The 275,589-nt window shown below is 53.2% G+C and overlaps 12 protein-coding genes, 2 long non-coding RNA genes, 1 other non-coding gene and 2 pseudogenes across 21 annotated transcripts in view; 10 read left to right on the top strand and 7 right to left on the bottom strand.

Annotated features, from left to right (window-relative positions):
- The window catches only part of MECP2 (methyl-CpG binding protein 2), a 66,791-nt gene extending 8,031 nt beyond the window's left edge, over positions 1 to 58,760 (bottom strand). Inside the window, exons 1-3 of one of the 2 annotated variants that reach the window (XM_081794044.1) lie at positions 58,610 to 58,760; positions 1,721 to 2,071; positions 1 to 546 (exon numbers count right to left, since the gene is read on the bottom strand). The exon at positions 1 to 546 is cut by the window's left edge and continues 8,031 nt beyond it. In XM_081794044.1, coding sequence (XP_081650170.1) covers positions 1 to 546; positions 1,721 to 2,071; positions 58,610 to 58,671 — 959 coding nt within the window. In that variant the 5' untranslated portion in view covers positions 58,672 to 58,760. Of the gene's footprint in view, positions 547 to 1,720; positions 2,072 to 58,609 lie in introns of those variants that run through there. The other variant, XM_081794045.1, reaches the window with a different exon arrangement.
- A 4,356-nt stretch (positions 58,761 to 63,116) lies between these two features.
- LOC145714437 (10 kDa heat shock protein, mitochondrial pseudogene) lies at positions 63,117 to 72,664 on the bottom strand (annotated as a pseudogene).
- A 3,378-nt stretch (positions 72,665 to 76,042) lies between these two features.
- Positions 76,043 to 77,292, bottom strand: LOC145713844 (protein SET-like; annotated as a pseudogene).
- A 19,657-nt stretch (positions 77,293 to 96,949) lies between these two features.
- Positions 96,950 to 109,373, top strand: LOC145714319 (long-wave-sensitive opsin 1). 2 transcript variants are annotated; one of them, XM_081793738.1, is made up of 6 exons: positions 96,950 to 97,085; positions 101,443 to 101,739; positions 103,977 to 104,145; positions 105,142 to 105,307; positions 106,458 to 106,697; positions 109,150 to 109,373. In XM_081793738.1, exons 1-6 carry the CDS (start codon positions 96,974 to 96,976, stop codon positions 109,258 to 109,260), a joined length of 1,095 nt encoding a protein of 364 aa, XP_081649864.1. In that variant the 5' UTR covers positions 96,950 to 96,973; the 3' UTR covers positions 109,261 to 109,373. The 2 variants fall into 2 exon arrangements, with proteins under 2 accessions (XP_081649864.1, XP_081649865.1); XM_081793739.1 differs by lacking the exon at positions 96,950 to 97,085 and adding an exon at positions 97,948 to 98,247.
- A 333-nt stretch (positions 109,374 to 109,706) lies between these two features.
- TEX28 (testis expressed 28) lies at positions 109,707 to 125,028 on the bottom strand. Its single transcript, XM_081793935.1, is given in 5 exon segments — positions 109,707 to 109,979; positions 110,482 to 110,617; positions 121,080 to 121,361; positions 121,363 to 121,811; positions 125,017 to 125,028. Coding segments are annotated over 5 exon segments (1,152 nt in total).
- A 5,298-nt stretch (positions 125,029 to 130,326) lies between these two features.
- TKTL1 (transketolase like 1) lies at positions 130,327 to 155,513 on the top strand. The gene is made up of 13 exons (XM_081794017.1): positions 130,327 to 130,563; positions 134,387 to 134,504; positions 138,635 to 138,732; positions 140,121 to 140,312; positions 140,393 to 140,520; positions 141,739 to 141,932; positions 146,111 to 146,275; positions 148,688 to 148,844; positions 149,221 to 149,351; positions 150,741 to 150,824; positions 153,038 to 153,134; positions 153,267 to 153,386; positions 154,654 to 155,513. The coding sequence occupies exons 1-13, from the start codon at positions 130,430 to 130,432 to the stop codon at positions 154,824 to 154,826; spliced, it is 1,791 nt and encodes a 596-aa protein (XP_081650143.1). The 5' UTR covers positions 130,327 to 130,429; the 3' UTR covers positions 154,827 to 155,513.
- Positions 155,514 to 157,793: 2,280 nt separating this feature from the next.
- LOC145713488 (uncharacterized) lies at positions 157,794 to 161,709 on the top strand. Of its 2 annotated transcripts, none has more exons than XR_014136621.1 (3): positions 157,794 to 158,449; positions 158,588 to 159,581; positions 159,680 to 161,709. It is a non-coding gene; the product is annotated as an uncharacterized LOC145713488 (long non-coding RNA). The 2 variants fall into 2 exon arrangements; XR_014136620.1 differs by having other exon boundaries at positions 157,804 to 158,449; positions 158,588 to 159,173.
- A 10,971-nt stretch (positions 161,710 to 172,680) lies between these two features.
- EMD (emerin) lies at positions 172,681 to 175,626 on the bottom strand. The gene is made up of 6 exons (XM_081794358.1): positions 175,308 to 175,626; positions 175,111 to 175,218; positions 174,861 to 174,938; positions 174,507 to 174,640; positions 173,512 to 173,558; positions 172,681 to 173,417 (listed from the first exon to the last, which is right to left on the bottom strand). The coding sequence occupies exons 1-6, from the start codon at positions 175,387 to 175,389 to the stop codon at positions 173,084 to 173,086; spliced, it is 783 nt and encodes a 260-aa protein (XP_081650484.1). The 5' UTR covers positions 175,390 to 175,626; the 3' UTR covers positions 172,681 to 173,083.
- Positions 175,627 to 179,898: 4,272 nt separating this feature from the next.
- Positions 179,899 to 205,691, top strand: FLNA (filamin A). Of its 3 annotated transcripts, none has more exons than XM_081792926.1 (48): positions 179,899 to 180,028; positions 183,089 to 183,576; positions 186,570 to 186,818; positions 186,926 to 187,023; positions 187,151 to 187,298; positions 187,796 to 187,914; positions 187,994 to 188,071; positions 188,165 to 188,327; positions 188,418 to 188,618; positions 189,126 to 189,263; positions 189,350 to 189,473; positions 189,567 to 189,703; positions 189,802 to 189,995; positions 190,145 to 190,258; positions 190,347 to 190,490; positions 191,202 to 191,325; positions 191,408 to 191,568; positions 191,659 to 191,749; positions 191,840 to 192,009; positions 192,278 to 192,395; positions 192,491 to 192,753; positions 192,982 to 193,579; positions 193,673 to 193,846; positions 193,929 to 194,091; positions 194,171 to 194,331; positions 194,421 to 194,591; positions 194,982 to 195,105; positions 195,194 to 195,350; positions 196,034 to 196,223; positions 196,379 to 196,402; positions 198,813 to 199,060; positions 199,172 to 199,267; positions 199,456 to 199,558; positions 199,645 to 199,785; positions 199,878 to 200,006; positions 200,180 to 200,353; positions 200,456 to 200,617; positions 200,711 to 200,914; positions 200,989 to 201,141; positions 201,259 to 201,381; positions 201,503 to 201,769; positions 201,918 to 202,055; positions 202,234 to 202,349; positions 202,881 to 203,013; positions 203,705 to 203,881; positions 204,065 to 204,283; positions 204,373 to 204,576; positions 205,184 to 205,691. In XM_081792926.1, exons 2-48 carry the CDS (start codon positions 183,204 to 183,206, stop codon positions 205,369 to 205,371), a joined length of 7,944 nt encoding a protein of 2,647 aa, XP_081649052.1. In that variant the 5' UTR covers positions 179,899 to 180,028; positions 183,089 to 183,203; the 3' UTR covers positions 205,372 to 205,691. The 3 variants fall into 3 exon arrangements, with proteins under 3 accessions (XP_081649052.1, XP_081649054.1, XP_081649053.1); XM_081792927.1 differs by having other exon boundaries at positions 179,915 to 180,028; positions 183,168 to 183,576; XM_081792928.1 differs by lacking the exon at positions 196,379 to 196,402 and having other exon boundaries at positions 179,900 to 180,028.
- Positions 205,692 to 214,636: 8,945 nt separating this feature from the next.
- LOC145714186 (uncharacterized) lies at positions 214,637 to 218,851 on the bottom strand. Its single transcript, XR_014136802.1, has 3 exons — positions 217,896 to 218,851; positions 217,172 to 217,757; positions 214,637 to 216,665 (listed from the first exon to the last, which is right to left on the bottom strand). It is a non-coding gene; the product is annotated as an uncharacterized LOC145714186 (long non-coding RNA).
- A 1,723-nt stretch (positions 218,852 to 220,574) lies between these two features.
- On the top strand, positions 220,575 to 223,235 carry RPL10 (ribosomal protein L10). The gene is made up of 6 exons (XM_081793383.1): positions 220,575 to 220,742; positions 221,627 to 221,685; positions 221,780 to 221,887; positions 222,117 to 222,255; positions 222,775 to 222,937; positions 223,025 to 223,235. The coding sequence occupies exons 1-6, from the start codon at positions 220,720 to 220,722 to the stop codon at positions 223,175 to 223,177; spliced, it is 645 nt and encodes a 214-aa protein (XP_081649509.1). The 5' UTR covers positions 220,575 to 220,719; the 3' UTR covers positions 223,178 to 223,235.
- Positions 222,593 to 222,725, top strand: LOC145714768 (small nucleolar RNA SNORA70). Its single transcript, XR_014136975.1, has one exon. It is a non-coding gene; the product is annotated as a small nucleolar RNA SNORA70 (small nucleolar RNA).
- Positions 223,236 to 224,851: 1,616 nt separating the features above from the next.
- Positions 224,852 to 230,288, bottom strand: DNASE1L1 (deoxyribonuclease 1 like 1). The gene is made up of 8 exons (XM_081793382.1): positions 230,107 to 230,288; positions 227,585 to 227,796; positions 227,147 to 227,235; positions 226,981 to 227,067; positions 225,932 to 226,032; positions 225,674 to 225,786; positions 225,345 to 225,593; positions 224,852 to 225,262 (listed from the first exon to the last, which is right to left on the bottom strand). The coding sequence occupies exons 2-8, from the start codon at positions 227,714 to 227,716 to the stop codon at positions 225,146 to 225,148; spliced, it is 888 nt and encodes a 295-aa protein (XP_081649508.1). The 5' UTR covers positions 227,717 to 227,796; positions 230,107 to 230,288; the 3' UTR covers positions 224,852 to 225,145.
- A 2,062-nt stretch (positions 230,289 to 232,350) lies between these two features.
- TAFAZZIN (tafazzin, phospholipid-lysophospholipid transacylase) lies at positions 232,351 to 244,100 on the top strand. Of its 2 annotated transcripts, XM_081793413.1 has the most exons (10): positions 232,353 to 232,833; positions 233,002 to 233,130; positions 234,133 to 234,178; positions 234,423 to 234,508; positions 241,865 to 241,945; positions 242,016 to 242,057; positions 242,282 to 242,344; positions 242,539 to 242,591; positions 243,013 to 243,090; positions 243,248 to 243,455. In XM_081793413.1, exons 1-10 carry the CDS (start codon positions 232,725 to 232,727, stop codon positions 243,347 to 243,349), a joined length of 789 nt encoding a protein of 262 aa, XP_081649539.1. In that variant the 5' UTR covers positions 232,353 to 232,724; the 3' UTR covers positions 243,350 to 243,455. The 2 variants fall into 2 exon arrangements, with proteins under 2 accessions (XP_081649538.1, XP_081649539.1); XM_081793412.1 differs by having other exon boundaries at positions 232,351 to 232,833; positions 243,013 to 244,100.
- An 8,719-nt stretch (positions 244,101 to 252,819) lies between these two features.
- On the top strand, positions 252,820 to 260,810 carry ATP6AP1 (ATPase H+ transporting accessory protein 1). The gene is made up of 10 exons (XM_081792493.1): positions 252,820 to 253,024; positions 253,263 to 253,389; positions 255,781 to 255,855; positions 256,134 to 256,327; positions 256,852 to 256,892; positions 257,968 to 258,053; positions 258,492 to 258,730; positions 259,360 to 259,407; positions 259,500 to 259,731; positions 259,954 to 260,810. The coding sequence occupies exons 1-10, from the start codon at positions 252,876 to 252,878 to the stop codon at positions 260,161 to 260,163; spliced, it is 1,401 nt and encodes a 466-aa protein (XP_081648619.1). The 5' UTR covers positions 252,820 to 252,875; the 3' UTR covers positions 260,164 to 260,810.
- A 581-nt stretch (positions 260,811 to 261,391) lies between these two features.
- On the top strand, positions 261,392 to 267,449 carry GDI1 (GDP dissociation inhibitor 1). The gene is made up of 11 exons (XM_081793891.1): positions 261,392 to 261,562; positions 262,791 to 262,898; positions 263,038 to 263,137; positions 263,284 to 263,418; positions 263,881 to 264,079; positions 264,347 to 264,478; positions 265,066 to 265,165; positions 265,556 to 265,727; positions 266,026 to 266,170; positions 266,307 to 266,361; positions 266,444 to 267,449. The coding sequence occupies exons 1-11, from the start codon at positions 261,518 to 261,520 to the stop codon at positions 266,594 to 266,596; spliced, it is 1,344 nt and encodes a 447-aa protein (XP_081650017.1). The 5' UTR covers positions 261,392 to 261,517; the 3' UTR covers positions 266,597 to 267,449.
- Positions 267,450 to 268,195: 746 nt separating this feature from the next.
- Positions 268,196 to 274,888, top strand: FAM50A (family with sequence similarity 50 member A). Its single transcript, XM_081794195.1, has 13 exons — positions 268,196 to 268,393; positions 269,628 to 269,712; positions 269,815 to 269,914; positions 270,102 to 270,247; positions 272,685 to 272,761; positions 272,874 to 272,940; positions 273,082 to 273,143; positions 273,455 to 273,531; positions 273,914 to 273,968; positions 274,168 to 274,216; positions 274,316 to 274,386; positions 274,469 to 274,579; positions 274,710 to 274,888. Exons 1-13 carry the CDS (start codon positions 268,283 to 268,285, stop codon positions 274,716 to 274,718), a joined length of 1,020 nt encoding a protein of 339 aa, XP_081650321.1. The 5' UTR covers positions 268,196 to 268,282; the 3' UTR covers positions 274,719 to 274,888.
- The last annotated feature ends 701 nt before the right edge of the window (positions 274,889 to 275,589 follow it).

Raw genomic sequence — 275,589 nt, 5'->3', positions numbered from 1 at the left:
GTCTTGCGCTTCTTGATGGGGAGCACGGTCTCCTGCACGGACCGGATAGAAGACTCCTTCACTGCTTTCTTTTTGGCCTCCGCGGCGGCGGCCGCCACCACACTACCTGGCTTTCGGCCCCGCTTCTTGGGGATGGCCTGGGGGTCGGCCTCGGCTTTTCGCTTCCTGCCGGGGCGTTTGATAACCATGACCTGGGCTGACGTGGTGGCCCCACCCCCTTCGGCCTTGCTCCCCGGCGAAGCTTGAAAAGGCATCTTGACCAGAAGCTTCCCGGGACTTTTCTCCAGGACCCTTTTCACCTGCACACCCTCTGATGCTGCTGCCTTGGGTCTCGCAGTGCCGCTCCCTTTGGGGCGTCCCCGACCTCTGCCAGTTCCTGGAGCTTTGGGAGATTTGGGCTTCTTAGGTGGTTTCTGCTCTCGCCGGGAGGGGCTCCCTCTCCCAGTTACCGTGAAGTCAAAATCATTAGGGTCCAGGGAGGTGTCGCCTACCTTTTCGAAGTACGCAATCAACTCCACTTTAGAGCGAAAGGCTTTTCCCTGGGGACTGTGGGAACAAATGGAGAGACACAAAGAACGATTAGAAGCTTCCACAGGAATGTCAGATATGGGGCAGAGCAGAATGTGGTGAACTCTCCGACAGGATGCTCTGCAGCTACGACCTGCCTGATGGTGCTATTGAGCGAGAGGCCAGTCACATTAGAGAAGAGCCAAACGGGCTAAAACAGAGGGGCGCGGCCACAGTCAGGTCGCGCTGGGTGGTGGTGGGCCCCTTTAGGGCGTGCTCCAATGACGGAACAGCTCGGTGCTGGCTGCTCTCTGGCTCTTGCCTGGATGCCCCTGAGGATCCGTCTGCCACCAAGGCCCCTCCTCTGGCCGCCCCCCAAAGGGGCCAGGCCTAGGGACCCTCTTGAGCCACCAGGCTGGGGCCTACCCTGCTGGCTGGTGCCTGGGTCCAGGCAGTAAGTAGAGCACTCCTCTGTCTGAACCTGGACATGCCGCTTAGCCTCTCTGGGATCAGTTTCCTCATCTGTCAATAGGATAATGCTTTGCTCACCCTTCTCAGAGTTGTTGGAATCAAACGAGGTTGTCTGCAAATGTCCTTCAAAGTCTGTTAACCTTTTCTGGATCGTCTAAGGGCCAGAACTGAAATGCACTACTCATTCAGTCTTCCTCTGAAGCTCTGGCTTGGAAGTTACTCTGTTTCAATAGAAAATGCCCAACGACCAGCCCGAAGCTGGACAAATGCACAAAGGACAGCTGGAAAGGCACATGGTGCTCACTTGTGTCTCTCCCCGGAGGCCCTGTCAGAGAGCTCACCTTTCCCAACGTGATCCACAGAGTGGACCGAGCCCCGTCAACTCCAACCCTCGCTGTGGCCCTGGGCAGGCCCTACTGCTATGCCATCTTCAGACAAGACCCAAGGGCTGGTGGTTAGGTAAAGCCCTGCTACCCTGTGCATGCCTCACTCAGGGCAGTGATCTCTGCACACGGTCATTCCAAACCTACCTGGTTGGGCCCGCAAGTGGTGTTCATTAGGGAAGTCCCCCCCCCCCACCCCGGACCCAAGATAGGTTGATGCACACACATTTTCCTGATCGACAAGCAACGAAGAGCTGCCGTTCTTAAGGGATCCCCATTAGTTTCTTAGCACTTGCCCCCCGCCTCCTGCCTACCCAGCCTTCCCTGCTCTGCAGACGACACGAGTTGCCCTTACTTACTTGATCAAATACACATCATACTTCCCAGCGGAGCGGCCAGATTTCCTTTGCTTCAGCTTTCGGGTCCAGCCTTCAGGCAGAGTGGGATCGTCATACATGGGTCCCCGGTCACGAATGATGGAGCGCCGCTGTTTAGGGGAGGCAGAAGCTTCCGGGACGGCTGGGGCTGTGCCTGACCCTTCTGAGGTCTCCGCTTTGCCTGCCTCTGCTGGTTCAGCAGAGTGGTGGGCGGGTGGCTGCAGGGGCTCATGCTTGCCCTCTTTGTCTTCTTTCTTATCCTTCTTCACCTTTTTGAACTTCAGAGGTTTGTCCTTGAGGCCCTGGAGATCCTGGTCTTCTGACTTTTCTTCCCTGAAGTGTTAAATAAGTATGTAAGCATCACAGGGAACACAACAGCAGTCTGTAGAAAACGTCAGCATCGGCAGGCCTGGAGCACGCCGGCGCGGGCGGGGCTCTGAGAGACAGGGCCGCCACCCCCCGCCAGCCGAAGCTCATCGGATCTTGACGCCTTTTCCCTTCAGGAGGTCTTTGGGGGCTTTGGGCTTTGCCCCCCTGCTGTGACCACTGTGAGGCCTTCTGCCCCACGCCCACCCCTAGCATGCAGGACAGTAAACAGCTTGTACAGGTGGCATTCTTCCGGATAGAAACACCATGTGGCTTCTTAGTACACTGCCTTGGAAGAGGCCAATTTACAAGCCGTGCCCAGGGGCCTCTGGGCTTGCTGGCTAACAAGAGGCCCTTGGCTGCCGGAGAGGGAGCTGCCCACCCAAAACGTGGGCAGGGCTACTCTTCATGAAGGCCTGGCTTGGGTGTTACTATGGCCTCTGTATTTTAGATTTTCTCCCATGCGTGCTTGACCAAAAGCAGTTGTGGGGCACAGGACGACTCGCTGATGGTGACACAGCCTAGCGCTACCCCCCGGGGAGGTGGCACACAGCACAGTGCTGTGGTAAGAACACGCAGGTTTGGAGCCAGCCAAGCTGAGCTCAAATCCTGACTTGGCAATTTCTAAACATGGACCTGAGCAAGTGACCCCAACATCCCATACCTCAGTTTCCTCATCTCGACAATAGGTACCAACATCCCAGAGGCACTATCTAAAGACTGGCCAACTCGGGCAATCGGAAACGGTTGACATTCCCTTCTAACACAGGACCGCCTCGGCCTCGACCAATGACCACCCGACGACCACCGGAACGGAGAGGCAAAGACCAAGGCACAGAGGAGCACCCTCCCCGCTCCTCCTCAACTGGCAGAGCTCCTTCCCCATACTTCGGATCCACCTGGCAGGGTCCCTTCCTTGGGTATGTCAGAAATGATCACCACGAGGCCCTGGGCCCTGGAATCAGAGCCTGGCCACGATGTTCTCAGGCAGGGCTTAGAGGGCTGGAACATGACCCGGGGCCGGGGAGGCTTGGGAGGAATTGTGGGCTCGGGATCGGCTGTCTGCTGGTCTCTCAGCAATTCATTCTAGAAAAGAATCAGTCTATTCCTGTCCTCAGTATCTTAGCCCTAGAGCTGTCCAGTCCCATTTGGCTTGTGTCAGCATTGGTCACTGCCTCATGGCCGGTCTGCCCCAAGCAACTTCCCCCTTGTTCACACTGGGGAGACTCCAATGAAGGCACTGTGGTGTGCAATGCAAACCCGATTCAAATGATGTGGGTAAGTTGCCACAGGCACGTTAGTATCAGGACTTGGCACCGTTAGGACATGCCTTTTTTGAACAGCTCAAGTCAGGGGTAGGGAGACAGGCTCACCCCTGAGATTCTCCGCATCCTGGGTCCTCCTCTAGCAGTTCAGGGCTCTGAGCCTGGCTCTCACGGTCACCCTGATTCAGTCCAAGGCCCGTAGGAGACTTTTTCTTACTGAAAAGTGAGGGTCCCTAGCCTGTTACAGCACAGAGCTTAGTTTTCCCAGAGCTTAGTTTTCCATTTTCACAGTCTTAGCTTCCCAGTAGGAAATGAAGAAGGATCCTGGGAAGCTGGGCGTGGCCTGCAACCCACCATCACAGAGGGGAGAAAGGGAGCTTGTCAGCATCAGAGTGGTGGATGGACTGGAACAGTCACTTTCACACAGTCTACAGGGGCGCTGCTTGCTGAAGGCCAGGGCTGCTCCCTGGAAACTGGACAGTCCTGGAGTCAGAGAACAACACTGCACCCGTGGGAAAGGTCTGGCTTCTTCAGAATGCTCACTTATATTCCCCAAATAGTTTAACCACTGTAAGGTCAAGTACAAACCACACGTCCCAGGAACTCCTCTTAGATACAATCAAGGGTGCCGATGCCATCAATGGCAATCCCTTCTAGAACTCTATCCTCAAGAGACACTCCCAGAAATGCAAAACACAATAGGTGTAGGAGGTTATTTGTAACGGCATTATTTTTCGTGGCCCGATACTGCAGACAACTCAAGACAGCTGCCAGCAAGGATGTGAGGAATGGGCAACACCGTGGCCACAGCGTGGAGAGCCATGCAGCTGGAGAGGGTGGAGCCCCTGCAGATCGCCTACAGATCGATGGATCATAGGCCGCCTTTCGCCTTTCGCGTGATCAACGAGGTAAGAAGCGCTTCCTAGTCCCGGGTGGGTGCGAATGAGGGAAGGTACAGGCACAAGGTGTCTTGGAATCACATACGAGCTTACATCATAACCAAAATGAAAATGAAGATAAGAGGTGACAAAACCATACTATATTGAATACAAACACAAACAAATGAATTGAACTGTGTATCAAACTGACAACATACCGCAGAGAAAAGATTTATTTCAAGTATCTCTGACCACAGTGCTCTGCACATCCTTGGTGGGATATATCTAAGACCCAGTATGACACGTCAGGGGCAGGGAATGCACCCCGTGTCCATGGAGGGAACCAGGCCAGCCCCTGGGAGAAGAGGGTGGTTGTGGTTCTGAGGTGGCCTGTGGGGATGGAAAGGCAGGGGAGTGCTTAGAAGGAGAAAGGGAAAGTCAAAGGACACAGGGGCTGGCTGGAAGGGCTCCTTGCACTAGATGACACTGTGGCAAGGGGAGTATCCAAAAGGACACACTGACTGGAACACAATGAGGGACAAAAGAGAGAAAAGCCTACAGGAGGCAAGGGGGCAAGCCATATGGCTATGTGCCAGAAGGTTCTGGGCAGCAGAGAGGCCTCAAGAGAGATGTGGAGGGCTTTGTCAGGTTGCTACTGGGGCGCCTTGGGTGGGGGGTGGGACGAGGGCTCTTATCTTCAAAGGATCACTCTACTTTTGGATCAGAGCAGACTGTGGGGAGGCCAGAGAGGAAAGCAGGGAGGACCCGTGAGAAGCCTGTCTTTTTAAATGTTTATATATTTTTGAGAGACAGAGCGCGAGCAGGGGAGGGGCAGAGAGAGGGAGATGCAGGATCCGAAGCACATTCTAGGCTCTGAGCTGTCAGCAGAGCCCGACATGAACTACGTGATCATGACCTGAGCCGAAGTTGGCCGCTCAACCAACTGAGCCCCCCAGGCGCCCTGAGAAGCCTGCTCTTGCAGTGGTCTCCTTGTGGCCCAGGGTGCGGACAGCGGACAGTCTGGGATGTGATGAGGGGTGGAGTGACAGAGCTGATAGGCAGGCTGGTGTGGGTGAGGGGAGGGGATGAACTGAGGACCATGGCCAATGCCTAGGAGGATGGTGGTGCCACTGACTGAGGACAGGGAATCCTGGGCCAGGAACAGGGGCTGGTTATAGCCACCTTGACAGAGGTTCAAGGAGAGGAGAACGTAGCTCTTTGATACTAGTCACAGAGGGGAGACCCAGCTGTGCCCAGACTCTGACTTGGGCCCAAGTTAACTGTTCGGGTTTTTTAAAAAAGCTTTTTATTGTGATAAAACAGTTATAACATAAAATTTACCTTTAAACCCTATCTAAGTGCATAATAAACAAACTTTTTTTTAAAAGTAGGTTTCACGCCCAGCGTGGACACCAATGCAGGGCTTGAACTCATGACCCTGAGATCAAGACCTGAGTTGAGATCAAGAGTTGGACGCTTAACTGACTGAGCCACCGAGGTGCCCCATAAACGAACTTTTAATAGCACCAAAGATGAGGAATAAAAGGGCCTTTAACTCTGTGATATTTTGGTTCTTTTATTTTTAAAAAATGTTTATTTTTGAGAGAGTGAGTGAGAGAGCGAGTGCGTGTGTGCCTGCAAGCAGGGGAGGGGCAGAGAGTGAGGGAGACACAGGATCTGAAGCAGGATCTGTGCTGGCAGCAGAGAACCCGAAGCAGGGCTCGAACTCACAAACCGTGAGATCATGACCTGAGCCGAACTCGGACACTTAATCGAATGAGCCACCCAGGTGCCCATATTTTAGTCCTTTTAAGTTAAAATTCTGTGAGGCAGCTATGACAATATGGTGATTTTCAATTCTGTGCACTGAGGTGCACACAGGTGTTGGCTACTTTATTTTGACTGCTACTTCTCTACAAAAACAAATGACAAAAGCCCACAAAGAAGCCTGGAGGCCATTCCACTGGGCGTGGACTGGAGGTAAAAATGCAAAACAGGTAATCCACCTGCTCAATCCTAGGGTGCCCCAACTCCCTAAGGCCTCCCCACCAGGGGTTTATGGAGTTTGCTGAAACACATACTTTTTCAGACACCAAACAGCCCTCTTTATCATCCCTTGAATCAGACCACTTATATATGCATGCACACACACAATCTTGAGATGAGAACGGAGTGAGCACCTAGTTCCCAAGTTCATATATTCTGGAGTTGAGAGTACCCTCAGAAAAGCCACCCACCCAACTCTTCAGTGTTACAGATGCAAAGGAAGTCCAACCACACAAGACAACTCATCTGAGGTCACAGTTGAGTCGATGTGTTCATCAACCACCCTTGCCTTGAGCCCGACTCTGCCAGGGGCTGGGACGTCAGAGCAGAATTAACATCATTCTTTGGTCTTCAAGAGCCCTCAGTTTAGTCAGGGGGACAACGAAGTAACAAAAAAACAGTGGCAGCCTTCCCTGCTCCAGGCACAGGGGAAGCCCAGAGATGGGGATTCCCCGGAGGAGGAAGGCCTGAGCTGGGTTTCGGGGCTGATGGAGCTCCACCGGCTGGCAAGAAGGGCTCAGGACAGGCCAGCGATATCAACAGCCCCATCCCTAGGAGGAGGAGCGACTAACGACGCCTATCCTGTGTAAGCAATGTCTCTGGACTGGCCCCTCTCTCTTCTTCTGGGTTAAGATGGCACTTCTGAGAAGCCTTCCCTGCTCCTGCCCCACCCCCCAATCCCATGAGCAAGAACGCCCTACGCACCCCAGTGTACTTGGAATACACCACTATGTGGGTCAATGCCCCCTAGACGGCATGTGCCTTCTTAACCGTCATCTCTCCACTTGATGCACAGGGCCAGGCACAGGAGTGCCAAGTGGCCATCACAACCCAGACGCTGTACTACCTATGCTTCTTTTGATGGCCGTATCCCTTTGACTAACAGCTTTGACGAGCACGGGCTAGCTTAACACCCAAGCAGGCACGCTCTGAGTAAGCGAATAAATGATGAGTTTGGGTGCTACTGTGGCCTGCTGAGCGCTGGCGGGTTAGGGCTGGCAGGGGATGAGGCTGGGGCGGTCACAGTGAGGGCCTGGGAGCACAGGCAGTGACAGTCTATGGTGACAGGGAGGGTGGGGTCACGGGGGCAGCAGTATGGAGGATGGCTACACTGGGAGGATGGGCTCTATCTAGGCTTCCAAGGATCAGCATCAGGTCTGTAGACGCTCCTCCTGTGCAAACTACATAAAATGCTAGACCGAACGTCTTCCAGAAGACACTGGAGAAGACACTTTAAAAAGTTTTACCTGCACTTGCAAGCTGGTGAAAAAGCAAGGAATACACGGTTTAAAGAGTAAGGGAAGGAAGGTAGGGGATCCTGTTGTACGGCGAAATCTGGCAGGCGCCCCCCTTAACAGGTGATCAAACTGAGCACCACTGACCATGGCAGAAGTGCCATGCAGGAGGACCATCAACACTGTCCCATCCTGCAAGAAGAGGTAACTAAGGTCATAAGGAAACAACTGGAAGAGTCCAAAGAGAGGGGGGGCATTCCACCCAACTGTGGAACTGGACCCTTCAAAACCGTCTGCGGCCTGGAAGAAAAAGTTCGGGAGCTACTCCCAATTAAAGAGGACAGCACGAGGCAACAAGCGATCCGGTACCGGCCCCTGGTTCGAAGGCACTAAATGGGTAGTAATGGGGCATGCGGGGAACATGAAGGTGGTCCCACGTTAGCACGGCGCCAAACTCCTGAGGGTCAAAATGCACCGGATGCTCTTAGGAGTGTGACGCAGTGGCCGTGACTCAGGGAAACGCGTGGTACTGACATGGCGGCACGGTTGAAAAGGGGTGTGTGGAAGACATCCGTGTCACTGAAGCTGTGCCGGTTGACAGCAATATTCTGAAGCAGTTTCGGGCAAGCTTTCTAACAATTAAAGGGAACACCTTCACATTACACGAATACATTAAGAGGGACAGCTGGAATCCCTGTGGAAGTGCCTTTGTTTAGTGGCTCAAAGGCCCACGATGTTTTCCACAGTGTTATGCTCTATATGGTGAAGCTGTGAGCGTGAATGAAGGGAAGGTGTCAAGATATTTTCCGGTGTTTTAAAAAAAAAAAATCCTCGCTGAAGGCAGCCCCGCCTAGGACCCTACTTTAAATGTCAAAAGAACTGTGCGGTAGAATCTGTGTCTCATGTGCAAAGAAGCACAAATCTGGGGGTCACGGTGAAAAGGGTCGGCTGACAGCAATGCTGGGCGCAAATGCCAGCGGGGACCTCAGTGTGCCCTGGTGTTCTGTGTTTCAATGAAAATTTTAGCCAGAATCATCTCTGGTGTCGTTAGCAAGCCCTGGTTACCAAATCACATAGGTTTGGCGTGGTGTACCCCACCCATTTTTCCCCATAACAACTCTTTTTATTGTGTCATTTGTAGAACACGGGATTTTTTTTCCAGAAATGCACATATCACATTGGAACAGAAAGGCCTTCACTAACCTTAAGTATCTACGAAGCATGAAAAGCTCTTGAGTAATAAAACATCATCTAGTAATTGTGCTGCTAGAACGCAAACATTAGATCCAATCTTTTCTTTGATCTGGTGAAGGAAAATCAGAGTTGCAGGAATCTTGTTTTCGAGCCAAATCACTGTATCCCAAGGGGTTTGATGGAGAGCACTGCCTGTACTTTGATAACGGAAGGAACCTACAGTAACCCTGCAGAAGACCGCTCTGGGAAGCTGCACCCGGCACTAGTTTGGCCCCAGGCTCCTGTACATTACAGGGGTGCAGGCAACCAACGGTTGGCAGGTGCGGCTGGCCCAACAACTGAGACTGAGGAGGGACTATTCAGTCCCCAAGGCTTTCGGATTACAAAAGAAAAAGGCTACAAAGCCAGGTGAAAGCAGCGGCTGAAAGGTGTTTTTCACCTGAATTGGCATCCAGCTCCCTCCAAAGTGAGCTCCAGGGAACCTTCCAGAGGCACAGCAATATCCCGGTCCAATCTCAGTCATGTTCGCATGGGGCCAATGTCAGGATATAGCATTTCTCAGCACCTTTCATTTCTAGTCACCCATTCCCCTGAGTTGCAGAAGGAGCCCAAGTATCACAGTGGGGCCGCGACCCATGAGGGCAAGGTGGTGGCTACTTCCTCAGGCGAAAGGCCAGGGAGCAGAGGAGACAGAAACGGCCTTCTGGCAGGGGCTGCTTCCACCCTGCAGCGTCATTCACTCGGTGCTTCCAATCCTTCCTACCCTCGGTCTGAGCCGCAGAATCTCAGAATCGAGGCGGCTTCTCTGCATGAATCAATAAAGGCAGCAGCACTCTGAGATGCCAGCTTCAGCCCCTTTAGAGATCTGAGAGAAATCAAACTGGCACTGGAAGAGAGTCTCAGTGGTGTCTGGGGAGCAAAAGAGCAAATGGGGTTCCACTCAAAGGCTATAGCCGTAGCACCTGAAGTTCAGTGGCTCTGAATTCAGTGTATTTTTTTAATACCCCAGTTTTCAGAAGATGCAAGAGAAACCGCCTATGTTTTCAAAAACTAAATAAAATACAGCTCTTGACAGTCAAAGGGAGAATCTTCCCCACGTGATGGCCCCTGGTGCCACACACTAGCTCTCCTCTTCACAGCACGAGGCCGTCACACGTGGGCAAAGACAAGCAGGGCCCCACCAACACTGCTGCTGTGGAGAACAGGCAGGCGGCAGCTCCCGAAAAGGTCCAACATGGAGTTCCCACATGACCCAGCAAGTCCGCTCTAGGTGTAGACCCAAGAGAACTGAAAACAGAGACCCGAAGAGATATTTATACACCTGTATTCACAGCAGCACGATTCACAGCAGCCAAAAGGTAGAAGCAACACCTGTGTCTGCTGACGGACGAGTGGACCAGCAAAATGTGGTCTATCCATACACTGGAATGTTGTTTGGCCTTAAAAAAGAAGGACATTCTGACCCAGGCTACAACATGGATGAACCTTGGGGACCCTGTGCTGAGTGAAATAAGCCAGCCACGAAAAGACAAATACTATACGATTCCATGCATAGGAAATGTTTAGAACAGGCAAATCCACAGAGACAGAAAGTAGATCAGTCATTACCAGGGGCTGGGAATAGTGGGAAACAGGGAGGGACTTCTCGAGTACAGAGTTCTTTAGGGGTGATAAAAATGTTCTGGGACCAGGCAGAGGTGATGGTCGCACAACACCGTGAACGTACTAAATGCCACTGAACTGTACACGTTAAAGGGTAAATTTCACGGTATGTGAATTAGATCCCGATTTTTGTAACATCCCGCTAAAATGACACCTGACTTTGTCTATTGCCCTAAATCATAAAGGTAGGTTTTATGATGCCCCAGCGGACTCAGAGCCCGCAGCTGTCTCCAAGCAACCCTGGCTGGCTGGCCGCAGGAGGAGCCCAGGCAAGTGGCCGTGCCGTCTGTCTGAGGAAAAGAGGCCAGCGTGGAACCAAGGGTGATACGTGCCAGTAGACTGGACCAAGCTGACCTGAATGCCATCTCTGAAGCCCAGAACATGGTAACCATGACAGCTGGAAAGAATTTAGTTCAAGAAGCTTAATGACAAAAAAAGAAAAAAAAGTTTAATGACTAGGCATTTAGCCGAGTTGAAGGTTGTTGGCTAAATATTGAGAGTGTTTGATCCATCTTTTTTTTTTTTTTTTTTTTACTGTGGTAAAACACACATAAAATTTACCATTAGCGGCACTTAGTACATTCACAGCGTTGTGCAACCATCACCACTATCTAGTCCGGAACATCTCATCACCCCTCGGGGAAACCCCACACCCATTAAGCAGTCATTCCCCCAGGCCCCCCTACTTCCGGCACTCGGCAACTACTAATCTTTCTGTCTCTACGGATTTTACCTGTTCTGGACATTTCATATACATGGAATCATACGATATGTGGCCTTTTGTGACTGCCTCCTTCCACTCAGCATGTTTTCTAGGTTCATTCATGCTGTAGTGTGTATCAGAACTTAATCCCCTTTTACGGCCAACGTTCCATTGTATGAGAACACCACACTTTTTTATCCCGTACGTCTGCTGAACACCCGGGTTGTTTCCCCCTTTTAGATGCTATCACATCTGGGTACGAGTTTCTGCATGGGTGTGTGTTTTCAATTCTCTCGGGCCTGTACCTAGAGTGGAAATACTGGGTCCTATGCGAATTCTATGTTTAACCTTCTGAGGAACTGCCGGGCTGCTGTCCACAGGGTTTCCTTTGGAGTTGATGAAAATGGTCTGGAACTAGACAGGAGTAACAGAGGGCAGCAGAAACCGCTTCCACTCTGGAAGGCTTAGCGGGTAGGGGCAAGCTTTAAACGGAAGTGATCACAGCGAGGCCGCTGGGAGTGGCGCGAAGGAACGTTTCATCTCACCGACTCACTCGTTCAGTAGCTGACATCCTTCAAGCACCTTCGAGGTACGGCAGATGAGCTGTGCCAGGGCCGGGGGCGCTACAGCAAAGAGACAAGCTTTCTACCGGCACCCGCTTCTCCTTCTGCTGGTGCTGACCATCTTCTAAAGCAGACAGTACTGAAATCGGCAGTTGTGAGGAGTGTTGTGAAAGGGGAGACCCCGGAAGGGAGGGGAAGAACTCCAGAATATGGATGAAATGGCAACACTGTGACCCGAGGATGTGGGGCTGCTGGCGGCGGGAGGAGGGGAGGGTCCAAGATGGTAGAGCTGGTGAGGTTGTGGATCATGACGGCAACCCAAGCAGGGTGGCTTCACCCGCGGCTGTCTCCATGAAGGCAACTGTGCGGGGAGCTGGCCAGAGGAGAGGAGAACGGGAGGAAATCAAGAACCCAATTCTCATTCCTGATGTTTCTGCTATTTCGTCTCTTTCCCTGGAAAGCCCATGTTGTTTGACCTTGCTCTCCATTCTCTACCTTCCGCAGCCAGCAACTTCTCTTCCATCACGTTCCCCGGTGCCTTTGCTCCTACATGCCGCAGGGTGCTCGTGGTGATCCTCTGCGTGAGTGCCCGGACCCTGGGCCTCCAGTGTCCTCATGACAAATATCCAATCTTTTAAAAAACATTTTTTTTTACCACTTATTTATTTTTGAGAGAGAGATTGACAGAGCGGGAGCAGGGGAGGGGCAGAGAGAGAGAGGGAGACACAGAATCCCAAGCGGGCTCCAGGCTCCGAGCCGTCAGCACAGAGACCGACGCGGGGCTTGGACCCACGAACCGCGAGATCAGGACCTGAGCCGAAGTCCGATGCTCAACCGCCTGAGCCACGCAGGTGCCCCGACAAATATCCAGTCTTCAACATCCCAGCAGCCAGTTTCCACGTGCACTCACATATTTGCCTTTTTGGTCCCCGGCAGTACATTCCCACAGCTACCTCTTCCCCCACTTTTCTGTTGGTGCGGTTTTCTTCTTACCTTGGTATACTTTAAGTTTTACAGACTTTTATCAGAACGTTGGCTGCTTTTGTTGAAGAACAGAATATCTGCCAAAATAAATTTTCAACGGAAACAATATGTGTTTGGGGGAAAAAAGGGGCAGAAAGGAGATCTCCAGGAACGGATGAGAGAACTCTGCAGAAGAGCCAGCTCACTTTGTTTTCCTTACTGTGTCTCCCCCTATAGTGTAGGTCACCTCCTATCTGCACGCCCGACAAGCTTCTTTTTCCCAGTGATGACGTCTGAGCCCACTGAAACGGCCAACAAAATAGAAAAAAGAAGGGAAATCTCTATCGGTGCTGGCAAATAAGGGTGCCAGCGACGGCTGAGGTACTCCGAGAGACTGCTGTAGATACGGCGCCATCGGGCTCCGTGTGAGTCCCGTACTGGTCGCACCGCTCTACCCTGCTCAGATACGGGAGTGCAGGAGGGACCCGTCAGCGAGGTCTGCACACAGGACTCCCCAACAGCCCTAGGAAATCTTCAAGGGCACAGCGACAGGACCTCGGAGCCAGGCTGGCCCGAGGGCAGTTTGCTGGTGGCTAATGGAAGGGCCTGGAATACCACTAGTGCCCTCCACGGAAAGGCCAGTTAATAGGCTGGGGGGTTTCCCTGGGGAACTGCTGAGAAGGGGGAGAGCAGAGAAGGGCCGCAGTGCCCCAGGGAGCCCGCACTGCTGGGACGCCCAGAAAGAGACACACAGGTACGGATGGAGGTTCCACCTGTCCCAGCAACCTCCCCAGCAGCAGCCTGCACCCCCGCCCTACACTGACCCTGGCTTTGGATGACAGGGGTTCAAAGTCATGGGGAAGCAGTGGGCAAGCAGCAGGGACTAAAACCTCCACCCCATAGATAACTCTGGGGACTGGCTAAAAAAGTAACACACCTGGTGACAAGAAAAAAATCAGCACCTTCAGTCACTTCCCTGTGTCAAAACACTAACCAGGGAGAAAATACAACGGGAAGATTGAATACTGTTCCTGCAGCCCAGAGCCCACTGGAACTCCCTTCTCGGAGCCTGGCATTTACCTGGAATGAGCACGTGTGAACTGCCAGAGCAAGTATGGGGGACAGGGCTGTGACTTGCTTCCTATGACCACTTCCACTTCCACTGCATCACATACCACACAACAGGATCAATTCCACATGGGTTAGAGAATTAGCTTCAAATGGCTGGTTACAACCTCCCACGGACTTGCTCCCTCCCAATCTCTAATAAAACCTAAAAACAAACAAAGGTGGGAAGACGTGTGAGGGGAAGGCTCTGTCAAACAAAGGAAAGGGACATAAAACCTGCTCAGCAGCCTACTGGAGTTCCTGCCCCGCCCCCAGAAGCCATGCTGGGGAGTCAAAAATACCCAGAGACCTCAGCCAATAAGCTGGAGAGAAGCAACTGGGTGGAAGTCTGTCATTTTTTCCTTTTAGACCCAGGGACTACAGAACCTCCTGCTGGGAGGTACCCAGCAAAGTGGGTCGGTGGGGGCTCGACTGCTCTGGAGTAGAACACAGACCCAGGGAACTGCCCAGAGCCTGGGGTGCACCCTTCGTGCATCCCTACAGGAACGGTATAGATGTCCCTCAGCAGTTGGAATGAACCTTGGTATAAGACATTTTTAAAAAATTTACCCATTTTGAGAAACAGAGACAGAGAGTGTACCTGCACGGGCGAGGTGGGGGAAGGGGGCAGAGAGAGGCAGACAGAAAATCCCAAGCGGGCTCCACACTGTCAGCACAGAGCCCAACACAGGGCTCAATCTCACAACTGTGAGATCATGACCTGAGCTGAAACTAAGAGTTGTACGCTTAATCGACTGAGCCACCCAGGTGCCCTGCTATAAGACATTTAACACAATTCTTGGGAAAGAGAGAAGAATCCAGAATACTGCTAACGACTACCCCAGGGCGCGGCTCTCCCAGTGTGCAACTTCTTGCTGACCACACAATATTGGGCCCATGAGAGCCCAGAAGAGAAAGCGGTGAGAAAGGATGCCAAGAGACAAGGAAGAAAAAGCCAGGAACTCCCCCACTGTACCAAAGCAAACAGAATATCTGGAAATCGCATGGTAACTCTGCAAACATATTATGGCCAAAAGAGGGGGGGAAAAAGGAATAGGGAGGGAGATGGCTCAGGAAAGGCCAAGTCTCCCACCAAGAAGAGAACACACTGCAAGTAAGAGAAGGAAATTCCTCACAACTTTGTAAGAACATGTTCTCAATAAGAAGGCAAAGATGAGATGATAAAACACAGTAAGATGAAAGGGACAAATTCGCAACCTAGACAAACTTCAGACTAAAACACACCATTTCAGAGCTAATAAATACATTCACAAACAGCCAGAAACAGAACATATATAGCTGAAAATCAAATCAGCCAAACAGTGAATGCAGATGGAAAAAACAAGAGCTAAAGCAATTAGAGCAAAGCTAACAGCATTGGAAGAGAGACAAAGACAATCCAACATAAGGATAATTTGTGTCCCTATAGTAGGGAACCCAAAAAATGGAACAGAAGAAGCTACCAAAAATGTAAGAGAACAGACCTGAAACAAAGATGAGCTACATTTGCATCGTGAAAGAACACAATGTGTTCCCAGGAAAACGTGATAAGGAACACTTCAGTGAGACACACTCTGCTCGACCTCCTCCACTTCAAGGATAAAAGAAAGAATGCTTAGCCCAAATGTCCATCTATGGGTGAATGGATAAAGAAGATGTGGTATATATGTATACAATGGAGTATTACTTGGCCATCAAAAAAGAATGAAATCTTGCTTTGCCATTCGCAACTACATGGGTGGAACTGGAGGGTATTACGCTAAGTGAAATGAGTCAGTTGGAGAAAGACAAGTACCATATGACTTCACTCATAGGAGGACTTTAAGGCACAAAACAGATGAACATAAGGGAAGGGAAGCAAAAATAATATAAAAGCAGGGAGGGGGACAAAACATAAGAGACTCTTAAATATGGAGAATAAACAGAGGGTTGCCTGAGAGGCTGTGGGGGGGGTGGGCTAAATGGGTAAGGGGCATTAAGGAATCTACTCCTGAAATCATTGTTGCACTCTATGCTAACTAACTTACATGTAAATTTAAAAAACAAATTAAATAAACATTAAAAAAGAAACAAAGAAAGAAAGAATGCTTCTGGTATCCTGAGGGAAAAAGAAAAAGCAAGCTACTTCCAAGGACTTCCAAGGGGCAGACATCAGCAGACCAGGAGCTCTAACCATCTGTATGGTCCCAAGGCAGCTCAGTGCAGTGGTGGGAGCACAGGCTCGGGGGCCAGCCTGCAATGAGCTCAAATCCTAGCACGGTCATCTGTGCTGTGTCCATGCGTGTGCAACACACACCGAGCAGAGGTCAGAGGTGAGGTCAGGGAGATGGGCAGGGGCCTGATCCCTGGGGGAGACCTCTCTGAGAGGAGTCTGAACCCAGACCTGAAGGAAGTGAGGGATGAGGGAGTGGGTCATGTAAAGTGGGGCCCAGATATAAGGAGCAGAAAGAGCCAAGGCCCCGACCTAGGAACAATGTGGCATGTTCTAGGAAAAGCAAGAGCAGTGGGCTGGAGCCAAGTGAACAAGGAGGAGAAAATGAACTAAAAATGAGGCAGGCTGGCCCATGTAATTTGTAGGGCCTAGTGCAAAATGAAAACTCAGGACCTCTTGTTCAAAAATGGACAGGGGGGCGCCTGGGTGGCTCACTCAGTTGAGCGTCCGACTTTGGCTCAGCTCATGATCTCGCTGTCCGTGAGTTCGAGACCAGTGTTGGGCCCTGCACTGACAGCTCGGAGCCTGGAGCCTGGAGCCTGCTTTGGATTCTGGGTCTCCCTCTCCCTCAATCCCTCCCCTGTTCAAACTTTCTCTCTCTTAAAAATAAACAAACGTTAAAAAAAATCAAAAAATGGAGAATTTTCAGATGGCTACAGTAAGACATTAAACCAAGCCTGGTTAGGGGCACCCGGGTGGCTCAGTCGGCTGAACGTCTGAGTTCGGCTCAGGTCACGATCTCACAGTTTGTGGGTTTGAGCTCCACGTCGGGCTCTGTGCTGACAGCTCGGGGCCTGGAGCCTGCTTCGGATTCTGTGTCTCCCTGTCCTGCTCGTGCTCCGTCTCTCAAAAATAAATAAACGTTAAATTTTTTTTTAATGAATAAAACATATAAACAAACCAAGCCTGGTTCTTCTAGGCCCCAGACATTGTACAGGCTACATGCCCAGGAAGCCGGCTTTGCTTCCAGGCAATGGATCCTGGATTTCATCCTGAGAGATAAGAGGCCCCCAGAGGAGTGACATGACCAAATCAAGTTTTAAGAAATCATTCTAACGATGTGGAAGATAGAGAGTGTTAAGAGGGGTGAAGGGACAGTGAGACACAAGATGTTGCACGGTGAGCTCACAGTTGGGGTAGTAAATGTTTACTAGGGATGGACATCTGTGAAAAAAGGGGGCAGGAAGTGGACCCGGGAAGAGGAAGGAGCTGAAGCGTACCACAGGCCCAACAAAGTGCCTGAGCACCTTGGATAGAGATGGCGGGGTGGGACATCGTAACCCCACCTCAGTCACCTCAGTGCTGCCCTGGAAGCGGCGACATGACCTCGGCAAGGAGGATTCTGCAGCTGGAGCCCAGCAGAGCCCAAAGGAGTCGGAGGCCGCCTGCGGACCGCACTCCCTGCAGTGACCTCTGCGCTGCAAAGGGGCCAATGCAGCGTGTAGGCACTGGCAGTAGAGGGCGTGTGTGCGCCGGGGGCAGGGGGAGCACAGATCAAGGGTTCTGACCTCCAAATTTGATGTTTTCAACACCGAGGCATTTCACCTTCTGAAGATCTAAAGGGCAGCTGGACACGTGAGTCCGCAGTTTGCGGGAGAGGTCTGGGCTAGAGACAAACATCTGGGGGTGCTCAGCACAGAGGTCTGAAGAGGCAGGTTGGGGCACCTTGGACGCCAAATGTGGACAACCCTCTCCCCACTATCTGTAGTTGTGATGAGAAGGAGTCAGCAAAGGAAGTAGAGGAAGAGAACCAAGGCAGAGGAAGCACGGTTAGGTGTATCTGCCCAGATTATTGGTGGCAAGAGACAGAGACCAACTCTGGCTGACTCGTGCAGACAAGGACTTGATCAATAGGCTACTGGAAGATAGAAGGTGGTGACGTTTCCATGACAAGAATGTACTTAATACCACACAACTGTACGCTTAAAGATGATTCAAACGGTAAGTTTTGTTATGTGTATTTTACCACAATAACAAAAATTAAAGAGAAAAGGCTCCTTGGTGGCCAGACTATCCTTAGAAGGCTGGAGGCAGAGGTTTGAGTCTAGCTGGCCAGGAACAACATTCCAAATCTCACTGCTGTCAGGCAGGTGCAGGGCAGCTAGCGCTGCCTCTGCCACCCTGCAGGGGGCAGCGCTGACCACTGGCACCACGGCCAACGCGTGGCCCAGGAACTTGTCCTTTCTGCAGCCCAGACGCTGAGCAAAGGCTCCTCTCCTGGCCCTGATCCCCGCTGAGGACGGGTCTGACCAGCATAGGGGCACACACCCATACGCTTGTGCATAGCTCAGGCCATTCTCTCTGTAAAGAACCAGACAGTAAATACTTTCTGTTTCGTAGACCACATGATCTCTGTCACAAACACTCAACTTGCCTGGTATACTGGGAGAGCAGCTACAGACAATGCATTAAGGAAGGGTGGGGCTGGGATGCAATAAAACTTTATTTATAAAACCAGACAGTGGGCCAGATTTGACCGTGGGATATAGTCTGCCGACTGCTGCCCTGGCTGAAAGGGAAACTAAAAAGGAAAGCATCTGGCATTTTAGTGACTACAGTCAGGTCACCTGGCCTCCCATCAAATTCATAAGGTGGAGGGAGAGTTCCCCCAAACAAAGAAGGGGGCTCAGATGTGAAATGAGGTGTCTAAAAAATAAAACTAAGCCAGTGATGCTGCACCAGAAAGGGTGGGGTCTCCAAAGAGACACACAAGGAAGGAAGGGTTTCCAAGAGGGGACAACCACGTCAAGAGGAAGACTCGCCACTGGCCGTGGCAACATGGACTCCCACGGGGGGACATCCACGGGGGGCTAACAAGACTGCTCCGTGGACCGTGAGGGAAGGAAAACTTCCACAGACTGGGCTGAGCAGAGTGGCAAGTGAGGAGGGGGAAGGCGAGGAGTCAAGTCTTGAAGAGCTTGGCCAAAGGGCTAACAGAAAACTGCATGGGAGCTGAGGAGGGGAGTGCACAGTGAAGACGGGAGATTCTACAACATGTTTGTATGGCGATGGGCATGAGTCACGAGAGAGAAAACTGACAGGGTCCCGGGGAGAGTGGAATCAGTGAGCTAGGAGCACAGGAAGTCTGTGTCACCAGTGGAGCTATTAGAGCTCTGTGGGTAGAGCAGTTTCCAGTGATGACAAAGTCCAGGCTGTGATGATGGCAGTGGGTGGCAGAAGTCACTGCAACAGAGGAGGTTAAGGGCCATCTTATATGCACACTTAAGTCACCTCTGGAATGGAAAGGATTGGGACACAGGAACAAAGACTGTGGGCCTGGCACCAAATCCTTGGCAGAGGGGGACCGTCTGGGGCAGTGAACAAGCCTCCGACAGGGAGTGTGTGAGCTTGCAAAGCAGAGTGGCATGAGTGTCACAGCGTGCTTTTTATGAGCATGGATCCTGAATACAGAGGACACAGCTTCTCCTTCTCCCTGGGGTCTATGGGCTGTGTGACCCATGTGACCCCAACGTGCAGTCAACAGTCTGTTCTCTCGGCATGAGGTACTGGCAGGGAGCCAGGACTGCAAGAGAAGGCTGTAACCCAAATAAGGCCCGGGGGCTTAGTAAGGGCTCTCTTCAGGAAGAGATACCTGAACTGAGTCTTCAAGAGTAAGTGGGCGGGGCGCCTGGGTGGCTCAGTGGGTCGAGCGTCAGACTCTTGATTTTGGCTCAGGTCATGATCTCACAGTCCGTGAGATCGAGCCCGCGTCGGGCTCTGTGCTGACAGTGTGGTGCCTGCTTGGGATTCTCCCTCTGCCCCTCCCCTGCTCTCTCTGTCTCAAAATAAATAAATAAGCTTAAAAAAATAAGCAAGAGGGGTAAATGTGGCAAGGGAACCATGGACATAGCCAGGAGTATGAGGGCAGGCAGCTGAGGGGTACACGTATGAGAAAAAGAACAGCAACAGAAGAGGACAGAAAGAGGCAGGGGTCGTGTCAGGGGCCCCAATGCCATTTGAAGACAGTGGTGCTGTTCTTGGGTTTAAAGCAGGGGAGTGAGAGCTGACTCTGGGGACGTCGTGGAGGAGAGTTGGCAAGTTACTGCAGGAGTCCTGGGAGACGAGGGCTTGCACCAGGTTGGTGGAGGACGGGATGTAGAAGACAGAGGTGGCAGAAATAAAGGAACAGGCAAGGGTGGGCTGGCTCCCCGGATGTGGACAGCGAAGGGTGGAGCTGGGTCCCAGTTTGCATGCCTGCTGCTGCTATCAACTGTGACAGAGACCAGAGGATATGGGGTTTGGCTGTCTGGTCTTCAGATCTATCCACTTTACTTTGGGGGAGGTGGTAGGGCAGGCAGTGGGTTGAGGAGAAAAGGAGGGAGAAAAAAGGGCGAAAAAACTTCAAATGCCTTGGGTGGTAAAATCTGACTAATGTGCACATAACCCCACGTGCCTTTTCTCACATGAAGCAAAACAAGTTTTATTTCCTTCCAACTTCTTTTTAAGTGCCCTCTGTCGCCACCTAATGGGATGTCAGCTGAAACCCAGAGACTTACCTGTGGACTGCCCAGTGGGCAGTGGGAGGCTCCTGAAGTGGGGCCAGGGAAGGGGCAGCATTTGGGTGGAAAAGGGCCTGCCCAGCTAACTTGACATGTGTGACACCATCTCTAGGGGCCATGGGACCCCCGACTGGAAGATCAGAGCTTCCTGGAGCTCACAGAGCTACTCACTCATTAGAAGTACCTTGTTCAGCCTATGATCGTTTTCCAGACATGCTCTGACCTTGATTTCTCTGCGCTCCCAGGACCAACTATCAAATTGAAGTGTACTGAGGAAACCACTGTGTGGTCATCCATGAAACTCTTACTTGGTGGACAAAAATTCTGGGGCACTTGAGTTTAGCTGAGCTCAGTTTCGGGTTCTAGTGTTTCATGTGCCACCTTTAGGTTTAGGTTTATAAATCTGGGAATGCAAAAACCAAACTCCCAGTGAAAAGTCTTAGCTCTGGGGACAAAATAAGGAGCTACAGCCCTTGCTGCATATTCATATGGTAGAAGGGCAGGAGTGAGCTATTAATTCCATCATGGGGCCCAGCCCTCACGTCCTCTTCTAACCCTAATTACCCCCGTAAGGCCGCCCCGTCTTCAAATACTATCACATTAGGAGTTAGGGAGGGAACATATGAATCCTAGGGGGAGGGGACAAACACTTTAGTCCATAACAATGGAGATATTTTCTACTGTTAAATGGAAAATGAAAAGACAGTGTATGGCACTATGTACACTGTGTGACACCAATTAAAACTCAATCTGAGAGATGGTAGTACAACAATGCGAATGTATTTAATGCCACTGAATTGTACGCTTAAAAATGATTAAGACAGGGGGAGCCTGGGTGGCTCAGTCGGTTGAGCTGACTTCGGCTCAGGTCATGATCTCGCGGTTTGTGAGTTCGAGCCTCGCATTGGGTTTACTGCTGTCAGCCTGTCAGTGCAGAGCCCGCTTCGGGTCCTCTCTCCCCCTCTCTCTGCCCCCCACCCCCACTTGCGCTCTCCTCCAAATAAATTAATATTTTTAAAAAATGGTTAAGATGGTAAAGATTATAAGTATCTTACCACAATAAAAAAAAAAAAGCCTCAGTCCAAGAGAAGGCAAGAAAGAAAAAAATAAAGAACAGAAAATGTGGAAAAATCGGAATGTACAAAATGACATAAACAAAACTACGTTACTAATTAAATAGATGTTAACTAATGAAACAGATTTTATAAAAATCCAGCCATCTGCCATCTTTCAAGAGCTACATCTGGGGCACCTGGGTGGCTCAGTCGGTTGGGCGTCCGACTTCGGCTCAGGTCATGATCTCACGGCTCGGGAGTTCGAGCCCCACGTCGGGCTCTGCACTGACAGCTCAGGGCCTGGAGCCTGCTTTGGATTCTGTGTCTCCCTCTCTCCCTGCTCCTCCCCTGCTCACACTCTCTCTCTCAAAAGTAAATAAAGATTAAAAAAAAATTTTTTTTAAGTGCTACATCTAACCCACAAAGACACAGAAGTGAAGAAAATGAAAAGTGGTAGTGCTGACGGAAAACACAGGTGATGAGGTGCTACTACCACCAGATGAAGTCACATTCAAGCCAGAAGCACGCTTAATTATAAAGACAGTCACTTGATAATGTCAAAGGGTTCAATTCACCCAGAAGACAGAACCATTTCCCTCAAAATAAGTAACAGAGCCCAAATCAACAAAGCCTATGAAAACACTGATGTGTCGGGGCGCCTGGGTGGCGCAGTCGGTTAAGCGTCCGACTTCAGCCAGGTCACGATCTCGCGGTCCGTGAGTTCGAGCCCCGCGTCGGGCTCTGGGCTGATGGCTCGGAGCCTGGAGCCTGTTTCCGATTCTGTGTCTCCCTCTCTCTCTGCCCCTCCCCCGTTCATGCTCTGTCTCTCTCTGTCCCAAAAATTAAAAAAAAAAAAAAAAAAAAAAAAAAAAGTTGAAAAAAAAAAAAACACTGATGTGTCTGCTAGCACAGAAGACTGAGACACGTCCCCCAGCGGTGGGTAAATCAAGCAGACAAAATGACAGTAAGAAGAGAGGATACTTTCATAACCCAGTGAATGAGACTGGGGAGGTGAGCTCACAGGGGCCCCCGCAATCCCACCTGAGAGCCTGACATTCCGCTCAGGCAGCCACGTACTTGTCAGCAAGGGCAGATACCACAGACAACGTTCTCAGACCACGGTGCAGTTTAGCTAGAAACTTGTTTTTTTACAATGGCAACTAGAAAACAATCCATAAAACCACATGCTTGGAAATGAAAAAAAGAAAAAAACCCCACATTTCTAAATAGTTTTTCCGGGGGCACCTGGGTGGCTCAGTTACTTAGGCGTCCAACTCTTGATTTCAGCTCAGGTCATGATCTCACAGGTTCACGAGACCGAGCTGCTGCATCTGGCTCTGCGCTGACAGTATGGAAACTGCTTGGGATTCTCTGTCCCTTCCTCTCTCTGCCCCTCCCCTGCTTGTGTGTGCTCGCTCGCTCTCTCAAATAAATGCACGTTAAACATTTTTTTTATTTACAAATTTTAATGTCTGTTTATTTTTGAGAGAGGCAGGGAGAGTGCGTGCGCACACGTGCACACGAGCAGGGGACGGACAGAGAGGGAGACACAGAATCCGAAGCGGGCTCCAGGCTCCGAGGTGTCAGCACAGAGCCCGATGTGGGGCTTGAACTCACTGACTGCAAGATCATGACCAGAGCCGAAGCGACTGAGCCACCCAGGCACCCCTAAAAGTTTTTAAAAATAATTTGGGGGAGTCAAATAAAGGATCATAAAGGGAATTACAAAACCCTTTCAGCTGACTTTAAGTGATGATAGTACACATCAAAACTTGATGCATACATGTGAAATAGTTTGCAGGTCAGCTTTATGTGTTTATATTTGGAAAGAAGGAAATCAATGGGTTAAGTCTATAATTTGAGAAGAAAAAGAAAACCAGAGAATGTACTCCAAGAAGGTAGAAGATATACAGAGATAAAAGCAGAATGTAATGAACTGTAGACACACACAGCAATACAGGACAAAAATGCCCCAAGTTTTCTCTTTGAAAAAGTAATAAAACCAACAAAATTCCACAAGACAAGGAAAACAGAGGAGGAACAAGTAAACAATACTAGAACAAAAGGGACATAAATACAGATGCTACAGAAGTTTATAAAAGTTAGGCACAACTTCATGCTAGTAAACTTAGCAACAGAAAAAATGGACAAAAATATACCTTAGCCACACTGACCCAAGCAGGTGCAGGGAAAATAAAATTAGGTTTCAAATTGTGTGTACGTGCACAGAACACCTCACAGGAACTCCATCAGATCCTGGAAGCGGCTGTTCCCTGCAGAGGGGCCAGGGTGGCAGCAGGAACACTCACAGACCAAGGGTCACCCTAGAGTGTGCACTTCGTGAGTTATGAACAATGTGAATAGGTCACCCACTCAACAGTGGATCCAAACACGCCTGTAGACAAGGAAAGGCCTTGTCTGGCTGGGTGTGCAGGCTGATGGGGAGTGAGCTGTGTGGCAGGAGCAAACCCCCAGTATTAGCTGGCCCTAGGTGTTCTCACTCCTTCTCACCTTTACAAATTTGGCAGGTAAAAATGGCATCTTTGTTTTCACTTGTGTCTCTGATTATCATTGAGGTAGAATTCTTTTGCTATCTTCACTGGAAAGCTGTACTTCTTTTTTTAAGTTTATTTATTTTGAGAGAGACAGAGAGCATGAGAGAGAGGGAGAGAGAGAGAGTCCCAAGCAGGCTCCGCACCGTCAGTGCAAAGCCCGACGCGTGGCTCGAACCCACGACCTGTGAGATCACGACCTGAGCTGAAATCAGGACTCAAGACGCTTAGTCCGCTGAGCCACCCAGAAGCCCCCTGTGCCTCTTCTTTTATAAATTTCCTGTTCACGCTCTTTGTTTGTTAGCGGCTGACTAGTTGTAAGTTTACAGTAAGAGCTGCTGCATTCAAGTCTAGACTGGAAAGGAAATTTAAAATTCTCCCCAAGTGCACTCACAACAGGCAACTGTGGAATAGCCTAAGATCATTGTTCCCAGTGTCCAGCTGGAAGCGTTAAGCCTAGAATGATTCACTGGATGGTGGTGATCTGCAACTGAACCATTCCGACACTTCAGACTCACCCAAATCCCATAAAATTGCACCCAAACATACAGGCATGCGTGCATTCATTCACCAAATAGCCTCTGTTTGTCAAGCACTGTGCTCTGAAGGAGGCCAGGGTCATTCAAAGCGGGCACCAGTGGTGCTTCCTATCCTTCCTCACCTGCTTTCCAGAAGGGCCCTCTGACCTGCTGTCAGTACTCTTAAGTTACCAGGCCATTACCCAGACAATATATAGTCAACCAAACAGCTCAGACCAGGACGGTTTCCCCAATACTCTCACAATCATCACTTGACCATCTCACTGAATGCTCGGCAACACAGCAAAGCAATGTTGTCAAGGGCAACACAGGCTCAAGGAGGGAGAAGTGACCTGACAGGTAGTAGGCGAGAACTGGGATTTAATCCTAAGGTGACATGGCTCAAGAACCTATGCTTGTCTACTATACTTAAGATAAAATTGTGAAAGTAGCATGTTTTTACCTTCCCTAGACCCCATGTATTACATCAAGGTCCTGTGCTGCGAGCAACAGAAACTGACGCTAGTTAACTTCAATCACAAAGGAATTCTTCGGCAGATCTGGAAATGGAGAAAAGACTAGAGAACCAAGCCCAGAAAAGCAACTGCTCAACTGAAAACACAGCCACAGTTATACCACTGGGGTCGTCCAGGTGGACACCCAACCCTGGGCACCACCACCATCATCACCTCGTCACTGGATCAGCCCCTACTGCTGGCTTCCTGATGCATGTGCCACCACCATGACTTCTCTCTCACTGTCCCTCGAGAGTCGAGGTGCCTGAGGACAGTATGGGTTTGGCCAAGCCTATGTCTCACGACCATCCCCTAGCTTCCAGGGAGCAAGGAGAGGGAACATCCGTCCCCTGTAGCAGGCGCTGCCAGCCACCCGTCCACACCCAGGTTCGCCGTCAGCCATCCTCACAGGACCCTGTGCTCGGAAAAGACATTTTCCAGCTTCCCAGCAGAGCTGGGATGACACACTGGCCCACGAGACAGTGGCAGAGTGCACTGCCCGTCCTATTCTTCATGCCTGCTCTTGCCCCGTGAACTGCGGGCGGAGCATACCTCCCTGCACTGGCCCTGCACTTGCTCACAGGTCTGGCTTCCACTGCTGAGCCTGAGGAGGAAGAGACTTTAAATGGCTTCTGTGTCCCTCCTCGTTCCTTTTGGGGATGACATCTGCTTAAGAAGAGACTGTCCCCGGCAGTTGTTTCTCCCTCCCGGGTCCTGGAACGACAGGCCCGGGAACGGATCTGAACCCTAGCTGGCAGCTGACCTGGGCCTGTGAGTGAGAAAGAAACGACTGCTGTTCTAGGCACCGCCTGTCCCTCAGTGCAAAATGAGAGATGTGGAGCTAGAGACGGAAGTTACTGAGCGGGCCCGGAGGGTGAGAGCCAGCAGCCGCTCTTCCGCCCTTCCTCTATGCCTCTTCCTTCCCGCTCGGAGAGGGGGGCGGCGCAACGGCTAGAACCGCAGCTGCCCCGCTGTGAGCACGGGCAGCCCTGAGGACAGAAGTCACTTGGTTAGGGCGATGGAGGAAAGAGACTGAGGGATCCCAGATACTTATGGAGCCACTGCAGGGGCCCTGGGCAACCTGCCTCCAGACTGCAGGGCATAGGACGGAAGACAATCCCTTTCTTGAGTAGAAGCTAAGGTCTACTTCTACCCAAGATCCACAAAATGGGGAATTTAACACCAAAAAAGGTATCAAGGTGCTTACAAAACCCACGACAACATGTTCAAAATAAGCTATATGTGAGGTTTACTCATTACACGGCTTTTTCACTGAAGTTAACACAATCACTATTAATTCAAGCTACTGAAAACTGACAAATTCTGAGATTCTTCCTATTTCTGTTGGCTAAAAATGCAGCCTTTGATTCGTTTATAAGTGAATTCGAGGGACAAAAACAAACCCAGATAATTCAGAATGTACCGAGGACCACACATATGTCTTCTGTGCGATAAGCTCTCAGTATTATTTATTCAAAAAAACCTGTTTCGTTGCAAAAAATGTAAAAAACCTAAAAGTAAAACAGTTAATGACAAAACACACTACCACCTACAACACCAGATTCCTTTCCTTGCCTTCACGGTAATGGGTGTCAGAACCTGTCCAGAAGGGAAAGAAAAACATTGTTCAAATTGCCGAGACTCCGAAAGTTCAATTAGCCAGATCATTCTGCTCTCCCAAACTGTGGCCACTGAGCAGGAAAAGGAGCCAAGCCTGCTGAGGGAGCCTGGTAGCAGATCCAGGCTACATCAGATCCAGGTAGCAGGCGCACACACACACACACACACATGTGCCTGGAGGCCGCGTGGTGAGCCGGAAACTCTGCCCCTTACCGCTCCCGGGAGACTCCAAGTGACTCCGCCAGCTACTCATGCCAGGCACTGTACCACACAGGGGAGGGTCCCGAGGGGTCCCATGGGGGTCTCTGCTCCGGAAGCTCATAAGGGAAAGGCCACTAGGGAAAGAGCAACGTGCCAGAAAACCACTGTCCCTTTTAGCTATGTGGGCTGCACCGGATGTCTGTAGGGGTCACTAAGGGCCCAAGGAGGGGAGCGGTCAGGCTCCTGAGGCCTGGGAGCTGGGGTGGGGGGTGTCAGCCTCTTCTCAGGAATCAGTTCCTGAGTTCCGTCTGGTCAGGCAGAAAACCATAAAGGCCATTCTCATGGGTACTTTAAGCAGCACATCTGTTGGGAAAACACAAATGTTGTTACACAAATACGAAGCCACGGGTTGCAAAGATACCTGACAGCCTTTAAACTTCATTTCTCCTCTTTTGCCAAGCTGCACTGGAAAACCATGCTATTAAATTATACACTCCTCGAAGATGTATGTTTAAAAAGTGGGGGAACTGTGTGGGTGTTTTGTAGACTTTTCATCAATTTGTTCCATGTTTTCAGATAACTGCAAACCCCCCAAAAGTAACTCAAACTAATCACTCCACATATCTGCCCTTTATGTGTACCTTCTGACTCGACTGCAGGTTTGATTAACCCATAAACAAAATCGTTCCTCTTGGCCACAGAGAAGCTAATGAGTCAACAGTAGAGCAGTCTGCATTCTATTCTGTCCCTCTCAGCAGAAGACAAAATCTTAGGGCAAGGTCCCACTACAGAATTCATCTATTCATCCACCCATGCAAGAAGTATGCACCATTCTAGGCACTGGAGATACAGCAAGGAAAGAGGTAAAAAAAAAAAAAAAATTCCTGCCCTCCCGGGGCTTAGACGCTAGTGGGAGAGACAGACAGAGACCGAACACAAATAAAACCAATGGGTAAAAGAGCATACAGAAGATGGTGACAAGCGCTAGGCTAGGCAGGGAAAACTGGTGGGGTAGAGGCAGGCTTCAACTTTCAGGGAGGGCCACGCTGGGAAGGCGACACTTGAGCAGACTTGAAGGAGACCAAAAAGGGACCCATGTGATACCTGGGGGAAGAATGTCCCCAAGACAGGGAAGGGCAGAGGCATAACCCGAGGGTCCAGGCAGGGAGGTTAGGGAGGCCGCAGTGGATGACTGACAGGAGAGGTGATCACACTGTAAGAACTTTGGCTCTAATTCTGAGTGAGAGGGGAGCCCAGGGCAGGGTACTGAACAGGAGAGGGCCACACTCTGGCCTGCACGTTGCGGGACTGAACAGAGATGCAGGTGGCAAGCAGGAAGGCTGGGAGCCTGAACCAGGATGGGACCGGCAAAGATGGGGAGAACTCGTCAGGGAGAACGAACAGGGCCTGTGAACGAAGGGGACCTGATGTGAAAGCACCGTGGGTAACTAGCACCAGGTTTCTGGCCTAAGGAACAAGAAGATGGGAGTTGCTGTATATTGGGAAGGGAAAGAACAGGGAAAGAGAACGCATCCGGGGGGGGGGGGGTGTCGAAGCCCAGGCTTGAACAGGGACAGACAGAGAAACCTGTTAGAAGACGAACAGATATTAAGGTGGCACTGGGAGCATGGGTTTGGAGCTCAGGGGATCTGGTCAGCCCGGAGATATAGATTTGGTAGCCAGAAGTTTGCAAATGGATAGAGAACCCCAAGGGTGGACAGGATCAGCTCGGGAATGAAGGTGGAGAAGCAGGAGCCTGAGGCCCTCCGGTATCACGTGGGGTGCAGGGAGGAGCCAGCACTCACTCGCCAAGGACCTCTTGAGGACCACTAGTGAACACAGTGGACAAGCTTGCCCTGCAGAGTTCTGCCCCAGCGGGGATGACAGACAAGTACGGTCGGTCACCTATTCTGTTAGAAAGGGACCAAAGCTGTGGTTTGAGAAAAAACCAGGGTGGTCAGAGTAGGCCCCACTGGGAAGACACACGTTGGTGCAAAGCGTCAAGGGAGGGAAGGGACCGAGTCACGTGGATAACTGGGCATCAGGAAAGAGAAATAATAACTGGCTCCTGGATTTAACAACACAAAGGCCATCATTCGTGTCAGGAAAGGGCCGACTAGAGAGAGCTCAAGAGAGTATGTAGAGAGAAAAAGTGGAGTCCCGCTGGTAAAAAGGAAGCAAACCCGGAAGGATGGTGGGGTCAAGGGCCACTTTGGTCCAAGTTAGAGAGGTAGCAGTAAGCTTCAAGGGGGCTGGGAAGGATGCGGCATCGGGGAAAGAATCTCTGGCACAGGAGGGGGCGGCAGAGATGGCCCGGAGCAGGAGCAAGGGCCCAGGAGAGGAGGGCATGGGGTGGGGGTAGGCGCTGGTGAGGAGCCTCAGGGCCTGCTGATGTTCTCTCTGGATCACTTCCCTGCTCTCCAGGAACTAGGAAATGAGGTATCAGCTTCGAGATGGTGAGACAGCTGATGAGGGTGGGTGGGAGAGGCAGGGAGAGAGACTGGGGATCTGCGGTATGCTGGCCGGAGAAGGCAGGGGGTTCTATTCAGCTGCGTGGCAGAACAGGTGTGGGGCAAGCGATGACTACCTTTCACCAGGGTTCAGGCTTCGACGACAGACTACGACAAAGCGTGAAAGTGGTGAGCCTGTGGAGGTGGTATGCCAGAGAATTAAGACAACTGCCCATGCCGTTCACACTGGGAAGGAAAGGAGTGAGGATTCGAGGGAAGCCTGGGCCAGAGAGCAGATGGAGCCTTCACTGGTGTCTGAGTGCCTGCAAAGACAAAGGCTTATGGGAGCTGGGTACAGAGGCAGTCGGCTGGACACATAGAAGGATCTCTGTTTTTGCAGATGATGGAAATGATTAGGGCTACATTTTTTGGCACCAGTGGCTACTGGAAAAGCTGTGTGACTTTGAGAAAGAAGAAAAAGGTGTGGCTATCCTTCAGAGCACGTGCATCTTTAAAAGGTCATATAGGGGTGCCTAGGTTAAGCGTCAGACTCCTGATTTCAGCTCAGCTCATGATCTCACGGTTTGAGATTGAGCCCCATGTCACCACGGAGCCCGCTTGGGATTCTCTCTTTCCCTCTCTCTCTACCCCTTCTCCGTGCACACACACAGTCTTTCTCTCTTCCTCTCTCTCAAAAGAAACTTTAAAAAAAAAAAAGTCATTTTGAAGAGCACAATTGTAAGCACTTCCACTTTTTTTTTTTAAAAAAAGGAGGCGTTACACCCACCGTGGGGCTTAAACTCATGACCCTGAGATCAAGAGTCACATGCTCTACCAACTGAGCCAGCCAGGCGTCCCAGCACTTTCATTTTTCTTTAATTTTTTAATGTTTATTTATTTTTGAGAGAGAGAGAGAGAGAGAGGGAGGGAGGGGGGGAGGATGAGCACGGGAGGGGCAGAAAGAGAGAGGGAGACACAGAATCCAAAGCAGGCTCCAGGCTCTGAGCTGTCAGCACAGAGCCCGACGTGGGGCTCGAACTCACAAACTGTGAGATCATGACCTGAGCCGAAACGGGATACTCAACCGACTGAGCCACCCAGGTGCTCCAGCACTTTCATTTTTTAATATTCCATCTCCATGTCTGGTCATAGCACAGGGTACAGGAGTATGAGAACAGACTTAAAGAGACCCTTGATTTTAACTACACAAACTTTGCAGTGAACAACGAGGTTGTCCTGTTATAGCTCCCCAAAACTGTGGCAGCCAGTCAGTCAGGAGTTACATGGGTGCTGTGTGAAGACTACTCAGGACGAGATAAACATCTCATTAAGTCTACCACGAACTCTGTTAGCCAAAATACTGTGGGTCATGCTACACAAAATAGAACTGAATGGCCACTGTCCTTCTGCTTAGGGCCTGGATTCCACTGGAAAACAACTGTTCTGTGGGAACTCCTGGCCTTCCCTGGGCCCTTCTGCCCTTGTGATGGACAGGCCTCTATAGTGGGTTCAATGGTGGCCACAAAAAGGTACGTACACATCTTAACCCCTAGGCCTTGTGAACGTGACCTTATCTGGGAAAAGAGTCTTTGCAGACATGGTTAAGTGAAAGGTCTTCAGATGAGTTCCTCCCAGATTACGGTGAGAAGCCAAGTGCAGACAGAAGCACCACTGCAATAACGTGACCATAAGCCAAGGAAAGTCTAGGACTGCCAGGCAGTTGCCAGCCACTGGAAGAGGCAGGAAGGATTCTTCACTAGAGCCTCGGGAAGGAGTGGGGCCTTGCAACACCTGGATTTTGGACCTCTGGCCTCCAGCACTGTGTGAGCTCTAGTCTAGTGAGTCTCACTGGACTCCTGAGACTTAACCAAGGATCCACGTTCTACTCTCCCCACTCTTCGTTTTTTTTTAATTTTTTTTTAACATTTATTTATTTTTGAGACAGAGAGAGACAGAGCATGAACGGGGGAGGGGCAGAGAGAGAGGGAGACACAGAATCGGAAGCAGGCTCCAGGCTCCGAGCCATCAGCCCAGAGCCCGACGCGGGGCTCGAACTCACGGACCGCGAGATCGTGACCTGAGCCGAAGTCGGACGCTCAACCGACTGAGCCACCCAGGCGCCCCATACTCTCCCCACTCTTACCAAAGAGTAAGTTCCCACCCAAAGCCCACCCTCCAATGGCCGCTCTCCGTGCAAGGACTCTGCTCTTCCAGGGCTCTGTCTCCTCCTCTTCATGCAAACAAGCTCTCATAGCCATCCACCTGAAAAAGACCCTCTGCAACCCCATCACCCTCAACCCCACTCCCATTTCTATGGTCCTCATCATAGCCCAACTTCTCAAGAAGAGTTGTCTATATTGGGGCGCCTGGGTGGCTCAGTCGGTTGAGCGTCCGACTTCAGCTCAGGTCACGATCTCACGGTCTGTGAGTTCGAGCCCCGCATCAGGCTCTGTGCTGACAGCTCAGAGCCTGGAGCCTGCTTCGGATTCTGTGTCTCCCTCTCTCTCTCTGCCCCTCCCCTGCTCGTGCTCTGTCTCAAAAATAAATAAAAATATTAAAAAAAAAAAAAAAAAGAAGAAGAGTTGTCTATACCTGCTCTCTACTGCCTCACCTCCCACTCACTCCAACCTGGCTTCTGTCTCCATCGCCTCTGATGAAGTCCACCATATTACAGCTAGGTCCCTGCTTAAAAATCCTTCGCTCCTAGAGGATAAGCAACTATATACATGCACTTGTTACCTAGCCCTTCAAACCTTGAATAAACAAAGTATAGATGTATGAAGAGAAAGAAACCTCCAACAGAGATGATAGCAGGAGGGGACTTCTGAACAGATATGGTTCACAAATTTCTCAATGCTGGAAGTAGGAGGAATGTATTGACTAATGGAACAGAACAGAATGTACTACAAAGAAGATGGGAGCCCAGGTGCCAGTCAGAAGCCCAAAGAGGCTCTCAGAGCAGAGGAGACCAGGGACAAGCAGCCCCTCAAACTCTCATACACATGAACCACTTAGGGGGCTTGTTGAGCATCAGACTGTGATCCAGAAGGTTAGGGCAGGGCACTTCCAGAAAGCTCCCAGTGAGGCTAATGATACTGGGGCCGGTCAGTGGAGCACACTTTGAGTAGCAAGGTGTCCCTTTCTCCCGTGGGCAAGAAACCAAGGGTCTTTTCTAAATCTGTGGCTTGAACCTTCCCTTCCTCCCGGCAAGGCTCCTGGTATGGCAGGCAGCAGCCCAGGTGAAGCCCGCCTCTACCTGGCCTCTGAGAGTCCATGGCATGAGGGTGACTCCTATCTGCTTACCCTGCAAAGCCAACTGCTGGTTAACCTGCCCTACCTGCCCTCCATAGAACTCCTACTCCAAATCCTCTTTGGGGGAGAGACCCCACAGGAAGTGGGGGACTCCACCAGAGCAGAGGCAGCGTGCCAGCTACCCAGGCCTCTTGTCCCCAACCTGAATGGCTTTCCAGGGCCAGGGGAAGAGATCCAGCGACATGGAAGAGAGACCAATTCTGTCCCTAGAGGAAATATAATATTCTGGGAGAAATTCTAGAAGACAACATAGCCCTAAAACCAGAGCAGAAGTGTCCACAAACAACAAAGAAACAGACGATAAAAGAGTTCAGAGATTAAAAACGGATTAGCTACAAATACAAAACAACAGTGTGGCATTGTTTGCAATAGGAAAAGGCTCAAAAGGCTCCAAATGTCCATCCACAGGGAGCTGCTCGACTAAAGCATAGTTCATCTATACAACGGAGTCCATGCAGCAGGGACATAAGAATGAGGAAGGGAAAACACCACACTGCCATAAAAAAGGAGGGAATTTACACTGATACGGATTGATCTCCAGGACAGATCAAATGAAAACAAACTGAAAACAAAATGTGAAACAGTATATCCATCGTGCTAACTTTCTGTGTAAGAAAGAAGAAGAAATAAGAATACGTGTCTATAGCTTATCTTCGTAAAAGGAAACATTAGTAGGATGAGCAAAGAACTAATAAAATGATCACCTAGGGGCTCCTGGGTGGATCAGTTGGTTAAGCGTCCTGACTTTGGCTCAGGTCATGATCTCATGGTTCTCGGGTTTGAGCCCTGCGTCGGGCTCTGTGCTGACAGCTCAGAGCCTGAAGCTGGCTTTAGATTTTGTGTGTGTGTGTGTGTGTGTGTGTGTGTGTGTGTGTGTCTCAAAAATAAATAAACATTAAAAAAAATTTTAATTAAAAGGGGATCAAGGGAATAAAATGGAAATATGACTTACGAGTGTATATTTCTTACATAGGCGGGGCTTTAAAAAAATTAAAGTCTATTATACTAGATTCAACAGACATCAACTTGCATTTTAATGTTGCTTACATGTATATAAAATGTGTGCATATAAACCCTTAACGTAAAGAATCACTATTACAATCGTTAACTTTTTGTTATTCTACAATCATAACTAAACAAGGTTCATTCAGTAAAGTAGCAATCCCCATAATAAATTAGACTTGACTTCTGAACCATTAAATACTTGACATATTCCAAAAACAGAGAAAAGCGCAACCAACACTGAAAACAAATAAACCTAGCTGTATATCAAATAACATAACCACACAGAAAAGAACTATTCCAAGTGACTTTTCCCCAACATATTATAAAGAAAATATTCAAACATACAGAAAAATTGAACAAACTGCACAAAGAATACCCACATACTCATCACCTCGATTCTGCTGCTGTTGACATCAGCCATTTATCCATCAATCCATCTTATTTTTGATGCATTTCAAAGTTCTCACACCAGTACACCCAAACACTTTAGCATGTGTATCATTAACTAGAGTTGAAAACTCATTTTCATTTTTTTAGTAAAACTTACATCCAGTAAAGTGACAAAATCATTTAATGAGTTCTGCCAAGTACATCCATCTGTAGAAGCCAAATCTCCATTAAGATAGAAAACATCACTATGGCCACAGAAAGTTCCCTGGCCCCACTTCTCATTCAGTCATACTCAATATCCCCTTCAACATTTGGTATTGTCAATTTTCAATTTTGGCTATTCTGGGGGTGTGTAGGGGTGTTTCATTGTGGTTTTAATTTGCATTTCTCCGATGGGTACTGTTAAGCACTTTCTCATGGTCATCATTCAGATGCCTTCCTTTGCGAGGTATCTATTAAAATCTTGCCCCTTTTTATTATTTAACTGTAGTTTACATATTCTAGATAGAAGTCCTTTGTCAAATATATGACTTTCTATTTTCTCTATGACTTGTCTCAACTATTTTCTCAGTGATCTGTCTTTTCATTTTCTTAATGGTATCCTCTGAAGAACAAAAGTTTTAAATTTTAATGTTAAAGTTTCCTAGTACCTAAGAATGTGACCTTATTTGGAAATAGGGTCCTTGCAGATGCAATCACTTAAGACGAGGTCATCCTGGAATAGGGTGGACCCCTAATCCACTATAACTGGTGTCCTTATTAGAAGACAGCTATGCAAAGACACATATTATGAGGAAAACACCATGTGATGAGAAAGACAGACACTGCAGTTATCCAGCTGCAAGTCAAGGAACATCCAAGATTGCCAGCAAACCACCAGAAGCTAGGAAGAGGCAAGGAAAGATTTCTCTACAGGTTTCAGAGGGAGCATGGCTCTGCTGACACCTTGGGTTGTAAGCCACCCAGTTTGTAGTATTTTGTTACAGCAGTTCCGGGAAACTAATATGGATAGGGTCAAGGTTCATTTTTGTCTGGCATAAATGTCATTTGCTATCATTCAGAACCATCTGGTGAAAAGGCTTTCCTTTCTCCCATCGAACTGCTCTGGTGCCTCTGTTAAAATGAAATAATCATAGAACTTTGGTCAATTCTGGGCTTTCTATTCTATTCCACTGAACTCCGTGTTTATCCTATGCAAGTACCAAGCAGTCTTGATTACTGTAGGTTTATAGTAAGTCAAAATCAGGTACTGTAAATGTTCCAATTTTGTTCTCTTTCAAGATTGCTCTGAAAATTCTAGGTACTTTGCATTTCCATATACATTTTAGAATTGACTTGTCAATTTCTACAAAAAAAAGCCTTGGGGCGCCTGGGTGGCGCAGTCGGTTAAGCGTCCGACTTCAGCCAGGTCACGATCTCGCGGTCCGTGAGTTCGAGCCCCGCGTCAGGCTCTGGGCTGATGGCTCGGAGCCTGGAGCCTGTTTCCGATTCTGTGTCTCCCTCTCTCTCTGCCCCTCCCCCATTCATGCTCTGTCTCTCTCTGTCCCAAAAATAAATAAAAAACATTGAAAAAAAAAAATTAAAAAAAAAAAAGCCTTTAGTTATGATCAGAATTATATTTTTTAAACCTTTAATGTTTTTATTTATTTTTGAGAAACAGAAAGAGACCAAGCACGAGTGGGGGAGGGGCAGAGAGAGGGGGACACGGAATCTGAAGCAGGCTCCAGGCTCTGAGCTGTCAGCACAGAGCCTGACGCAGGGCTCGATACCATGAACCGTGTGATCATGATCTGAGCCAAAGTCGGACGCTTAACTGACTACGCTACCCAGGCGCCCCGACTGGAATTACGTTTAATCTACAGATCAATATGGGGGAACTAACACTGCAAAGATCGATCAGTCTTTCAATCTGTGAACACAGTATATCTTTCTATTTATTTAGGCCATTAATTTCTTTCAGCAAGTTTTTCAGTTTCAATGTATAGACCATGTACATTTTTCATTAAATTATTCTTAGAGGTACTGCATTATAAATTTCACTTTCCAATTAATTTTTGTATAATTGACCTTGTGTCCTGAGACCTTGTTGAATTCACTTTTTAATTTTAGTAAAGGTTTTTCTTTCTTTCTTTTATAGACTCAAATTTTCTCCATTACCTCCAAAAAAGAAACAGTTTTATTTCCTGTTAACATTCATGCTTTTTATCTTTTTCTTGCCTTATTATACTGGCCTAAACCTCTAGTACAATATTGAACATAAGTATTAAGGATGGAGATCTTTGCCTTTTTCCTGATTTTAGGGGTAACATGTTCAATATTTTACCATTAAATAGTTTATCTGTAGCTTTCATAAATGCATTGTATCAAATGAGGAAGTTCCCTTCTAATCTGCTGAGTTTCTATTATGAATGGGCACTGAATTTTGTCAATGCTTTTTCTATGTTTACTGAGATAACCATATTTTTCTCCTTTATTCTCTTTTTCAAAAAGTTTTTATTTATTTAAGTAATCTCTATACCCAACACTGGGCTTGAACTCACAATCCTAAGATCAAGGGTCATATGCTTTTCAGACTGAGTCAGCCAGGCATCCCTCTCCTTTTTTCTCTTAATATGGTGAATTATAGACTGGTTTTGAATGTTAAATCATATTTGTGTTCCTGGGATAAACCTCACCTGGTTGTGACACATTATCTTTTTATATACTGATGGATTTGACTTGCTAATATTTTATTAAGATTTTTACATTATGTTCATGACGGATATTGGTCTGAATTTTCTTGTCATGTAATGTCTTCATAAGATTTGGTATCAGGGTTATGCTGGAGTGTTTCTTCTTCCTCCTCTCTCTCCTAAAAGCTAATGTTTATGTTAAGATTGGTGCTATTTCTTAAATGTTTGATAAAATTGGCCAGTGAAACCAAACCATCTAGGCCTAGAATATTCTTTTTGGGAAAGTTTTAATAATGAATTAAATTTTTTTTGTTGTTTTTTTAAGTAGGCTCCATGCCCAATGTAGGGCTTGAACTCACGACCCCAAGATCAAGAGTCACATGCTCTACTGACTGAGCCAGCCAGGTGCCCTGATAATGAATTAAATATTTTCACTAGATGAAGGACTACTAAATACTTTCTATTTCATATTATGTCAGTTTTGATATGTCCTGTTTTTCAAGGAATTTATCCATTTCATCCAATTTGCCAACTTTAGTTGTTTATAACATTCCCTTATAATCCTTTTAATGTCTGAAGAGGCTTCAGTAATATCCCTTTTCTATCTGATGTAGGTAACTTACATACTTCTCTTTTTTTCTTGATTAGTCTGGCCAGCAGATTATCTGTTGATATATTCAAAGAACCAACTTTTGGCTTTGTTAATTACCTCTAATTTGGCTGTTCATACCTCATATAAATTTCCCTCTAAGTACTCCTTTAGCTGAATCCTATAAATCTTAACATGTTTTATTTTCATTATAATTTGTTACTGCTTGAAATTTTTCCTAATTTTTCTTTTGACTTTGTTCAGATCTGTATCCTAATTCTTTTGTCTAGTTCTAACAATTATTGAGAGAAGAGTATTAAAATTGCCAAGTATGATTATGAAATTTGTCTTTTTCTCTTTAATTTTGCCAATTTTTCTTCATGTATTTTGCAGCTTTATAATTAGGCACATACACATTCATGACTGGTAATGTATTCCTGATGAGCCGACCCTTTGCTCATTATGAAGTGTGTGTCTCTTTATCTCCGGTAATATCCTTTGTTTTAAAGTCTCTTTTTTTGATATTAGTATTGCTACTCCAGTTTTCCTACGCTTACTGTTTGTTTGCACGGTATACCTTTTTCCATCCTTTCATTTTAATCTAGTTGTGTCTAGCATTAAAACTGCTTCTCTTACAGGGATGCCTGGGTGACTCGGTCAGTTAAGTGTTCAACTCTTGATTTTGGCTCAGGGCATGATCTCATGGTTCATGGGATCAAGCCCCTCATTGGGCTCTGTGCTGACAGCTCAGAGCCTGCTTAGAATATTCATTCTCTTTCTCTCTCCCCCCCCCCATGTGCACGTGCACGTGCACACACGCTCTCTCTCAAAATAAATAAACTTTAAAAAACTGCTTCTCTTATAGACAACAAAAGTTGGGCCTTGCTTTTTAATCCAGCCTACAGTTTCTGCCATTTAACTAAAATGTCTAATCCACTTTTCATTTACTGTAATTATTGATATGAGTGGATTTAAGATTACTGATTTGTCCTTTCATTACAAGTGTATTTTCTTTTACATTCTTGAGCACAGTTTACAACAGTTGCTTTAAGATCCTTCTCTGCTAGGGGTACCTGGGGGGGGGGGTGCTCAGTTGGTTAAGCATCCAATTCTTGGTTTTGGCTCAGATCTTGATCTCAAGGGTCGTTGAGATAGAGCCTTGCATCAGGCTCTGCACTGACAGTGAGGAGCCTGCTTGGGATTCTCTCTCTCCCTCTCTCTCTGTCCTTCCCCACATCGCATGCACTCACTCTCTCTCTCAAAAATAAATAAATAAAATAAAATCCTGTTAATTCCAACATTTGGGTCGTCTTGGGGTAGGTTGCCATTGATTGCCTTTCTTTTTTTTTTTTTTTAACTTTTTTAACGTTTATTTATTATTGAGAGACAGAGCATGAGCATGGGATGGGCAGAGACAGGGGAGACACAGAATCTGGAGCAGACTCCAGGCTCTGAGCTGTCAGCACAGAGCCAGACGCAGGGCTCGAACTCGCAAACCACGAGATCATGACCTCAACCGAAGTCAACGTTTAACCGACTGAGCCACCCAGGTGCCCCTGATTGCCTCTCTCTTGAACAGGGGTGGGCAAACTATGACCTGCAGGCCCAATATGACTCGCTGACTATCTTTGGAAACACAATTTTATTGGAATGTAGTCAGGCCTATTCATTTACATACTGTCTATGGCTGCTTTCACACTACAACAGCAGAGTTGTGTAGCTGTAACAGAGACTATATGGCTGGCAAAGACTAAAATAGTTACTATGTACAGAAAATAATTTGCTTACCCCTGCTCCTGAGTAAGGGTCACATTTTCCTATTTTTTCAAACGTCTAGACATTGTGAATGATACACTGTCAGACTTTGGATTCGGCTATATTGCAATAAAGAGTACGGATTTAACAGGAAGTCAACTCAGTAGAATTCAAACTCCAAACTGTGTTCCCTATGGTGGGCAGCATCTGAAATCTCTGTTCATTTCTTTTGCCTTCGCTGGAGTTTAGCAGAGTTATATGAAGAATTTGGGCCCCCTGCCTGTGGCTATCTACTTTCCGGGATTTCTGCTCTCGGTTTTCAGCTGCTGTGGTTGCTGTGAACTCTGTCCTGTGATTCTTCAGCCCTTGAGACTGCAGGTTAGTAGTAATATTGGTATTGTAATTTTGTAACTACTTTATATATTACTAGATAAAGCAAATAAGTAGGTTAATTAGGAATCAACATTTTCAGTTGATATATAAGGATAAAATAAAAGTTAAAGACAAACCCTCAAATGTTAAATTTCCACCAAAGACATCATTATGTATTCATGAGTCTAAAAATTATCTTTTCAGCGTTTTTAGCTTTGTCCATTGAGAGAACCTAGACAGAATGTCACCCCAGTAAGAATGAGCACATCTAGCACCCAAAGCTTGGCTCCTAAATACCATTTTCCACTAAAAGGAATCAGAGCTCTTGGAACCAGTTCTGGGTCAGGAAAAGCACACATGGAATGTCTTGTGCCAGAAAGCAAAGAATCACTCAAAGACTAATTAACGAGAGTATGCCAAGAGGACACAGGTGCCAGTATGAAGGGACTCCCACTGATCAAATTTGGAATAATTTTATTAAAAAGATAGTGACTGTAGCTGAATTGCAAAACATTCAATAAATAAAAATCCATGAGTCCATATTGATATAAAAGAGAAGAGAAAACACAACAGCAAAGGGTTTGCCACCACCTGGAGGTGACTATTACACCAACTCCTTGCTCTGGAATTTAGTAATTAATTTAGTAATTAAAGGCAAAGATTTAGCGCTTATGCTATCTTTTTAGGAGGAAATATAGTTCCTCCTTACTTGATAAGGGAAAGTTCTTTACAGAAGAATGCCAATACTACATATAGAAGAGAGGACAGAACTAGAAAATCCATCATTTTGTAACTGCCAATGAAGTAATCGATTGAGGCAAGGATCATCGATGAATGCTAAATCATTAGGTGAACTGCTGGGCAACAGGATCTTTGTATGGTGCCAAAGCATACCACATATTACTTATCAATTACAGCGAAAACTGTACATCTGCAATGGAGAGATCTGGTAGTCACCTGCTTCTTCAACCAAGTGGTAAAACACAGCATCGGGAGCCACAAGAGAACTAACCAGAACGTGCCTCCTGATTTGATACTAATACAAAATACTCTTGCCCAAAATGTTTGCCTAAGTAAGCCCTAAAATCTAACCTCTCATTTACAATTAATATAAAAGATAAACAGGAAAAGAGACACATCTAGAATGTGGGTCTTCTGTAAAGCAAGTGGGCTAGTTGCTTCATAAAGCTAATGTCACAGGTGGACTGGAGGTGGGGAGGCTGTTCTTGTCAAAAGAGAAAAAGGAAACATACTCAAATATAACGAATAAATCTTAATTGCTCTCTAGCTCCCCTCTTCCCAAACAGCTGTAAGAGACATTTGGGAGAAATCAGAATTTAGAATGGCTGTCTGATGATAACATTAGAGAACTGTTTATGTTTTTAGGTATGCTCAGGGCATTGTGTTGTATTGGAAAATGTCCTTAATTTTAGGAGATGTATGCTGAAGTACTTAGGGAGGAAATGCCATGATGTCTGCGAATTCCTTTCATATGGTCAGCATAAAGATATAACAATGCACATTTTTTTTTTAAGTTTATTTATTATGAGAGCACACCTACACACGAGCAGGCGAGGGGCAGAGAGAGGGGGAGAGAATCCCAAGCAGGCTCCGCACTGCCAGCGCAGAGCCCAACACAGGGCTCGATCCCACGAACCGTGAGATCATGACCTGAGCTGAAATCAAGAGTCAGACACTTACCCGACTGAGCCACCCAGGTGCCCCTAAAAATGCACACATCTAAACAGACCAAGCAAATATGTCAAAATGTTAACAATTGTTGAATCTAGGCAGTAGGCACACAGGCTTCACAGTAAGTAGAAAAAAAGATTTGGCTGAAATAAAGAATTTAACAGAAGGGATGGAAATAGAGTCTAGGAGACATTCCAAAATTCAGAGTGAAAGAAAACAAAAGGAAAATATGAGAGAAGATTGAGACAGAGGACCAATATAAGAAGTCCAAAATTAAGCTAAGAGGAATCTCCATAAAAAAGAGAAAATGGAAAAATGAAACATTTTTTAGAAAAGAGTTGACAATAGACAAAAGTATTCTGACTGAATGACCCCAGCACAATGAATGAAAAAGACACAACTCCAGACACATTCTCATGAAATTCCAAGACACTAAAGAAAAAGAAAAAAAATGCTAAAAATTTTCCAGGGAAGAAAAGAAAAGAAAGACACCTACAAAAGAACCCCAATCAGACTGACATCAGATGTTTCTTCCATTGGTGACTTTGAACGCTAGAAGACAATGGAAGCAATGCCTTCAAAATTAGGAGGGAAAATGATTTTCAACTTGGAATTCTATGCTCAGTCAATTGAGTAGAAGAGCAGAAGAAGGGCATTTCAGACATGCAGTGACTCGGAAGACTTGTCTGTTACAATGCTTTTGGCTGCAAGTAACAGAAAAGCCAACTCAAACTGGCTTACACAGTAAGAAAATGTATTCTCTCCTACAACTGGAAGCCCAGAGCGGGGGCAGGCCCCAGGCTCCTCCTGTCCATCTGCCCCCCGAACCTTGGTGAGGAAGTGCTGTCCTCAGGCTTGATACCTCAGTCTGAGGTTACACCAAAGCCGCCAACAGCATCTTCCTTATTTATACCCAGTGAGGGTCGGTTTACCCTGAACATGCCATCAAAGCCCTTCCCTTCATTCTGAGTGGACTGAGAACATAGGTCTAACCTGGATCAGTAACAGTTGCCAGGGGCACGCAGGTGGCCCACTTGGTTGAGTGTCCGATTCTTGGTTTTGGCTTGAGTCATGATTCTAGGGATCGTGGGATCGAGCCCTGCATTGGGCCCCGTGCTGGGCTCCGCACTGAGCACGGGGCCTGCTTGATTCTCTCTCTCTCCCTCCCTCCTTCCGCCCCTCTCCCCCGCTCACACTCACTCTCTCTCTAAAAAAATTAAAACACAGTATCAGTTGCCAAGGGAATGCAATGTGTGGAATGTCTTAAGGATCCCTGCTGGTGGCGGCCGCAAGGTAAAAAGGTAGATAACACCAGGGCCCTGTTAGGAACGGGAAAAGAGGGAATGGATGTGGTGAGGAACAACCGTGTCCATTACAGTTTACTACCCACACACCCTATCCCAGTATCCAGGAAATGAGGAATAAACCATGTAAAAGACACGGCTTCTGAGAAACAGTGGGTCCAACCCAAGAGCTCAGCGAAGGGAAGACCCGGGTGGCAGCTGTGTACCACCTCAGAGAGCAAGTACTCATCCAGATTGCAGGAGGGGGACAGAGAGCTCTGTCCCCCTCTGGGAGGGGGGCAGGAGAGAGGACGATGCAGAACTACAGGAAAGAAACAGCACGGCTGGAAAGATTTTACAAAACCAGGAAATACTATTAAGGAAGAGAAAATGGCCATCAGAAACGGTGGGAAAAACAAAGATCTGTACAAGAAAGCCAAGGTCCAAACATGAAGCACGTTAAATTCTGGCAAAGATTGTAAGCAGGTGATGGGAGTGTAAGAAAGGAGAATCCATTTTACCCTGCTTGGTCATTCTCCTTTGAGTGGTCTAGCGACTGTGACTCCAGACCTATAAAGAAGGGAATGTAATCCTAGCACTTGTGACTTGGCCTCAGGGTAACAATATTTACGTACGTGTAACGGTGTCAAGGATGTTGACAGGCGTTCGTTCAACTTTAGAATTAACCTACGACCATGTGGATGTAGTTGGAGGGCAGAGCACAAATGTTAGTAATTGTAAGAATGAATATGATCAAGTGTAGCTTTTATTTTTTATTTTATTTTTTTTAATATTTTATTTTTACATAATCTCTACGCCAATATGGGGCTCAAACTCACAACCCCGAGATTGAGAGTTGCACGCTCCACCGACTGAGCCAGCCAGGTGCCCAGGTCAAGTATAGCTTTTAGGTCAAGGTGGGAGGAAGAGCAGGGTCACTAGTATCCTCATCTTAACAGAGGGGAAGTGCCACACGGCCGCAAGCTGACAGAAGAGGAAGCACCGTCCGGAGTCAGAGAGAAAACGTGAGTGTGAGTCTCAACGTGGGAGGTGATGGAAGCTAAGCCATCCTCTTCCATTTCAGGGAGTTAATTCTGCAAAGTTGGTAAACCAAGAGAGAGGGATAAGCAGATGATTTAATTTTGAAGGTAACCATCAAAGAAACTGAAAGTAGAAACAGTTAAAAGCTGTCCTATCTGGGTTGTGGAACAGGAAGGGGAAGGGGTAGGCTGTTGTTTTCACCATAACCTCTTTTGAGGAGTTATATTGTTATTGAGTGGCCGTAATATTTTGATAAAAACTCAAACGCCAAACAACCTAACTCTTCAGTAGTTTTCTGTTGCTCTGAGATTAACATAAAAAATCCTGCGCCTCGCCTGTCAACCTCTCTCCGCCTGCATCACCGCCACCTGCCCCGCCCCAACTCTGCTCCAGCCACACGGGGCTTTGTAAGTGCCTTAGAGGGCTAAGCTCCTGCCAGGCCCGCGGCCTTCACACATGCCCTTTCCAGTTGGGAAAGCCCTCCTCCACTCTGTGTCCTGCCCACTTCTATTCACCCCTCAAGTCTTGGCTTCGGCACTGCCTGCCGAGCACAGGTTTCCTTATCCCTCCCAAGGCTTCACTGTTCCCCCATTACTCATGAGCATGGTGAGTAACCACCCCTCCCCCCACCACCGCCACTTGGCCTTCAGAGCACTTAACCTGCTGTAATTACATAATTACTTGTGAATTATTTAAGTCTGTTTCTCTCGCCAAACTTAAGTTCCACGAGGAAAGGTACCAAGCTGTCTCCACCTGCCTACTACAGTGCCTGAGGTACTGGAGACACCTAACTCCGTCGTGGGATGAATGGCTGGGGGACAGCCTGATGAACTGCAGATCCTTCGGCATGGAGCAGCAAGGAATTCAGTATTTAAACTGAACTGTATCAGCCAGATGAAAAAGTTACTAAATATGGAACAGTCCTGTCACTCAGAATTGAGTGTCAGTATAACAAATAGTCCTATGAAATGTGTGGTGTTTCAGGAGTGTCAGCGAGGAAGCTGTTCAATGTCACCCAAAGTCCCGCTGCATCCATTCAGAGGTGACTTGGGGCTTGGACTGAGGCCTTAGCATTAGAGGTGGTGAGACGCGGCTGGCTGTGAGGTCCATTTTGAACACGGATCCCCACATGAGTCGCTGGTAAGGGAAAGAACAGAAGGCAAAGGACAACTCCTGGAATTCTGCATTGGTAACTGGATGGATACTGATGCTATTTACTGGGATAGAAAAGACAGGAGGAGGGGCGCCTGAGTGGCTCCGTGGGTTAAGTGTCCGACTTCGGGTCAGGTCATGATCTCATGGTCCATGGGTTTGAGCCCCAAGTCGGGCTCCGTGCTGACAGCTCAGAGCCTGGAGCCTGCTCCAGATTCTGGGTCTCCTTCTCTCTCTCTGCCCCTCCCCTGCTCATGCTCTGTCTCTCTCTCTCAAAAATAAACATCAAAAAAAATTAGAAAAGACAGGAGAAAAAGCAGATTTGAGGGGAGAAAAAAAAGCAAGGGAACTGTTTGGGACTTGTTAAGTTTGAAATGTCTGAGGAACTCAAGTGGAAATACTGAAGAGGCCATCCAATGTGGGGTTCAAGAGGGAGGCTAGATATGCAGGCACAGAGTGGAATCGTCAGCACACAGCTGAACCCAGCAAAGCAATGGAAACACATAAACAATGGATATGCCCCAAATTAAATCGAGGCATAGTCATCAATGAAATGTCATGTGATCATCAAAAATGACGGTGTCAAGACATTACCGAGATGTTATCTGTAGATGCCAGATTTATGGGCAATTCTTACTTTTCCTCTTTATTTTCTAAAAAAAATTTCCATTGAACAGATATTATTTTTATAATTAGTAAATACAAGTTATTTTCATCTTAGAGAAAGGTGGTGTTATCAATCTACTTTTACTGACACAGATATCTACAACCCATCACTGAGGAAAAAAGGCAAGTTACAACAGTACATTTATAATATCATCCCATTTATTTAAAACAGTATGTACGTATGCACAGGGTGCATAAGGAAGACTCTAGAAGAATTTTAATTTTTAATGGTTATTTTTGAGGGAGAGACAGTGCAAGTGGGGGAGGGGCAGAGAGAGAGGGAGACACAGAATCCGAAGCAGGCCCCAGGCTCTGAGCTATCAGCACAGAGCCTGATGTGGGGCTTGAACTCACAAACCGTGAGATCGTGACCTGAGTGCCGAAGTCGGACGCTTAACCGACTGAGCCACGCAGGGGCCCCAAGAAGAATGTTTAAAATGCCAACAGCAAAGGTAACTTTAAGACTATCATTTATCAAGAAATTTATGTGGTATTAAGCATTCTTAAACAGTTTTAGTTGCATTACACTTTGCATGGATTTTGCAAAAACACTAAATGGGTTCATAAAAATATTTGACAGAACAGTTTGAAGTAAGCTTTAAATGCCATTTTGTCTCCCTTCCTGGCACTTGTGCTCCAGGGCTTTCTTTACTCTTTTCCCCACATACTGACTACTCAAGGGCTGGCAGTTCCGATGTCCGCAGTCACACGGCGTAACATACACACTGGGTGTTCTTAACCTTCTTCTGCCGCGGGCCCTTCTGGCTCTCCGCAACCCTTCTCAGAAGAATGTTTTGAAATGCATAAAATTAAATGCATAGAAACTGATGAATTATCACATCGAGATGGTGCTGGAGTATTACGTGCTTCTTTGGGAAGCCATTAAACACCTAGGTCTAATAACTACCCTAAGTTTGAAGTATGATAAGGACAAATGATGTTTCCAAAATATCTGTAACTGTAATGTGGTACGAAAGCATCTTTCACCTCTACTGGTGACAAAGTCACAGGTACTCCTAACACTACCATGGTCTGTGGCCTACATTTGTCATTGAAGGAAAACTGAATTTTCAGTGAGAGGTTAGTGAAAATCAAGATGAAGTATTTTTCCCATCCAAGGTTACGGAACCCGTGCATTTTCAACCATGAGTCAGAACTGTTGGTCTAAGAACATACAGACCAAACAGTAACGGCAGTTTTCTCCGCGTGGTGGAATTTCCACAGTCATTTCCGTATGCGTTTTCCACAATGATAAAATTACTTGTGGAATTAAAAAATAAAGAGCTTAATAAATACTACATTTTTGTCTTAAACAACTTAGAAGAATGGCTAAGCAATTTTAGACAGCTGCGTACAAGCTACATTAACATTTTTTATAGGGTGACCACTTAAAGACTTTTCAACTTTCCCTAACTCCTTAAGTATTATGACGACTTTAATCATTCCTATGTTCTTACCAGCCTAGAAAAAAAATCACTAGAATTATTTATTCTGGAGTTAAGTGGAACAAAAAGACAAACTGTCACAACTGCAGACGTTTGTGTTTTTTTGCCAAGTGCAATTCCAAAAACAGCTGAAAATATTAGAGCAAATTAGCACTAATATGGACCGATACCTTCTGCTGTTTACAAAAACACAAAAACCAGAAACACACAAATTTATACTTTAAAACTGTATTATTGAATATGTATAGACAAAATTAAAATATAACTTATCAAAGTACTATCAAAACTTGAGTACCACTAGAGGCCCCAAAGAAATCAAAATACTTTAATATTTAAGAAGAATCCATATGTAGAGGTCAGCTCATGCTTTAAAGTGCTCACGTCTGTGTTTTAGCAGCAGTGTGGAATGCTGCAAAGATGGGAACAAAGGGAAACGTGCGTATCTGAGAAGCCTGCTTTGCTTTCTTTCAAATCTAAAAATAAAACCTTCGGACTGCCCTATTAATAAATCTAGAAAATGGATGCCTTTTTTTGTGTGGAAAGCTTTCACAAACAAAGAAATAAAAATATCTTCTTGGTTAATAGGACCAAAGGATGTAAACATAAACCAGATGTCAATCCCCGTTTCTCTAAATTCCATTCTCCCTCTGGGCTCTGGTGGGGCTTCTGTTGTAAAGATGTTTCTACAGCACAAGGAGACATGTTGAATGAAGGTCTGTACAGAGCAACACGGACCAAACTCAAAAGCCAAGTACCGAGTGAAAAGAGCGAGTTGCAGAATGTCACATCCAGTAGGACACCCTCCCGCAAGCCTGTAAAAACAGTTTTGAACGTTATACATTCTCACGTGTAACGCAGCATAAAGCCTGCATGGAGAGCATCCCCATCACCTGCGGAGGACAGGCCACCTCAGGGAGGCAGGGCAAGCAAGTGTAACCGTGCCCGGGACTTCACGGGAGCCGTCACATGGAGCTCCATAAAGGAGGCTGATGTGAACAGGGCAAACTGCTAACGTTTCTGAGGTCCAAGTGGAAAGCACTGGAGTAGCTAACGCTTGAGCAGAGTGCAGAGGCTGGGGAGGAAGAGGGCCAGGAGGACTGCAGGAAGGCAAGACCTCAAAGACGGGAGGGTCAGGATGGCCTAAGGGAGGGCCAAGGAGTAGCCACACAGAGAAGAGGTAAAGAGGGCTCTGATCCAACCTCCTGAGCCCAGGCTTGTGGGAATCGCAGCAGTGCCATCCGTGGTGGCTCATCAGGGTGGACCTGGCCCTTGACAAGACAGAGTGAGCTTGATTATGCACTGCTTTCTTCACCATGAAAGTCTTGGTAAAAAATAATAATAAATAAAAATCAGAAGAACTAAGCAGTGAGTTTGGCACCAGAGTGGACGGTCACGCCACACAAGCTCCCGCCCTCCTCTCGGCATGGAGTATCACAGAAGGAAGTGTGCTGGAGAATGGGAAGCCCTCTCCTCATGGGTCTCCTGGGGCAGAAGTGGAGGGAGGGAAGGAAGGTTCCATAAAGAGACCTGGAGGGAGAGCCCCGGGGCCCTGATGGGTGGGTGGGAAGCCAGCTCAGGGCAGATGGCCTCCAGAGCCATGGGGATGGCAAGGGGACAGGATGGATGGCCAGAGCTCCTTACACTGCCTTCTGGGGCGTGGGAACATCTCAGAATGGGGTGTGACCTAGAAGGAAAGCAGAGCCTGCTTAGCACAGCTGGTGTGGTGTGTCTGATTTCCTACCAGCACACTCTGCAAACTGCTCCCAGCCCTTAGGCCTGGCTTGCCGCACCTGTCTCCTCTCCATTCTCCAAACTCCTCAGGCCCAGCCCAACAGTTCTCTCTTGTCTGAGCCTCTGTGCATGCTGGTCTCTCCCCCACTCCTATGTTCCACCTTCTCCTGGACTAGCTAATATTGCTTTATGGTTCAGGTCGTGGAGGTCACTTTTCAAAGAAGTCTCCTCCCCAATCTCACTTTCAAGTCTAGGTGGGACCTCTCTAACGTTGATGTGTTCCCTCAGTGGTCAGTACTCCTCCAACGTAGCATTTGGCCCCTTGTAAATAACGTCTGTTTGCCAATCCGTACCTTCCTTTAGATCAGAGGATCACTGAGGATAGTGGAAGTCTGTACCGTCTAGTACAGTAAATGACAGAATAGACACTCAATTGGTATAGGGTAAATTAATGAAGTATTGCTCTATAAAGTATCAAAGAGAATGACGCAACAGCACTCTGGTCCTGAATACTTCCAGTATATTCCTTATGCATATTACAATACAAATGAGAAAGAAGGTCCAGCAGCTTCAGGAGACCCTGTAACTCTAAGTCCCAAGGAGCCACTGCAACTTAGTAGCAAAATAAAAATGCTCCATTTTCTTCAATATTCACAAACGAGAACTGGCTGAGGTTCCCCTTGTCAAGTAAAGGGTCTTGCCTCACAGGCTCTGCTCACATGAGGTCACATCTGATGAAATGGAAGCTTCCGAAGTTTTGCTTTCTAGTGCTAACTGCTAAAAATTATTTCTTCCTAGCCTAATTAACAGCTCTCTAGTCTCTACAAATAGCACTGCAGACATAAATTCGTGTGCTCATCTCCTCATATGTAGTCTTTTCTTTAAAACTATGCAATTAAAAGGTCACCCTTGACTTGGCAATATCTCTCCAAGTTTAAAATGCACATACCCCTTGACCCAGCAAGCCCCATCTCTAGGAATTTCTTCTATACTAGTAAAGCAACCCTTAAAAAGAATGATACAGCTCTATAGAAACTGATAGCGAACAATCTCCAAGATACATTCACTATAAAGAGCAAATTTTGGAAATGTGCATGGCATTTCACTGTTTGTGTAAACACACACACACACACCCTTGTTTGTGTGCATATGCCCACAAAATATATAAACACGATTATAAAATATAATATGAGGTACCTAGAATAATCAATCTCATAGAAACAAAAAGGAGAAGGGTAGCTGCCAGGGGCTGGGGAAGGGGGAATAGGGAGTTACAGTTTAATGGAGATGGTTTTGGTTTTGCAAGATGAAAAGGGTCCTGGAGATGCATAATGGGGATGGCTGCACAAGAACGTACTCCGTGTCACAGAAGTGTCCACTTAAAAATGGCTAAAATGGTAAATCTTCTGTTACGTATATTTTACCACAATTTAAAAACTGCACACACACATACATACATGCATACACACAGAGATTAACAAAAAAACAACTGGTAACGATGGCTGCCTCCAGGGAGAGAAATGGATATCTGGGGACAGGGTGGCAAGGCGCTCTTTAACCACATAACCTTTTATACAACCTTTCTCATTCTGTATCATATACTTATTTTTAAAATTCATGAAAAAAGCAGCCTCATACAAGAAGCTTTTTCCTTAATCATAAGTTGTTCATATCCCTTCTCTAAGTAAAAAAATACTTCTCATTCCAAACCAGGATTCCACTTCAGTTTTAAGGTTATTTATTAGATTTAAATGATGCAAGCTGCAAAAAATTACACTTTTCCCCCTAAGAATATATTCACCAAAAGCCTGACTTTATTTTTATCAGCTATTACAGAAATGCTCCAAAATCATAGAAGAAAATTACCATTTTTATCAGTACACAACTTTTATTCCATCACAACCGAGATAGCCGAATATAGAACTGTTTCAACAGCAAAAAGCCCTCATCATAATTCAAGACGAAAATCAGCCCGCAATTACATGAGACAGAAAACAAACTATGCTTATGTTTCAGTCTACCCTAAGCTCTAACTTCTGTGTCAGAATTTTAAACACACACACATGCACACACCCTTTGGATTCCTCCTCGTTGATCCAAAACCTACTTTGTGAAGATCCACTATTTTCTTGAGTCTTCTGGAATGAGCGCTGCGGCCGCGGCCACTGGCACTGCAGCCCCTAGAGCCCTGCCCCAAGTCAAGGAGAAGGCAGCACTTGCAGGGCCCAACACTGCCCCTGCCTGGAATATTTGTTGGGTGAATGAATAAATGATTATCTGCTGACAGGCTTGCCATCAAGTCTCACAAAGAAAAACTTCGGAAAGAGAAAAGTAAGAGATGTTTGTTTACTTGAAGTCGACATATGATAAAGGTGAAGACCAGATGACTGACCGAATCCCCACGCGGCTATGACACGACTGGCTAAGTGGGCTCTCGATCCCATCCTTACCCGATGTTCAATACAAAACCAGGCATTTTTATAACCATACGAAAAACAAAGGACAACTTACCTAGAAGATTCTTTTGTATATATCAATACAGTACATCACGTTTTTTTAGGAAGAAAAAATATATAGACGAATATTCACACGTTCTTTAAGTGGGAAAAGGACGTTCTAAGTACAAAATCAAAAGAAGAAAACATAACAGAAATTGGATACGGCAACATGACAAGCAGAGAATCAAAAGATATATGACAAAGTAGGAAAACATCTGCACGACGACAAAGACTATCCTTAATACAAGTTCTTACAAATCACCGTAAAAAGAAACATCCTGATGGAAAAATAAATGCAGAACATGAATAGGCAATTCACAAAGACCAAATACAAATGGCTGATGATTACTGAGGTTCAGCCTCAGTAATAACCCAAGAAGCACAAATTTAAAAGATGGGCATCCAATTCAGGGAGGGTATAGGAAGCGGTACTTTCTCAGACTGTCAGGAGAACTGAGACAGCCATTTTGGAAGGCAATGTGGTGGCACTCATCAGCAATTCCAAGCCTAGGTAGCCGTTCTTCAAAGAGTGGCACACAAGGAAGTTCAATCCAGTAGTATGTTTAATAGCCAACCAGTGGGAAAACCAACAGGAGGACAATGCAGGACAGTAAGTCAGCACCAGATCACACTGCTACTTAACAGAAGTGAGGCAGAAAGAAACGTTATCACGTGGATTTGGATAGATGCGGAATATGTATGATATTATCCTCATTTTGTTAAAAACACAAAGAGTGCATATTTGTAGAGCCTGAGAAGACTCAGAAGGATCTACATTCATAGTGGTTACTCTGGGTAATGAGCACGGAGACTAACAGGGAGCTTTCATCTTTTTACACGGTAGGCTTTAAAATGGTTTGTTTTCCATAAAAGCATGCATTATTTTTATAATTTCTAAAAGAAGGAAAATAACAAGATATCAAACACTTATCTACTAAACATAGGTTCTATCCTTGGAGAATTCCTTTCAAAGTTTCTTGCAGCTTAAGTGGCTGTGTCTTTCCCACTCATAAGTACTAAGAGATATTTTTTACATTTCTTAGAAGGAACTAGATAGAGTGACCACTGCCTGTTTTATAAAATCCATTCATAATCTGAGAAAAAGACTATTAAAAACATAAACCATCCCCCGGGCCTAACAGCTACCAGAAGAAACCCATTCACTGCCCATATGACATTTAGTCCACGCAATTTCTGAGACAATGCACAAAGCGCCAGCCACACAACTCCCACCAGCATAAATACGTGGTGCACAAAGAACGTCCTGTCAGCAGGGCCCAGAGTACACCCCGCAGCAATCAAGGAGAAATGACAATCTGAGTCACAGGATCAGAAGTGGAACCAAATTTGGGACTTGCAGGCAGTGCCAGGCTCTTCACTCCTTCACACCTTCTATTCTCCTCCACCCAAATCCCAGCCCTTTACATAGTCCCCAAACAGGCTGTGTCACGGATGTCCATAAAGCTTTAGACTGAGGCGTCCGAAACTACCAGAGAGACACAACAAAGTGCTACTGGGGGGGGGTCTCAGCTGGAATCATAATGGCAGCATATGTGTAAACTCACATTTTTTCTTAAGGAAAAGAACGGAAAAATTCAATTAGTATGTTCTGCCTTACCACATGGAATGTTTGAAATCCAGGTGTCAAAACATCAAACGGGGAGTGACCACTGATTTTAAAAAAGCTGGAGATAATGAGCCTGACAGTTGAGAAATTAAGGAACCACTAATTTTTACGAAATTAAAGTCCACACGATGGTACCAACGTGGCCCAAAGTGTGGCTGAGAGAGCACCTGAGTGTCAGACCTTGTCTGGCTTAGATCCTCAGCTTTTCAAAAGACATTCATTCTGCTCTAGAGTCTCAAGAGCCAGACCCGTGTCTGGGTGCTCTCTTCAGTTCCCGTGCACACCTTATTAGCCATGGGCTCTGCTGCTCTGGGACAGCTTTCAGGAGGCCGTCCTTCTAGGGGACCACTCACCAGTCCCCATAACTGAACATGTTTTCCCACTGAGCACTAACACTGACCAGGAAGTCATTTACCCAAGACCAAAGCACACAAAGCACCATGCTGAAGACCGCTAGGCGACAGCAGCAGTGGCAGGTGAAGAGCTCAGTCAAAGGGCTCTCAGCTCAGCTGACCTGCTTCAAGGTGAACTGAAGTTGCAGATCACCAGTTCCGGCTCTAATCTGACGCCCGCCCCCAGATCACACTGTGGCTACCAAGTAACCCTACCCAAACTGACCTTTCAGGGCTCAGGGAAGTGACTTTTTTTTATTATATGGCACAGTTTGGCACAGTTATATCTTTAGTCTTTGGGGTACTTTTATACTGTCCAAGAGTAGTACATCTTGTTTTCTTTTTTTCCTTTTTTTTTTTTTTAAAAACAGATGGCCAAACCAGGACATATACTAAAAAAAAAAAAAGGAAGGTTACTTACCTGAGCCCTAACATTCCAGCTACCATGGAATCCTGTTGGAGCTGGTCTACAGAAGCAAGATGTATTCTGGGGAGTCACATGTCACATCAAAGCAGGAACTGGTGAGTCTGTATTTTTATGGAGCCTAAAACAAAGAAAATCGTAAGTTGAAAGCCCCCATTGTGCTGCACGACCTTTTTCCCAGGGCTATTTGGGACATTCTGAAGATAAACATATAGACAAAGTACTATACTATTTCCCAGCTTACCTACTAGAAACAAAGGATAAACCGATTACTAGAACATAACACACATTACTAAAATAAAGATTCGTGTGTGTTAAAATCAACACTATCACAAGCCTTGTCACCTCTGAGGGACATTTCGACACTTTTATACAGCAGACCGTTAGTGGTGATCCCTGGTAAGTATTTCTTGCGCTATGTCATGCAGAAATACTCAGGGAGAGAACACATGTTCAACAGAACATGCAACATCAAAATGTCATCCCAAAAAGAACATGCAAAATCCAGAGGCAATGTGTCCCTTTTTTTTTCTTCAAGCAGCTGAATTTGAAATGAGCTGCTGTAACATCGCTTAAAGGAGCTTTAACCCCGAGAGAGAGAGAGAGAGAGAGAGAGAGAGAGAGAAAGCAGCACCAACAGAAACCAAGCGCCCTGGGAGATCCAAAGCCCTCCTCCAAAATACGCACGTGTGCTTCAGAGCGATCACTGTTAAGCCTCTCAGATCAGTAAATCGTGATGTTCAACAAACTAAGTTATTAATTCGATAGTTTCTGTTTTGCTTTTGAACATGTTCAAAAGACTTTTGTCATCACATTTTTTTCATCAATATAACCATCATTTCCTTGTTAAAACCTAAACCGCCCCACATTAGCTAATCTCTGGTACCCTTACTGGCCCAAGAGCAGCACTTTTATCTTTAGACTAAAAAAGCCTAGAGCACACAACTTCGAGACTATTCACACAAGCAATTACTCATGTAATTAAACCCAGAGGAAGGGCAACACCAACTAAGTCTTTACCACTGGTCTATAACTACCAGGATACCACCTAGAATTATCTGTTGAGATGCAGTGAGGCCTTACAATTCCCTTAGATAGTCAAGTCATAGAATGCTTTGAAATCCAGAAGTCAAGGTAACAGTACTACTCAGCTATATCATAAAAATCAAACTGGTACCCTGGCTGGGAGGCCCTGGCAAAGCCGCAACTTCTCACAGCCACAATCTGTTTTTTACTTGTAAACTGAGGGAGCTGGACTAAGGTGCCTTCCAGCTGTGAAATTTTTAAGATCTTTGATTAACTCACGGTTTCATGGAAAAAAAGAGCCAGCAAATGAAAGCAGGTAGACAGACACCCAATAAAGCAGTAATTTGTAGGTCTCTATATATGATGCTCCCAGCTCCTAGGCAAGGAAGACAAGTGAACCCTTCCTAAGGCTTGCTCCTGAGAGTTCAGACATCTGGAGTAACTGCAAAACAGCCACGGTGAGGACACCTTCCTATGCCAGCAGACCCAACATAAGTGTGCCTTGAAGAAATTATAAAGGCCAAGGCTTTGTTCATGAGAATGACCACCCCTCTTTTGCTATGGGAGTGGGGATACCCTGCCTGCTGCCAAATTCCCATTCAGTTCCCCCGAACACCATTACCTACCATCAAAAATGGTAGAGCCAAGTACTTAGTAATGGCATGCGAATCAAGATTTCAAAAGGAAAAAGGTCCTTGCAAGAGAAAGGCAGAAGAGAACAGATAAAGGCATAAGAGCGTAACTTTTGTGTAAGTGAGCCCAAGGAAGAAGAAACCATTTACATCTGTCCTGCTGGAAACAAGGTAAGGCACAGTGGTGACAATGGCAATTTGACTGGAGAAGGCTGGTATAGAAAAATCGAGGACAAGGTCCTTCTGTTGGAACAGCAATAATGCTCTACGGAAGAAAACAGGTTGTGTCTGCACGCACGTCACCAAAGCAGAGGGTGGTGAAAACAAGCAGGTGTCCTGCCGTGCTCCCTGGAACTCACCACCAGTCTAGGACTGTGTTTCCCCCACCCATCCAATCCTGTGCACTTAAAGCACTACAGACACTACAGTTGATCCCTGAATAACACAGGTTTGAACTATGCGGGTCCACTTATATGCAGATTTTTTTTCAGTACAGTCCTGTAAATGTATTCTCTCCTCCCCATGATTCTCTTAATAACGTCTTCTTTACTATCTATATCGTAAGAATACAGCATATAACACACATAACATACAAAATACATTAATCAACTGTTTATGTTAATGGTGAGACTTCCGGTCAACAGTAGGCTATTAGTAGTTAAATTTGGGGGGAGTCAAAAGTTATATGTGGATTGTCACCTGCATTGGGGGTGCGGGTCAGGGCCCCTAATCCCTGCATCATTCAAAAGTCAACTGTAGTTACTACAAACGTGAAACATTTTCTGTGATTCTCTCCTGGTGACCACCACAGAGGTAGGTATCCTCATAGATAACTCAAGTGGCCTAGGACACACTGCTCCTAACCAATTAAAAGATGTCCACTGATATTTGCCTTTTGAAAAGATTACAGGTTCCAGGACACACATTTATCATGCAAATAGTCCCAGGCAGATACATCAGCGGTGGAAACGGGACTGGAGTAAGGAACTAACAATTTTACCTCTGCTCTTCTCATTCTATGTCCACATGGGAGAAGCAGTATTCGGGTGGGGGTGACATCATATTGGACTTATCTAGCCAAACTCCACAGGGTGCCTCCCCACCATCTAGATTTGGCTACATAGAAACAGAGCAAAGAAGAAACAATGACTCTAACTGGAGATTGCATATAGAATGCAAAATTGTATTCTAACCCTCCCAATAGGGAAACAGCACAAAAGGGGGAGTAGGGTTTGAGCACATCATGCTCTATCAGGTGAAATAAAGACTTGCTACTCTAGGTTTCAAGCATCCCAGGCACATTTGTAACAAGAAATAGGACGGTGTGATAGGCCCCTAATAGCAAAAAAGCCATAGAGTCAAGCTGTCGGAATACAGAGTTCAGATGCCGCCAGGCACTTTTCGAAGAAACTATACTCTGGAAGCAGCCTGTGCTGTTTAGAAGGCTGGGGGTATGACAGACAGCTAACTGGAGGGGCACCCGAGGAGGCAAGCGCATTGCCAATGATGCAAAACAAAGCAGAGTCCTCATCCTGTCACATCAGAGGCTCAGATGCACAAACCTTGGAATCTTTGTGTGTCTGTGGATAGGAATGTCCCTCAGTGTTCAGCCATGAAGCTGACATGCCACAAATCGGTGTCTGTGGCAACTTATTTAACCGACTGTACTCTACTAGATTGGCTGTGCCCCTTACGGTTCTTCTGTGTCCGGGTAAGAAAATAAAAGTAAGTGTTTCCTAGGCTTCTCGACTGGAGTTTGAAATAGAAGTTCTAAAAAAACCCATAAATAAGCCTATTCCCTAAATCCTTGGTGGAAATTCCTAAAAGACCTAAAAAAAAACCCAGACACCGTTTTTGTTTTCATAAGGATCTAGCATATTTCAAAATACCCAAGAGGTCAGCTTAATCTTGTTAACTGAAATCGCTGAGATCCAAATGAAAATTCTGGCCACGAACCCCAAATTTCTCCGCAATAACTGCCTGTTAACAACAGTGAATTTTACTACCATGGCACCAATAAGCTTCATTTTTCTAGTATAACAAAACACCTGAAACTTGTGAGAGTCTTCCAAAGTCTAAGCCACTCGGCATCACGCGCTGCTAGATTTGCTTCCACCATCACCAACCACCCCCCTGAATTCGAGCCTACCATCTCACAATTTGGGGTACTGATCCCACACAACAGAGAGACAACGTGTGAATGGCTCTGCAGAGTCCATTCCTGTTCCTGGAAAAAGAACCAAAAGCACACATCTGCCTGACCATGAGTCAGGAATATCACTTTTGTGGTGGAGCCCATTTCTGCTGTGACCAATCCACAACGAACACACTCACGACACAGGCGACCACCACAGAGGTAGGTATTCCAGAGCAAGCTTTCCCAGGCTCGGGTCCACTTAGCAAGGTCATCAACGGTCTTCTCGGTGAAAGCAATTTTTTTTTAGACTCTTTACGATGACATTAAGTCTTAAGGGCAAAACCCACAGAAACAATGCCACACCACGTAAAAGTCACCTGAGTTTCAGTCTGGGTGATTCAGTTATAACCAAACTAAAAAGGAAATAAACTTTCAGGGGCAATTGACAGGAACCACAGCGATGCGATGAACTTGCCCCCATCGTAATGATGATCTTGAGCAGGGCGCGCTCCAGGACCATAGGAGCCGGTTACATACTATGTCCCACTCCACTTATGTAACTGGAAGATCTCCGGCGAAGGGGGGCGGGGAGGATGGGAGGGCGCTCATATTCTGAGGCCACGGAACCCCCCAAAGACCCTGGGGGCGCACTCCCACCGAAGAGCCTCTGGTGCTCCCTGACACGCAGTCCCCTACCTACGGCTCCTGATGGGAACTATAACCGCCTCTTTATGATGAGTTGTGGGACCAGGAACACAATGTCTAGTCCCTTTGGTGGGTGGGCAATAATTCCCACCTACTTGCTCCTGCTAGAAAGAAAAGGAGATGGTGGACCGACTCGCTCGCAGTGGGGGCAGAAAGTCATGGAATGGGCGAGAAGGAGGGGGAGGCAAAGCCTGGAGATGGGGGTGAGAGCGCAGGAGCCCTTGTGGCGCACTCTCCCGACGGGAGGCGGACTGCGCACGCGCGCCGGTGGGGGGGCCGAGTAACGGCAGAGGGGGCGCGCGAGGGAGGGAGAGGGGAGAGCGCGATCCAGGGAGAGGCCGGGGCGGCGGGCGCGCGACGACGCCGCGGTCCCGAAGCCCCGAGAAGGGCACGACGCGCGCGCAGCCCCGACAGGCAAAACCCCGGCGACAGGGGCGCCCGCGGGCCCGGGGGCCGGGATGCGCGCCGGAGGCGGGAGGGAGGGGGGCGCCAAGCGAAGGCTGCCCTGGGAGACCGCGCCGAGGACGGTCACCGCGAGTGCGGGTGACGGGCCGAGGGGGGAGCCGTCACCGGTGGCGGCGGGAGGGGGAGGGTAGAGAGGAGGGACGCCATCCGCCAGCCGTGTCGCCCGACCCCGCGGGCCCCTCCCGCGCCACGTCCCGCCCCTACCCTCCGCCCCCCGGCAAGGGTCCCCGCCCGCGGCCACGGCGGTCCCACTCACAGTCTCTCCTCCTCGCCTCCTCCTCCTCCTCCGCTCGGCGCGGCAGCGGCGGCGGCGGCCATTTTCCGGACGGCTTTTACCACAGCCCTCTCTCTGAGAGGAGGGAGCGCGCGCGCCGCCGACGCCGGGACCCCGCACGGCCGACGTCGCGCCCCGCCCTCCCGGCCGGCCTGCGCGCTGCTGCACCTGCGCGCCCGCGCCCCGCCCCCGGCGCCGCCGCGAGCCCGCCCGCCATTGGGTGCGGCGGCCAGGGTGGGGCGGGGCCTCGGCGACGACGCTACCAATTGGTTGGGGTTTGTGTCCGTTCCGGCCAGGGAAAAGGGGGTGGAAACCGTGTCAAGCTCCCGATTGGTTGCCGTCGACCGTCATTTGGGGAAAAGAGGCGGCTTGGGCGCGGAGGGGCAGGTTTAGTGGGAGGAATTTGAATATTAAGGATTAATAGGCCCTTGCGGATGCTGGGGCAAGTAAAGGCCTAGGCTTCGCACGTCTTTTTGCGTGGCCCTTCCGGGCCGTTGACCCTCTGTACACAAACGCGCAAACTGCGCTGCCATAAGAGTTTCACCGCACCCGCATTTTCTCAATATCGTCACCTTCAGTAGAAGCAGCAAAGTTGCCTGCCCTGGAGCCTGACGTTGTTCCAGACGAGGGACCTTCGAGGGACCTTCGTTTCAGGGGCCTACCTATTGCATTCTTTCATCTGAGCCCGCCTCTCGTAGGATCAAGGAATAAATAACAAATCACAGCCCTGGCCTTCCTGAAACTCTGGTCGGAGGAGACGGTGCATGCCAGGACTGCACCGAGACCTGTCATTTTATCAGATGGTTTGCTGGAGGTGTGGCGAAGGGGCATTGGGAGCACAAAGGAAGCAGCACTTAGCTCTGCCAGGAGGGGAGAGGGAAGACTTCCTAGAGGAGCTGATTTGGGAGCTAAGATCCAGCAATTCTGTGTCAGAAAAAAATATTTAAGACTATGAGAAAAGTTTTATCTAATGGGGTGTTCAGGACAGGACTATTTCTCAAGGCAACCTTACTCGGATTCCAGCCATCATCCAATCAATCCAATGCTCCTTGTACTAGTTCTGTGCTTAACAAGGAATCTTCTAGTTCTGCTTCTTCCCCCCGCCCCCACTTCATTTATTAAATACCTGCTATATGCCAGGTTCTGGACTCACGGTACTGAACAAGACTGTAAACTAACATTCTTGTGGCAAAGATTTATACTAAACATATAATACAATAAATAAGTATATATAATATAATGTTACATAATGATAAGGGCTTTGAGACAGATAAAACAAGGGTGAAGGAGGAGCTATCTAGATATCTGTAGGCTTTTGCCCTCATTTTATTCCCCCATATGGATATCTGAGGAGAGATATCTATTTGGCAAGTTGAAAGGCCCTGCGGAGATACTATGCCTGGAATATTGGGGAGAAACCTTATGTGGCTAGAGAATGGTAGGGTGCACAGTTGAAGAGGCAGCTAGAGCCACCATGGGAACTGGGATCTTCTGAGATGAGAAGCCTTGGGAGGATTTTGAAGTGAGTGTTAACATCATCAGATCTATGTTGTACGTGCCGTGTGGAGAACTTCCATGGAGGGACAAAACTAGGAGGAAAAGCCCAGTCAGGATGCCCTGACAACAGTCTAGGACAGGTGATCGTGGCAGTAACTAGGGTGGTGGCAGGGGAGGTTCTGCAAAGTTGTGAGAGTCAAGCTATATTTTTAAAATTGGGCAGAAAAGATTGGATGTGGAGTATAGAGAAAGAGAGGAAACAGGGATGATTCCTGAATTTTTCACTGAGCAACTGAATGAACCGGTGCCTTTCACTATGATGGGAAAAACTGTAGGAAAAACACATTTTTGGAGGTATAGACCAAGAGTCCTGTTTTGGCCGTGTTAAGCTTGGAGCGCCCATTAGATGTGCAAGGGGAGATGTTGAGTAGGCGTTTGGGTTATTAACAAGTTCAGCATCCAACTCAAGAAGCTATCAAAGAAACAGCAGAGTAAACCTGGAGAAAATAGAAGGAAGAAAAATAAGGATGAGTAGAAATCCATGAAACAGAAAGAAATGATAGGATTGAGAACACCAGAAGCTGATTCTTTGAAAAGCTGGGGGAAAGAGCCAACCCTTTAACAGTCTAGGTATAAAGAGAGAAAAGTCAAATTATATTAGAAATGAAAAAGAGACGTAACCACAAATACAACAGCTTATACAACAGATAATAGATAAAACATACATTTTTAAAAGGATATTATGAACAACTGTATGTCGGAAAATTGGAAAGCATAAACAAAATGAATAAATTCCTGGAAAAGCACAGATTACCAAAACTGACTCTAGAAACATAACACCTGGATAGACCCTCTATAACCACAAAGAAATTGACTATATACCATATTGTAAAAATCTACCCCCTGCCAAAAAAAAAGAAAAAGAAAAACAATGAGCTCAGAGAGCTTTACAGATGAATTCTACCAAATTGTTAATGAATGGGTAATTCCAACCATACACTGAGGAAAAAACCTCGAAACTTATTTTATGAGACTAATGTAACTACTATAATGAGCCAATGAAAGTGTGCCACAGGATGTGTAAGTACATGTAAAAATTCTAGCCAAATAAACAGAATCCAGTGGAATATAATGATATAACCAAGTTGAGATTTATCCTAAGAATGCAAGGATGGTTTAAAATTAGAAAATCAACCTTAAGAGATTTAAGGGGAACAAATTATATGATTATTTCAATAGATACAGGAAAAGTGTTCAGTACAAGTGTAAAATATGACTACTTACGAGAAAAACAACAACCTAGACAGCTCTGAATAGAAGGCAGCTTCCTCAATCTGATCAAAGGTATCTATTAAAAAACTTAGCGTAAACATCATATTTAATGGTGTTAAGTGGGAAAAAAGCAAGAAACAGAACAGGAGCTATGGTGCAACATCATTCATGTAAAATAAAACACATGTATCCTCCTCTGATTCTCTTTTAAACCCCATCCTTTGTGTTTCACTGTGAGGAGAAAGAGCCATTAGACCTCGTAGAGAAAGACCTCAGCAAGTAATAAAAATCTGGAAAATGTGGGGTGCCCAGGGGGCTCAGTTGGTTAAGTATCCGACTCTTGATTTTGGCTCATGTCATGATCTCAAGGTTCGTGAGGTCGAGCTCCACATCAGGCTCTGCTCTGACAGTGCGGAGCCTGCTTGGAATTCTCTCTCTCTCCCTCTCTCTCTCCTCCCCCCCAACTCATGCCCTCTCTCTCTCTCACTCACTCAAAACAAATATTTTGGAAAAGCTGGAAAATGTAATTAAAGATTCAACTCACTCTGGCTACAAAAATTATAAAACAGCTGGGAATGAACTTAAGAAATGCCAAAAACCTATATTTATTTATTTTTTTTTCAGTATATGAAATTTATTGTCAAATTGGTTTCCATACAACACCCAGTGCTCATCCCAAAAGGTGCCCTCCTCAATACCCATCACCCACCCTCCCCTCCCTCCCACCCCCCATCAACCCCCAGTTTGTTCTCAGTTTTTAACAGTCTCTTATGCTTTGGCTCTCTCCCCCTCTAACCTCTTTTTTTTTTCCTTCCCCTCCCCCATGGGTTTCTGTTAAGTTTCTCAGGATCCACATAAGAGTGACACCATATGGTATCTGTCTTTCTCTGTATGGCTTATTTCACTTAGCATCACACTCTCCAGTTTCATCCACGTTGCTACAAAAGGCCATATTTCGTTCTTTCTCATTGCCACGTAGTATTCCATTGTGTATATAAACCACAATTTCTTTATCCATTCATCAGTTGATGGACATTTAGGCTCTTTCCATAATTTTGCTATTGTTGAGAGTGCTGCTATAAACATTGGGGTCCAAGTGCCCCTATGCATCAGTACTCCTGTATCCCTTGGATAAATTCCTAGCAGTGCTATTGCTGGGTCATAGGGTAGGTCTATTTTTAATTTTCTGAGGAACCTCCACACTGCTTTCCAGAGCGGCTGCACCAATTTGCATTCCCACCAACAGTGCAAGAGGGTTCCTGTTTCTCCACATCCTCTCCAGCATCTATAGTCTCCTGATTTCTTCATTTTGGCCACTCTGACTGGCGTGAGGTGGTATCTGAGTGTGGTTTTGATTTGTATTTCCCTGATAAGGAGCAACGTTGAACATCTTTTCATGTGCCTGTTGGTCATCCGGATGTCTTCTTTAGAGAAGTGTCTATTCATGTTTTCTCAAAAACCTATATTTAAAAGCTATAACACTTTACCGAAAAACATAAAAGAAGACCTGAAAAAAAAAAAAAAAAGAAAGAAACTATCATACTCCTAGAAGGAGGTTGACATAATAAAGATGTCAATTTTGTTGAACCATTCATTTATGCATTTTTATTTGGTGATGTTTATAACAGTACCCTAAACCTAATTTGAGAGACACTGGATGTCATTAGTTTATTATAAAAGAGAGCCATGAAAATTATCTACCTGATGAAAGATTTCACAAATTCACTGGAATGGGCAGCTTCACTTGATGCCATTTCGATAATTACGTATTTCAGTCTCCATTCTTGCCAAGACTGTCTCCATCTCTAAATAAGAACCACTTGGGTGCCTTCACATTCTGGGAGAACTTGATCTCCAACTTTCATACCAACTGCTTGAATCTCTCCACCCTTTCCTTCAGGGCACTCCTTCAGAGCCCTAGCCAACGACCGTTGCTTGCAAGACTTTTCCTTGAGATTTTTCTGGAAGCACAATGCCTCCTTTAGTTACAGTTTTGGCTGCACTCCTTTCAACCAAAAGCCGGTCAAAGAGGGGAAGAAACTCTCTAAATGCCTGTCCTGCTTTGACTCCAGCCGCCACAGCGCGAACTCTGCTTTGGAGCTGCCGCCGCAAGAAGGTGTCAATTCTTCAGGAATTAATCTGGAAATTTTTTTCCCAAGTCAAAATCAAGGAGTTTTTGTGGACTGGAGCAAGTTCACTCAAGATTGGGAAGAGTAAGTGTACAAGACTAGAAGTCAAGACATTTTTTAAAGAGAAAACCAATGAAGAGGGTCTTGCTAAATACCTTAGTTTCAATAAATGAGGCTTAAATAATCCAAATGCACTTTTACCATTGAAAAGTAGAAAAATATACTAGAGTTTTCAGTATACACTTGTGGGGGGGGGGGCGCCTGGGTGGCTCAGTTGGCTACACGCCCGACTCCTGATTCCGGCTCAGGTCGTGATCTCACAGTTTGTGGGTTCCAGCCCTGCATCGGGCTCTGCGCTGGCAATGCGGAGCCTGCTTGGGATTCTCTCCCCCTCTCTCTCTGCCCCTTCCCATCTCTCACGTGTGTGTGTGTGCTTGCGTGCTCTCTCTCTCTCTCTCTCTCTCTCAAAATAAATAAACAAACTTAAAAAAAAATATTCACTGGAAGAACTAAAAATGTGTCATTTAAAACATTGGGTTAGACTATTTTTTAAATGGGTGCCCTCAAAATTCAGACTGTACAAGATAAAAACCAGGAAAACACAGTATGAATAGCAGTTGACAGAAAAACAACAACCAGAAGGATTTTATCGATAAAACAGACAGAGCACCAACTTCTACTCAACCTGTCTAAAAATCCCTTGAACTGATAAGATTGTATATATTTTTTAAAAAGGAAATGCAAAATGACACTGGAAAATAAGAAGGGTAAAAACAGACAGTCCAGAGGTTTAGAGCTAGCATCTCAGATGATACCACAAAAAAAATTGAAAACATAAATTTGTTTCAAGTACTATGGGACATTTCCCAAAGTTACTTATGAATTAGACTCCTCAAACCAAAAGTCTCAGTCAATTTCAAACTATAGAAAGCGTGCAGTCCAGTCTCTGGCAACAATAGAATAAAATGAAAACTCAGAAACAAAAGAATGGGCAAAAGTAAAACAAAACAAAACGAAACGAAAAACCACTCTCTGCTTGGAAGTGTTAAGACAGACTTCAAAATAGCTCTCTGGTTAAAGGGGAAACAGAAACCAAAATGATAAGCTCTTCAGAAACGACCAACTGTGACAGTTCCACGTATTAAAACCTAAGCCGTGTGGCCAAAATGGTCATCTAGAAGAAGTTAATAACCTTAACTACCTGTACTAGAAAATAGGAAAAAAGGCCAGGAATGAATAGACTTCGATACATCATGGTCACTCTCGTGCGTGCCCACACGCAGAGTTTTTCCTTCTTGACCCAAAGAAACTCGCTATAAGAACAGTATTGAGGTACAGAAAGAAATAAACCCATCAAAGTGAAGAGAGTGTGGCGAAGACAGGAGGTTCTCCACAATGGGCAGATTTCAAGTTTTTTGGAAAGCAGGTAGGCATTAGTTGAAAGAAATAGGCGGAAAAAATCGAGCCTAGCATATGTGATAAGGGAGCTACAGAAGACGTGGGAGCGAGTTCGCCGGATGTAAGACCAGAGAGTAGGCTCTGAATCGGCGGGCCTGTGGTACAAGGGCAAAATCAAAATCAATGGGACCAGAGAGTGGGAACGTCCCCTCCTCCTCTCTACCGGATAGCCGGGCTGACAGCTGGCGGAGGCCCGCAGGAAAAATACCCGACAGTTCTCTAAAGAGTTTGAATGAAATGTCTGTAGAGAGCCAGGGCTGCCAGCATGGATGTTGGCAACTCCTGGGCAATTTTCTCCTCATTCTAGCATTTGCAGAATGCGAACACGCTTCTTTGGCTCCCCGTCCTACACAGAAGAGTCGTAGCAGGAAAAACACACCTATTTGCCCTAAAGCAGATTAAATCCAAAATAGCTACCCAGCCCTTCTTTATTAAATTTAAATCAGCCATGAAGGAGCATCAGAAATTTTAAGGTCTTCAACATTAAAAATAACCAAGTATAAGGGCACCTGGGTGGCCCAGTCGGCTGAGCATCCAACTTCAGCTCAGGTCGTGATCTCGCAGTTTGTGAGTTCGAGGCCCACGTCGGGGACTGTCAGTGTGGAGCCCACTTCGGAATCTCTGCTCCTCCCCTGTGCTCTCTCTCTCTCTCTTTTCAAAAATAAATAAAATTATTATTTTTTTAAATCAAGTATAATCTGTAGGGGAAAATGAGCTCAGAGGAACCCCAGAAAATGCAGGGAACATATGGAAAAATTTAAATTTAATTAGCATATTCAGAGAACTGAAAGAAACTATCGTATCCACAAAACAAGAATAGAATAGTATGTGAAAGGAGCAGAAAACAAAGGGTGCCTGGATAGCTCAGTCGGTTAAGCGCCCGACTTTGGCTCAGGTCATGATCTCACAGTTCATGGGTTTGAGCCCCACACCGGGCTCTGTGTTGACAGCTCAGAGTCTGGAGCCTGCTTCGGGTTCTATGTCTCCCTTTCTCTCTGCCCCACCCCCGCTTGCACTCTGCCTCTCTTTGTCTCTCAAAAATGAATAAACGTTAAAAAAAAAGTTTTTTTAAAGGAGTGGAGAACAAGAAAGAATTATTGGAAATTAAATGTGATTATTGGAGTTCAAGTTCCAGTAGAAATATCAAAAGGCAAAACTGAAGAAATCTCCCAGGAAATAGAACAAAACAACACAGATGAAAAAAATATGAGAGGAAACATAAGGACTTCAAAGAATGATCTAGGAAGTCCAGCAGACAACTAACAAGAGTTCTTGTAAGATAAAACTGAGAAAAAAAGAACAGGAATCAGAATAAGTCACCTCAGACTTCATTACAACACTGGATGATAAAAGACAATAGGGCAACACGTTTTAAAAAGATAATAGGTAATAGGGTGATGCTTTCAAAATTCCAAGAGAAAATGATTTTCAATTTAGAATTCCAGCCAAAATATCCATCAAGTGTGACAATGGAATTAAAATATTTTTAGATACGGAAGGGCTAAGAAAACTCACCTCCCAAATACACTTTCTTAGGAATCTACTTGAGGATGTTCTCCAGCAACACAAGGGTGGAAGCCAAGAAAAAGGAAAATGTGGGATCCACAAAACAGTGGATCTAATCCAGGACCACAGTGATAGGAAATACTGGAGATGCCAACTGGGCAGAAGGCCTGATTGGCAATCAGCATGGATTGGACTAGGAGAATGGCAGGCCCTGGGAGAGAGGACTCCAAGAATTGAAAAAAGAGCGTGTGTATGTGAACTCAACGTATTAGCTGTTGCGATTGGGAGTTGGAAGAAAATTGAATGCGACGATGGTAATTAGTACAAGAAAATAAGGAAAAACAACTAGAAACAGCCCTAGAAACAGGATAAAAAAGAACTTACGAGGAATTTACAATCAAAATAGGAAAGAAAGCAAAACATATTATAAGTTTACCGACCGATGGTGCGTAAGAAGAGACAAATAACTCGATGCTGAAACAAGTCTTTCCTGATGGCCCAGGGCTCACCAAATTTGACTTATACAAGGGAAATGGAATCCTAGCATGTCTCTTCTTCAGCTGGCATCAAAATATATTTCTGGGAATGCCAGCTGGTGCAGCCACTCTGGAAAACAGTATGCAGGTTCCTCAAAAAATTAAAAATAGAACTACCCTATGACCCAGCAATGGCACTAGGCATTTATCCACGGGATATGGGTGTGCTGTTTCGAAGGGATACAGGCACCCCCGTGTTTATGCAGCACTATCAGCAATAGCCAAAGTATGGAAAGAGCCCAAATGTCCCTCGATGGATGGGTGGAGAAAGAAGATGTGGTCTATATAGACAATGGAGTACGACTCGGCCATCAAAAAGAATGAAATCTTGCCATTTGCAACTACGTGGATGGAACTGGAGGCTATTATGCTAAGTGAAATTAGTCAGTCAGAGAAAGACAAGTGTCATATGACTTCACTCATAGGAGGACTTTAAGAGACAAAACAGATGAACACGAGGGAAGGGAAACAAAAATCACATAAAAACAGGGAGGGGGACAACACAGAAGAGACTCACAAATATGGAGAACAAACTGAGGGTTACTGGAGGGGGTGTGGGAGGGGGGATGGGCTAAATGGGGAAGGGGCACTAAGGAACCTACTCCTGAAATCATTGTTGCACTAGATGCTAACTAATTGGGATGTACCTTTTAAAAAATAAAAAATTACATTAAAATATATATATTTACATAAACATCATAACGTGCATTTGTGTCTTTGGTTTTCACCTGGTAGAGTCAGCCTATGCACGAAACGCAGAACGACAGGCTTGTGTGGCAGGATGGGACACGGCCCCCTTCTCCTTATGTGTAGCGTGAAGGGTTGACTCAGCAGGCCCGTGTGCTCCTGAGAGAGGCCTTGGGGAACCCCTGCCGCATCAGATTCGACAGTCATACTGCTCTCTTTAGTTGTTTGTAAGTATAAATAATACACTCGAACCTCCCGTGCTGTTAACTTTCAATAGAAATGTATCTTTGACCACTCGTCAGCAGCCTCGCTTTACCTTTGCGCTGTCGGAGCTAACATTTACGTGTCATCCCCGATACAGGTGAAAAGATAATCTCCGAGAAGTAAGAGAGTGGAGGGAAGGGGAACAGAAACATTGGGCTCTGAAGGGGTCCGAGAAGTGATGCCCATTGTTTCCCCGAGTGTCATGGAACGTGACAATACGATTCTAGGGCTCATTGGAGTAACTCTGCAAGATGGGCCACAGAAACAGTGACTCGACGTGTTGATGAGACAGCACAGCTCTGCTACTGAAAGAGGCAAGTGATCAGTGGGACTGAGAGCTGCCCCGAAGAGACCCAGACACCCTCGGGACAGGTGCCCCTTTCCCCCTGTTTGTAGAGCCCTGCTTAGATTCTGGCTTCCGCTCTTGTGTGCCTCAGGAAGAAACCCTGCTGTGGGAAACTGTGGTGGCCACTAAGCTGGCTCCGGCCCGTGGTAAGTTCCGGGAAGTCCTCCGGGGCCTTCTGGGAAGCCACAGCCCCTCTGCTCCTCCTGGGCTGGGTTGGGTCCGGAGGTGACTTCTGAAGCAGTGGTGATAGCTCACTGAGGCATCAAGGATGTCTTTAGGAGAACTTTCTCTGTGGTTAAGGGTTCCCCTGTGGTTAAGTGTTCTGTTGCCTACATCACAAGTTGTTTGTGACCCTGGGGGGCTTATGGCCCTTCTGTGAGGTCTTGGAGGGATTAGAGACTTCCTCGGTATCTGTTATTTCCCAGTTTGGGCTTTTAATTTCGTTTTCTTTTTTTTTTAATTAAAAAAATGTTAATATTTATTCATTTTTGAGAGAGAGAGAGACAGACAGACAGACAGACAGCACGAGCTGGGGAGGGCAGAGAGAGAGGGAGACACAGAATCCGAAGCAGGCTCCGGGCTCCAGGCTCAGAGCTATCAGCACAGAGCCCGACGTGGGGCCCAAACTCTCGAACCCTTGAGATCATGACCTGAGCCGAAATCCAGAGGTGGAGGCTTAACCGACTGAGCCACCCAGGCTCCCCTAATTTTGTTTTCTTTTGTATTTTTTTTTTTTACCCCTTATGTAGGTTGGCTACTGTTTTATCTTTTTGTCTTGTTTTTGGGTTCTCAAAGAACCAGTTTTGAGATTATCAGTTCTCTGGTTTCTCTGTGTACCAGCTCAGTACTTTCTGTTCTCATCATTCCTGTTTTCTAGGCATTTGGCAAGTTTTCTTTGACTTTTTTTAACGAAAGATTTTTTTTTAAGGGAGTTAAAAAAATTTTTTTTAATGTTTATTCATTCTTTGAGAGACATAGAGAAAGCCTGGGTGGGGGAGGGGCACAGAATCGGAAGCAGGTTCCAGGCTCTGAGCTGTCAGCACAGAGCCCAACGCGGGGCTCAAACCCATGAACCGTGAGATCATGACCTGAGCCGAAGTCAGACGCTCAACTGAGCCACTCAGGCGCCCCTTAAAGGGAGCTTTAAATTCTAAAGGTAGGCTTCTGTTATGTTTTCCATTTTAGTTGCTAACATTCTATTCCAACAATGTGTTCATATTCTTTTCTGTTTTTTGAAATGTCTTCAGGACCCTTTCTGGCTTAGTATGCGGTCAGTGGTTCGTCTCTCCCTTCCCTCTGCCAAGATGCCCAGCATGGGCTTTTCCTTATTGTGGTCTCAAACTGGCTATTTTAGGCATTAAGGTCCTCCCAGGAAAACAGAAACCACTTCAAGTGAGGGCATTGAATGCCAGGAAAGGGTCACCTAGGACTACTGGGAGGTTAATGTGCAGGCAGCTTAGAGATCCACCTGGGTAGGAGGTCACTGCCATTCCTAGGGTGGAATCAAGGAGGGCTCCTGGTGAGAGCTGCAGCTGCCGCCCCTGAGACAAAGAGGAAGACCGTCCCCTTCCTCCTCCTCTCTCGTCTTGCTCATGCCTTCCATGATCAATCCCTGCCGGAAACCGGCTAAGCCCCAAGCCTGGGAAGGGCCGGCAGCAAGGCCTCTCCCCACAGGGTGAGGGAGAGGTGAGCAGCGGATCTCAGGACAAGCAGGCCCATGGGTGAACTTTAAAAGCCTAGGAAGTGGGGGCGCCTGGGTGGCTCAGCCGGTTAGGCATCCAACTCTTGGTTTCAGCTCAGGTCACGATCTCATGGCTCATGGGTTCGAGCCCCGCATCGGACTTACACTGACAGCATGGAGCCTGCTTGGGATTCTGTCTCCCTCTCTCTCCACACCCACCCCCGCACACACACGCTTTCTCTCTCTCTCTCTCTCTCTCTCTCTCTCAATAAATAAATAAATGAAAGTCTAGGAAGTAAGTACACTCTTCCCTCCTCCTTCTCTGCCTGCTTCTCTGGCGAACTTTGTGTTTACGGTATTGCTTTCAGATCTTCTAGTGCTTTTATTTATGCCTTTAAATAATCCAGTCAAACCTTTACTATGCGACTGATCAACATTGAACGATATCTACTGACAAGGGCAACTTTTGTCGAGAGCTCAGGGCATCGGGGAATCTTTCTCCCACCTCTCCTCCCTCCATGCTTGCTTCCGTTCTCTGACTTCTCATTTCTGTACCCTCGCGGCTCTGTGTCTCGCGGTTCTCGGTCTTCACGGACAAATGTCCTGGCTCATTTGAACAGCCCGTGCACCGGCTGAACTCCTCAGAGACCGGTCTGCTCTCAGCTGCCTCTTTTTGAATCAATGGAAACAGCAACATTAGCTTCTGACAGAGGGGAATGCAGAGAATATTCAGTGGCACCCACACAGTCTCCGTGTATGTCAATAAAGGGAGCACGTTGCCATCAAGAAGCCACTGTAATGAATGCTTACGGACAGAGCAGGATTTCACTGAAGCAGAGCTTGCACAATTTGCTGGAAGTCCCTAAAGAAATGGGCGGAAGTAGGACAGTCCTATTCTTGGGGCAAAACAAAGAGAAGGACATAAGTTAGCATTTTGTATTCTTTTACGGGATGACGAGTCAGGTGGTCAGGAGGCAGACGACAGGAGTGAGGGGACGGTTTAGGCCAGAGACTTTACCGGGGCTTCCGCGAGGACGGCAAGGCGGGACAGGCCTAAGAGTCTAGAATTGACTGATTTGAATAGTCTCAGTAGGCCCTGGGCTATGGGGGGTGTCTCTAGTTGCCCGACACCCGACCCTGGGATGATTAAGGCAGAGGAACAGAGCCTGCTGTGCTGTAGGGGCCAGCTAGAGGCTGACCTGACCCGGATCAGCTAGTTTGCATACCACAGACACGCTCCTGGCTCGAGCTGAAGAATTGGCCGGCCATGGGAAGGGCAGTCTCTCCCCGGCCAGAAAGGGGTTTTTTTGTCTGTCCGTTTTCGGATGTCAAAACATCATAATACGCAGAAAATTTAAAAATCTTTCCAATATAGCTGGCTAACACTATAAATTTTTTTTAACGTTTATTTACTACTGAGAGACACAGACTGTGGGCAGCGGAGGGGGCGGAGAGAGGGGGAGACACAGAATCCGAAGCAGGCTCCAGGCCCTGAGCTTTCAGCACAGAGCCCAACGCGGGCTCGGACTCACAAACTGCAAGATCATGACCTGAGCCGAAGTCGGTCGCCTAACCAACGGGACCACCCAGGCGCCCCTACTGGCTAACACTATAATCTGTGACACTAGTTGTCTATGTAGCAAACTACGCGTCCCGAGTAAAATAGCGGCAGTGCTGGCCCGCGCTATGCCTTGGCTCTCCTTCCCTTCCGGGAACCTATTTCCCCCCAGTGTTATAGAGTCTGGACGCGTGTTAGCTTTCGTCCCCTGCACCGAAAAGTGAACGCCATGAGGACAGGGCTGCGCCTTGTCCTCTGCTCTCTCCGGGACCAGAGAAGTGCCTGGCCCACAGTCAGCGCTCAAATGTCAGGTGCCCTAGCAGATACATTCCCCAAACACACTTGCGTCCCTAATGCCTTTGTTGTCAGTGTCAAGAAGGAACTAGTAGCTTCATCAGACTTCTTCACTCTGCTGGCTCGGGTCTAGAAGGATGCACGGAGGGAGGGTTGCAAGTCTGGACAGGGTGACAGGGAAGGCTCACTTGGTAGAAAGGCACGAGAAGGTTGATGAATATAAAAGCTGAGTGATAAATAAGGAGAGGGCAACCACATCATTGGAGAGAAGCCGGACAGAGTTTCTGGGCCGGGGTCTGGCCTCACCTTCCCTGGGAGTTCTTTTCTGGGGAAGCCAGTGGGCAAGGTCATGAGTGACCACTGGGAAACAGGGCTCCCCGGATGGGCATCCGGCAGGGCTGGGATGGGGATCAAGGACCGCATATGTCTGTCTTTTTTGTGACACTTTTCCGATCTAGACTGGCCGCCCCAGACCTGGAACCTGTCTTCTGCCTTTAGATATCAGTGATAATTTGACTACTTTATAGAAGTCCCGGTTGGTAGTGATTTTCCTCCAGCATCTAGAAGGATGCACCTGTTTTCACCCACGTGCTGGGCATTCTGTGGGCCTTCAGTTCTGACAGAGTGGCTACAAGCTCAGTCCCACCCCAGTTCCCCGGAGAAGACATGGCTAACGCCGCACCTGGAGGCCCGGATCTGGGTGCGGAGGAGGGGTCTCCACTCTGAGCACCCAGGCTGGAGACATTCACAGGGTCTCCCTGTTCCAGGTAGAATTTCAGCACCCTCAGCAGGTGCAACAGGGCGGACATCCTTCAGAGGGATGAACGAGAAGGAAATCGCGATACACCCATGCAGGGGAATGCTACTCAACGACAACGTCAAAGTAATCATGCTAGCGAAAAGAAGCCAGACACAACAAGGGTCACACTGCACGATTCCATTTATTATAAAACCCTAGAAAAGACAAAGGAACACGTAGTGACAGAAAGCAGATCGGTGTTGCACGGGGATTGGGCTAAAGGGAGTGGTGAGAGGGGGGATTCACAGACCAGACGGGCACGAAGAAGCTTTCGGGGGGTTCTGGCTATGCTCATCATCCCGATTGTGGTGGTTTTACACGAGTAAACAAGTGTCAAAATGTGCCAAATTGTATACTTTAGACAACACACTTTGATGTATGTAAGTTCCATCCGAATAAAGCTGTTTGAAATACAGTGCATCAAATATACTGCACGGTTGAAAGGACAATCCTGAGGTACACAGCCGTGTCGCCACCTCGCAGCTGAATAAATCAACACCGCCAGGTGCCCGTCCACAGCTACCGGCTGTCACTCCGGCCTGTGCTGTTGTGATAGTCACTGCCTCGTATACATTAGTTCGTGTCTCTCTCCTTTCACTAACCTTTATGTTTATGTTATTAAATATAGCCACAGTTAATGGATTTTCATTCTTGTATGATATCCCTAACTTTTTTACGTTTATTTATTTTCAACAGACAGAGCGGGAGTGGGGCAGGGGCAGGGGGCGGGACACAGAATCCGAAGCAGGCTTCAGGCTCCGAGCTGTCAGCACAGAGCCCGACGCAGGGCTTGAACCCACAGACCGCGAGACCATGACCTGAGCCAAGTCGGACACTTAACCGACTAAGCCACCCGGGCGCCCCCTTTTAAAAATTTTTTTTAATGTTTGTTTATTTTCGAAAGGGAGAGAGAGACAGAGTGCAAGCAGGGGAGTAAACTTTAGAATCAGCTTGTTGTATTATGATTTTGATAGATACCGCATCGAATGTGTAATAAATCCACTTGGAGAAAATTGACACCTTTAAAGTATTGACGCTTCCAGTCCGGCCATGTATGTGTCTCATTTACTTAGGTCTTCTTCCTTAACGTCCCTCATTAAAGTTTTATAACTTCTCCCACAAAGGGCTTGCAAATCTTTTATAAATGTATTCCTAAGTATTTTTTTTTTTTAAAGTAGCCTTCATGCCTAGCGCAGAGTCCCAATGCAGGGCTTGAACTCACAACCCCGGGATTGGGACCTGAGCTGACATCAAGAGTCAGATGCTCAACCGACTGAGCCACCCGGGCGCCCCTATCTTGTGTGTTTTTTTTTAATGCTATTGCAGGGGCGCCTGGGAGGCTCAGTCGGTTGAGCACCCGACTTCAGCTCAGGTCACGATCTCGTGGTTCGTGAGTTGGAACCCCACATCAGGCCGTCTGCCGTCAGCACGGAGCCCGCTTCGGATCCTCTGTCTCCCTCTCTTTCTGCCCTTCCCCCGTTCATTCTCTCTCTCCACATTGAAAAAATATATAATGCTATTGCAAATGGTGTATTATTTTTTAAAATTTCATTTTTGAACTCTTTGCTCCCCATAGAAATATAAATAATTTTTATATATGGATTTTACATCCAGCGACCTTGTTACACTCTCCTCGTAAGTATAATAATTTATCTCTAGATTCTTTGGTGTATCGTAATACACATCAAATCACCGGTGAATAATGACAGCCTTCCCCCGCCTTTAGCTTTTACTTATTTTTCTTGCCCTGACTGGAACGGACATTACAATGTCAACAAACGTGGCGATTGTAACGAGCAGCCTTTTCTTACTTCTGATCTCCAGGCAAAGCTTTCATTTTCTACCACTATTTTTATAGGGCTTTTGCGAAGGAAGCTCATTTTAATTCCCAGTTTCCTGAGTTTTCTTTTTAATGAATAGTAGACATGTTATCAAATGCTTTTTTTTTTTTTTGCACCTAATGTGATGACCATGTAATTTTTCTGCCTTAACCTATTAATGTGGTTGATTACAATAAATTATTCTCTTTTTAAGAGGGATTCTTTTTTAATTTTTTTTTTATTTTATTTTTTTACTTTTGAGAGAGAGAGAGAGAGAGAGGTGGGGAGGAGCAGAGGGAGAGAGAGACTCTAAAGCAGGTTCTATGTTCAATGAGGAGCCCGGCTCAGGGCTTGATCCCATGAGCCCAGTATTATGACCCGAACTGAAATCAAGAGTCAGATACTCAACTGCCTGAGCCACCCAGGTGCCCCAATAAATTATATTCTCTTGTTAAACCAACTTCACACTCCACAGATAAATGCAACCTGGTCACAACGTGTTATCATCTTTAGATGTTGCTAATATTTTGCTTGGATTTTTTGCATCTATGCTCACGAGTGAGCTCGGCCAATAATTTTCTTTCTTGTAATGTCTTTGACACATTTTGGAGTCAGAGTTATGTTTGCCTTCTAACAAAATTGTATCCTTTTTTGTTATTTTCTGAGAGAATGTGTATAAAACTAGAACCGTTTGTTCTTCAATATTTGACAGATCTTGCTGACAAGGTCATCTGGGCCTGGAGTTTGCTATAGGGGGGATATTTACTGGTAAAAATAATTTTATGATTATATGACTACGTAGGGTTTCTGCCTTTTCTTTGTGTGTGCCCACAGTAAGTTTTATTTTAAAAAAGCAACTGTACATTTTAACATTTAAAACTGAGCATTATCTTTCCTTTTCAGTGAAACAAAAAAATTTTTTTTAAATAAACAGGAACAGGGGCGCCTAGGTGGCTCAGTCAGTTAAGCATCCGACTCCTGATTTCCGATCAGGTCATGATCTCACGGTTTCTGAGTTCGAACCCCGAGTCGGGCTCTGTTCTGACAGTGCAGAGCGTGCTTGGGATTCTCTGTCCCCCCCCCCCCGCCTCTCCCCGTGTGCTCCCTCTGTCTCCTCCAAAATAAATAAATAGATAGATAGATAAATAAATAAATAAATAAATAGATAAATAAATAAATAAAAGTGTCATCTTCAACTGCAAGGATATCTGTTAAACATCACAATTAAACATGCCAGAGGAGAAGCCATGTTGTCAAAGTGCCCACTTAACCCACCCAAATATCTCAAACCCACCCTTTGTGGACCTTCTAAAACCCTATTCTCTAAGGGTTTTCTTCTTCTTTTTTTTTTTTAAACAAGAGACAACAGACAGATACACGTTGGTAAATGCTAACTGTCCATATTCTCCCAGAGACACAATGTCATCTCTGAGCACAATATACAGAGAAAGGAGGGGACAGCTAGGATTATACATACTACTGCGCAGGGGCCTCGCAGCCTCCCGTTTCCGGCAGAGCTAGGGGACCAGAAGGGTTTTCTTTTCACCCACAGAGCAAGCACAGTGTGTTGATTCCATACACTTTGCGTTGAGACAGGGAGGGGTTAAAAATAAATTTGGAACAGAAAAGCAGGGAGATTCTTTTCCCACGCTGTTCTGCTCCGGGTATTTCCCCCCCAAATAATTTGAGAACCATGGTATAAAGGGAGAGAAAAGAGACTTCAAAAATCAGCATAAGAGGAGGGAAAAAGTAAAGACAGCAACTTGCCCCCTGGGACTGGAGAACAGTACAAAAGGTCCTTTCTCCCTGTCATGGTCATCTTGCACTCCTTTCCCTCCTTCATCATCCGTATCGGGAACCACGTAGCGCTGTCAACGCATTTGGCCAAATAGCATCTTTGATGGCCTCTCGTAACTCATCTGCCCTCTGGTCCCTCACGCGGTCTCTCCCCGCTGGCTCTACTCTGCGTTTGACTCGAACGTTTCATCAGATTTCCACTTGATTTTCGTGGACTTGGAAGATGGGTCACCAGTCTCCTTCAGATGGAATTCTTTGGCGAGAACTTTATTTTTGAAATAAGGGTTTTCAGCAAAATAGAAATCTGTTCTGTCGCCTGACTTAACATCTTCAAATTCTGTCCCCTCAACTCTTGTCAAATAACGCAGCGCCCTTCATCCTCCTCCCCAAGCAGCACACACTTGTGGATGGCTGATGAACGTCGTCACCCCCAAACTTGGGATCCGGGCGATCAACTCTGACCGCTTCTGAAAACGTGGTTGGCAGCGTTTGTTACATTTCGATTCTACTTCCAAAACGGGCTCCCTGGCTTCTTCATTAAGTCTGTCTCTTTCATTTTGTACCTCATCAATATGTTCAACTGCTTCTTGTTGTTCCCTTTCTCCCTTCGGCACGTGCTGACAGGTGGACGTCTCCTCCAGCTTGGGGGCGGGAGGTAGTCTTTATTTCTTTCTTCCAGGCGGCGGGAGCGACGACTGGCATTTGGGGGCCGTGCTGCGAGGACAGTCCATGAAACAGGCGCAGACGCACGTGTGGAAGGAGCTCTGATTACTCTCTGTCTTTTCTTGAGTCAATACTGGTCATTGTTTTTTTCTTGGAATTTTTTCATTTCAACAGCGTTTTCAAATGCTATTATGATCCCGAAGCTTCCACCTCCGCCAGGCAGATCTGCTTTGCCCCCTGCTCTACCGATCATGTCACCATTCTGGTGAAAACAGTCTAGATTGGTGTCTGAAGTGGGAATGACACGAAGACCCCAAGTACAGTGGGTAAATTTTATTTAAACTTAAGAAAAAAATGGAATGTCTCCCAACCTAAGCAGGACTTTTTCATGAGAAATAAACTGGACTTTCTTCCACTGTATTTCTTTCTGTCTTTTTTTTTGGGGGGGGGGGTGCTTTCCTTTCCTTTTTTTTCTTTTTCTTTTTTTTTTTTTTTTTTTGTTTCAGAGAGAAAGAGAGCAGGAGGGGGCAGAGAGAGAGAGAGAGAGAGAGAGAGACAATCCCACTGAGCGTGGAGCCTATCTTTGGGGCCTGTTTTTGGACTCAATCCCACAACCCTGAGATCATGCCCTTGGGAAAGTAACATGCTTTACACCTATGTAAGAAGTTTGTTGACATGTGCCTCTTCCGCTGCAGCCTGTCCCTGAGAGCTGCACCTTAAGGCAGCCTTCTCTAGCCGGCTGCCTCACTGCCCTTTGCTTATCGTCTTTTGTTATTGATGGAATTTGAGGTGGGGTTCACGAGAAAATGGCTAAGAGAGAATTCTTGAAGACACTTTTGTTGCAAAAAAAAAAAAAAAAAGGTGATTTTATTAAAGCACCAGGGACAGGACCCGTGGGCAGAAAGAGCTGCATTGGGCTTGTAAGGAGTGACCGATGATATACTTTTAGGTTGGGGGGGGGGGGGAGGGTAGAGATAAAGTTAGTTTCCATGGAATTTCCGGATGCTGTAGGCAGGGTCTCACAGGACCCTGAAGATCTAGCTATTGTCAGGATAAGGTTGCTTTTAGTTTTTGAGGAAGTGTAACCATTAAGGCAGCTATAAACGTCTAGTGGAGTGTTACACACCGCAGGTGTCTGACGTCTATCAACGGGCTGCGGGCTGTAAGGGAATTTGATTTAAACTACATCTTTCTTGCCTTGGTTTCCCTCATCACATATCATATCTCTGGCGGAGACTGTCACTTTCACAGTTTAGAGGTTTCCCCCACTGTCACTCACCTCACGATAGCTGCCATCGAAGGGGAGCCCTGGCCCTTGCGAAGTCCTGGGGGTGAGGGTCCTCGAGTCTCCAGCCCTCCCTCCGGGAGGGTGGCTACTGACTGGGGAGTTGGGTGTTGCTCGCAGTGACTGAGCAGGCTTTTGGGTTCTTGTCCGTTAAAGTCTGGTGGCTACCTGACGTTTCCGGTCTCCTGGTCCGTCCTTGTTAGTTTCTCTGGTGTTTCATGCAGAGACAGTGAGAATGCTGTTTCTGTGAATTGTGACTGTGTCCCAGGATGCAAAACTGACCGGACCCCTTTAGCGGGTCCGTCCCCCAGTTTAGAAATCACAAGCCCGGGTGAGGTGTCCTTCTCCCAGATTGAAGTGACACGCCAGAGTCTTTGTGCCCCTGCGCTGATGCTTTGTGCCCAGGGCCAGCCTCAGCCCGGTGGCCCTCCCTGTGGCCTCGTGGGGGGGGGGGGGTCATTTTACACTTAACCTCCAGCTCTAGCTGCAGAACTGGTTCTGCCTGTTTCCTGTGGTCTCTGCCTGCCTGGAGCTCTGCTCCCTGGCGTCCAGGGGACCGGGGCGCGCTGTGCTGTGCGTCTGTGTCTTTTAAGGAAAGGTACATGCAAGTAGCTGTAGAAATGGGACGGGTTCGCAGGAGAGGTGCCCGCATGCGAATGGGCTCCTGGAGGAGTGTGCTTCCTGGCAGAGTCCAGGGCACCTGTGACATCTGGAGCGTGGCTGTTGCGGCTCTGAGTCTTATACTGGGAGGGAAGCAGTGAGCTCCAGCCAGCTCATGAGCCCACTCTCTACCCAAGCTCCCCAAGGCTGGTTCTGTTTTTCTTTATTTCTCCCCCTCAGAAGAACCGGAGGAATTTCAGGAAAATACACATGTAGGCTAAGGCGGGATGGCAGGGGAAGCTGTGGATGCCAGTCTGATGTGGAACCTTCGCACCGATTCCTAGCCTGCCCGCAGTGCGCTCCGACCAAGTACCAACTTCCCGTGGGGCCCCACGAAGCGTCAGTCTGCACCCAGGAGTTAGCGAGCTTATCACGGAGATGCTGAAACTTGGTACCCAACGAAGATCCCCGATTCAGGCACGGTCGCCATGGTGGGGGCGGGGTGGGGGGGGACCTCTATCCTCCGCAGGAGGCCGCCTGGACAGTCTCCAGATTCTTCAGCTGGGTGAAGGCGGGGCATTTTGTCCGTATGCGTATCGGTGGGAGGAGTTTCCTTAAAAGGTACGTTTGCCCACATCCGGAGGAAACGAACAAATGTAAGCCCACACCTCTGACGCTGTGAAAGTGCTGGCTCCTTAAGGTTAGGAAACAAGAAACCACAGGCTGGGTTTGAGCCCAGGCAGGTTTCCTGAGCAAAACTCTCACTGCCAGTCCCCTGACAGCTCAGAGGGCTGTCCCCGGGATCAGGGAGCAGGCACTAGAGGCCCAGGCTACCATCACACCCTGGTCAGGGCTCGAAGGCCTCCTCAAGGAGCCTGACTTCTCTTTGACCTCGAGGGGACGGGGCCACAGGTTGAGGGTGAGTTGTTAGGGTGGTCACGTGAGGCTGCAACGGTCACGGTCACGGTCACGAGGATGGTCCTGCAGTGGAAGCAGCAGGGATGGCGCTCCCCTGACAGCGACCCAGCAGCCACGAGGAGGGAGATGGGCCATTTCAGCCCACACCCCAGGCCACAGCCCAAGGGCTGGTGCCAGAGCAGGGAGCGATTTGTTGTGATTTCTTTTCTCTTGCCAAATAAACAGACGTTTCTGAAACTAACTTTGTATTCTTTTTCTTTTGTTTTAAGTTTGTTTACTTATTTTGAGAGAGAGAGAGAGAGGCAGAGAGAGAGGGGGAGGGAGAGAATCCCAAGCAGGCTCCACACTGTCAGCACCGACCCCAACATGGGGCTTGATCTCGAGAACCGTGAGATGGTGACCTGAGCCGAAATCAAGAGTTGGACGCTTAACCCACTGAGGCACGCAGGTGCCCCCTGTGTTGTTTTTCTTAAAGAAGGACCCCAGGGGCGCCTGGGTGGCGCAGTCGGTTAAGCGTCCGACTTCAGCCAGGTCACGATCTCGCGGTCCGTGAGTTCGAGCCCCGCGTCAGGCTCTGGGCTGATGGCTCAGAGCCTGGAGCCTGTTTCCGATTCTGTGTCTCCCTCTCTCTGCCCCTCCCCCGTTCATGCTCTGTCTGTCTCTCTCTGTCCCCAAAAAAATAAATAAAAAACGTTGAAAAAAAAAAATTTTTAAAAAAAAAAGAAGGACCCCGATTGTGTGAACTTCAGTCCCCGTGCAATGCGGATCTATCCTCCGGTATGCCTGTTCAGATATTTAAATAAATGAAAGATATTGATCTTGCAGGGGGGAAAAATCACGTTGATGAAATTTGAAGTGGGGTTCGTGAGCAAACGGCTAAGAAAGGATTCTTGAGACGTCTGTGGTACACGAGGTGGTTTTATTACAGCACGGGGACAGGACCCATGGGCAGAAAGCTGCGCTGGGAGTGTGAGGAGAGACTGATGATATACTCTTAAGTTTGTGGAGGGAGGGGAGGGATAGATAACGTGAGTCTCCAAGGAATTTCTGGATGCTGAAAGCAGGGTCTCACAGGACCCTGAAGATTGAGCTAGTGTCAAGATAAGGTTGCTTTTAGTTTTTAAGGGAGTGTAAACGTTAGGGCATTAAGGCAGCCATAAATGTCTAGGGGAGTGTTACTCACTGCAGATGTCTGACATCTACCGACGGGCTGCACGCTGCAGGGGAATTTAATTTAAACTACATCTTTCTTACCTTTGTTTCCCTCGTTCATATCATGGTTTTTTCTATGCACAAAGGCAATCTCCAAGTGCTCAAAAGGGTAAAGAGAAAAATTGATCGATAAAATCATTGAATTTTTGGTTACCGTACTCTAATAAGTGAGGATAAAATATGTATGTTATAACCATATAAACCAACCAAGCTATCAGTAAAAGTCCGAAACAGTAGTCTTGTTTCCACAATACACTGTTTTTCTCTCTCTCAAAAAGGTTTCGAGTAAGAGAAAATGAGAAGTGGGTTTGTTGTGTGTGTGTCTTAATTGCCATGATATCCTGGTTGCTAAGTTAGAGGATAAGGGCCGAGGAAACACACACCGCTATCAGGCCAAACATCAACAGTTGCGAAGAAGCTTCGGGAACCTCTCCCGTATTAAACACTCTTACTGATATTTCAGGGGCTTTAACAACATAAGAGACAAATGGGGAAGTGGCCTCCAGCCTGACAGGAAAGGGAGGGCAGAGAGGTTCACCCCGCCCCACGTGCCTCCATGGGGCCAATGGAGGGGGGCCGCAGGCCCCACCGGTCATGGGATTCTCTGGCCATTCGAGCTGGGGACTGGGTGGCCTTGGGGGGCACGGGCCCTGGTCATTGCATCCATCTCCACATGACGCAACCCCTCATTACTTGTGATTCAAAGTTTCGGACCCTACTTCTGAAGCTGTGGCTTTTGTCCTACTCCACTTGGTAAAATAAAGCCAAGAAAACAATCCAAGCTTCCCGAGTTCCTTCAATATTTCTTTGCAAGGTAAACCCTTGAATAAATTGTTTTATTAATGTTCATTTGAAAGATACTTATGTCTCCTCCCAAATTTTATTACAGTATAAAATATCATGCAGGGGTGCCTGGGTGGCTCCGTCGGTTAAGCATCCAAATTCAGCTCAGGTCATGATCTCACAGCGGTCCGTGAGTTTGAGCCCCGCATCGGGCTCTGTGCAGACAGCGCAGAGACAGCCTCGGATCCTCTGTCTCTCTGTCTCTCTGTCTGTCTCTCTCTCTCTCTGTCCTCCCCTGCTCACTCTATCTCAAAAATAAGTAAACATTAAAAACCGTATGCAAATGCTACATTTGGGGTTTTGCCAGATTTGAGATGCATTTACTATTAATTTCTTACAAGAAGCTTTATTAAATGGAACTTCCTAAACTTGTCGTACTTATCCTATAGATCAGATATGTTATCATTTCTTACACTGAATATCTATGGTTATGTAAATGTGTACACATGGGTTGAGTGAAATTGAGTTAAAATAATTAATGTCTTTATTTGAAAAATTGATCCTTTTAAATGTCCAACAATACCAGTAATTATTTAGTTGTCCAAAGTTACTCCACTTTGTAAACTGGGTTATTTTTTATTCATCAAGCGTGATTATATTGTTCTTCAATGTTAATCTACTAATCTACTATAATTTCTTAATCCATTGACTTTGTGACCTTGGGTGAATAATAAATTGAGGTGGTTAGTACATAATCTCTACCTGGGCAATTTCCAAAGGAATTAAAATTCATACAGACAGAAAATGGAGAACTGCTCACTTTTTACTTACATATTGTTGTCTGCGTATAAACTCATTTGCCCCACATACGGCTCAAACTCAGAAAATCACCATAGTATAAACATTGTTTTGTGCTACACCCAGTTGTTTCAATTATATTTTAAAAACCTAAAGACTTAGGGGCGCCTGGGTGGCTCAGTCGGCTCAGGTCATGATCCCATGGTTTGTGATTTCAGGCCCCGCATCGGGCTCCGTGCGGACAGCTCGGAGCCGGGAGCCTGCTTCGGATTCCGTGTCTCCCTCTCTCTCTGCCCCTCCCCTGCTCGTGCTCTGTCTCTCTCTGTCTCTCTCAAAAATAAACAAACATTAAAAATTAAACAAAAAAAAACCCTAAAGACTTAAAGTTTTAGATAATATCGCCATCTGAACATCTTTACCGTGACTGGACGTGAGTGTTCATTTGCATAATACGTATAAAGGTGTATGAAGTCAATAAATGTGTTTTTCTTTTATTTTTTTATTTTGAGAAAGAGAGAGAGAGAGAGAGAGAGAGAAGGGGACGGGCAGCGAGGGGGAGAGAGAGAATCCCTAGCAGACTCTGCACGGTCAGCAGGAGCCCGACACAGGACTCGATCTCGAGAACCGTGAGATCGTGACCCGAGCCGAAACCCAGAGTCGGATGCTTCACCGACTGAGGCCCCCAGGCGCCCCAAGTCAATAGATGTTTTACAAGCTTACGTACAGTAGAGAGGCCTGAGTCCTGAAGTAATCGCTAGCCTAGTAGGAACTCACAGCCCAAAACTCTGTCAACGGAGGTGTGTGTCCTTCACAACGGAGGCCAGTTATAAGAAACAAGCAAACCAAGCGGCCAAGACTCTTTCTTAGAGGAGGAGCTAAAATTCCAACTGGTTGTCACGTTTCTTCCTCCTGTGGGTTGTTATCAAATGTTGTGACTCTGGTTACACTGGCAAGGCCGCGGGCGTTTCTGGTTCTAGGGCACCTGTGCTCTCACCAAGCAACTGCCCAGACTCCTCTGACAACTCTCTTCGATGCTGCCTTTCTCCGAGATGAGTCCTCACATTAGTAACGTCCACGACGGTGTTCTCCACGCCGCTGCCCTCGCTAGAAGGCTGCTCCGTGGCGCCAAGGCCGCGTGCGGATGAAGGGGGGGCCGTTGGGAATAATGAGGCAGGATCACGATGTGCCACGGCTATTGAAAGCAGCGGGATGGGGGCGCCTGGGTGGCGCAGTCGGTTGAGCGTCCGACTTCAGCCAGGTCACGATCTCGCGGTCCGTGAGTTCGAGCCCCGCGTCGGGCTCTGGGCTGATGGCTCGGAGCCTGGAGCCTGTTTCGGATTCTGTGTCTCCCTCTCTCTCTGCCCCTCCCCCGTTCATGCTCTGTCTCTCTCTGTCCCAAAAATAAATAAAAAAAAAAAAAAAAAAAAAAAAGCAGCGGGATGATCAAAGCTCCCCTGTGCATTCATTAAGACGTCATTCATTTAAATATGTTTTGGCCAAGAGGAATAAAGTGCTGACACACTGTAGGCGAATCTCAAAAATAGTATGCACCTCACAAGAGGTCAAAAGGCAGAAACAGTGGAAAAGCGAGTCAACAGGTGAACGGACACACAGAATGCGGTCCGTCCGGGCGACGGCGGCGACTCGGCCGGAACGAGGAATGCGGTTCTGACCCCTGCCACGACAGGACCTGCCACAACAGGACCTGGAGGGCGGGGTGGAGTGAGAGCAGCCGGACGCAGAAGCCCGCATGGTGCGTGATTTCACGGACGGGAAATGTCCACGACGGGCAAACCCGCGGAGGCCGAACGCCGACGGGTGGGTGCCAGCGGCCGGGGGCAATGGGGAGTGACTGCTCGTGGGTCCAGGGTTTCTGTTTGGGATGATGAAAAGGTTCTGGAATTAGTGGTGATAGTTGTACCACACTGTGAATGTGCTGAATGCCACTGAACTGTACATCTTAAGATGGTGAATTTCATGTCATATGAATTTCTCTTCAAGGAGAAGACACTCAAACTGTGTCTCGGCAATTGCAAAAGTTCTCAGGGTGAATGTTCAAATGCTCGTGTTTTTATGCAAGAGCAAATACAAGTTCTCTTGGCACGATGGCTTTTATACCTTCTGAGAGATCATATTCCAACGTTTAAAATCCCCTTGTTTATTAATAGCTTCAGTGACACACAGAATGGACAGACTGTCGGGCTCGAGGTGGTTGCAAACAAGCGGCCAGCCGGACGGGGTCGTGGCGCGCAGCCTGGCTTGTCCAGTGGTGACGACGCGGTCGCCAACACTCGGGAAGGGCGGTGCCGCTGTCACAGACCCACAGGCGCCCATACCAGAGACCTCAGTGCCAACTGTTCAACAGCTTCTTCTGGTCCCTTGGCTTTCCTCTCGGGTGTGGGGATGCCAGCGCACTTCTCGCAGGACAGGTGGACGCTTTCCAAAGATGGCTGCCTCGGTCGCTCCCGTTCTGCACGTTGTACTTGACCCCTCCCCCTCCCGACTAGAGGTGGGGTCTATTTCCACTTCTCTTGGCCAGGGCCGGCCGGTGACTTGGGTTGACTACAGCGGAATGTGGCAGAAGATGGCACTGGGCGACTTCCGGGCCTAAGCCAGAAGAGGCTTCGCAGTCTATTTGCCCTCTCGGAACCCAGCACTACTGTGGCAGGAAGTTGGGGCCGTCGTGCTCGAGAGGCCGCGAGGACAGAGGCCCTGGAGGACGAGCCGCCTCGCAAAGGAGGATAATACAGCCCAGCTAACAGCCAGCACCGACGGCCAGACGTGAGACGGAGCCTCCTCGGCGGTGCTCCCGGCTGGACGAAGTCACACGAGGGACCCCAACCGACACCATGTGGCGCGAAGGACCACCCCCCAGAGCCCAGTCAACACACAAACTCACGACACATGACAAATCATTGCTGTTTTAGGCCACTAAGTATTGGCGTGGCTTGTCAGCAGAGACACTTGAGATCCAGACCGAATCGCAGAATATACGTGGAGTCCTGACAACAGCCCCAGAGTTCTCGAACAACACGCCTGAAAAGCTTGTAAAGCACTGAAGCCCAGGACGCCTAGGACCAAGTCCACACCGAAGACTCCTGGCCCACGGCCGGGGGAGTCGGGCAGAATTACAGAGGCCTTTCGGGGATCAAGTGAAACTGTTCCTACGATATTTTTGGCATCATCCTCGGTGCCTAGTTTACCTCTAGTTTACCAGGTGACGCCGGTGCAGACTGGTCCGGGCGGCCCACGGATAGCGGGATCACAGCACGTTCCCTGGCTGCCACCACGGGAAGGAGACAAACTACAATGCAGAAAACGGATACGAAAACCTGAAGACAATGAGAATGGATGGAGGTTCAGACACTTGTGTCTTCGGGTTTTCTTATCCGTTTTCTGCATTGTAGTACTTCTCAAGACAACAAGTACGCCCATGTTTTGAGAGAGAAATTTGTGCTGAGAGCAGTCACCTTGACTTCTAGTCATTCAAATATGTCTTAGCATTCTGACCCTGCACCGCCAAAATTCATGTCCTTCTCACATGCAAAATATATTCATTCCGTCCCAACAGCCCCAAAGGTCTTCCAGCTCTGACCCAAAGTCCAAGTGCAAAGTCTCATCTATATATTCTAAAAATCAGAAATGAGTAAGACTCAAGGTCTGATTCATGCTGAGGCAGATTCCTCTCCAGCTGTGAATGTTTTTCAATGTTTTATTTACATATTTCGAGAGACAGACGGAGGAGAGGGAGAAAGAGAACCCCGAGCAGTCTCCGCGCCGTCAGCACAGAGCCCGACGTGGGGCTTGATCCCATGAACCCTGAGATCACGACCTGAACTGAAATCAAGAGTCAGATGCTCAATCGGCTGAGCCACCCAGGCGCCCCCAGCTGTGAGCCTTTAAAGCGAACAAGTTCAGGGCTTCCAAATTGTGCTGGGAGGATGGGCAGAGGGTAATCACCCCCATTCTAAAGAGGTGCAATTGGAAAGAAAGGGCTGAAAGGTCCCGGGCAAGTACAAAGCCCACCAGGCCCACTGGGGTGGGGGTCCTGCTGGGTCCCCACAGCTCTGCTGGGCACAGCCCCCATGGCAGCTCTCACACACCGGAGTCGCGTGCCTGGAGCCTCTCTATCAGTGCGGGTCCCTGAGCTACAGGTGGCCCCAACCCCACGGTTCTTGCTGGCCCTCACCCTGGCCACAGCCCTCTGCCGGGGTCGCGTGCCCGCATCTCCAGGGGGCTCCGTCCTTGGAAATCCAGGTGGAGGGAGCCCTGCCCCGCCACAGCTCTGCCGGGCAGTAGTCGGTCCTCGTGCTTTGGGCAGCCCCGTCTCTGGGGCTTCGGGAGGCCCCGTCCCCACAGCTCTGGGTGGGCGCATCGGCCTGATGAAACCCAGGCAATGGCCCCCCTTTGACGCCGAGGCAGCAGCACTGACAATCTCTGAAGAGATTTTGGGGTCCTTCCTTTGCCTCGAAGAAGAGCTCTCTGGCCCTGTCCCCGGCCTTCCTGCCTGCCTGCCTGGCTCCTTCCCCTTCGGTGCAAAGTGGCAGCGTGCCCGCTGGGGTGGCCGATGAGGTCCAGGGTTTCACACCCACGCTAGACGCCTTCCCAAAGGCTCGCCCGGCCACGCCGTAGCATTCTCTTCCAAATGTGCTCTCTCATATTTCGCGACGCGGCTAGGTTGAGGATTTTCCAAATGTTTAAGTTCTGCTTCCCTTTGGACTGACCGTTTCATCTTGAAGTCATTCCTTCTCGAAGTTTACCACAAGCATTCAAGAGAAGGCAAGCTGCATCCCTTTGCTGAGAGATTTCCTCAGCCGAGTACCCAATCCTGTCACTCGCCAACTCCGCCTTCCACACGACGCTACGATGCGAGCGCGGCTCCGCCACGCTCTTGGCCGTTCTGCAAGGGTGGCCTTTCCTGCCATCTCCAAAGACATGTCCTCTTGTCCCTCATTTCTACCAACATTCTTCTCATGACCCTTAGGTAGCATCTGAGAAGACGAGGACTTTTTCCCAGCTCTCCTCTTTAATGTCTGGGACCTCATCAGAATCGCCTTCGAAGGTCCCTTCATGGCAACACAGGCTTTCTCCAGCATATGCCTCCGAGCTCCAGCTTCTCCCCATGACCCGGTTCCAAAGCTGCTTCCACACATTTAGGGGTCCGTTACAGCAGCGCCAGCGCCCCGATATTTGGTACCAACTTACCGTCTTAGCCTATTTGGGCTGCTATAACAAATACCACCTATTGGTTTGGCTTATAAACAACAGAAAGTAGTTTCTCCCGGTGCTAGAAGCTGGAAGGCAGAGACGGGAGGGCCAGCACCGTTGCGTGACAGCTCTCTTCCGGGTGGCACACTTCTCACTGTGTCCTGCCGTGGGAGAAGGGGAAGGGGTCTTTCTCGGGGCTCTTCGATAAGGGCGTAATCTCACTCAGCCGGGCTCCCCTCTCATGACGCAATCACTTCCCAAAGGCCTCACGTCCTGAGACCAGCACACAGAGCATTATGATTTCGACATAAGAGTTGCAGGGCGGTGGGGGGCGAACACAAACATTCAGGTCATCGCAAATTGTGAGACATTTGTAACAAACCTCAGGTGTGGGGGGGGGGGGCGGTGGTTGTAGCAAGTCAGAGGAGAACTTGACCCTAAGCACTGTAGCCCGGGCAGCATGCTGGGCCTTTCCCCACGGGCTGCTGGGCTTATGAGCAAAGTGGTTATTTGCATCAGCCAATCGGTCACCCCTCTTGCCTTGTAGACTATAAGCGATCACCACCTTACCAGAAATGTCACTTGTAAAGGTAAAGCTTAAGTAATCAGATCGAGACCCTAGGCCTTACAGAACAAGGTGCGGAGGGCCCGCCCGGAAAATGGCCTGCGGCCTCCCCTAAGGACATAGAGGGTCACAGCACAAGAGGGCATATGTCACACCAGCAGAGAAGGAGGGGGCCCTGCAGTGAGACTCAATGGGGTCAAGCTTTCTGTCCTTGGCTCCCTGACTCAAAGCCAGTAAGAACATTTCTAGAACAATGGAAACAAAGCGTATCTCTTGTTGCACTGTGTAAAAAAGGGAGGACAGATAAAGAACACAGGCAGTAAGAGATAAAGGGAATATACACAATAAAAACAAAAGACCCTGAGCTACAGGAAATAATACTGTTAAAATGGGTTCACCCTGGGCTTTTGTTTGCGATATCTTCCCCAACGGTGGCGGACAGTTAAAGGGAACCATGTCGGACGGGCACATCTTGTTGATAATTTTAATTGCAAGTATATTGTGTAAGCTTTTGTCCGATTCCCACTGTCGGTGGAAACGAAAATAAAAAACCAATTAACCGGACCACAACTTGAATGAACGATCTTAATGCAAAAGAAGACAATAAAGACAACGGGAACGTACCAACGCCACTGAATTGCACACCTAGAAATGGTTACGGCGGTAAATGTTCTGCGTACTTTACCGCAATGTAAAAGTCGATTGAAAAAAAAGATCAGAGATTTCTGGGTTCAGGCAGGACTCCGAAGGCAGCAGAAAACCCGGACCCCCTGCCCCCCCCCCCCGCCTCTAAAAGCACAAAAACACAAGGGGCTCGAGTGACACTGCCCCCGAGCCCCCCCCCCCCCCCGGCAATGCCCGTGTTTCTTGAGACCAGGAAGCAAGCAGAGGGAGCCGCAGCACCAGAAGCCGCTACGGCGGGCGAGGCCGGGCAGCGGGGCGGCACGAAGGGCCCCGGCGGTCCCCAGGGCGCAGCGAGCAGGACGCGCCCCGCGGCCGGGCCCGAGCCCGCAGGCGGACGGCGGCGGACGGACGCCGGGGAGCGGCGAGGCGGGCGGCGCGGGCGGGAGGGAAGACGGCGGAGGCGGCCCCGGGCGGGCGGCTCGGCGACGCCGGGAGAGGGCGCGCGAGAGCCGTAGCGCGGCCCCGCGGCGAGCCCTCCCCGTCCGCCAGGCCCCCGCCGGGGAGCCCGCAGGGAAACCCGAGCCTTTCCGACGCGGACAGCGAAACGCCTTGCGCGCGGGTACGGAGTCGGGGCCTCGCACGGAAATTCCCGTCGCAGATTCCTTCTGACGCTCGACCTGTCGCCAGGCTGGCCGGGGGGACCGTCCTCCAGCCGGCCCCCGTGTGCTTTTGCCGGTCCCCGCAGTTTCCGGCGCAGAGGACATGCTGCAGGCTCACCTTGTCCTTTGGACAGCGGTACAGGGAAAGACGGATGCGGTGCGTGGTCTACACTCGCGTATTTAAAACCACAAGCTCAGGGGGCGCCTTGGGGGGGCTCAGTCGGTTAACCCTCCGACTTCGGCTCAGGTCATGATCTCACGGGTTCGTGAGTTCGAGCCCCGCGTCGGGCACTGTCCCCCCTCTGTCTGCACCTCACCCGCTTGCACTCTCCCTGAAAAATAAAATAAGCATTAAAAATAAAAATAAAAAACGAGCTCGGATCGAATTTGCCACTTAACACGCACTAGCCTGTGGCTCTCCTTTCTCTTACCCTGAAGATCGGGATTTAGAAAGCGAACTTCTAATTTTCTGTGTCCTCGGATATAAAGAAGCCAGCTGGTGCGCGACGATACTGTTGGGGAAAGAGAAGCCTGCTGTGGGGACAGGGGTGCAGCCCCGGGAGCGGGGCCTTCCCCCTCGTGCGCACCATGTCACCCAGCGTGCGGGACACTACGGGCTGCATCGGCCAGGTGCAGCCAGAGGCTGGCTGGACAGACCCAGGTAGGGAAGAAGTGACAGGCCCTGGCCCAGCCCAGCTTCAAGCTCAAAGCCAAACGTGCGTGTGGTTGGCCTGTTTGGCCTGGTCACAAGAGGAACACCAATATTTGCAAAGTAGCAGTGCCACTCTTTTTTTTTTTTTTTTTTTATGTTTATTTATTTTTGAGAGCGGAGAGGAAAGGGGCAGAGAGAGAGAAGGAGACACAGAATCCGAAGCAGGCTCCAGGCTCTGAGCAGTCAGCACGCGGCCCTACGCAGGGCTCAAACTCGTGACCTGAGTCAAAGTCTGCACTCAACCGACCGAGCCCCCCAGGCGCCCCACGGTGCGGCTCTCATAGACCCTCACGCCTGTTAGAGCCCTCGGTGTCCACTGTGTAATGGCTTCTTGTGTTCCTCTGGATTGTTCTTACATGTGCAGGTGATGGAGCATTTCTCCCTTGATGTGACACACGGTTTCCAGAGATGACTTTCACCATTTTTCTTGTGCCACGCAGACACGTACAGTCACCATTGGCCGGGCCGTACTTAAAGGAATGGAGAATATATATTTTCTAATTTTAATTGTACTAAAATACGCATCACACAAACCTTACCATTTTAATCATTTCCGAGCGTCCGGGTCAGTAGTGTTGAATTTCGTGCAGCCAAGCTTGAGAACGTTTTCACTGTGCACAACTGAAACTCTGTACCCATTGAACACTAACTGCGCTCCCTTCTACTTTCGGTCTTGAGGACTTTGACTACTCTGAGGACCTCATATAAGTGGAATCGTATAGTATTTGTCCTGTCGTGATTGGCTTTGTAGACTATATCTTCGTGAAGGCCCTCTATACCCAAACAAGAAACAGTTTTAAACTGCAGCAGAAATTATGAAGTTTAAGGCGTGGCTCTGAACCAGCAGAAATTATGAAGTTTAAGGCGTGGCTCTGAACTAGATTGTAACTATGGACCAGATTAGAAATGAAACACTTTTGCTTCAAGTAAAAACAAGAACATCGATTGAAAAATACAAGGAAACAACGGAGCGTCTGGGTGGCTCCGTCAGTGAAGCATCCGACTCTTGACTGCGGCTCAGGTCATGATGTCACAGTCGTGGGATCAAGCCCTGCATCCGGCTCTGCACTGACAACCCAGACCCTGCTCCTTCTCTGTCTGCCCCTCCCCTTCTTTCTTGCACACGCTCTCTCTCTTACAATAAATACATAAACTTTAAAAATGCAAGTAAAAAGAAACGAAGAAGAAAAAAAAAGCAACAGAAACCCAATAGGTTTTTCTGGAGTAAAACTTCATATCATAAATGAACAAAACTCGTGTTTCTCCTCAGTGGTGATCATATGGCTACCACAGCAAGCAGAATTCGGGGGTGGGGGTATGTCGAATTTTAATCCATTCAAATTTCGGATATTCGCACCAAAACTGTCCAGCTCTGACTTATTGATTCTGCTTGTTTGTGTGGCTACAAAGACCTCTGGGGATGAGCGGCGAAGGTCTGAGGATTATTGGGGAAGACGGTGCAGATGAGCCTTGAAAATTGGCGAGGCTGTTTGCGTCTGCAACAGAAGAGACGTTCCTTGTGGGCAGGTTTGTGATTCGGGCTTCGATGTCTTAATAGATACAGAACCCTTCACATCTTCTACTTCTCGAGCCCGTTTTAAGCTGTGTTCTTCTAGAAGTTGGCCCTTTTTATCCAAAGTTTCACACTGATTGGGATAAGTTGTTCAGCATATTCTGTTTGAATAATGTCTGTGGGTCTAGGTGACGCCCCCCCCCCTTTTTTGAGAGAGAGAGAGAGAGAGAGCGCAATTGGGGGAGAAGCAGAGAGAGAAAGGAGAGAGAGAATCCCAAGCAGGCTCTGCACTGTCAGCACGGAGCCTGACGTGGGGCTCAAACTCATGAACCATGAGATGATGCCCCGAGCCAAAATCAAGAGACAGACGTTTGACTGCCTGAGCCCCCCAACCCCCCGGGCGACGGCCCCTTTTGTTCCTCATATTGGCCGTTCACGCCTGCAATCCTGATGCTCACGGCCTCCCTCCTCCAGGCAACCCCCCACCGCCAGTGGCACCGACTTCTCCGCCGAGGACGACTCTATCGTCTAGTTGCTCAGGCCCCAAACTTTGGACTTGGCCTTGACTCCTCCCTTTCTCCAACTGCGGCCACCTGCGCCACTAGGAGATTCTGTCGGCTCTGCCTGCAAACTCTATCCAGAGTCGGACATTCCTCACCACCCTGCTGGCCTGTCCCTGGTGAGCCATCACCAGCTCTCACCCGGACCACCAAAGCGCTTCTCACCCGATCTCCCTGCTTCGGCCTGGGCCCCACCCGTCTCAAAGCAGCAGCCAAGTCACGCCGTGTCACCTTTCCCTCAAAATCATGCAATGCTCCCCATTTCGTTCACAGTGAAAGCTAATACACGCCCTGGCCCCCATCCCCTCTCTGACGTTTCTTCTTCCTAGTCTGCACTCCCTCATGCTGCTCCTGCCACCCTGGTCTCCTTGGTGTTCCCCTGAGCATGCCAGGCATGCCCCCGCCCCCAGGGCCTTCGCACTTACTTCCTGGTTCTCTCCTGGGATGCCTTCCTCAGATCTCTGCACGGCTCCTTTCCTCCCTCCTTTGAGTCCTGGCTCACATAGGCCTTTCTCAGAGAGGCCCACCTGATGCCCTATTAAAATGGCCATCCGTTCCCTTCCGCTCTTGGCACGTCTGTATCCTGTTTTCCTTTCCCTGTTCTCCAACCTACTCATCACAGCTTACGCATGATGGCCGGCGTCCATGTTCCCCGCCCCCACTGGACAGGCAGCTGCAAAGGGCAGGGGTCTCCCGACTGGTCTGCACACTGTGGCGCCGAACAGCGCCGGCCTCAACAGGTGCTTGGCGAGTAGCTGTGGAATGAACCGTGGACTGAGTTTTCTGTACCACGTACTGTGCTAGAGCTTTTCAAAAGGATGATGTCCTTTAAGCCTCACAGCAAGTGAATGTCATCCCCATGGCCCTGATGAGGACACGTGCTCTGGAGACGCTGACTGACTTGCTCAAGGTCACAGGGGGCAGGCGTGGCAGCGCTCCAGGAGGCCCGCAGCAGATGGGGCGAGATTACGGGACTGAGCTGAGGAGCGTGAGGATCGGACCAAGAGGGGGACACGGGCGGTATGGGGACTCGGTCGGCTGGAGGGGGGAGAAAATCTGATCGCTGTCGGGTTCTGAGGCGAGCGGTTCAGGAAGTCACGCCACCGTCTCGGGAACGGGGCAACAGCCCAGCCCTTGCCTTTGGCCTTTATACACATGGTGCACGTTTAGGGGTCTCTGACGAAGCGTGTCACCGTCTTCAAAAGCCGAAGGCAGGGGATGCGCCTTGAAAACACCATGCCAAGTGAGATAAGCTAGACACAAAAGGGCAGGTACCGGACGATTCCACCCCTGCGAGGTGCGAGAACTAGGCAAACTGACAGATGCAGAACACAGGATGGCAGGTGCCGGGGGAGCGACGTCTGATGGGGACGGGGCTGCGTTTCCGGGGGTGGACAGTGGGGACGTGGGTGTGCCATACACTTAAAAACGGTTCGGATGGTGACTTGAATGTTCTATTTTATCGCACGTGCACACAGAAGCCCAAGACAACGGCCGAGCGGTTGCTCGCTCCGTCCCTTTGGCAGCCAGTGGCTGCTAATGACAAAGCCGCTGGCCCGCCGGCCAGAGCTGGGAGCTGCATCGAGGTGACGGTCGGCTCCCGGGGCTCCTAATCGGCACCCCCACGCCGCATCACTTCGGAGTAGTCGGATTAGCGACGGGGCCGACACCTCCTCCTCCGGCCTGGCCGGGCGGCCCCAGCTGGCAGCGAGGGCGCCGTAAGTGGGGCAGGGTGGAGGCTGCGGCGAGGCGGCGTGCCCGGCCTGGCCAAAGGGTCCCATTTTCCGGAAGCACATTAGTCCAGTGGGTGCTGGGGCGGGGGGCAATGAACCAAAAGCCCACGGCGGTCAAGGTCCCCACCCACCCACTTCTGCTGCTTTTCACACCCATTTTCGCCCAAGCCCTCCCTCTCCAGGGCCCCTCCCCTTTCATCCACCCTGTGCCAGAGCGTGGGACCCAGACTGGGCCTCGGGTGGCACACGTGGGCACCCAGGTGCCGGGTGACTTTCCAGGGCAGTAATCTGCTTTAGGCTAAAATGAGACTTGATCTTCTGTTAGCCCTAATCATCAATTAGCATCCCACTCTGCAGAGACCGCGACGGACTCACGGCCATCTCCCCCTTCTCTTCCCTCTGTCCCCTCCCCTCTCCTTCCCCGGCGTCTTGGGGCGGACCCAGGACTGAGCTCAGTCATGAGTGTGATGCTAGACAAGCGGGCTGAGCAAGCAGTGAGCTGGAGGTTCCCCCACATGACCTGCTCCGCCTCTGCCAGACCCCCACCGAGGTGGCACTTCGCCTCCCAAACAACGTGGTGGCCTCGGAGGTCCATGACGGCCCTTTAGAAAGAAGGTGTGCCTGGCCTGAGAGGGCAGGGCTGCCCCATCCGAGGCCACCCTGCCGGTCCCCGACGGTGCTGGGAAGAGGCGATCCTGTGTCCAGTGCTCCAAAGGGGCCAGGTCGGGCGGGTGACCTCACAGGAGGCCCGCTTTTAGTTCTGACAATCCCAGAGGCTCTGATTCTTTGACCCTTGTGGGGACAGACAGATAAAGCTCCCTGGGACCCAGGAGGAGGGAAAAGTATAAACTTGGAAGTCACAAAAACTTGGGGCTGAGTTCTAGGGATCCGACCTTGTGGCATCAAGCTACGTTTTGAGGTCCACGCGTCACGGGGCCACTTGAACATGCGACGTTCATGTTACGAGCCCCCGCTTTCCATTCTTTTGCGTGTGCGCCCAGCGACGGGACTGCTGGACCACGTGGCGATGCCTCGTTGCATTTTTTTGAGGGATTGCCAGACTGTTTTCCACAGCGGCTACACCATTACAGTCTACTTTTGGAATCTTTTCATCACCCCCAAAAGAACCCGTTCCCACGAGCAGTCACTCCCCATTGCCCCCGGCCGCTGGCACCCACCCGTCGGCGTTCGGCCTCTGCGGATTTGCCCGTCGTGGACATTTCCCGTCCGTGAAATCACGCACCATGCGGGCTTCTGCGTCCGGCTGCTCTCACTCCACCCCGCCCTCCAGGTCCTGTTGTGGCAGGTCCTGTCGTGGCAGGGGTCAGAACCGCATTCCTCGTTCCGGCCGAGTCGCCGCCGTCGCCCGGACGGACCGCATTCTGTGTGTCCGTTCACCTGTTGACTCCCCTTTCGACTGTTTCTACCTGTTCACCTGTTGGGATTAGTGTTGCTGTGAGTGGTCCTGGACAGGTTTTTGTGTGGGCATGTGGCTTCAATTCTCTTGAGTAGACACCTAGGGGTGTAAATACTGGGTGCGCTTTCTCCTGCCCTTGGACAACGAGCCCAGCTTTCCAGGCCACCAGGGGGCCCTGGCAAGACGGCGGTCAGGACCCGTTCCTTCGATTCCACACAGAGCCCCTGGCCTGGCACCAGGCGCGTGGCAGGCCCGGACCAGTGCCGGGAGCCATTCCCACTATGGGTGGCCGCAGGGGCGGCACAGACGTCCAGCCATGTTACCCGGAGCCTCCGCCTGGGGTGCTGACAAGTCATGGCCCCGAGAGCAGGGGAGTGAGGTCGCACGCCCGTGGCTTGGCTTTACTGAGCTTCAGGCCGGCCCCAAGGAGGTGATGAAGACAGCTGACCTTCGGGAGAGAGGAGCTGGCAGGACCCAGGAGAGAGGGTGCGCCCCCCTGCGGAGGGGGACGGGGGTGGGACTGCAGAATTAGGCGATCCGCCTGCAGTCGGAATGCTGCCAAGTCCGGGCCGCAGCCAGATTGTAGTGGGCCAAGAGGGACAGAGGAGGCAGCCCGTCTGGAACACTCGGTTGAGAGGCTTGCTTTTGAAGGCAAGCCTGCAGGGAGTTGTCGTCAGGAGCGGTCCAGGGAAGGGTTATGGACTCAGGCCAAGGAGACCCGAGCTGGTGGAACCTGAGTGCCCGTGGGCACCTTCAGTTGCTGCGGGAAGGCCACCGGGAGGGCCTGGACGAGCTCCCCGGTGACCGCAGGGGCCGTGGGCTCCTGGGAAGCAAAAGGGAGCAGGGGAGCCCCACCCCAGGCCTGTCTTTCCCTTCCTGGGTGAGGGGCCCCCGCCAGCACCACTCGCGACCATGCGGGCCCACCAAGATGGCCCGACCCGTGAGGAGGCTGCGTTTTGGGCCGCAGCAAAGTCTCCCGGCCCCCCGCCCGCCCCCCCCCCCCCCCCCCCGCGGCTCTGAGGAGAACCACGCAGCAACGGCGGGTCTGGGCCTCGGGCCGCTTCCCTAACCCACACGTCAATGTGGAAAGGCCGACACTAGGGCCCAGCTGGCCTAAGCGCGAGCACCGCACAGTAGGGAGGAAAGCGCACGTAAACACCAGCGAGGGCCCGCGGCAGCTCCTGCAGCGGCCTTAGCAGGCGGGGGACTCCGAGTGGGTTCCCAGAAAAGCCTCTGAGCCGCCCTCGCAGGCTCACCTTAGGAGCCAGGAGGCAGGGGGTGGGGGAGGGGGAGGTCTAAGTCCCGGGCCCAATTAAGAGATCAGGTGGGGAAGGGTTTGGGAGCTTCTAAGGTGAGGAAGCCCCGGCTGATCCCGCGGGCTGCTATAAAGCGCCGTGACCCCCCAAGCAGCGCCAGGGCTGGCAGGCACTGGGGACAGGGCTTTCCGGAGCCATGACCCAGCGGTGGGGCCCCCAGAGGCTTGCAGGCGGGCAGCCGCACGCCAGCTTGGAGGACAGCACCCGGGCGAGCATCTTCACCTACACCAACAGCAACGCCACCAGAGGTGAGCAAGCGGGCGCCGTGGAGGCTGGACAGCCCTCCAGGGACACCAGGCCCGAGTGGCCACGCGGAGGGCCGCTGGCCACCCACCCGCCAGGAAAGCTCTCTTCCACACACGTCAGCAGCGGCCGAGGTGGTCCTTCTCCCTTCACCTTCATGATGCCATGAAATTGGGGGGGGGGGGGGGCGGTCCTTTCTGAACACAAAAGGACACCGTAATATGCAACTTGCCTTTCCAAACCACACAGGCTTCCCAGACCTTTTGCGAACCGCTGTCCCGGGAATGCTCACTGACTCTTTCCTTGCGGTCCCGTGCCGCTAGTAAGCACCCGTTACGTTCAGTTCTGGCGTGTCTCTCTGGCCGCACCGCCCTGGCTTCCTGGGAAAGAATCCAGCTCGGACTCAGTTTTGCACCTCCCGAAGCCAAAAGGAGGCAAACAGCAGGTGGCCCGGAGGAGGGTAGGTGCCTTCTCCAACCTCAGGGTCGGAAGAGACGGGAGTGGCCGTCCTGTCCAACTCTGCCCCCGGGGCCTGCAGACTTCGGCTGCACGTTCTTGGGGAGGGGACTCGCTTGGCTCCCAGGGCAGCCTTTCCGCTGGGAGGTGTCCCAGGAGAAAGGGCTCGGGCCCAACAGACACCTGAAACGTCCGCGGAGGCGGCCCGAGTTATGCCCTGGAAGTGCACCAGTCCGAACGCTTTGCGTGCAAGCCTTGCAAAGAACTGAGGACGTTAGTGACCCCCTGCCCCTGGCCCCCCTTCCCCAGTCCCTCCTCCAAACCAAAGACCACCCCATCTGTTCCTTCAAGGACGTCTCAGGTGCCATGGCTTCCAGAAGCCACACCAGCTCCCTGACAGCCAGGGTTCCCAGGCCAAACTAATTGAGAACCCTCAAGTCTGCCCTGACCTGATCGTTCTGTCAAAATGTCCTTGATGGCGACACAACAGGGCCCTCCCTGGAGGCCCCTGGGCCTTCACTGATGCCTGAGATTCCTTTTTGTACATTTCCCCTGGCAAAATTCAAGTATCTAGCAAACTGGACCCACTCCTGCTGATTCCTGGAAGCAGATCTAAGACATGACACCATTCCGTCTGTAAATCTTCAGTATGCACCTGTAAGAGGAAAGGACTCTAAAACATAAACACAATGCCACTGTCACACCTATAAGGTAACATTGCCTTGATATCATTGAATCTCTTAACCAGTGTTGAACAAAAGGTCGTACATTTTTTTTTTACCTTGCTTGAATCAGGGCTCCGATAAGGTCCACACGTTCAGATCGATCATTATCTCTTTTTGTCCTCTTTGAAGTCAGGGGCTCCCTCTCTACCTCCTTGTAATTTATTTGTTCAAGGGAATGGGTCACCTGTCCCCGGACCCCTCCACTTTGGACTTGCTGATGGTTTCCCGTGTGTGGCTTCCCATGCCCCTTCCCATCTTGTTCATCATTATGTGTCTGTAAATCTGTAGTTGATCTGAAGATCTGCTTGGAGGCCAGTTGGATCGGTTTTGTGTTTGGTTGGATCTCCTCACCGTCAGGAGGGTGCCCCTTTTTCTGGGGTGTTGGCAGCTGCTGAACTCGATGCTTGGACCCACGAAACCACTGGGGGTTGCAAAATGGTGACATTCTGACTTCCTCACCCTGTCTTCATCTATTAGCTGGAGTCCTTGGATAGACTGAAACATTCCCTCATCTACTCTTGGCTTCCCCAGGGACACAGAGTGTATGGGAAAGGCAGGAGAAATGCTTCTTCTTTCCTTTTATTTCTCCCACTCCAAAGTAATGACTTGGTTTCCCAGTGGAGCCAGTTGGGTTTGACCTCTGGGTCTCCTTTCTCTCCCACTAAGAATCTTGTTCTCAAGGGCTTTGCATAGAAGAATAAGAATATGATTCAATTACTCATTTGCTTTTTATCACACACACTCACAACGGTCTCAGAGTAATGACACCGACACCGCCATCGACAACATGCATACCCAAAACTCAACATTTGGACAGGTCTTTTCGTCCTTAGGGTCTATGCCACCAGGTTCGAATAGTCAAACTAGTGCCCTTCCAAGTCGTTTAGAACAGTCCCTCTCTGTGTGATTATGCCTCTGAGTGGATATGCATTTAGGTTCATTTGTTTTATTTTTGATTTTCAGGGATTGCTTTTTAAATTTTAATGTTGTTTTAAAATCGTGTAATAAAATATTCACAAGGTTCCGAATTAAAATCTAGAGAAGAAGGTATATTCACAGAAATCTTGCTTCCTCGCCTGCCCCCACACCCAATTCACTCCCTCCCTGAATTTCTTCAGAACACCTTCCCCCCGGGAGTTGACCCTGATACCCTTGTGGTGCCCACTTCTTTATGAAGTTGGTCCTGGAGAGTTCAGAAGCGAGGGGCAGGCTGGGACACGGGCTCTGCTTGCGCCGCTAGAGGACCCTCCCCTGTGACCTCCCACATTCGGAGCAGTCCATCCCCTCCCCCACTGTGCACAGCCCCGTCCCTCTTGTCCCTGCCCTGTCCAATTTGGACTCGGCGGACTGTCCGGGAAGGATGCTCTGGCTGCTTCGTTTTGAAACTGTTTAAAAGCTGGAGCGTTCCGTACACCTCCCAGTCCCAGCTGCTGTTCTCGGACTAACCCGCTGTAGTTTCTGGGCAAGACCCGTTGGCAATTCGGGGTCCTCTGTTCTCCGGTCTATCAGCAGCCCCGTGGTTTCCCTCCACTTCCTTCTGTACGGAAACTGATAGCACGCGGGCCTTCGGTAGTCAGAGGTCTGTCCCCAGGGGGCCTGTGCCACCTAGCATGGCTGTGGGCATTGCTGATGGGTTTCCAGGAGCTTCCCGTGAAAGCAATGAACAAAGCTCACGCACAGGGTGCTGGAACATCACGGGTGCTGTGGGGTCTGGTTGTGCTGGGGGCGATTGGCATCTACCCCAGCCCTCCTAGCCAGGGGACCCAAGAAAGCCCTACTCTTCTAAAACTAGTTCGAGCTGGGCTTTTGTGGCACACAACTGAAGTGTCCTGGTAAATGTGGGGACTCTGCGTGGATGCTTTCCTGGGCGTCATAAGGCTTTGGTACACGGCGGCAGGCGCTGGCGTATCATCCCTTTAAGTATTTTGCCAAAAATGATGGTGGTAAAAAAGGTCCTTCAGCACGACAGGTGTAGAGCCGCTGCGTTGTAATAAAGGGGAGTTACCCTTCCTTTTCGTTGCGTGTGTTTCGTAGGGCGGCTGTAACAGCACCACACGCTGAGTGGCTCACGCAAGAGAAACTCCTTGGCTTACGAGGAGTCTGAGGTCCGGGCGTGGGCCGGGTTGGCTCCTTCCGGCGACTCCGAGAGAGAGTCCGCTCCGGGCCTCTCCTCCGGTTTCTGGCTCTTCCCGGCCATCTGCGGCGTCGCTCGGCCTGTGGAAGCATCGCCCGGATCTCGGCCTTGATCTTCACGTGACCTTCTCCCCGTGTGCGTGTCTCTGCGTCCAAACTACCCCTTTTCGTGAGGACCCAGTCCTACGGGATTGGGGCCCGTGCTAATGACCGCACGGTAACTTGATCATCTCTGTGCAGACCCCGTCTCCAAATAAGGTCCCCTCCACAGGTCCTGGGGGTTACGACCCCGACATGTCGTTCTCATGGGGGGACACAACTCAACCCAGAACTCATTCGTTCATCCATTCTCTGAGCACTGACTGTGCGTCAAACCTGCCACATGGGATACGACGAGACGTGCGCGTGGGTGGCTCCAGTACAGTGTAGGATGTCACGCAGGTACACTGAGGTGGCGGTCCCAAGGGGCTGAGTTGACACTCGGCTTAGGAATCCGGAAAGGCTTCCGGGAAGCAAGGCCATCCGAGCTGGGCTTCACGGTATGGGAGAGAAGAGGACCGCGGTGCAGGGGAGAATGTGAGCAAAGGTCCCATGACAGAGAGGCATGCAGCAGTCACGGGAAGCAGCGCGGCGGGTGCAGGGGTTTGAGGGAGCAGAGGCCTGCCCACGGCACCCCAGAGGGCCGGCCCGTGTACGGGGGTGGCAAATCGGATGGGGGGGTGATACCTGGCATAGCTGGTGAGGAGTTCGGCTTTGTTAAGTTCAAGGATGCCTGTCTGGTGGGCCACGGCCTCTGGCATGAGACACGGATGCCTCACAACATCCGTGAGGTTCCAGCACTCCATTCCATCACAACACGGAAGGTTGTTCGCAGGCAGGCCCAGCTAGAGGGAAAGAGCTGGTTGCAAAGGCAAGGGTAGCGGGCAGGAGGGCGGGAGGGCTAACGCGACGCTCTGACGAGGAAGGGAGGGCGGGGCGGGCACAGCTGTGCAGGCGGGTAACGCCGACGCCCAGCTCCTCTCCCCGCGCTGTACCTCCTGCCTTCTAGGCCCCTTTGAAGGTCCCAATTACCACATCGCGCCCCGATGGGTGTACCACGTCACCAGCGCCTGGATGATCTTCGTGGTCATTGCGTCCGTCTTCACTAATGGGCTTGTGCTGGCAGCCACCATGAAGTTCAAGAAGCTGCGCCACCCTCTGAACTGGATCCTGGTGAATTTGGCGGTGGCTGACCTGGCGGAGACCATCATCGCCAGCACCATCAGCGTCGTGAACCAGATCTACGGCTACTTTGTGCTGGGCCACCCCATGTGTATCCTGGAAGGCTACACTGTCTCCTTGTGTGGTAAGCTAGCCAGGGCCCCGGACTCCGGGAAGACCCAGCCTGCCGTGTGTAAAGGAAACATTCACGCGGCACCCCCCGGGTGTGCCCACGGTGCGCATTTGAAGGGAGACAGACCTGTAGGGGAACCTGGGCCGGGGTCATCGTGGGGGGGGGGGGGGGTTGCAGACCAACAAGTGGGCATCCAGAGTGCCTACCCTGAGACGGCCGGTCTAGGGCCACGCAGCTGGCATAGGAGGAGACGGACAATCCCAGAACAATATGGGAAGGAGGGCTCCGGTCACCCCAAACAGAAGTTCCACTCAAACTGGGCATGTGTGTTCTTTCAGCTCACCTGTGTCAGCTTTTCCCAGAGAAAGCAGCGCTTCCCGTTAGAGCTTTTGAGATCCTGAAACTGATCTCAGATCCTGGTCCCCATCACTCACATCTCTGTGGGCCGGGGCCCTGCTCAGGTCAACCTTGGCAGAGAAGAACCCATGTGGGGGGCACCAGGAGCATATGATCCCTTCCCCGAGGCACTCCCGAGTCCCGGAAAGAGGGGTCCCTATCCCAGATCGCGAGCACGGGGCGCCATCCGCCCCCTCAGAGGACCGTGTGCAGGAGGAGACGAGGGAGCACCCAGACGTTGAGTCAGCGAGATGAGAAGGGAGCTAGGCCGAGGTGGCCAAGGAGAGCAGGGTGCAGGCGGCAGCTGGGTGGGCAGAGGACAGGTGAGCATTGGCCGGTGGCCGAGCGGACTATGAGGCCGGGCACGCGCAGGGGCGCGGACTTGATTCCGGGAGGCGGAGGCTGGCGGGAGAGACCCGGGAAGAGGCCGAGTGAGAGAGCAAAGGCCGTGCCCGCAGCAGCACGAGGGAGCTACCCCTCCCACAGGGCCGAGGGCTCGAGGCTGGCCTGCCTCCGGGCCCCCAGCCATCACACCACTGCTCTTCCGTTTTAAGTTTCCCAGGACCACGGGGTCTCCAATCCTGGGTCCTGAGCACCCACATCTAACTCGGGTTCATCCAACTGCCACCTAAACTGGTCTCCAATTCAGATTCTGAGAGGTGGACATGAAGAGGAGGAAAAAAAAAAAAGACGCTAGGACAGCCAGGGCCTGGGGAAGGCAGGGGGACCCTGGCTGCAGGTTTGAATTGCTACTGCGCATCGGTGAAATGGGGGCAGGACACGGGGGCAAGATTGAAATGAGCGCATCGGCCCCTCATATCCCTGTGAGGTAGGTGCCAACACGAGGCCCACACACTGTACAGGGCAGGACGCCCCCCCCCCATATCTAACTGCCCCTCGTTTTACAGATGACGGCCCAGCGCTCTCCCAAAGGTATAGAACGGCAGTGACCAGGGAAAGCCTGCGGACCCCTCCTCAGAAGAATGTTTGCCAACGTGCACAATAAGATCCATAGAACTACAAAGGAGTCCCATGATACCGAAATATAGTGATCAAAGTATTAAATATCAATGAGTGACATAGTCCTTCACTAAAATTATGAGTAAATGCATTTTTTAGAAGTATTGATGACACCATTCTTTATTAAAGTATCAAATAACCGGATCTGGTCTGACAGCCACTGAAATTTCAAAGTGGTAATGAATATGGTGATATAGGGAAGTGTCTGCTGCCTCTGTAAAGTGACCAAGTCGCAGGCACTGCTAATGCTGCCATGCTCATAATGGAAGGCGATGCCAAGGGTCCATTAGAGTTTTTAGTGGAAAAAAGCTGTCCTTTTTCCCGCCCCAGTTAATGGAGCCCTAAACTCTGCCCACAGACCTCCAGTGTCTAAGCAGGGCATGGAGACATGATCTCCACCCGCCGGGGGGAGGGCAGCGGTGGGAAATCTGGAAGCCTAGGTGAACGTGCATATGGGCCGAAGGGCCACAGGTCACCGGACACGTCCCGTTTCCTTGCCCTTGGCTGGGACCACGGCACCTCAGTGTGGTCACGTGGGTGCACGCATGGCCATCGGGAGTTGCGTCTGCATCCGAAGAAAGGCTGGTGGCCAACTAGGAGGAAGATAGGAGTCGGGGTGCCAGAGGCCCAAGAGGAAAGAATGGGGAAAGAGGGTGTCAGACAAATTGACCAAGAGGTCCACTGCCCCCTGGAGCTGAACACACTTTTTGGAGAATTAGGTTTTTCACATGGGTGGGGAGGATGTCTCTTGATCCTAAAAGCTATCGGCTGGTCTGGGTGGAAGAAGTGATGTTGGAGGCTCAAAGCCCTCATCTGCCTGCTCTCCCCTGCAGGGATCACGGGTCTCTGGTCCCTGGCCATCATTTCCTGGGAGAGGTGGCTGGTAGTCTGCAAGCCCTTTGGCAATGTGAGATTTGATGCCAAGCTAGCCATCGCGGGCATTGCCTTCTCCTGGATCTGGGCCGCTGTGTGGACAGCCCCGCCCATCTTTGGCTGGAGCAGGTAAGGAGGCCAGTATGTCAGGCATGCAGCTCATTTAGGACAGACGGTGAAGGACAGCGGGGAGGGTCAGACACATGACTCCATTTGTAACCGTGGGGTCAGTCGCTTCCTGTTTCTGGGCCTCCGCGGCCCCATGACTAGAGTGAGGATGGACCCGATGTCCCTGTGACCCCCTTTGAGGGCGCGGTGCCTATGAACATATAAATCTGCCTGGCTGCGACATGGAAATAGGTCCTGTGATCTCTGAGCCTCTGGAAAGGTCTGTTTCTGCCAAACATGAACGGCTCATGGGTGCACACAGAGAAAGGCGACAAGCTCAAGCCACAGGAGCAGCTATAAGTGAAAGCAGGGCCATCTCACCCACTCTGCCCTAGGCCTACGTCTCGCACATTCTCGGGGGCCTCCCTTTCAGAGACTTCTTGGGTTGTAGGTACACCTGGGCCCATAGGTCATTTGTGTCTTGGCCAGGCTGCTTCTTTGCGGGCTCAGATGCTATGTGTATTTTACCACAATAAAAACACAAGGGGCTATAAGACCAGTGAAAACGTTCTGGAACTAGACAGAGGTGGTGGTTGCACAATACTGTGAAGGTGCTGTCAGACTGAATGGCTCGCTTCAAAAATGGTTGGTGAGGGGCACCTGGGTGGCTCTGTCAGTTAAGGAATCTCGGCTCAGGTCATGATCTCGCGGTTCATGAGATCGAGCCCCACGTCGGGCTCCATGCTGATAGTGCAGAGCCTACTTGGGATTCTCTCTCTCCCTCTCTCTCTGCCCCTGCCCTGCTCATGAACACACACACTCTCTCTCTCTCTCTGTCTCTCCAATAATAATTAAATAAACTTCAAAAAAAAAAAAAAGGTGAATACATGCAATGTAAATTTCACCTTAATTAAAACAAGCCACCAATCGTCCACCCCAAGTCAGTGGCATGCCTGGACTGGGGGGCCCCAGGGTGCCCTGCCTGCATCAGGACAGGCTGCCAGCCCTTCTCTCCAGGTACTGGCCCCATGGCCTGAAGACATCATGCGGGCCTGACGTGTTCAGTGGCAGCTCGTACCCCGGCGTGCAGTCCTACATGATCGTCCTCATGATCACGTGCTGCATCATCCCCCTCAGCGTCATCGTGCTCTGCTACCTCCAAGTGTGGCTGGCCATCCGAGCGGTGAGCCCCCGAACTCTCCTGGCTCTACCCCCTGCCGATAGGATCGTGGGAGCCAAGGACACTTAGGCTGGGACAGAGAATCTCTCTCCTGCCCTCAGAGCAGGCCTGAATCCTCCAATTCCTTTGGGGCTGCGCCTGCAGTCCTGGCTCCCTTGTCCTTGTCCCTACACGATGTGAAGGGACCGTCCCCAACTTCATGCTCCCAATAAGGGAGCAGAGCCGCATTTCTTCCGTGACCCGGGACGGTCCTCCCCTGGGTAGAAAGCCTGCCTTTCCCGGGGAGTGGAGAGCAGCCAGCCAGATCCGCGAGTGAACCCTGCAGATCAAAAGGTGCTTTTGAAAAGCTGCCACCAGAGTGACCTTGTCCCCTTCATGGGGCTGTGGGGCAGGCCAAGGAGTGGCTTCACGTGTGCCATGTGCCACCCAGACCCGCTCTCCACTGTCCTCACTGGGAAGTTGACCCCGTCCCGGCCACCCCTAGCCCCCTACGTAGGCAGCCCGAGTGAAGGCCACAGGCTCCCTGCCTTCAGCCTGCAGTGTGCCCCCACCCCGCTTCCTCCCCCAACCCCGCTGGTGGTCAGGGATCAGAAGCAACCTCACCAGCTCCCACAGGTATCCAACCATGGCTTGGGCCTTGTTAGCTCGGGGCTGTGTCCCTGCCCGCAGCAGACAGTGTCCAGCGTCTGTGTCTTCCCCCGATCGGCCCCTCAGAGTTAAGCATGGGGGGCGGGCAGGAAACACGCTGATAAGGGACCAGGCGAGGCTAAGATGGCCTCCTTAGCTCCTTCCCAAACTCCTAACGGGAGCCAGGCTAAGCCAAGAGCTTGGAAGGCCCTTCGAGGCCATCTTCGCCGGGGCAGGCTCTGTGCTACCTCAGAGCCTACACAAGCTCCATCAAGGCCGGCCCGGTCCAGCCTGAGCCAGGCCGCGGGCTCACTCAGGTGGGAGCTGGCCGCTGGCCGCCGGCCGCTGACCCGCCTGGGGTGGGCCCATCTCCTCGTCTTCGTGACTCCACGTCCCCCGGCCACCTGTCTCTCGCCGCCTCCCTGACTCACGGCCCAGGCAACGGCAACACGGAGCCCTCTGGATACAGAGCCCCGAAGGACTCTCCCACGCACCGTCCCCAGGCACGAATCTCTGTCTCCCCCAGGTGGCAAAGCAGCAAAAAGAATCCGAGTCCACCCAGAAGGCGGAGAAGGAGGTGACTCGCATGGTGATGGTCATGATCTTCGCCTACTGCGTCTGCTGGGGGCCCTACACTTTCTTTGCGTGCTTCGCCGCCGCCCACCCCGGCTACGCCTTCCACCCTCTGGTGGCCGCCCTGCCGGCCTACTTCGCCAAAAGTGCCACTATCTACAACCCCATCATCTACGTCTTTATGAACCGGCAGGTAAGTCACACCATTGGCAGAGCAAATAGGAATTTACCCCCGGAGAGCCCAGCGATGGCTCCCGCCTGGAATCATGTCGAGGGGGTGCCCGTTAATGACCTCCAGGACAAGGACCGGAGAAGGCTCAGCACGTGACCTAGCCCCAGCCAGCCCTCCCCGTGGATCGTGTCGGAGTCTCGGCCCGGCACAGCGCAGTCGCGCACGTTGCTGCTCTCCTGTTCCGTCGGCCTCAGGGTTGTCCTGCTGCTCATACCCGAAGGAGCGCCCGGACGTGTCTGCATTGACCCTGGCTGTGCCCTTCCCACTTTGATAGGCACAGCTGGCCTCTCAGTCTTCGCCTTTCCGTTTTTAAACCCTAACCCCAACAAGGACGCAGAGAGGCCCTTCTCGGCTGCACCCGCATGCGGCTTTTGCGACTTTGTGGGTTAGTTCGAGGGGGCCCGCCGTGGTCCCGCCCGAGGTCTCACCAGACGGTAGCCATCATGGGCCGGTATACTCAGCCTCAGCAGCAAATTGCCTGTGACTCCTAGATCCCCCGGGAGGTTACAGGTGAGCGCTGAGGCTTACCATCTTCCAAGCACAGTTTGGCTTCCTCTTCCTTGAATCCATCAAATCTACTTCACTGAGATGCGATGTGTGACTTGATGGTGACCAGAAAGGTCCAGGGGCCCTCGCAGGGGCCTGGCATCGTGCCAGACCCGGTCCCCATTCCTTCCAGCTAGCTCTTCTGTCCCTTCCCCCTCCCCCTCATGTCACAGTTGCTCCAAGGCCCCGCTCAGTCTGGCCTGGCCCTTGGCTCCCTGCAGAGTTCATTAAGCACGCACTCTCTCTGTAACGTTCAGGCATTAAGTAGGACACGGTTGATCCCCCGGGACTCCACTGTTGGCAACTCAATACCTAGAGTGTCTTTGTAGCCCTGACTCCTGTTTCCCGGTTCATGTGAGTCTCTTTTTAGGTCTGGCTTTTGCTTGTGGAACCCTAGGCTCTCTTGCCTTGTACTTGTACTTGTTTACTTGAGTCTCCATTCTCCCCTCCCCAAACTGGCCCTCCTAGACAAGATGTCTGCCCTTCTGGACCTCTCCAGGCTTTTGAAGTTTGCTTTCACCCTCTCCACATTGTTATCCCTTCCTGTTGCGTCCTGAGAGAATTATCTGTAATGGAGCTCACGAGGGCAGAGAACGTTGCTCTTTTTGTCCACTGCCGATCGCCCTGAGACAGTCTGGCATACGGTGGACACTCAGTAGGTAGATGTCAAATGAATTCCTCAGCTAAGTCAATTCTCCCATTCAGTTCACTTCTTGTGTTACTGACTTCCGTAATTATGTGTTTTATTTGCGAGGGTTTTGATGTTGGAGGGAGCTGGAGGTGGTCAAGAATAGGCCTAGAATATACAGGAGATGCCCCTCGTCTGCAGTCTCAAGACATTGGGGTTATCCCAGTGATGATATGAGGTATAACTTGAGAAATGAATACATTACAAATCTCTTTATAGGGGAAATGCACTGGGGCCCTCTTGGTGCCAGAAGATTCTCTTGGCTGTAGACATGAAGTAGTAGCTAGACCGTGGTCTAACTAGTGCCTGCGTGGCCTCAGAATCGACGGGATAGAAACAAGATGACAATCACATCCCTTTTCACTAAAATGCCTCTGAGTCTCTTCCCAGACATTCTGGAAATGGGTCGCCCTATGCATGGGCCCCTTAGCTGGCGTCCTCTTTGGTCACTGTATAAGTTTCCTGGGGCTGCCATAACAAAGTACCACTAACTGGGGCGGGGGGGCGGGGCTTAAAACAACAGAGATGTATTCTCTCCCGGTTCTGGAGGCCAGAAGTCCGGGGTCAAGGCGTGGGCAGGGCTGTATCCTTCTGAGGGCTCTGAGGGCGAATCCGTTCCCGCCCGTCTCCTAGCCTCCGGTGGTGGCCAGCGGTCCTTGGTGTCCCTTGGCTCCTAGACAAGTCACCCCGATCTCTGCCTTCACCTCCACGTGACCTTCTCTGAGTCTGTGTCCAAATTCCCTTCTCATAATGACACCAGTGGTTGGATTAGGGCCCACTCCACTCTAGCATGACCTCATGGCAATGTATATCTTCATCACATCTACAAGGACTCTATTTCCAAATAAGGTCACATTCACAGGCTCTAGGGGTTAGTCCTTGAACGTAGCTTTGGAGAGGGGGGCGTGGTGTTACAACTTGACGCACAATAGTCACCATCAGAGTCTAAATTCGATGGCTCAGATGAGCGAGCAGTCAGGAGCAGACCATCCCCATGTGCGAGTAACAACCTCAGGCCTGCTCCAGTCTCTGCACGGGACTCTGAATGGTAGCGGAGAAGGTGCTCAGTCATCAAGGTGCCCCCTAATGAATAGCCTCCTCAGAATTCCCCGAGAACGACCTTTAGCACGGTATGCGGGCCCTCTCCGCTCTGCTGAGTAGCGTTTTCTGCCCCGCCAGTTTCGAAACTGCATCATGCAGCTTTTCGGGAAGAAGGTTGACGACGGCTCTGAACTCTCCAGCGCCTCCAGAACGGAGGCCTCATCTGTGTCTTCGGTGTCACCTGCATGAGTCCCTCCCGGCCATGACAACAAAAAGGTCTGCTTCCTACCGGAAAACGTAAACCCTGTCCCACACACCGGCACTTCGGCCACACACCCCCCCTTTGCCCCTTCTCCTCCATCCCTGGGGAATAAAAGTAGTTTCTCTTTGCCAAAAACAACAAAGTTGCAGAGGCTCCCGCTGCAGTCTGGGGACACCCGAGCCTCCGAGGGTTCGGTCGCGGGGTCACGAGAGGGCATGAGGGGGATAGAGACGAGAGCAGCACCGCGCTTCAGGGGCTTTAATATTTCCCAAGCCTTGTGTCTGCAGACGGTACGGGAGGATCACGAAACGGAAACGTGAGGCGGGCTGGTGGCGATGGAGCCGGAAAGGGAGGTGAGGGTGGCTGTCTAGGGAGGGCTGGCTGGACGCCCTCAACACCCGGAGGGCGGCCTGAGGTAGGTAGCCCAGGCCCTCTAAGGCCCACCTGCTAGAGGCTCGGGCTCCTCGGAACGCCACCTCCATCTGGAGGGGACCCAGGCCTGCCGGTCTGTGGCGGACACGGCGCGCCGCTTCTGCCAGGCCGGGGACCCGAGCCCGATCAGCACGAGGGCGGCGCAGGTGTGCGGGCCGGAGCTCAGCGGCGGCGGGGGGCAGGCGCACACGGTGCAGATGAAGGCTGGGAGGACGGTGGCCAGTGCGAGCGCCGTCCCGGGAGGGTGTGTGCGTGCTCGGTGACAGCGAAGGGCCTAGCTGACTCGGCCACGCTCCGTCATCCAGTGTGGCCTGGGACCGAGAACCCGGCGGCACGAGAGCCGGCCAAGGACAGGAGTGGGGTCTGGGAGCGCGGAAGAGAGTGGGCCCGACCGTCACAGGTGAGGGAAAGCCCTCCCCCGTGCTTGCTAACCCAGGGTCAGAAGCAGGGGCGCCCAGAGAGAGCTCCCTGCGCCGGCAGAAGGCGCCCCCCTCCGCCGAGGCGCCCCCGCGGGCGAAAGCTGCGAGGCCCCGGTTCCCACATGAGCCGGCTCGGGGCAGGGGCGGGGGTGCGGCAGGGACACGGTCACTAGATGTTTCCAGCTCTGTGGCAGATGGGTGAATCGCAACTGAGCCGTCAGCGGGGGGGCTGCCTGAGGACCGGCCCCTTTGCCTCAGATCGCAGGCCATCCGGGTGGCTCTGCTCATCGTTTGCCTCTCTCATCCCTGTCCTTCTTACGGGCCCTTTCTTTAAAAGCTCCCCCGCGAGTTGCTCACCCATATTTCCTTGGCTCCCTCGTAGGACAGATAGGCCATTTTCTCTTCAGCGCGGGCCAGATTCTGTTCGAGGCGGCAAATGTCATCCGGGTACCCCTGGACGTGCTCATTCACCTGTTCTTCCACCGACGCTTGTCTTGGGAGCAAAAGACAAGGGGACTACTCCCTGAGCACTCTGCCCAGGGGTTGTGCTGGCAAGGAGCAGTCCCACGTCAAGACTAGACTTGGGTTCAGATCCCACCTTCCTCCTCTCTCCTCCCCCAGGTCTGCCTCAGAACACCAGAAACGTGCACCAGTCACACACATGCTGGTATTCATACACCTTTCATGTACAGATCCTGTTTCACAATGGCTTCACAAAACTAGCCACAGACTAGAAGTCGTAGAAAGGAAAATCTGAGTTATCCATGCCTGCTATTAAATCCCATATAAATTCCCAGCATCGGTGTTTGGCAAGCAGTAATCATTCCATAAAAGCCTGTAGAGACAGAAACAGATGAGTGGTTCCTGGCAGCTGAGGGTGGGGAGAGAATGGGGAGTGACTGCCAATGGGATGGGGTTTCTTTTTGGAGTGATGACAACGTTCCGGAATGAGACAGCGGTGACGGTTGCGCAAGTCTGTGAATACACTGAAAACCACTGATCGTAAATGGGTGAATTTTATGGGGATGTGAATTAGATCTCAATAAAGCTGTTATTAAAACAAAAACAAAAAATTGAATTGTGGCAGTGGTCGTACACCTTAGTAAATCTACGAACGGTCATTGAAACGTATAGTCACGATGGTGCATTTTATGGCACGCAACTTATATCTCAGTAGACCTCTTAAAAAACACAAACAAAATATCACTAACCAGTTGTTTATGGCTATGTGTGGAAGTTGTAAAAGTATAAAAATACGTATGAAAAAGATAAGGGCCCAATGAGGATAGCGAGACGGGTGGAAGGGGAGGGGTTGGGAAGGGATAAGGTGAGAGCTTCAAGTGAACCTTCTAAAGTTTTCTTTCTTGGGGTGCCTGGGTGGCTCAGTTGGTTAGGCATCCGACTTCGGCTCAGGTCATGATCTCGTGGTTTACGGGTTTGAGCCCCGTGTCGGGCTCTGCACTGACAGCTCAGAGCCTGGAGCCTGCTTCCGATTCTGGGTCTCCCTCTCTCTCTGCCCCTCCCCTGCTCGCACTCTGTCTCTCTATCTCTCTCTCAAAAATAAGCATTGAAGTTTTACTTCTTAACAAAATAACATTTGAGGCAAATTTGGTAAATGTTAATTAAGATTTGAGAAAGCTGAGGGTGGGTATACAGTGTTGACCGTGTTATCCTCTACATTTTCCCTGGGTTTGGAATATTCCATAATTTAAAGAAACTTTGAGGCTCTTCATTTGGGCACCAGGAAGGATGGCCCAGAGGACAGAGGCCATGTGGCTTTTAGCACCGTCACCTGGGGACGAGCCACGGAATGCTTGTCCCGTGAGTCGGGGATGGTGATGCTGGAGAAGCAGAAAGGCACTGGAGACACAGGATTGCTGGGGCCTGCTACCCTGTGGAAAACAGGGCAATGGAGGATGCGGCCGATCAGTTCACGTGGCTCTGGCATGCACAAGAGCCTAAGCAATGGTGCTGTCGCGCAGACAGGGAATATGAGGCAAGGGGGTCGGTTTGGTCTCGCTTCAAGGACTTGACTGACACCCCCATGGAGATGTCCCCCAGGCATTTGCTGAAAGCCAATTCATCAAGAGCTGGTCCATAACAGCATTTCAAGGAACATTCCCTTGATCTCTGCCCTGCTCCCTGTAGAGAAGAGAGCAGACTGACAATGCCCACAGAGAGGGGGAGGCAGTAGAGTGTCCACTTGAAAGGACATTTCCCATGACTGTCTTTCTATTTACATGAAGGATTCAGACACAAGAATGTTCAAGATATTAACTATGTTCAAGTATATATTAATGAATATATATATATACATATATATATATATATATATATATATTTGTTTATTTTTGAAGTAGAGAGAGACAGAGCATGAGCGGGGGGAGGAGCAGAGAGAGAGGGAGACACAGAATCCGAAGCAGGCTCCAGGCTCCGAGCGGTTAGCACAGAGCCCGATGTGGGGCTCGAACTCACAAACCTTGAGATCATGACCTGAGCCGAAGTCAGACGCTTAACTGAGCCACCCAGGCGCCCCTCATGAATATACTCTTCATAGATATGAAGTCAAGGAATAGATCTGCCATTAATATATTTATAAGAATTTACAAACATATTCTTAAATGAATTCTTGAATTGAGTATTCAAGAAGAAAATATTAATTCACAAGGATATTCTATTAGTCTCCCCTTGTCTCTGGCCCCCAGGCTCTTTGCCCTCTGGCAACAGCATCCTGGCTACGACAGAGCTGACTCCCTTCCCTGTTCCTCCCTTAGTCAAGGATCCTCTCCACCCCACTCCTACAGTTGCAGAGGCAAATGAACCACTCTATTTTTTTTTATCTCAACTTCTATTTAAATTCTAGTTAGTTGACATGTATGGTAAAATTAGTTTCGGGTGTAGAATTTAGTGATTCATCACTTACATATAACACCCAGTGCTCATCACAAGTGCCCTCCTTAATCTCCATCACTCATCTAGCCCACCCCCACCTCTCTCCATCAACCCTCAGTTTGTTCTCTGTATTTAAGGGTCTCCTATGGTTTGTTTCCTCTCTCTTCCCCCGCCCTTCCCTTATGTTCAACTGTTTTATTTCTTAAATTCCACATATGAATGAAATCATATGGTATTTGTTTTTCTCTGACTTATTTTGCTTAGCATAATACTCTATAGCTCCATCCACAGCACTGCAAATGACAAGACTTCATTCTTTTTTATGGCTGAGTAACATTCCATTACATATATATATATGTATATACATGTATGTGCATATAGACCACATCTTCTTTATCCATCCATCAGTTGATGGACATTTGGGCTCTTGCCATACTTTGGCTATTGTTGATAGCACTGCTACAAACATTGGGGTGCACATGCTCCTCTGAATCGGTATTTTCGTGTCCTTTGTGTAAATGCCTAATAGTGCATTTGCTGTGTCGTAGAGTAGTTCTATTTTTAACTTTCTGAGGAACCTCCATACTGTTTCCCAGAGTGACTGCACCAGTTTGCATTCCCACCAACAGTGCACGAGGGTTCCCTTTTCTCCACATCTTCACCAATGTCTGTTGCTTCCCGAGTTGTTAATTTTAGCCATCCTGACAGGTGTGAGGTGGTATCTCATCATGGTTTTTTTTTTTTAATTACTTTATTTATTTTGAAAGAGAGACAGAGACAGAGAATGAGAATGAGTGGGGACAGAGGATCCGAAGCAGGCTCCACACTGACAGCAGAGAGCCCAATGTGGGGCTCAAACTCACAAACAGGGAGATCGTGACTTGACCAAAGCCAGATGCTTAGCCGGCTGAGCCACCCAGGCACCCCTCATCATGGTTTTGATTTGTATTTCCCTGATGATGAGTGATGTTGAGCATCTCTTCATGCGTCTGTTAGCCATCCGGATGTCTTCTTCGCAAAAATGTCTGTTCATGTCTTCTGCCCATTTCTTAACTGGATTATTTATTTGGGGGATGTTGAGTTTTAGAAGTTCTTTACAGATTTTAGATAATAACCCTTTATCAGATATGTCATTTGCAAATATCTTCTCCCATTCTGTTGGTTGTCTTAGTTTTGTTGATCGTTTCCTTCATTGTGCAGAAGCTTTTTATCTTGATGAGGTCCCAATAGTTCATTTTTGCTTTTCTTTCTCTTGCCTCCAGAGATGTGTCTAGTAAGAAGTTGCTACAGCTGAGGCCAAAGAGGTTGCTGCCTGTGTTCTCCTGTAGGATTTTGATGGTTTCCCATCACACATTTAGGTCTTTCATCCATTTTGAATTTATTTTTGTGTGTGGTGTAAGAAAGTGGTCCAGTTTTTCTTCTGCATGTTGCTCTCCAGTTTTCCCAAGACTATTTGTTGAAGAGACTGTCCTTTTTCCATTGGATATTCTTTCCTGCTTTGTCAAAGATTAGTTGACCATATAGTTGTGGGTCCATTTCTGGGGTTTCTATTCTATTCCACTGATCTATGTGTCTGTTTCTGTGCCAATACCATACTGCCTTGGTGATTACAGCTTTGTAATACATCTTGAAGTCCAGGATTGTGATGCCTCCAGCTTTGGTTTTCTTTTTCAGGATTGCTTTGGCTATTCAGAGTCTTTTCTGGTTCCATACAAGTTTTAGGATTGTTTGTTCTAGCTCTGTGCAAAATGCTGGTGGTATTTTGATAGGGATTGCATCAAACGTGTACATTGCTTTGGGTAATATGGACATTTTAACAATATTTGTTCTTCTAATCCATGAGCCAGGACTGTTTGTCCATTTCATTATGTGCTCTGCACTTTGTTTCATAAGTGTTCTGTAGTTTTGGAGTACAGATCTTTCACCCCTTTGGGGAGGTTTATTCCCAGGATCCTATGGGATTTGGTGCAATTGTAAATGGGATCAGTTCCTGGATTTCCTTTTCTGCTGCTTCATTATTGGTGTATAAAAATGCATCTGGTTTCTGTACATTGACTTTTATGTTCTTGACTTGTGTATTAGTTCCAGTAATTTTTTGGTGGAGTCTTTCGGGTTTCCTACATAGAGTATCATGTCATCTTCAAATAGTGAAAGTTTGACTGCTCCTTTGCCAATCTGGATGACTTTGATTTCTTTTTGTTGTCTGAGTGCTGAGGCTAGGACTTCCAGTACTATGTTAAATATCAGGGGTGAGAGTGGATATCCCTGTCGTGTTCCTGAACGTAGAGGAAAAGCTCTCAGGTTTTCCTCATTGAGGTTGATATTAGCTGTGGGTCTTTCATATATAGTCTTTATGATGTTGAGGTGTGTTCCCTCTATCCTTCCTTTGTTGAGGGTTTTTATCAAGAATGAATGCTGTATTTTGTCAAATGCTTTCTCTGCATCTATAGAGAGGATCATAGGATTCTTATCCTTTATTAACATGGTGCATAACATTGATTGATTTGCAAATATTGAACACCCCTGCAGCCCAGGAATAAATCCCACTTGATCGCGGTGAATAATTATTTTAATGTACGGTTGGATTTGATTTGCTAGTATCTTGTTGAGAATTTTTTCATCTGTGTCCATGAGGGATATTGGCATGGATTTTGAATCAAGGTAATGCTGGCCTTATAGAAGAAGTTTGCAAGTTTTCCTTCCATTTCTGTTTTTTGGAACAGTTTGAGAAGAATAGGTATTAACTCTTCTTTAAATGCCTGGGGGGGGGGCACCTGGCTGACTCAGTTGGTTAAGCATCTGACTCCTGGTTTCGGCTCTTGGTTTCAGCTCAGGTCATGATCTCACAGTTCATTGAGTTCGAGCCCTGCATCAGGCTCTGTGCTGATGGCTCAGAGGCTGGAGCCTGCTTCAGATTCTGTGTCTCCCTCTCTCTCTGCCCCTCTCCTGCTCATGCTCTGTCTGTCTGTCTCTCTCAAAAATCAATAAACATTAAAAAAAATTTTTTTTAATAAAAAATAAATAAATGTCTGGTAGAATTCTCCCGAGAAGGCTTCTGGCCCTGGACTTTTGTTGGGAGATTTTTTTTTTAATGTTTATTTATTTTTGAGACAGAGAGAGACAGAGCATGAACAGGGGAGGGTCAGAGAGAGAGGGAGACACAGAATCGGAAGCAGGCTCCAGGCTCTGAGCTGTCAGCACAGAGCCCAACGTGGGGCTCGAACTCACGGACTGTGAGATCATGACCTGAGCCGTGTTGGGAGATTTTTTGATTACTGATTCAATTTCTTTGCTGGTTATGGGTCTGTTCAAATTTTCTATTTCTTCCTGTTTCAGTTTGGTAGTTTCTATATTTCTAGGAACTTATCCATTTCTTTCAGATTGTCCAGTTTGTTGACATATAATTTTTCATAATATTGTCTTATAATTGTCTGTATTTCTGTGGTGTTGGCTGTGATCTCTCCTCTTTCATTCATGATTTTATTTGGGTACTTTCTCTTTTCTCTTTGAAAAGTCTGGCTAGGTGTTTTTCAATTTTATTAATTCTTTCAAAGAACCAGCTCTTAGTTTCATTGATCTGATCTAATGTTGTTTGTTTGTATATTGCTTATCTCTCCTTTAATCTTTATCACGTCCCTTCTTCTGCTGGCTTGAAGCTTTATTTGCTATTCCTTTTCTAGCTCCTTTAAGTGTAAGGTTAGTTTGTGTATTTGAGACTTTTCTTGCTTCTTGAGATAGGCCGGTATTGCTATATACTTCTCTCTTATGACCACCTTTGCTGTATCCCAAAGGGTTTGGACTGTCGTGTTTTCATTTTCATTTGCTTACATGTATTTTTTTTTTACATCTTCTTGAATTTCCTGGTTAACCCACTCATTCTTTAGTATGTTCTTTAACCTCCATGTATTTGCGGTCTGTCCAAATTTTTTTCTTGTGGTTGACTTCAAGTTTCATAGCATGTGGTCTGCAAATATGCATGGTATCTTGATCTTTTTGTACTCTTGATCTTGATCTTTTTGTACTCATTGAGGGCTGATTTGTGCCCCAGTATGTGATCTATTCTGGAGAATGTTCCATGTACACTCAAGAAGAATGTATATTCTGCTGCTTTAGGATGAAATGTTCTGAATATATGTTAAGTCCATTGGGTCCAGTGTGTCTTTCAAAGCCATTGTTTCTTTGTTGATTTTCTGCTTAGGTGATCTGTCCATTGTTGTAAGTGGGGTGTTAAAGTCCCCTAGTATTCTTGTATTATTATCAATGAGTTTCTTTATGTTTGTTATTAATTGATTTATATATTTGGGTGTTTCAAGTTGGGGGCATAAATATTTACAGTTGTTAGATCTTCTTGGATAGCCCCCTTAATTATGATATAGTGCCCTTCTTCATCTCTTGTTACAGTCTTCAGTTTAAAAAATCTATTGTCTGGGGGCACCTGGGTGGCTCAGTTGGTTGAGTGACCGACTTTGGCTCAGGTCATGATCTCACAGCCCGTGAGCCCGAGCCCTGTGTCGGGCTCCGTGCTGACAGCTCAGAGCCTGGAGCCTGGTTTAGATTCTGTGTCTCCCTCTCTCTCTCTCTGCCCCTCCCCTGCTCATGCTCTGTCTCTCTCTCTCTCTCAAAGAATAAATAAACATTAAAAAATTAAAATCTATTTGTCTGATATAAGTATGGCTACCCTGGCTTTCTTTTGACGTCCATTAGCATGATAGATGGTTCTCAATCCCCTCACTTTAAATCTAGAGGTGTTTTTAGGTCTAAAATGAGTCTCTTGTAAGCAGCATACAGATGGGTCTTTTTTTTTTTTTTTTTTAAATCCATTCTAATACCCCATATCTTTTGACTGGAGCATTTAGTCCAGAAAATGGACCGCTCTAGAAAATGCTCTTACAAAGACAATGTGACGACCAGCCAACCAAAATGCCCCCCAAATCTTCCAGAGCTGTGAAGGCCACCCTTTGTAATACAAATTGTCCTAAACATCATTGTTGTTGAAGAAAAGTATATCCTTTTTTTAAGTTTATTTTATTTTGAGAGAGAGAGAGAAAGTGTGTGCAGGTGAGGGGCAGACAGAGAGGAAGAGAGAGAATCCCAAGCAGGCTCCACACCCAGTGCAGGGCCTGACAGGCGCTTGATCTCATGACCGTGAGATCATGACCTGAGCCGAAATCAAGAATCGGACACTTAAGCGACTGAGCCACCCAGGCGCCCTTAAGATGAGTTTATTCTTGATCATACCTGAGCACTGGCTTTTGGCAAACTGAGCTAGAAACTAGTGGCCTGCAACTTGAAGAAGTCTGAGATGAAGAAACAAATGTAGGAGGGATCAAGCCCTGCAGGTAGGGTGGGGTAATGCAGCAGGGACGAGTAGGTCCTCCTGAGCAAATGTGCAACCACATGCGTCCTTATAGGAGGGAAGCAGAGGGAGCTTTTACACACAGAGAAGAGGGCCATATGAAAACAGAGCAGAGAGAGATGTGAAGATACTGGCCTTGAAGGTTGGAGTGATGTGGCCACAAGCTAAGGTCCCGGCAGCCACCAGAAGCTGACGTACAAGAATGTCCATAGCAGCTTTATTCATAACAGCCCCAGCAGCAGGCGAACGGGTAAACTAACTGTGGTGCATCCATACAGTAGAATACTGCTGAGCAAGAAAGAGTGATCTATTCCTATGCACAGCTTGGATGAATCTCAGAATATTACACTGGGTGAAGGAAGACAGACATAAAGGACTATATACCGTATGATTCCATTTACATGAAGTATCCAGAAGAGACAAATGCAGAGAGACAGAAAGCACACTGGTGGTTACCAGGGGTTAGGGTTAGGGGAATGGGGAGTGGTGGGGTGTTCCTCTGGAGTGATGGAAATGTTCTGGAACCAAATATAGGTGGTGGTTGCACAACACTGCGAACGTACTAAATGCCACTGGATTGCACATTTTAAGATGGATAATTTTGTTTTGTGAATTTCATCTCAATTCAAAAATAGAAAAGGGGCACCTGGGTGACTCCGTCAATGAGCATCTGACTTCAGCTCAGGTGATGATCTTGCGGTTCGTGAGTTCAAGCCCTGCACCAGGCTCGCTGCTGTCAGCACAGAGCCCGCTTTGACTCTTCTGTACCCCCTGCTTCTGTGCCTCTCCTCCACTTGCACTCTCTCTCAAAAATAAATAAAACATTTTAAAAGTGGTTAAGGAAGGAAGGAAGGAAGGAAGAAAGACCTCTTGAAAGGAAACATTTACCTGTGAGAAGTGTCATAGGACTTTTCGGTTTGAAATCTCAGTTTGTGACACGCCAGAGGAGACGTGACAATCACAGGGGCTTGGGTGGTGACCGTACAGGTATGAACACCAGGTGACACTTTACTGACTTCAACACATAGGTCATGTCTACATCTAGCTCACATAAAGGTTTTTTAAAAGATTGGAAGGAGACATATGTTTTAAAAAATTCAATGAATTCCTGTGTCCCCTTCACCCTAGATTAGGAAGCTACGTGGCCAGGACATGTTGACATGCTCTCAGGCTTGTGCCTCTCTGAGACTCCATTTCCCCATCCGTAAAGTGGGTCGCTGAACACCACAGGTGACAATGCTATTTGCTCCCTGCTGTCACTGTTATTATATAGTCATCTCCCGCCCATTCTCCATGTCTCCTGGCAAATCGGAGTCCTACAGACCTGCTTTGTTGCTTCTAATGTATATTTATCAAGATATGCTAACTGCCGTGGGCAACAAGTGGAAAATCTCGGTGGCTGAACACAACAAAAGCTTACAGCACACTCCTATCACAGTCCAACGGTGGTGGGGGTGGCTGTTTCAGAAGTGCAAGCATGTAGAATTCACAGGGAACCCAAGGGAGGGAGGTCACCCTGCCCCACCGCGCTGCAGGCACATCCTGATTTGCTAAGGGGTTAAGAGCTTATGGGAGCACAACAGTCCTGTTGGCCTGGAGGTATGGAAACTTATGGGGATATGTGTCACTGCCACTGGGCTCTAGTCTCGCTGTATATAAATCCAATCTTGGAAATGGTATTTTGACAAAGGGGTTGCCATTAAGAGTCCCAAGAGTTAGGTTTGGTTGCCCTGTCCTCCAAACATCACACCCAAAAGAAACTCATAATTCTGATCGGCGCTCTTATTTGACACTTTGCTGCCCTGCAGTAGTTTTGAGGCGTCCCCCACAGACTTGTCAAGCAGTGTAAATGCAGGTAACGCTTCCCTGTGAAAGCAGAAGAGGACTGATCCCCAAGTGCCTCTTTCCCCACAGACACACAGGTGCTAAGAAGGGATGGCAGAGTTCTCACTTTGCTGGGAATCTTGGGTCATCCTTGTAATACCTCCCTCTCTGGCCAGGCTTTGGAAGAATTAGAGCTAATGCAAAAACCAGATGCAACAGACTGCGGGGACCAGGGGAGAGAATGTGGCACCCCTGAGGGCCGCTAGGACCCTAAGAAAGGTCCAAATAGGAATAGTGCGGGTCCTCGAGAGACTGTGTTTGCCTTTCCCCCCTTATTTGTGAGCCCTGGTCTCATCTTAGATGAAAATAAGTTCGACCCGCCACACAGCGGGGAGAAAGCATTCCCCAGAAGGCAATCATTTTCAGAAGAAATAGCCCCAGCTCAGCCATGAGCACAGGTGAAGGGATCGTGGCAGGTAGGGCATCCTGTTTCACACATTATGCTCACAGATGGGGATGTGCAGGACCCCTCCGTGACCCATGACGGGCGCCCGCTGGGCTCACCGCCACCACAAGTATCTCCCACCACCACAGGCAGAGCCTACAGCTTCTGGGATCAGCTGGCGAGACCCTGAGCTGGAGCCCCATTTTGCCAGGAGAGGGCCCGGGCGGGCGCACAACAGCAGGCAGGGGACGAGCCCTCTCCACCACGGGGCCCAGGGGCCCGAGAAACACTGACCAGCTCCTCTCCACCTCCCCCTCCCCGCAACCCTCCAAACCCATGTCCTTGCTTGCCTCCACTCTCCCAGCGATAGCCCCGGAGGCGGGGCGGGGGGGGCGGGGCGACCCCACAGCCCAGGCTGCAGCGGAGGGGCCACTTCACCTGCATTTCTGTTCCTGGAGGGACGCCAGCGACACCTGCAGGCCCATCAGACGGCTCTCGTTTAGGCTCGGATAGGACACCTGGAGGCTGAGGTGGAGCTCCCTAACTTCTCTTAGGTCCTCCTTCATCTGTCACAACGGCAGGTTTCGCTGCTGGGCCACACGCTTTGTCCCCCAGGACTTCCCCGGCCACGAAGCTGGGAAGTGGCTCGCCAGGGGCAAGTGTCTGACGATATCAGACAGGTCGGTGGACAGGCAGTCTTCCCCACCTGGCCTGGGAGACTGAAGACGGGGCCTTCTCGCTGGGCCGCCTGCAGTGGCGCAGGCTGCTTTCGGCCTTGGGCGCTAAGCCCTGGGGCCTCCAGCCCCCCTCCAGCCCCTGCAGCTGCCGGTGGCAACGGCAGAGCCTTCGCTCCATCTGGGCAATGGTGGCAGAGGCGCGCTGGTTCACCTTCTCGAAGGCCTGCCGGATGTGGGGGGCGTGGTGCCGGTTGGCTTTGGACACCAGCTTGAGGTAGCCCACGGTGTTCTCGTCCCGACTGGCCTTCTCCAGTCTCTGCTGCTCTGAGAGGTAAAGGACGCGGTGCTTGACACTATCCTGTAAGTTCCGGGCCAGCTCCCCATCTGACAGACAGGAATGGCCCCTGGGGGGGCCGTCCTCGCTGGATGAAAGGGACCCGCATGAGGAAACGTCGGAGAGAATGGCCGCACTTGGGCTCTTGGTATATTCTGCCTGCGTCGGAAACAAGGAATGGTTAACAGGTACTTCTGTGAGCTGCAAACGGTACAAGTGGACCTACTGTCGTCTCACTCTGTAATAATACTCAGCTGCAGGCACAGGTACTTACATATGCAACATTTGTGCACTCAAGACGGGCCCAACACAGACTGGAGATGTCAAGTTCAACTTCCGGGCCCCTCTCCCTTTCTTTTCAGCACCCAGTTGTTGTTTGTTTTTTTTTTTAAGTCCTCTCTACACCCAATATGGGGCTTAAACTCAACTCTGAGATCAAGAGTCGCACACTCCTCTGACTGAGCACCTGACTTTTTGCTGTATGAATGGACCTCGCTAGAACCCTCAGGTGGCTAGAATCCCCCCTCCACACCTGTCTTGTCTGTTCTTGGACTTCTTCTCTCCCCACAAATACCAACTGTATTGGTATAGATCTCATCTTATAAAGTACGTAATGAGCTCATTCCCATCAACCCATATGTTTTATTATATTGCTACCGCCAGCAGATCGAAGAGGGAGGCAAGGAGATCCGCATCCCGACGAGTTCATTCCTTCATTCGATCATTCATTCAACACACACTTCCTGAGCACCTACCATGTGGTACAGAAGCCAGACACATTCCTTGCTCATAGAGAGCGGACAGTCAGGGGTGAAAAAAACTACTGTAATGCAAATGAATGCACCTCTCATATGGGCAAGTTAATAAACCACTCAGAGAGTCAGTTTTCTCATCTTTCAAACAAAGATGGCCATAGCAGCATAGCTGGGAGACAGTGGACCAGGGCAGAGTGGATGGTGATGAGCTAGGAGAGGCAGGTGAGGTCACGACAGGTGGAGGGGTGCCTGGCTGGCTCAGTCAGCGGAGGGTGTGACTCTTGATCTCGGGGTTATGCCTTTGAGCCCCACGTTGGGCATAGAGATTACTTCAAAATCAAATCTTGGGGCGCCTGGGTGGCTCAGTTGGGTAAGCATCCAACTTTGGCTCAGGTCATGATCTCACTTGTGAGTTTGAACCCTGCATTGGGCTCTCTGCTGTCATCATGGAGCACATTTCAGATCCTCTGTCCCTGTGTCTCTCTGTCCCTCCCCCGCTCGTGCTCTTTCTCCCTTTCTCTGAAAAATAAATAAATATTTTTTTTAAATTTAGGGGCAGCTTGGTGGCTCAGTTGGTTGAGTATCTGACTCTGGCTCGGGTCATGATCTCGCAGTTCATGAGTTCAAGCCCCGCACTTGGCTCTGTCCTGCTATCTCAGAGCCCAGAGCCTGCTTCAGCTTCTGTGTCTTCTCTCTGTGCACCTTCCCCGCTTGCACTGTCTCTCTCTCTCTCTCTCTCTCTCTCTCTCTCAAAATTAAATAAACATTAAAAATTTTTTTGATTTAAAAAAACTATATAAAAAATACAAGTTAACTTTAAAAAAACTTTTAAAAAAGAACAGGTAAAGTCTCTGTTCTGTTTCTACTTTTTAAAAAGCTTTTTTAAATGTTTATTTATTTTTGAGAGAGAGAGCGAGTGGGAGAGGGAGCAGAGAGAGAGGGAGACAGAGGATCTGAGGTGGGCTCCTCGGTGAAAATGAAGCCGCAGGACAGAAACTGGTACGGGCGCTTTGGAAAAGCAGTGCTAAACTGTAAAGCTGAAGACATGTATACCAAATGGCCCAGCAATTGCATTCACTGGTATGGCCTTGGGAAACAGGTACACGAATGTTCCCAATAGCCAACTGCTAGAAATAACCCTCTGCCCATCGGCTGTAAAATGTGTAAGCGAACTGCAAAATATTCAACAACATACTACTATACAGCAATGAAAGTGAACTACAGCCTTGAAAATATGAATGAACGGGGGCACTGGGTAGCTCAGTCGGTTAAGCGGCCGACTTCAGCTCAGCTCGTGGTCTCGCAGTCTGTGAGTTCAAGCCCCGCCTCGGGCTCTGTGCTGGCAGCTCAGAGCCTGGAGCCTGCTTCCGATTCTGTGTCTCCCTCTCTCTCTGCCCCTCCCCTGCTTGCTCTCTGTCTGTCTGTCTCTCTCAAAAAATAATAAACATTAAAAAATTTAAAAAAAAAGAAAATATGAATGAACAAGCATAATGTTGAACAAAAGAAGCTAAACACAGAAAAATCCATACTATATATGGTTTCGGCATATAAAGTTGAAAAGCAAGCAAAACAAAATGATGTTGTTTAGGGACGACAGACAATAAAGCTATAAAGAAAAGCATGGGCATTGGTAGCCTAAGTGTCAGGATAGTGGCTCCCACTAAAGTGGGAGCAGGGGGTCGTGATTGGGAGAGACAGGTGGAGGCCAAGGTGCTTAACCTGAGTAGTAGTTACACGTCAGTTCACATCATCATTATTTCCCGAAATGTCTGTTGATGTTTCCTGTGCCTTTACATACATCTGCCAAATTTCACATTTGTAAAAGTTTTTAAATGTTCAAGAGATGGATATAATAGCAAGTTAGAAATAGCTAGAGGGAGAATTAGTAAAGAAAGCATCCAGAATGCAACACAGAGGCACAAAGAAACAGAAAATTAAAAAAAAAAAAAAACTAGTGAAAGACAGAAGACGTGGAAAATAGATGCAAAAGTCTAATAGAATGAGGGAATGGCGAGATTTTAAGAGAGAGTCACAAACAACTTTCCAGAACTGATAAAAGACAACACAAATTCAAGAAGCCCAATAAATCCCAAACAGGAAAAGAGAAATAGAACCACATCTAGACACAAGATTTTAAATTTTTTTTTTTCAACGTTTTTTATTTATTTTTGGGACAGAGAGAGACAGAGCATGAACGGGGGAGGGGCAGAGAAAGAGGGAGACACAGAATCCGAAACAGGCTCCAGGCTCCGAGCCATCAGCCCAGAGCCCGACGCGGGGCTCGAACTCACGGACCGCAAGATCGTGACCTGGCTGAAGTCGGACGCTTAACCGACTACGCCACCCAGGCGCCCCTAGACACAAGATTTTAAAAGCAGCCAGATTTATGGGGCACCTGGGTGGCTCGATCACTTTCTTGATTTCAGCTCAGGTCATGATCTCACAGTTTCGTGAGTCTGAGCCCTGAATTGAGCTCTGCACCCTGATAGTGCAGAGCCTGCTTGGAATTCTCTGTCTCCCTCTCTCTCTGCCCCTTCCCTGCTCATGCTTTGTCTCTCTCTCTCTCTCTCTCTCTCTCAAAAAAAGGCCAGATTTAAAAAGCTAATTACCTTTAAAACCATGACCTTTAGACTGAAAGCTGAGTTTTCAATGGCATTAATGAAATTCAGAAGAGTTGAGTGATATCTTCAATATGCTGAGAGAATAACTGTCAGAGAGAAAAAAAATAGGTCATGTTCAAACAATTGGAAGTCAGAACGTTTTCAGATTTTTCAGCAAAGCACTGGGAACAATGAAGTAATGCCTCCAAACTGGGGGGAGGGATGATTTTCCAACCTAGCATTCTGCACCCAAACTGTCTATTGTGAGATTAGACTAAAGGTATGAAAGAACCGAAATAGTTCACCCCGTCTGCATTCATTCTCTGGAAGCTACTAGAGAAGGAGTATCACCAAAACCAGAGGGGAACCTAAGAAAGAGGTTGAGATGGGATCGATAAGACCAGTCAAGAGGAAGCAGAGGATATCTCCAGCATGATGGAAGGGGAGCCCAGGCTAGTGGCTGGGGGGGGCAAGTCAAAAGGCTTCAGGAGAGAACACTGCAAGGGAGTGAAATGCACGTCCTGCTGGACATCTGTAACCAGCTGGAGAGGAGATGGAGACAGCTGGGGGGAGTGCGGGCCTATGAAAAGTAGTAGAGAACAAGAAACATGGGAGCAGGGCGGGGGGGTGGGAGACAAGGGTTAACTCTAAGGTCAACGAAACATTGGGAGACAAAAGTCATCAGAGTGATGACTCAGTTATAACTAGTGTTCCATGGACTTGATAATGCAAACACCAAGATATGACCTAACCCTAATCACTGTATACCGTACTGGAAGGATTTGGTGGGGGGGTGGGTATGACAAAGAGCTACGTTATCATCTTCTATAGTGAAAAAAAACAATCAATAATTGTTCAAATATAAAAATAAAAAATAGCACTATAAACAATTTATTTAGAGAACTGGAGCTAAATACCAAAAGAAACAGCTGAAAGAGTTGAAAGTGGTTGATTCCAGGAGGTGGACGATTACGTGGGTGGAAACGATTACAGCTTTTGCAATAAACCTTGTAGAACCGTTTAACTCTTTGAAGCAGGAGTTGGCCCAACAATGGCTTGGTTTTATACAGGTGTCAGCTAAGAATGGTTTATTAAATTTTGAAACAGATGAAAAAATCAGAAGAGTATTTTGTGACATGTGAAAAGTACGTAAGATTCAAATTTCAGTCCGTAAACACAGTGATTGGCACATGGCCACACTTGTTCATTTAGGTGTTGTCTATGGCTGTATGTGTGCCACAAAAATGGCCTAAATGGCTTCAACAGAGACCACGTGACCTCAAATATTTACTATCTGGCCCTTTATAGGAGAAGTTTGCCGACCCCTGCTTTCAACTATGTTCAGGTAAACCATTGAATGAATAAAAGAACAAAATAATTGTTTATTTAAAAACAAAGTGGGGGGTGCCCGGTTTGCTCAGTCAGTAGAGCATGCGACTCTTGATCTCTGGGTTATAAATAGGAGCTCCATATTGTGAGTAGAGATTGCTTAAAAATAAAAGCTTTAGGGATGGCTGAGGGGCTCAGTCAGTTAAGTGTCCCACTTCAGCTCAAGTCATGATTTCATGGTTTGTGAGTTCAGGCCCCACATCGGGCCCTCTGCTCTCAGCACAAAGCCTGCTTCGAATCCTGTCCCCCTTCTTCTCTGCCCCTCCCCCGCTCACACTCTCATGCTCTCTCTGTCTCAAAAATAAACATTTATAATAATAAAATCTTAAAAAAACATAAAATCTTTAAAAATTAAAAAGGAAGTAGGAAATAGGGAGAATGGACAGTTGTTAATGACTGGTTCTATTGTGGAATTTTATAGATAACATAAAAAACTCAAAATTGAAAAAAAAAAGTAAAGGTAACCATTAGAAAAAAAAAGTCACGTACATAAGATCCAAGTAACCAAGGGGAGAAAAACCATGGAACTCTATTAATCCAAAAAAAGGAAGGAGAGGAGGAACAAAGAGAAACGAGATATCAGGATACACAGAAGCTATAAAATAGGATGCCGATGCGACGTGATTATCAAAAAGCATACGGTATGTTCTTGAACAGAAGACTCAACGCTACAAATATGTCAGCCCTCTACACATCAACTTATCAATTCAATGAAATCCCAATTAAAAACCCAATGGAATTGTCTTAGGAATCTTACATTAGCTGCTTCTAAAACTTACTTGGAAGAGAAAATGCAAAAGAGCGGCAAAGAAAAAAGAATTTTTAGACAGAGAGAGAGACGGTACAAGCGCAAGTAGGGAAGAGGGGCAGAGGGAGAGGGAGAGAGAATCCCAAGCAGGGTCCACGAAGAGTGTGGAGCCTGACGAGGAACTCGATCCCACGAGTTCACAGCCCAAGCCAAAATCAAGAGTCAGATGTTCAACTGACCGAGCCACCCAGGTGACCCTAGCAGAGCAATTTTTTAAAAAGAATAATAAATATAGTCTTGGGACCATTGGCTATTTGAAAAAAATTAAATCACAGTGTCATCTTACATCATATACATCATAAAAAGTTGAGACAAGATACAGAATTGAACATAAAAATGAAATAATAGGGGACTCCTGGGTGCCTCAGTCGGGGGTAAGCGTCCGACTTCAGCTCAGGTCATGAGTTCATGGTTCTTGGGTTTGAGCCCCACTTCAGGCTCTGTGCTGACAGCTCGGAGCCTGGAGCCTGCTTGGGATTCTGCGTCTCCTTCTCTCGGCCCCTCTCCCCCTTTTGCGTGTGCACTCTCTCTCTCTCAAAAATAAATTAAACTTTAAAAGAAGGAAATAACAAAAGTGTTAGAAGGACATAATAGCAAGTGTTTTTACAATCTTTGTGTGAAGAGAACCTTTCTAAACAAGAGTCAACCCAAAATTCCACAAAGAAAAAGATTTATATATTTTACTACAGAAAAAAAATTCAAACCTTCTCATGGAAAAAAAAAAGCATGAAGTTAAAAAGAAGCAACATTCGGGGGGGTGGGCTAAATGGGTGATAGGCATGAAGGAGGGCACTTGGGTCGAGCACTGGGTGTTATATATAAGTGATGAATAAATAAATTAAAAATACAAAATAAAGAAGAGAAAAGCCAAAAAAAAAAAAAAAGCAACATTTAGGTTTGGGCTCAAACACTTAAAACCAAAGTATCTCTTAATATTTTCAAAAAGCAACAGGTTGAGAAAAAAATATTTACAGTCTCCCTGACAGAGAACAGTCTGTTCACCACAATATGCAGAGAATTCCTACAAATTAGGAAACTAAAACAAACAATCCACTATAAAAACAGTAAAGGATAGTAGGCAATTCAGAAAGGACAAACTACGAGTGGCAACAAACGTACAAAAAAATGTGCAACTACAAGGATATCAGGCAAATGTAAGTCAAAGCACTGACTGTTGAATACGATTTTCTCATCCATGAGAATGGCACACACTAAAAAGACTAAACATTCAGTGTCGATGAGGAGGTGGGAAAAAGAACACTCACATACTCTGCGGGTAGGAATACACGAAGGTTTTTCTTGAGCAAATAAAATTTTCAACGCAGATACCCTTCACCCAAGCAAGAACACGGCAGCGTAGCCGCCGCATTAACGGACACTCGGGGCCTCTCGGGAGCGGGGCCCTTTTGAACGAAGATGCTGCGCGTTGGTTGAACTTAGGGCATAGAGTTGTGGGGAAGCCACGCTGGGCCTTGGAAGATCATCGCAAAGTCAAAGCCAACAGCTCTCTGAGACTACGCTGCGACCTGGAGGAGGTGGGAAACTCCCAGAAGTCAAGCTCCCTGGGGAAAGCTGCACGCTAGCATTGGGCTAAGGCCACCCCAACCCTCAATAGTCACAAGGGGCTTGTGGCCTGCCGCCGTGCACAGGGTTCCAGAAAGAGAAAGAGGTCACCGCAAAGACAAGGCATGCTCATCTGCTAAGAAGCCCACCTGGGCTACCTTGGGGGTGGGGGGAAGGGACCAACAGAGGGTAAAATTCCAGCGTGGCTTTTTTAAATATCGTGATCAATTGCATGAAACATAAACTTCACCATCGTAACTGTTTAAAGTGTGTGAAGCAGTCCCGTTTACATACACCAGGTGGTGAAAAGACCACATCTAGTTCCAGAACCTTTTTATCACCCCCACAGCAGCCCCTGGACCCCGGCAGAGGCAGGCCTCTTTGAATTGATAGCACAAAGGGATATGTAAAGAAATTAAGTTATTTCGATTAATGTCCGCACACACGCAAAGAAGAGTTCAAAATCCATTGAGCTGAAGGAGCAGCGCGCGAGGGGGGCTGGCGCTCGGAAGGGCCGGAGCGCGGAGAGAGCGGCGCGCGGGACAAATTGGCGGGCGGAGGGGCCCGCGCTCGAGGGCAGTTGGCGCGCTCGGAGGCGACGCGCGGAGGGAGCAGTGCGCGAGGAGAATTGGCGCTCGGAGCGGGGCGGAGCTCGGAGGGAGGCGGAGCTCGGAGGGAGCGACGTGCGGGGGCAATCGGCACGAGGAGGGGCGGCGCGTGGGGGCAATCGGCACGAGGAGGGGCGGCGCGCGGAGGGAATCGGCACGAGGAGGGGCGGCGCGCGGAGGGAGCGGAGTGCGGAGAGAGCGGAGTGCGGGAAGTATCAGCACGAGGCGGGGGCGGAGCTCGGAGAGAGCGGCGCGCGGCGCAAATTGGCGGGCGGAAGGGCCCGCGCTCGAGGGCAGTTGGCGCGCTCGGAGGCGACGCGCGGAGGGAGCAGTGCGCGAGGCGAATTGGCGCTCGGAGGGGGGTGGAGCTCGGAGGGGGCGGGGCTCGGAGGGAGCGAAGTGCGGGGGCAATTGGCACGAGGAGGGGCGGCGCGCGGAAGGAATCTACACGAGGAGGGCGGTGCGCGGAGGGAGCGGAGTGCGGAGGGTATCAGCACGAGGCGGGGGCGGAGCTCGGAGAGAGCGGCGCGCGGGGCAAATTGGCGGGCGGAGGGACCCGCGCTCGAGGGCAGTTGGCGCGCTCGGAGGCGACGCGCGGAGGGAGCAGTGCGCGAGGCGAATTGGAGCTCGGAGGGGGGGCGGAGCTCGGAGGGAGCGACGTGCGGGGGCAATTGGCACGAGGAAGGGCGGTGCGCGGAGGGAGCAGAGTGCTGAGGCTATCAGCACGAGGCGGGGGCGGAGCTCGGAAAGAGCGGCGCGCGGCGCAAATTGGCGGGAGGAGGGACCCGCGCTCGAGGGCAGTTGGCGCGCGAGGGGGCGGTGCGCGGAGGGAGCAGTGCGCGAGGCGACTTGGCACGAGGAGGGGGCGGTGCTCGGAGGGGGCGGCACGCGAGGGCAATTGGCACGAGGAGGGGCGGTGCGCGGAGGGAGCGGAGTGCGCAAGGAATCAGCACGAGGAGGGGGCGGAGCTCAGAGAGTCGCACGGCGCCGACTTACACGCTCTGCGGACCCGCTTCGCGGCATTCGGTTCTCAGACGCCGAAGAGTTCGCAGCTATGGCAGACTCCGCGGTGAGCACTGCGACGGCCGAGGAGACCAAACCCGACTGGAAGACCCTGCAGATCTTGCGAGACATGGCTAATCGCCTGCGCATCCATTCTATCAGGGCTACCTGCGCTTCGAGCTCCGGGTAAGGTTCCCCCGTCAGAGGCATCGTGGTGGCCGGCGCCTGAGGTGTAAGGGAGTCGTTGGGAGGTGGGCGGGCAGGCGGGCTCAGTCGTAGAGGCCCCGTTTGGGGCCGCGGGGGGAAGCATGGACGGGCCCGCGTGGCCGGCGGGTCTGCGTTGGGGGGGGGGGGGGGGGAAGGGAGCGGCTCCCGTGGTCTCTCCCATTGAGTAGCAGGCAGCCCAGAATCTTCCGGGCCCGGCGGGGAGGCGTCCTGGGGACGGCCTCGGGCCAGAGTGGGAAGGGGGCGTGCGGCCGTGGCGTTGTGTGGGCAGCTGCCCTAGACGCTGGAGTCCCGGACTCGAAAGCGAGCCGCGGAGAAGGCGGCGGGTAAGTGGGAACGGCCGCCGAAGGCGGCTTTCCGGTCCCCTGGCGTGTGCCAGGACGGTCGGGTTCGTGCGGTCGCGGTGTGGTAGCTTTTTCGTGAGGCGCGCGGGCGGTGGGACGGTTCGCATTCCCTGGGGGGGCGTGCTCGTGCTTGAAATTCACCAGTGAGGCCCTCGGGGCCATGTTTTCCTGTGCAGAGAGGTTTTTGACTCCTGGGTCAGGCTTCTCCTTAGTCACGGGTGTATTTCAAATCTCTACTTGGTCCTTAGTGTTCTTGAATTTTCTGCTTCTAGAAGTTTCTCGGCTGTTAGCCGATGTGTACAGTTCTTCGTAGTACCGTGTGTTCCCTTTTACGTCTGTATGGTTGGTAGTACTGTTTTTGTCCTCATTTTAGAAATGAAACTGGTGTTTTCAAATCAGTAAAATTTAAAGTTAAAATGTCTTCGTTTTTGTTAATTTTGGTCACGTTATTAAACAACTAGCTTTTGTTTTCATTGATTTGTTTTACCGGTTTTCTTGGTCTCCATTTCTGTTCTAATTTATTTTTGCTCTAATCTTTATTACTCTTGTAGATTTAGGTTTAATTTTGCTAGTTCTTATGTTGTAAAGTAAGGGTTTTGATTTTTTGATCTTTAGTTCTTCACGAAAGCATTCGTAGTTGTAAATTTCTTAGTATGGCTTTTGTGTCCCGTAAAGTTTGGTGTGCTGTTTTCATATTCCAGGTATTTTTTTAAGTAAAAAAAATTGGGGAGAAAGCTCGCCGGCGGGCGGGACGCCCCGGGGGGGGGGGGGGGGGGAGGGGCGGGCGGGACGCACGCGGGCCCTCATAGGGGGAGGGGTGGGGAGAGAGGGAGAGCGTGCATCTTAAGCAGGCCCCATGCTTAGTGTAGAGCCAGGCTCAGCCAGACCTCAGGACTTCAAGATCCTGACCTGATCACGGAAATCAAGAGTTGGGCTCTTAACGCACTGCGCCACGCATGCGCCCCTCCGAGTATTTTCTAATTTCCCCTTTTTTGACATATTGGCTGGTTAAGAGTGTGGTATTTAATTTCCACAAATGTGTGGATTTTCCAGTTTTCCTTCTGTTAGTAATTTCTAACTTCAGTGGTGAAATAAAATACATTCCATGATCATCCCTTTTCTCAAATAAAATCTTTTCAATACTGAACTATGGTATTAAGGTTGCATAGATGAATTTAAGAACTAACTGCGTATTTTGGGTTTTTTTTTTTTAACTTTCATTTTGCTCCCTTAGCCTACAGAATTAATAATGGTTTGCATTTCTTCAAGGTATCTAGCAATTTTTGTTTTTTTAATTTTTTAATATGTAACAATTGTAAAATTCCTGTCCTCCACTTATGGAATACTTGCGAGGCAAGGGGTTAAGTCTCTGCTTTGTAATTGTGAAGTTTGAAAGAAGAGATGATTAATACATGTGAGTTGGGCCTAAAATCTTTTCTGCAAGTTGAGGCAGGGGTTCTAGAGAGTTGGTTTTGTTCCCCTGTCCTGTCTCCTCTTCCCTTCTGGATTAATGGACTGGCTGGACTCCCAGGCCAGCTGCTCTCTAAGAAGAGCAGTTACTTTGGATTTCAGTAAGGACCTCCAGTTATTCCACTGTGAGAAACTTGGGTCTCACCGTTCACTTCCTAAAAGAAAATCATTTTGGGTAGTATGTGATCTTTGCAGTGTTTCGTATTTTTTTTTTTTAATTTCCAGTTTTGAGATAATTGACAGCTAGTTTTCTGTAAGTGTAAGGTATACAGCATGGTGATTTATGTATATCATGAAAGGATTGCCATGATAAGTTAACGTCTGTGTTATATACGTAGAAATCTTTTTTCATTGTGATGACAACTGTTAGGGTATACTCTCTCAAATATACTATATAGCAGTGTTAGCTGTGGTCATTATGCTGTACCTTACATCTCTGGTAGTTACCTCGTGATTGGACACTTGTACCTTTTGACCACCTTCATCTAATTCCTCCCTCCCCCATCCCCTGCCTCTGGTAGCCATAAATCTGATTCTTTTCCTGGGACTTTGGAGGTGTTTTTGTTTTTAGATGACACATGTGAGTGAGGTCAGCCGGTATTTCTTTCTCTGTTGACTTATTTCATTTAGCATAATGCCCTCAAAGTCTGTCCATTTTGTCACAAATGGCAAATAGCCATTTGATCTACATATCCCATCTTTGTTAATGTACATTTGGGTTGTTCCTATGTCTTGGCTGTTGTGAATAATGCTATGGACAGATGGATGCAGATTTTCTTGACATAGTGTTTTCACTTCATTTAGATATATTCCCAGAAGTAGGATTGCTGGATCATATGGTAGTTTAATTTTTAATTTTTTGAGGATCCTCCATACTGTAAATTAGTTGCACTAACTTACAATCCCACCAACAGTGCACATGAGGATTCCCTTTTGCCCACACCTTGGCCAGCATTGGTTACCTCTTGGCTTTTTGGTAGCCATTCTAACAAGTGTGAGGTGATACCTCCTTGTCGTTTTAACTTGCTTTTCTCTGATTAGTGATTTTGGGCATCATTTCACATGCCTGTTGCTCATGCATATATTTGTGTGTGGGGGGGGGGTGTTCAGGTTCTTTGCCTATATTTTTACCTAAATTTTTTTAGGTTATTGGGTTGTATGAGTTTTTCTATGTTTTGGATATTAACCCCTCATCAGATAAAACGATTGGCAATATTTTTTCCTGTTCTGTAGGTTGTTTCACCTTGTTGATGGTTCCTTTGCTGTACAGAAGCTTTTTAGTTTGATGTAGTCCCCCTTGTTTATCTTTTATTGCTTTGGCTTTAGCTGTTGTATCTAAAAAACAAGGATACACGTCGAGGTTTCTTCCTAGGTTTTTTTCTAGGAGGCTTAATGGTTTCTGGTCTTACATTTAAGTCTTAATTTTATTTTAACTTAATTTCTGTGAGTGAACACTAGCATTATAGTTTCATTTTTTCACATGTGATACCCAATTCCCAGCGCCATTTATTGAAGAGACTGTTCTTTCTGCATTGAATATTCTTGGCTTTCTCGTCAAATTCTAGTTTCTCATACATGCATGGGTTAATTTGTGCTTCATGGTGTTTTTGATCAATGATCTCAAAGATAAATTCAGGTAAGTAAAAGACTACTCAGGTGCTGATAGTCACCAGATGAACTTGCCCCAAGTATACAGGTGCTCCATTGATAGAGGGGGAGCTGGTCTTGAAGATATTGCTCTCCACAGGGAGAGAGGTTATGAAGTTACTGGGCCTTATAGCATCCTTAAAAGCCATGAACTTGGGAGGCAGTGGCCCTGCATCCCTTTTCCTTGGCTGGATTCTTCCATGCCTGGGAGAAAGGACTGCTGCTTCTAGTCTGAGAAGCCTGTGTAATAAAAGGCCTCCTTGTGCACCGGGTCCCTGGTGAATCACCTGTGAGAAATGACCTGTACCATGTCTGTCTTTAAGCCATCCCACGTCCTCCAGTAGTGCTGCTGAGGTCATGGCCGTGCTGTTCTTTCACATCATGAGGTATAAACAGGAGGACCCGGAGAACCCAGATAATGACCGTTTCATCCTCTCAAAGGTAAGTCCCCACAGGAGCCCGGAGCCTGCCCAGTTGCTTCTTAAAAGTCATTTTCAAAGCCACCACGTGGCAACAAGACCGGAAATGGGCTGTTTATTTTTTTGGTTCTTCTTTGCCTAATGTCTTGAGTCTCTTCAGTCTGCTGTGACAAAATAACTACAGACTGGGTAGCTTATAAAGCATAAAAGCTTATTTCTAGTAGTTTTGGAAATGGAAGTCCAAGATCAAGGCACCAGCATGGTCACTGCTGGTGGGGGGTCCTCTTCCTGGTTGCAGATTTTTCATTGTACTCTCACATAGAAGGGGAAGTAGTCTCCTTAGGCCCTGTTTTATAAGGGCACTAATCCCATTTGTGAGGGTTCTGCCCTTGCAACCTAATCACCACCCAAAGACCCCCCCCCCCACCCTCCTGATACCACTTTCGGCCTTAGATTTTCAACATCAGCGTTTTGAGAGGCACAAATACTGAGACGATAGCACCTTGTAAAGGTTTAAGAGATGTTCTAGCAAGGATTGCAGTAGTGGAAAGGATGCTTGTGGCAACTGGCCACCCTTCCTTTCCTTTGTTGGTGCTCTGCCTTACGCCACCTAGCACTAAAGCCCCCCCCCCCCCCCAGGTCCCCAGCAGGGTCATGCTCCCATCTTCTGCCACCTGGGTAGAGGTGGGCAACATTAGTGGATCTATGTTGAGCTCAAGGAAAATTGAGTTGAATTTGGAGGGATATTCCACCCGACAGTTAGCTTTATTTTCTATTTCTCAGTAAATTTGACCTGACACAATGGGAGGATTTTCTCATTATACTAGGTGTAGCACCAGGTATCTCATGACATTGAGGGGCAGGAAAGGGGAGTAATATTAAAAGCAGGGTTGATCTAAAAGAACATTCAGTTCTTTTGATGTTGTCTGAAAGTTTGTGGTGTTCTGAGAGAAACATTTAAAACTCAGCCGGCGTGTACAAATAGAAACCTCAGATCTGGGTAGTGGGTGTTAGTTTAGAGAATAAAGTCAGAATATGGGCATGGCTGAAGTACCTGGGGTCATATTTCTGACCCATGTCTTGGTGTCTGAAATGTGATTTCAAATGAGGTTTGGCGAAAGATAAAATTTCTGAGCATGTAGTGTAGAAAAAGCAAGATGAAGCAAAAGTGGTCCCTTAGCAACAAACCTAGGTGAAGAGTATATGGGATTTCGTTGTACTATCTTTACAAGTTTTCTATAAGCTTGACTTTTGCAATAAAAAGTAAATGGGGGCGCCTGGGTGGCTCAGTGGGTTGAGCATCCGACTTTGGCTCAGGTCATGATCTCACGGTCTGTGGGCTCTGTGCTGGCAGCTCAGAGCCTGGAGCCTGCTTCAGATTCTGTGTCTCCCTCTCTCTCTGCCCCTCCCCTCTCATGCTCTGTCTCTGTCAAAAATATTTTTAAAAATTTTAAGTAATAAATGCAGATGTACAAACAGCATGCGCACACAGATCTCTGGTTTAAAACCTGTAAGATGGGATGCCTGGGTGGCTCAGTTCAGAATTCGACTCTTGATTTCGGCTCAGGTCATGATCTCAAGGTTAGCGAGTTCAAGTCCCACATCTGAACTCTCTGCCCCTCCCCTGTGTGTGTGCTTAGTCTTTCAAAACTTAAAAAAAAAAAATTAAACTGTAAGATGGCTGGATTGTCCTGTAACTGTTGCTGTCTTAGTGGGATAAAGAGGCTTTCTGGCATACGGTAGCAGGTTGGGCACTGTTCAGCTGCCAGAATTTATGGACTCATCAGATTTAAGAAGCAGGTGAGTTTGGAAGGAAAGAGAAAACACCTAGGAGTGTAGTTCATCTTGGCATTGGCTGAGAATGGAATAAATGGACTTGCTATGGCAGAAGAGCCACAGTCTTCACGATTGGTACTCCTGGGATGTGAATGTCCGGCACCAACAACTGCATCAGGAGGCTCACTGTTAAGGCCTGGCAGTATCGGTATTGCTGACTATGAGGTGCTGTGAAGGCTTTTGGGGAGGTTTTTGTGATCCCTGTATATCCACTTCTATCTCGCCGCAGGGCCTTGTTTTTTATCAGCTGTTTCTCCAACCAAGCAGGCCAGAGAAGTAACCAAAAGTTCTTTTTGTAAACTGGTTCCTCAAGCGTATTTTGGGCCAGAACAAAGGTAAGAAGTGCCACCTGAAAGAGCAGTCTTTTCCCAGTGTGCATAGATAGCACCTCGTATGCGTTCTATTGTAGCTCTTGCTCCTCCCCCCAGTCGTGAGTGTATCCCCCCTTGCCACAGCGTAAGGGTTCTTGGGGAGGGTAAGGGAACCCATGTGGGGTGCCTCCACCATGCTGAGTGTTGTGCTGGTGCTTGCCAATCTTCTCAATCCTACAGTCTCCTGATGCCTGAGGGGGACTCTTTAGCAGAACTAGAGACATCAGGAGAGACTTCAGCGGGATGGTTCTGCAGGGCTAGGAGTACAAAACAGAGGGAGTCTCTGGGGGCACAAAAGTGTGAAGAAAGCTAAGGACAGTTAAGAGCCCTGGGCGGAGCACGACGAGAGAAGGATCAGAGACTAACAAGTACCGTTGGCCCATCCTTGGTACAAAACACCTCATTATTTGCTTGAATGGAGGGGACATTTGAGTGGAGGACGAGTCAGACAGGAAACCTGGGTAACCAGCATGTTGGATGGGCTTGAGCATCCCGGATCCAAGGGAAGTGAGGGTGGGAGGGTTTACTAGTTGAAACAGTCCAGGAAAGCCTCGAAGCTGACATTTGAGCAGAGACTTGGGGTGGGGGGGTGCGTAGTGAGAGGGAACTGTGTGCCTGTTTAGACTCCTGCACTTGGGGGATAGGGAGCTGTGAGTGCTAAGGCCCTGAGGCAGGTGTATGCCCAGGGCATTCAAGGGATGCAAGAAAGCCAGGGCATCCAAAGCGATGGCAGGAGAGAGTAGGACATTATGGGGGCTGGAGAGTGGTGTAAGAACTTGGGCTCTACTTGGCACAAAATAGACCTTGGACAGCTCTCTGCAGGGTGAGGAGTGGACCTAGGTTTTGACAGCCTCCCCCTGGTGGCTCTGTTGAGAATAGGTATGGGGGGAAGTAAGGAGGTTAACTGCAGTGAGAATTGAGATGTCTGTGGTCAGTTTAAGATGGTGGCAGGGGAAGCAGTGAATAAGTTCAGTGTGTCTTCGGAAGCTTGGGACCTTTGACACCACCTTGTGGCACTCAGAGGCCATTATCTTTATGGATAGTAGTAACCTGTGCATAGACCCAGGAGGAGGGGAGAGGAAGCAGTGGTGTAAAGTGATTCATCTCTGGCATGAGCACTTACAGATGACTGCTTCTGAAATCTCATTTGACCTGAGTTTTACAAACCAGGGAAATTGTAATCTTCAATTGGGGGGTGGGGGGCGCAGGGCACAAGTGAACGAGGGGCAGAGAATCCCATGCAGGGTCCACACTGTCAGCACAGAGCCTGAAGTAGGGCTTGAGCTCACCTGATGCAGGACTTGAACTCCTGAACCATGAGATCATGACCTGAACCAAACTCGGATGCTTAACCAACTCAGCCACCCAGGAGCCTCCATTTTCTTAAAATGTTTATTTTTGAAGGGGAGAGAGTGCAAGTTGGGGGAGGGGCAGAGAAAGAATCCCAAGCAGACTCCACAAACTGTCAGCACAGAGCCCACCTCGGGGCTCAGTCTCACAAACCGTGAGATCGTGACCCAAGCGAAGATCGAGAGACGCTTAACCAACTGAGCCATCCAGGCACTCCGGTGTTTCAGAACCCGCATTCTCCAAAGAGATTGAACATCTGGTTTGTGCAGGACTACACGAAAGGCTTTGTGAAAATGGCAAGGCTCATGCTTACATTTTCTGCTTTGCTCTTAGGCTCTGTTTAGGCTGCTGTGTGAAGAAATTTCCTTTCTCTATAATTCCACAGGTCCAGCTGACCTTGGATTACCTATGGCTCCCCCTGTGTTTGATGTTGATCTGAGACTCGGGGTGCTATGTGGGTGTGGTAAAGAGAAATCCACCCCAAAGGGTGGGAGGGGCCGTGCCAGAGAGCAGCCTGTGCTCCATGCTGGAAGTTGGACTGATAACTTTGTGTCCTGTAGGTATGTCTAAGTTCATTTGGTCCCTTCTCTTACAGAGGCTGTCATTTGTTGATGTGGCAACTGGATGGCTTGGGCAAGGACTGGGGGCTGCTTGTGGGATGGCATATACTGGCAAGTACTTTGACAAAGCCAGGTAAGGCTCTTATCCACTGTTTACCTGTCCCCACCACACCCCTCAGGCACTTTGGCTTTACTTATGGTTTACTAGTTTCGGAAGACCGTGATTGTTTAGAAAGGTCAGGTTCCCAAGTGTTCTAGCAGTAGAGAAATTGTGTTTCTGTAAACTGTTCTGGCTTCTCTGGTTGGATTCTAAGTGCTGCCTGTAGTGTATAGACTGGTTTATTTCTGTTGCTCTCTAAGAGTGACATGTTTGTGTTTTCCATTTCTCCTGAGCCTCATTATAGAGCTAGTAGCTGGTACATTTGCGACTCGTTGGGCCCCGTTGTATGTTAATAATCAAAGAGTTCCTTTTTTAGAGTGGTTCCACCAGTGTCTTTCCTACAGGGGTGTATGCCCAATTGCCGCTGATGTGTGAGCAAGATGGGGTGGTGCTGGGGGTCCCCAGGGTTGGCCGTGTTGGTGTGCATGTTCTCCCGAGATGCACCGGACGTGCCTGAGTCCAGATCCAGTCACATCTTGGTTCCATCCCAGGTGGCCCCTTTGGAGACACTTGGTTGTGCTTCCTCCACTGCTCAGGCAGCTACCCTGTTCCATCTCCCAGGAGTCTGTTAACGTTTTCATCTCATTATTGCCTGTATTAGTTCCTGTCCTGTAATCAATTTTTAAACTTTTTTTTTTTTTTAATGTTTATTCAGAGACCAAGTGTGAGCAGGGGAGGGGCAGAAAGAGAAGGAGACACAGAATCTGAAACAGGTTCCAGACTCTGAGCTGCCAGCATTAGAGCCTAATGCAGGCTTGAACCCGTGAACCATGAGATCATGACCTTAGCTAAAGTCAGCCGCTTAACGACTGAGCCACCCAGGCACCCCATTAATCATTTTTTTAAAAACTTTGCAGCGTTTTGGTGGGGTCTAGGTTGTGTCTTATTGGTCTTAACGTTTTTGTGTTTTTGTTGTGGAGAAGTTCATGGTTTACAACAGAACGTATGCTCCTGAGGTACAGTGTTTTGTTGTGATTGTTGTAATAAATTTGTTAGATTAGAAATAGTGGTTGTGCTTAAAACGGAGCTTACCAAGAAACTGTATATATGAATGTTGTTTGGGTGTTTAAGGGGCTACTTTCTCCACATCCCCTGTTGTTTGTGGGTCCCAGAGACGTGGCAGAAGAATGCTAGAATAAGAAAACTAGCCCAAAAATCCATCTTGTGAGGCCCAAGTTTTTAAAGCTGTTTCCTTAGCTCGTAGAGTTTGGACAGAACTGAAAAGAAGAAGTTTTAGGAACGTAACGATGTGTGAAGCAACTATTTCATTCTATTCCTTTGTTTTTCTCCATGAAATACATTTGCTTGAGTGCTCCAGAAGATCCCTAAGCAGGGTCTTAACCTTTCTTGGCTTGCCCTAGCTACCGGGTGTTCTGCCTCTTGGGAGATGGTGAGTCCTCAGAAGGCTCCGTCTGGGAAGCATTGGCTTTTGCTTCCCACTACAATCTGGATAACCTTGTGGCCATCTTCGACGTGAACCGCCTGGGCCACAGTGGTGCCTTGCCCGTTGAGCACTGCGTGGATGTCTATCAGAAGCGCTGCGAAGCCTTTGGGTAACTGTGTCCTGTTTTATGTCACCCTTTTGCCCCATTCCCACTTCACCTTGTAACCTAGCCTCCTCCTGGGTTGACAGGTGGAATACTTACGTGGTGGACGGACGTGATGTGGAGGTACTGTGCCAGGTGTTCTTGCAGGCAAGTCAAGTAAAGAACAAGCCCACTGCTGTAGTTGCCAAAACCTTCAAGGGCCGGGGCACTCCAAGTAAGCAAATGTTTCTTTTCTGCTCGGGGTTATTGAAAACATCTGTCTGCACAGCAGTGTGGCAGGAGGAGACTCAGTCTGGCCAGGCAGACATCTGGCTTAATGCTCAGTGATCCCACCTGTAATGTGCTGGAGGCCCTTGCTCTCCTTGGTCCTTACACATAGTGGGTCTGGTTAGGGTTGGAGGGGAAGCCCAGACCCCCAGCAAGTGAGCAGTGATTTTTCCGTGTGCAGGAGGGAGTAGCTAGGAGGATAGTCCATCAGAGGACTGGCAGAGAGCAATTTGCATAGAAGTGCAGAGTGAGAGAGAATGCTATTATATGCGTGAACAGATAGGCAAATAAGGGCATGTACACTTGTCTGTGCCCACACTCTCTGGGAGGACACCTACAGACCTGGTGATAGTGGCACTCCTGGAAAAGGTACCTGTGGAACTGAGGGTCAGGGAAGGAAGACGGGGTTTTGAAAGTCTGGCAGATTTCAAAGCTGTACCTGAAGTCATTCAAGTATAAATAGTTGCAAAGGGTGTGATTCCTGCTTTAATATCTGTGCTTTAGAATAAAACTTTCATGACTCTTCCTTAAAATACAGTCTTACTGTGGTGTCCCCAGTTCAGTAAATGACCACTTGACCAGTTTGTTCCTGGGAGAATTCTGGGTATTATCCTTGCCTTCACCTCTCCCTTATGTGCCCCCTACATGCAAACACAGTCTGTCATCGATTTGGATTGATTCGGGTTGATCTCAGATCTGCTTCTTGCTCTCCGTTTCCCATGCTCAGACCCAAGTCCTCTCTCCCTAATTATAGTCTCCCCAAGCCAGTCTCCACACGGCTGCCATGGTGGTCTTTGTACATCTAAGAGCTCATCAGTCACCTCCCCACTCCAAATTCCTCTGTGGTTTCCTGTCTTGATTCTGACAAAACTCAAACTCTTTATACGCACAGGATCCTCCATGGTCCACCCTGCCTGTCTCTCCAGCTTCCTATCCCACACTCCCCCCTCCATTCACCAGCATATGGGCCAGTGCCTCCCCCCAAGAGCCTCTGGGCCTTTTCAGGCTGTCCTCTGGGGCTGCAGTACCAACTCGGGCTCCCTGTGCCAGGTTTTTATTCTTGTGAGTCCTCAGCTAATATCTTTTCCATAGGGATGTCTTTGAGATGATCTAACAGACGCTCCATTATGTACTTCTGGAACAAATGTCTTTTATTTGGTTGCAGGTATTGAAGATGCAGAAAATTGGCATGGAAAGCCAATGCCAAAAGAGCGAGCTGATGCAATTATCAAACTAATTGAGAGCCAGATACAGACCAACGAGAATCTTGACCCAAAACCCCCTATTGAAGACTCCCCTCAAATCAACATCCTAGATATAGAAATGATCTCTCTACCTGCTTACACAGTTGATGAGAAGGTAGGCAAACTGTTCTTTTTTTTTTTTTTTTTTTTAAATACCCAGGACTCTTCATTTACTCTGATCTCCATGGATGAACCAGTTATTAGATTGCATGACATTTAACTAAAGGTTATATGCAATAAAAATAGGTTTATTTTCTCTTTTATTATTTCTGATTTTTATTTCAAACTTCAGTCTGAATTTTCTTACTAGTCAATTGATACTTCTAAGCGTCTAGTGCTGTGTAGCTTTTGCTTGCAAAATTGTGGTGTGGCAGTCTACTCTGTGTGAAACTGCCACAATTCTGTGTCTACTTTAAGGGTTGGGGCCTGGCTGGCCAAGGTTTCGAACTTACCCCTGGATTACAGAAAGAAGTAGGTCAATTCATCAAAGACCAATTCTTCAAAAGAAACAAATTAGGTATGAAACCCTGCCATAATAGCAGACCCCAAATAGGCAGAGTCTTCAGGACCAAAGAAAAACAAGGTGATGAACCCAGAAGGAAAGAATTGTTTAGCCTTCATTTATTTATTTCGAGATCTTTAGAGTGTTGCTTATGTTTTCTTAGCCTGGTAATAGGGGTTAAAGTGAATTGATTACACCAGAAATTGGGGGGGGGGGAACAGAAGAAAGGTGTTAATCAGGAAAATGCACATATTAATGAAGGGCACCACTTTAACTGTTCATACTCTTAGAACTAATAATACAACTCCTAGGAATTTATCCGGCAGAACTATCTATGCAAGTGTGCAGTTATGTCTAGAAGAATGAGTGTTGGGGCACCTGGGTGGCTCAGTTGGTTGAACATCTGACTCTTGATTTCAACTCAGGTCATGATCCCAGGTCACGGGGTCAAGCCCCACATCAGGCTCAGTGCTGAAAATAGCCTGCTTGGAATTCTCTCTCCCTCTGCCTGTCTCCCCCCACCTTAAAATAGGTAGTAAACTGATTTCAGCATTGAATGCTTATGGAATTGGAAGAACCCAGCAAGAGGCTAAGAGTTCACCCCAATTACTAAATTTTTCAAGTTGTAAAGCAGCATAAAATTGTTTTTGTGTAGAAAACCGTAAAAGGTGTGGGGCATCATATATTATTAGAAACCATTGAAAAGTGCATTTGGAGAAATGACACCAAATTGAAGATGGAAGGTGGGATTTTGAGAACTTTTTTTTTCTTTATTTTTCGAGAGAGAGCAGAGGAGGGGCAGAGGGAGCAAGAATCCCAAGCAGGGCACGAAACAAATTATGACCTGAGCCAAAATCAAGAGTCCAACGCTTAACTAAGCCAGCCAGGTGCCCTTGAACTTCCATTTTTTTTAAAAGAGGTTATGTTTTTTATGAACAGGAAAAAATTAAGTCCGGTTCATAAAAAATGAATGAGTTTAAAAACCAAGTCAGGGGCACCTGGCTGGCTCAGTCAGAAGAGCATTAGCTCTTGATCCTCAGGGTCCTAATAAGTTCAAGCCCCACATTGGGTGTAGAGAGGACTTAAAAATAAATGGACTTTAAAAAATGGCGTGCCTGGGTGGCCCTGTCAGTTAAGCATCTGACTCTTGGTTTTGGCTCAGGTAATGATCTCCTAGGTTTGTGGGTTCAAGCCCCGTGTTCAGCTCCACACTGACCTTGCGGAGCCTGCTTGGGATTCTTTGTCTCCCTCTCTCTCTGTCCCTCTCCCGCTTGTGCTGTTTCTCTCAGAATAAATATCAAAGAAAACTTTAAACCAATAAACAGGACTGATAAGACACTTCTATTAGATTCTTGATCTAGAGGTCTTAAACCTAGAGCCCTCTTCATACTTCGCAGTGAAGTATCTCATTAATCTGCCAGAGTGTCAGCCCCACTCTGGAAGTGTTCGCCAATGAGGTTAAATAATAGTAAAAGATTCCCTCCTGACTAGGAGGAAGGCAAGCCTCTCCTCATTTGTAGGTGATAAAGTTGTATGTCTGGAAAACCCAAGAGAATCAGCTGGAAACAGTTATAAATAAGAGTCCAGTAAAAGAGCTTGTATCAAAACTAATATATGGGGGTGCCTGGGTGGCTTAGTTGGTGAAGTGTCCGACTTCAGCTCAGGTCATGATCTCGCGGTTCGTGAGTTTGAGCCCTGTGTCAGGCTGTCTGCTGTCACTGCACAGCCTGCTTCGGATCCTCTGTCCCCCCTCTCTCTGCCCCTCCTTGTGCACGCGCTCTCTCAAAAATACTCAAAAAAAAAAGATTCACTCCTTTTTTATATTAACAAAACAGATGACTTTTGTAATGGCAAGAAAAACTAAAAAACTTAAATATATAGGAGCTATATTAAGATACTTTTAGGGGCACCTGGGTGGCTCAGTTGGTTAAGTCTCTGACTTCATCTCAGGTCATGATCTCATTTACGGGTTTGAGCCCCATGTTGGGCTCTCTGCTGACAGCTCAGAGCCTGGAGCCCGCTTCAGATTCTGGGTCTCCCTCTCTCTCTGCCCCTCCCCCCTCACACACTGTCTCTCCCCTTCAAAAATAAACATCAAAATTTTTTTTAAAAAGGTACTTTTAAAACTGTAGCCCCAAAAAGAAACCCACATGCTTTGTATATATGAGATGCTCAACAAATATCTGTACATAGACCATTTCTGAAAAGATGCTACACAGACTCGTCCTTTCTGTCTGCCTCTGGGCAAGGGACTGGGTGGATGGCGGACAGGTGAGCAGGGAGAGGATGGCCTCTTCACCTGAGGCTTTCATAACTTGAATTTTGTACTATCTACATGAATTGTTTATTTTTAAAAATATGTGTTTAGAGAAATGAACACAGACTCATTGAAGAGACCAACCTTTTTCTTTAATGACTTTATTGAGATATGACTCTATATATAATCCATCCATTTGAAGTACAATTCAGTGGTTTAAAAGCATGTTAACAGAATCGTCCAGTTACCACCACACTCAGTCTTAAAGCATTTCCATCACCCTCAAAGGAAAAAAAAAAAAAAAAAAAACCCATGCCCATTAGCAGTCACCCTCTATTTCCCCCAGCCCCTAGTAACCACTCGTCTACTTTCTGTGAAATTGCCTATTCCGGACATTTCATATTAAATAGTTATGTGTGAACCTTTTGTCTGGCTTCTTAGCATGATGTTTTTGAGGTCCATCCCTGTTGTACAGTATTGCGTTTTATGAATATACTATACATTTTGTTTACGCATTCAATTCTTGATGGACATTTAGGTTTTTTCTACTTTTATGGCTGTTGTAACTGCTGCTTTGAACATTTGTGTGCAAGGTTTTGTTGAGATCTAGTTTCCTCTTGGGTATATACCTAGGAATAGAACTGCTGGGTCACGTGATAATTCTGTTTGACATTTTGAGAAAATGCCAAACCTTAATTTCTAGTAGAAAAACTCAATATTGTGAAAATGTCAACTATCCCCTGAATCCATAAACTCAGTTCAATCTCAATATCCTAATGGAATTTCTTGTTGGTATCATGATTCTAAAGTTCTATGTTTTAAGGGGTGCCTGGGTGGCTCAGTTGGTTTAAGCATCCAACTCTTGATTTTGGCTCGAGTCATGATCTCACAGTTTGTGGGTTCTGGCTCCACACTGACAGCAAGGAGCCTGCTCAATGGGATTCTCTTGCTCCCTCTCTCTGCCCCTCCCCCACTTGTGTTTTCTCCCCCCCCCCCCTGCAAAATAAACTTTTAAAAAATGTTCTCCATTTTAATTTTTGCACTGTGCATTATCAGTTTTATAGTTACAAAGTCACAGGCGTTTGCATTTTGGGAAATTTAAGTATTTTGATAAACTTCTGTGAGGGGTGCCTGGGTGGCTCAGGTAAGTATCCAGCTGTTTCAGCTCTGGTCATAATCTCACAGTTCATGAGTTCAAGTCCACAGCAGGGCCTGTGCTGACAGTGTGGAGCCTGCTTGGGATTCTCTTGTCTCCCTTTCTCTCTGCCTCTCTCTCAAAAATAAACATTTAAAAAATTTTGTTTTGGTGAACTATATGAATGGGGGCAGAAGAATAAGTTTTTTTGAGAATTGCTACCCAGTGAACCAAGGATGGGCTTAAGATTGGCTAGCCATCCATTTTTGTGACACAAAAGGAAATTCTTGATGAATTACAAATTTGCTTTCTTCGTTAAGACAAAAGACCATTTGTAATCCACAAAATTTCACCTTCTAAATCTGTTCTAGAAAACTCTACCGTTTGATTTTTTTCCAGGTAGCTACTCGGAAAGCATGTGGTTTGGCGCTGGCTAAACTGGGCCATGCAAATGATAGAGTCATTGTGCTGGATGGTGACACCAAGAGCTCCACCTTCGCAGACATATTCAAGAAGGAGCACCCTGAGCGCTTCATTGAATGTTTTATTGCTGAGCAAAACATGGTGCGTGTACTGTGGGTGTTCCTCCTGGGTCTTCTCATTGACAGTGGCCTGCTGGACACAGGAGGCCAGCCCCGAATTACAGTTTTTCTTTCCATTTATAAAAGCAAAGGTACTGGAGGAAAAAATGGCACTGAGGAAGCAAGTCGAGAGTAGCTAGGCAGTTTGTGGGGTAGCTTCCAGGACTGCTAGGATTCATTTGGAACAAGTAGTAGTTATCAATTTTTTTTGATTGCCAGGTTTTAAAAATAAGATTTTCTGTAGAATCCAAATTTCTGGATTCTCTTAAAGAATAGGAAGATCTGTCAGCACCGAGACAGCATTACCTCCTGCCACCAGTTGGCTGGAACTAAGCAGGGGCCCCCTTTAGATGGGTGTCCACAGCTGGCCATGTCCCTGCCTCTGGCCACCCTGCACTTTCATTTATGGTGCTTCTCTGGCCCTGTTAGTATTAGAATTTAAGCTACCCTGTTAGGTAAAGTAGATCGTTACATCTGTAAGCATAAATACGTTTTTCTCTAGGTCTCATTAAGTTATTTCCATTTTGAATGGAAAAAATACAATCCATCATTCTCCAAATTGAGTCTCTTATCAGAAAGCTTGCTCCCCATCTCATTGATTCCTTTAGTTAGCAGCCTTCAGCATATACTCTGTACTGATGGGTTCCCACAGTGGAAAGAAAATTAGTAAAACTGCAGCTAATAAGTAGTATCCAATGCCATGTCAAACCTGGTGGCTATGGTAGGAATGTAACCGGGGCCAATCAGGGATGGTCTCTCAGTTGACATGACATTTAAGCTGAGATTTAAGTGATGAGTCGTGCACAGATCTGGAAGACAGCATTAACAGCAGAGAGGGCACAGCTATCTCTGCAGCAGGCCAACATTTGAACCATCTAGGGAGAAAAAGTGGCAGCATGGTGAGTACAGGAGGAAATTGGCAAGGTCACCAGGGGCCAGATCATATGGTGCTTTTACTGGCCACTTTCAGTGTCTTGGGTTCTTTTGCAGTTTACTGGGAAACCACATGATATGTTTTACAAGGCCCTGCAACGTTAAGAATAGCTTGCTGGGGGGCGGGGTGACAGAAGATGGGGACTTGGGCCAGGTTGGAAGTAAGTGGACTCATCTGGAATCTCTTTGGGAAGGAGAGCCAACAGGATGCCATAAGGGTGGGTGTCAGGGCAAGAACCAAGGCTGGCACTCGGTAGAGAGTGGTGTCACTTCCCAAGATGGACACGACTGGGGGAGAAGTGGATTTGGGGGCATGGGAGCTCTGTTTGGGCCCTGGGGGGTCAGAGTACTGGTTGGTAAGGGGTCAGGTAGTTGGGAGGATAAATCAGTTGTCTTCAAGTGTATTCTATGAATGTGTTTTTCTAAACTATGTATTCTTCTGCCTAGTTTTAAGATAAAATTTAAATTCTTGTTACAAATTTAAGTAGTTAACAAAAGATAGTTTCCCATATATTGAATTTGAGGCACTTTAATACTCAAATTATCCAATTAAAGATCACACAAGGACTCCTTAGTTGTCAGAAGCATTTCTATCTCAATTCTTATTGCTGTTCTATTGCTGTAACTTTTTTTTATACATGAAAGCCTTTTATTGATAACCTGGAAGAGGCTGGGCAGAGAGTAGGAAGTGGGAAAGTGAGGATGGTATGAGAAGTTTTTTGTGAGGGAGAGCCCAGGTGAAGGGTGGTATCTGGAGGGGGAGGGGGAGGTGGAGAGGTAGAGATAGAAGATATGAGCATATATTCGAGTGGTGAGAGAGTAACACGAGAAAGGGGCTGGATCCATGAGGGGAGGGGATAACTGCACTGCTGGAGATGCCCTTGAGAACTCAGGAGAAGGGTGAGATTCAGCATGGCAGGTGGGCCAGTGGGCCGTAGGTAGGTGCAGGTACCCTGTCTCCTAGCCAGCAGGTGGGTGGTTGGGGGCCGATGGGAGAGCCTCTGTTGTTCTCTTCTCGTTTCCCAGGAGATGCAAAGTGAGGGCACCATGTGAGGGAATAAGGAGAAGGGTGCAGAAGGGGACCTGCCAGGACTGTGGGGAGGGAGGCTTTGAATGTCCCGAGCTTTTCTGTCTTCTCTTCCCTATCTTCCTGACTCGAAGGAGCCAAGTCAGTGCCCCAATTCCTGTTATTTCTGGAAGTTTGGGGGACATCAGGGGTTTGCCAGATTTCGGGTTTGCCCAGCTACGTGCCTGGGGAAGGATGAGAGGTGGTGGGGGGAATGTGGAGTAGAGATTATCCTGGGACACACTGTGTACAGGGGAAGGGAAAAGGAGGGGCAGGGTTCAAGCATTTGTTTTCCCTTTCACTATTGTGGTTTTGTTTTCCCAAGGCTTCCACATTTTAATATTTTTTAAATAGGCCAACTATTCTAAGGGTGTCTAATTCACATTTTTATTGCAGGTGAGCGTGGCACTGGGATGTGCCACCCGTGGTCGGACTGTTGCTTTTGTCAGCACCTTCGCTGCCTTTTTGACCCGAGCATTTGATCAAATCCGGATGGGAGCCATTTCTCAAACCAACATCAACCTTGTTGGGTCCCACTGTGGAATATCTGTTGGTATGAGTTCTCAGTATCGGCATGTTTTGTTTTGCTTTTAGAATTTAAGGGTTTTTTTAATGCTTATTTTTGGAGAGAGTGTGTGTGGGGTGGGGGGGGGGGGGGACAGCAGAGAGAGGGAGGCACAGAATCCAAAGCAGGCTCCAGGGATCTGGAAGGTCAGTTAGGATCCTAACCCACAGTGATGGCTCATGGGAGACATGTAGCAGTTAATTATGGCATTATATTGGCCCAAGAATTGGACAGTTTTGTAGGGCTCAGCTACAAGTGTGGGCCCTCCCCCCCCATGGAAATAAGCTTTTGTTTATCCAGCAGAGGGCAGGTTCCCAGTTGGCCCTTGATCATGCGTTTTTGGGCCATGGCTTTGCTTTCTCAGGTGAAGATGGTGCCTCCCAGATGGCCCTGGAGGATCTGGCCATGTTCCGAGCTGTTCCCAACTGCACTATTTTCTATCCAAGTGATGCCATCTCAACAGAACATGCTGTTTTCCTGGCAGCCAATAGCACGGTATTTTTTTTTTATTATTATTTTTGAGAGTGTGAATGGGGGAGGGGCGGGGAGGCACAGAATTTGAAGCAGGCTCCAGGCTGTCAGCAGAGAGCCCAACAAGGGGCTCAAACCCACGAACTGTGAGATCATGACCTGAGCCGAAGTCGGACATTTTGACTGAGCCACCCAGGTGCTGCACTAAGGTATTTTTTTTTTTTTTTTTAAGGGGACACTTTAAGACAAAATGCTTCTGGGCTCTGCTGCTAGTTTGATACTGATGATTGGGTTTTTCCCATTATTTTCTCAGTGTAAAGATCGTATTTGTTATAGAAAATTTGGCTGTACGATTCCTTTAAGAGACAGAACAATTACCCCAAAAAAGTGAGCATGTAGAACATAAACATCACATTGTAAAAGACAGTACAAAAGGACACGAAACAGCTGACGGCCCATATGGGGCAGGGCTCAACACGGCGAGGAGAGTGCTCTGGGTGCTCCAAGGAAAGGGGGGCTGTCAGCAATGTCCTGGGAATGGGCTCCAGGAGGGATCAGTGATGTTGGCCTTAGACACATCCCATGCTGTCACCACCTCATGATACCCAGGAAGCTGGAGAGTGACCAGTGGGTGGCCAGTGTCTCCACTGTAGACAGATCTCTGAGTCCCCAGCCCAGGTCCGCCCTCTGAAACCTCTTAGAAGGGCAGGAGTATGAATTGTGCCCCACTTGCCCTTTTGCAAGTCTCCCACAAGGGCTGTAGATGGACTCAACCTAATTCCTGTCTAGAACCCAGCTGCAGGGCAGGGTAGAGGACAGTCTGAACCTTTTCAGCTGCTCCACCTAATGGTCAACAGACTCCTCTCACCACCAGCGCTGTGCCCACCCATGGCCCTGCATAGGCAGCCCTGGGCATGGTTGGGATAGAACCAGTGTTCCTAAACTAATAGCTTATAATGTATAGTTTTTTAAAGAATGAAATATTACGAACTATTATGGCAAAAATTAGTTGTTTAACGTCGTGTTCTGGGATTTTTATTAAACATGAGTCCATTCTGTGGCCTGCATTTGTGTTCTGCAGAGAAAGAACAAGTCCGTGGGTATGTGAGAAAGCTTTCCTATGTCACTGAATGTGATAGCATAGAAGGCTTGTCACTGAGGGCATCTGCCAGGGTCCTACGTAGGTTTTTGCCTGGCTTGGTAGTGATCTGATCAGGTGCCACCTGACGTGTTTGCCAGTAGTTGTATAGATGTTTATCCTCTGCTCCAAAATGTGTGCTTTGTTCTTAGTGAAAAGAACTGTTTAGTCGTCTTTCCCCCCCCCCCCCCTTTTAAAACAAGTTTATTAGTTGGAAATTTAGTTTGATTTTTTTTTTTTTTTAACTGTAGTTCTGGTTTTAATTTACGCCCTAGGGGATATGCTATATTCGGACCAGCCGACCAGAAACTGCAGTTATTTACACCCAACAAGAAAGCTTTGAGATCGGACGGGCCAAGGTAAGATCTTAAGTCCTGTAGTGCCTTCTAGTATCATTTCATGTGGAGAGATCTGGTCTAAAGCTAGCACTAGGTATCCCTACAGTCAAGGCTTGATCCTTTCTTTGCTCTAGTTTAAAAAAAATTCCATTGTGACCTTTACCTGCTTTTCCTCAGGAAGGAGCATTCTATCAGTATCAGCCTAAGCAAACTTTTTCCCTTTCCAAACGGAGTCTCTTCTTTGTTGAACTCTTAAAGTGGTAACAACTTAAAGGTCCTTGAGTTGTTGGGGTGTAAATTACCACAGCCTGGAGCTAAACGAAATAGTACAACCGATTTCAAATGAATAATGAATCTGTTAGGTTTGGGTTTTGCAGATCCAAGCCAGGAATAAAAGGGAACATGAATGTCTTGCCACTGGCCATTGTGTGGCACTGAAGTTGGTGGGATGTGGCCTTGCCCATGGGCCTGATAAAGGCTAGCATCACTGGGCACTTGCTATCTTCTGTGTTCTCGCAAAAACCCTAGAAGCACAGATTGGTAGCAGCCCTGTGTTGTAGGTGAGGGGCTTACTACGGGTTCACAGCAGCAAGACCAGGATTCAGACCAAGACATTGACCTGGTCTCTGTTGGGGGCCGTGTATGTGCAAAGAACAGAACCAACAGCGTCTGGGGAGAAAATAAGTGACTCTGCTCCGCCACCTGGAGAGCAGAGCTCGCAGATGTTCTGACACATTTCCTTCCTGCCTTTCTTACGGCGTATATGTTTTATGTAGTTGAGATCATATTGCAGAAGAAAGTTTGTATGTTTTATCTTTTAAGCTTTTTTGGAATGTCATTCATACTTAAATGTGTGAAAGAGCACTAGCCAGTGTTGAAGGAACAACAGGTGACATCTGACTTGATTGCTAAGAACTAAGCTGCTGGAGAATTCATAGTTTGTAGTGCTCAGAAGGACTGTGTCTGAGTACTACTGAATGGCTTTAGTGCTGCAGAAAAAGCGGGCATAACCAGATGATTGTGACCTGCTGCTGGGTAGCTTGCCAGCACTGAATGAGAAAGCCGCAGTATTCATCTTCAGTGTTAACCACAGGTTCTGTTGTTCCCCTTACTCTCCCGTGGAAACTCAAGGCTTGAATGTCTCTGAGGGTGGAGGGTGGGGGTCTCGGTGAGTGACCTGTAATTTGGCAGAGCTTTCTCATAGCTTGTCGTCTTTTTCCCCTAATATTTGCCCTGTCCTGACACAATGAAGTACATTTCCTGATGGTAAAGGATGTGAGTTAAAATGTGTGTGATAATGTGCGTGGCATGGATAATTCAAGGGCTAGGTTTTGCAAAGGGGGTGTGCGTTATGTATTTATATGGATGTATATGAAAAAGTTAGGATATTCTCAAAGAATGGGGTGGTTTAGAAGCCCTGAATGTTTGTACTGTCAGCAGTGCTTAAGCTACAAGGAAACCTATACAAAAGGATGAAGTGCAGAATAGTTCCAGATGCCTTTGGTTGAGTGACTTTGGAGGAAATAGAAGTCTATGGAAAAAAAGGCCAGGCCCCTGTCCTTGCTTACAGAATAGCTAGTGGATGAGCATGTAGGCTTCGATGTCAGATGGGCTTGGCTGTTTGCCTCAGCCCTATCCTGAGCAAGTTCCTCTCCCATTCTGAGGTTTGCTTTTTCCAGCCACAGAATGAGCCCTCTAATGCATGGGCTTTATAGGGCATTTGGACATGCAAGGTGCTTTGCACAGTACATGTCGCAAATGCCCCCAAATTATCCCCATTGACGTGTTCATCGTCAGAGTCCAGTCTGTGCGCACGCCCCAACGAGATGTTGCGGGTGGTCCAGAAATAGTGCTGTTACAGACCCTCTGTGAGTGTGAGTCTGTGGTCTGCAACATGTGTCCCATACAACTTGTTTCTGGCCCTCTGCCTTTCAGATCCGATTTGAAGTCCACCTTCTTTGCTAGAGGGGCATTTTGTTATTCTGTAAGAACTTAGTGATTTGGCACCATGTATATCATGAAGCGTGATAGGTGAATTTGTAAAGTGAATATGAAGTAGGATTTATCAAAAAGAGTGTCATTTGTCAGTGTGTTGATGCAGCTTTTTTTTATAGTGAATTATTAAGCAGTAAAATTGGTAGGATCAGGGAAGAGCAATGTAGCAGAGTGTTATGTTTGAGATGTGCTCCGTGCATAGTAACCACGGCTTTTTTGTTCAATGGGCATAATACCAGGTTGTCCGCCACAGTGTCAATGACAAAGTCACGGTTATTGGAGCTGGAGTGACACTGCATGAAGCCTTAGCAGCTGCCGAAGATCTTTCCAAGCAAGGTCAGTTGGTGGTTGGTGAACATTGAAGTTTAAGCTGGGCAGAGGTAGGACTTGGGCTGCCTCATGTGCCCCAGTTGGTCTTTTTATTCTAAGTCCATTTCACACATAAACCTGGCTATTGCTGTTTTCCAGATATTTCCATCCGTGTCATTGACCTTTTTACCATTAAACCGCTGGATACTGTCACCATCATGTCCAGTGCAAAAGCCACAGGTGGCCGTATTATCACAGTGGAGGATCACTACCCAGAAGGTATGTGCAAGCCTTTGAGGGTCATGTTGAAAGTCTGCTTTGGTTAGAAGTGTTTTTGTTTACCATGATGGGAAGCGTGACCTGCTTCAGGGTGTCAGCCAGCCAGCCACTCATACAACAGTCTTTATTACTGCTCTTTGCAAGTATATCATCTTACGGGTCTCTTGCCCACCTACACCAGCTCCTCGCGGAGGGCGGGAAGGGCATGCCCATACTCATTTGTGTGACCCCGGCACAGTGCCTGGTCCCCGGGTGGCTTAGTGGCAGCACAAAGGAGTGTCTATAACTTTCTTGCGGGCAGGAAGGGATCATAATGAAAAGCTTCACAGTTGCTCTTGAGTTTTGAATGATTAATAAATTGTTCCCCTCTCAAAATGGGAAATAGTGCCTTGCAAGCAGAGAACGTGGCAACTGCAAAAAAAAAAAAAAAAAAAAGTGTGCATGGCAGGGAGAGGGAGGGAACTGGCAATGTCAGGTGGGGCACATGAGGGAGTGGAGAGTTGCATGTGTTCATGTATCAGGGGCCCCAAGAGCACCCCCCGCCCCCCGCATGATCACTGAGCACTTAATGGCTTTAGTGATCCTCTGGAAGCACTCTGCTCTCACAGCTGAGGTTATTACGAGGAGAGAACACACACCAGGACCCGCAAGGACAGAAGACACAGGTCAGGGTGAAGGACCCCACGTCTTGGGCTCCCTCCCTCCCTTCCGTGGGGGGACCACTGAGTGCTCTCCCTTCTCCAGCAGTGACAGATGCGTCCCTGGAGACCAGCGAACCCACTCAAGACTCCGCAGCATGGGTCTTACTGGGCACTGGCCACACGGGCCCCCTCTGCCGGGCACACAGCAAAGCAGTTGTTCCTGGGTACTCACACCAGCCCATTGCCCAGGTGTCACCTGAGGACTAGCCTTGCAAGCAGCCTTGCTGAAGCTGGTGGCCTGCTGGTCATTCTTTTCTGTATGGTTTATTGGTTGGCATAATCGTTTTGGGTTTCCTGACAGCCTTAAGTATCTCAGCTTGCAGACCCCCGCATCTACGGAGCCCCAATTGAGCTCCTGTTGTAGTGGGGCTGGGAGGAATTTGGAGACCCACAGTTTCGAATGAGACTTCTTTTGGCTAGCCAGAGGGTGGCTGTTGACGTGAATCAATGGCTGCTGAAGAATATTTTTCCCTAGGAGCCAGCAAATTCAAAGGCTTCTATACCTTGAGGCTTTAAGGCTGACCGGCTGCTTCCAGAACAGAGCCTCATGTCTCTTGTTTCCCCAGGTGGCATCGGGGAGGCCGTCGCTGCAGCTGTCTCTATGGAGCCTGACATCTTGGTCCATCAGCTGGCAGTGGCAGGAATCCCTCGGAGTGGGAAGCCCAGTGAGCTGCTAGATATGTTCGGAATCAGTGCAAAACACATCATAGTGGCTGTGAAATGTATGTTGATGAACTAAAATAGCTGTTAACTTCTGACATACTACCGTTTAAATCTATACTGTTGTGCTTTGTTTTTATAAGCAAAGCAAGTTAACTACCTTAGGCTATAACTACATATGCAAGTGTAACACTGATCTTTTAGTCATTATATAGTGTGTTATAAGGTTAAAAATAACAGAGGAGCTGACAAAACAACCACCTAATATGAAGTTTTCTGAGAGGACAACATGTAACTGAATTGGGCATCAGCTAGTGTAAATTTCCCAAATGTGTGTAGAAGTGAAGAAAGGCAAATTGAACCGTGCACTGCAGTCCCTCAGGCTTGGGACACTAGCACCCTGCCACACCCCGCTGTCCGAGTTCGAGAGTTTGTGCGCTGCCATCCTACCTGCAGCTTCCCGGGTCCAGTGTGACTGTAGTTGCCCTGCAGTGTCCTCCCGGTGCTTCATTTCATCTCCCCTCCACAGCCCGGCGCAGAGGCCGCAGAGCAGTGGCAAAAGCTCTTAGGATGTCCTGTGCTGCTTGCAGAGGGGACCCAACCAGTTCTAGTCCCCACACTGCACTCCCTTGCACTCCCTTGTGAGGTCTCAGAAATGTCTCGTTTGTCCAGTGCCCAGACCAAATCTGATAGCTCAATTGCATTCCTCTACTAATACTTGTTACTGTTAATACTAGTTACTGTTAATAAAGCATTTTAAAAAGCAGCTGCTTGATTCCATTTGTGCGATTCGGTTTCTGTTTGCTAGAAATTCCTTCCTTAATTAGAATTTTATCTCAACCAGGGGAGCGAGCCACGCTCTCCCACAACAGAAACCTCGGAAAGGTGGGTATGGAAAGGGTACTGGATGGGAGGTGTGCCGCTCGAGGATGGTGTAGGGCCGGGGTGGACTCGTTACTTCAGCTGTGAGCACAGGACTCATGTGGCTGGTACGCAGGAAGAAAACAGCCAGGGAACTTAGAGGTCAGTCCAAACTTGAAAACTAAAATTGACTGGAAGTGTCTGATACGGTTCTAATTTTCATTGTCCTCACGAAGTGCTCGTCAGGGGGTCTCTGTTCTAGAATGTATGGTAGAGAGCCCAAAGAACTGGTCTGGCACTTGGAGTCCTGCTTCTGCTCCTGCCCTTTTAAATCACTGTGAACTGGTTTCCTGGCCTGTACCATTCGCATGGCCGTTGCTGTACTTGTTTCCAAAGATTTCAAAAACCTGTATTTTTCTATAAAACAGTTGACAGTGGATACAAGATACAAAAATATATAAACACACAAATACTAAAAATGTCACTGGATCTTTGGTAAAACACAAGGATCACTGTAGAAAGTTCAGAAAAGCAGAGGAAATTCTGACCTCTCACGCTCCATACGATTCACCCTTTTAAACTGCACAATTTAGTGGGTTTTCGTATACTCACGGAGTTTTGCGACTGTCACCTTGGTCAGGTTTAGGATCTCTGCATCACTCCAAAGAGAATCCCTGAACCCCTTAGCAGTCATTCCATTCCCCTTCCAGTGCCTGGCGGTCACTCCTGTATTTCCGCTTTCTGCGCATTTGCCTCTTCTGGACACTTCCTAGGACTGCAGTCATACAGCATGCAGCCTTCTGAGGTCTGGCTTCTTTGTTTAGTGTAACGCATTTGGGGTTCGCCCACATCGTAGCGTGTGCTGAGACTCCATTCCTTTTTGTGACCACATCCGTCCCATGTGTAGACCACATTTTATCGGTCCATCAGTTGATGGACATGTGGGTTGCTTCTGCTGACATACATTTACAGACCTTCCCATTCAGGTTTGTGGATGTGTATTTTCACTTCTCTTGGGCGTATATAAATGGAGTGGAGTTGTAGGGCCCTGTGACGTCCGTTCACTCGTGCGTGTGTGTGAAAACGGTTTGTGTGGAGTGAAAGAGTCCGTGACCTCTGGAGTGACCTCTGGAGCCCCACATTCTTGAGGAAATCCGTCGTGAATACAGCCGGGATGTGTGGCCACACGGGGGCACCACACCTGCTTGCATCCATCAGATGAGATCCACATCAAAAGTAGAGTAACAAGGGTGATGCACGACTCAAGGACCATTCCAGAAGCCTGCAGGCCCCCACAGGTGCTAGGCCAACGCGGTAGGACTGATTTGGTAATGGGCCCAGAGGAGCCACGACCTCGAGGAGAAGGGGACGGCCTTGTGGCCAGCTGCGTGCAGCTAGGCCTCCTGACTACAAAGTATGGCCAAGGTTATGGGGGGAGCGGGGAGCACATTGTCAAATGGTGTAGTTGGTGAAAGACGGCTGGGTGTTGTGGGGCGAGGGGGGATGAACCTTTTTGTGTTGATGACGGTGATAGTATCTATGTCATAGGGCCGAGGCCAGGATTTTAGAGGTGCCATCGAGATGTCCCAATGGAGGGCCTCCCTTCCTTCCTGGCACGTTTCTACTCCTCAGTCCCTTCTGGGCCTCACTGGCGTGGTCCCGGGCTCCGCATCGAACAGGCCCCGCCTTTCCCCTCCCTGGCCAGCCCTCTCCTCCTCTGCTTTCCTGGCTGCTCGCACCCACCTCCAAACCGCCGGTGCCTTACAGGGACTCCCTCTACCCACCTTTGACACCGCCTCGCTCCTGCCACGCCCGCCCGGCAGGCCGGCCCTATGCCCCCGACCCGCTCAGGACACCGCCCACCCAATCCCTGGTGACAGCAGAGCCACGTTATTGGGTTTTGTCCCGTCGCTCCTTGGGCTCCAGCCAATCAGCGTCGTCTGCGCCAGGCCGGCAACGCCCCGAGCAGCGGGCGTCAGCGGGGGCCAGGCTGGAAACCGCACGCTGACAGGGGTGGGCAACTGCCCTGGTACCCTGGGCTCAGTCGGAAATGGAACGCTGCTCTTAAGTGCGGCCTGACCAGCAGGAGACAGGGGAATGCCTAGAGAGAAGGGGACACTGGGGGGCGGGGGGGGGCGGCCCCGCAGGAGCAGGGATGGGAAGGTTGAAGGTTGAGATGGCTGGAGGTGCAGGTAGAGTGGGGGCAGAGGTGTGCGGCACAGGCCCTCCTGTGCTACCAAAGCGGAAGGAAAATGATTGGAAACAGCGTGCCTCGTCACACTCACACCTCTGAAGCAAGCGGGTCTGGGAGAGGAGTTCTCTGCCCAGAGCAGCCCACCCACAGCCATGGCAGTCCAGCTGTGGCCTTGCTTGCCCCCGGAGCATAAGACAGGTTACTTCCATCTCCTTCCTGCGCTACCATGCCAGTCGTGATTGGGAGCAGAAAAGCAGTGGCCTGGAACTTTGGAATCCTAAAATGATGCCAAATCATTCCCTATTGGGGAGGGCGACAAACAGCAGAGTCACAGAACGATCAAAATAGGAAGCCCAGAGCCCACAGGGGGAACTGCTGGCGGACAGGAACTCTGCCCTCCCCCTCAGTGTATGCCTGTCCTCCCACAGCCTGCTGGGGCTCAGAGGGGCTGATGACATCCCGACTCTCAGCTTCGACTGAGGCCGAGCAGACGTCCCAGTTCCAGGTTTCCGGGCCACACTCCTCCAACCACGGCCATACCTTTCACACGAGGAACAGAGAGAGGCTGGGAATTCAGTGGACTTTGGGATTCTGTAACCCGCACCGATAAACTTGTGTTTAATTTTCACCACGAGGAACCCTTGCAGGTACGGAAGGAAGGGAATTTTTAGGGCTGTCGGGGGAGTTCTGTGCGTGTCGTGCTGTGACTGGAGCTGAGAGGTGAGGAACTAAAGTTGCCATTGTTTTCTCTGCACGCTCGGGGATCACCACACCACGGTCTTCAGAGCCGTCCTTACCGCCGCCCTGACAGTACAGCAGCCACGCCGGCTCCTCAGGGCTTCCCGCAGGTGGCCCTTCATCCCGGTTCACTGCAGGTGACAGCCTGATGAAGGAAGAGGTCCCCGCAGAGCACGGGTGCTACGTACGCGCCCAGTTCCCATTGGCAGGGAGCCCGAGCCCTGCCCTGGGGCCCAAGGGCGCGACCACACCCATCCCCACATCCCCACTTGGCGGGCCCCTCTTCTGAGAGCACTCCCAGGTCCGACTCTGTAGCAGTCGGGCAGGAGAAGGAGACGAGAAATAGACACGGTTTCTCAGCAGACGAAATCGAATACGAGCATTTGGTGGCTCAGGGCCCGGAGGGCCGAAGAAACAGATCGTATGGCAGAAAGCTGCCGTCCCTAAGGCGAGGGGAAGCGGGGAAGAGGTCGGGCTGAGCAGACACCTAGACGCCAGGATGAGGGGCCTGGAAGAGGCAGAGCCCGGATCTCTGAGGAGGGGCTGCCACAATTTCTCAGGGAAGGCGGAAGCAACCTTATCCACCACGAGGGGATATGGGGCAGGAGATGATTTCTGAGGACCATCTTCCAGGTCAGTAATTCTTTCTTCAGTGGCATCTGTTTGTGGTTTCATCCGTCTGTTGACGGATTTTATTCCAAAGGCTATGTTTTGTGACTCCTACGCTTTTTCATGTCTATTTTAGAGAGACCGAGAAAGAGCATGAGCAGGGGAGGGGCAGAGAGAGAGGGAGACACAGAATCTATGCTCCAGGCTCTGAGCCATCAGCACAAAGCCCGACGTGGGGCTCAAACTCACGAACCGAGAGATCGTGACCTGAGCCAAAGTCAGACACTTAACAGACTTAGCCACCCAGGCGCCCGACTTCGACAGTTCTTTTTCAAAATTGCCTGGGTGCTTTTTTTTTTCTTTTAAGGAACCTCTGTGTGCCCAACGCGGGGCTGGAACTCGCAACCCCGAGACACAGAGTTGCGTGCTCTAGTGATTGAGCCGCCCAGGTGCCCCGTGCCTGGGCTTTTAAAATTATTCTTATCTGTTCGATTCCCTCTTCTGTGTTTTTATTTTGTTGTGTCTCACAGGCCATTGAAGACTTGGGGAGGTGGAGTAGCTTTCTATCACAATAACGCAAACAACGCGTACATATCCACGAGCGCCACTCTCTGATCTCCTGAGAAATCAAAGGTAATGCCAGTCTGGGTTTTGAAGTCCCGTCCCCCCCCCCCCCCCGCCCTGCCCCGGTTAAGCACAAGAGGGGAAGGCGGCTCTCTTTCTCACCCTGCCCCCTTTGCTGTGTGCTGGCCCGAGGAGGCTTCCGTGGGGGATGGCCACCTGGGCTCACCTCTCAAGCCTCCAGGACATGCTGAGTGTGCCACACGTTCCCCGGGGACCTCCAAGTGAGGGAGCGAACCGCGCCGTAGAGCACGGCCCCACAGAAGGGGATCTGGCTTGAGCCCGACGTCCTTGATCCACACCCCGCCTGGGCCACTTGCCAGCTAGTGGTGCGGAAGAAGCCGTGAATGGGGATCACGCCGCGAACAGGCTGCTAGGGCTGCGGGATGGGAGGAGCCGAGGCACACCGCAAGCACGCAAGGCCATGACCGCAAATGATGTCCTCTGGCCTCTGAGAGTTGCACCCTGGGAAGGTCCACAGGGCCAGTCCTGTCTTCGACAGGCCTGCCGGTTCTCCACCAAGGTGGGCCGTGTCTTCAAGTTGAGGTTGCTGACACGTGTCCCGCTGGGCCTCTGGGGGTCCTGGGCCGGAAGCCTGGGGTGAGCTACCCTTCCAGGGAGGGTGGATGTGCTCGGCCGGCCCGGAGCGCAGCAGTACCACGACGATGCAGGGGGAGCGGTTCCTCTCTCAGCCTGCAGCTAGGGGTGGGGGGAAGGCAGCCCCTCCCTGTTCGCAGCTGCTAGGACTGGAGTCAGCGGGGCGTTCGTCCCCGCTCCCTCAGACCCACTTCTCCTGATAGCACCATCCTGCCTTTGTCCCGCGGGGGTCACCCTTCACCAACACGGGTTTTAGGTGGGGTCTCGGTTCTGCCCTCTGACCTTCTGAAAGCCATTTGCTCCTGGCACCTGGGAACCCCACCCCGGGAGCTCCTCCCCACCCCGGGAGCTCCTCCCCACCCCGGGAGCTCCTCCCCACGGCCCTAGCGCATCCCTGCTCACCCACCCCTGACTTTGCATTTGCTCTGCGTCCTCTTCCCCGGGATTTCTCTTGCTTACCCGCGCGCAACCTATGCGTGTTTCTCATTCCGTATTCGCTGGACTGGCATCCCTGGAGGGCAGAGGCTGGCTGTCAGAGTGGCACCGCCCCCAGCCCCCAGCCTAGGCAGCACTGCATCATGTGACCGGCGCCCAGGGCCACAGCCATTGGCCCAGCGGGTCAACCTACCAGCCCGGGTCACCGAGGACTTGGCAACAGGCTCACCAATGCCACCCCGAGTCTCCTTACTGTCATCACACGTGGGAGGAGGCCTTCGTGCCCACGATACGCAACCCAGAAATCGCCAATTGACAGTTTAATACCCTTGGTGGTATAAAAATGTGTAACTTTGGGGCGCCTGGCTGGCTCAGTCTGTAGAGCATGTGACTCCTGACCTCAGGGTGTGAAGTTGGAGCCCCGGGGGGGGGGTGTAGGGATGACTTAAAAACAAAAACTTTAGGGGCGCCTGGGTGGCTCATTCGGGTAAGCCTCCGACTTGGGTTCAGGTCATGATCTCACGGTTTGTGAGTTCTAGCCCCACATGGGGCTCTGTGCTGTCAGCATAGAGTCCGGTTTGGATCCTCTTGACTCCCTCTCTCTGCCCCTCCCCCACTCGCGTTCTCCCTCTCTCTCAAAAATAAACAAACATGGAAAATAATTAAAAATTGGGGTGCCTGGGTGGCTCAGTCGGTGGAGCGTCCGACTTCGGCTCAGGTCACCATCTCACTCACGATTCGTGGGTTCGACCCGTGTGGGGCTCCGGGCTGACAGCTCCGAGCCTGGAGCCTGCTTCAGATTGTGTGTCTCCCTCTCTCTCTCCGCCCCTCCCCTGCTTGTTCTCTGTCTCTGTCTCTCAGAAATAAATCGCGTTAAAATTTTTCAAAGAAAATAAGTAATTGAAAATAAAAGTAAAATAAAAACTTAAAAAAAAAAAAAATGTATACCTTCTTGACTGCCCAAACCGGCAAGCCTTGTCCTTGAAGACAAAAGACATACTGGGGGCAAAATATTTGCAACATAGGTAACAAAGAACTAACAGCCCTAGTGTACCACCAGTGGGGTCTTTCTGTCGGGAAGGCCATCTCTTAGTATCTATTGACATTTCAAACGCCCATAGGTTTTGACCTGTCAATTTCACTTAGAGGTAATTATCCTAGAGGGAGGCTGACACACGTTCACCGTTGGTACTTGCGGTGCTAATGCCAATGGCAGAGAGAAGAGGAAAGGTAAACGTACCATCCAGTTGGGGATTCATTATGTAAATTATAGTAGCTGCATATAGTACATACATACAGTACATGCATCAGATACCACGCAGCCAGAAGAGAGATGAGCTAGACATTTGTTTAGTGACATGGAAGGTTTTCAAAGACCTATTGCTAAGTAAGTAAGAGAAAATCACAATTAAATATATAGGATGTATGCTTTTTATTTTTATTCATTTTTGTTTTTCCCTGCCCGCCCCCCCCCCGCCCCCCCCCCGCCCCCGCCCCAGGGTATATGCTTTGTAAAACTCTGTAAATGACTATGTTGGTGATTGCATTAGAAGACTATATGTAGAAGACAGAGACAAAATTGTTAACAATCTTGCTTAATATAATGTTGCTTTGTAAAAATGTTCAATGATGCGCTCTAAAACTGTGCAGGGTGCTAATGGAAAATGGTAACAGCCAGGGTGGACCGCAAGTGGGCACTTTCTCCTAAAGCTAAACATCCAGGGGCGCCTGGCTGGCTCGGTGGGAAGAGCGTGCAACCCTTGATCTTGGGGTGGTGGGTTGGAGCCCCACGTTCGGTATAGAGATTACTTAAATAAATACCCTAAAATTAAATGAAATATTTAAAGCTAAACATCCATGTCCATAGGACCCAGCAATTGCACTCTTGGGCATTTAGGCCAAAGAAACAGAAGCTTAGGATCACGCGAAAACATGTACGTGAATGTCCATAGCGGGGGTATCTGCAGCAGCCTAGGACTGGGGACGAGCAGCGTGTCCTTCAGCGGGTGAATGTTTGAAGCAAGCGGTCGATCCACACCAAGGACCGTAGCTAGCAATACGAAGGAAGAACTGACTATGGATACACGCGACCATCTGGATGGATCTCAAGGGCATTATGAGAGTGAAGGGAAAAAAGCCCACCCCGCGTCACTGAGACCTACTGCATACCGCATGGTTCCATTTACCGAAGTGCTCAAATGACCAACTTGTACACGAGCGAGCACACAACACTGGTGGTCGCGGGGTGGGAGGGAGCAGAGGGGAGGAGGCTGTGGTTACGAAAGGTTAACAGGAGGGGTCCTTGGGAGGGAACCAACTGGACGCGGATGCCCGTGGGAGTCGCCCGAATCTACACGCGTGGCGAAAGTGCAGAGCTACGCGCGGCCGCACACGCGGGTGCGGCACACACGGAGCAGCTCTCGGACGGCAGCAGTGCCAAAGCCGGGTGTGCGATTGCACGAGATGTGCACCCTGCCGGTCCCAGGGAACTGCGGGAGGCGCCCTGGCGCTTCTCCGGAACTCCCCGTGAGGTCCGTTACTTCAAGATCCAAGTTCCAGCCGAAAGCACACAAGCAGGGCTTGGCGTGGACGGACACGACGACTTGCGCGACTCTGCACGCAGACGTCCCGCTCGTCCCGCCGGGACGTCTAGGCGTCGCGCGGCCCACCGGGCCCGACCGCTAGAAAGGAGCGCGCGGGAGCCGAGCCCAGAGGGGCGCGCAGGAGACCGGCTTGTTTTGATTGGGCAGGGGACACGTCCGTCAGGCCGCGGGGCCGGGGCTTCCGCGGGCGGCCTGGGAGCGGCCCCGTCCTGAGCCGAGCTGGGGCATTGGCGGAGCTAGCCGGAAGGGGTGGGCGGGAAGGCGGTGCCCCGCGACCTGTGGGGCGGGGCTTCCTGTGGCGCGCTGAGGGACAGGAGGAGACCGGTGCCGGGGCGGTGAGGGTGGGCGCGGCGTGCGCGGACGACGCCCCGGCCTTCTGGACACCGCCCTCCGTCCCTGGGCTCCGCTCCCCGCCTCTCCGGGTCCTGGCCCCTGCCAGAGTCTCCGTTCCCCGAGGCCTGGGGACCTGTGCGTTCCGCCGGGGCGAGGCCGACCTGACGGTGTCTGGCCCTCTAGACGGCCAGGGCCAGTGTATCGGGGCCCCCGGGGGCCTAGTGAGGGGAGAAGGGGGCGGCGGCCCCACCGGGATGACCAAGGGCATGGTCGCCGCGTCTGCAGCCCCTCCCCGCCCTGGCCTCGGAGAGCGGCCTTGCTGTGCGGTCCGGGGCGCATCCAGCCTCCCGGGGACCGGATCGTGGCACCCCCGCCCCACTCTCCCCCCCTCCGCCCCTTCCTTGCCCGGCGCGCTGTGTGTTCCAGCGGCCCTGCGTGCGTCTGGGACAGTTCTCTGTAAAGCATGGATCCCACCTCCACACACACACAGGCCTAGTACCCGGTACCCGGGAAAAGGTGGGCAGAGCTGGTGCCCGTACCCGCGAGTGTGGTGTTGGCCAGGGGAGCTCTCCAGGCTCCTGCAGGTGAGGACGGCAGGAAGGTAACAAAGTCTTTCCCACGCCACTTGACAGGTGTGGCCCCCCTGGGAGAGAGGCCTGCCCGAGTCACCCTGCTCTCCAGGACCACCTGTGGTTGTCCCTGCCTGTCACCTGGGGAGGTCACAAGCAAGGGCGGCCCCGCAGAGGCAGAGAAAGCTCGTGGCTTCTCTACAAGTGGGTGCCATCAGGAACCATCCGTCCCCGTGGTTCTCACGCTGGACGGCCGCGTGGGAACACCTGGAGGGCTTGTTCAACCTCGCGACGCCGGACTCCACCCCGGGGTCTCTGATCTTGCAGATCTGCGGTGGGGCCTGAGAACTTGTGACTCTAACAAGCTCCGGGCTGACGCTGCTGCCACCACCACGGGTCTGGGTCTGGGACCCCCTCTGTGAGGAGCACTGCTGCGGAGACCTGAGACTCACTCCTAGGTGTGTGCGTGCCCCGTGCCCTCCCTACCTGGGCATGGCCCCTTGGCCGGGTCCCCACGGGCCTGGGAAACGCCAGGAGGCTGCTAGCCCTCGAGGATTCGGGGACTTCCCAACGAGGGGCAGTCAGCGTTTCCTGCCCCGGTTTGTCTGGAGGGCACCGTCCACAGCCCGGGCGGGGAGAAGGTGTCTGTCGGGTTTGTACAGGCGCCCGGCAAGTCCCAGACCGGAGCGGATAGGTCCGGACACGTAGGAGAGAGGGGCGGAGATCAGAGTGGGGCCCGGCAGTGGGGATGCAAAGAACCCTCGGATGAGGCAGAGGACAGAGCCGCACCCTGAGCTCGGGGCCGGGGGAGGACCCTGGGCCCTGAGACCGAGAACGTGGATCTGGGGGGAGCGTGCAGACGGGCAAGGGGGTCGTCTGCCCGGGACCGGCCCTGCCAGTCGTCTGGTCCGTGGGTGCCGTCGGCCCTCTAGCTGCTGGGAAGCCACTGCCTTTCTCCAGCAACATGGCCTCCCAGGGCCCCGGCGGTGCCGCCCGGAGCTGCTCGGCACCCGGCGCCACGACCGCCACCCACCCACCAGGGCCGGTCTCTTTGGTGGTCGCTATTTGTTTGACTCCGCGGTGGCTTGTCCCCGGCTGGTGGGGGCAATGCAGTGCCCGGCACTGGCCGCCATTTGTCTCCAGAATGAGCAGCTCTGCAGGGTGGCGCACGAGCGGGTTCTGGCCGTGGGGTCGAAGGGTGTAGCCTCTGCCTTTCCTTCTCCCTGCTCGCGCCCCCTGCCTCTAGCTACCGGGTCTTGGCGCTTTTCCTGCTGGACCGCCTCAAGCTCTCTCGATAGGTTGATGCTACGAGGCCTGAGTCACGTCTTGCTAATCTTTCCCCGCGCTGCACTGTCACTTGTCTCTTGACTGTGGTTTTGGGTTTGTTCAGGCCGGGCCGACGCGTTTAGTTTCTGTGTCATCGGGCTTTCCAGGCTCTTCCTAATGGCTTCCGGGGCTTCTCGTGGGTTCCTTTGCTCCAGACTTACTCAGAGAGGCTTTCTCCACGTAAATACCCGAGCGGCTCTGCGACGTGGCACACGAGCGTGTTGTGGCCGTGGGATCAAACGGACTAGCCTCTGCCTCTCGTCCTCCCTGCTCCCCCTGCCCCCAGCTACCGGGTCGTGGCGCTTTCCTGCTGGACCGCTTCCTTGTATTCCTCACCCATTGCTGCACACCGAGTTACCCCGACGTACCCCTGCCACCACTAATCCCTGTGTTCTGACCTCCACACTGTCTGAGGACAGGCTCCTAGAGGGCTCGGTTGGGGGGCTCTGGCTCAAGGTGGCTCACAGGCCGCAGTCCAGGCATCAGCTAGGGCCCAAGCCACCCGGTCTGCCTGTCGAGCGGGCCCTGCATCCAAGCTGGCTCCCGTGGCTGTGGCGGGGCCCCGGTGCCTCCCCCGTGGGGCCCCTCCATAGGGCAGCACAGGGCAGGGCTTCCCAGAGCCAGCGATGTGACAGACGGGAGACAGAAAGAGACGGAGAGCGAGGGGGCGGGGGGGGGGGAGAGAGAAGAGAGGGGCCCCGAGATTGAAGCCTCAGCCGTTTTACAACTTCACATCTGTGTTCTTGTTCCCTCCCCTCTGCTGTGTCCTTCTAGGTCACACGGGTCCACCTGGAGCAGTGCTGGAGGGGACGACACAGGAGGAGCGTCCTGGCTCCTGAACCTGGGTGCGGGCGTCCTGGTCTCACAGGGCCCCTCAGGAACACGTCCTTTGTCTAAAGGGGGGGTGGCACGTTCCGGCCCGGGGACCAAGGCAGGCAGGGCCCGCATGTGTATGGGCAGAGGGTGGCTCTTCGTCTTTAAAGGCTCGCAGACAAAACGCACAAAGAGCCAGAGACAGGAAGAAGAATATGGGACCGGGTTCCCGGGCGGCCCACGCAGCCCAAGAGGGGCGCTTTCTGCCCTTTGCAGGGCAGCGTGCAGCCCTGGCGGCCGTCCCGGCACAGGGGCGGGCAGCTGTCTGTCGTCACGGCAGCCGGTCAGCACCGTTGCCAGCGTGCTGAGTCCTGCCCAGGCCTGAGAGCAGGAGGCTCCGGACCGCCGGTGCTCCCGCCCGGGCGCCTCAGTCCCGCCCCCGCATCCTCTCCTTCCCCGGGGCCGGGGGCAGCTGCCCCGTGAGGCAGGCGGGGGTGACCTCTCTCCACACACAGGCGTGCCCTCCCTTCTGCCCCCTGCCCTCCGCCGGGCGGCTGGCAAGCGGGTGAGGGCAGGGAGTGGAGAGGAGCGGGCCCCTCCTCAGTGATGGTTCGGGTAGCCGGGTGGCCCCGTGCTGGACTCTGGTGGCCCAGGTGGTGGCAGGCTTGCGTTGGGGGAGGGGCGGGGTGCAGCTGTCAATCCAGGAAGGAGCTCCCACTGTGGCCACAGGAGGCCAGCAGCATCTGGTTTCCCTGGGGAAGTGCCCACCCCGTCCTTCCTGGCTGGGCCTCAGAGATGAGCTCGCTCTGACACGCTCTGACATGCTCACGAGCTCTGTGTGTCACGCCGGTTCTGTGGGCCGGGCCTTTCCCGTTGGCCGTTGCTGCCGCGCAGGGCCAGGCCCCGTGGTGCAGCTCGTGGCACCGTGCGGGGGGCGGGCGGGAAGGGGGCGGCCGCCGTGTGCTTTTTGAACCCGAGGACAGAGGGTCCCGGGGCAGCGGGGCCGTGTCCCGGGAGCAGCAGCAGAGACCAGGGCGTTGCTTGCTGGGCCTGACCTCGGGGACTGTGGTCGTGGCTCCTGGGGACATCCCCCGGCCAGCGTGTCGGGTGGCTTGGTCCTGAAGACGGCCCCCGGAGACCCACAGGCCCAGTGTGGCCCCACACGCCGGGGCCATCTGACCGGCGTCGTCGCCAGCTCCCTGGCGTGTGTCTGAGCTGAACGGCTTTCCCGTCCCTCGGCCCCGGCAGGAGGAACAGCAAGGAGGGCCCGGCCTTCCCTCTTCCCTCGGAGGCCTCCTGCCCCTGGTGGTGGTGGCAGTGGTGGCGGCGGCGGCGGCGGTGGCGGGGGGGGGGGGGGGGGGGGGGGGGGCGGGGGGGGGGGCGGGGGCGGGGGGGCGCGGAGTCTTCCCTTTCCCTCGCGGGGCCGCGCAGGCGCTCCCCCTGGTGGCCGGCCCTGTGGGTGGGCGCAGCCCCCGGCAGCCAGATCCTGCGCCCGCTCACCTGCCCACCCACCTTCGGTGCCCATCCCTGCACCTCACCGTCTCTGCCCGAGGACGTCTGTGCCCGGCCGGTCCTCAGCAGCTGTGCCGGCTCAAGGGCAACCCCCCACCCCACGCGTGGCTCAGTGGTTTGCTCAGCCCCGTCCCCTCCGCCGCCGCCAGTGGCCTGGCCGGGCTCCTGGAGACCTGCTGAGAGACACGGCCCGGCCCGTGGGGAGCCCGTGGGGAGCGCTAGAGGCGGCGGAAGCCAGCCCCACCTCCGAGCCGCACAGCACAGCGGCCCCCGCTCGGGACGGCCCTCCCCTGGATGCACCTGCCCCGGAGGAGGAGACCCCACCCTCTGGGGGACCCGTCTGCACTTGCCATGGGCCCACTCCCCCACACCCACCCGAGCGGGAGCGGGAGCGGGAGCGGGAGCGGGAGCGGGAGGAGACCGTCCAGAGCTGCAGAGCGCTGAGCGCACGGGAGGTGCCTGTGGCGGGCACCTGTCGCTCTGCTCTGCGTGCTCGCTGGCCCTGTCTTAGCGGCCACCCCATCCTCTTTCCCTTGGTTCCGCCGGGGTTCCGTGGTCGGGGCTGCCCTGCAGCACCTTGGCCCTATGCCCTGGAGCGGGATGTGGCCACACGCGCTGGGGTGGGCCCACGGAATCCTAAGGGGCCCCGGACTAAGGTTCCCCTTGTGGAGGTGCTGGGACTCCCTCGCTGGCTCGGGTGAGTGGCGGCCCCACCCACCCTGAGGGGCCGGGTGCCCCCCTTTCCTCACCCCAGTCCCCTTCCAGCCTCTTTTGGGGGGATGGGGGGCGGCGGGCGATGGGGCAGAAGGGCGACAGGCAGGGCCAGGTGCAGAGGTGTGGCTGGGGCGGGCTGGAGGCTGGCTGTGGGGTGGGGCTGGTCAGCTTCCCCCTGCCCTGCGCTGCCTGGACTCAGAGCGGACAGGACCCCAAGGATGGGGGGCGGGGGGCGTGCTGCTCCCCACTAGGGTGGCCAGCGGTCCCGTCCCTACACTTAGAAGATGAGATGGGGCCAGCCTGCGGTCGCCGTGTGGCGGGGACCGCTCCTCTGCTCCTGGCGCCCCGCCTGGCAGGCAAGGCCTGGGCGCTGGTGCGGGTGCGGCGGGGCTGGGCCACCATCCCCGCTGGCTCCGGGCAGGTGACCAGGCCTCCACACCCTGTGTGTGAGCCCGGTGGCGGGCCCGGGCCTTGCCCCTCCCTGTCTCCTCCTAGCACCTAGCGGCCGGGGTGTCCTGCCGGGACTCTGCCAGCGCACCGGGTCCCAGCCCGCTTGCCGCTCGTAGGATGGAGTCCCGGTGCCATGCGCCCGTCCTACCCCAGAGCCCTCTGCAGGGATGGAGCCCCAGTCCTGCTCCCTTCTGCCCCCTGCCTGGGCAGGGCCGGGTCCGTCCTGTAGCCTCCGTGCGGAGCCTTCCCCCCGGGGCTTGTTCCCCACCCCCAGGCTGGCATCTTTCGCCCTTGCTTCCCTGCGTGTGTCACAGCTGCCTGGACAGGATGTGGCACCCAGGGAGGGACAGGGGCTCCTCCTCGGCTCAGCCCAGCTCTGGAGCTGTCCTGTGGGGACCCTGGCCAGCATGCCCCGCAGAAGTGGTGGGGCCTGACTTTATTCACCTGCGTGCGGCCTGCCTTGAGAGGGCGGTGTCGCCCGGGACTGGCCACCGGGCGCCTAGGGTGGCAGGCCCACCGTTTTCCAGAACAGAGAGGAGGTAGTGCGACTTTCCCATCCGTTACGGTCTTAAGGCCTGGGGTAGTTTATGCTCGTGGAGGCACTGGGACCAAGTGGCCTGGCCACTGCCCTCTCTCGCCGCAGCTGCTGGCTTCTGGACAGTGGGCGTGTCAAGGCAGGCCCAGTCCTATGTCGTTCCAGTGCTGTCCTCCTCTTCCCCTGGACATTCAGGGGCCCGTGTTGGAGGGCCAGGGTCAGGAGCACTCCTTGCAGACCACGTTTGTAGGGCCCTCCTCTCTGTCCCTGTCCTGGGATGCTGCTGTGCCCAGTCTGGCAGCCCCTGCCTGCCGGGGCCTCTCCTTCCCAGCAGGGCTGACATCCCTGCACCAGCACAGCCGCTGTGCCCTGGACCGAGGGCAGCTACTGTCCCCCTACTGTGCCCCTGGCCACCTCACAAGCCCTTGGAGGGGGAAGGAGGATGACCTGAACTGTTGGGAGTGGGAATCCTGGAACCCCAGCTGCCCTGGTGGGGCTACTCCGGAGCCCTAGGTAACTTCAGGAGGGGGGCCCGTGGGAGCTTTCCCAGAGGCAGTCCCAGAGTCCTAGAGAGCACTAAGTAGAGACCTTGAAGCTCAGTGCTCCAGCAGATCCCCATGGAGCCATCCACAGCCTTAGGATCAGGGCCCCCAGAGCAGCAGAGAGCACTCGGGTGCCTGCTAGGGATGGGGCACAATAGCACGTGGAGGCCCGGAGCCTTCAGAGCACTGGGAAAGGTATGGGAGTCCGCGGGGACCCACAGAGCCCTGGGGCAGGGGGCCAGGCTTGAAGTGGAGTCCTGGGGAAGGCCCAATATCCTCCCAAGCTATCGAGACTGCATGTGACAGGGGTGTCTCTGAGCCCTAGGGCAGGAGGCTCAAAGGGGGAGCTCTCTAGGGACTGTGCGAGTCCTCAGCAATCCTCCACCTGGCCACAGGGGGGTGAATGCAGGTCACCTCGGGGAAGAAATGAATGGAAAGGGGGAGACTGAGTCACATGGGTAGGACCGTCTCCTCCCTCTCCTCTCTTCTCACATCCAAGAAACCACAGTGGTTGCCAAGCACACCTTGTCGCCCTGCCCCCTTTCCCGCACCAGATAGAGGCCTATAGAGGGCCATCACGTCCAGAAGCCATGCCGTCTCTGTCCTTTCCTTGGGATGTCTCAAGCTCAGCTCCCCTTCGCCTCCCACTGTGCCTTCACTCTGCCCCAGCCACTCCAGAGTGTCACCGCGTCAAGTTCGCCACTTCCCCAGGCCCTATGTTGGGTCCGCTAGGCTTCACTTGCGTCTCTGCCTGGGTGCCAAGTGCCCGTGGGGTAGCTGCCCTCCCAGGCAGGGTCAGTCCCTCCTCTCAACACACCTGACTGGGGATCAGTGGGTAAGACGAGTTGCATCATCGTGCCCCTCTGGGGTCTTGGTGCACTGGCGGCCTCACATGGGCTCACTGATCATCAGGCCCCTTCGTCATCAGGAAGGAGGCACCGTCTCGTGTCCGTGCCCACCGCCCACCCCAGAGCAGCCGGGTCTAGGTGGACGGTAAGGGGAAGAGGCAGGGAGCCTGGGGAGTCCTCCCCGAAAGTGGCTGGGCCCTGGCGGGAGAGGGGTGGGGAGCGGGGGTGGGGGTGAGCCGGGGTGGGAGTGGCTTGGAGCAAACAAGGGAGGCTGAGCTGTGGGGGTGGTGAGAAAATGAGAAGCCATTCATTTCTTTCATTTTGTTCCCTAAATTCTAAATGCACGTGTTACTTTAAGAAAACACACACACACACACACACACACACACACACACACACACGTGGGAGAAACACTAGCATGCAGGAAAAAGAAATGGTCAGGAGCACGGGGTAGGGGGGGGTCCCAGTTCCAGCCCTGACCCAAGTTCACTGTGTACCATAAATAGGGGCCCGCGGGTGCTGTGCCCAGGGAGGTAGGCCTGGCCGAGTCCTACTGCCCAAGCAAGGAGCTGGTCAGAGGTGAGGGACTGATGCCAGGGCCCCACCTGTCGGGGACCCGTGCCAGGGACTCTGCTTGCCACCTGAGTGCTTGGAGTGCTTGCCCGGACCACCCCCCACCCCCACCCCTTGCGCCTTCCTCCTCAGCTGGCATGCAGAACCAGGATGCAGGGCCTCACGCAGTCTGCTGCCCTCGGGCTCCTTAGCACTTGCTTTAAAAACTACATGTAAAGGCACCCGGGTGGCTCAGTCAGTTGAACGTCCGATTCCTGATTTCGGCTCAGGTCATGATCGCACAGTCGTGGGATTGAGCCCTGATTCGGGCTCCATGCTGAGCGTGGAGCCTGCTTAACATTCTCTCTCCCTCCCCACCGCCTGCCACTCCCTGGCTTGTGCTCTCTCTCTCTTAAAAATAAGTCAATAAATAAAATAAAAAATACATGTAAACTTTGGGGCACCTGGCTGGCTCAGTCAGTAGAGCCTGTGACTCAATCTCGGGGTTGTAAGTTCGAGCCCCACATTGGGTGTACGAAATCTTAAAAAATGTATATATATGTATGTCAACTTTGAAGATTATGAAACACCCCCCAGCCCCGCAGAAAACCTGGAGATAGGCAACAATATAGCCAGGTAAGGGGTTGGATTAGACCCAGAAGCGATGAGGCATTTGAGTACTGTGAGTTCCCATGCCACTAAGCAAGCAGCTTTCCAGGAGAAACCCCAGCAAACAAACATGTCTCCTTTCCTGCCCACGTCCCTGCCCTTGGACACTGAGGCCCGTTGTCAGCTCTCCGAGGTTAAAGCCTCTGTAAGTAGCGTTGTGCCCGTGCCCTCGCCTGCATTCCCAAATGTGCTCTCCGTGCCCCGTGGTGGCAGTTATTGTCCTAAGTAGTTACAGCAGCTTTGGGTAAGGAGTCAGGAACCCTACAAGTAAAGCGCAAACGCGCCTACGGGTAGCATGCGATCCCTACCCCAACCCCAAAGCAAAAGGGGAGAAGCGACAAAGCCAGATGTCGACCCCGGAGGCCCCCAGCCGGGGGAGCCCGACCCATACCCAGCAGAAGGAGCCCACACGTTAAAAATAAATGGTCTTTTTATTGCGTGTCCACGAAAACAAAGTCGGGGTGGCTTTTGGCTGACCCCCCCCCCCCAACGAGGTGACAACGGACAGGAGGCATGCAACGACAACAACCATGTTCTCCTCTCCGGGAGAAGAGTCTTGCCCTCCTGGGCCCTAAGGGTCAGAGGCAAGCAGGATCCAGAAGGCTCCAGAGGAAGGCCTGCCCAGGCCCACCGTGCCACGGAGGGCCTGGGCCTGCCACCTACCCCGCAGAACGAGGGGAGCGAGCGGTGCCCGGACCCAGGCCCGGCGCTCCCAAGCCAGAACACACAGAAAAGCCCCCACCCCCTCCCCCAGCAAACACTACTAAGGCAGTCAGCCAGGACTTCTGAGAACAGGCGGCCACGAAGCCAGAGCCTCAGGGCTCCGTCCAGAAGGGATTGCCGTCCTCAGCCTGCAAGGAGTAGTAAACAAAGAGCAGGAAGGCGGCAAAGACCAGGAACAGGAGCAGCTGGCCCCAGAGGGGGACCTGGCGGTCCTGGCCCAGACCGGCCCCAGGGGCCTGCTTTTCCGGCCGGATAGCTCGACGAGTGAGCCACGAAGTGGGGGAAGATGGAGAGGAGGACATGGGGGAGGCGGAGGAGGAGGTGGGATAATAGGATAGGCCCAGGGAGCTTCTGGACACGCTGGACACAGGGCGGTAGTGCGCGACGCTCTGGTAGGCGCCGTCCCGGCCATACACGGGGCGCTCCCTGAGGCAGAGAGGGGAGCGGGTGAGCCGGGCGGGGGGGGAGGGGCGCCAGGGCCTGGAATCGCACCCAGTGCCTGGTCCTCCCTCCTACTCACCTATCCTTGCTCTCCTCTTCAGAAGAGAAAAGACTGTCCTCACGCACCTGTAGGTGAGAGTCAGGAAAGGAGACCAGCAGGCAGGTCGGCGTGGCCTGTCCTCTCCCTCAGTCCAAACTCTCCCAACCGGCCTATTCTGACCGATGCTTAAAGGCCCAGACCCTGCCCCTCCCAGGACCCTCCTGAGGTCTGAGCCCTGTGTCTGTAGGGCTTTGTTGCTTGCTCCTCGCCCGTCCTGGCTGCCTGCACCTTACTTTCTGCCCCGAGGTTCCGAGAAAGAGCTCAAAGCTAGATCCCAGATCAGGGTGGAAGGCCGGTCCCAAGTGCTCTAGTCTTTTTCTTTTAACGTGTATTCATTTTTGTATTAAAATTTTTTTCTAATGTTTGTTTCTTTTTAAGAGAGAGACAGAGAGAGAGAGAGAGAGAGAGAGAGAGCGCGTGCGAAAGGGGGAGGGGCAGAGAGAGAGGGAGACACAGAATCCGAAGCAGGCTCCAGGCTCCACGCTGTCAGCACAGAGCCCGACGCGGGGCTCGAACCCACGAACTGCGAGATTATGACCTGAGCCGAAGTTGGGCGCTAAACGGACTGAGCCACTCAGGCACCCCTAATGTTTATTTATTTTTGAAGGAGACAGAGACAGAGCGTGAGACGGGGAGGGGCAGAGAGAGAGGGAGACACAGAATCCCAAGCGGCCTCCGGGCTCCGAGCTGTCAGCAGAGAGCCTGACCAGGAGGCTCAAACCTACAAACCATGACATCGTGACCTGAGCCGAAGTCAGAAGCTTAACTGACTGAGCCGCCCAGGCACCCCACAAGTGCTCTATTCTTAACAGTTCTGACAGCCCCCAAAGAACGGTCCTGACCAGGAAGGTGTCTGCTGACCACACCTTTCTGGAGGCACGGGGGCCACCATTTGTCCCAGCAGCCCCCCTGTTTTATCCGAAGGCAGCTACGACCCCCTCAGGTAGCACCCAAGTGCTCAACGGCCAGCTCACCTGGTGGTGAAAGGTGTCTGTGTCTGAGAGTGAACTTGGGGGCTGGCGGAACGCCTTCGAGGCGCCCACAGGCTCCGGCTCCCCATAAGTCCTGGTGCTCAAGTAGCTCTCCTCATAGTAGTCATCACCGTAGCCTTGGGAAGGGGTGGGGGACAGGGTAGCAGAGGAGAGAGCAATGCCCCACCTCGGCCCAGTGGCCCTAATCTGAATCCCATTTGCCAGCCTGTGGCACCGTTTCGCCCCTCTAGGGCTGCCGAGGGTGATGGGGGTCGAGATCCCAGGTTCCCCCCGACACCAGGGTCCCTGAGGGAGTGCCATAAAGGTGGCTGGGTGCCCGGCCCACCGCGGCCTTACCCTTGCTCTGGTAGAGTAAGGCGTCCTCTTTCTTCGGCAGATCGTACATATCCGAGTCCACTGAAGCCGAGTCTAAGTCTGAATGGGGGGGGGGGGGCCGGGACCATTTGCCCCCGAGGCCCCCCTCCTTTCCCCCGTGCCCCTCCCTCCCGGCCGGCGCCCCTGCTGCACCCTCCCGACCCCGGCCTCCGTGGCGCCCAAGCCCCGTCCCCACGGGACGCCAGGTGGGGCTCTGGGGCGGGGGCCTCACCCGAGAACCGATAGGAGAAAGACGACGCGGACGAGTTCGGGGGTGAGAGCCTCCGCCTCTGGGTCTCGTACTCGAAGATTTTCTTTTCGTAGAGCTTGCGTGTGGAACCTGGCCAGACACGGGACGCGGGGCGGTCAGGGGCGAGGGCCGGGAGCCCGGGGGCGGCGCGGGGAGGGGGCCCGCTCGCCGCCGCGTACCCACGACAGGCCCGTGCGGGATGTTGTACTGGCGCAGCACGGCGGCCAGCTCAGCGTCCGACAGGACCGCGTAGTCGTCCATGGCGGGCGGCGGGCGGCGGGGACCCGGGGGCGGCCCGGGGCCTGGCGACGCGGGCCGAGCTACGGCTGCCTCGGAGCGCGGCGGGGACAGCGCGAGCGCCTCGGGAGCGGCGGCACTCGCGTCACGCCCGCGTCACGCCCGCGTCACGGCCGCGGGCTCTGCGGACGGCGCGCGCTGTGCGGGGCGGGGCCGGGCCGCGAACAGCAGCCGGTGCGGATCGGTCGGGCCGTGGGAGCAGGCGGGGCGGGCCTGACGAGCCCTGACGTCACAAACGGGCAGGATAGGCTAGAGGCAGAAGGGGGCGGGGCGTGCGCGGAAGCCCGGACCGCGCACGCCCGACCGGCCGCGGGAACGGGCGGGGCCGCGCGCCCCGGGAAGGGGGCGGGGCCGGCGACTCTAGAGACACCGCCCGCTGGCGCGTTCCGGAGGGACTCGAGAGGGGAGCTGGGCCTGCGCGCGAGGGGAAAGAGCGTGGGCTCGTCGGGACGTGGGAGCGGGGCGGGGTCAGCGGCCGAGGCGTCACCGGCTGGTGTGTCACGGCCAGAAGGGAGGAGGTAGGGGGTGCCTACGCAAATCGAACCGGCAGAAACCGGCCAGGACAGGAAAGCCGCGCGGGACCGAGGCGCTGGGCGTGGCTCGCGCTCCCCGAGTCACGTGGACTCCGTCCCGTCCCCGCAGCCCCCCGGCCCCCTCCCTACTCGGGACTCCCGCGCCTGGGGTTCCCCGGACGCCCCTGCAGCAGCAGGAAGGGACCCGATCCTAAGAGCGAGCCCTTGGAGACCGCGCGTCCCAGGCCCGGCGCTGCTGCCAGAGCTTCACGCCCGTGCCCCACGCCAGGGAAGCGGCCGCGCCACAACCCCTGTGCCTGGCCCGCCTTCCCGCTCTACGCGGTCCTGGCCCGCGCACCTGCGCCCGCCGTCCCGCCGGTCCCCACCGCCTCCCTCCCTCCCCACTCCACTCGGGAGGAAATGGGGCACTGGGCCAGGAGGCCGCCGGCACTCCAGGAGCAAGCAGCCTTGCAAGGGACTGGGCGTGCCAATGGGCACTGGCAGAGGGCCGAGTGAGGCGCGCAGACGGCGAGTGTACGTCTGACCCACCATGCCATCCACCTGGGGCGCTGGGGGTTTGCTCTCCTCTTGCAATGCCTGCCCCACCCCCCAGCCCCGGTCGCCCCAGGAGGCAGCCTGGTGGGGGGGGGGGGGAATCGGGGCGCCTTCCAGACCCAGAGGGCCTGCTCACGAGTTCCAATAAGGCTTGGCAGGCTCTGAGTACTTGGATCTGGGTGGGCCTCGGCCCCGTTGCAGCACAGGGGAGGGTGCAAAGACAGGGATCCGGGGTCCTGTTGTGGGCAAACCATGGAGGGCTGCAAGGCCTGCGGAAGAGCGTAGACTACTATTAGGAAATGGTGGGGGCCTTGGTCAATAAAGAGCTGTCCCTGGGGAGATTGCAAAGGCGTGATTATAACAATCATATCGTGAATGAAGCCGGCTAATGGAGTGTCGGTCCAACTGATGTACTCCTCCCTGGGTAGGGCCAGAGCTGGGAGCATAGGGAGAGGAGGTATTGTGTCTGATGTCAGATGACAGCTGGCGACCAGGAGACGAGGGGAGGGCTCTGGTCAAACCCAGGCTGCTAGGTCCAGCTGGTGAGGGTCACAGACTGGGTCTCTGTGAGTTATGGGGTGGAGAAGAGGTAGCCACACACGGAGTGGTGAGGAGTTGTGGTCCTGATGTGAGCACGCGCAAAGACCCCCAGAAGAGTTGCAGCTGGCTGGGTTTTAGAGTATACGCAAAGCCTGCTCTGTCTCTCGAAATCGGAGGCGGAGGTGTGTGGCTGCCGAGACAAGTGCATGGCAGCAGCAAGGGGACAGCCTGGGCAGGGCGGGGGCTTGCTGTTCATCTTTCAGAGCAGGGAAACACATGGCATTCGGGCTCGGGGCGCTCAGAGGCTGCCTCATGGAATTGTGAGTTTTGGCAAGATCGGATTCCCGAGCACCTCTCCAAGCCTTCTTCTGCAGTGCTGGCCCCTGTCCCAGAGGCCCGGTCCTCCTCCACGCCACCCCTCCCCGTAGGGATCCGAGCTGTTTCCTTATGAGGTCAAGGAATTCTAGGTTTGCCTTCTCCCCAAGGAACACCCCTTCCCCCGGCACCTGCCTCGGCACTCTGCCTTTTATGTCCCACCCATTGCCCCGCTACGGGGTCCCACCACGGATGGCACCAGGAGGCTGAACCGTGACGGTCCCCTGCGCCCACCCCGCGGGCACCTGTAGCCCCAATCCAGCCCCACTGCCGTGCAGGTCTATTCTGGACACCAGAAACCAGGAAAGCCCTTGACCATTGGAGCTGAGAGGCCCTCTGCACCACCCCCATCACACAGAGGAGGAATTGGAGGCCTAGACAGGGAGGCGACTATGCTCAGGGATCGCCAGTGCAGCAATTCCATCATGGACGTCCCCACGGCTAGTATTTAGTTCTCGGGACAGTGACCTGGACGGTCTGGGGGTTCTGAGTCATCACAGGGGCTGTTGGGGGAAATCTTGGGCCTCCAGCAGAGTCTTTCTGGGAAGGGTGTGCAGAGGTAAAGAAGAGGAGGAATTTCTCTGGAACTTCAGCCAGACGATTGTTGACTGAGCTCTTTAACGTTTTAAGATCAGAATCTTCTTGATACTTTAGTTTGATATAAAACTTAACTTTTCAAAGATGTTAAGGATACTTTGGATTTACCTAGTGGTATTCAAATACTTTGAAACATTGCTCAGATAGGAACAAAAGTCGTAAGGGCAGGACTACTGTGAAAATAAGTACGCGGAAGATTGTCACAACCGATATCAAACCTTCGCCAGAGAACAGCGGGCGCCGTACAAACGTTCGCTTCCCCCCAGCCTGTCTGGGTCGTGTACAGAGGAGGAGGGAGGCAGTAGTGTAAAAAGAGGATTCAAATGGAGGTGGGGGTCCCAAGATCCGGCCACGTGGCCATAGCCTCCATGGTGAGCTCCACCATTACAATGTCTGTTTCCATCCCCGAAGGACAGTCTTGGCCATAAGCGCCGGCACAGCCACCTCACAGGCCTGAATTCATGGTGGCCATCCATGCTCATCTATCAAGTGACAAAAATCCACTGGTCCCCCCAGCAGTGTGTGTGTGTGGGGGGGTTCCCACGAGAGGGAGCGGCGGGAGACCCTGGCACCGCTGGAAGATCCCACTCTGGGTCAGGGTGGAAGGTCATTGCCAGTGGAGCCGGCAAAGGCAGCAATGAATGCAGGGAGGCCAGGAGGACGATCAGCGCCTTGCTGTTAGTGTTAAACTGCAGATGGACGGCCAAATTCATTTAGCGGGTATGACCGACTTCTTTCCCCGTCCCTCCTTTTCTTCTTTTCTTTTTCTCTTTTTAAATGTTTACTTATTTATTTATTTTGAGAGAGAGAGAGAGAGAGAGAGAGAGAGAGAGAGAGAGTGTCCCAAGCAGGCTCCACGCTGTCAGCACAGAGCCCAATGTGGGGCTTGAACTCATGAACAGTGAGGTCATGAACTGAGTCAAAATCAAGAGCCAGGTGCCTAACCGACTGAGCCACCCAGGCGCCCCTCTCTTTTTCTTTTAATGAGGTAGAATAGAATAAAAAAATATCAGAGTGCTTTGCAGGTAGTAAGGAGAAGTCTCATTTTGTGAAATGTTTCTTTCAGTTACTTGGGTCAATCTGTGTGCGTGTGCACGGGCAAGCACATAATACTGGCTCAGGATGTAAAATGTAGTTCTTATTGGGCTTTGTGGGCAACATGTTAAAACGACACTGCTTTATGTGGCCTTCCCCAAGGAAATGACATTTGAGCCCAATCTGAAGCTGCCAGGCTGTTGGCATGTAGAAGAGGAACAGGAGCCCCGATACTTGGCTCTTCGACTGCACCGCCCTGGGCCCTCGCAGACTTCGGGACCGCACCTAATCGTGCTCCTGAGAATCAGTGTCTTTCTGCCGCTGGCTCCCAGGCCAGGCCTGGCAGCCAGCAGGGGCCAAATCGGTGGCAGCGGGATGCTCGCTCGGCACGGGGCTCGGGGCTCTGACCCACTGTGGCCTTGCGGGTGGTAGGAGCTCAGCGAACACCTGCAGCGGACTGTTGTCCGTCCCCCCCCCCCCCCACCCTAGGGGGCAGAATCCAACTTGCCCGGCCAGCCCAGGCTTGGGGCAAATGCAGGGGGCCGTGACTGTGGGCGGCTCCCTGGAGGGAGGGGCCTTTCCCGCTGAGCTGAGATGTGGGCCCCGTAGACCCCGCGGGATCTTGAGGCAGGCACCCCCACCCCCAGGCGGACCTCGCCGGGCGGTGAGCTCATCGGGGATGGGGGGGTGGCGGAGTCGCCGGGCGGCCCCGGCGCTCGAGCTCGCGGCGCGCCCCCGCCCCCCGGCTCCTGGGCGATTTTACCAATTAAGGCTTTCTCGCCGGGCCGGGCGCGGGGCGGGCGCGGGGCGGGCGCGGGGCGGGCGCGGGGCGGGGGTGCGGCCAACAAGAAGGCGGGCAGCGGCGGCCCATTCGCGTGGAGGCGCGCGGCGCGCAGCGGACGCCAGCGGAACCCCGAGGCTCCCGGCGCGGGCGCGAAGGCGACCCCGGCGCCACCCCCGCCGTCGCGGGCCGCCCGCGGCGACAGCAGGTGAGGCCTCCGCGCGAGACGGTCACCGCGCAGCTCGCGGACCGGGAACGGGGGTGGCGAAGGAGGGCGGAGAGGCGCCAAGAACGCGGGCGCCGGCCCGCACCGCGCCGGAGCCAGGCGCAGCTGGGAGTGAACCTGGGAATGCGGTGCCCAGGAGCTGCCCTCCCTAGTTTACCCGGGAATGCGTGCTGGTGCCCAGGAGTGTGGGCGCCCTGGGCCATAGAGGTCCCTCGGAGAGATGGTGTCTGAGTGTTTGGCAGGATACGGGCTAAGCGGGTGCCCATGAGCTAACCACTGCATTGCTGGGAAAGAAAGGCTCCCGAGAGCAGGAGATTGTATGGGCTGAGACCGAGTGGTCACCTAGAAGGACGCTTCGCAGCCAGTATGACCCCCGGGGAAGGTAATAGTGGGGTCGTCGCTGGCACCAGTCCTCAGGGCACCAGCTGCCTCCGGCACGGGGGAGCTGGTTCCGGGGCAGCTACGCTCCGTGGGGGCTGGGGCAGGGGTGTGGCCAGGCACAGGCAGCAGGGGCTCCTCCTACGGGCCAGATTCCCCGGCTGGGCCCTATCCCAGGTTGGCTCTGAGCTGGATGTTCAGCGCCAGTCAGGATGTGAGCAGCAGCATCCCCAGATTCCTGTGCCAGCTGGGTCCAGGAAAAGTAGGTGAAGTCCCCTGGCAGGTCCACCTGCACGTGCTCCAGGCCAGCGGTCAAGGTGGGAGCTCAGGAAGTGAGTGTCCACACCTGCGGCACCTGGACTTGCCTTTCCAGCCCAGGTCTCTTCTCACCGGGCCACCCTGCAGCTTTGCGCCCCAGCCGAAGCGCCCATGTGGGAGGGCCTGGCCTGGGGTCTGAGGGCCGGGGGTGGGGTGGGGGCGGGGTGTGTCTAACGTCCAAGAATCTACTCCAAATAAGGGAAAATATGAAAGAGCTGGATTTTGGCTTCCGAGGGCTGCCCGATCTGGGGGCTTGGAGATGGGGCGCCATCTGGTGGCGATACTGTGTTTCCTGAGGACAAGAACCCTCTACACCCACCTCCCTGGTCTCCCCCAAACCGGGAAAGCTTAGGGCTGGAAGCCTGGATACCCAGCTTCTGTTCCCCTTTCTGCTGGGGCTGACTACCGCTCAATTGTGCTGACTTAGTTTGCCTGGTCTCTGAAGATTACAGAATGAACACAGATGACCCAGTGGGATGGCACTTAGTGGAGAGAAAATCCAGTGATTTCCCGTCATTCTGTCCTTAGGAACTTGCTTTTCCAGTGGGGCATGGGGACAGACCAGGTCACATCTCACATCGTCCTGACGGGGCCTGGTAGGGAGGGGTCCATATGGGTTCCCTCTTTACAGCTGTCACTGCCACTCCCAGCCCAGGTCCCAGACACCATTTCGTGGAGTTTTGTGCAAGCGTGTTTGAAAGCGGTCGGGAGAGGGAGGAGCGCAATAGGGTGACAGGCAGCCCCGCAGGGAGCGTGCCAGAGGGCGGGGGACATGCTGCCTGGGACTGCAGCCCCACCGCGGGTAACACAGACCCCCGGGGCTACTTCAGTCAACCATATTTGGGCACGACCTGCTGGCTGACCCAGGGCCTCCTCCTGCACTGGTCTTTAGGAGGTAACTTAAACCCTGCTAGTGTGCAGTTCAGTCTCACAACCACGCAGGAGGAAGAGGCATGGCTTTCTTAAGAGAAGACATAAGGAAGGGAACAGGTTGCAGAGGGGAGGCGCACAGGCCTGGGAGGAGTCCTGGTAGGCTGGCTACTCTAGACTGAAGAGGGTGGCAGCGAGGGTCCCCAGAAGACCTCTGGCCTCTGTTCCTTTGGTGGTCTCTGTCTCTCCACGGCAGCCTTCCCACTGTCTCCAGACCAATCGACCAGAAAAGTGATCTTGACTGAATAGCTGCCCATTGCCCTTGCAGCCCTCCATGCTTCGCCCACATCAGGACCCTGGATCCCTGTCTTTGCCCCCCCCCCCCCCCCCGCCCCTGTGCTGCTACGGGGCTGAGGCCCACCCAGATCCAAGTACTCAGAGCCTGCCAAGCCTTATTGGAACTCGTGAGCAGGCCCTCTGGGTCTGGAAGGTGCCCCGACCCCCCCCCCCCGCCCCCTGCCAGGCTGCCTCCTGGGGCGACCGGGGGGGGGGGGGCGGCGGGCATTGCAAGAGGAGAGCAAACCCCCAGCGCCCCAGGTGGATGGCATGGTGGGTCAGACGTACACTCGCCGTCTGCGCGCCTCACTCGGCCCTCTGCCAGTGCCCATTGGCACGCCCAGTCCCTTGCAAGGCTGCTTGCTCCTGGAGTGCCGGCGGCCTCCTGGCCCAGTGCCCCATTTCCTCCCGAGTGGAGTGGGGAGGGAGGGAGGCGGTGGGGACCGGCGGGACGGCGGGCGCAGGTGCGCGGGCCAGGACCGCGTAGAGCGGGAAGGCGGGCCAGGCACAGGGGTTGTGGCGCGGCCGCTTCCCTGGCGTGGGGCACGGGCGTGAAGCTCTGGCAGCAGCGCCGGGCCTGGGACGCGCGGTCTCCAAGGGCTCGCTCTTAGGATCGGGTCCCTTCCTGCTGCTGCAGGGGCGTCCGGGGAACCCCAGGCGCGGGAGTCCCGAGTAGGGAGGGGGCCGGGGGGCTGCGGGGGCTGCGGGGACGGGACGGAGTCCAGGTGACTCGGGGAGAAGGAGTCACCCCACCCCACTTCACCTCATCCAACAACCCCCCGCCCCCCGCAGGGGACTTGGGGAAAGAAAGTCCCTTGTATGGCGTGCCCGCTGGCGGCCAAGTGGTACGGCGCCAGACGCTGTTCACCCGTTCCTTGCTGTAGCGTTTCCTGCAGCGCTGGTGCGAGGCCATGAGGCGAGGGCGCGTCCTTGCCCCCTTCGGGGCCCAAAGACCCTCCCCGGAGCCTCGGTGTCGGGTCCGAACTGACGGGACTGGGGGCTGAAGGGGGCATTCCGACGGGCGGGGCGGGGCGGGGAGGGTGCGGCCCGAAGCCCCACCCCGGGGCCCCGCCCCGCTGTGGCTCCGCCCCTACGGAACCCGCCCCCCTCCCGCATTTAAAGGGCTCGCTCTCTCCGCAGCACAATCTCCGCTGTCCGCCTCGCCCTGCGTGTGCCGAGGTGCCTGCGACTTTAATTAAAGGGCCGTCCCCTCGCCTAGGCTGCAGCACCGCCCCTCGGCTCCTCGCGCCTCAAAATGAGTAGCTCCCACTCCCGGGCGGGCCAGAGCGCGGCAGGCGCGGCTCCGGGCGGCGGTACCGACACGCGGGACGCCGAGATGCCAGCCACCGAGAAGGACCTGGCGGAGGACGCGCCGTGGAAGAAGATCCAGCAGAACACGTTCACGCGCTGGTGCAACGAGCACCTCAAGTGCGTGAGCAAGCGCATCGCCAACCTGCAGACGGACCTGAGCGATGGGCTGCGGCTCATCGCACTGCTGGAGGTGCTCAGCCAGAAGAAGATGCACCGCAAGCACAACCAGAGGCCCACCTTCCGCCAGATGCAGCTGGAGAACGTGTCGGTGGCGCTCGAGTTCCTGGACCGCGAGAGCATCAAGCTCGTGTCCATCGGTGAGGGCGCGGGTCGCCCCTGTGGCACCGGGAGGTCGAGGGCGGGGGCTCCACGCGTCCTCCCCTCTCTCCCGGGCCAACCCCTCCCAGCCACCCCCGCCAAGCCGCGGCGCTGCCCCCCGGCCGCCGGGCTCCAGCGCGCAGGCCTCGAGAACAAAGGCGCGCTGGCAGGCCGGCCAGGCATGCAGACCGCTACGCGCCCCCGCCCGCCGCACCCCGGCTGGCCCGCGCCCAGGCTGAGCTCACATCCTCCGCAGGCCGCGCCCCCGCCACCGAGCCCGCGGTGGGAGAGAGCCTGCGGAAGGCGGGCACTGGCCAGGCTCTGGCCCTGCGCCCAGTGCCCCATCCCTGAGGAGGGGGAGTCTCAGGCTCTCCACCACCTCCCCTTCGGCAGTTTGGGAAGGGTCCTCTGGCCTCCCGCGCTCCTGTAGTTCCTAAACAGGGTCTTGGAGCTCGCGGGTCCCATTGTCTAGGGCTCTTGGCTCCTTTTGGCCTTGGGAGATGGGTCCTTCTATTGGAGATGGTCCCAACCCCCAGTTTAGATCTCCCCTCGGGGAACTCGGGGCCACAGAGGACGATAGCTAGCCAAAGGGCACGTGAGATGAGTCGGCTGGCGAAGGGAGCTGGTTTGTAGTCTACTTCAACTCCAAGTTACCGTTGAGCTTGGGCCAAACTCTTGCTTCCATGTAGGACTTGCTTTTCTGCATCTAGAATGCAGGAGTTGGCTGGGAGGTACTCCAGCGTGCACTGGGCTCACCGCCAACCTAGTGTCCGTGTCACTGGACGGGTGAGGCTGGTGAGGCTGGCATTGACCGGACCTACTGCGGCATCCCAGGTTCTTCTCAAGATGGGGGCTGCTCAGAGACAGGCACCGGAACTGGTGGGTCACTGGGGGGGTAGCGTGTTGCCGAGAGAGAAGGAAAACTTTCTTTTCTTTACAGTTCTTCTAGTTGTCCCTACGGCACGGTCCTTGCTGAGCCTCAGTCTGAGTGACGGAGACTCAGATGCCCCCAACCACTCCGAGGGCAGGTCTCCAGGGCCCCACCTCTTTCTTTGGAATGCCAGTCGGGGATGAGGCCCACCCCTCAGTCCCAGCCTCAGTCTAGCCAAGCTGAGTCATCTCTGAGCCTTGGGTGGGGGGGGGCAACCGGATGTGGGGAGGCAGGCCACACCCCAGCTGTCTGGGGGGGGTCTCCTCCTCCCTCCTCCCTTCTTCTCCTCCTCTTGTGAGCTGGCTGGAGCAGGCCTAGTTCCCAGAGCTTTGCCATATAAGGCAAAAAAATGTTGGAAAGCAGCAGTGATTAGGGGAGGGAGGGGGCAGGCTAGCCCCGGGGCTGGGGAAAGGGGGTGGGATGGGGCGGGGCCATCCAACCGGGCTGTCTCCCAACCCCGGGCCCTGGTTCTTCCCTCCCTCTTTTGTGAGGGGGATGGAGGAGGGCTTAGGCCCGCCTCCTACTGATGATCGAGGGGAGGGCCCAGCCCAACGACTGAGGCTGATGAGCTTGGCCTGATGTGTCCTCTCCTAAGTCACAGCAGGACTTGAGGTGGGGGCCTGCTGGGAAGCCCTGGCTAGGCCTGTGCCTTTGGTCTTCTCTGAACCTTCCATTCACCCGCAGCCAGAAGCCCTTCCTCCACCACGTCCCCTTGCTGTCTGGGCACAGAACAAGGCAGGGGTGCAGAACTAGGACGCCTCAGTCTGGGAGCAGAGAGGCTGCTTCGCTGAGTGGCTTGGCCGGTCCTCGAGGCTGCCTGCCACTGATGGCCCTTTTGGTGGCGTCCATCTCCTTCTTCCCACCCTCCAGTTGACTCATCACACAAGTATTTTCTCCTGATTTTGATGGGGGTGCAGGACTCCGGTGGCTCCCGGAGCCCTCCCCTTTTCAGGGCCCCACCCCTGAGGAAGCTGAGACCCAGAAGTGCCTTGGGTGGGGCCCAGAGCCTGGAGGGGTTGCTGGGGTGACGGGGTGCCGGGTGCCCGCCCTAACCGCTTCCCCTGTGGTGAGTTTGGCAGCCACCCCCCTGAGGCCCAGGGCCCCGTTAGGTGGTGAAGAGGGCAGGCGGCCGCCGGCGAGCTCTGCTGAGGCAGCAGGAGTCAGGGACCCCACCCATGCTCCCAAGCGGGGCCCTGGCTGCCCCACCCAGGCTGGCTAGCTCTGCTCTTCTCCTCAGACTGGGTGAAGGGGCTCCCTGGCATGTGTCCTGGCCATCACCCTGGGTGGCAGGCCAGCTGCTGGGTCTCAGTGAGTCAGGGCCACGCAACCCAAGCACTGGCTCTTGTGTCCTCCGCACTCCCCACCCTGGGCCTGCTCCCAGTTTGGGTCTGTGGGGGGGTGGGAGGCACTGAGGAAGTGGGGGTAGGGCCCACATCCTCCATACAAAGGGTCCTTGCCCAACGCCTCCACTTCCCCTGTCCTGCGTGGCCCTCGGCCCACCCAGTCATCCTGAGGCAATGGTTTTCTTTCTCAACTGTCCCGCCGGCCAGATTTCCTCTTCCTCAGCCGCAGCCCCAGTCCGCAGCCAGTGCCAGGGTCAGCTCAGGGGCTCTCTCGCATCTAGGCCCACCGGGGCCAGGCTGCTCCCCCTGCCCGATTCCTTGGGGACCCTGGAGGCAGGCAGCTGCAAAGCACCTTCAGGAGAAGGGCTCTTCCGGAGCCGCCACCCCCCCCACCACCACCCCGGGCCCTGTCTGCAGCCTGGGTCCATCGTCGGGGCTGCCTCTGGGCCCCCAGCAACACCCTTCATTGCACTGTATCGGCACCACGTGTCAGCGGGTGTCACCCCGTCCGTCCCCAGAGGTCTCTCTCGTCTCCACCCCGCACAGGGACCCTGGGCAGAGGGCACAACCCACACCCCATGCCCTCAGGAGGGCTCTCCCGTCCCCCCCCGCTCCCCCTGCGCCACCTGTGAGCGCCCGGTGCCCTGTGTGCGCGTGCTCTGGGACGCTCGAGCTCGGCCGCCTACGTGCTCAGTGTGGCCACTCGCTTTCCTCACAGACAGCAAGGCCATCGTGGACGGGAACCTGAAGCTGATCTTAGGCCTCATCTGGACCCTGATCCTGCACTACTCCATCTCTATGCCCATGTGGGATGAGGAGGAGGATGAGGAAGCCAAGAAGCAGACCCCCAAGCAGCGGCTCCTGGGCTGGATTCAGAACAAGCTGCCACAGCTGCCCATCACCAACTTTAGCCGGGACTGGCAGAGCGGCAGGGCCCTGGGCGCCCTCGTCGACAGCTGTGCCCCAGGTGAGGGGCGAGGGGGTGCGGGGCAGGGGGCTGAGGTGGCGGGCAGCGCCCTCGTCGGGGGGCCCGCGGGTCCCTCCCCTCTCCTCCCAGCCTTCCTTGCGCCGCAGGCCTGTGTCCTGACTGGGACTCCTGGGACGCCAGCAAGCCCGTGAACAACGCGAGGGAGGCCATGCAGCAGGCCGATGACTGGCTGGGCATCCCTCAGGTACGCCCCCGCCCGGCCGCGTGCAGGCCGTCCAGGGGGTGCGGTCCCAGCGGGCAGCCCAGCCGTGTGGCTTCCCGGGAGCCTGAGGCTTGGAGGTCACGTGGTTTCTGTCTTCCGTCTGTGCTAGGTGATCACGCCCGAGGAGATCGTGGATCCCAATGTAGACGAGCACTCCGTCATGACCTACCTGTCCCAGTTCCCCAAGGCCAAGCTGAAGCCAGGGGCTCCGCTGCGGCCCAAACTAAACCCAAAGAAAGCCCGCGCCTACGGGCCAGGTGAGGAGGGGGGGGGCAGGGATGCTCTGAGTGCTTACCTCGTTCTCGCGGGACCTGGAGGTCTTGGGAACTCTTTGCTTACGTGGCGGCTAGGTTCTCAAGCGCCCCCTCAGAATCCAAGAAGTGGGCCAGGGCTGCTCAGGACTGGCCACTTGGCTAGAAGTCCCCGAGTCACCAGCGCAAGGTGGAGCGTGTTCAGGAGGGAGGACCCAGCCGCTCTCCTGTAAACAGAGATAAGCCAGCCAGGGCGAAACATGGGAACTAGGGCCCAGGCCGACCGAGTGAGGGTACTAGGAAACAGACCCGGGCCCAGCCCACGGCAAGAATGCAGCGGGGGCACGAGGGCAGGCTGTGTGCTGGGCCAGGATTCACATGGAATCGATTCACCCAGTTCGGAGCCCGCCTGATGGGGAGAGGGGGGAATGGCAGGGGAGGGATGCAGGGGCGTGGCGGCGGCCCTGACGGCCGGCTCCCGGCTCCCTGACCCTGCCCGGCAGGCATCGAGCCCACGGGCAACATGGTGAAGAAGCGGGCAGAATTCACGGTGGAGACTAGAAGCGCCGGCCAGGGAGAGGTGCTGGTGTATGTGGAGGACCCGGCTGGCCACCAGGAGGAGGTAGGGGTCCCGGCGGATGGCGGTGGGCTCGGCGGTGCCCCCGTTCCGAGCATGGCTCATGTGCTCCTTCCTGCTACAGGCAAAGGTGACAGCCAATAATGACAAGAACCGTACCTTCTCTGTCTGGTACGTCCCCGAGGTGACCGGGACTCACAAGGTGAGCCCTCAGCCCCAGGGGAGGCGGGGGGGTGGAGGCGGCGGCCGGCAGGCCCAGAGCTCGCCCCTCACGGTCTGCCCCTCCTGGGGACAGGTCACCGTGCTCTTTGCCGGCCAGCATATCGCCAAGAGTCCCTTCGAGGTGTATGTGGACAAGTCCCAGGGTGATGCCAGCAAAGTGACTGCCCAGGGCCCCGGCCTGGAGCCCAGTGGCAACATTGCCAACAAGACCACCTACTTTGAGATCTTCACGGCAGGTGAGGGGGTTTTGCTGAGGCTGGCAGGTCTGAGGCGGGAGCTGCCGGGGTCCCGGAACGGCCCGGGCCTGAGCCGGTGCCTCGTGGCAGGAGCTGGCACGGGTGAGGTGGACGTTGTGATCCAGGACCCCACGGGACAGAAGGGCGCCGTGGAGCCCCAGCTGGAGGCCCGGGGCGACAGCACATACCGCTGCAGCTACCAGCCCACCATGGAGGGCGTCCACATGGTGCACGTCACTTTTGCCGGCGTGCCGATCCCTCGCAGCCCCTACACTGTCACTGTTGGCCAAGGTAGGCCGGTCCCAGCCGCCCCCCCGAGCGGGGCGCTGTAGACTGGGCCTCCCTCAGGAGGGGGTAGCTAGGGCGAGTCTCCGTGTGGCCCCGGCCCCGGCCCCCTGGGTCTCTATGCTTCCACTGTCTGGGCTCTCTGTCGTCCCCTACTGGGGCCCTTCCTCCTCCTTCTCCGGCTCTCTCTCCACGCTTTCACCTTCAGAAGAGCTCGCTCCAGCTGTTTAGAAACCTGCTGCTCTCTGCTCTGCCCACAGGGTCAACGGTACTTGGATCTGTCTTCCTCTGGGAGGGGGTGGGCTGGGTGGGGGGCGGGGTGCTGGTGTTGAGGAGCTGGGAGGAGGCCTGGCCCGCAGGTCCTGGGGTCACGGTCCCTTGCAGTTCTTTCTTGCATGTCCCTCGCCATCCCGTGGGACCAAGTTCTGAGGGACCCCCAGCCCTGTGCGGGGGGCGGGGGGCGGGGTCGCCCACGGCCCGCTCCCAGTGGCTTAGCCGGCCCTGTACCCACAGCCTGTAACCCGGGTGCCTGCCGTGCTGTCGGCCGGGGCCTGCAGCCCAAGGGTGTGCGGGTGAAAGAGACCGCGGACTTCAAGGTGTACACGAAGGGCGCGGGCAGTGGGGAGCTGAAGGTCACCGTGAAGGGTCCCAGTAAGTTGGGCCACGGCTGGGATGGGCAGCGGCAGACCCCGGGGCTGCTGCTGGCCAGGCCTGAGGCCCTCCCTTGTCTTGGGCAGAGGGCGAGGAGCGTGTGAAGCAGAAGGACCTGGGGGACGGCGTTTATGGCTTCGAGTATTACCCCATGGTCCCCGGCACCTACACTGTCACCATCACGTGGGGCGGCCAGAACATTGGGCGCAGGTGAGGCCCCGGGCAGAGCCCTCAGAGCCCAGGCAGCACGCTTTTCTCCCTGCTGGGCCCTCAGTGCTGCCCTGCGTGGCTCTCTTTTCACAGTCCCTTCGAGGTGAAGGTGGGCACGGAGTGTGGCAATCAGAAGGTGCGGGCCTGGGGCCCTGGGCTGGAAGGGGGTGTCGTCGGCAAGTCAGCAGACTTTGTGGTGGAGGCCATCGGGGACGACGTCGGCACCTTGGGTAGGTTGGAGGCTGTGATGTGGGCACCTCGGGGCGGAGGGCGGTGAGGCCACCCGACCGGGTTCCAGGGTGCTGATGGGACCGGCGGCTGTCCTCAGGCTTCTCGGTGGAGGGCCCGTCGCAGGCCAAGATTGAATGCGACGACAAGGGCGACGGCTCCTGTGATGTGCGCTACTGGCCCCAGGAGGCTGGCGAGTATGCAGTGCACGTGCTGTGCAACAGTGAGGACATCCGCCTCAGCCCCTTCATGGCCGACATCCGTGAGGCGCCCCAGGACTTCCACCCAGATAGGGTGAGGGGCGCGCGCTGCTGGCCTGGGTCTCGGCCCCCTTCTGCCTCTGCGTGGGGCCTTGGGAGGCGTGGCCGGGCTGGTATCCCCAGGGGTGTGTTCCTGCCACTCTGGGTCCTTGGTGGCCTGAGACCTGGGTGGCCTCTCATCAGGTGAAGGCGCGAGGGCCTGGGTTGGAGAAGACGGGTGTGGCCGTCAATAAGCCGGCCGAGTTCACGGTGGATGCCAAGCATGGCGGGAAGGCCCCTCTCCGGATCCAAGTCCAGGTGGGGTGCCCACCCGTGGTGGGGGTGGGGTGGGGTGGCCAGGTGCCCGGGCTGATCGGCAGGCTGCTTGTCCCTGCCCGCTTTCCAGGACAACGAGGGATGCCCCGTGGAGGCGTCGGTCAAGGACAACGGCAACGGCACTTACAGCTGCTCCTATGTGCCCAGGAAGCCTGTGAAGCACACGGCCGTGGTGTCCTGGGGAGGCGTGAACGTCCCTAACAGCCCCTTCCGGGTGAGCCGGCCTTCCCGGGGCCTCCAGTGGGCCGGCAGCCCGTCTCCCCGGGGCACCTGCTTCCCTTCTGTCCTCCACCTGTGTCAGATGACAGCCACGCAGTTCCCCCATCTCAAGTGTGCAGCTCGGTGGTTTTGAGTACCTCCAGAGTTAGGCAGCTGCGGTTACAATCAAAGCAGAGCGCATCTTCATCATCCCCGAAAGAAACCCCCCTACCCTCCAACTCCCCCTCCCCCAGCCCTAAATAACCACCGATCTTCCTGGCTGTGTGGGTTTGCCCGTCCTAGACGTTTGCTATAGATGCACCATCTGGTATGGGGCCTCGTGTTCCTCGCCACTTTCACTCAGCATCACGCTCTCGTTACGGTTCACCCACATCCTCTCGTGAATCAGCACCTGCCGCCCTTTTAGGGCTGAATAACGTGCCAGTGTGTGGACAGACCACACGTTGCCTATCTCTTTGTTGATGGACATTCGGGGGTTCTGTGCCTTTTGGCTGTTGCGAATAGTGCCACCGTGAACATTCGAGGATGAGTGTTCATGGGGACGAGTCGTCTCCTTCCTCCCGATACACAGACACCTAAAGGTGGCATCGCGGCATCAGATAGTCACTTCATGCTCACATTTCGTGTGCTTGTCGGCAGTGAGTGAAAAAGGCCGGCCTCTCCCCCAGGCCGGTCATGCCATTGCACTTGCCTCTGTGCCCTGCAGGTGAACGTGGGAGCCGGTAGCCACCCAAACAAGGTCAAGGTGTATGGCCCCGGAGTAGCCAAGACCGGGCTCAAGGCTCATGAGCCAACGTACTTCACTGTGGATTGCACAGAGGCCGGCCAGGGTAAGGCCCTGCCCCGAGCGGGTGGGCGCGGGGGTGAGGTGTCCCTACGCGATCCCAGCCTCTGCTCCCACCACCACCGCAGGTGATGTCAGCATCGGCATCAAGTGTGCTCCTGGCGTGGTGGGCCCCACTGAGGCCGACATTGACTTCGACATCATCCGTAATGACAATGACACCTTCACGGTGAAGTATACACCGCGCGGGGCCGGTAGCTATACCATCATGGTCCTCTTTGCCGACCAGGTGGGTGCTGCTCCTCCCAGCCCCTAACACTGCTTGCTGAGTGTTGGGGTGCTGCTCTCCTCTGAGCCTGTCTCCTCCCACCCCCTGCAGGCCACACCCACCAGCCCCATCCGGGTCAAGGTGGAGCCCTCCCACGATGCCAGCAAGGTGAAGGCTGAGGGCCCTGGCCTCAGTCGCACTGGTGAGAATGAGCAGCACCCCGTGGGGAAGTCGGGGGCCCACGGGGAGGCTTGGGGCAAGGGGCCCCTACATGGCTGCCACGTTTCCTCAGGTGTTGAGCTTGGCAAACCCACCCACTTCACGGTCAATGCCAAAGCTGCTGGCAAAGGCAAGCTGGACGTCCAGTTCTCAGGACTGGCCAAGGGGGATGCGGCGCGTGATGTGGACATCGTCGACCACCATGACAACACCTACACGGTCAAGTACACTCCCGTGCAGCAGGTAGCTGCCTTGACTTCCCAACAGCCGCGTTCCTCAACTACCCGCACCGAGCCCGTGGGCCTCCTCGTCAGTGGGCTAGCTGGGCTGCTCCCGAGTGCTTCCTACCCACTCTTGATTCCTACCCGGGAGAGAGCCAGCGTGGAAGGCTGGGGGCGGGGGAGCGAAGCCAGCGTTTCTCTCACGCTCCCTCCATGCCCAAGTGGGGAAGGCACGGGCCGGGGTGACCAGGATCCTCACTCCTTACCCTGCCTCTCTGCACTGTTTCCAGGGTCCAGTCGGCATCAATGTCACTTACGGAGGGGATCCCATCCCCAAGAGCCCCTTCTCGGTGGGAGTGTCTCCAAGCCTAGACCTCAGCAAGATCAAGGTGTCTGGCCTGGGAGAGAGTAAGTAGTTGGGGCTCTGTCACAATCAGTGAGGGTGCCCAGGGGCACGTGGGCTGGATGCCACAGTTCTCTCCCTCCTTTGGTCATCTCAACAGAGGTGGACGTTGGCAAAGATCAGGAATTCACAGTCAAATCGAAGGGCGCTGGTGGCCAAGGCAAAGTGGCATCCAAGATCACAGGCCCCTCAGGCACCGTAGTGCCCTGCAAGGTGGAGCCAGGCCTAGGGGCTGACAACAGTGTGGTGCGCTTTGTGCCCCGAGAGGAGGGGCCCTATGAGGTCGAGGTGACTTATGACGGTGTGCCTGTGCCCGGCAGCCCCTTTCCTCTGGAAGCCCTGCCCCCCACCAAGCCTAGCAAGGTAATTGGGGTTTGGGAGCCCACCCCCTCTCCTCCAGGCTCACCCTCCCCCTTCCCCAGTTTTGTCCTTAGGACCAGTGGCCCTGCCTAGGCCTGCTGGTGCCCCTAGCTGGTGGGGGAGGGTAGCCAGAACGAACGAAGGTAGATGTAAGGTCAGGCTGGGGGGTCTCGGGTCAAAGGCCAGGGAGGTGGTATGGGTTCGGCTCCTGACGTGCCCCTCTTCCCTCAGGTGAAGGCGTTTGGGCCGGGCCTGCAGGGGGGCAGCGCAGGCTCCCCCGCCCGCTTCACTATCGACACCAAGGGTGCTGGCATGGGTGGCCTGGGCCTGACGGTGGAGGGCCCCTGCGAGGCCCAGCTCGAGTGCCTAGACAACGGAGACGGCACATGCTCCGTGTCCTATGTGCCCACCGAACCCGGGGACTACAACATCAACATCCTTTTTGCTGACACCCACATCCCTGGCTCCCCCTTCAAGGCTCACGTGGTCCCCTGCTTCGACGCGTCCAAAGTCAAATGCTCAGGCCCCGGGTTGGAGCGGGCCACCGCCGGTGAGGCGGGCCAGTTCCACGTGGACTGCTCGAGCGCGGGCAGCGCAGAGCTGACCATCGAGATCCGCTCTGAGGCAGGGCTGCCCGCCGAGGTGCACATCCAGGACCACGGCGACGGTACCCACACCATCACCTACATCCCGCTTTGCCCCGGGGCCTACACCGTCACTATCAAGTATGGTGGCCAGCCCGTGCCCAACTTCCCCAGCAAGCTACAGGTAGAGCCCGCGGTGGACACTTCGGGCGTCCAGTGCTACGGGCCTGGGATCGAGGGCCAAGGTGAGGCCCCACCGAGGATCATGGGGCGGGGGGAGGCCGGTGCCCCCAGGGTCCCTGGAGCCCCACGCTTCCTCCCCATGCCTGCCCCTGCAGGTGTCTTCCGAGAGGCTACCACCGAGTTCAGCGTGGATGCCCGCGCTCTGACGCAGACCGGAGGGCCGCACGTCAAGGCCCGCGTGGCCAACCCCTCAGGCAACCTGACCGAGACGTACGTGCAGGACTGTGGTGACGGCACGTACAAAGTGGAGTACACGCCTTACGAGGAGGGTACGCGCCGGGGCTCCCAGGGGACGGTGGCTCAGAGATCCGGTGGCCTGGGCTCCTCCTGACCCAGCCTGCCCTCCTCCAGGACTCCATTCTGTGGACGTGACCTATGACGGCAGCCCCGTGCCAAGCAGCCCCTTCCAGGTGCCTGTGACCGAGGGCTGTGACCCTTCCCGGGTGCGTGTCCATGGGCCAGGTATCCAAAGCGGCACAACCAACAAACCCAACAAGTTCACCGTGGAGACTAGGTGAGCAAGCGCCCGGGAGGGCTGGGGCTGTGAGGGACCCCGGGACCCCAGGACGTAATGGGCTGTCTGTTTGCACCAGGGGAGCCGGCACTGGTGGCCTGGGCCTGGCCGTAGAGGGCCCCTCCGAGGCCAAGATGTCCTGCATGGACAACAAGGATGGCAGCTGTTCGGTCGAATACATCCCCTACGAGGCTGGCACCTACAGCCTTAACGTCACCTATGGTGGCCACCAAGTACCAGGTAAGCACGCGAGTTCGCTAGGGCTGTGCTGGGACTGCCCGCTGGCCCTCGACTCTCTCACACAGCTGTCCTCCTTCCTCACTCCCCAGGCAGTCCCTTCAAGGTCCCTGTGCATGACGTGACGGACGCATCCAAGGTCAAGTGCTCCGGGCCTGGCCTGAGCCCCGGCATGGTCCGCGCCAACCTCCCTCAGTCCTTCCAGGTAGACACGAGCAAGGCCGGCGTGGCCCCACTGCAGGTCAAAGTGCAGGGGCCCAAAGGTGAGTGTTCTTATGCCTGGGGGCGAGTGGGGAGGGAGACCAGAGGCCCAGTGCGGAGAAGTCAGTATGCGAGTAGTTCACGGAGGAGTCTCACGTGACAGTGAAGCCAGTGCCCCGGGGGCAGAGGCCCAGAAGGAGGTCTGACAGACAGGACTTGGCCACCGAGCAGATGTGGCAGCAGGGAGGGCAGGCAAGGGCCCAAGATGGCACGCAGATCAGTGTCCGGCGTCTCGGGGGGCTCAGGGCCATCCCCAGGGATGGGCAGGTGAGGGCGAAGCACGGCCTAGGCCCGGGGTGGGGGCTGGGTGCACCGCCAAGCCTGGCTGCTCCGGTGTGGTAGGGCTGGGGGCCCAGGAGACGGGCTGAGTCTCTTTCTGGGCCTGGAAACAGGCCTGGTGGAGCCTGTGGACGTCGTGGACAATGCGGACGGCACCCAGACCGTAAACTACGTGCCCAGCCGGGAGGGGCCCTACAGCATCTCCGTGATGTACGGGGAGGAGGAGGTGCCCCGCAGGTAGGAAGCAGGGCCTGCTGCCTGGGGGAAGGTGCCTGGCTGAGCACCAAGAGCCTTTCTGACCACTCACGACACCCCGGCCCGACAGCCCCTTCAAGGTCAAGGTGCTGCCTACGCACGATGCCAGCAAGGTGAAGGCCAGCGGCCCCGGGCTCAATACGACTGGCGTGCCCGCCAGCCTCCCTGTGGAGTTCACCATCGATGCAAAGGATGCAGGAGAGGGCCTGCTGGCTGTCCAGATCACGGTGAGCCGGCCACCTGGGACGCTGTGTGGCCCTGCTGGATTACAGCTCCAGGCACAGAGGCGGCCAGGGAGGAGGGGGCTGAGGCCAGAGGGCTGTGCAGCGTAGGGCAGGAGACTAGGGTAGATGGACCGGTCTGGGTCTACGGTCTCCCCTGGAGCCGTGCCGGCCAGGCCAGGCCCCCTGCCTCTAGGATGGCGGTGGCAGGCACGGGCTTCCCGGGCACACGCTTGCTCACTGCTGACTTCGAGCACGTGACTGAAGCCCTTAGTGCCTGGGCTTGCCCACCTGTGACCTTCTCGTGGGTCAGGGGTCAGAACGGGACCCTGAGAGCTCTCGGGGGAGCTGTTCCTAGTGCCAGGGCAGGCCCTGGGGCGGGGGATGGGAGCCAAGAGGTGGTCACGGGGATAAAGCAGGACGGGCACCGAGCTCCCTGCCGTACGTGTCGTCACCTGGGGGTGTGCTGGGCATTTGGGACATCCCTCGCGTACCTTGGCCACGCCAAAGTAAAGGGCAGTGCCGCAGTGCCGGGTGCGGGCAGTCGTTTTGGGCCGTGGCGGTCGAGTGACTTCGGAGGCTGTCCCTGCAGCGGCGGGGCTTGATGCCTGCTCCTTTGAGAGGGTCCGAGGTAATCCTGGGCCTGGCTGGGCTCGGGCCAACCACCTCCCCTGTGCTCTGCGGCGCAGGACCCCGAGGGCAAGCCCAAGAAGACGCACATCCAAGACAACCAGGACGGCACGTACACCGTGGCCTATGTGCCGGATGTGACCGGCCGCTACACCATCCTCATCAAGTACGGTGGTGACGAGATCCCCTTCTCCCCGTATCGCGTCCGGGCCGTGCCCACCGGAGATGCCAGCAAGTGCACAGTCACAGGTGAGCCAGCCTGCCGGCGGCCGCGACGCTCGGCACGGGGCTTGGGTGTGCCTGTGTGCAAGGGCTCGCTGCTTGGGGCGGCGTGTGGGAGTGGGGGCCGCCCCCCTGAGTGACTCACCTGACCTTTCTCCTTGCTCTCTGCCCTCTCACCTCAGTGTCAATCGGAGGTCACGGGCTAGGTAAGCTGCTTGCCGGGGGCCCCGATGCCCCTCCTGCCCAGAGGGCAGCTTCCTTCCTCTTCCGTGCTGACTCCCAGGGCGGGGTCCAGCTGCAGCTCTCGGCAGGGACAGAGGGGGAGCTGGAGGGTTAGTGTCCAGAGGGGCCTCCAGACAGAGCACGAGCGCTCCGGCCCTCCCTCTCTCTGGGCCTCCGTTTCCCCATCTGAGATGTCGGGTTGCAGCTGAGAGCTTGGGGGTGAGGTGCATCCTGAGAGGCACCCCACTGGGGGCTCCGGGGTCTGGGGATCACGGCACCCTGGGGAAGCCCTGGGGGCGGGCAGCAGGCCCTTCCTTCTCACTTCTTCCTTCCGTGTCAAGGGCTCCTGCGTGGGCTAAGGGGACAAGGGGTCTCCCCTTACCGGTGGGAGTCCCCGGCCCTGGCCGGATCCACAGACCCCGCATCCCCCTCTCCCGGGGGCCTCGTGTCCCAGGCCGGGGGAGGTCCAGGCTGCATGAGTGGGTGGGATGGGCTGGTAGTGCAATAGCACCAGCGTCGACTGCTTGGGCGGGCAGCATGGCTGGGCCCAGCCCAGCCTCAGAGCCCCAAAGTGCACTCGGTGGCCTGCCCGCCCTCCCCACCTCCTTCCCTCCCCTTGCCCCCTACCCAGCAGTGACGTTATTCAGATACTGCCCAACCAGGCATAGAGATTCTCCTGCTTGGGCATGGGAGGGGAGCTCTAGCGCCAGCCAGGGACACCAGGGACTCCAGTGAGAGGTGCCAGTTACGTGGAAGCCTCCAGACGCTCCTGGCCTGGAGCTTGGGTGAGGTAGCCAGGACAAGATTCAGAGGGTGGCTAGGGTCTTGGGGCAAGGGCTCGGTGGCTTGGTAGGTAGAACAGTTCTAGGATCTGAGGTGACAGGCATGTATGCCTAGGGCCGGGGAGAGGGACAGGGCCAAGACTTGGCTGAGGGAGTGGTTTCAGTTTATCTGGCCACTGTGTGCAGAATGGAGGCAGAGAGCCCCGTAGGGGAGCCAGAGTCACTTCTGGATTGGTCAGAGTGGCGGCCTGGGCCAGGTTGGTGGCGATGCGGCTTAAGTGGGGAGCGAACGTGGCAAGTGCAGTTGGAGGACGGGGCAGCCAGGACCTGTGGATGGGCTAGGCGCTGAGCGGGGAAGGTGGGGAACTGGGGGGACCTGTGGGGTCGGGGCTGAAGCCGCTAGCTAGATGGCGGGTCCAGATGACGAGCTGCGGAGAGCGGGTGTGGGTGTGAGGTGAGGCCTCCCAGGGCAGGGTGGGCAGCAGGCGGCCGGGTCTACAGCCTGAGAGAGCCGTGCAAGGCCGGCAGGGAGCCTGGCCCGGTGGGAGCCCTCACCTAGCAGGGAAGCTCAGTGGCAGGCCGGCCAGGGGGACCCCTTCAGCTTAGCCCTCGAGTGGGTCCGGTGCTCCCGGCTGCTTCCCCGCAGGGGCCGGGCTGCAGGAAGCACACTCACCGCCGGCCCTCGCAGCCCACAGCCCCCCCCCCCCCCGCCCCAGGCCTTCACGGCTGAGCCCAGATCATAACGTCACTGCCCCTCCCCTCTCCTCGGGCACTCTGGGGCCCTAGAGGCTGCTCAGCTGCTCTGCCCTTGCAACGTAGTGGCGGTGGCTGCGGCTTGGGCCTCCCGTCCCCCCCACCCCTGTCGCCACTGCCTGCTGTGCTGTGCCTCTCCCCCCCCCTTCCTCGCCACCCCCCCCCCCCCCCCGGATGCCGCCACTGCCTGCTGTGCTGTGCTGTGCCGCTTGGGGGCCAACCCTGCTGCTCCCTGCTTCCTCGCTCCCGGCTCCCTGCCTGTGCCGGGCCGCACTGGCCACCCCTCACCACGAGCCTCTGGTCGAGCGAGTGTTCTCAGTCGTCAGGAAAGCCCAGTTTCACCTTCAGGCCTGGGGGGCGGGAGGCGAGAGTCACACGCCCCCACGCTGCAGCAGGACCCTGCCTCACCGCATCTGCACACAGCGCTGGGATCCAGGGCCGGGCTGCAGGGACGAAGGCGGCCGTGGGCCCGGCCGGGGCACTGGTGTCGGTCCACTGCACCGGCTGAGGCCCAGTTGGCCGGGAAGGTGGCAGCAAATGCTTGTGCCCTGACGGTGGCGGTGGCCTCCTGGGTCTCCAGGCCCTTCCTTCCTCCGAGACACCTGTGCGCCACCTGTCAGGCCTTTCCCATGTGGAGCTATCCCCAAGACAGGGTCCCCGGGCTTGAGGCGGCTCAGGGGAACCTTTCCTGCCTTCTGAGAAACCACTCACCGCCCCAGCTTGGGGGGTGGGGGCGGGAGGCCTGGCTGCGCTTGGTGGTGGCAATGAGAGGCCTGGGCGGGTGGCAGGCAGACGGGAGCAGCTCAGGTGCCAAGCTCACGCGCCGGCCCCCCTCTGGGGACCCACCCCGCCCCACCAGGTGCTGGCATTGGCCCCACCATCCAGATTGGGGAGGAGACGGTGATCACCGTCGACACCAAGGCAGCAGGCAAAGGCAAGGTGACTTGTACTGTGTGCACACCCGACGGCTCGGAGGTAGATGTGGACGTGGTAGAGAACGAGGACGGCACCTTTGACATCTTCTACACGGCCCCCCAGCCGGGCAAATATGTCATCTGCGTGCGCTTTGGTGGCGAGCACGTGCCCAACAGCCCTTTCCAAGTGACGGTCAGGAGGGGCCGGGGCTGAGGGGTCTGGGCGGAGGGAGCCTGGCCTGTCCCTCCCCCTGGGCCATCTCTACGACAGTAGACTCACCAACTCTTCTGTGATGCTCTGCAGGCTCTAGCTGGGGACCAGCCCACAGCACAGCCTCCACTTCGGCCTCAGCAGCTGGCCCCACCGTATACCTATCCCCAGGGTGGCCAGCAGACCTGGGTATGACCTCGCGTGCCTCATTCTGGCTCTCCCGGCCCTAGGGGACATGTGGGGCTGGCCAGCTGGGTATCCCATGAGGCCCCCTCCTGCCACGTGTGAGGAGGGACCTCCAGATCCTTCCGTTGGGACTTCCTCGTAGGCCCACCCATCCTACAGCGCCTCACTTGGGCCCTCTGTCTCCACTACAGGCCCCAGAGAGACCCTTAATGGGTGTCAATGGGCTGGATGTGACCAGCCTGAGGCCCTTCGACCTCGTCATCCCCTTCACCATCAAGAAAGGCGAGATCACTGGTGAGTGGGAGCAGGAAGGGGCTCGGGAGCCACAGAGGCTTGGGTTTGCCAGTGGCTGCCCTGACCCTGGCCCCGTTGGCCTGCAGGGGAGGTGCGGATGCCCTCCGGCAAGGTGGCGCAGCCAGCCATCACTGACAACAAGGACGGCACTGTGACCGTGCGCTATGCACCCAGCGAAGCAGGCCTGCACGAGATGGACATCCGCTACGATAACATGCACATCCCAGGTGCGCCCCCACACTGTACTGCCAGCGCCCTGGGAGGAGCCTGGGGAGGTGGCACAGAGCCCCAGTCCACCTGGCCCCTTTTCCTGCCTCAGGAAGCCCCCTGCAGTTCTACGTGGACTATGTCAACTGCGGCCATGTCACCGCCTATGGGCCTGGCCTCAGCCACGGAGTGGTGAACAAGCCCGCGGTCTTCACCGTTAACACCAAGGATGCGGGAGAGGGTGAGCCGCTCCGGTCTTAGCCTCACGTTGTGCCGTGGGACGCCGTCATCCAGCGGAGACGCTCCCTAAGTGGGGCTCCGCACCTGCCACCCCGACCTCTGCCTGTCGGGGCTCTGTGCCATCAGTGCGGGGGCCCCGGCGTGGTTCCCATCCTCACCCACGACTCTCCGTAGGGGGCCTGTCCCTGGCCATCGAGGGCCCATCCAAAGCAGAGATCAGCTGCACCGACAACCAGGATGGCACGTGCAGCGTCTCCTACCTTCCCGTGCTGCCCGGGGACTACAGCATCCTGGTCAAGTACAACGAGCAGCACATCCCGGGCAGCCCCTTCACCGCCAGGGTCACAGGTATGTGGCACTGGGAGCAGTGACAAAAGCAGGCAAACGGCGGGGCGGGCACCCTCTCCCCCCCCCCCCGCACCTGGACATGCAGCGACTGTCCCCTGGCAGGCGACGACTCGATGCGCATGTCCCACCTGAAGGTGGGCTCCGCCGCCGACATCCCCATCAATATCTCCGAGACGGACCTCAGCCTGCTGACAGCCACGGTAGTGCCACCCTCGGGCCGGGAGGAGCCCTGTCTCCTGAAGCGACTGCGCAATGGCCACGTGGGTAAGAGGTGGAAGGGCAGGGCCTCCTGGGAAGGGGGAGGCCGCGAGGGGAGGGCCCGCCTTCCCCTGGCTGACGGCCCTGCCCTGTGCCCAGGGATCTCATTCGTGCCCAAGGAGACGGGGGAGCACCTGGTGCACGTGAAGAAGAATGGCCAGCACGTGGCAAGCAGCCCCATCCCAGTGGTGATCAGCCAGTCGGAGATCGGGGATGCCAGCCGTGTGCGGGTCTCAGGCCAGGGCCTCCACGAGGGCCACACCTTTGAGCCTGCAGAGTTTATCATCGACACCCGTGATGCAGGTAGGTGGTGGCCACCTACCAGCTGGGGGGGACCCCCGTGCTCGGCCCCCTGGCTCAGGGCTGTCGCTTCCCAGGCTACGGCGGACTTAGCCTGTCCATCGAGGGCCCCAGCAAGGTGGACATCAACACAGAGGACCTGGAGGATGGCACGTGCAGGGTCACCTACTGCCCCACAGAGCCCGGAAACTACATCATCAACATCAAGTTCGCTGACCAGCATGTGCCTGGTGAGTGGGGCATGCACACGTTGCCCCTGTGACAGGGCCACCCTCCCTGCCACGCACCACAGCCTGTCGGCAGAAACGTAACCTGCGTGGTGCACGGGCTGTGCTCTCTTCCTGCAGGCAGCCCCTTCTCTGTGAAGGTAACAGGAGAGGGCCGGGTGAAAGAGAGCATCACACGCCGGCGACGGGCCCCCTCGGTGGCCAATGTCGGCAGTCACTGCGACCTCAGCCTGAAGATCCCTGGTAGGAGCCCTAGGGAGCCAGGGAGGGGGCCTTGGGGAGTCCTGGGTACCAGCCCCACGGGGCCCCGAGCAGAAGGGTGGGGCCCGGGATTCTTGCTCACCACGTTGTCCCCCACCTGCAGAAATTAGCATCCAGGACATGACAGCCCAGGTGACCAGCCCATCAGGCAAGAGCCATGAGGCCGAGATCGTGGAAGGGGAGAACCACACCTATTGCATCCGCTTTGTGCCTGCCGAGATGGGCATGCACACAGTTAGCGTCAAGTACAAGGGCCAGCACGTGCCCGGGAGCCCCTTCCAGTTCACCGTGGGGCCCCTGGGGGAAGGGGGAGCACATAAGGTCCGCGCTGGAGGCCCTGGCCTGGAGAGGGCTGAAGCCGGAGTGCCAGGTATGCCTGCTTCCTGCCAGGCTTTTGCTCTTCTGGGCTGGGGCGGGGGGTGGGGTTGAGGAAGTAGCTAGCAGCACGTCAGCCATGCTCGGAGGGGACTGAGGCCAGGATAGCAGCCCTCTGTGAGGACACACTGCTCTTTCTACAGCCGAATTTAGCATCTGGACCAGGGAAGCTGGCGCCGGGGGCCTGGCCATTGCTGTCGAGGGCCCCAGCAAGGCCGAGATCTCCTTCGAGGACCGCAAGGACGGCTCCTGCGGCGTGGCCTATGTGGTCCAGGAGCCAGGTGCTGAGGGCGTGCCCAGGGCCACGGGAGGCGGCATCGGGGTGTGGGTGTCGGTCTGGGTCTGAGCGGATGGCTCCACCTGGCTCCCGCCCTCCCCTCTGAGGTCCCAGGGCCACCCAGGCTGTTTGTGGCAAGTGGGGGCCTCCCAGCACGCCCTCTGTGCTCTCTTCCTGCCCAGGTGACTACGAGGTCTCAGTCAAGTTCAACGAGGAGCACATCCCTGACAGCCCCTTCGTAGTACCTGTGGCTTCTCCGTCTGGCGATGCCCGCCGCCTTACTGTTTCTAGTCTTCAGGTGAGGCACCGAGAGAAACCGCCTGCCTGGGGCTCCTGGGCCCGGCCAGACCAGAGCCGTCGCACAGAGCAGGACTTGGCCCCGTGTCGAGTGACCCGCCCAGCCCAGCTCAGGGCACCGGGCCTCTGCTCTGGCCGGGCGCAGCCCACGCTTGGGGTCGGCAGGAAACACCCCTGCCCACTGTGTGGAGTTTTTCTCGTGTCTCAGGTCTAAAGGCTTTGAACAGAAGCCTGTGCCCGTTGAGCACCAGGGCTGAGGTTTAAAGAGGGACAGCCTGCCAGGGCCCAGTGCTGCCCACAGGGCAGGGCTACCCTCCATTCCTGCCGCCTGGCTGTGTGACTGCAGAGTGTGGGTCTGGGGGCGGGGGCGTGTGCCTGTAGCTTACTGCCCCTCAAGAATCAGTGGCTCTCCCTCTTTAAACCAAATCGGACGCCAGATGGGTAAGTGTAACCCCCGTGGGCCTCCCGCCGCTGGGACCCTGCTCTCCTGCACCCCAGCCACCCTGTCTAACCACATCTGCTGTGCTTCCAGGAGTCAGGGCTAAAGGTCAACCAGCCAGCCTCTTTTGCAGTCAGCCTGAACGGGGCCAAGGGGGCGATCGATGCTAAGGTGCACAGCCCCTCGGGAGCCCTGGAGGAGTGCTATGTCACAGAGATCGACCAAGGTGAGGCCCTGTCCCTGCCCGGGCCACCCACCCATCTTCCCTGGCCCTGCTGGGAGCAGCGGGCCTGCCCAGCTGGCTGGAAGCAGACTGAGAGTACAGAAGGAAGGTACAGATTCTGCAAGCAGGGCCCAAGCGCTGGGGCTCTCCCAGCCGGGCAGCCCCTCCCCTGCTCACGACCCCAGCCCTGGGGGGGGCGGCGGGTCTGCTTGGAAGCCGCAGCTTCTAGGAAGGAGAACGCCTTCTGCAGGCAATATGATGCGGTCTCCTGAGGGAGAGACCCGAAGTCTAGCCACGGGGCTGGCACCTGCAGACAGGCCCGAGGCAGCCAATGTCGCCAGTCCCACAGCTAGTCGTGCCCCTGCACAGCCCCATGACCTCCGTGCCCTGGTAACAGGCAGGGGCTGGCATCTCTGGTAACCTTTTTCCGGAGGCAGAGAGGCAAGTGCTTTGCCTGTAGATTTCCGTCCAAGTGAGCACCGACAGCAGGCTGCTTGGGCGTTTACCGCTTCAGTCCTCCGGTTTGGGGAGGCCTGTGCCATGGGGTGTGGGTGCCCGGTGTGGTCCCCAGAAGCAGCGGAGTGGACCACGTGGACCTCCTGGACTGGTGGGCGAGGGAACCTCTTCACAGATGCCACCTGCTTGGTTTTCGGGGAGGGATGTCAGGCCCTCAGCATGCCCTTCTGTCCCTCAGATAAGTATGCCGTGCGCTTTATCCCACGGGAGAACGGTGTCTACCTGATTGACGTCAAGTTCAACGGCACCCACATTCCTGGAAGCCCCTTCAAGATCCGAGTTGGGGAGCCTGGGCACGGAGGGGACCCGGGCCTGGTGTCTGCCTACGGAGCCGGCCTGGAAGGTGGTGTCACAGGTAGGTCAGTGGATGCGGTTTCCGCTGTGTGGACACGGCTGCTAGGCCCCCTCCTCCAAGCTGTCAGTGACAAGAGGAGGTGCAGAGGTGATGAAGCTACGCTGGGGGGCTGGGGGGCTGGGAGTGGGGGGATGGGGAAGCAGGCTGGGCCAGCTCTTCCTCACTGCCCCCCGCCAACCCCAGGGAGCCCAGCTGAGTTCGTCGTGAACACGAGCAACGCGGGAGCCGGCGCCCTGTCCGTAACCATCGATGGGCCCTCCAAGGTGAAGATGGACTGCCAAGAGTGCCCTGAGGGCTACCGGGTCACCTACACCCCCATGGCACCTGGCAGCTACCTCATCTCCATCAAGTACGGCGGCCCCTACCACATCGGGGGCAGCCCCTTCAAGGCCAAAGTCACAGGTAAGCCTGGCAGCAGACTGCCGGTGCCCAACGCAACGCCTGGCACTCTGGCTACCTCTTAGCGCCGCCCCCCCCCCACCGCCCCGCAGGTCCCCGTCTTGTCAGCAATCACAGCCTCCATGAGACATCGTCAGTGTTCGTGGACTCCCTGACGAAGACTGCCAGTGCCCCCCAGCACGGGGCCCCAGGCGCAGGTTCCACTGACGCCAGCAAGGTGCTGGCCAAGGGCCTGGGGCTGAGCAAGGCGTACGCGGGCCAAAAGAGCAGCTTCACGGTGGACTGTAGCAAAGCAGGTGGGTGCCCCGGCCCCGGCCATCACCCCTGCCCTCCAGAAAGACGAGGCCAGAGATGAGATGGGATGACCAGTGCCTGGGAACATGGGAAGAAGGGGGTGGATGGGGTGGGAGTGCCTTCAAGGGCATGGTTGTCACTTCTTTTTTTGTTTTTGTTTTTGTTTTTTAACACGTATTTTTGAGAGACAGAGACGGAGCATGAGTTGGGGAGGGGCAGAGAGGGAGGGAGACACAGAATGCGAAGCAGGCTCCAGGCTCCGAGCTGTCGGCACAGAGCCCGACGCAAGGCTCAAACCCACAAACTGCGAGATCGTGACCTGAGCCGAAGTGGGCCGCTTCACCCACCGAGCCATCAGGCGCCCCCAGGGCGTGGTTGTCACTTCTGAAGCCACTTCCCATCTGCGCCTCCCCGCCATCATTTTTACCCTTTGGGAAGCTGCCTGGGGAGGAGCTGGGTCTCCTGTGCTGGCCGCTCTTTAGGAAGGGCCGTCACCCCTGAACACAACAGGGTGGTGGGGGCAGGATACCAAGACAGAAAGAGGGCTCGGGGGATTCTCAGTAGGAGGGAGAGACTTGGGGTCTGGAACTGAGGCCCCTTCTCTACCAGGCAACAACATGCTGCTGGTAGGGGTGCATGGCCCCCGGACACCGTGCGAGGAAATCCTGGTGAAGCATGTGGGCAGCCGGCTCTACAGCGTCTCTTACCTGCTCAAGGACAAGGGAGAGTACACGCTGGTGGTCAAGTGGGGTGACGAGCACATCCCAGGCAGCCCCTACCGTGTCCTGGTACCCTGAGCTCTGTGCCTGTGCCAGCTGGCAACTCCCAGGATGAGAAGTGCTCCCACGCCCATCCCCCCAACCTGAGCAGCCCCCCCTGGTCTCCTTGGCCCCGGAGCCCCGGCCGGCCCTGGCCGCCCCATCACTGCAGCCACCCCTCCCTGCGTTGCACTCACCTGCCTCCACATGGGCAAAGGAGAGAGGCGAGCAGAGGTAGCCCTTTGGTGGTTCCGCCTGTCTTCTTTGGTTCTGGGAGGGGTGGGGGGGTACTATGCACGACCACCCGCTAGTTCTCTTCCCTAGCCAAGAAGAATAAAGTTCTGCTTCCATTCTCCTGAGGCTGGTTCTGGCTTTCTTGCAAGGGTGCCTGCGGGATGATCGAAGTGTGGGCGCAGGCCCACAAGTTGCTAGAGCTCCAGGCCTAGCACCCAGGGGCTCCCGCTTTCCTGGACCCGTGCCCCGCCCCCAACTGTAAGAGGCCCACTGGCAAGTCTTCTCTGCCTCCCTGGGTTCAGACCAAGGTCAGGTGAGAGACGTGTCCCACCCCCAGAAAGGGATGTGACGCTGGTGTACTTTGCCTGGGGCCGCACCAGGAACAGAGACTGTCCTAAGGGAAAGCCAGGCCATGACCAGACTACAGGAGGCAAAGTACTGGATGTCGGGACCAGATAGACAGGCCTTGAAATCACAGCAGCCCCTGGCCATCTCCCAGGCTTCTTGCGTCACCATCCCCCTGGATGAGGGACTGGTCATGAGGACCTCTGTCCCAAGGGATCTCGAGGCCACTCGGTGGCCCCGATCAAGGAGAGGCAGACTGGCTGCAGTGTGCTGGTTCCCTGCCCCAGGCGGCCTCGCGGGGAGCTCGGAGCCCCACGCTTAACTCCTGCACTGCCTCCCTGCCATCGCTCGCCACGTCCCACACCACAGTCTCCCGCTCTTAAAAAAAAAAAAAATGGGTGCCTCGCTTCAAGTCCTTGTTTTGCCGCCACCTACAAAACACGGTCACCCACGTGCCACTCATAGCCACCCCCCCCCCCGAAGTCAGCCTTGCCCCTCACATGCAGGGAAGGGTTCTAAACCCAGCCAAGCCTCACCTTGCAGGCCTCCCCTTACTGGCCACTCCAGGCTTGCTGGCCGTGCTGTCTGGAAGCACGTCCGGGAACAGCAGAAGCCCAGAGCAGAGGGCACAGTTCTGATACTGTCTGATAAAAAAAGAACTGCAGCCAGGAAGGGAGGAGAGAACCGGGATGTGGCCAGCTGTGCAGGCGGCAGACACGATCGGCAAAATAGAGTGAGAACAGACACTCCCTGAACTGCAGAAAAGTCGCACTACCTCCTCTGTTCTGGAAACTGGCGGCGGCCCTGCCACCCTAGGCGCCCGGTGGCCAGTCCCGGGCGACACCGCCCTCTCAAGGCAGGCCGCACGCAGGTGAATAAAGTCAGGCCCCACCACTTCTGCGGGGCATGCTGGCCAGGGTCCCCACAGGACAGCTCCAGAGCTGGGCTGAGCCGAGGAGGAGCCCCTGTCCCTCCCTGGGTGCCACATCCTGTCCAGGCAGCTGTGACACACGCAGGGAAGCAAGGGCGAAAGATGCCAGCCTGGGGGTGGGGAACAAGCCCCGGGGGGAAGGCTCCGCACGGAGGCTACAGGACGGACCCGGCCCTGCCCAGGCAGGGGGCAGAAGGGAGCAGGACTGGGGCTCCATCCCTGCAGAGGGCTCTGGGGTAGGACGGGCGCATGGCACCGGGACTCCATCCTACGAGCGGCAAGCGGGCTGGGACCCGGTGCGCTGGCAGAGTCCCGGCAGGACACCCCGGCCGCTAGGTGCTAGGAGGAGACAGGGAGGGGCAAGGCCCGGGCCCGCCACCGGGCTCACACACAGGGTGTGGAGGCCTGGTCACCTGCCCGGAGCCAGCGGGGATGGTGGCCCAGCCCCGCCGCACCCGCACCAGCGCCCAGGCCTTGCCTGCCAGGCGGGGCGCCAGGAGCAGAGGAGCGGTCCCCGCCACACGGCGACCGCAGGCTGGCCCCATCTCATCTTCTAAGTGTAGGGACGGGACCGCTGGCCACCCTAGTGGGGAGCAGCACGCCCCCCGCCCCCCATCCTTGGGGTCCTGTCCGCTCTGAGTCCAGGCAGCGCAGGGCAGGGGGAAGCTGACCAGCCCCACCCCACAGCCAGCCTCCAGCCCGCCCCAGCCACACCTCTGCACCTGGCCCTGCCTGTCGCCCTTCTGCCCCATCGCCCGCCGCCCCCCATCCCCCCAAAAGAGGCTGGAAGGGGACTGGGGTGAGGAAAGGGGGGCACCCGGCCCCTCAGGGTGGGTGGGGCCGCCACTCACCCGAGCCAGCGAGGGAGTCCCAGCACCTCCACAAGGGGAACCTTAGTCCGGGGCCCCTTAGGATTCCGTGGGCCCACCCCAGCGCGTGTGGCCACATCCCGCTCCAGGGCATAGGGCCAAGGTGCTGCAGGGCAGCCCCGACCACGGAACCCCGGCGGAACCAAGGGAAAGAGGATGGGGTGGCCGCTAAGACAGGGCCAGCGAGCACGCAGAGCAGAGCGACAGGTGCCCGCCACAGGCACCTCCCGTGCGCTCAGCGCTCTGCAGCTCTGGACGGTCTCCTCCCGCTCCCGCTCCCGCTCCCGCTCCCGCTCCCGCTCGGGTGGGTGTGGGGGAGTGGGCCCATGGCAAGTGCAGACGGGTCCCCCAGAGGGTGGGGTCTCCTCCTCCGGGGCAGGTGCATCCAGGGGAGGGCCGTCCCGAGCGGGGGCCGCTGTGCTGTGCGGCTCGGAGGTGGGGCTGGCTTCCGCCGCCTCTAGCGCTCCCCACGGGCTCCCCACGGGCCGGGCCGTGTCTCTCAGCAGGTCTCCAGGAGCCCGGCCAGGCCACTGGCGGCGGCGGAGGGGACGGGGCTGAGCAAACCACTGAGCCACGCGTGGGGTGGGGGGTTGCCCTTGAGCCGGCACAGCTGCTGAGGACCGGCCGGGCACAGACGTCCTCGGGCAGAGACGGTGAGGTGCAGGGATGGGCACCGAAGGTGGGTGGGCAGGTGAGCGGGCGCAGGATCTGGCTGCCGGGGGCTGCGCCCACCCACAGGGCCGGCCACCAGGGGGAGCGCCTGCGCGGCCCCGCGAGGGAAAGGGAAGACTCCGCGCCCCCCCGCCCCCGCCCCCCCCCCCGCCCCCCCCCCCCCCCCCCCCCCCCGCCACCGCCGCCGCCGCCGCCACCACTGCCACCACCACCAGGGGCAGGAGGCCTCCGAGGGAAGAGGGAAGGCCGGGCCCTCCTTGCTGTTCCTCCTGCCGGGGCCGAGGGACGGGAAAGCCGTTCAGCTCAGACACACGCCAGGGAGCTGGCGACGACGCCGGTCAGATGGCCCCGGCGTGTGGGGCCACACTGGGCCTGTGGGTCTCCGGGGGCCGTCTTCAGGACCAAGCCACCCGACACGCTGGCCGGGGGATGTCCCCAGGAGCCACGACCACAGTCCCCGAGGTCAGGCCCAGCAAGCAACGCCCTGGTCTCTGCTGCTGCTCCCGGGACACGGCCCCGCTGCCCCGGGACCCTCTGTCCTCGGGTTCAAAAAGCACACGGCGGCCGCCCCCTTCCCGCCCGCCCCCCGCACGGTGCCACGAGCTGCACCACGGGGCCTGGCCCTGCGCGGCAGCAACGGCCAACGGGAAAGGCCCGGCCCACAGAACCGGCGTGACACACAGAGCTCGTGAGCATGTCAGAGCGTGTCAGAGCGAGCTCATCTCTGAGGCCCAGCCAGGAAGGACGGGGTGGGCACTTCCCCAGGGAAACCAGATGCTGCTGGCCTCCTGTGGCCACAGTGGGAGCTCCTTCCTGGATTGACAGCTGCACCCCGCCCCTCCCCCAACGCAAGCCTGCCACCACCTGGGCCACCAGAGTCCAGCACGGGGCCACCCGGCTACCCGAACCATCACTGAGGAGGGGCCCGCTCCTCTCCACTCCCTGCCCTCACCCGCTTGCCAGCCGCCCGGCGGAGGGCAGGGGGCAGAAGGGAGGGCACGCCTGTGTGTGGAGAGAGGTCACCCCCGCCTGCCTCACGGGGCAGCTGCCCCCGGCCCCGGGGAAGGAGAGGATGCGGGGGCGGGACTGAGGCGCCCGGGCGGGAGCACCGGCGGTCCGGAGCCTCCTGCTCTCAGGCCTGGGCAGGACTCAGCACGCTGGCAACGGTGCTGACCGGCTGCCGTGACGACAGACAGCTGCCCGCCCCTGTGCCGGGACGGCCGCCAGGGCTGCACGCTGCCCTGCAAAGGGCAGAAAGCGCCCCTCTTGGGCTGCGTGGGCCGCCCGGGAACCCGGTCCCATATTCTTCTTCCTGTCTCTGGCTCTTTGTGCGTTTTGTCTGCGAGCCTTTAAAGACGAAGAGCCACCCTCTGCCCATACACATGCGGGCCCTGCCTGCCTTGGTCCCCGGGCCGGAACGTGCCACCCCCCCTTTAGACAAAGGACGTGTTCCTGAGGGGCCCTGTGAGACCAGGACGCCCGCACCCAGGTTCAGGAGCCAGGACGCTCCTCCTGTGTCGTCCCCTCCAGCACTGCTCCAGGTGGACCCGTGTGACCTAGAAGGACACAGCAGAGGGGAGGGAACAAGAACACAGACGTGAAGTTGTAAAACGGCTGAGGCTTCAATCTCGGGGCCCCTCTCTTCTCTCTCCCCCCCCCCCGCCCCCTCGCTCTCCGTCTCTTTCTGTCTCCCGTCTGTCACATCGCTGGCTCTGGGAAGCCCTGCCCTGTGCTGCCCTATGGAGGGGCCCCACGGGGGAGGCACCGGGGCCCCGCCACAGCCACGGGAGCCAGCTTGGATGCAGGGCCCGCTCGACAGGCAGACCGGGTGGCTTGGGCCCTAGCTGATGCCTGGACTGCGGCCTGTGAGCCACCTTGAGCCAGAGCCCCCCAACCGAGCCCTCTAGGAGCCTGTCCTCAGACAGTGTGGAGGTCAGAACACAGGGATTAGTGGTGGCAGGGGTACGTCGGGGTAACTCGGTGTGCAGCAATGGGTGAGGAATACAAGGAAGCGGTCCAGCAGGAAAGCGCCACGACCCGGTAGCTGGGGGCAGGGGGAGCAGGGAGGACGAGAGGCAGAGGCTAGTCCGTTTGATCCCACGGCCACAACACGCTCGTGTGCCACGTCGCAGAGCCGCTCGGGTATTTACGTGGAGAAAGCCTCTCTGAGTAAGTCTGGAGCAAAGGAACCCACGAGAAGCCCCGGAAGCCATTAGGAAGAGCCTGGAAAGCCCGATGACACAGAAACTAAACGCGTCGGCCCGGCCTGAACAAACCCAAAACCACAGTCAAGAGACAAGTGACAGTGCAGCGCGGGGAAAGATTAGCAAGACGTGACTCAGGCCTCGTAGCATCAACCTATCGAGAGAGCTTGAGGCGGTCCAGCAGGAAAAGCGCCAAGACCCGGTAGCTAGAGGCAGGGGGCGCGAGCAGGGAGAAGGAAAGGCAGAGGCTACACCCTTCGACCCCACGGCCAGAACCCGCTCGTGCGCCACCCTGCAGAGCTGCTCATTCTGGAGACAAATGGCGGCCAGTGCCGGGCACTGCATTGCCCCCACCAGCCGGGGACAAGCCACCGCGGAGTCAAACAAATAGCGACCACCAAAGAGACCGGCCCTGGTGGGTGGGTGGCGGTCGTGGCGCCGGGTGCCGAGCAGCTCCGGGCGGCACCGCCGGGGCCCTGGGAGGCCATGTTGCTGGAGAAAGGCAGTGGCTTCCCAGCAGCTAGAGGGCCGACGGCACCCACGGACCAGACGACTGGCAGGGCCGGTCCCGGGCAGACGACCCCCTTGCCCGTCTGCACGCTCCCCCCAGATCCACGTTCTCGGTCTCAGGGCCCAGGGTCCTCCCCCGGCCCCGAGCTCAGGGTGCGGCTCTGTCCTCTGCCTCATCCGAGGGTTCTTTGCATCCCCACTGCCGGGCCCCACTCTGATCTCCGCCCCTCTCTCCTACGTGTCCGGACCTATCCGCTCCGGTCTGGGACTTGCCGGGCGCCTGTACAAACCCGACAGACACCTTCTCCCCGCCCGGGCTGTGGACGGTGCCCTCCAGACAAACCGGGGCAGGAAACGCTGACTGCCCCTCGTTGGGAAGTCCCCGAATCCTCGAGGGCTAGCAGCCTCCTGGCGTTTCCCAGGCCCGTGGGGACCCGGCCAAGGGGCCATGCCCAGGTAGGGAGGGCACGGGGCACGCACACACCTAGGAGTGAGTCTCAGGTCTCCGCAGCAGTGCTCCTCACAGAGGGGGTCCCAGACCCAGACCCGTGGTGGTGGCAGCAGCGTCAGCCCGGAGCTTGTTAGAGTCACAAGTTCTCAGGCCCCACCGCAGATCTGCAAGATCAGAGACCCCGGGGTGGAGTCCGGCGTCGCGAGGTTGAACAAGCCCTCCAGGTGTTCCCACGCGGCCGTCCAGCGTGAGAACCACGGGGACGGATGGTTCCTGATGGCACCCACTTGTAGAGAAGCCACGAGCTTTCTCTGCCTCTGCGGGGCCGCCCTTGCTTGTGACCTCCCCAGGTGACAGGCAGGGACAACCACAGGTGGTCCTGGAGAGCAGGGTGACTCGGGCAGGCCTCTCTCCCAGGGGGGCCACACCTGTCAAGTGGCGTGGGAAAGACTTTGTTACCTTCCTGCCGTCCTCACCTGCAGGAGCCTGGAGAGCTCCCCTGGCCAACACCACACTCGCGGGTACGGGCACCAGCTCTGCCCACCTTTTCCCGGGTACCGGGTACTAGGCCTGTGTGTGTGTGGAGGTGGGATCCATGCTTTACAGAGAACTGTCCCAGACGCACGCAGGGCCGCTGGAACACACAGCGCGCCGGGCAAGGAAGGGGCGGAGGGGGGGAGAGTGGGGCGGGGGTGCCACGATCCGGTCCCCGGGAGGCTGGATGCGCCCCGGACCGCACAGCAAGGCCGCTCTCCGAGGCCAGGGCGGGGAGGGGCTGCAGACGCGGCGACCATGCCCTTGGTCATCCCGGTGGGGCCGCCGCCCCCTTCTCCCCTCACTAGGCCCCCGGGGGCCCCGATACACTGGCCCTGGCCGTCTAGAGGGCCAGACACCGTCAGGTCGGCCTCGCCCCGGCGGAACGCACAGGTCCCCAGGCCTCGGGGAACGGAGACTCTGGCAGGGGCCAGGACCCGGAGAGGCGGGGAGCGGAGCCCAGGGACGGAGGGCGGTGTCCAGAAGGCCGGGGCGTCGTCCGCGCACGCCGCGCCCACCCTCACCGCCCCGGCACCGGTCTCCTCCTGTCCCTCAGCGCGCCACAGGAAGCCCCGCCCCACAGGTCGCGGGGCACCGCCTTCCCGCCCACCCCTTCCGGCTAGCTCCGCCAATGCCCCAGCTCGGCTCAGGACGGGGCCGCTCCCAGGCCGCCCGCGGAAGCCCCGGCCCCGCGGCCTGACGGACGTGTCCCCTGCCCAATCAAAACAAGCCGGTCTCCTGCGCGCCCCTCTGGGCTCGGCTCCCGCGCGCTCCTTTCTAGCGGTCGGGCCCGGTGGGCCGCGCGACGCCTAGACGTCCCGGCGGGACGAGCGGGACGTCTGCGTGCAGAGTCGCGCAAGTCGTCGTGTCCGTCCACGCCAAGCCCTGCTTGTGTGCTTTCGGCTGGAACTTGGATCTTGAAGTAACGGACCTCACGGGGAGTTCCGGAGAAGCGCCAGGGCGCCTCCCGCAGTTCCCTGGGACCGGCAGGGTGCACATCTCGTGCAATCGCACACCCGGCTTTGGCACTGCTGCCGTCCGAGAGCTGCTCCGTGTGTGCCGCACCCGCGTGTGCGGCCGCGCGTAGCTCTGCACTTTCGCCACGCGTGTAGATTCGGGCGACTCCCACGGGCATCCGCGTCCAGTTGGTTCCCTCCCAAGGACCCCTCCTGTTAACCTTTCGTAACCACAGCCTCCTCCCCTCTGCTCCCTCCCACCCCGCGACCACCAGTGTTGTGTGCTCGCTCGTGTACAAGTTGGTCATTTGAGCACTTCGGTAAATGGAACCATGCGGTATGCAGTAGGTCTCAGTGACGCGGGGTGGGCTTTTTTCCCTTCACTCTCATAATGCCCTTGAGATCCATCCAGATGGTCGCGTGTATCCATAGTCAGTTCTTCCTTCGTATTGCTAGCTACGGTCCTTGGTGTGGATCGACCGCTTGCTTCAAACATTCACCCGCTGAAGGACACGCTGCTCGTCCCCAGTCCTAGGCTGCTGCAGATACCCCCGCTATGGACATTCACGTACATGTTTTCGCGTGATCCTAAGCTTCTGTTTCTTTGGCCTAAATGCCCAAGAGTGCAATTGCTGGGTCCTATGGACATGGATGTTTAGCTTTAAATATTTCATTTAATTTTAGGGTATTTATTTAAGTAATCTCTATACCGAACGTGGGGCTCCAACCCACCACCCCAAGATCAAGGGTTGCACGCTCTTCCCACCGAGCCAGCCAGGCGCCCCTGGATGTTTAGCTTTAGGAGAAAGTGCCCACTTGCGGTCCACCCTGGCTGTTACCATTTTCCATTAGCACCCTGCACAGTTTTAGAGCGCATCATTGAACATTTTTACAAAGCAACATTATATTAAGCAAGATTGTTAACAATTTTGTCTCTCTCTTCTACATATAGTCTTCTAATGCAATCACCAACATAGTCATTTACAGAGTTTTACAAAGCATATACCCTGGGGCGGGGGCGGGGGGGGGCGGGGGGGGGGGCGGGCAGGGAAAAACAAAAATGAATAAAAATAAAAAGCATACATCCTATATATTTAATTGTGATTTTCTCTTACTTACTTAGCAATAGGTCTTTGAAAACCTTCCATGTCACTAAACAAATGTCTAGCTCATCTCTCTTCTGGCTGCGTGGTATCTGATGCATGTACTGTATGTATGTACTATATGCAGCTACTATAATTTACATAATGAATCCCCAACTGGATGGTACGTTTACCTTTCCTCTTCTCTCTGCCATTGGCATTAGCACCGCAAGTACCAACGGTGAACGTGTGTCAGCCTCCCTCTAGGATAATTACCTCTAAGTGAAATTGACAGGTCAAAACCTATGGGCGTTTGAAATGTCAATAGATACTAAGAGATGGCCTTGCCGACAGAAAGACCCCACTGGTGGTACACTAGGGCTGTTAGTTCTTTGTTACCTATGTTGCAAATATTTTGCCCCCAGTATGTCTTTTGTCTTCAAGGACAAGGCTTGCCGGTTTGGGCAGTCAAGAAGGTATACATTTTTTTTTTTTTAAGTTTTTATTTTACTTTTATTTTCAATTACTTATTTTCTTTGAAAAATTTTAACGCGATTTATTTCTGAGAGACAGAGACAGAGAACAAGCAGGGGAGGGGCGGAGAGAGAGAGGGAGACACACAATCTGAAGCAGGCTCCAGGCTCGGAGCTGTCAGCCCGGAGCCCCACACGGGTCGAACCCACGAATCGTGAGTGAGATGGTGACCTGAGCCGAAGTCGGACGCTCCACCGACTGAGCCACCCAGGCACCCCAATTTTTAATTATTTTCCATGTTTGTTTATTTTTGAGAGAGAGGGAGAACGCGAGTGGGGGAGGGGCAGAGAGAGGGAGTCAAGAGGATCCAAACCGGACTCTATGCTGACAGCACAGAGCCCCACGTGGGGCTAGAACTCACAAACCGTGAGATCATGACCTGAACCCAAGTCGGAGGCTTACCCGAATGAGCCACCCAGGCGCCCCTAAAGTTTTTGTTTTTAAGTCATCCCTACACCCCCCCCCCTGGGGCTCCAACTTCACACCCTGAGGTCAGGAGTCACATGCTCTACAGACTGAGCCAGCCAGGCGCCCCAAAGTTACACATTTTTATACCACCAAGGGTATTAAACTGTCAATTGGCGATTTCTGGGTTGCGTATCGTGGGCACGAAGGCCTCCTCCCACGTGTGATGACAGTAAGGAGACTCGGGGTGGCATTGGTGAGCCTGTTGCCAAGTCCTCGGTGACCCGGGCTGGTAGGTTGACCCGCTGGGCCAATGGCTGTGGCCCTGGGCGCCGGTCACATGATGCAGTGCTGCCTAGGCTGGGGGCTGGGGGCGGTGCCACTCTGACAGCCAGCCTCTGCCCTCCAGGGATGCCAGTCCAGCGAATACGGAATGAGAAACACGCATAGGTTGCGCGCGGGTAAGCAAGAGAAATCCCGGGGAAGAGGACGCAGAGCAAATGCAAAGTCAGGGGTGGGTGAGCAGGGATGCGCTAGGGCCGTGGGGAGGAGCTCCCGGGGTGGGGAGGAGCTCCCGGGGTGGGGAGGAGCTCCCGGGGTGGGGTTCCCAGGTGCCAGGAGCAAATGGCTTTCAGAAGGTCAGAGGGCAGAACCGAGACCCCACCTAAAACCCGTGTTGGTGAAGGGTGACCCCCGCGGGACAAAGGCAGGATGGTGCTATCAGGAGAAGTGGGTCTGAGGGAGCGGGGACGAACGCCCCGCTGACTCCAGTCCTAGCAGCTGCGAACAGGGAGGGGCTGCCTTCCCCCCACCCCTAGCTGCAGGCTGAGAGAGGAACCGCTCCCCCTGCATCGTCGTGGTACTGCTGCGCTCCGGGCCGGCCGAGCACATCCACCCTCCCTGGAAGGGTAGCTCACCCCAGGCTTCCGGCCCAGGACCCCCAGAGGCCCAGCGGGACACGTGTCAGCAACCTCGACTTGAAGACACGGCCCACCTTGGTGGAGAACCGGCAGGCCTGTCGAAGACAGGACTGGCCCTGTGGACCTTCCCAGGGTGCAACTCTCAGAGGCCAGAGGACATCATTTGCGGTCATGGCCTTGCGTGCTTGCGGTGTGCCTCGGCTCCTCCCATCCCGCAGCCCTAGCAGCCTGTTCGCGGCGTGATCCCCATTCACGGCTTCTTCCGCACCACTAGCTGGCAAGTGGCCCAGGCGGGGTGTGGATCAAGGACGTCGGGCTCAAGCCAGATCCCCTTCTGTGGGGCCGTGCTCTACGGCGCGGTTCGCTCCCTCACTTGGAGGTCCCCGGGGAACGTGTGGCACACTCAGCATGTCCTGGAGGCTTGAGAGGTGAGCCCAGGTGGCCATCCCCCACGGAAGCCTCCTCGGGCCAGCACACAGCAAAGGGGGCAGGGTGAGAAAGAGAGCCGCCTTCCCCTCTTGTGCTTAACCGGGGCAGGGCGGGGGGGGGGGGGACGGGACTTCAAAACCCAGACTGGCATTACCTTTGATTTCTCAGGAGATCAGAGAGTGGCGCTCGTGGATATGTACGCGTTGTTTGCGTTATTGTGATAGAAAGCTACTCCACCTCCCCAAGTCTTCAATGGCCTGTGAGACACAACAAAATAAAAACACAGAAGAGGGAATCGAACAGATAAGAATAATTTTAAAAGCCCAGGCACGGGGCACCTGGGCGGCTCAATCACTAGAGCACGCAACTCTGTGTCTCGGGGTTGCGAGTTCCAGCCCCGCGTTGGGCACACAGAGGTTCCTTAAAAGAAAAAAAAAAGCACCCAGGCAATTTTGAAAAAGAACTGTCGAAGTCGGGCGCCTGGGTGGCTAAGTCTGTTAAGTGTCTGACTTTGGCTCAGGTCACGATCTCTCGGTTCGTGAGTTTGAGCCCCACGTCGGGCTTTGTGCTGATGGCTCAGAGCCTGGAGCATAGATTCTGTGTCTCCCTCTCTCTCTGCCCCTCCCCTGCTCATGCTCTTTCTCGGTCTCTCTAAAATAGACATGAAAAAGCGTAGGAGTCACAAAACATAGCCTTTGGAATAAAATCCGTCAACAGACGGATGAAACCACAAACAGATGCCACTGAAGAAAGAATTACTGACCTGGAAGATGGTCCTCAGAAATCATCTCCTGCCCCATATCCCCTCGTGGTGGATAAGGTTGCTTCCGCCTTCCCTGAGAAATTGTGGCAGCCCCTCCTCAGAGATCCGGGCTCTGCCTCTTCCAGGCCCCTCATCCTGGCGTCTAGGTGTCTGCTCAGCCCGACCTCTTCCCCGCTTCCCCTCGCCTTAGGGACGGCAGCTTTCTGCCATACGATCTGTTTCTTCGGCCCTCCGGGCCCTGAGCCACCAAATGCTCGTATTCGATTTCGTCTGCTGAGAAACCGTGTCTATTTCTCGTCTCCTTCTCCTGCCCGACTGCTACAGAGTCGGACCTGGGAGTGCTCTCAGAAGAGGGGCCCGCCAAGTGGGGATGTGGGGATGGGTGTGGTCGCGCCCTTGGGCCCCAGGGCAGGGCTTGGGCTCCCTGCCAATGGGAACTGGGCGCGTACGTAGCACCCGTGCTCTGCGGGGACCTCTTCCTTCATCAGGCTGTCACCTGCAGTGAACCGGGATGAAGGGCCACCTGCGGGAAGCCCTGAGGAGCCGGCGTGGCTGCTGTACTGTCAGGGCGGCGGTAAGGACGGCTCTGAAGACCGTGGTGTGGTGATCCCGGAGCGCGCAGAGAAAACAATGGCAACTTTAGTTCCTCACCTCTCAGCTCCAGTCACAGCACGACACGCACAGAACTCCCCCGACAGCCCTAAAAATTCCCTTCCTTCCGTACCTGCAAGGGTTCCTCGTGGTGAAAATTAAACACAAGTTTATCGGTGCGGGTTACAGAATCCCAAAGTCCACTGAATTCCCAGCCTCTCTCTGTTCCTCGTGTGAAAGGTATGGCCGTGGTTGGAGGAGTGTGGCCCGGAAACCTGGAACTGGGATGTCTGCTCGGCCTCAGTCGAAGCTGAGAGTCGGGATGCCACCAGCCCCTCTGAGCCCCCCATTGTGGTTCAAGTAGCTGCCCCGTGTCTAAGGGACTGGTGTCCCGTCGCCAGAAGAATGTGTCATTATCTCGTGTGGGCTTGGTCCCTTTTAATGCAATTCATGTTGTCCTTGAGATCCTGGGCAACATCCCGCTTGCCATTCAGCCCATATGTAGGGTGCAGTCACAGTATGCCCCACGGCTAAGTCTGAACCATGAGGAAATAGCTCATGTGTCAATAAAAATTCCCAGATGTAACTGGTATCTAACAGATTAATCCTATTTGAACATTTGTGGGAATGGATTCTCAGGCTACCAGGCTAAGGAGGTGAGCTAAGGCACTCACTGGGGTAGATTCACCAATAGTGATATACTTACTAAATGTTACTGACGGAATGTGTAGCACTTGCAGCTCGTAAGAAATACAGGCCCGTGCTTGTTTGGTTGACTGAACTTGGACTTACTGGTGGCCTGTAGTTGATCGGTTTCAATGCCAGGACTCTCTTGGCATGAGGTGGAGAAGGGAATCTAAAGTGTTACGAGAAAAAAACCCCAAGTGTTAGAGAGAGAACAACTTGGCAAGTGTTAGAGAGAGAAGATCACGTTGGATCTGAACACCCCACACCCTTTGTTCCACAGGATGGTCCAGAAGCAGCTCCTTTCAGTGAAGCTTTGAGAGAACCATTAGAGTAGGAACAGTTGCATCTTAGAAAAGCTCTGGAAAGATCACCATGGGGGCCCCTGGCTGGCTCAGTTGATAAAGAATGCAACTGTTGACCTCTCGGTAGTTAGTTTACCACATTGGGTGTGGAGCCTCGTTAAGAAAAAAAAAAAAAAAAGATCAGGCCCCTGGATAGCCCAGTCGGTTAAGTATCCGACACTTGATTTTGGCTTAGGTCAGGATCTTCAAGGTTTGTACATTCGAGCCCTGCATTGGGTTCTGTGCTGACAGTGCAGAGCCTGCTTGAGATTCTCTCTTTCTCTGTCTGGCCCTCCCCTGCGCTCTCTCTTCTCTCTTAAAAATAAATAAACATTTTTTAGAAAAGAAAAAAGAAAATGAATGAAATAAAACAGGCCAAGTGCTACAGCATGTTTGATATATAGAACTCTAAATGCTCCAGGTATGGGAGCCAAAAATCTGCCTTGAGCTGCTCCAGTGGAGTCACAGACTCTCACCCAGTTTCGAGACCCAGAGTCCCTTCATGGACCGGGAGGTGGGTCCCCTGAGACACACACTGCACCATTGCTCCGTGGAAACCACAAAGGGATCTGCAGGCCTGTACTCAAGTGACAGGTTGTCCCGGAGAACAGGTGTGCTTGAGCAAGCAGGCCTCCCTCCTTGGCAGGCCACACCTATCAAGTGACGTGGGAAAGGCTTTGTTACCTTTCTCCTGTCCCTACCTCCAGAAGTGTGGACAGTTCTGGGATTTACTGAGATCGCTGGTAACTCAAGCACTAACTCTGCCCACCTCTCTTGGATCCTATTCTTGTTGGGGGATTGGGGGGCTTATTGTGAACCATCTCAGGGGCACACTTTCAATGTGCTGGAACACAGTGGGCAAGGAAAGGAGTGTGTTGAGGCGTGGGGGTGTGCCACAATCTGGGCCCTGGGAGGACGGAAGCGTCCAGAACTGCACCGCAAGGCTGCCCTCAAAGGCTAGGAGTGGGGCACAGCCGGAGAAGGAATGACAGTGCTCCTTTGCCACCCTTGGTGCGGTTATAGCCTCCGTCTCCAAGTCACCCTGGGGAGCATAACGTCTCTTTTCTCTGCCTGGTCAGGGTGGGCGAGGTGGGCCCAAAGGTGTACACGGGGTCTGTCATGCCCTGGATCATGAGGGAGGCTTCTCCTTGCCCTTTCTCCAGCGAGAGGGCGCAGCTCTGCCACTTGTCTTAGACGAACCGGGAAACTGCGCATGGCTTACAGCAAAGGCAGCTCTGGAATCTTCGGTTAATACGGGGGGCGGGGTGGTGGTGCGGAGGCGGGGCGAGCCTGCCGCTCCGCCGACAAAGGGACGTGGACCTAGGCTCCAGCACAGCATGTGCCATGGGGTCCTGGAGCTCAGAGGGAGGCTCGGGGGGAGGGGGGGTGCGTATCCCAGCCCCGTGACCCCGGGAACACGCAAGCAGCCACAGTAAGCCACATTCAGGGGTACTTTCCTTCTTTCAACCCCGGGAGTATATGGCGTTCATAGTTACGGCAAAGCCTCGGGGAAGAGTTCTACACCCAAGATGGCCGGCCGGAAACAGGCTTCTCGCGCCGATGTGGCGAGGCCAGATTGGCTAGCTGGCCGCCCGCCTTTGAACGCTCAGCTGTGTCCGGGTTCAGCTCTGGAGCGGAGCCCCGCCCGCACGCAGGCGCACAAAGCTGCTGCATCTATGGTCCGGAAGTGTGACAGAGCGTCCACCCGCTCTGGCCAGGACTCTATGGTTCCTATGCGCGAAGATCGGCCGCCTATATAAGGCATGCGCAGGCGTGGGAGCGCCTCTTTTCCTTCGGCGCGGTGAGTAGTCGTGGTTCTGGAGTTGTGCGTTGTCCTTGCTGGTTCTCTGTCCCGGTTTGCGGCCTGTCCGCGTCTTCTGTTCCGACTTTGTCTGTTTCGTTGCAGCCACAGAAGATCTTGGTGTCGCCATGGGCCGCCGCCCCGCACGGTGGTGAGTGCCAAATCCGTGCAATTTCGCTGATGTGAAAAATGGAGGGAGAACTGTACTTCAACGCTAAAATTAACCGTGGGGTGGGGCCTCCGGGGCACCTTTTCTATATTGCGAACGGACTCCACGTTTTTACTGATATTCCGGGTCGCTTGGGGATTTCGTTTACACTGTCTGTTTCTTTTAAAGTTCAGGCCTTTCTTAAGCGTTTCTTCTGTTTTGTTGGGCTGCCAGATTTACCTTGGCCTGCGTGTGTTCCGCCACTTACGGGCTGAAATCGACGGCCGCCTTACATCTACTCTCCGTCCTGGAAATTAGCCACCTTTTCAGACTCGATACCCTCTCAGGGCCTTTGTGTGCCATCCCCATCTTATTTCCGGGCGACATGCCCGTTCGGCCTCGGTCGCCAAGGGCCGCCCTGACCAGAGGGCTCAGCCACCTCGTGTGCCCTGCAGGGGGCGTCAGAATCTTTTCACATGTGGTTTCCAAGGCGGATTTATTGCCACGTGCCCAAAAATCAGTGGCATGAATCATGTTACTAATTAGCAAGAAATTTGCAGTGCCTTTGAGATGTTTCTCTTATTTAACTGGAAAAGTGCCTTTCCACCTGTTGACCTTATAGGAAGCATGGAACCATAATAATACGGGGTTGAGGGAGATTTTTTGCTTCTATGTTTTCTGTATGAGTGTTATCTAATTTTTGGTCACTTTGTTTTGACCGTGTTTTGCTTAGAGCCAAATTCCAGGAGTGGAGACAGCTAGAGATTGAGATGTTGCCCCCCAGTCCCCATTCCCTGCCATCCTTCGGTCTTAATTGAAGGGAGTTCTCAGAGTGCTTATTGGGTTCACTTGTGAACTATAAACTTGGATTTCTCCCCTCCCCACAGTTACCGGTATTGTAAGAACAAGCCGTATCCAAAGTCTCGTTTCTGCAGAGGTGTCCCTGGTAAGTAGTGGGAGAGTTCCCAAACTGGTTTGGCTGCACTGACTCGGTTGCCTCCGGTGCCCCTCCCCCACATACTTAACTCCATATTTTTCAGATGCCAAGATCCGCATTTTTGACTTGGGGCGTAAGAAGGCAAAAGTGGATGAGTTCCCACTGTGTGGCCACATGGTGTCAGATGAATACGAGCAGCTCTCCTCTGAAGGTGAGGCCGGATTCCTTGTTAATCCCATCCTTTCTAACTGCTCCCCTCCCCCACCAGACCCAGAACAAACTGCACCAGATTCACCATTTAATCAAGAGTATCTGATGGCGAGCCTTTTTATGAAGTTCACCCAGTCGATACAGATGCACACTGAGGGCCAGGGACGGTTACAGTAAGTGGCTCTGTCCTATCTTGTCTCACTGCTGCCTCCCACCTGCCCCCAACCTAGCCCTGGAGGCTGCCCGAATTTGTGCCAACAAGTACATGGTGAAAAGCTGTGGCAAAGATGGTTTTCACATCCGGGTGCGGCTCCACCCTTTCCATGTCATCCGTATCAACAAGATGTTGTCCTGTGCTGGAGCTGACAGGTGAGCTGGGTCCTGGGTGTCTGTCTTTTGAGGGGTTTTCCCATAACTTGAGGCTCTTGTTTGCCTTGTTTTTTCCATCGGAACAGAGATGGTCTCTCGTACGGGACTCCCCCATAATAAAGCCAAGTTAAAGGTTCCCAAAACAAGAGGTATCACGACGAAGTCTTAGACTCTGGGTGACAGGTGGAGGGAGGTGCTTCTGAGGGAGAGGCTTTAATCCTGATGATACCCATCTGCCAGCAAGCAGGTAGCTGAAGCAGCCACCAGTTGGAAGGCTTTCAGCTGAGCCCAATGACACCTTGTAGGGGCTGCCTAGTCTTTTCAGGTTTTCCATTTTCTGCAGCCAATTAAGCCGACTGTGCTCTTTTCCCATGGGGCCCAGTGTGCAATGGCTGCGAACAGCAGCCTCCTTGGTAGTGTATGCAGCCTGTTGGTTGTACGGGTTGCCCTAAGGGACCTTGGAGACAGTTTTTGTTCCAGTGGACATTGAGGGTTGGCCTCATGCTTTCTCCAATCTAGGCTCCAGACAGGTATGCGGGGTGCCTTTGGAAAGCCCCAGGGCACAGTGGCCAGGGTCCACATTGGCCAAGTCATCATGTCCATCCGTACCAAGTTGCAGAACAAGGAGCATGTGATTGAGGCCCTGCGTAGGGCCAAGTTCAAGTTCCCTGGCCGCCAGAAGGTAAGTTGTGCCGAAACCTTGGTCCTGCTTTACTTGCCCCGGTCAGTGTCCAGGTTTCCTGATTTCGTTATTTTCATCTTTCCATAGATCCACATTTCCAAGAAGTGGGGCTTTACTAAGTTTAACGCGGACGAATTTGAAGACATGGTGGCTGAAAAGCGGCTCATCCCAGATGGCTGTGGGGTCAAATACATCCCTAATCGTGGCCCCTTGGACAAATGGCGGGCTCTGCACTCATGAGAACCTCAGCACAGCCCTTCCCCATTCATGCCCACCAATAAATCCTGCTTCCTGTCTATTTGTCTTTGCATCTGGATTCAATGGTGGTGGGCTGGGAGGGGGACTCGAGAGTCACTACCTTGTCTTTTCGGAAGAAGGTTGACGAGCTGGCCAAGGCCAGCAAGGAGACAGACCTAGCGACATGGCCTGGGACCAGCATCCTCTCAATTGTCCGGTTGGGACTTGGACTTGGACCTGGACCTGCCTAGATCAGAAGCCTATCAATTCAGGTTTTCCCTGCCAAGTTCATGCTGTGATTAGTCCAGTATAGTCCAGTGGATGCTGCCTTAGTAAAGTGCCCTGCCCAGTGATGAAATAGGGCTGGTGGCCTAAGGTTGACCTCTGGCTGCTTGTGGAATCTTTACCTACCCACGGGTCCCAGACCAGCAACATCACTGGAAACAGAAGTGAATCAGACCAGGCATGGTTCCAGCCATGTTTTAACCAGCACTCGAGGAGACCCGGTCCTCCAGTTAGCCCTTGAATAGTTTTCCTGTGTTGGGAGTTGTCCAGCTTTGACCCACACCATCCACCGCTCCTGTGGCCTCATTTCTGGGTCCCTCCTCACCACCCTGGCCAGTGTCCCCTGACCTCGAGCTCCCCCAGCTGAAACAGCCCATAGGCTTGGCAATGAGACAGTTGGCAAGTATGCAGCTCCCCTGGCCTGGAGCTCCTGGTGTGCTGGCCGGCACTTCTGAGGGCCAGGATTACAAGAGCAGGAACAGGCTGGGTATCCGTGGAGCAGCAGAAACAGGCCTGGGGAGTTCTTAGCAGGCTGGATGGCCTGGGGCTGTGCATGCAGAAGGGGATCTGGTTCCAGAGCCGTGCACGGTGGCCCCAGAGCTGCTGTGTACTGCTTCCTGGAGCTGGACTGTGCTGCACTTAATCCCTGTGGCTCCTGAGAGTCCTTTCGTAATCATTACTTCCAGCCATTTATGAAGTTTAAAATGACCTTTATTTTTGACCTTGAGGTGGTTCTAAACCATAAACATTTGTGCTTAAGTGGCTCTGATGTCTTGCTAATGGGCTTTACTGAGCACTGCTCTCTGGAAAAGAGCTGGAGAAGGAAGGGTTCTGTGATACCAACACCCCAAATAGGATCATTGTTGACATTTTGCTATGTATCCTATCATGTATCCCCTTTGGCTGAACAACCATGTAGCCACACAGTTGCTACCACAGTTACACGGGTAAATGCTACATATATTTTCTGTAAACCTGAGCCCTGCCAGCCACTGGACTGACCCTGCGCCCTGGGCTGCAAGAAGGTTGCAAATATGGGCTCCTGCAGCAGGCACAGCAAGCACGGGGCTGTTTGAAACATTTTCTGTTCTCTAGTTACTATGTGTATGTGTAAACTGCTTCTCAATCCTTGTATTTGCTGTAGTCCTAATACTGATGTAGATGAATCCCGTGTGCAATGGAAATGGCCCTTTGACGTATCAGCTACACGTATGCGATATCCCTACAATTTAGCTTTTTGTGCTCAATGTGTAAGTTCCCTTTTTGTCATAGAATAAAAATCTTTGGGTCTGTTGTGATTCCCTTTTCTGAGACCTGCAGTTTAGCCAGAATCACCAGAGCCCTCTCTCCTCCTCCCCCTGCCCCGGAGCCTGCTCTATCCCCACTCCTGACAGTAGCTGGGGACACAGTGGCATGGGTCTAGCCTCAGGGCCCCTCCCTGCCTTCCTCTTCTACATTCTAATGCCAGCCAGGAGCCCAATCAAAGAACGCAAGCCAAACCTAAGAAGAGACAGATGGAGGAGAGCCACAGTCCGGTGGGGCAGAGCTCTAGTCAGATGGAGGAGGGCTGCAGGTGACGCCCTCAGGAGTCTCTGGACCCCAAAGCCGTCCGAGAGCAGATGGCGGAGACCAGGATTTGAGTCCTGAAGGCAGCACCGTTCTCACGTCTGTAGGCAGCAGGCCCAGTTAGGGAAGCAGCAGCAGCAGCAGCAACAGAGCGGCGGCCAGGCCGAGAGGCTGGACCCTGCGTGCCGCCCGGCTCAGCTCCACTTCCACAGGGTAGTGGTCGCTGACGTTGAGGGCCTGGGGGGCGGGCAGCGAGACAGAGCGTCAGTGCCAGGGCTGAGGCGCTTCCCTGGGAAGCCGTTCCTGTCTCCCCCTTTACCTCCTCCTCGGTGAGTCCGAAGCTCCCGGGGAAGTCAAAGGCGGCAGCGGAGCGCAGCAGGCTCTGGCAGCGCTCGCCGTGCAGCACGATGCGGTCATACGCGCAGTGGGTGCTGGCGCGCACCGTGGTGTCCTCCCCGTCGGGGATCACCCAATGGAAGCCTTCCTGAGTCCGCAGCACCAGCTCACCTATGCGCTTTTTGGTCAGCGAGCCGCAGTCAGCGTTGAAGTCCCCAAGCAAGATCATGTCCTGGAGAGGGGGTGGCGGTCAGGCCGGGCCACCCAGCCATCATGTCCCCGGCCCTCCCGCGCAAGCTGCCCCCGCCCTACCTTGCTCTGCCAGTGCTTGGAGACGTCCAGAAACACATCGTACAGGGCGTTCAGCTCTTTCTCCACGGTCTTCGGACTGGTGTGCAGCGGGACCAGCACCAGGCTGGGGAGGACTGCAAGACCCCGGGGACGGAGGACTCACATCCTCTCCTGGCCACTGCCCACCCCGACTCTTCTCAGTAACCGAGCGCTTAGTAGAGCCAGCCAGGTCCTCCTTCCAGCTCCCAGATAGCAGGGTCACCCCTCTCCCCTTCCTACCCTTGCTGGGGAAGGTGAACCGGGCCACAAAGGGCTCCCGGGCGAAGAGATCATCCTCGTCATTGTACACGTAGGAATCCAGGACCTGTGTCTTGTGCGACCTGGGGGAGCAAGGGATGGGAAGCAGTGGCCTCACATCATGGATTCTGGTTTGCAAGTGGCCACAACCTTCCTCGCCTTTTTCCTAGAACCTGTTTTTTATTGAGCTAGAATTCACATACCTGGAAGTTACCTGTTTAAAACGCAAATTCAGTGGTGTTTAGTACATTCACAGGTTGTGCAACCATCACCACAATCAATTTTAGAACCTTTTTATGGCCCCAAAGAGAAACCTTGCACCCGTGGCAGCCGCTCCCCAGTCCCCTCCTCCTCAGCCCCCCCAGGCAGCCACTGATCTACTTTCTGTCTCTGTACACGGATACTGCCTTTCATTTACCCAGTGCACAGCCGATGGACACTTGCACTGTCATTTTTACTTTGGGGCCGTTACGAGCGTTCCCATGTGGCTGTGTTTCTGTCCCCCCTCCGCCATTACTTTGAAGTGAATTCTACACATCGTATGATTTCATCTATACAAATAGGCCTCCTGACCTGACCACTCCCCTTGCCCTCTCCATCCTGACCCTAGAGGGCTCTGCCGCCGCCAGGCTGTCCTAAGGACTTCGGGCTGTCTCCAGAAACCGGGCCTGTCCAAGGCCCACAGGGAGCCCCTGTTGTTGGGTCTCTTCCCAGAAGTGTCAGCCAATTCCCAAAGAGGACGCCAGCCTTGCCCTGAACCGCATTCCCAGGTTCACTCCCAGCTGCGCCCGCCTCGGGCGGTGCGTGCCGGCGCCCGAGTTCCTGGCGCCTCTCGGCCCTGCGGAGGGCCCCACCTCTGTGCACGGAGAAGGCAGGCCTCTTGCTGTAGGGACATATGGGCACCAGAGCTGAGTAGGGCAGAGGAGAGTAAGATCCCCAGGTACAATCAGTGAGGAGAAAAAGTGCAATGAGAAGGTGAGGGCCACCCCCGGGGGGGAGCACCAGTTGCCCCGGCTGCCCTCCGCGCTTACCGGTAGACGTACACGTACTTCTCCATGTACGTGCTGCGCCCCAGCGAGGGGCTGCTCAGCAAGGTGTAGGACCCGGACTCATCAAATCTGCCGCGATAGGGAAAGCCAGGCTCAGGGACCCTGCGGCTCTGGTCGGGGCGGATCAGACCCACAGAGCCCTCCTCACCGATTGAGTTCTCGAAGCAGGAGGGACATAGCACTGCCAGAAGAGTCCACTACTTCCTGAAGCACCATGATATCACAGCGAACCAGGATCTGCAGGACACCAGGAGGGCCAGCCCCGCTCAGCGCCGGCGACCCCAAGGGGAAGGTGTGGTCCCTGGGGAACTGGCACTTTTGTGGCCAAGGGTGCTGTGGCTCTCTGGCTGAAGCCCACAGAGAGCACTGGGACCAGAGAGGACCTGGGAGGACACCGAGTGCCACCCCATCCACACCGCACCCGTATCACAGAGGAGGAGACTGAGGCCGATGACAGGGAAGGAGCGTGCTCCACATCTCCAGACCCATGTCTCTTGTTGTCCCCTCTTCTCTCGGAAATGCCCCTGGTCAGGCAGGGCAGGGGCTTCGGGCTGTGGGCACAGCTTTCCTTCAGGGATGAACGTACCCGGACCAACGTGTCCATCACATGTTCCCTGGCCGCCTTCGTGAGCGTCAGCCGCTGGGCATTGAAGGCACAGATGCGAAAGGCCTCGACCCCACCGGGCAGGAGAAGCAGGAGCACCGCCGGGTAATGCATGGCTGGGTGTGCGACGCCAGGGCCCTCGAGGGAGCCCAGGCTGTCCCAGGGTACGCTCCCAGCTAGGCTCGGTTCTGCTTCTGGAAGGACATGGCAGTGGGGGACAGAGGAAGTGACGCCCGTCCTGCTGCCCAGCACCAGCCTCCCGGAGCTGCCAGCATTGCAGATCTCCCGCCTTTCTCCCTGCGGACACTTTCCAACATTGGCACATATGGCTTGACTTTCACGCCTAGTGTGGAGCCCAAGGAGGGGCTTGAACTCGCGACCCTAACGTCAAGATTTGGGCTCAGATCAAGAGTTTGATCCTGCTTTCAATCCTTTCGCATATATATCCAGAAATGGAACTGCTGGATCATACAGTCATGCTAGGTTTAGTTTTTTTGAGGAGCTGCTATACTATTTTCCATAGTAGCTAAACCCTTTTTTTGCATTCCCACCGGCAGTACACAAGAGTTCAACCTCACAGTTAACTCCAGCTTTTCACCATCATTAGCAGTAGGGGGATCGCCTTCACCCAGATCTCTTTCCACTTGTGAGATGATATCAGCAGAATTGTTGGGTTCAAGGGCGTGTACATTTAAAACGATCTCAGCTATGGGGCGCCTGGGTGGCTCCGTCGGTTGAGCGTCCGACTTCGGCTCAGGTCACGATCTCGCGGTCCGCGAGTTCGAGCCCCGCGTCGGGCTCTGGGCCGACGGCTCGGAGCCCGGCGCCTGCTTCCGATCCTGTGTCTCCCTCTCTCTCTGCCCCTCCCCCGTTCATGCTCTGTCTCTCTCTGTCCCAAAAATAAATAAAGGTTAAAACGATCTCAGCTATGCCAAATCGCTCACTGCAGTGTGTGATGGGGCCCCTTTCCCACACCCCCGCCACACTGGATACCCCTTCTTGTTCATCCTGCCAGCTGAAAGGCCCCTCTTTCGCAGCGTCTCTTGGTTAATCTTTGTTTCAGATGCACCCAAACTTTGTCCCGTCACTTGGGCTCAGCCCCTTGCTCTGCTCCTGCTCTGTGTGACATTCTCAGTAAGCAACATTAAGTCCCTCTACTTCTGTCTGCCTCCTTCTCTCTGTCACCTTTGTAACTAAACTCAAGGGGTTCGCCACTTGGGGTGCGCCGAATGGAACACAACCTGAGGAAGTGTTGAAAGCAGAGAACTGTTTGCTTCTTGTTACAAGTAAGGCGACAGGGAGCTAGCTCCAAAAGCACTGTCTCCCCGTGGGGTTAATTCAGGAAGCTTTTATCCAGTGTATTAGGGGGTGGGGGCAGGGAGCTGGCAGAGGGACTTTTGGTTCAATTGTGTGTGCCTAGCATGTCGACATGCTAGTGCACACATCTGTTGGAAAAATGGTGGAAAACTCTGCCTATGGAAGATTTTATATTATACGACTATAAATTTTATATTATAAAACTAATTTTTTTAATGTTTATTTATTTTTGAGAGAGACAGAGCATGAGCGGGGGAGGGGCAGAGAGAGGAGACACAGAATCTGAAGCAGGCTCCAGGCTCCGCGCTGTCTGCACACAGATGTGGGGCTTGAACTCACGAATGGTGAGATCACGACCTGGCCGAAGTCAGACACCCAACTGACTGCGCCACCCAGGCGCCCTTAAAATTATTATAATGAACTAAAGGTAGTTATTTTAAGACAACTTGGGGGGGGGGGGCTTCTGTGGTCAGCTCCGATCCAGCCCCAAGTGGCTCACGTGAGGAGCTTCGAGGCGAGACACAGCCAGCAAGGGGCTATGGGGCGAAACACCTAGCTAGCTGGGTGTCTCCTTGGCTGGAACTGTTGGTTCTGGAAAACAAACCATATTCCTTCTCTGCTTTTGTCCCTTCCCCTCCTCCCTTCTGCTCATAACTTTCTGCCCTCTTATTTGAGTAACTTCCCACTGCATCCTAGCTAAGGCTTTGTCACCTTCCCCCTTGGGCTCACTTTCTGCCTCAACCAAGGCTCTGCCTGTCTGTATTTCTCCCTGTCTCTTCTCTGTTCTCCCCTCTTTGTCATGCAGTCTCTGTGCATCTCCTTCATATTCCTGGCTGGGCCGAATGCCTGTCTCTCCCTGGCCACCTGCTCTGTCACTCATGCTGGTGGGGCGGGGGGGGGGGGGGGGAAGATGGGGGCTGCCCTGGTTACTATTCTGGGATGTATGTGGACATTTGAGCAGCCCTGGGTGGTTTAGGGAAGGCCTGGAGGCTCTGGGGCCAAGGGTCCCCACAAGGGCTGAAGGCAAGAAGAACCGGAGAGTGACTGTTCCTGGACTCGGCCCAAAGCCCAACCCAGGCTCCCAACACCAAGCCTTGGCCACAGCCCTGGGGCACCCTTCCCCTTTCACCCCTCTCCCCAGTCTGGGGGCAACTTCCTCCCTCCCTCTGCTTAGAGGGCGCCCATACCTACTCAGACTAGCTCAGGTCCACGCGTGCCTTGGCTGTAAGCAGGCCAGCAGATCACCACACCCTCAGGGAATCGCAGCAGCTCTCTGGGCAGGAACCCGAGGGAGAAAGGAGAAAAGAGGAAGAGGCGGCCTTCCCGACCCACCCGTCCGTCCGGGTCAGGCCGTCGCCCCACCCTTCCTGGAGCTTGGGCTCTTCCCCAGGCTGGGCCGGCCCCCCGACCCCGCCTTCCCTGACCCGCCTGGAAGCAGGCGCTGGCAGAGGCCGGGAGCTGTGGGCGGATGACAGACCTGTGAGTCACAGAGGGTGATGGAGCCTCAGCATTCCCATAACGAGTGGTTTCCTGTGCCAAGGCCGCGCGGCGAGGAGGAGCTGCTTGGAGAATGCAAACCCGGAGCTGTGCTCTCCCGGGCCCAGCGCTCAGCCCCTGACATGGGCTGCCTCCAGGCATCCTCTGGCAGAGAACAAGCGAGAGCTGGAGCTCGTGCCCAACGTAGCCTGGGCACCCGAGCACAAGAGCTTTCTCTCCACGTCCTCAGGCTGGTTGTCAGGGTGGGTGCACACTCCTAAGTGCTCTGGAGACCCCAAGTGAGCGACAGTCAGCGCGGGAACTGGGCACCACTGCAGTCAAGGCTGGACTGAGGAACTGTCCCCAAGAGAAGGGGAGAACAAAGCTGGCAGCTCGGTGTCCCGTGTGGTCCTGCACTGTCGCTGTTGGGACGACCAGGGGATTCATTGGAGTCTGTGGCCTGGCGGCGGGTCCTCACCGATGATTGCAGTGTGGTCCCGTTGTTGGCCGGACCCATGCGCATGAGCACATTAGGATTGCAGTGGTGATGAGAACACTAGAAACACTGTTTTATTCATTAATCAACTTAGTTTTTAAAGTTTATTTATTTTGAGAGAGAGAGAGAGAGTCCGAGAGCACTTGTGAGTGGGGGAGGGGCAGAGAGAGAGGGAGAGAATCCCAAACAGGCTCCTCGCTGTGAGATCATGACTTGAGCTGATACCAAGAGTCCCACGCTTAAACAATTGAGCCACACAGGCTCCCCAGAAGCATTTTTAAAAATCAATAAAACTGCTTCAAAATTTAAAAAACACGGGCATCTGGTTGACTCATAAGTGCACCATGTGACTCTTGATCTCAGGGTGGTGAGTTCAAGCCTCATGGTGGGTGTAGAACATACTTAAATTAAAAAGGGGCGCCTGGGTGGTTCAGTTGGTTAAGCATCCGACATTGGCTCAGGTCATGATCTCACAGTTTGCGAATTCAAGCCCCTCACTGGGCTCTGTGCTGACAGCTCAGAGTCTGGAGCCTGCTTCGGACTCTGTGTGTCCCTTTCTTTCTCTGCCCCTGTCCCGCTTGCACTCTGTCTCTCAAAAGTAAATTAACATTAAAAAAAAAAAAAAAAAAAAAAAGGAATAGGGGCACCTGGGTGGCTCAGTTGGTTAAACATGCAACTTTGGCTCAGGTCATGATCTCACCGCTGGTGAGTTCGAGCCCCACGTCAGGCTCTGTGCTGACAGCTCAGAGCCTGGAGCCTGCTTCCGATTCTGTGTCTCCCTCTCTCTCTTCCTCTCCCCTGCACGTGCTCTCTCTCTTTCTCTCAAAAATAAATAAACGTTAAAAAATTTAAAAAAAAGGAATAAAAACAAAACAAAAAGACTGTTTAACAGATATAGGGCTTTCTTCCAGGGTGATAAACATGTTTTGTAACTAGTTAGAGATAGTGGTTGACGGCAGTGGGAATGTACTGACATAAAATGCTATATTACATATATTATGCAGAGTATTTCTTTTATTATATGCCATATGTTGCTGCATATACATTACATATTACATCTACACATATGGTACAAATCTGTACTATTTTAATCCTTTAGAATTATATAATGTAACATGTATAACATCGTATATATGTTGTATATATAAAATACGGTATATAGCAGAAATCGGTATCAAAATACCACAAAACGGCGAATTCCGTTATATAAATTTTGCCTCCATAAAAATAAAGGGGAAAAAAGCGAAAGTAAGGTCCCCGCCAGCTCCGACCTTTAGCGGCGTCGGCTAATTGTGCTGCGTAGCCCAAACTGCCTCTCGGACCTTTCTGTGGCCGAATTAAGGGGACAAAAAGGGAGCGCGCACTCCAGCGGCCGGGACTCCACCTCGCGCTGGAGCGGGGCGGGGCGGGGCGACGCAGCCCGCGGGCCCGCCCACGCTGCCGTCAAGCGGCCTGAGAGCGTTTTGCGACAGGCAGCCGGGAGCCGGGCCCCGTCGCTGGCTCGCTTTCCGGCCGGGGCGCGGGGCGCCTGGGTGCCGCCGCCGGCCCCTCTCGCTTCTCCCTGGGCCCCCTGGCTCCTGACCCCGGTGGCGGCTGGTCTGTGGCGAGAGGTCGGGCCGGGCCGGCTCTGGCCTGACCTGCGAGGTGACCTTGGTCGAGTCCCCGGTCGCGCGGAGCCGCGGCGCCCGTGTGTGGCGCGGGCCCGTCAGGGACCCAGTTCCCCCGCGGCCGAGGACACAGATCTAGAGCGCCCCCCGCCCCAGGCTGCCCCGTGGCAGGGGAAGCGCCAGGCCGCCTGGGGCGGAGCGGGGGAGCTCGGTCTGGGTGGGGGAGATGCCACTACGTGTGAAATGGCCGTTCCCCGCGGTGCCGCCGTTCACCTGGACCCTGGCCAGCAGCGTCGTCATGGGCCTGGTGGGCACCTACAGCTGCTTCTGGACCAGTGAGTGGGCCTGAAGCCGAGGCAGGGTCGGCCACGGCTGTCCACGCCCAGCCAGAGTTGGGGTTCGGGGTTGTGGGTGCGGGCCGGGGCTAGTTTGGCTGGGGGGAGCCCTGGGCCCCAGGGACAGCGAGGCCAAGACCCCTCCCCACAGTCCGTCTCTCCCCCCAGAGTACATGAACCACCTCACCGTCCACAACAAGGAGGTGCTGTACGAGCTCATCGAGAACCGAGGCCCAGCCACGCCCCTCATCACTGTTTCCAATCACCAGTCCTGCATGGATGACCCTCATCTCTGGGGTACCTGGCACCAGTGTTCTGGGCACAGGGAAACATGGAGAGACCCCGGGAGGGCGCCAAACAAAAGCAGAACAAACTCCCTTCTCACAGGGCTCTGTACATAGCTCTGGCACTCCTGTTTCTGGGGTGTCCTGCCCCAGGAGTCAAAATATGATTTCTGGCCTGGTCGGTATCCTCTCCGAACATGATTTGGAGACGGCCTCAGAAATTTGGAGGGAATGAGCAAGTGGGGGAGTGACTGCAGGGCAAGATGTGACGGCCTCTTTAGTTTGATGCATCAGGCCCGTGGAACCCTCTATCCTCTGTAAACCATTGAAGGTCCCACAGAGTAGTGGAACACATCTGAGAACCATAGGGTGTCCTGGCAAGGAGAGTCTAGGCTACAGGCTGGGAGACCTGCGTCCTGGTTCCGGGTTTGTTCCAGGCTGAGTTTGTACCTTTCAACTCCCCTCATTTGGGAGCCCACTTCGCCACCTAGAAGTTCCTGCTCTGCTGACTTCATAGTCTCCAGTAACCCAAATGGCTGGCTCAGGGGGTGCCCAGGGCCTGTACGGATGACTGCAGGTCAGACTGTCACGGGAAGTCAGTTGGTCAAATTGCAGCCTTTCCGAGCTCACCCTGGCCATCAGGCAGAGAAGGGTCTGTACGTTGCCACACGCAGATCCCTGGAGGCCAACAAGGAGGCTTTAGAGCCATTCAGTAACCTGCACTCGGGTGGTGGCGCTAACAGTGGGGGGACAAGTGTACAAGAGTACACAGTGTCAAAATATATCAGTGTGGTAGGCAGGCCAGATGTGACTGTTAAGATACGGGTTGGGGTGGGAGAGAAGAACGAGCCAGGGACAACCTGAGGGTCCAGCCCAAGGGTCTATAACATGGCACTTTGGGCCACGTATAAATGGTAGAGCTGCTGCCCTTGTTCCTCATTTCCTGAAACTGGGAGCGAACAAGATGCTCCCTGCGGACAAGGCAGGTTGGGTCATGAAGCCTTTCCTTCTCTAGGGATCCTGAAACTCCGCCACATCTGGAACCTGAAGTTGATGCGTTGGTGAGGAGGAATGGGCCCCTCGCAGTGGGCCTGGCAGGCCTCACCCGTCTCTGCCCAGATTTGCCCTCCTCCTGCTCTGCCCAGGAGGCGGCGTCCAGCAGTACAGGCAGGGCACGGGGTGGGGTTCCACAGGCCCTCCTGTGCCGCGTTTCCACATCGCCACTGATGTCAGGCACCATGCTGGGGGGACGGCAGGGCATTAGGGTGCAGGAGCCAGGGATGACTGCGTCTGTCCCTTCTTCAGGACCCCCGCGGCTGCAGACATCTGCTTCACCAGAGAACTACACTCCCGCTTCTTCAGCTTGGGCAAGTGTGTGCCTGTGTGCCGAGGTGAGCTGAGCCTCCAAGGAGGGGTCCGTGGGCGAGTAGATGCAGGGAGGCACTTCTGGGGCCTTTTTGGGCTTTATTTGCAACGGGGACTGTGGCTAGTGCTTCTGGCTTAGCAGCACTGGGCGTGGAGGGACCCAGCCAGGACACACAGCCTGGGAACACAGGGAGCCAGGAGCCGCTGCTCCACTGGTGTGAGTCCCAGTTGTATTGCGTGGCTGCCGCAGACGTGGCAGTGGCTGCCGGAGGAGTGATGGCTTCTTGGGGAGCACTCATGCCCTGGGACTGCCTAAGGGTTGTGTGAAGCCGGGACTCTGGCGTTAGAAGTCACGAGGCATTGGCCACAGCCTCTTCCCTCAAGGGTGTTGCCAAGAGACCCGCTGATGGCACCGCAGCGTCATCGGTCTGTGATGGGCGCTGCGGGCTTTGGGGTAACAATCAGGCTTGCGAGGTGAGGGTGTGACAGATGTGAAGGTTCCAGAACAATCACGTTAAGCATGTTGGACTCTGTTCTGTCATCTGGGTAGTGATGCGCTTCCAAATCTGTTCTTCCCAGAGAGCACCCTGGCTTCAGCATGGCTGGTGGCTGCAAGCAGAGCCCGGTAGAGGCAGGGAGCCGGATGAGGGGCTATCGCAGTGATCCTGGCAGCAGAGCATGGTAGCGGGCCTCTGGGGGCCACTACAGACAGCTGGACAAGGGCAGCACTCTGGACGCAAAGTTGACGGGACTTGTTGATAGATTGGCTATGGTGGAGGGGGGGAGGAGAAGACGGCCCACAGGTGACACTTGGTGACATCTGACGCTGAGCCACTGGGAGGAGGGGACGAAGGGAATGCAGTGCGGGGGTTGGGAGGGGAGGGGAGTTCCGCTGTGCACGTGTTTCACGTGAGGAGGCCGTACCCCGAGGAGGGGAGCAGTCCCGGAGGCAGTGGGACGTGCGGTTCTGGAACGCAGAAGGGCACTTGAGAAGATGTTGGGGACCCAATCAGCGACAGAGTGGCAGAAGTAGAGGAGAGATGGCAGAGAGGGAGAGCAGACAGAGAGCGGGGGCCCGGATGGCACCTCAGAGCACAGAGGGAGAGGCAAGCCACCAAGGCAGCAAAGTGTCCTGTTTGTGGTCAAAGTGAAATGTGGTCAAATGCAATGAAGTTACCTCAGTCGAGGGCTTTTAACGCGCACTCCTCCAGGCCCTGAGAGCTACTGTAGGCACACAGCTGCCTTGAGCGCTTGCTCTTGCTGCTGCCTTTGGAGGCGACTTCGTTTCTCTAAAACACAAGCGGAAGCTACAGCGTTGCGGCTAGCGACCATGGCCTTGTTTACCACACCCCGCTCTCGGACATGGGGACTCTGCTCGGAGACTCCCGTCCCTGAGCCTCAGGTCGTCTCTTCTGCAGGCTCGCCCAGATGTCTTCCGTGTGCACGTTTCTGAAACGTTTTACTTATTTATTTGTTCTTTTTAATGTTTATTTGAGAGAGAGAGCACGCACAAGCTGGGGAGGGGCAGAGAGAGGGGGACAGAGGATCTGAAGCGGGCTTCGTGCTGTCAGCGCAGAGCCCGACCCAGTTCTTACAAGCCGTGACACCGTGACCCGAGCCGAAGTCGGACGCTTAAGCGACAGCCACCCAGGCGCCCCCATTTGCTATTTTTAAAGTTTATCCTTTTTTGAGGAATCTCCATACCCAACATGGGGCTCGAACTCATGACGCCAAGATCAAGAGTCACATGCTCTTCTGACTGAGCCAGTCAGGCCCCCTCCATGTCCAATTCTTGTCTTGTTCTTCTTTTGGTCTGCATCCAAGTGCTATTGCACTATTAAAAACCGAAAAGAAAATCTTAGCGCTAAGCACTTTCAGTGAGAGAAGGTGGGCAGGGACAGGTTATTTATTAAACGTATTCGATGTGCAGCCAAGAGCTCACGTGGTAAAGCAAAGGAAGTATGTGGCATGCTTGGCTTTTGTATTCTAGAACATTCCATCCCCCCAGCATAGGCTTTATGATATGACATGAAGTATGGAAGTGGTGTTGTACAAGCTTTTCTTTTTTCTTTTTTCATTGAACTATAGTTGACACGTGTTACATTAGTTCCATGTGTACAACACGGTGATTGGAACTCTGTACATTATGCTGTACTCACAAGTGTGAATTTTGTGACCATACAACACTATCACAACACCATTGACTATATTGCCTATGCTGTGCCTTCCATCCACATGACTTCTATTCAGCCCATAGCTGGGAGGCTGTATGTCCCACTCTCCTTCATCGATTTTGCCCATCCCTCCACCCCTGCCCCTCTGGCAACCTCAATTTGTTCTCTGTATTTATGGGTCCGTTTCTGCTTTTTCTTTGTTTATCCATTTGTTTTGATTTTGATATTCCACACAAGTGAAATCATATGGTACTTATTTTTTTCTGAATTATTTCACTTAGCATGATACCCTCTAGGTCTATCCGTGTTGTTGCAGATGGCAAGATCTCATTCTTTTTTTTATGGCTGAGTAATTTTCCACTGAGTGTGTGTGTGTGTGTGTGTGTGTGTGTGTGTGTGTGTGTGTGTGTGCCTGTGTCTGTCTACGTATACACCGCATCTTTATTCATTCATCTGTCGATAGACACAAGGATTGTTTCCCTATCTTGCCTATTGGAAAGCTGCAATGAGCAGGGGTGCATATCTTTTCAAATTAGTGTTTTTGTTTTCTTTGGTTAATAGGAGTGGAATTACTGGATCATATGCTATTTTTATTTTTAATGTTTTTTGAGAGAGAGAGAGAGAGAGAGAGAGAGAAAGTTAGTGAGAAGGGGGGGCAGTGAGAGACAGGGACAGAGAGAGAGGGAGAGAGGGAGGGAGGGAGAGAGGGAGGGAGGGAGGGAGGGAGGGAGAGAGAGAGAGAGAGAGAGAGAGAGAGAGAGAGAGAATCCCAAGCAGGCTCTTCACTGTAGTACAGAGCCCAACATATGGCTCAAACTCAAGAACCATGAGATCACAACCTGAACCAAAAGCAAGAGTCAAATGCTTAACAGACTGAGCCACCCTGGTGCCCCTATTTTTATTTTTATTTTTTGAGGAAGCTCCATACTGTTTTCCACAGTGGCTGTACCAATTTACATTCCCGCCAACAGTGCATGAGGGTTCCTTTTTCTCCACGTCCTTGCCAACACTTGTTATTTCTTGTCTTTTTGATACAAGCCATTCTGACAGCTGTGAGGTGATCTCTCATCGTGGTTTTGAGTTGTAATTCCCTGATGGTGAGTGATGTTGAGCATCTTTCCACGGGTCTGTTGGCCATCTGGATGTCGTCTTTAGAGAAATGTCTAGCTTTGTAAATTGGATTATTTGATTTTTTTGGTGTTGTGTAGGTTCTTTACACAGTTTGGATGTTTGGATATTAACCCGTTATTGGAAATATCATTTGCAAATGTCTTCTCCCATTCAGTAGGTTGCCTTTTCGTTTCGTTGATGGTTTCCTTTGCTGTGCTGTACAAAAGCCTTTTATTTTGACGTAGTTGCAAGAGTTATTTTTGCTTTTATTTCCCTTCTCTGAGGAGATGTATCTAGAAAAAGGTCGCTAAGGCCAGTGACAAAGAGATTACTGCCTATGTTTTCTTCTAGGAGTTTTATAGTTTCAGGTCTCACATTCAGGTCTTTAATCCATTTTGAGTTTATGTTTGTGTATAGTGATAGAAAGTGGTCCCGTTTCATTCTTTCGCATGTAGCTGTCCAGTTTTCCCAGCACTATTTATTGAAGAGATTGTCTTTTCCCCATTGTGTATTCTTGCCTCCTTTGTTGTAGATTAATTGATGACATAAGCATGGATTTATTTCTGGGCTCTCCGATCTGTTCTATTGATCTGTATGTGTTTTTGTGCCATACCGCTCTGATTACTACAGGTTTGCAGTATCTCTTGAAATCTGGGATTGTGCTGCTTCAAGATAGCTTTGGCTATTCGGTGTCTTTTGTGGTTTCATACAAATTTTAGGATTATTTGTTCTAGTTTTGTGAAAAATGCTGTTGGTATTTTGATATAGATTGCACTGAATCTGTAGACTAGGGTCATATAGATGTTGGAACAATATTAATTCTTTCAATCCATGAGCATGGAATATCTTCCAATTTGTTTGTGTCATCATCAATTTCTTTCATCAGTGTTTTGTAGTTTTCGGAGTACAAGTCTTTTACCTCCATGGTTAAGTGTATTCCTAGGTATTTTGTTCTTTTTGGTAGAACTGTAAATAGAATTGTTGTCTTAATTTCTCTTTCTGCTAGTTTGTTATTAGTGTATAGAAATGCAACGGATTCTATATGTTAATTTTGTATCCTGCAGCTTTACTGAATTCCGTTTATTAGTTCTAACAGTTTTTGGTGGAGTCTTTAGAGTTTTCTACATGTAGTATCATGTCATCTGCAAATAGAGACAACTTAATTTCTTCCTTACCAACGTGGATGCCTCTTATTTCTTTTTCTTGTCTGATTTTTGTGGATAGGACTCCCACTACTATGTTGAATAAAAGTGGTGAGAGTGACATTGTTGTCTTGTTCCTGGCCTTCAGAGAAAAGGTCTCAGTTTTTCCCCATTGAGGACGATGTTTGCTGGGGGATTTTCATATAGAAGGCCTTTATTATGTTGAGGTATGTTCCCTCTGAACCGACTTTCTTGAGGTTTTTATCATGAACAGATGTTGCATTTTGTCAAATGCTTTTTCTGCATCTATTGAGATGATCATGAGGTTCTTATCCTTCATTTTGTTAATGTGGTGTATTACATTGATTGATTTGCACATATTTGAACCATCTTTGCATCCCTGGAATAAATACCACTCGATTGTGGTGAATGATCCTTTGAATGTGTTGTTGAATTTTGGTTTCCTGATATTTTGTTGGGGATTTTTGCATTTACCATCATCAGGGATATCGGCCTATAGTTTTCTCTTTTTTTTGTAATGTCTTTGTCTGGTTTGGGTATCAGGGTCATGCTGGCCTTGTAGAATGTATTTGGAAGCTTTCCTTCCTCTTATATTTTTTGGAATTGTTTGAGAAGAATAGGTATCAGCTCTTCTTTAAACGTTTGACAGAATTCACCTGTGAATCCATCTGGTCTTGGACTTTTGTTTGTTGGGAGTTTTTGGATTATAGATTCAAATAATCAGTCACTAGTAGTCGGCCTGTTCAGCTTTTCTATTTGTTCCTGATTCTGTTTTGAAAGACTGTGTGTCTAGGCATGTATCCATTTCTTCTAGGTTGTCCAATTTGTTGGCATATAATTTTTCATAGTAGTCTCTTATAATCCTTTGTTAAATATATTTAAAAATTTTTTTAATTTATTTATTTTGAAAGAGAGGGAGGGCACACAAGCAGGGGAGGGGCAGAGAGAAAGAGAGATAAAGCATCTGAAGCAGGCTCCACACCAGCAGCGTGGAGCTTGATGTGAGGCTCGATCTCACAACCCTGGGACCACGACCTGAGCTGAAATCAGCAATTGGATGCTTAACTGACTGAGCCACTCAGGCGCCCTTCTTAGAATACTTTGTGTATCTGTGGTATCAATTGTTATTTCTCGTCTTTCATTTCTGATTTTATTTATTTGGGTCCTCTCTGTCTTTTTTTTTTAATGTTTATTTATTTTGAGAGAGAGAGAGACAAAGCAGGAACAGGAGAGGGGCAGAGAGAGAGGGAGACACAGAATCCGAAGCAGGCTCCAGGCTCCGAGCTGTCAGCACAGAGTACAACACAGGGCTTGAACCCATGAACCATGAGATCATGACCTGAGCTGAAGTCGGATGCCCAACTGACCAAGCCACCCAGGCGCCCCCCCACTCTGGTCTTTATTATTTTTTTCTAAGTTTGGGCTTTGTTCTTCTTCTTCTAGTTCTCTTAGGTATAAAATTAGAGTGTTTATTTGAGATTTTTCATGTTTCTTCAGGTAGGCCTGTATCACTATACATTTCCTTCTTAGAACTGCTTTTGCTGTATCTCAAAGATTTGGGAGCATTGTAGCTTAGTATGAATTTTTATTTCAAGCTGGGTGCAGTTGCACCAGTGGCTCAGAAGGAGATGACACCTCTGAAGCCCACCCCCTACCAGTTAATGCTACCCAAAGTAGGGGAACCAGTGCTCTCACAATGCCCTGAGAAGCTGTGGTGGGTGATTGCTCCTCAACTCCAGCCCGTGAAGAAGCTGCCAGGCCAGGTCCCAATTGGGTTGGGTGGAGACCCCTGGATGCCTCACTAGCACCTTCTAAAGACTCGGCTTTGCAGAGAACAGGTTAAAAGTCCATTTCTTGGTGAACTGGCCTGACATAGTCCCAATGTGTGTCTCCTCCTCTATATGATATGGCTTTCCCTACTCAATAAGTCTGTCTGTCACTGTCCACTATATGGACAAGATCGAGGAGATTCTTAGTACGTGTGGTCACAGTGGTCTCCGAGGGACTCCCAGTTGAAAGCCAGTATATAGCATTAGGTATGTGTGTCTGTGTTGCTGCAAATGCCAGGCCACCTGGGTCTAGTATCATGGTCCCCAGGTGTCTCCAAGGTGAGTGTTACTAGCCTTAGGGCAGCTCCACTCCCCTTCTCTCAGCCTAGCAAGTCTGAGTTTTTCCCAACCCTCAGTGACACTGTGTTCCATTGAATGTTCTCCCTTTTCCAAGAGATCTCGATAGCTGAGAGACTAGTTTCAGAGGGAGCAGAGCCCTGTGAGGAGTGAAGCGGTCAGCAGAAGGGAGGGATGGCGGTGGCCGAGGGCTCAGGCAGGGCAGGGAGGCCCAGGAGGGATGGCTGTGGGCACAAGCCTAGCCAAGACCCCAGGAAAGGGTTGCTGTCCAGGATCCTGGGCCCAAGCGAGGCTGGAGATCGTGAGTAGACTTGGTTTGCTCGAGCGGTGCCCTCCGGGCTGGGGGCAGCAGATGGGAGGCTCGCCATAAGGCTGGTGTGTCCCAAGGAGAAAGAAGGCTGCAGGAGCTGGAGAGGGAGGGAGGGCCAGGAGAATGCTGAGCAGATCCAGGAGCCCACGCGGACGCATTCTGTGGGTGTCTGTGGCTCAGTGCCCGAGGCTGTGGCGGGGCCAACAGGTAGAAGGCGGGGTGCAGACTGGTGAGGGAATCGCCAGTTAAGAATTTCAGTTGGAGACTGAGACAACGATGCTGCCTCGCACATGACAGGTACTTAGTTTAGAGAATATTCTGAACAAAGGATGTCGAGGGCACAGCGCAACCGGAGCTGAGTCCCCAGAGAGTTCTCGGAGGACGTCCACGTGGATGGTGTGGTGGAGGATGAGGAAGTCCTTGAGCTGCTGCTTCATTCCCAGGGGAAGGAGGGAGCCCGAGAGAACGGGGACTGATGGCGCATGCCTTCTCTTGGCAGGAGACGGTGTCTACCAGAAGGGAATGGACTTCATTTTGGAGAAGCTCAACCATGGGGACTGGGTGCACATCTTCCCAGAAGGTCAGTACAGTTGGCGGGGTTGCACACCACCCCAGCTGCCAAGCCTCATCTCTGTCCTCTCTCTCCACAGGGAAAGTGAACATGAGCTCTGAGTTCCTGCGCTTTAAGTGGGGTAGGCACTGCTGGCCTCGTGTGGCTGGGTCGGACGGTGGCAGATGGGGCAGATGGGTGTGTTGGTTGTAGTGGGAAGGGGGCAGGTGCTGAGACGAGGGCTCGACTGGCAGAGGAGCTGGACCAGGGGAGGTGGTTTTAACCGGAAGACGGCAGGGGTGGCCTGGCTGTAGGCTGGCGCTGAAGCTGTGCTCTTGCTGATGTTCCCGCCTCTCCCCGGGGCAGGAATCGGACGTCTGATCGCCGAGTGTCATCTCAACCCTGTCATCCTGCCACTGTGGCATGTCGGTGAGCACCTGTCTTGGGCCAAGGCTGTGGCCTGGGTGTGGGGGCGGGAGAGGAGGGGCTTCCCTAGGTCTTGGGGGTTTCCCCTGGCTGGCAGGGAGAGGGCCTCTGGGGTAGGGGGCCGGGGCTCCATCTGTTCCCAGGTCACCATGCTCTACCCCATGCCCGCTTCCTGGCCTCTGTCCACTGTGCTGCAGGAATGAATGATGTCCTTCCTAACAGCCCGCCTTACTTCCCCCGCTTTGGACAGGTGTGTAGGGGCTGTTGACCTTCGTGTGTCTGTCTGTCTACTGTGTGCGTCGTGTCTCCCACTCAGCACTGCTGAGGCCAGATTCAGGAGCTGAGCTTGAAGCTGCAGCAGGGGGACCGAGTGGAACAGAGAGAGAGGGACTTCCTGGCACCAAGGCCAGTAGAAGGAGAGCAAAAGAAATCAGGGTGGGTGGAGGCGGCGAGCCCTGGGGTTTGGATAAGACAGGACATTCAGAGCATGGACCGCAGGATTTGAACAGCACTGAGCCTGGCCACTTTGTCTTAAAGAGGGAGAGTGGCCGTGAGGGAGCATGCGGCAAGTTAGGGGCAGGACTTGGCTTCTGGCTATCTGGGGTGGTTGGGCCATGGCTGTGGGCACTCTCCCTGTTTCTGTCACCCACTGGTGGCTGGTCTCCTGGCAGAAAATCACCGTGCTGATCGGGAAGCCCTTCAGCGCCATGCCTGTACTTGAACGGCTCCGGGCAGAGAACAAGTCGGCCGTGAGTTGTCTCTCTGCCCTGCCCCCCCCCCCCCCCCCGCACCGCTTCCCTTTGCCACCCGGCAGCTGTCTTAGCCTCTCCCGGCACCCTCAGCCTCCCAGGGCTCCTGGGCAGAGCTCCCTGAGGGCCGCAGGCCAGCCTGAGTCCTTCCCCTCAGGTGGAGATGCGCAAAGCTCTGACGGACTTCATCCAGGAAGAATTCCAGCGCCTGAAGGTCCAGGCGGAGCAGCTGCACGACCACCTGCAGCCTGGGAGATAGACGGTGCCCTCACTTCCTCCTGCAAGGGGGCGGCTGGCCCCCAGGCCCGGGACAGAGGCAGCTCCCACCCAGGCCCTGGCCACCGGCCGCCGGCCACCAGCGCTGTCTCCAGGCTCTTGCCCTGCACAGAGCTGAACTGGGGGACAGACTGATGTTTTGAGCAGATATGTTCTTTTAGACAGATTTGTGCACAACCCCAAACAGGGATCATGTCCCAGCTGGTGAGCATTCCCTCTGCTCTGAGCTGCTTCGGTTGAAGGAAGGGTTTCAGCTACTCCTCCCACTTGGCCACGAGAGGAGGATAAAATTTCGGCAGGGACCTCCTTCCTCTCCCAGAGCTGGCGTCAGGACGGAGGGTACTTGAGTGGGGGCAGGTGGCCAGACCAGAAGTCCGCACAGGACTTCATGAGGCCCTTGGCTTGGCATCCACTCGATAGGCCCGATCCAGGAGCTGCCTCGGCACGTCCTCAGAGACGGCCGTCGGCCACCTCTTCCTTCCGCCCACACTTCCCACAGGCGTGGGGTCCTCAGGCAGGGCCCAGCTCCACGCCGCGAGCAGAAGGGCAGCCTTTTGCCGGAAGTGAAATCCAGCTGGATGGAGCCTGTGGCAAGGGCCTGAGACCCAACCACTCACCCGTGTGCCGGGGCCCAGCAACTGCTCTGTCTTTTCCACCTCCCTGGCATCACCAGAGACCCCTGGGGCCTGGGTTTTCATGTTTTGTAGCCAATAAAGCATCTGTGTCGTGTTTTACCTCTGGCCTCGTCATAAGGGTGGGGATGGGGGGAGGTGACCTGCTGGAAGGCTGGACCCTTAGAGCAACCAGGGCCCTTGAGCAGATGGGCGTCAAGCTCTCAGTGTGCACCAGTCACGTAAAACTTCAGTCGTTACCTGTAATCCGCATAACAACCTTGCAAAAGTAGGGATTAATCTCATTTTGCAAAGGAGGCAGAGCGAAGCTAATGGACTTGCTTCCAAAGCAGAATCGAGTAAGGTAAGAAGCAGCAGATAGCAATAGAATCCTCCCCGGGCTTGTTTCCAGGCGGGAGGAGGTCTCCAAAGGGCCCAGCAAGCCTCCACGAGCCACAAGTGCTTTGAGGGGAGGTGGGAAGCGGGACACCTTGATGGAGCCAGAGACCCTTGAAAGGAGCAAAGACGGGTGGAGGTGCTCTCTGTACAAGCAAAAGCAAATCCTCTGCAGGAAAGTGAGCTCGGTTTAGGTCTCCAGTTCATCCACAAGTTAAACTCAACCCAGAAGACTTCACAAAGGTCACCAAACATAGAGGGAAATGAAGCATTGTACTTATGTCAGCAGAAACAAGAACAGGTTGAAACCTGTGGGAACTTCTGAAATTGACAGGGTCAAACAATACGCAAAATAATAGAAATGTGGAAGGAAAAAAAAGGTAGAACCTGATCAGGACGGCAATTGTGTGTGAATCTACTTATTTCAAAGTAAGAGGTTTGGGGGCACCAGGGTGGCTCAGTCGGTTAAGCGTCTCTTAATTTCAGTTCAGATCATGGTCTCCCTGTTTGTGGGATCGAGCCCTGCATCTGGCTCTGCACTGACAGCGCAGAGCCTGCTTGGGGTTCTCTCTCTGCCCTGCCCCCGCTTGCATGCACTCTCTCAAAATAAATAATTTTTCAATGTTTATTCTTTGAGAGAGGGGGAGAGAGAGAGCACGAGCAACGCAGGGACAGAGAGGGAGACACAGAATCTGAAGCAGGCTCCAGGCTCTGACCGGTCACCACAGAGCCTGGCGTGGGGTTCAAACTCAGGAACTGTGAAATCATGACCTGAGCTGAAGTCGGACGCTTAACTAACTGAGCTGCCCAGGCACCCCAAAATAAACATTTTTTTAAAAAAGGAGTGCCAAAAGGTTTTTTTTTTTTTAATTTTTTATTTCTTTTAACGTTTATTTATCATTGAGAGACAGAGCATGAGCATGAGCATGGGAGGGACAGAGAGGGGGAGACACAGAATCCGAAGCAGGCTCCAGGCTCCCAGCCGATGAGCAAAGAGCCTGACGTGGGGCTCGAACTCACAAACCTCGAGATCATGAAGTCGCCCCAGGCGCCCCAAAGGTTTTTTTTTTAAAGTAACCAGAAAGGAAAAAAATCACTTGTGGGGAGGGACACATACTGTTGGCTAATTTCCATTTGCAGGTCCAAATGTAATACCACTTTTTCATATATGTCCATTTGAACAAACAACTACAGATATTTACCATATAGATGTTTCTGCAATTAGGTTTTTTCATACAAATTATTTTTCAGAGTAGTTTTAGGTTCACGGCAAAATTTGGCAGGGTGCCTGGGCGGCTCAGGTCATGATCTCATGGTTCGTGGGTTCGAGCCCCACATCGGGCTCTGTGCCGAACTCTTGCTTGGAGCCTGGAGCCTGCTTCAGATTCTGTGTCTTCTCCTCTCTCTTCCCCTCCCCTGTTGCGATCTGTCTCACTCTGTCTCTCAAAAATAAATGTAAAAAAAATTTTTTTTTAATTTGGCTTGTCCTGTGATTGTGAAATCTACAAATACCATTCACCGTATTAACCAAATAAAGGAAAAAAACCCATGTGGTTATTTCAATAGATACAGAAAGAGTACTTGATAGAGTATTCATAGTTTAAAAAAAATTTAGCAAACTATAAATAGGAGGGAACTTTCCTTTTTTTTAAGTTTACTTTTGAGAGAGCTTGTGTGTGCACAAGCAAGTGGGGAAGGAGCAGAGACAGAATCCCAAGCAGGCTCTGCACTGTGAGCTCAGAGCCTGATGTGGGGCTCAAACCCACAAACCATGAAATCATGACCTGAGCCAAAATCAAGAGTCGGATGCTTAACCGACTGAGCCACCCAGGCGCCCCTTACCACAATTTTAAAACTCAAGATTTTAAATGTATATTCATTTATTTTGAGAGAAGAGAGAAAGGGGGAGAGGGAGGCACAGAAAGATAGAGAGAGAGGGAGAGAGAGAATCCCAAGCAGGCTCCGCCACAGCAGTGCGGAGCCCGATGTGGGGCTCAAACCCACCAATCGCGAGATCATGACCTGAGCCGAAATTAAGAGTCGGACGCTTAACCGACTGAGCCACCCAGGTGCCCCTAAATAATCAAGATTTTAGAAATAATCTGATCAATATAACAAGTTGATTCTAAAGTTTATATGCAAGCACAATGGCCCGAGAAGAGCCTCTTGAAAGAGAAGAACGAGCAGGTGTCAGAGTTTAGTATGAAGCTATGGTGCTTGAGACACTGTGGTGTTGGATAGACAGATGGACCACTGGCATGGCATGGAGAGCCCCGAAGCTGATCCACAGCCGCATAGACGCTTCTTATCCCCCAAAAGCACTCTTTCAAGACACTGGGTAAAAGGACATTCGTCTCAATAAACAGTACTGGGACAATTGGACATCTTTATGGAAAAAAAGAAAGTTGACCCCTACCTTCACACTATCCATAAAAGTGTGAAAAACAAGACAACTTCTAGAAGAGAATGTAGGAGAATATTTCCATAATCTTGGAGGCAGGGAAAGGTTTCTTAAACAGGAAATTAAAAACATTAATCATAAAGGAAAAAATGGTAAATTTGACTTTTGAAAATTAAGAAGTTTGGTTCATCAGAAAACATCATTAGGAGAGTGAAAAGGGGTGGGAGGTACCTGGCTGGCTCAGTTGGTGGACCACCTGACTCTTGATTTCAGGGTCGTGGGTTTGAGCCCCACACTGGGCCTGGAGCCTACTTAAAAAAATTTTTTTTTTTTTTAAAAGAGAGTGAAAAGGGAAGCGATTTGTAACACACATAAGCAACACAGGGCCTTATGCAGAATATGTAAAGAGCTCATAAATCCTCATAAATCAACAAAAAAAAGATCAACAATGCAACAGAAACATGGGAAGATGGACAGAACAGGCATTTCACAGGAGAGGAAACACAACGGGCAGGGCTGAAAATATATATACTACGTGAGTTTCCTGTAGCCACAGTAACAAAGTACCACAAGCTGAGGGGGCTTAAAACAACAGAGATGTATTCTCTCCCGGTTCTGGAGGCCAGAAGTCCGGGGTCAAGGCGTGGGCAGGGCTGTTTCCTTCTGAGGGCTCTGAGGGCGAATCCGTTCCCGCCCGTCTCCTAGCCTCCGGTGGTGGCCAGCGGTCCTTGGTGTCCCTTGGCTCCTAGAAAAGTCACCCCGATCTCTGCCTTCACCTCCACGTGACCTTCTCTGAGTCTGTGCGCCCCTTTTTCTCTTCTTAAAAAGGCCCCAGCCATTGGCTTAGGGCTTGCTCTAACTCATCCAGCATGACCTCATCTTAAGTAATTACATTTATAAAGACCCTATTTCCAGATAAGGTCCCATTCTGACGTTCCAGGTGGGCGTGAATTTTGAGGGATGTTATTCAACCCGGTACATATACCGTATGACCTGGCCATTCTCCACCTAGGTGTGTGCCCACCGGAATGCACATGCATGTGCACCACGAGACATATACATAACTGCAGGCAGCGCCGTTAGCCATACTGACCAGGGTGGGAAACCACTCAGATGTCCGTCACCAGGGGAAGGCCTCAATCACTGGCAGAATATTTATCCAGGGGAATGCCACGCAGCAGTACTGCTATCATGCAATGATTCGCATTAACCTCCCATTCTTGAGCGATCATGATGCAAAATATAATACTGAATAATTTCACTTACATGAAGTCCCCAAATAGGCAAAACAAAGCCATCATATTTAGAGATGCATGCTTAACTGGTGCCATGGTCTGAGTGTTTGTGTCATCCTACACCAAGTTCATATGTTGAAACCTAGTGTCCTAATGGTATTAAGAGGCAGGGCGCGAGGAGGTGCTTAGGTCTTTAGGGTGGAACCCTCACGATTGGGATTAGTGCCCCCCGAGGGGCCCCAGAGAGCTCCCCGGCCCTTTCCACCAGGTGAGGATACAATCAAGGCCTGCAACCTGGAAGAGGGCCCTCGCCCCACCCTGCTGGAACCCTGATCTCGGACTCCTGGCCTCCAGAGCTGTGAGCTATAAATCTCTGTTTACAAGCCGCCGGTCTGTGGTATTTTATCATAACAGCTGGAACAGGTTAATGCAATTAGTAAAATTATCAGGACCAAAGTGATGACCACAAAAGTCAGGTCCGGGCTCACTTCGGTGGAAATGAGACGGAGGTGATTAGAGAGGAGTGCAGGCATTAGACACATGGGCACATATACACGTGGTCAACCTACTAAGAAAAAGCAGAGAACGGCAAATACCAAATTCAGGCTAGCAAGGACTTCTGTGGGGAGGCAGGAAAATGGGATGTGGGGACCCAGATTCCTGCCAAGGAGTTGGCAGTGGCCTGTGAAGTCTGGGGCAGGGTTTATGAGGATTCCTTTTATTGTATGCTTCATATACAGGTAACATATAACAGGTGACACATATACATGTAACACATATGTAACCTGTGTAGCATATAGATATTACACATGTCTTGCTTCATGTCCAATATTCTATTAAACAATTTAAGAAGGGGCGCCTGGGTGGCCCAGTCACTTAAGCTTGATTTCAGCTCAGGTCATGATCTCACAGCTCAGGAGTTCGAGCCCCGCATCGGGCTCTGTGCTGACAGCACGGAGCCTGCTTGGGAGTTTCTGTCTCCCTCTACCTCTGCCCCTTCCCTGCTCATGCTCTCCCCCTCTTCTCTCTATCAAACTAAATAAATAAACATTTAAAAAAATAAAACAATTTAAGAAGACATAGGGATGATGAGGGCCCAGAAGGGTTCTAATGAATTATTGAAGTTAAAAAAATTTTTTTTATTTTTTTTAACATTTATTTACTTTTGAGGAGAGAGAGAGAGAGAGAGAGAGAGAGAGAGAGAGAGAGAATATGAGCAGGGGAAGGGCAGAGAGACGGAGACACAGAATCCGAAGCAGGCTGCAGGCTCCAAGCTGTCAGCACAGAGCCCGACGCAGGGCTCGAACTCACGAACCGCGAGATCCTGACCTGAGCCGAAGTTGGACGCCTAACGACTGAACCACCTAGGCGCCCCGAATTATTGAAGTTTTTACCGTAAAGGTGGAGGAAGCCCACAGAGAGAAGATGCTCATTGGTGCTGTCAACATTTAGTGTGAGTGACTCAGCTTAGATGTCACCTCCTGGTCAGAGCAGCCTCAAGCAGGTGCCCCTCTCTGTGCCTCCCTCCCAGCCTCATCCCTCCCTGTTTTGAACATCCATCAGCCTGTGTCATGTCCTGCTGTCCTGCATCTTCTCTAGACAAGACTGGATTGGGAACTTGGGGGAGGGGGGGTGGGGTCCAAATCTGACTCAGTGCCTGGCCCATAGCAAGTGCTTTAGGAAGCCTCGAGGGTCACCACTCCAAGGACCCCTGACAACTCAGAGGAATAAAAGCAGCCACAAGCAACCTTCCCCCCTAAGGATGAAAGCATTTCAGCAAGAGACTGCTGGCTGGCAACGTCGCATTTGCAAGAAAGTCATTGCCTTCAAAATTTATTTAAACAGCTCTTTTTGTATTCTTCAGTTTGCTCATGGCCAGTGGTTCCTCTTATCACTCTGTGTCACCATTCTCCTGGTCCCCAAGGCATCCATCCCTTTCCCTTGATACCTTCTGCTCCTGTGGCACCATTCTAGAACTTTCCTCCCAAAATATGGCCCTTTCTGGGTCTGTCCTGAGCCTGGAGGACTTCAGCACACTGCGATGCCATTTAGGGACCTCGACCTCGTTTCTTTCACCACTGGGTGCCAGCCCAGGCAGGCTCTCCAGGACTTCCGTGAGTGACCAAACGAGGGAATGCAGCTGAGTCCCAGGGTCGTGCTGTGTGCTGGTCCCTCGTCTCCCTGGCTGCCCCAGCCCTGGCTCTGGCTCCAACTTCTCAGTCCCAATGCTCCCAGGACCCCTGCCCCCATGCTGGCATCACGACACCTGGTCAAAACATCAGTCCCAGACCAACGCTGAGGCAGCAGCCTCTGGTCTGTCTAGCCTTCTCTCTCTGCCCCTCCATTACTCTTGCCAAGCTCCCATCCTCTCCGTCCCAGAGACGTGACAGCCTCCTCTTGGTCTCTGCTAGCGCTCTCATCCCCTCTAGTCTGCTCTGCTTACCACAGCCAGATCAGCCGCTTAACAAAAAATCAGATGGGGGCGCTGGGTGGCTCAGTCGGTTGAGCGTCCGACTTCGGCTCAGGTCATGATCTCATGGTTTGTGAGTTCGAGCCCCGCGTCGGGCTCTGTGCTGACAGCTCAGAGCCTGGAGGCTGCTTCGGATTCTGTGCCTCCGCCTCTCTGTGCTCCTCCCCCACTCAAGCTCTCTCTCAAAAATAAATAAACCTTAAAAAAATTAAAATCAAATCATGGCACTGGGGCTTCTGGGGATAAAGTAAAGCTCCAGTGCAAACGTCTCCCCTCAGCTGGCCTGAACATGGCCACTTGGGGGCCCCACAATGCCCCAAATTTAACTGTCCCTGGTTGACTCCGTCTCTCAGTCCTCAACTGAGAGACCCAAGAGTCACCTTCGGACACCGTCTTCCTCAACCATGTCCTATCAAGTCCACCTCCTCTCTCTAGGCTCAACTGCCACTGTCCTAGTCGGAGCCACGCTCGTGACAACCACGACTACAATCTCTTAAGCAGTTTCTCTGACAAGCAGAGGTAATCAGTGAGCTGGCCCGGGTGTTTGAAGGGCAGCGGTGTCTGGCCATAGTGTCTCGCTGTCCAATCATGAGTGCCCGGCTTATTGCAACCACAAATGGTGCCTCAGCAGACCTTTTTGCATGTGCGTCTCCTGGCTCAGGTGAGTGTTTCTGTTGAATGGACCCGTATGAGGAAAATTGCTTGGTTGAGGGTCATATACCTTTTTCAGCTTGTTAGATGCTGCCAAATTATCCACCAAATTGGTTCTACCAACTGACACTCTTACCACTGTGTAGGTGAGACTCTATCTCCTAACATCCTTGCTGACAATAGGCATTATCAAACTTTCTTCTCAATTCTTGTTATGAAAAATGTCACACATATAGTGTATTAGTTTCCTAGGGCTGCCATAACAGATCACCATAAATTGGCAGACTTAAGACAACAGAAACTTCTCTCCCAGTCCTGGAGGTTCCAAGTCCAAAATCAAGGTACAGGCAGGTCCATGCTCCCTCTGAAAGCCCTAGGGAGGAAACCTTCCTGCCTTTTCCAGCTTGTGGCCAGTCCAGGGGTTCCTTGGCTTACGGCTGTAACACTCTAATCTGTCTCCATTGTCACATGGCCTTCTTCCCTGTGTGTCTGTCTCTGTGTCCAAATTTTCCTCTTCTTATAAAGATACCAGTCATTGGATTTAGAGCCCACATGAATCCACCATGACCTTATCTTGATCACATTTGCAAAGATCCTATTTCCAAATAAGGTCACGTTACAAGTTCATTGGATGAACATGAATTTCAAGGGGTCACCATTACATCCAGTACATACACCAAGGTCAAAAAAAGCTTACAGTGCCCACCTGTAGATCCACCCCTAGGTTGTGCCATTAACGTTTTACCACTGTTGGCTTTATCACAAACCTATCTCTGTAGCCACACTTCCCTCCATTTTATTTTTGGTGCATTTCAAACTAAGTTGCAGCCATCAGTTCATTTCCTCCTAAATAAATCGGTGTACATATCCCTAACGGGACTTCACTGATTATAGCTACCAGGTTTTTTTTGTCCGCTTGTTTCTAATAGTCACCAGTCTGAGAAACCGAACATGGCACAGAAAAAGATAAAAGTCTTCCAATTCGTTTTAGGCGGTGTCTCCCATCTTCTGACTCTAGCTGTCACTTTGTCTCTTTCCTCTCTTTAAAGGAAACTTCGAGAAAAGACAGCTTAACGACCGTGTCTCCTTCCTCCCATTGACATCGCTCTTGCCAAAGTTTCCAGTTGTTGCTAAGTCCAAGAAACAGTTTTCTATCCTCATCTTACCTGCTTCCTGGCAGCAGTTAACTCTGACATTGTTAAGCTTGGTGTCCTTGAAACCACGCTTCTCCCTGGGTTTTCCCCTCCTCCTGGATACTCCTCCGATCTCTTCTGGACCCCCCTACTCCCTGCCCATTTTAAGTGCTGGGGTTCCTCTGCACGTTATCCGGGGCCCTCTTCTCCCCTCATCTGTCTCAAGCAGAATCCATCTGCAGGAAAAAGAAAGCACTCTTGCAATTTTAAGCGGAAGGAATATTAAAACCGAGAGACGCGAAGCCCTGCGTGTGAAGACCTACCGAGCGGAGCCGTCCCAGCCCCGCCCTAACTCGCGATGGGAACCAGGAGCCGGCCGAGCTCGGCCCTGCCTCCTTTCCTACTTGGAGCGTGCGCGCCCGGAGACACGCCTAGCCAATCAGTGAAAAGGAGTGGCCGTGAGTGGCATGATCTTTGTCCAATCGTCTGCGGTCCTGGGGAGCGGGCCTACTCGCGAGCCAATGGCGACGGGGGGCGGAGCTCAGGCGGGGGGCGACGGTCACCTGATCTGCAGCGGCGGCGGCGGCCGAGGCAGCGGAGGCCGAGGCTGTGATGGCGGCGACCGCAGCGGCTCGGCTTCAGGCGGGGACGCGGCAGGCCCCAGCGCTCTGGCAGATGCGGTGGCTACTGCTGGTGCTGGTGGCGGTGGCGGAGGCGGAGGCGGAGCAGCAGGTGCCGCTGGTGCTGTGGTCGAGTGACCGGTGAGCGTGGCGGGCCGGGCCGGCGCAGGCTGTGCTGCGCGCCGCGGCGGCTGAGGTGCCCTCGCCCGGCTCCGGGGCTGTCCTCACGAGCGGTGGCCAAGGGGGGCAGAGGGGGACTGTCCAGCCAGATCAGAGCTCGGGGCCCCACGCATCAAGATGGGAGCCCGTGAGCTTCAGATCCTAAGTCATGCGCCGCCCCCCCTCCCCCCTTGACAGCACCTCTTCTGTCCCCTGCCAGGGACTTGTGGGGTCCTGCGGCCAACACCCACGAGGGCCACATCACCAGCGACATGCAGCTCTCCACCTACTTAGACCCCGCCCTGGAGCTGGGCCCCCGGAATGTGCTGCTGTTCCTCCAGGACAAGGTGCGCCCGCCCCACCCCTCTCTCCCTCAGTTGTCAGGAAGAAGTCAGGCCCTGCCCCCCCCCCCCCAACACCGAGGCCCATTCCCCAAGGGAGGCTTCAGTGACCTTGTGCCAACTGTAGGGACGTGGGACTCCTCTCTTGGGAAGAAGGCCTGCAGGAGAAGGTTCAGTGGGAAGGACGGGGGCCCTGAAATGGCACTGCCTCGATTGGGTGAAGCAGGGGGTCAGAGGGCAGATGTCTTCTGAGTACCAAGTACTTACCTGAGCTACTCTGTGCGGTGGGGATTATTGACACTGTTTACAGATGACAAGACTTCTGTCCAAGGATGGCAATGGCAAATGACACAGCTGATGGGTGACAGAGTTGTGATCCTAACTTTAATGATCATAATTGAGATGGTCGAAAATGATCACTTATTGACTGCTTCGTAGGCACTGTGCTAAGCTGATGTCATTTTCTTGGTTTTACTGCCAGGGAAACTGAGGCTGGTAGAGGTGCGACGATTGGCTGGTGGTCCGTAGTTTATGCGCACCACAGTTGGTTCCCATCTGAGTCTGCCAGAGGACCCCCCCCCCTCCCCACGGCTTGTGCTCTAGCACACAGTTTTCCCTCCCATGCAGGTCTCTCTGCCTCCAAAGCAGGCAGATGGACCATAAGAAGATTCTAGGGCAGTGGAGACTTGGTATTTGGGAGGTTACCAAGCCTCTGCTTATTCCTTCCTTGGTGGCGGCCTGTGTGGCTCATTCCCCTTGTGGTCTCCCCCTGTTGCCCTGTGGGAAGACAGCGATGGCCATGCTGGCCGGTAGTCCTGTCAGGAGGTGGTAAATAATGTAGTTAGACTGCAACTCAGTTCTAGTTCTACTACTTACCAGACTCTGGACGTGCGAGAGAATCAGAGAATGCCCGTTTCCTCATCTGAAAAATGAAGACACCGCCTCTGTCAGAGGGCTGTGAGGAGCAACACTTATAATCTATGTAAAACAGCTCCCTGCGGTCCCCTTATGGCATTCACACGTTCATTCATTTGCCAAACGTGGACTGCCTAGTATGTACCAGGTATCAAGTGTTGGGGACAGAGCAGTAAGCAGAATAACCCAAGCCTCTACCTGGCAGAAGCTGACGTTCTTGTGAGGGCAACAGGTAAATGCTGAATTGGTGTATCATATAATGTCAGTGCTGTAGTTTTCAGAGAAGGAAGCAGGCCAAGGGGAAAGAATGACTGGTGATGCTGTTTAAGGGTGATCAGGCAAGGGCTCCCTGACAATATCCGAGCAGATACCTAAATGGAGGGAGGGACAGAGCCATGTGGGTATCGGTGGGAGGGCTTCCTGGCAGAGGGAACAACAGGTGCAAAGGCCCTGGGCCAGGGGTGCTCTCCGTGAGCCCAGAGAGAGCTGGTGTGGCTCAAGTGGAGTGTCGTGAGGGAGAGAAGCGGGTAGGACATGGTTAGCCAGGTAGCCAGGACATGAGGGGGAAAGGCTTGCTGTAGTTCTAAAGGTGGCGGGAAGCTTTGGGGCCATTTGGGGGCAATTTGGAGTGAAGACTATCGGGAGGACACAGTGGTGGTTACTGGGCTTTCAGAATGAGAGCCCAGGCGGCCAAACAGGGTCAGGATCCCAGCCCAGAAGAGAGAGGAGGCTGGGCAAGTGTGTGTACTAAACAGAACGAGGTTAGGGAAACTGATTAAGATCGCCTCTGGGCCTAACTGGGAAAAGCCAGAGGAATCTGGGAGTTGGGGTGGAGGGGCAGGAGTTGAAGGACATCTGTAGGTTGGAGAGGAATAGGGAGGGGTCGGGGTTACTGTGGTCCGGAGAGCTCAGAAGACTCAGAAGACTTCGGGGCCTTCTTAAGCACATTCCGTCGTCTTCACCTCTCTCCTCCCACCAAAACGAGGCAGGGAAGGAGGTCCTTGCCCTTGTCTGAGAAGGGTCCCGTCCAGACCAGACATAGGCGGCGTTATAGCCGTTGCGACTGAATGCAGCTTCTCGTTTTCTCTGACTTCCGCCCCGGGCATGGGGGGCGCTGCAGTAAATGCTCCTCGCTGCCCGCTACCCCTCTCCCAGCTTCCCCATTCCCTACCCAGTTCCTCATCCGAAGGTAGGTGGCTGACTCTTAATCCTGAGGTTACCACAAGTCAGCTGCCCACAGATTTCCTCCCAACCCCGTGACCACCACCCATGTTTTCTCACCCTGCCAGGAGGGTGCCGAACGAAAAAAAGAGAACCTTCCTTTCCCCCACTCCCTATCCCCAAGCGTGCCTTTGTTCAGTCTTTTGACCAGACCGTATCTGGCTGTAAATGAGATTTGGCTGGCCCCGCAAACGCACACGGAAGCTGTGTGCCCCTTCCCTGGCCCCACCTTCGGAGGCATCCTCTCTGCTTCTCTCCTAGCTGAGCATCGAGGACTTCACAGCATATGGTGGCGTGTTTGGAAACAAGCAGGATAGCGCCTTTTCGAACCTGGAGGTAAGTGTCCCCTCCCAGCCAGGGGCCACGGGGGCTGTCCAGCACTCTCCCCCACAGCACAGGAAAAACCGTCCCCTTAGGAACCAGACATGCCAGCTTGGGGGTAGAAAAGCCTGAGGTGTCGGGGGCCGGGAATGTGGGGTGTTTTTTTTCTGACCTCGGATAAGATGCCGGTGTGGGTGTGCCTTGCTAAAGAGGGCTGCCACGGAAGTTTGGGGGCTGGCACGGGCCCACCGGTCCCTTGCTGACTTGTCCTTTTGCCTCCCCCCGGCCCCCAGAATGCCCTGGATCTGGCTCCTTCGTCTCTGGTGCTTCCTGCCGTCGATTGGTATGCGGTCAGCACTCTGACCACTTACCTGCAGGAGAAGCTTGGGGCCAGCCCCCTGCACGTGGACTTGGCCACCCTGCGGGAGCTGAGACTCAATGCCAGCCTCCCAGCCTTGCTGCTCATCCGCCTGCCGTACGCAGCCAGGTGTGTCCTAGCCCCGGGGCCCAGAGAGCAGCGAAGCTCTTGGCCGTGGTGGCACAACTCGGCCAAAACATCAGTCCTCCTGTTCAGTACCTTGAAGCCCTATCAGAAGGTGCCTCGTATGTCCAGAAGAGGCAGGAAGGGCCTCTGGTCAGTCGTGACTCAGGAGTTAGCGGCCCGCCCCTCAGTGAGGCCCTCTAGAGACGAGGCAGATCTGGGCCCTGCTGGTGGCAGCTAGCTCCCTTGGCCAGGACACGTTCACGGAGCAGCCGGCGGGGCCTCTCCCGGGTCCGTGAAGCTGGAGGAGAGGGGCAAGGGCAGGGCCACGCAGCGAGCAAAGGTGCAGGGGGACGAGTGACCATGGCTTCCAGAGCCCCCGGCTGGAGTGTGCGGGGTGAATGGGACTAGTGGGGGAGGATGGTGGCATGGGGTGGAGGACACACTGGAGGAGTAGGGGGCAGGTGTCCCCAGGCGGTGGGGAGCTGTTGGCGTTGCAGGGGCTCTAACGCTTTGCCTCTCTTCCACAGCTCAGGTCTGATGGCGCCGAGGGAAGTCCTCACGGGCAATGGTGAGTGGGCTCAGGGAGGGCATGCGTTTGCCAGCCTCATTCAGCCCGTGGCCGCAGAGAGCTGGCTCCAAGTTCCCCAGGCCCTCTTCATTCCCAGGGTGCCCCCCCCCCACTTCTCAGAACGATTGGCGGCCGAGCAGAGAAATGCGGCCCCCAGGCCTCACCCCTCTTCAGCCGGCTTGAGGTGTTGGGACATCTAGGGGCCTTCCGTGTGGGGGGGCCCGTGGAGTCCGTCTCCACTCCAGAAGCGTGAATCCTAGAGTTTTGGGTTTAACAGACCGGCAGTGTTTCAAAAAACGGTTCTGAGGACTTCCCTTTTGCTATGAAGGATGATCGTTCCCCCCAAAAGGTCATTGAAAATGTCTAAGTGAACCTGGAGTTTTCTATATCTCTGTCTTTTCTTATTTATTTATCCGTCTATTTATTTATTATTTTAATGTTTATTTAGTCTTGAGAGACAGACAGGGAGACAGAGCGTGAGCAGGGGAGGGCAGAGAGAGAGACACACACACAGAATCCGAAGCAGGCTCCAGGCTCTGAGCTGTCAGCACAGAGCCCGACGTGGGGCTCGAATTCACAGACCACGAGATCATGACCTGAGCCGAAGTCAGACACTTAACCGCCTGAGCCACCCAGGCGCCCCTTTTCTCATTTAATTTAGTTAGGGCTTGGCATTAGGGAGCCAACTGCTGAGGCCGTAGGTGTCCCCGGGGGAGGCTGGGGGTGCGTGGGATAAGAAGCAGCTGCTCTTAGGGACCCGTGAGGGACCCTGAAAACGTGAGTGAAGGGTGATAGGAGCCAGCTCTGTGAGGATCTCGGTGTCCCACCACACAGGGTGTGTCAGTTGCCAGGGGTGGGAGGCTTCACAGTGCAGACATCTGGTGGTCCCCACCCCAACACGGTAATGCCACTGGATGTCATCAAGAGAGGCCGCTCACATGGCACATGGAAGGGCACAGCCCCGTCTCTGTTGTCTTCTGCTGCGGGACTGGCAGCCGGCTTCTGGCAGGTGTTGGGGTGTTACCGTAAGTAGCTATCTGCGACCTGGTTCTCTGCTCTCCCCCTCGCTCCTCAGATGAGGTCATCGGGCAGGTGCTGAGCACACTCAAATCCGAAGACGTCCCGTACACCGCGGCCCTCACAGCGGTCCGCCCTTCCCGGGTACGTAGTGTGTGCTTCTGCAGGGGCCCTGGGAGGCGGGGGCAGAGGCAAGTGCTGAGTGGGCCTAGGTGTGCGGCTCCAAGGGGAATGCCCTGCGGGGGCCGGTTTCTCCCCTGGGCCTATGTGGGGGGACAGGGATGAACCAGAAAGTGATGCTTTCTCTTTCCAGGCTGCAGCCTTCTATCTGGCCCAGTGGGCCTCACAGGCTGGCATATTTGGACAGTATGTCCAAGTGTTCCTAATCTGGAGGGACTAGGAAGATCACAGGGGCTTAGGGGTCCGCCCGGGAAGAGCTTCCTGGAGGAAGGGCCTCCGAGTATGACCAGTGCAACTGCAGATACTAGAGAGGGTGCCCAGCGGGGACAATGAGGAAGGCCACTTGATTCTGGGCCATGCTCTCAGCTCCACTGAGACAAGGCTTGTGGGTTGTTTGTACAGGTGGCCCGTGATGTAGCCATGGTGACTGGGGGGCCAGGTCGCCAGCTGCTGCAAAAACAGACAGTGTCAGCTGTGGTCCATCCCCCTGTGAGTTACAATGACACTGCCCCCCGGATCCTGTTCTGGGCCCAAAACTTCTCAGTGGCATACGGGAACCACTGGGAGGACCTGACCTCCCTCACCTTTGGGGTCCAGGATCTTAACCTCACTGGCTCCTTCTGGAATGACTCCGTTGCCAGGTAAGGGTAGAGTTCCTGCCACTGCAGGTGGGTGCATGTGTATGTTGGGGGGGGGGGAGGTTCACTGTGGGAAGCAGGTGAGATTGTGGGGTGGGGCAGGTGGAGGGCTCTTGGAGTGGGGCTTGCTCAGAGTTTTGCCTCTCCATGCCTTCTAGTCCTTGCCCAGACCCTTGGTTGTTAACACTTCCCCGTCACCAGGGAACCTGACACTTCCCCACACCCCCTTTGCCTTAAGCAGCCTCAGGGTGACTGCCCGAGGGCGTATACCAGGCCTGAGTTAGTTCTAGGGCTTCTGTACCCTCGCTGCGTGGCTGGAGAGACCACCTTTATCCCCAAAGCCCAATCCGGGCATCTCAGCAACCCCGAGGGGACCTGAAAGGAGGGGCAGTAGGCTCAGGGAAACCAGAGGAAGGTGCTTTTAGCTGGAGGTGGGGGGCCTGGGTGCTGGCTTCTGACCTAGATGTGATAGGGCCTTAGTTTCCCCATTTGTCAGGTTGGGACCCTGCCTCTTCAGGTGCTGTGAGTACCCGGGGCAGCATAGGTAGAGTGGACTTGAGGAACTTGCTCTACTGCTAGATGTTAAAGGCCCCCCAGAGCCTGACAACTCCCCTCTTACTCTGGCCCCGCAGGCTTTCGCTGACCTACGAACAACTCTTTGGTACCACCGTGACATTCAGGTGAGTCCGAGGGGCAGTTGACATGTGGGCAGGCTGGCGTGGCTCCGGCCTTCCCGGCTGCCTGACGAATCCCTGGACGGCCTCTCCCTCAGGTTCATTCTGGCCAACCGCTTCTACCCGGTGTCTGCCCGCCACTGGTTTACCATGGAGCGCCTTGAAATCCACAGCAACGGCTCTGTCACCTACTTCAATGCCTCCCAGGTCACAGGGCCTAGCATCTACTCCTTTCATTGCGAGTACGTCAGCTGTCTGGGCAAGAACGGCGACCTCCTCGTGCCCCGCGTGCGGCCCTCTCTCTGGCAGATGACCCTTCAGCACTTCCAGGTAGGGAGCACGGGGCCCGGGCTGTAGGGAGCAGCGTACCTGGGGGAGGCGGGTGGGCAGCGGAGGCCTGACGGCTCCCGGCATCTCTGGGCCTGGGCTTGGCCGCGTAGTTGAGGGTCCTGTGCCCGCAGTGCTGCCATTCTGTGGGATCTGGACTAACCCACTAACTTGGGACCCCCGGTCCTCACGTGGGGCCACATGGTCCTTTCCATCCCCTCCCAGATCCAAGCCTTCAACGTGACAGGCGAGCAGTTCTCCTACGCCAGTGACTGCGCCGGCTTCTTCTCCCCGGGCATCTGGATGGGGCTGCTCACTTCCCTGTTCATGCTGTTCATCTTCACCTATGGCTTACACATGATCCTCAGCCTCAAGACCATGGACCGCTTTGACGACCACAAGGGCCCCACCATCTCGTTGACCCAGATTGTGTGACTCCATGCCCGTGGGGGGTCGCAGGCACGATGGTGTCCAGGTTGTTGCTTTCCCACTTCGAGGCACGCTGGACCGAAGGGCTTCCCCTCTTCCTACCATAGCATGAACCCCCCAGTTCCCCTCGGCCTGTCTTGTTACCCGTTGAACACGCTGAGGGGCTCTCCACCCTCCATCTACCAGCAAGGTGTACATAGTTCTTCGTAGATAGGAGACAGATCTCCCAGGTCCAGTCATTGTAGGGGGAGAGGACATGAGTTCTGGGACCCCCTCTTCCCCCTTATTTATTCTCATCTCTCCACCTTCACCCTTTGCTGTTTATAGTGCTTTTGTGTATCAAATGCTCCCTCCCCAGACTTTACGGGGCTCCCTGCAGCAGCTAGAAGCTGAAGGTTCCCTGAGTTTGGGGCAGTGTGGAAGTACTATTTAATTGTCCTGCTTGGCTGGTGTCATTGTCTTTTGGTGATGTTGTGCTAATAATAAGCAGTACACTGGGGTTTATTTCTGTGGCCTGAGAAGGAAGAGACCTCCACAGCAGCTGGGTTGGGTGTAATCATTGGTTTTCTGGCATGTACCCGCCAGGAGTGCCTGGCAGGAGCCTGGGGTTCTGGGTGGTTTCCTTCCTAATAAAATAAAGACAGGTTGCCATGCTTAGGCCTCTTGTCACTCATTTCTGCACCGGGCACGAGGGGATGCGCTTGGCTGAGGGCTGCAGGAGGAGGCGCCCGGATGTAGCTGTAACGGAGCCAGGCCAAAGGGAAGGCCGGAGGGTCTTCAGCAAGCCCTTAACCGGCGAGGGTACGGAGGGGCTGAGGCTCGCGGGCGGGGAGGGCGGGGCGGTCCGTGCCTGTGGGGGCGGGGGGGGGGGAGAGAGACCGTCGTGACAATAGCTGCCTTCGCGTCCCGAGGGGGCCGCCCCCGGCTGCCGCAGCGGCGCGCGCCCGCCGCACCCAGCCTCCTGGGGGGCGGGGCGGGCGGGCGGGTCGCGCGCGGCTCCCGCGCACGAATCCCTCGCGGGCCGCAGCACCGGCCGCCGGCCGCCCCGCCCGCCCCGCCCCTCTCCAGTCCCCTCAGGGCTCTCGGCGAGCGACGCCGCCCGCGGAACCGCGCTCGTGCTGCCTCCCGGACCCCGGCCGCCTTCCTGGGAGGCGAGCCAGGGAGGCGGTGGCCCCAGCTGGCGCGGCGGGACGCGGGGAGGGGCTGGGACTCTTTGACGCGGCGGAGGGGTCAAGCGGCGTCGACTGCCGCCATCTTTGGTCCAGTGCGGCGGCGGCGGCGGCGGCGGCGGCGGCGGCGGCGGCGACGACTGTGCTGAAGGAGGAGGAGGAGCGACGGGCGCTGGCAGCGAGGCCTGACCATGGACGAGGAATACGACGTGATCGTGCTGGGGACCGGCCTCACCGTAAGTGCGGTTTCAGGCGCCCGGGGTCCCGTATCGTCTCGTCCTTCCTGCGGCGCTGCCGCCCCCGGCCGCCGACCCCATCTTCCCGTCATTGCCGTCCGAGGCGCTCGGGTCCCCAAAAAAGACCGCCCCGTGCCCATCCCACCACCGTCCGCGCCATCGTCTTTCTCCACCCCCGTCGCCCGGTCTGCAAGAAGCGGCCCTCTACCTAGCCGCCCCCTCGACTCCCCGGGCTTGACCTCCGATCCCCCCCTTGCTCTGTATCCAGGCCTCCTGGGCCAGAAGATGCATCCCCCACTCGGCCGGAGTCCCCCCTCCCCGCCGTGCCCCCGACCCCGCCCACCAGGCCCCCAGCCGTCATCCGCACCCCTCGCCCACACAGCATCCCTCCCACATCTTGTGCTAATTCTGGTGCGGGTGAAGTACAAGGTCCCTGGGTAAGGGGGCCTCACCGGGGCGGGCCCTCATCCTGCGTTCCTGGCTTCTCAATGCGGTCCGGGGCCCAGGGAATGTTCCAGAAGGAACAGCATTGGGGCCAGGGAGCACATTCCCGCTACCCTACCACGGTTTCCCATGGAGATTCCAGGCTGAGGAGTATTTGCAGCCTTTGTCCTTGGCCTGGTGACAGAAACGAGTGAGGGTGTTTATCTTCCCTCTTCCCCCAGACCCTGTTGGACTGCTCCCCTGGAGAGGCTCCTCTTTCTCAGTCAGGGTGTAGAAGCCCCTCCTGTGGCTGGGCACACACACACAGGGTCAGCCGCTCCTGTCCTTTGAGGAAAGAGCAGCCCAGGGTGGGGCCTGAGATTGCAGGCCAGTGTCGAGCCTCTCTTCACTTCCCTTTCTGGTGCCCTTCGTTGTTCAGCTGGATCTCCTCTGAGGCTCATTGTGGGCTTTCTGCCTTTTAGCATGGTCCTACGTAGATAGATGGCTTTCTTGTCATGGCCGAGACCATCCCTGTGTCTGCTGGGCACTCTTTCTCTGGGCACCGTCCTTATTTTTTTTTCCTTGTTCAACTCTGCTCGGCAAAGTTGTAAGAGGGATTGTGGTCAGATGAAGCTGTCACCCCGGCCTTTAGGGGAGCCAGCCAGCCAGGGGTGGAAGGAGCTTCCGCTGGGGCAGGGTCTCTGTAGGTTTGCTCTCCCGTCAGGTTTAGGGTAGGGAACAAATCAGGGCGGCTTTTGGGAATGTGGGCAGAGGGAAATGCAGTGAGTGTTGCCCCCTTCTCCAGGAATGTATCCTGTCCGGCATCATGTCCGTGAACGGGAAGAAAGTGCTGCACATGGACAGGAACCCCTACTATGGGGGAGAGAGCTCCTCCATCACGCCCCTGGAGGAGGTGAGGCTCCTGGGCCCAGGCCCATCCCCCGTTGCCCTCTCACAGAAGCTGCCTGAGCAGCTCCATAGATTCTCTGGGAAAGGGGGGCAGGGACCAGACAGGGTGGTCCTTGAGGCGCCTTTCTTTCTCCTGTTTGCAGCTGTATAAGCGTTTTCAGTTGCTGGAGGGGCCCCCTGAGGCCATGGGCAGGGGCCGAGACTGGAACGTTGACCTGATCCCTAAATTCCTCATGGCCAATGGTGAGAGAGATGAAAAGAGGTGTCGTGGGAGGTGATGAGGACGGCTGAAGAGGGGCAGGCTCCGGAGGAGGGGTGGCCACACCAGCTAGGGAGCTTCGGGAGGGGGGAAGCTGTGCCAATGTTGTTTTTTCCCCACCGCCCCACAGGGCAGCTGGTAAAGATGCTGCTATATACAGAGGTGACGCGCTACCTGGACTTCAAGGTGGTGGAAGGCAGCTTTGTCTACAAGGGGGGAAAGATCTATAAAGTGCCATCCACTGAGACCGAAGCCTTGGCTTCCAGTGAGTACAGGTTCCCTGAGCCAGAGAATTATGGCGAGGGGCAGAGCAGGGCGCCCAAGGTCACATTCCCCACGCACTGCCAGAAGCCCCTTGGTCTGGCCTCCTTCAACTGCCCTGAGCCTCACAGTGGAGGCCAGGAGGGAAGACCACACGCAGAACGGATGTGTGGATGGTTGCTCCTTCTGGAAAGACTTCAGCCTCTTGACCGGGGCTCCACTTGTCCCGTGAAACATCCCCAAGTGTTGGAGCTGGGAGGATCTGCAGAGTCTGTCCAGCCCAATCCCTTCTTTGTACAGATGGGGAAACTGAGGCCAAGAAGGGCAAAGGGGCTCACGTAAGCTTACACGGTGGTCGTCAGCAAAGCTTGGCTGGGAGCTAGGGCACCTGCTTTCTGAGCCCGCCTGCTGGGAAGGAGGGCTTCACGTTCTGCGGGGTACAGGCTTCTCGCATCTGCCTCCACAGATCTGATGGGCATGTTTGAGAAACGGCGTTTCCGCAAATTCCTGGTGTTTGTAGCAAACTTTGATGAGAACGACCCCAAGACCTTCGAGGGCGTCGACCCCCAGAGCACCAGCATGCGCGACGTCTACCGGAAGTTTGACCTGGGCCAGGACGTCATCGACTTCACTGGCCATGCCCTGGCGCTCTACCGCACTGATGAGTGAGAGGAAGCTGGCCTGGCAGACCCCCTCGTCTGGCTGCACCCTGCCCTCCCCACTCCTGCACGCTGCTCCCTCCATCCGCCCTGCACGTTTCTCGTAGTCAGCCACATGCTCACCCATCAGCTTTTTTGTTCTTTTTGCACATTTATTTGACCCGGAGCCTTCCCCAGGCCGTAGACGGTGGTGGGGCGGCTGGCCTGGTGCTTGGGTGGGGGTGAGCTGGGGTGCTGCTGTTGGAGCTTCTTCTCTTGACCCCATCCTCCCAGTTACCTGGACCAGCCCTGTCTCGAGACCATCAACCGCATCAAGTTGTACAGTGAGTCCCTGGCTCGGTACGGAAAGAGTCCTTATTTATATCCGCTCTACGGCCTCGGTGAGCTGCCCCAGGGCTTTGCAAGGTGAGGTGGCTTTTTTCTGTTGGCAGTACTAAGTAGGACCAAGAACGGAAATGGCCTTGAGGATTTTTGTGGCATTCGTGCCTTCCCATCGTGGTCTAGTGTGCTTTATACTGCACGTGCTCGGGTGCTGGGGCGGGGGCGGTGTGCCACAGCAGGGCGTGGAGGTACAGGGTTGAAGGACCAGGGCTTCACCAACAGGGCCTGCCTGGCTCCCAGCCACGTTCAGGCGGCACCACGGCTGGGCCTGGGGCCTTGGAACCTCAAGTCGGAGGGCTTCCCCAGAGTCCTTTGTTCTGCTCCCCAGACCATTCCCTTGAGGAGCCATGCCCTTAGGCTTCTCTCACGGTAGCCCTTTGCAGAGTATTTTGGGTGGAAACCGGAGAGGAAGGAGTACTCCGAATTCAGTCCTGAGTCTGTGGCAGTGACAGAGGTGGGAAGAACCACCAGGTCTACTGAGCCCTGCCTGCCTAGGGCAGCCTTCTTTGTACCCTAGGACTGGTTTGGAGGCAGGGAGTGGACAGCACAGGGGCACCAGTCCCTGTTTTCTCCTGGGAAGGAGACTCCCACCATCGCTCTCCCCACCACAGGTTGAGTGCCATCTATGGGGGGACATATATGCTGAACAAACCCGTGGATGACATCATCATGGAGAATGGCAAGGTGGTGGGTGTGAAGTCAGAGGGAGAGGTAAGCCTTCTCTGTGGTGCAAGGATGGCGGTCTGGGTGGGGCTTGGCCTTCTTCTTAGAGGCACTCTCCCCGGTGACTCGGCCTCTGCTGGGTCTCTCCCTGGGTCCCCTTGGGCTGCGGACCAGGGCCCCAGAAGGAGTCCACATAGCCACTTCTGTTGGTGAGAGGTAGCTCTCAGACCCGCTTGCCGTGTCAGGGGTCCAGGGAGTGTTCCCGATCACAGGGTCTCGGTAAAAGGTGTTTCCCAGCGCTGCATACGGGGGCCCACCTCCCCGAGGTACAAGATGAAGCTGTACCGCTCAGAGGAGCACAGTGCCAGCCCTCGCTGTGGACTCAACCCCACGACCACCTAGGGGAGTGTTTGGATAGGCCTCCCGGTGTTTTCACAGGTGGCCCGCTGCAAGCAGCTGATCTGTGACCCCAGCTACATTCCAGACCGGGTGCGGAAAGCCGGCCAGGTTATCCGCATCATCTGTATCCTTAGCCACCCCATCAAGAACACCAATGATGCCAACTCCTGCCAAATCATCATCCCCCAGAACCAAGTTAACAGGAAGTCAGGTAGGCTAAGCCCCACGTGACTTCCTCTAGTGTGTTCTCTTTGGGGTGGCTCTGCCTCTCCCCGTAATTCTTGGAGCTCTCTGCCTGATCCCTCCATGGAAGGATGGGGACCCGCATAGCAGTCCCTGTGACTTGGGGCCCTAGGGATTGGGTGGCTTGGGCTGTGCTCTGTGAGGGTGGCAGTCTGGATGCTGCCTGCTGTGCCGGACTGGGGAGGAGTGGGCAGGCAGGCCCGAATCGAGCCCAGCTTCCAGGGGCCCTCTGTGCCCGTGTTAACGGAGCCCCTTCTTGCGGGCAGACATCTACGTGTGCATGATCTCCTACGCACACAACGTGGCTGCGCAGGGCAAGTACATCGCCATTGCCAGCACCACGGTGGAGACTGCAGAGCCGGAAAAGGAGGTTGAGCCTGCCCTGGAGCTGCTGGAGCCCATTGACCAGAAGTGAGGGGCTGGGGGGCCGGGGCCGAGGCTGGGCGGGGGGGAAGGAAGGGAGCCGAGGAGCTGGGGGGGGGGGCAGAGGCCACAGGGAGTAAGGCTTGTCGCGAGGTCTCCTCCCTCCCCTCCGTGTACCCCTCAGGTTTGTGGCCATCAGTGACTTATATGAGCCCATTGACGATGGTTCCGAGAGCCAGGTAAGCAGGCTGTCTTGGCCCCAGCTCCTAGCTGCCTACCCAGGGCCCCTGCCCAGCTCACCCTGGCTCTGGGTGTTTCCAGGTGTTCTGTTCCTGTTCCTATGATGCCACTACACACTTCGAGACAACCTGCAATGACATCAAAGACATCTACAAGCGCATGGCAGGCTCCGCTTTTGACTTTGAGAACATGAAGCGCAAACAGAATGACGTTTTTGGAGAAGCTGACCAGTGATTGATGCCCCTCCCCCACAGCCTAGCCCTTGGTGCCCTCTCCCCTGACCTGAGTCGGTTTTCCTCCAGGGCTGGGGAGATGGGCGTGGCTGGGCACCCCCGTTTCCAGCATTCTCTGCTTCCCCCACCACATTCTACATTCCTGTCACCCACCTCATTGATTCACTGACCAAATCCTTAACCTTAGTGATGGTTTGGGAGGCGGGGGGTTGGATAGTATCCTCTTTCTTGGCCCTTCCTTATTCTGGGAAAAGAGGGTTCTTTCCCTTGTGTGTGTCTCTTCCCCCTCCACTCCTAATTCTTCTGCTCTGTTTGGGAAGAACGTGGAGGAAAAGCTGACTTCTGCCCCCACTGCTCTTACCCCTACTTGTAGTGGCCTTTGGAGATGCCCCCTGCCTCCCCCCACCAGCTCTCTTGCGTGTTGGAGAGAAGGGGCCCTCCCAGCACAAAGTTGCATTCCTCCCCCCGCCCGCCCCGCCCTCGTTAATTTATTCTAATTTATTAACTTCGGCCCCCCTGATTTGGGAAGGGAGCAGAGTGCCTCTGCCCGCAGCCTTCTGGTGTGGCCTGGGAGGGGGGAGGGCTTGCGTGCAGCCCGGTTGGAGGTTGATCTTGCTATTTTTGTTGCTAGTTTTGTGTTTGTGTTCTCTGGCATTTGCCGAGAGAGAAAAGAAATGTGAGCAAAGCAGAAGGAGGTGGGAAAATGGATCCAAACCCCAGTGCGCCCTGCCCCAGCCCACAACCTTTCCCTTAGTGGTGGGAAACCCTTATCCTGCAAAGTGAATGTGTCCCCTTCCCCGACCTCTAGTGTATTTCACAGAAAACCTCTCAATAAAACTGTGTTGAAACCCGAACCCAGGTCTTTCGCTTTATTTCCAAAAAACGGGTGATGGTGGGGCCTCTGCTCCCGGGGCTGTTTTGTTGTAGCAGTTTAGGCTCTGGCTTAGCTTTGCTCCGGATGGGAGTGAAAGGGGACTTTCTTCATCAGGGAATTAGCTGCTAAACCAAAAGGGCCCGTCCGGAGGAAATCGGTCACACCGGCTTACCCAAGGCCACCCAGCGAATTGGTGCTGGCATCAGGACTACAGTCCCTTAGGGTCAATTGGGGGGGGGGGAGGGGAGGAGAGGGAGAAAGGAGTCCGGCCTGGGGTGGGGGGTGGAAGTAGAGGAAGTGGAGAGGGCAGGGTCCCTGTCTCCAGGTCAAGGAGGAGGACACCCAGGCCCAGCTTCATGGCCTGGGTTAAAACAGGAGACTGGGGCCCAGTCTTGGGTGGGGGTGGGGGGTCAAAATCGAAGCTGTGGGAACCGGGGTGGCCTCAGGGAGGCAGCAAGGGCGCGGGGCAGCGGTGTGGGTCTGGCCTTGGGCTGGCCTCAGCATTAAGGAAGAGGAGGGTCTGGGGGCCCAGGCTTGAGGTCAGCTGGCTGAAGCAAGACGGGGGACCCAGCCTCGGGCCAGGGGGTAACGTCATCAAAGGAATGACGGGGAATGTAGGAAGCGAGCGACTGGGGTCCAGCCTCCGGAGGCCGGCGGGAAGGGGCGGGGCGACTGCGCGTCCCCTGGTGCCTGACGTCACCGCGCGGGCGTCAGCTGACTGCACGGCCGCCGCCGTCCCTGCAGCCGCTGAGGCTCTAGCAGGCCGCTGTCGCCGCCGCCGCCGCCGCTGTCGCCGCCGCCGCCGCCGCCGCCATGGCTCAGTACAAGGGCGCCGCGAGCGAGGCGGGCCGCGCCATGCACCTGATGAAGAAGCGGGAGAAGCAGCGCGAGCAGATGGAGCAGATGAAGCAACGGATTGCCGAGGTGCGGGCCCGGCCGGGGCCTCTTAGAGCACGCGCGCCGCCCGCCGCCCGCCGCCCGCCGCCCGCCGCCCCGGCCCTCTGGGGCCCCGCGAGACCCTGGGCGGCGGATGCAGAGCGCAGGCGGCGAGCCGGGGCCGGCCCCTTGCTCCCGCACCTCCAGCAAAATGTAGAAACGATTTGGCGACAGTCTGCTCATCTGTAAAATGGGCCCAGGAGGCGGAGACGAGCTAGCTTGTGACAAGCTCCCAATAGGAGGGAGCCGTAGTGGTGGCTCCGTTGGTGGCATTAGGGCTCCCCTCGCGTACACAGAGCGTCCTCGCCCTGGCCCCTCGGCCCTGAGAACGAGGCCTCCGCCCTGATCCCATGGATGCCAGGGAAGTCAGGCCCCACAGGCCGTGGCGCATCCACAGGCCACTGAGGCTCATTCCAGAGCCCTTTGCACCGCGACAGAGGCAGAGTCCCGCGTCCGGGGTGCTAGCGGTTCACGAAGGGCTTTAATGACTGGTCGGTGGTGGCGGGCTGGCAGGAAAAAGGATTCCTCTGCTTGGGCCTTTTGGGGAGACTCGTCTGCAGAGCGGGGACCCGGGGTGAGAGGGGAGAGCAGGCTACGTTGGGTACTGTGGATGCCAGGCCCAGGGAGACAGCTGTGCGCCGGGGCCTGGCGTGGCCTCGCTTCACGCTGGCGCCCAAGCCCTGCGGTCTTGGTGTGGGCTCTTCGGCCCGTGGAGTTGCATTTCTCTGCTGGCCACCTGCGTTGGAGGCCACCAGCCAGAGACGGACCTGTGTGGTACCGAGTGGGGTGGGGCTGGCCTGGAGCGAGGTCTCATGGGAAGCTGTGGGCAACATCTAGAGCCCCTTGGCCACTCTTCACTCTCTCCTGTCACCTCTCGGCTTGGGTCTCCAGACCTTCAGCTTAAAGGCTGGGTATGAAAAACACCCAAGGCAGGTAGGGCCTGTGACCCCGGGGCCACTGAGGGAACTCTGGTCCCCAGCAGGAGACACGGAGGGGCCAGATCAGCACACAGGTCGCAGGGAGCCACTTCATTTGGCTCCCTCAGCACTGGAAGGGCCCTTCATAGCCCTGTGGAACCTCCCATTGACCGAGGAAAGGGGACATGTCTTTCCCAGGGTCACATTATCGTGAGCCCAGCGGCAGATCCGGGATTAGAGCCCAGCTCCCCGCTTCCCCGGTGGGGCGGTGGGGAGCCCTCACTGCTGTCCTCCCTCTGCCACAGGAGAACATAATGAAATCTAACATCGACAAGAAGTTCTCTGCGCACTACGACGCCGTGGAGGCGGAGCTCAAGTCCAGCACCGTCGGTGAGCGAAGCGCACAACCCCCCCCCCCCCCCGGATCCAGAGCCCTGCTGCTTCCCCACGCTGGGCCACCCACCCTTATGCTCGCCTCTCCTCACCTCGTAGGTCTCGTGACCCTGAATGACATGAAGGCCAAGCAAGAGGCGCTGGTGAAGGAGAGGGAGAAGCAGCTGGCCAAGAAAGAGCAGTCGAAGGAGCTGCAATTGTGGGTCCTGACATCTCAGCCGGCAGCCTCCCCCCCCCCCCCCCGCCCCAATGTATAGCTAGTGCTTGGGGGTGGGCCGGGCACTTCCTGCCACGTGAGAGTGGGCCTGCCTGTCTGCGGGCTGCTCTGGGCTAGGGAAGGGGCCTCAGGGTGGGGACGTCGCGCATGGTGTGCTGTGCCTTGGTAGGAAGCTGGAGAAGCTACGAGAGAAGGAGCGCAAGAAGGAGGCCAAGCGGAAGATCTCCAGCCTGTCCTTCACTCTGGAGGAAGAGGAGGAGGCAGGTGACGAGGATGAGGAGGTGGCTGTGTATGAGGAGGAGCTGGAGAGGGAAGGTAAGGCTGGCTCTGGGAAGCCAGGCCATAGCAGAAGAAGCATATCCGTTACCCCGTCTGGACGGCCTGCTCCGTCGCGGTCCTGAACCTCACACATCGGGTGGGAGAGAGAGCGGCCGTGGGGCTTGCCTCCAGGGGCAGAGTGAGTCAGGGCCTGGCGTGTGGCCGCTAGGCAGGGCTGTGGGCTCTTTGGTGCAAGACGCCGATGCTTGATCAGGAAGTCTTCAGAAGCTGCCCTTCGTAAGTGCCCGTGAAGGATGGACCGAGGAGGGGAGAGGATGGCCTTGGGGCAGCCCAGCAGAACCTTCTGCGATGATGGAGACGTTCGGCTCTGTGCTGCTAGCTGGCCACTGAGCATGTGGCTTGTGTAACGGACGCCGAGTGTCCATTGTTTGATTCATTTCAGTGTAAATTGATACAGCCACAGACATTCAGGACCTCAGTAGAGGTCTCAGCCGAGGGACCAGGGGGTGGCAGGGACAACTCGGGAAGGCTGGGGAGCAAGGATGAAACCAGCATGGGGGGCCCGTGTGCCACGTACCTGTTCTGAGCCAGCGCCGAGGCAGATAGATAGAGGCAGGGTGCCTTTCCTCTCCTTGGAGTCACATGGGTGAGCGCGCGCCCTCTGAAGGGCCCGGGTCCAGCCCAGGGCGGGGAGAGCGTCTCAAGGTGGGAACAGGTGAGCCGGGCCTTTAGAGCAAGGGGACTTCCACGAGCAACCAGAGGTGAGGCGTGGAGGGATGCATTGCGTCCAGAATGAGTGTGGCCGGCAGTAGAGCCAGCGGGAACGGACACAGTTGAGGACGTGGCAGGGCTTCCCGGCGTGAGGGATCTGAGGCGGGGGATGGTACCTCACGGCGTGGCCGCGGCCCCGTATGGTGGCTTCAAGAGGACCGGCTGACGCGGTAAGGAGAGAGAGCCCGAGCCTCCTGGGTTTCCCTGTGTTCACGAGCCGCAGTCAAACACGCTGAAGAGAAACCAGTGAAGATAACTGCAGTCCCGTTTAGTAATTTTGTTTATTTATTTATTTTGAGAGACAGAGGGAGAGAGCAGGGGAGGGGCGGAGAGGTCGGGGGAGAGAGAGAATCCCAAGCAGACTCTGCGCCGCCAGCACGGAGCCTGATACGGGGCTTGAACCCACGAACCGTGAGATCATGACCTGAGCCAAAGTCAAGTGCCGGATGCTCAACCGACTGAGCCCCCTGGGCGCCCCAGTGCTGTTTCATAATATAAGTGTTGAGTAGCATTCGATGCTGTCACGGGAACTGTGCATCTTTGCGGCAGGGAGCACTGTGGTGGACGGCGCGGATCTGGGGGGAGGCCGTGAAGCTCAGTGTGTGTCGCTGGGGCTTTGTGAGCACTTCCTTCCCCACGGTGGTTTTGTTTGGGGGGCCCGGCGATGAGGCACTGGTGTGGGATTCTTCTCTGGGTGATGCTGACGTGCAGCCGGGCTCCGGAACCGTGCTCCTAGGAGCCTGTAAGACCCTTTTGGGGGGTCTGCGAGGTCAAAAACACTTCCATAAGCGCGGCAAAGCCTGCTCGGCCTTTTTCATCCTCCTCCTCTCTTGAGCGTGTGGTGTGGAGCTTTGCAGAGGCCACGTGACATGTGATGATGTCATCACTCCAACAGCTAACAGAACGTGGGCTTTCCCATTTCCGGGTCTTCACTGTTTCTCAGGCTTAATTACAAATTCGGTGACTACCCAGAGCTACAGCCCCCAGAGGTGAGAGCTCTCCGGGGTCCTTGGTAACTTGTAAGGAAGAGGGTTCGGGGTGCTGACACCAGCAAGTTGTAGTTCCTTCGTGTCTGAATTAGGGAAACTGAGTCCCAGAGTCCAAGATGTTGACGAGCCTGGCCTGAGCCCTAGCGGGGCTTCTTCTTCCCTCTTCCCCTCCGGCCCCAGTGTTAGTAGTCATGGGACTTTGGGCTTCAGTGTCCTTGTCTGGGAACAAGGAGTGCCACACCCCTTCGGGGCCGTCGTGAGGGTTAGGTGATACATTGGGTGTGGGCCCACGATGAGCACGGCTCTGGGTGCAGAGCGGGTCCTCCGCAAGCATCCACCCTTCTGAGGATGCCCCGTCCCTCCGTACAGAGGGCCCTTTGCTCCCTCACACACCGGCACCGATGCCTGAGGTCCCCTGAGGCGCCTGAGGTCGCGGCTGATGGGATGTGAACACAGTCCCCGAACTCCTGTCCAGCTGCTGGCAGTGGAGAGCGAGGCGAAGGCCTCTTGGCAAAGGTGCTTTTTGGGTCTCCGTAGTGCTGTGGACGAGACAGTGCCGGCCACTGTGACTGGGAACCCGTGGTGGTGCCAGGGCGCTCCGGGAAGCCTCCGAGGAGGTGGTGTTTGAGCTGAGGCTGCAGAGACAGAGGGCCAGGGTGCCCTGGCAGTGGGGCCCGTCGTGCAGCCGACTGCCCTGTTTCCTTTTGCTCCAGAGATCACTGCAAAGAAGAGGAAATTGGGGAAGAACCCAGATGTGGACACGAGCTTCCTGCCCGACCGAGACCGTGAGGTAAGAGTGGCCTGCCCCCTGGCTCGGGCAGGGGCTTTTTCTCAGGGAGTGGGGTCCCGCTTGCCCCCCGAACAGCCCTGGGCCCCCCTCCTTCATCCCCCTCCTCTCCCAGGAAGAGGAGAACCGGCTCCGGGAAGAGCTGCGGCAGGAGTGGGAGGCCAAGCAGGAGAAGATCAAGAGTGAGTGCCTGCCGCGTGGGGTGCTGGGGGTGGGCTGCCTCTCCTGCCGACAGTTGTCGGGGCAGAGGCCTCAGGTCCCGGGAACTTGCAGGGGGCAGGGACGTCTGTGTCTGGAGGCCAAAAGGCAATTCTGCTTTGTAGGTGAGGAGATCGAAATCACCTTCAGTTACTGGGATGGCTCCGGGCACCGGCGGACGGTCAAGGTGGGTGGTGGGGAGCACGCACAGCCCCCTCCCTGGGCCCCCCCCAGGGCCCAGCCTCCCTCGGGTTCAGTGGGAAAGGAGCTTTCAGTCCCGACTTCAGAATTTCACAGGCCCTTTCCTGTGGGAGGACCCTGGGGAGCCTGGAGGGGCAGGGAAAAGGGCCTGTCCCTCGTGGGGGGTAGCCTGGGGCTCCTAGGTCCCCGGCAGGGACCTCTGGGCCACTGCCTTCTTAAGAGCTCTTCTCCAGGCTTCTGTCTTGTGTTACCAACCCCTTGCTCTTGTGGATGCTCGTTCCCGGGCCGCTGCTCCAGATGAAAAAGGGCAACACGATGCAGCAATTCCTGCAGAAGGCGCTTGAAATCCTGCGCAAAGACTTCAGCGAGCTCAGGTGCGTGTGAGCTCAGGAGCACGCGCAGCACGTGTGTATGCTTGCGCGTCTGGAGCGCAGGGTCCCAGGTGCCGGAGCCCCAAAGTCTGGCTGCTGCTCCTTGGGTGGGAAGGTGGCATGCTGGGCACTGTGTTCCTGAGCCAGAGGGTCAGGTTTCTTTTCCGTTCGTGTCACCGGGGACAGCTTAGGTGGGGGTACCTGTTTTGGTTCTTTAGCCCCGAGGCGTAGGGTGGTGCGTGCCCATCCTGGGCCCGCCAGACCTTGCAGCCTGCCACGAAGCATTCTGGGTTGCCACCGGGACCACTGCCTCCCAGCTCCGGTGCCGGGGTTTCCTTGGGTGGCTGCTCCCGGGCGCCCACAGCCTCGTGCCTTTCTCCCTCAGGTCAGCGGGGGTGGAGCAGCTCATGTACATCAAGGAGGACCTGATCATCCCCCACGTGAGGCCCTTCTCTTCCCTGCAGCTGGGGGTGGGGCGGCCGGGCGGGGCGGTGGGCTGTGGGGTGCCTCGGGGCTTCTCGAGAGGGCACCTTGCCCCAGCCTGGCCCTCTGGCTCGGGCCGGCGGGTGGGCTGCGGGGGGGGGGGGGGGGGCGGGGGGGGGAGGGGGCTCGTCAACCACGGCTCTCTTGCCTTCGCAGCACCACAGCTTCTATGACTTCATTGTCACCAAGGCCCGAGGGAAGAGTGGTAAGTGTGCCCGGCCCGGCCCCCTGCCTTTGAGTTCTCTCCTGTGTGGCAGGGCGGCAGCGTGACCCTGACCTTGGGATGGCTGCTGCTTCCCTGCAGGGCCGCTCTTTAATTTCGACGTTCACGATGACGTGCGGCTGCTCAGTGACGCGACCGTGGAGAAGGATGAGGTGTGGAGGGGGAGGGGGAGCGGAGGGATGGGGTGCCCGCCCTCCCCCCAGTAGCCTTGAACGGCTCTTCTCCCCGCCTCAGTCACACGCGGGCAAGGTGGTGCTGCGCAGCTGGTACGAAAAGAACAAGCACATCTTCCCTGCCAGCCGCTGGGAGCCCTACGACCCCGAGAAAAAGTGGGACAAGTACACGGTGAGTGGCACCGGGCCGGGAAGGCTGGGCGGGGGTCGGGCTGTGCGGGCCACTAGAGGATGGAAGGCCAAGGCCTTCCGGCCCCTGCTCCGCTCCACCTCCCTCTTCTGTGCTCTTGTGCTCACACCAGATCCGGTGAATGTCGCTGCGCCTCCGACCCCCTCCGCCCCCTTCCCGGGGCCTCCGGACTCCGGGCGCTGCCCCCCACTGTCCCGGCCCTGACGTGAAGGGCCGGCCGGCCCCTGCCCCTGCTGTCGTCATTTACTGCCTTTTTCTTTTACAGTAAATAAACACGTGTCAGAGTCGGAACACCTCCGTTGTGTTTTGTTTTAAACGTTTTCTGAAGGAAAATTCACCATTTTGACCATTTGAAGGTGTCCAATTCAGGGGTATTTAGTCCATTCACAGTGTTGGGCAACCATCACCTCTGCCTGCTTCCAGAACATTTCTGTCATCCCTCGAGGAGACCCCGTGCCCATGCACAGTCCCTCCCCCAGTCCCTGGTACCCCCTTGTCTACTTTCTGTCCACATGGGTTTCCCTCTTCTGGAAGTTTCACATAAGTGGAATCATACAATATTTCTGGCCTTTGTGTCTGGTGAGAAAGTGTGTACCTGGTGCGGGTGGGGGTGGGAAGGTGGAAGAGGAATGTGAGTCTGTGGGGGGAGAAGGCGGCATCTGCAACCCACTGGGGCCTGGGCGGACCCAGCTGTCCTTGCGGCCAACCCGCACTCCCCAGGGCACCTACATGGCATTGTGGTTCCTTATTGTGGGTGGGAAGGGTGTCCCCCCCAGGCGCGTGGGCCCCTCTGTGCCTCGTAGCTCCCCGTTCCACAGGGGACATGACTGGCCTGTGGCTCCCAGCGCCCTCCGTCCCTACCAGGGCTCTGCAGACACCCCTCGGCCCCCTGGTGCCGCTCCCTTCCCAGCATGTCTTCCCGTCCTCACGTGGGAAGGCGGCCGTGGGTGCTGTACACGCGGGCTCAGCCAGCCCTGCTCGCACCGCCGTCA

The sequence above is a fragment of the Panthera onca genome, chromosome X (assembly GCF_046562875.1).
Source record: "Panthera onca isolate mPanOnc1 chromosome X, mPanOnc1 haplotype 2, whole genome shotgun sequence".
In the NCBI taxonomy this organism is placed as follows: Eukaryota; Metazoa; Chordata; class Mammalia; order Carnivora; family Felidae; genus Panthera; species Panthera onca.
The sequence above is the reverse complement of the archived record's forward strand: the minus strand, read 5'-3'. Positions and strand labels throughout refer to the sequence as shown.

Coding starts and splice junctions, on each gene's coding strand:
- LOC145714319 (XM_081793738.1), top strand. CDS start 96,974: ATGACCCAGCGGTGGGGCCCCCAGAGGCTTGCAGGCGGGCAGCCGCAC. Junction 104,146..105,141: donor CCCATCTTTGGCTGGAGCAG/GTAAGGAGGCCA, acceptor CCTTCTCTCCAG/GTACTGGCCCCATGGCCTGA. Junction 105,308..106,457: donor TGTGGCTGGCCATCCGAGCG/GTGAGCCCCCGA, acceptor TGTCTCCCCCAG/GTGGCAAAGCAGCAAAAAGA.
- TKTL1 (XM_081794017.1), top strand. CDS start 130,430: ATGGCAGACTCCGCGGTGAGCACTGCGACGGCCGAGGAGACCAAACCC. Junction 140,313..140,392: donor AAGCGCTGCGAAGCCTTTGG/GTAACTGTGTCC, acceptor CTGGGTTGACAG/GTGGAATACTTACGTGGTGG. Junction 146,276..148,687: donor TTATTGCTGAGCAAAACATG/GTGCGTGTACTG, acceptor TTTTTATTGCAG/GTGAGCGTGGCACTGGGATG.
- EMD (XM_081794358.1), bottom strand. CDS start 175,389: ATGGACGACTACGCGGTCCTGTCGGACGCTGAGCTGGCCGCCGTGCTG. Junction 175,219..175,307: donor CCCGCACGGGCCTGTCGTGG/GTACGCGGCGGC, acceptor GTGTCTGGCCAG/GTTCCACACGCAAGCTCTAC. Junction 174,939..175,110: donor TTTCTCCTATCGGTTCTCGG/GTGAGGCCCCCG, acceptor CCCCCCATTCAG/ACTTAGACTCGGCTTCAGTG.
- FLNA (XM_081792926.1), top strand. CDS start 183,204: ATGAGTAGCTCCCACTCCCGGGCGGGCCAGAGCGCGGCAGGCGCGGCT. Junction 189,264..189,349: donor GGTCACCGTGAAGGGTCCCA/GTAAGTTGGGCC, acceptor TGTCTTGGGCAG/AGGGCGAGGAGCGTGTGAAG. Junction 190,259..190,346: donor CTCTCCGGATCCAAGTCCAG/GTGGGGTGCCCA, acceptor CCCGCTTTCCAG/GACAACGAGGGATGCCCCGT.
- RPL10 (XM_081793383.1), top strand. CDS start 220,720: ATGGGCCGCCGCCCCGCACGGTG. Junction 221,888..222,116: donor CGAGCAGCTCTCCTCTGAAG/GTGAGGCCGGAT, acceptor CCCCCAACCTAG/CCCTGGAGGCTGCCCGAATT. Junction 222,938..223,024: donor AGTTCCCTGGCCGCCAGAAG/GTAAGTTGTGCC, acceptor ATCTTTCCATAG/ATCCACATTTCCAAGAAGTG.
- DNASE1L1 (XM_081793382.1), bottom strand. CDS start 227,716: ATGCATTACCCGGCGGTGCTCCTGCTTCTCCTGCCCGGTGGGGTCGAG. Junction 226,033..226,980: donor AAGTACGTGTACGTCTACCG/GTAAGCGCGGAG, acceptor TTGCTCCCCCAG/GTCGCACAAGACACAGGTCC. Junction 225,263..225,344: donor TCGGACTCACCGAGGAGGAG/GTAAAGGGGGAG, acceptor CCCGCCCCCCAG/GCCCTCAACGTCAGCGACCA.
- TAFAZZIN (XM_081793412.1), top strand. CDS start 232,725: ATGCCACTACGTGTGAAATGGCCGTTCCCCGCGGTGCCGCCGTTCACC. Junction 232,834..233,001: donor CTACAGCTGCTTCTGGACCA/GTGAGTGGGCCT, acceptor CTCTCCCCCCAG/AGTACATGAACCACCTCACC. Junction 242,058..242,281: donor GTTCCTGCGCTTTAAGTGGG/GTAGGCACTGCT, acceptor TCCCCGGGGCAG/GAATCGGACGTCTGATCGCC.
- ATP6AP1 (XM_081792493.1), top strand. CDS start 252,876: ATGGCGGCGACCGCAGCGGCTCGGCTTCAGGCGGGGACGCGGCAGGCC. Junction 253,390..255,780: donor TGCTGTTCCTCCAGGACAAG/GTGCGCCCGCCC, acceptor CTTCTCTCCTAG/CTGAGCATCGAGGACTTCAC. Junction 256,893..257,967: donor GGAAGTCCTCACGGGCAATG/GTGAGTGGGCTC, acceptor CTCGCTCCTCAG/ATGAGGTCATCGGGCAGGTG.
- GDI1 (XM_081793891.1), top strand. CDS start 261,518: ATGGACGAGGAATACGACGTGATCGTGCTGGGGACCGGCCTCACC. Junction 261,563..262,790: donor TGCTGGGGACCGGCCTCACC/GTAAGTGCGGTT, acceptor CCCCTTCTCCAG/GAATGTATCCTGTCCGGCAT. Junction 266,362..266,443: donor ACGATGGTTCCGAGAGCCAG/GTAAGCAGGCTG, acceptor GGGTGTTTCCAG/GTGTTCTGTTCCTGTTCCTA.
- FAM50A (XM_081794195.1), top strand. CDS start 268,283: ATGGCTCAGTACAAGGGCGCCGCGAGCGAGGCGGGCCGCGCCATGCAC. Junction 269,915..270,101: donor CAGTCGAAGGAGCTGCAATT/GTGGGTCCTGAC, acceptor GTGCCTTGGTAG/GAAGCTGGAGAAGCTACGAG. Junction 273,969..274,167: donor AGGACCTGATCATCCCCCAC/GTGAGGCCCTTC, acceptor TTGCCTTCGCAG/CACCACAGCTTCTATGACTT.